At 41.1% G+C, this 288358-nt stretch overlaps 3 protein-coding genes and 3 long non-coding RNA genes across 15 annotated transcripts; 3 read left to right on the top strand and 3 right to left on the bottom strand.

The window, feature by feature from the left end:
• Nucleotides 1-12002: 12002 nt before the first annotated feature.
• Nucleotides 12003-89112, bottom strand: TRANK1 (tetratricopeptide repeat and ankyrin repeat containing 1). Of its 7 annotated transcripts, none has more exons than XM_077811071.1 (25): nt 88882-89112; nt 85137-85257; nt 75856-75990; nt 74022-74148; nt 72647-72797; nt 69704-69822; nt 68321-68404; nt 62054-62192; nt 61332-61463; nt 59414-59584; nt 58288-58449; nt 46252-46506; nt 44709-44885; nt 39305-42214; nt 38491-38690; nt 37821-37958; nt 36002-36145; nt 35032-35188; nt 34232-34320; nt 27755-27858; nt 27464-27596; nt 25823-25968; nt 18171-21238; nt 14836-14937; nt 12003-13283 (listed from the first exon to the last, which is right to left on the bottom strand). In XM_077811071.1, exons 3-25 carry the CDS (start codon nt 75987-75989, stop codon nt 13174-13176), a joined length of 8952 nt encoding a protein of 2983 aa, XP_077667197.1. In that variant the 5' UTR covers nt 75990; nt 85137-85257; nt 88882-89112; the 3' UTR covers nt 12003-13173. The 7 variants fall into 7 exon arrangements, with proteins under 7 accessions (XP_077667197.1, XP_077667201.1, XP_077667198.1 ...); XM_077811075.1 differs by having other exon boundaries at nt 39953-42214; nt 88882-89111; XM_077811072.1 differs by lacking the exon at nt 88882-89112 and adding an exon at nt 88718-88859.
• A 14790-nt stretch (nt 89113-103902) lies between these two features.
• On the bottom strand, nt 103903-104804 carry LOC144261470 (uncharacterized). The gene is made up of 2 exons (XR_013345289.1): nt 104675-104804; nt 103903-104013 (listed from the first exon to the last, which is right to left on the bottom strand). It is a non-coding gene; the product is annotated as an uncharacterized LOC144261470 (long non-coding RNA).
• Nucleotides 104805-105052: 248 nt separating this feature from the next.
• MLH1 (mutL homolog 1) lies at nt 105053-138147 on the top strand. Its single transcript, XM_077811067.1, has 19 exons — nt 105053-105319; nt 107240-107330; nt 107478-107576; nt 109623-109696; nt 115005-115077; nt 116592-116683; nt 117456-117498; nt 119797-119885; nt 124292-124404; nt 126140-126233; nt 127463-127616; nt 128923-129284; nt 131249-131397; nt 133574-133682; nt 134748-134811; nt 135382-135546; nt 135769-135861; nt 136523-136636; nt 137298-138147. Exons 1-19 carry the CDS (start codon nt 105204-105206, stop codon nt 137463-137465), a joined length of 2262 nt encoding a protein of 753 aa, XP_077667193.1. The 5' UTR covers nt 105053-105203; the 3' UTR covers nt 137466-138147.
• A 146-nt stretch (nt 138148-138293) lies between these two features.
• On the bottom strand, nt 138294-276154 carry LRRFIP2 (LRR binding FLII interacting protein 2). 3 transcript variants are annotated; one of them, XM_077811068.1, is made up of 27 exons: nt 275742-276154; nt 259407-259560; nt 235121-235207; nt 233314-233364; nt 229347-229400; nt 229207-229251; nt 214446-214508; nt 212651-212725; nt 202387-202434; nt 202254-202298; nt 198442-198489; nt 198297-198350; nt 186242-186310; nt 181811-181924; nt 179316-179360; nt 178359-178472; nt 177780-177851; nt 163971-164141; nt 163280-163372; nt 157708-157800; nt 153374-153475; nt 152932-153064; nt 151291-151340; nt 149552-149672; nt 146451-146530; nt 144251-144355; nt 138294-138953 (listed from the first exon to the last, which is right to left on the bottom strand). In XM_077811068.1, the coding sequence occupies exons 2-27, from the start codon at nt 259494-259496 to the stop codon at nt 138843-138845; spliced, it is 2133 nt and encodes a 710-aa protein (XP_077667194.1). In that variant the 5' UTR covers nt 259497-259560; nt 275742-276154; the 3' UTR covers nt 138294-138842. The 3 variants fall into 3 exon arrangements, with proteins under 3 accessions (XP_077667194.1, XP_077667195.1, XP_077667196.1); XM_077811069.1 differs by lacking the exons at nt 153374-153475; nt 157708-157800; nt 181811-181924; ... (8 more) ...; nt 229347-229400; nt 233314-233364; XM_077811070.1 differs by lacking the exons at nt 153374-153475; nt 157708-157800; nt 177780-177851; ... (9 more) ...; nt 229347-229400; nt 233314-233364.
• Nucleotides 229364-234092, top strand: LOC144261469 (uncharacterized). The gene is made up of 3 exons (XR_013345288.1): nt 229364-229502; nt 232932-233028; nt 233979-234092. It is a non-coding gene; the product is annotated as an uncharacterized LOC144261469 (long non-coding RNA).
• Nucleotides 276155-276498: 344 nt separating the features above from the next.
• LOC144261466 (uncharacterized) lies at nt 276499-287866 on the top strand. 2 transcript variants are annotated; one of them, XR_013345286.1, is made up of 3 exons: nt 276499-276864; nt 279104-286213; nt 287386-287866. It is a non-coding gene; the product is annotated as an uncharacterized LOC144261466 (long non-coding RNA). The 2 variants fall into 2 exon arrangements; XR_013345285.1 differs by lacking the exon at nt 276499-276864 and having other exon boundaries at nt 278484-286213.
• The last annotated feature ends 492 nt before the right edge of the window (nt 287867-288358 follow it).

Genomic DNA, 288358 nt, shown 5'->3' with positions numbered 1-288358 from the left:
GGGGAGGAGGGGCTAAATAGCATGAAATTTATGCCAATAATTTACTTAATGTATTAATCCGCTCCTTCACTCTGGCAGCGAAGCACGTCAGGCTCTGACTAACACTTTTCTACAGCTTGGTTTGATGTAGCAGAGCACGTGTCTTTCCGTCCTTTAAAAAGGGCCCAAAACCTTCTGTCTTTGCTTAGAAAACTATTTTCGCTCAAGGCTCTTCACGTCTTCCTGTCAATCAGTTAAGACTCAAATGTGGGATAGAAAGTAGGTCACAGAGATCCCCAAAGATGAATTAAAAAAAAAAATTACATCGGAAGCCTGAGTATATAGGGGCATCTTCCTTTTAGCATAAATGCTTTTGGCATAAGAACTCTCTTTTATGAGTCAGCATTCAGGACGTAAATAATTTACAACAATAAAAAGTGAGATAAAGCCCAGCACTTTATAGAACATCTTTTAGTTACAGCTACCTCTTTTTACAGTGAAGAGAAATGGGCATAGAGAGGTGAAATGATTTTCCCTTGGTCACAAAACCAATCAATGAACGAACAAGGAATAGAACACACAAGTTTCCTGACTCCCGATCAGAGTCCTAGCCAGTGGATCACACTACCTTTCTGTAGCATCATGTTTGTGTGGTGCAGATATATGTAGGTCCAAACTGAGCAACAAAGAGAGACAGCTAAGAGGTATATAATTCCAGTAACACATACAACTAAGAGAGACCCCCACCACATTCCACCCTTTTCACCTAAAGAAATAAGCACTTCTTAGCATGTCACAAAGGAAGAAACAGGCTCGTTGGCCCAAATTTCTCAACAGCATGGGCATTTTCACTGAAGTCAACAAAGCTGAGGTTTGCAGTATCCAGGGAACCTCTTTCAGATCCCTGACCAAGACTTTGGGACAACCAAAGAAAAGACTGCTTCCAGAAAATCCATCTCATGGTATATACAGCAACCAGTATGTGCTAGGTCAGGACTTAAGATCCAAATTCTGTTCTTGTCTGCCCTGCTTTTATTCTACATAACTCCATTGATTTCAGTGGATTTCCTCTGCTTTTACACTAGCGTGAGCTCAGAACCTAGCCTAGGAAGTTAATAAGGTGTGTGTCTTTGTGTAGCTCATAGCATTTGAGTCTCAGTGTTTTAATTTAAGGATTTCCAAAAGGCCTGGAACATGAACAACTGTGTAATGTCAGTAGGGAAGTTGGCCCCAGGTCTTTAAAATAGTAGCTCTTTGTGAAGGAAGTGTGGAAAATTACTTATCTGCACTGCAATAAATGATCAGAGACATTTTTTCTCCCTGAAGGCAAGTGCTGAGGGGGAGAATCATCATTTTAGACATGCACCCACTCAGTTTCATTTTGGATTGAAAAGTTAAATAGCAGCCTGATCTGAACTGTGCCCTGTGCAGATGTGAATAGTATTTTCCATCGCTCGGTGAATCTCCCACTGAAAACTAAGCCCCAGTCTTCCCCTATCCCGACGCAGGAATTTCTATAGTTTCATTTTCAGGATTACTTTAAAGTAGGGCTGTCAATTAATCACAGTTAACTCACAAAAATTAATCACAATTTTAATCGCACTGTTAAAAAATAAATACCAGTTGAAATTTATTAAATATTTTGGATGTTCTTCTACATTTTCATATATATTGTGTTCTGTGTTGTAACTGAAATCAAAGTGTATATTATTTCTTATTACAAATATTTGCACAGTAAAAATGATAAAAGAAATAGTATTTTTCAATTCACCTCGTACAAGTACTGTAATGCAATCTCTTTGTTGTGAACGTGCAATTTACAAATGTAGATTTTTTTTGTTACATAACTGCACTCAAAAACAAAACAATGTAAAATTTCAGAGCCTACAAGTCCAATCAGTCCTACTTCTTGTTCAGCCAATCACGAAGACAAACAAGTTTGTTTACATTTACAGGAGATAATGCTGCCCTTTTCTTGTTTACAATGTCACCTGAAAATGAGAACAGGCATTTGCATGTCACTTTTGTAGCTGACATTGCAAGGTATTTACGTGCCAGATATGCTAAACATTTGTATGCCCCTTCATGCTTTGGCCACCATTCAAGAGGACATGCTTCCATGCTGATGACGCTCATTAAAAAAACAATATGTCAATTAAATTTGTGACTGAACTCCTTGGGGAAGAATTGTATGTCCCCTGCTCTGTTTCACCCACATTCTGCCATATATTTCATGTTGTAGCAGTCTCGGATGATGACCCAGCACATGTTCATTTTAAGAACACTTTCACTGCAGGGTTGACAAAACACAAAGAAGGTACCAATGTGAAATATCTAAAGATACCTACAGCACTCAAGCCAAAGTTTAAGAATCTGAAGTGCCTTTCAAAATCTGAGAGGGACAAGGTGTGGAGCATGCTTTCAGAAGTTTTAAAAGAGCAACACTACAGAACCCGAGCCACCAAAACGAAAATGAACCTTCTGCTGGTGACATCTGGAATCAGATGATGAAAATGAACATGTTTCAGTCTGCACTGCTTTGGATCATTATCAAGCAGAGCCCATCATCAGCATGGACGCATGTCCCCAGGAATGGTGGTTGAAGCAGGAAGGGACATATGAATCTTTAGCGCATTTGGCACGTAAATATCTTGCGATGCTGGCTACAATGGTGCCATGCAAATGCCAGTTCTCACTTTCAGGTGACATGGTAAACAAGATGTGGGCAGCATTATCTCCTGCAAAAGTAAACAAACTTGTTTGTCTGAGCAATTGCCTGAACAAGAAATAGGACTGAGTGGACTTGCAGGCTCTAAAATTTTACATTGTTTTATTTTTGAATGCGGGTTTTTTTTACATAATTCTACATTTGTAAGTTCAACTTTCACGATAAAGAGATTGCACTACAGTACTTGTATTAGGCGAATTGAAAAATACTATTTCTTTTATTTTTTTACAGTGCAAATACTTGTAATCAGAAGTAAATATAAAGTGAGCACTGTATACTTTGTATTCTGTGCTGTAATTGAAATCAATATTTGAAAATGTAGAAAACATCCAAAAATATTTATATAAATGGTATTCTAACAGCATGATTAATCGTGCGATTAATTTTTTTTTTAATTGCACGACTAATTGCAATTTTTTTTAACTATTTGACAATCCTACTTTAAAGCCTTCATTTGTAATAAAAGGGCCAAGTGATCTGCTCACAAACTGGAAATTTTAGAGACTGCTCCTGCCAGAGAAGTCTAACTAAGGAGCATAAAGATTAATTGATGTTAAGAATAGGGAGCCAATTTGAGTGTGAGCAATCACACAGGTGGAGTGTGGTCCAGTAGTTAGAGAACTTACAATAGGGCCTTGGGCTCTATTCCTTGGTTTGTCATTGAATAGCCCTGTGTGATCCTAAAGCATATCGCAGTCTTTCTGTTCCTGAGTTTCTCCATCTGTAAATTGGGGATAATCAACACCTTCCCACTTTTAGTTGACTACTGTTTGCAGAGCACTTTGAGATCCATGGAGGAAAGCCTCTATGTAAGTATGGAGTGTTACATTTCCGTTCTTGACCTGGTTGGACTGAAACTCACTTTTATTGACGATATCATAAACCCTCTCTTGCAGCAGAAGGCATGAACAAAGAGAAGTTATGAGCTATACATTCCAACTCATCCACCCACCCACCCCCACCTCTCCTCCATCTGTTGAAGACAGAGGTTGTATTTCCTGCAAAAATGTTGTCTGGCTAAAAATGAGAGTGCTCTTTATGGGAGGATCCTACTCCCTCCTCCAAGCACACCCACTTTCCAAGTGCCTAATTTAAAATCATAAAATGCGACATCACATTTGCTTCTTGGTTAATACGCATGTAAGACAAAGGGGCCTACCATAGATTCTATTAGATGATGAGTAAGGTCTGCTGGAAAATCCAGATGGCATTCATTACCAGTCACCCTCCTTCCTTAGAGAGATGGAGGAGAGCAGGGGACAGCCCATAGCTCAGAATTTTTTTTCTCCCCTTTTCCTCACCTCTTACAAGTAGTCCAGAATAGACAGGCTCAATGTTGCCAAATTTCGAGGTTTAATCACAAGTCTTGCAATACCTGGTGGGTGTTTTTCTTTTTAAGTAAAACTGAAATTCTCAAGCAATTGCATGTCTTCAGGAGCTGAGCCTAAAAAAAAAAAAGTTTCATTCCAACCCTAATGGCTATGCAGAAAAGTTTAGAAAAATGTGACCAAAGTGTATCCCTAAAAACTCAAACAAGAAGGAAAATAAAAAGACCTAACACTTCTTTTTTTTAAACTCATGATTTTTAATCCAAGGTTATGATTTTGGGGACCCTCACTCAGCTCATGGTTTTTGAACCCTTAGGTTGACATTACTAGGCCCAGGGAAACTTGCAGCCAGAAATGACTAAAACAGAACCACAAGAGTCTGACTCCAACCACCGTTCAGATCCACATCTGAAGGTTGTGTTTCAGAATCATCTTTAAAGGGAAAGAGAAGGCACAAAGCTAGTCAGAATAAAAGGAGAGAAGATGAAGGAGTTCTACTGCTGAAAAAAACTTCTAACTTCTCCCTCCCCTCTGAATATTGAGTGGAGAGATCTTCCAAAACACTGGAAGTTTTGTAAAATTTGGAGTTGTATCAATTTGACTAGTCCCTCATCTACTAGTCCCTCTTATCTCCCATTGTGGCTGTATTTATAATGCAGCAAAGACTCATGTTAGAAGAAACATTAATTAATAACAGATCTTTACCTAGAGAATTGCATTTTATTGGTCTGTGTAGGAAGAAAAAAGTGGGAAACAAAACTCTAGCTCTGATTAATGGACAAGGGAAGTGGTGTTTTTCCCCCAGGAAAACCGTTGTGTGTTATTGTTAACTTGTATTTAATTCAAAGTCTTGACAAACAGCTGGGAGAATGTACTCCCCTGACTGATCTCTCTTCAACCTAGATTAAATGGGCTCTGCTTGTCTCTCTGCTGTTGTGCCAGGACTGTGGGGATTGGCATTCCTTTTCCTCCACCAGTCAGACGGTACATCTTATGTTATATACCAAAGCTTACTACTACTAGGAATTCAGTATGTTCTACAGCTTTGGAAGTGTTTTCTGATGGGCAAGTGGAAGGCCAACTCTGGAGCTAGGGTCAAGTCTGAGCTGGCTCTGATATTTGTACAGAGAGGCACAATCCAACTAGTCTGTATGGTGAGCAAATGTCAGGATGCAGAAAAGCCCTTTTCGTTAAAGAATAAACTCCCACCCTTTCAGGCTGAGGGCTAAGAGTTCCCAACCCATGTCTCTGGGTTCTCCAAGGGGGCTCCCCTGCAAAACAGGAAAGAGTTAATATTTCTAAGCTAACACACACACACACACGCAACACCTCTCTCCACCCCCAAAAAAGAACTTACAAAAAATAAAAAGCAACTTTTGACAAAAGCAGCAAAAGGGGGGTGGGCACAAAAAAAATATTTTTTTACCCTCTTCGTATCACCTTCAAGAACATGTAACTGTTTTTAGTTCCCAAAGCTAAGATTATTTCACATAAAGAACATACAATATCTTCTTCCCCATTACAGCAAGACTCCTACAGAACACAATTTATGAATTGCTGTTACAGCTTCCCTGCGTTTGTGGGGATGATGCCCGTTATGTAATCTTGTCATCACACCACACTTTTATTCTGGTTTTTAAATGTAAAACACTTCCTGTACGCAAGCTAGCAACAAGGCGCTAGCAATCTGGGGACCCAGCATACTGGGAAATTCCTTCCTATTGTCCTGTATTTAATCTTGTGGCTATCATCTTGAACAGCAGACACAGATCCAGAGTGACAGGGTCAAAATAAACTAATAAGATTTGCCAAGGGAAGTTATTTACAGAAACAGGCTGAATGGATGAAAGGCTAAGTCTTTTTTTTCCACTTATGAATTCACTTCTGCTTTGTTCCCTCAGTTCCTTATGCAGGCTTCCAGCCAAGGGATTCTGGTAATTACTCAGAGTGGATCTTTCTGAAATGTCACTATGTTTAATCCTGGAACCATGGAAGACAGATTCCATTCTGAATGAATCACTAATACAAGCAGTTAAATGTTTTGTCTTTGCATGGTAAACACAATACAAGTCAATACAACCTTGCAGCTAACATATTATATTGATTTATACACAAATGCTTTAGTTTTTACTTGCATGGCACCAATCATCCTGGAATTTCAACATCTTCGAAAAAATTGAGTTGCACCCTCTCCTCTGAAGTCAGTATTTATATCTTCCTTTTATGGAAAGGAAAAGTAAGCTACAGGCAGGCATGGTAGTAAGATCTAGTAGCTAGAGCACTGGACTGGGAGTTAGTAGAGCTGGGTTCTATTCCTGGCTCTGCGAGTAACTTGTGGGCAAGTAGCTTCACCCCTCCCTGTCTCATGCACTGGCTTTCTTGTCTGTTTAGATTCTAAACTCTTTGGGACAATGTGTGTTTGGACGGGACCTGACATTGGCTGGGCCTTCTAGGCACTGTTGTTAATATGTTAAACAATTACCTAAACTGACAAAGTGAATCAGGAACAAAACTCCCCCTCTTCCTCTGAAGTCCTCCTGCCTAGACCGCAGCTCTAACCACATGACCACAATCCCACCCACATAAAAGTATAGAGATGTGTTATAGTCTAACAACATTTAGAACAACGTTTCTCAAATGTGGCCATCAGAGGCTTTTCGTGCAGCCACAGCAGTCTCCTAGGCGGTGATAAGGGAAAAAGCATCGGCCCCTCCTAGTCCCTCCTTGTTGCTCTTAGATGCACCGCCCTGCACTGCTTCTGGAGAGAGGTGGGGCACAGTGCTGCAGGAGCAAGGGGAGTTCTTGACCCACCTTAGGGGGAGGGGTTTGGGCAGCAGGCTCCAGAGACGGGACTTCAGGAGACCGGTCATGTGCCAAAGAATAACCAAATTAAGCTAAACCAATTAAATCATTGCTACTTTGTGGACATGCTTTAACTAAATCATTTTAACCTTTAGTTAAACCAGTGCAACTGTGTGTGTAGACCAAGTTTAAGACTGTTAGTAGTGTGGCTTGGAGCTAGTCACTTTTGCTTTTAGATTCTCCCCCCAACTTAGTCTGTTACTGTTTCAGAGATAAAGAAATCACAAGATATAGATATACAGATATTTAAGTCCCATCATTTCAAACACGCGTGCCTAAAGTCAGGCACCCAAGTTAATGGCATGACTATTAAAGGGGCTGAGCATTTCTTTGTAATCAGAGATGCAGGTGCTCAGCCTGTCTGAAAAATCAGGCCAGTTGTATTGTGCCATGCCTTACTTTAGACACCCACTTTTGACAATGTTGGCCTGAGTATAGTTACAGAGTAAAAGCAAACCAGACTTTCAGAAGTAAATAGAATAGCATATCGAAGAAACAGTCCTTGGAAATAAATACAGGGAAGGCTTTAAATGAAGTGTAGAAAAGGCAGAACAATTTAATTTCTAGCAAGTTAATGCTTACTTCCCTAACTAGTGTCCTAATTTAAGTGTCTTTAAGGTCTTATATTCAACTATTCTTGCAGTCTGCAACAGGACAGACATGGATCCTTTGTGTCTTACCCTCAGAGTTAAGATAAACAGATCTACTATCCTTACATCCAGCTAATCAACCCTGAGATCTAGGAGCAGGACATTTCCTTTCAAGTGTTGCCGAATTTGAGACTCGTTAAACCTGAGCAAACCACCTCTCTGCTGCTGATCCAAGCCACCCATGCTCACCTCACCAAAGAGTGCATTCTGTATCTGCCATCCTTATTTATGTGAAGCCAGCCAAATATTCAGTGCTACTTGCTGGAGTTAACCTCAAAAGCTAGCACTTCTGGAAGATCTTTCAGCCACTCATATTGTCCCTTAGCTGGCATGTGGAAGATGCTTAAACTGTATTTCTCAAGCCCATAAGAAAAATAGATTCACTTGTGGGGGGGGGGTGGGGTGTAAGATGTAACTCCCATTTTTTTATTTGCAAATCCATGTTGATCACAGGGGTACTATTTGTCCAGCCTCAAATGCAGTATCCACGAGGATCCATGGTACCAAAAACAATCAACCAAGTAGAGACGTGTAGGTGCTGTGCAACATTGTATTAAGGGATTTTCCAAAAATTTTATAAATGAAATTAAAGCCTGAACATATGAGATGCTATAGATCCATTACAGTGCCAGACAGTGATGTATTTTGTGAAGTCCAACTGCAGATGTGTAGGTACTAACGGAAAAGGTAAGGTGTCAGATTATACCTCAGGCTCCACGTACACAGAGAGTGTCTTTGCAGGAGAGCTTTGTAGTGCTCTTCCTTAATAAAAATGCGCTTCAAAATGCTTTTGAATAAGTAACATCAAAGATTTACTAGTAGGGGGGAGTCTTTTATGATATATGGAAATAAAATCTGTTTTATTGCCATTTCCGCCCACTGACATTTTCAGTGAGAAGTAAAAAAACCCCTTCTTTTCACCTTGATAATGATGCAGTCAGATATTACGACATAGGCTTCTGTTGGATACAGTCTGTTTTTCTGAGTGTAGCTAAAGCATTCATCTCTTAGATGGAGAATTAGATCTTTGAAAAAGCATGAACTTGAGAGATCCATTAGTAGCTCTCCCACAGAATCACTGTGACCTTGGGCAAGCCACTTAACTTCTTGTGGCCTCAGTTCTTCATAATATGGAGATAATATTTGATGAAAATGAAAAGCACTGAATAAGACAACTCAAATGCTTAAAATTAAGTACATGCTGAAACTTTATGCTAGTTTAGGGCCTATAAAAGCAAATTAGTAGTAGTAATATAGTTTTGAACAGAACCCGAGGGCTTGTCCACATGGAGACTTTGTGTGCGGCAAGCCAAGGTATTAATGTAGCCTGCTGCGTGCATCCTGCTACCATGCACTGAAAGTTTCACAGTGCGCTTCGAAGCACTGCTTTTTGAAACTGCAGTAGCAGGGTCCACAAGGCGACTTATTGCGTGGCAGCACTGCAGATTTATACCCCAGCTTGCTGTGCACTAACTAACCCTGTAGACAAGCCCTTACAAAATATTTTAAAAGATATTTTCCAGAGAGGAGGGTAGAAGACCAGAATAAAGTGAAAAAGGATGGGAAGGATGGGCACAACCTGCACCCAGATGTATGGAACTGCTGTAAGAGGATAAGGTTTTCTTCTCTCTTTGGGGAGCTTGAATTTTGGAGAGGCAGTTACTTTACATCTTTCATATAGTTGGACCAGGGATCTTTCTTCCAACAGCAGGAATTGTCTCTTCTTCCTTTACAGTCACATGTAGCTTTATATCACTAAGGAGATGAAGTCAAGTTTGGGGGTTTTGGGAAGTCTTTTAAGGCAGAGGTGAGTGGATCAGTGTGACAGCTTGTATCCAGTATTGAGGCACAATATATATAACTGAAGAGACGGTCTTTGAGACATGTTACTTGTGTATAGCAAAGCCCTCGTTTTACAGTTTACTCATTCCTTTGAGTCAAAGGCATTACTCAACACCATAAGCACTATAGATTTCTAATGTAATGCAGCACAGTGGCCGCATTCCAGCACAGAGCAGGTTAAACTCACCCTGTTGGGCTCAGCTAATCCAACTCCTTCCCCCTGGCAGGAAGGGTGGGGGCAGAGCAGGGCAAGAAGCATAAGCACAGGGCCCCGCAGCTCAGTTGGAGCCAGATCAGGGAAGGAGTTAGTCATCCTTCTTAGGGAGCCAAACTACCAGAAGAGCCCACGAGCAGCTATGGAGGGTGACAACCCCGTTCTCCTGTCAACCTGGTGATAAGATAACCTGTCATTTCTAGGGCCCTGGATTGGGACCCGGTAGAGCAGGACGGACCCAAGTCCCCATACCCGCACTCAGGGCTGGATGAGCGCTAACCCTTAACCCAGAAGGCCTGAACCACTGACTGTTGATTTGCTCAGCCAGGCCTGAGCTACAGATGGTTGATCTGCTCAGTTGTACAGCCTCAAGCCAGAACCTCCGAGAGACTAACCAGCCGTGAGGCTGATTCTCCACTGCCAAAGGGGACGCCCCGGGCCCTGAGATGCAGGAATATTACACTAAATAATCAAATAAACCGAGAGAGATTTGGATGAACTGTAACTTCATTGCATTAATCACACATTAGGATAGGGTTCATGAACAGAGGGTTTTTTTATTCAAAGAGAATGGCGGTGGGAGGGGAAGAATTTATGCACACCAAACATAGGCTCAAGCCAAGCACCGAGATTTGATCTTCGGACCCAGATTTCCTGTCTCTATTTGAGTGGAGCCAAACTCTGGATCCAGACACTCCTGAATTTGTAGGCGGGGTTGTGTGGGAGTGTGAGTGGGGGTTTTGAAATCTGAATGTGTACTTCAGAGACTTTAGGGAGCGGTTTGAATTCAGCTCACTGCGGAGACAGGTTCCATCCAGCAACTCTGACCCAAAACTGGAGTCAGACTTTTTGTGTGGATTCATTTGCATTTACTGGTAATTTCTTTTGCATAGATGGATCTACACAAGGAATCTGAAGTCCCTGCACAAGGGGACTATGGATGAAGTTCTAAATTTGGCTTTGAAGCTTAAGTTTTTGCTTTTGTTATATTTGTGTCAACTTTTTGGTCTCTTACAGTAATTTCACTTGTTTTTCAATGCTTTTTATGGGAAAAAACACCTAAATGAATGACTTTTTCACTAAAGTGAAGGCCACTATATATGTAATAACTTAATATCAATGTGAAGGGCTTTTCAAATATGAAATGTAACTAAAATACAAAAAAACTGTTCACCTAACATTAAAGTCAAGAATTTAAACACTCAAGTCAAGAAATTCAACAGTTAAGGTTCTTGGAGTAATGTTTGCATGACCCTCCTGTATATTTATAGTTTACAATTAACAACAAAAACCAAAATCTTAAAGTACACATTTCAAAAAAATTCACTGACTGAAATTTCAACATGCAGTATGTGCAAAATAGCCAAGAAAGGCTGAGAATTTACTGAGTATTTTACCTTTTTTATTCTTTGACTCAAGAGTATTTAAACACTTGACTTCAATGTTTCAGGAATATAGGCTTTAAAATGTTAATATTCCTGTTTGTTTGGCAGGGATGGGGGAGATAAGAAGAAAACAAAACACCCTTTAAGGTTACTAGCTGTGCACTTGCACTAACCAGATTTACAGCCCTGGAAGCTAAAGAAGGAGCACGCAGGGTATGGGCAATAACAGATTTTCTCCCAAGTCCACCACTACGGCACCTTCACCTGGATGTACCACGCTTAGAACAGAGCGAGTAGATCAGTTTTCATGACCATACCCAAGTTGCCAACTATGATACTGTCTGATGGGATGTGGACACCACCTGGGAAAAATCAAAATGAGACCGATCCACTCATTTAATAGAGCACGTTGAAAACGCCATTGGATAATAATTTTTTCTTCTTGTGATGGATGGGTGGTTGGTACTTGACAGATGGATATTATTGCTGCCCATACTGCACAGGTCCACACTGATGTTTTGCTTTTAGCAATGCAGTGCATCCAATTTCCAAAACAATGGGACCAGGGGCCCAGAGAAAAATGTGTGGGTAGCTACCAGGGTGGGTGATGGGAAAAAACAGTTGTCCCTCTATCAGGGCCCCCAAGGTCAGTGCCCACCCCGCAAAAAACTCTAATATCTCTGTAAACAAAGTGGAATGGGAGAGGGTTCATGAACACTGTGCATCAGGGCCCCAAATTTCTCGACAGGTCTGGTAACGACTAAAACAATTTGATATGTGAAAACAAAATAGCTACCTTTTCAAAACTAAGTATCTCAGCCACATAGTAACACATTCATTAAAAATACAAAAACATCCTAAAAATATATAATGGAGATGTGACCTGCCAGAAACTGCAGTGGTGGTGAGCACCACTACACATTCTGCATGTCCGCCCAAATCCTGCAGCTCTTTTACATGTGAGCAGTCCTATATGGCCCTTGCACAGCAATTTAAAAAAATGAGACATCAGGCTACAACATCAATCTTGTTGGTTTTATAAAATGTACTACATGTAAAGTTTTTTTTTGGCAAGTCAAGCCTATAAAATAAGTAAAATGTATAAACAATCTTTAACTTTAAAGAATCATCATATGTTTTTATATGTACAGAGCACAATCAAACCAAGAACAAATAGAAAAAAGACTTCTTGTCCATATCTAACTAGAGATGTATACAATGGTGACAGAATACACACACACACACAAATGTGTTTAGAACTCTCTGTACTTACCATTCCTGACTCTGGAATTAAGTAGAAGAGATATTGCAAGTTCCCCCAAGAAGATTTAAGTTCCTCCAAACATGGGAGCACTCAGTGGCTGGCTAGTTCACAATGGCTGTTTGAAACCATGTCCTCCAGGGACAAGTGGTCTTTGACAGTCCAAAAAAAGATATTAAAATCCTCCGCGGGGTGGGGGTGGGGGGGCGGGAGAGGACAAAAAAGGAGCTTAGCAGGATGGTAAAGATGCAAATTAAAAGCAGGAAAAGGAATAAGTGGGGAAATACCCCTGCGTAGAGGCAGAAAAGTGCTATTCTTTCCACTGGCTCATTTCTAATTCATAAGGCTATGTCTACACTAGCACTTTTGTCGGTTTAACTTATGTCACTCAGGAATGTAAAAAAACCCATCCCTCTGAGCAACGTAAGTTACACTGACAAACACCGGTAGAGACAGCTGTATGTCGGTGGGAGACACTCTCCCGCCAACATAGCTGCTGCTGATCGGCAGTGGTTCAATTATGCTGACAGGAGAGCTCTCGCACATCGGCATAAAGCAGCCACATGAGCGATTTTACAGCTGCATCGGTGCCACTGTAAGCTTGCTAGTGTAGACATGACCTAAGTTACATGCTGGCGTTTGTCACTTTTGAGTTGCCCATTTGGTTCTGCCTAAAGTTTGTCCTGTCACAGTTTAATTTTTAAAACAGTACATAAATATATAAAATAACTACAAGCAGGTAGGTCACTGTTCCCTCACAAAGGATTAAAAACAATCAGAAGTAAAAATCTTTGCTGGTATTTTTCACATGTTCCCCCTTGCTGTCCCTATCCCGTTATATTTTATCTTTTAAAGCCTTTAACAATTTTATTCCGAAATTACAGTGGTTCAGGGTGGAAAGCCATCTGCATACTTTTAAAATTATTATTTTCTACGTTTTCCCTTTTTTCTTGAAGACTTCTTAGGGAATAGTTCTTCAAAGGCTGCCATTTCATCCTGTCCTTCATTTTCAAAGTCTTTATCATCTGCAAAACCTATTTTAAAAGAAAAAACAATAAATTGTTCAAAAGGATATAAGATTGAAACTTTCTTTTCCTAAAGGCATGACAAAAAAAACACGCTATGGCCATTTCCTATTCAGGCCCCAATTCAACAAAGCACTTAAGCACAAGGTGGTATGGAACTTGTACTTAAGACCAACTGACTTCAATAAGACATAAGCATGTGCTAAAGTGTGTTGCTAAATAAGGATGAACTGGTGAACCAATCTTATGTAATAAAAACATTTACAACCAAATAAATAAAATCAAGTTAATGAAATACCACTATTAAAGCTAAATATGGGGGGAGAGGCAAAGTTTCTCTGAAAACTCTCCTAGCAGCAATAGTTTCTTAGCAGGTTCCTCTTGCATATTTACATTTATGATAGCAAAATTAAGAACAAAAGCATCGTAACCTAAGCGTTAAAATAATCACCTTTCTTGAGTAGACTCATAGCTTCAACCAATGAACCAGTTACAAGTCTTTTTTTTGTATGAACATTACAGTCTCTGTTGCTTTGATATACCTCTTGCACTGAAGACTTAATTTTATTACTGATCATGACTTCTTTTTAATAAAGTATTTTTCCTCTTAAGTTTTTACATGAACACAGGATCATGTCTTAATGGCTAATCTGTGTGTCAGAGTACTTATTTCTCCCTTGGATTCCTCCTGTTAATGGTGGACATTCAGGACCCGATTCTGCTACTCCTGCAGTCAGTAAGCATTTCCCCATTGACTTCAAAAGAGAGCAAGAATAAGGCTTTAATGCTGTTTGTAGAACTAAGAGCTCACTCATACTATGTTTTAATTATCTCTTTCTTTGTATTGTCAGAGGATAATATGATATGCAATTGTGATCAAAATCAATGGTCTAAAACCACAGCTTTAGACTAGAAAAACATGAGATTCAAGAAGCTTTATTACTGGATATTGCCTTCTTTCTCGACATAATTATTATTGCCCTAATCCAACACTTAGGTACATGCTTAATTTTAAGCACCAAAGTACTCCCAAGGAAGTTAGTAGAACTACTTCCATGATTAACATTAAGCTTATGCTTAAGTGTTGTGATGGATTAAGGTACATGTGCAAATCATGATGTCTTATAGAAAGAATATTTTACACGTAGGGATCTTTTTGTTTTCCTTTGACTTGTCTTTCTTCTGTCCTGTACCCAGATGAAAACAGAACATGTTAAAAAAAAATGGTTAATCAGTCCTATTAGAAACCACTGACCTAAGAACTTGGGGTTATACAGATACCAGTCCAAAAAACATACTGATGCTGTAAAGTTCTGAGAAACAAATGTCCTAGTCTTTGGTGAAGAAGGTTCCATTTCCCTTCCCTTTTCCACAGTTATTTGTTATATTCTGAACAGTGCACCTGACCCACCACTACCTGCATACACAGCCTACTCAGTCCTCTTTGGCTATGCAATAATGGTTGTGGCCTTGATAAAACCTAGAAGGTGAGTATCTTCAAATTAAAATATAACCACACATTTTCTGTGGATATGGAGACTTGTATAATTTGATGACATACCTTCCTCCTTTACCATATGTGACTCAGTGTTCTTCAGCCACTTACGAGCATCACCAAGATTAACGGATAAACTGCTGACAGGCTTGGTCATTATTTCTTCAGCTGAAATAGATAAATTGTTAAAAGATCATGCTTATTATCTGAGGGCTGGACAGTGACTTGGAGAGGTGGATAGTGGCTAAAGGAAAGGTGTCATAGGACTACGTTGCACTGAAAACTCTAGGAAGGATTTTGTCTGAATCAACAAGAATTCTTCCTGGGGACTTCCAGAAGTACATGATGTAGGGGAGAGATACCACCATGGAAGAGGATAGAGCATGCACTCCTCTCCCCATCAATCAATTCTGCCAGACAGAGGGGGAGGGTCACAACCACACCCTCTCCCTGTCCCTTTTAGAAAGGCCATGCAGAGCCTGAACTCCCCATCAACATTATGGCTAGCTCTGCGCAGAGGGCAAACGAGAAGATTCCTTGAATACCCTCCTCAATCCCCTAAAACTCTACAGGTTCAGGCACAATACACTACAAATGTATTGTTGCATTTGTTTAATGAACTGTAATATTACAGACTTAACAAGAACACCTTCAAAGAAAAAACAAAACTTCAGACGCAAAATATAAACTTGTTTGTAAAGTTTCCTCCAGGATGGAAAAACAAAGATAACAGGTACCGAGATCTTGCAGCTAAATCTACCATTAACAATTAGGTATGTGAATAATTAGCATAATAATAATAATCAGGATTTTCACTGAACAGAAGTACTCTAGTTGGCAGATGACTTTAGACAAATAATCGATGACAGCTGTTTCTTTAGGAACAGTAGCAAACCTGTGTTGACTTCAGTGGAGCTATGCTTACTTATGCTAGCTGACGATGTGGCCTACTACTTAATTATGTTAAAACAGAAGTCAAAACATGTCAGGGTCCATTAACTAACCAAGACTTGAAATAAAGGACTCCCAAATTAAAGTGAAATCTTCAGCTTTTCTCTGGTTCTGTATGATGCTTTCCCACAGAGGAAAAATGTTGACATTGGTCAGCCAAAATCTGCAGCAATAAGAGATGTTTGTATTTCCAGTGCACATAGCAATACATCTCTCTGCTACTGCGAAGATTGTGTATATTAATTTTATATTTGTTTATTTTATTATCTAGTAAGTGTAAAAAAGCTCAGTGAAATTTGAGTATGGTTTGTTCTAAATAAAAATCAGCAACTTTCTCCAATGTAAGGTGACAGAGAGGCAAGCCCACAGCATGTGTAATAAACTGACTTTATGCACTTTACATCTTTGTATGTGTTGTCGGTAGCTACCAGTGAGGTGCTCTGCTCTGGTTCGACGATGACAACAGTCGGCTGCGTGCATGTTCCCTCTGTGTGCTGCCCCAGTTCTGCGCAGATAGCTGACACAGCAGACCCCAAGAGACCCCCCAAAGACCACAGACTCTAGTAAGGTACGAAGGCACCCAACCAGGTTTATTGTCAAACGAAGCACAGTAATAGTTCCCTATAGACTCTACAGGACATACTACGAATGTGTGCCCCCTGGCAATAGGCTCAGCTCAGTCAGTAGCGGGACACTCCACTGCCTCCTAGGCTGGGCAAAGATATGCGCTCCGGGACCTATTTTTACACAGTTGCAGGACAGATCACTCATCCCTACTGACGTATTGAGGTACAGCCCCTTGACTCATTAGGGTGCTGTCTCCCCCTTTGATCATGTTGGTTCAAACAAACACATCTGTCCATCATGCTGTCCTTTTGACTCTGTCTTTGGGATGCACCTGGCTGTTCCTTGTTATCTTTGTGAAGTGTCCTCATATCGGGATGTCCAGGTGCCATCTTGTCACCCGTTCCTCTTATTACTACTTATATCATTAGCGTGTGCTTTCTAGGAGCCTTTTTCTTGCCAAGTTCTGCAATTAGGGCCTGCCTCTGGCTCATAGCCCAGCTTTGCTTAGCAATGCCTGGAAGTACTTTGGTTCAGGCTTTAGGCCTCAGACCAGGCCTCTGATACAGGGGTTTATGTTTCAGGGCCTCTTACTACAGTCTGTATATAGAAATTTTCCAAACTGTATAACATTCCCATGAGAGGAGTAACATAAGACTTACGTAACACACTGGTGAACACAGGCTTATGACAGCCTTGCAAAATTCTATTCATCACAGCAAGTAGGGTTTTTTTGATGGGTGAGTGAAATATCCTTTGTTTTTTCATTATAAGTCACCTTAGACAAGTGGATGTTATGCCATGGTTGATGAACTGTCATGACACTTTTGAAGGCTGGTCTAGAGTTAATGGCACAGTTTTGGTTTAAGGTGCTAGTTTTTTCCTAGGAGCAATTAGTCCATTCTATTCTGTTCCTAGATCATCCACCCACTCATTACTAATTTTATTTTTCCTTGCCAGAAACAGTGCAAAACATCAAATATATGGTAAACAAATATGAAATAATATTTGTAACATATTTATTTCCTAAGACATAAAACTTAATGCAACTCCTGTTCAGTCACTGTTAGCATTACTTTTTTGCTTTGTTCACACTGAGGATCTTTAGTAATGCTCCCAACATTGGTTTAGCATCAGTGTAGCTAGCACTCTGGGGGTGCAAGTGTAGACTAACTGCAGGTGTTCTTACTCAAAGCACAGTCTAACCTGGACACTACCCTAACACCAGTGCTCCCATCTTGCTAGCACCAGTAGAGCTGCTATACCAAGAGCTGAAGAGTTCCTAAAACTTCTCAGTATAGACATAACCTTAGAGGTGTTTCTAGGAGTACACTTCAGACAAGTTAGAAACTGCCACAGAAGCATGACAGCAGCACCTGATCATGTATCTAAACTATAAAAAAAGACTTTAACAAAGAGCTGAACTTGAGACCCTATTAGACTACTCATTTTATGTGCTGATTGTACTATTTAAATACTCTCTGTTCATTAAATATAAAATTTAAATAAATAAAATATGAATGTCAATAGCATCCTTAATTTTAACTCGCTTTGTTTGGCAAAAACTGAGAGGCACTGTAGATCTTTCTTTACAAGCAGACTAACAATATGGGCCTGATTCTTCATTCACTTGCACTAGAATAAATCAGGAGAACTTCCACTGAAAATCAGAATAAGTAAAAGGAGAAATCAGGGCCTATATTACTGCTGCTGCACAAAAATATGTATAGATACTCGCATACTTAGCTCATATTGTTGAGCAACACATTTTCCTCAGTTATGTGTCACATCATTGAAGTGTTGGAGGAACCTAAAATACAAGACCATTCAAGCTACAAGCAATGATGAGATGGCATCATAGGCAACACAACAAAAAGAAGTCTTACCATCAGCCCAAGCCTTTCTCTTATAGATGTCCTCTACTATATCAGAAATCTTCTTTATGTTCTCTTGAATTTTTCTTTGCACCACATTGGAATGTTCTTTAAATATCAAGTGACTTGTGATCCAGGTATTTTGTTCAATTGTGTCCACTATATCTAACCCTTCACGTAATTTTGGATCCACATTTCTTTTGAAAAATTCAAAATAATTCTGGTAGGCAGTGTATTTATTTCTGTGCTCATCCAGGTGTCTGTGCTTTACATAAGTCTCACTCGCCACAACAGTTTCACTCCTTTCTATGCTCTCCTTTTCTCCTGGATCAGTCTCTGTTGGTGTCACAGCTTCAGAAGTTTCTCTCTCTAAGTCTTCTTTCTGGATAAAGTAGTTTTCAGGACCCTGAATAAATTTGACTCCACAGAGGTCACATTGTGTTCGGTCGATATCTGCTTTTTTAAAGATTCCTGACACCAATTCTTTCTTTTCCATCCCAATGGGATCTGTTTTTGAACACGAGTTCCTCCTCCATTTTATGCAATAATAGGCTAAAAGAAACAAACGCCACAATTTCCGCTTAGCATGAGCTTTCTGCTGTTGTTTCTGCTGCTTTATGGATGCTATGGCTGTTAGGGGATCCTCTCTCTCTTCCACATAGAGATCCCTTTCAAGTTCCGTTTCTGGCTCCTCAAAATATTCCAAAGGATCCAAATGTGATTCAATTCTGTCTAGGTTAACTTGCTCATAAAAGATGCCCCGTATACTTGCTCCTTTGGCATACATAGTGTCCCACTTCCAGTGGCAGTCAGCTAAGTACTCCTCATCTCGTTCGATCAGCAGCTCCTGCAGGCCTTCTGCTATTTTCCTCACATCTACAGCGTCATTCACGCGTTCCACAATCTTAACCAATCTTTCAGGCACTTTGGATGGACAATCTTTTTTCATATTTATTAACTTTGACTTGATTTCAGGAAAGTGTTCATGTAAAAGGGATTTACATCTAGGACTAAGCACTTGATCAGCATTCACTAACATCACTAAGCATAACACCATTGTACGCTCTGCTTCCCCTGACGTAATGCAGTCAGGATCCCTGAAAGCATCAAGAAGAACATTGAAATTACTGTTTTTAGCGCCGCACAAAACTTTTGCAACATAAAGGAGATGAAATTTGAACTCCTTCACAGCCTCATTTGTGTCCTTTGGTTTGTACTCCTGTATAATGGAAAACATGTCTCTAATCTCTTTCTTCTGGTCTTTTTTTCTGAACAAAAACTCCCAGTAATGAAAGAGAGCAATGTAACTTTTCGGAAGACACAGAGTAATGTTCTTGCAGAGGCGCATCAGGACAGCACAACAGAGAATATACTGGAATTCCAGCAACATCACTGTATTTCCTATGCTAGGAATCAGAGGTTCAATGCATTTCTTCACCAGGACATTCATAAAACGGAAAAACATCCATTTACAGTCTTCTGGGTTTCTGTAAACATACAGCTGCTCTAGCGAATTTTCAAGAAGTCGAATGAAACATAAGTGTGTGTTTTCTGCATTTCCAGAATATTTATCAGGTATCAACATGCCATATCTGCCATCTACCCCTTTGGGTCTTCCTCCTCTGCCTCTTTCCTCCTTTTTATATTTTTTAGCTTCTAATAACTTCAGTTCTTTATTATAATCATCTTCCTCCTTAGCAAGGAGCTTCTCAAATTCTTCAGGATAACTGGAAGACAAGATGAAAACTTGCATTGCCCTGAGCCACAAGTCGGTTGATTCTCTTCTGTTTATGGCATTTTCACTTTTAAACTGAAATATGATGTACTCCTTCAACACCATCCTACAGGGTTTAGAAAACTGATGGAGTCCCAAGATATCTTTGCATGCCTTTGGGTTTTCAGACACCACTCTCAGATGGAAATGTTTCGGGAAAACAAAATCTAATAGGGATTTGCATAATATATATTTATCCGCAGTCAAAATTTCATCAATGTCATTAAATTCATGCAACAGCTCTTTTGGGAATACTCTCTTGGCCTGTAACAACAGTCCATTTATTGCTGCCAGATGCATTTTACATTGAAGTATAGACTTTGCCTCATGACGCAACAAAGGTCTATGGAAATCTTTGCAGGTTTTATCCTCACACTTCAAGCCAGCAATGAACTTCATGCAAATATCAGGGTAACTCTGCTCAAGTATACTGCATGCAATTGAACACAGCCTGCTTAAGAAGTGCTTATTCAGTGCAGACTTTACCTCTTCCATGCCTACAATGAAGTGATCTTTAGTTTTCTTCTCTTTCAGAATAGGATTATCTGGCAAGAACTGAAGAATATGTCCAGCTTCATTTTGAGACACCTGGCAAACATTGCCATCTATGGGCAAAATCCCAAAATAATCAAAACATGACTTGACCATTTCTTTCTCAGCATTGGTGGCTGCTTTTTGGAGAGCTCTGAACAGGTTTAGAAGGGCCTCTAAACCACAAGGTGCCAGAAAAAAGATGCCCTGGCTTTTTGGTTCACAGTGGGTTGATTCAAAGAGGGCTTCCACCACACCAGCACAATGATTCAAAGGCAAGAACTTGTAGAAGGCCTCTTCAAGCTTTCTAAAATCTTTCTTTAGAACTCCCTGCAGAAAAGTTGCCTCAGCAATGCTGGATTTTTGATTTGTTTGCTTACAAAGCTCTAAGGCTTCTTCCAGGATGGTGTCTCTGTTCTCCAATTCTGAACAGCCAGTTATGCTGAAACGGACTGCAGCAAGCAGACATGATGCTCGAAATTCCTTTTTGGTAGTGAGCTTGGCTGCTTCCAGCACAAACCCATGCTGTTTCATTAGCATAGCAGCCTCTTCCTGTCGACCCTCCCTCCTCAACAAGTCTGCTGCTTGGGCCAAGCATTTGCGTGATTTCAAGAATACAAGCTGGTCCTCGGTGTCAAGTCTGGAGAGGACTGCCATCATTTCCTTGGTTTTGTTTTCACGCAAGTATTTTGCAGATGCTTCCAAATAAAACTGGTTTGCAGAGTATGAGAGTTTGGAAACTGGTTGTCTTTTCACCCTTAGTATCTCTTCATATCTGGAATAAAGATACATCAATGTCACATTACTACCATATATAAATAAATCAGACAGACACAATCTAGCATTTTTTAAAAAGATCACACAATGTCGAGCAAGGTAATAACTCTGTGCCAGTCAGGTCCTCTCCAGGGGCACTTCAAATATTGTGCATAATGATGAGAGGTCTCAAAGATATGAAAAATTATCACAGTACTTTAAAAAAAAAATCTACAGATCATTTCATTACAATTTAAAGCTGTCTGAATTAAGACCATTAAAATTTCAATCAGGAATCAGATTAGAAGCTCAGAATGTCAGTGGGTCTTGCTACATACTACTTTAAAATGATGATGAAAGTAAGATTAAAGTCATTCAAAACACAGCGGGTATGATCTCCTATTAAGATACATATGATAATTATGAATCTGCTACATGAACAGTCAGAATTTTGAGACTAAGACCCTCACATTATCAAATATTCTTCAGGGGTCAAACTTGGTAAATCCAAACAAAAGCTTACATCAATCACTGATCACTTTATGATTAACAGAATACATGTGCGCCATAGTACGGTACATAAATCTTTCTCCCATTTCTTGCTTCTGAGTGGCAGATCAAGGTACCTTTTTCAAAATTAGTTCTGACATTCAGCTAATGGTCAATTACTGTTATATGATGTCAATAAATTAATAAACTTGTTTCATAGCCAAACTTCAACCTTGCAATAGTCTTTTCAAGCCCACTCACCGAGGACAAAGTAATGTTTTTTGACAGGTGAGTAAGTCATCATTAGTTTCTCATTATCATTTTTTTCATGGTAAGAGTGAAGGAGTAGATTTTGTGCCTGGGATGGTAAATTTGCATAAATGATTTTGCAAGGTTGATTTCAAATAAAGCATTAGATATTAAAAATAATTTTAAGAATTCCAATTTTGAATCAAACTATTTCTATACATTTGGTAAATGCTATTCTTTAAAAAAAAAACAACTTCCCACGTACAGTGGTAATAAGAGTTATTTTCCAAATTACCACATTATATAACATAAGATTTCATGCTGTGTCATACAGAATATGACCATTTACTATGCTGTTTGAGGAACATATATACTTTACTCTGAAGTTTTAAATTGTTGAATTAAACTGTGGAAGCTCCTTCACTGGAGGATTTCAAAAGGAGGCTGGATAGCCATCTTGGATGGTTTAGACAACAAATCCCGCATCTTGGTAGGGGGCTAAATTAGATGACCCTGAGGTCCCTTCTAACCCTATGGTTCTAGGTGGAGCTAGTTCTAGGCAGCACTGCCTATTAAGGTCCATCACTAGCACATTTTAGATGGGATTTTCTTCTAAAAGATATGCTCTAATAACTATTTTGGGGGAGTTCTATGGTCTGTGTTATATAGGAGGTCAGATTAAATAATCTCAATAGTACCTTCTGGCCTTGCTATCTATGTATCCATGAAGGTTGCCCAATACTTCCCATCGTAAGACCCTGTTTTCAGTTGCTCATAATTCTGCCAAACTTTAAGCATTTGGGCTGAAATTTTTCATGCTGGGTATCTGATTCAGGTTGAATTTTATTTGAAAATTTCAGCCAAAAAGGTTCAATCATTTCCAAGAGCAAAGCTGGGGAAAAATATGTTTTGTCCATGCTAAAATATCCCGGAAAACTTTTTATTTTGAAAAGGTCTAGTGTCCCCACCATCAGTGTTCCCTCTAATTTTTTACATCCATATGCGGAATTAATTTTGTTATGTGCACCAATATGGAGATGATGTGTGGTGGGGGTGGGACTGAGGGGTTCAGAGCGTGGGAGGAAGCTCGGGGCTGGGGTGGATGAGGGCTCTGGCTGGAGGTGAAGGCTCTTGGGTAGGGCTGGGGATGAGAGGTTCGGGGTACAGGAAGGGGCTCAAACTGGGGCATAGTTCCGAGAGGACAGTTATAAACCAAGTTATGAAAAATTGCAGTTCAGACATGCATAGAGGATTTCATCAAGTTTAGCTGCTAAATTCCCCAAAGATTCTGTCCACATTGGGCATGCTCCTGCCCAGGGCTGAGCAGGACTTTCCCTGCAATTGCAGTTAGGGGCCTGGGCACCTAAACTGACAGCAGATAACCCATCTTCCCTGAGCTCTCAGTAACTCCTCCTGCTGGGCTCAGACAACATGGAAGAGAAAACTGCCTTACTCAGATGCACCGGAAAGAAGAACTGGACCTGCCGAGGAGTGGGTGGTAGGGACAAGGTCCCTGGTAAAGGGGAGAGACTAGTCTAGAGGTTGGGAGGTGAGGGGAGAGGAATATTGGGACTGGGAGTCCCAATATATGAGGTGGGAGGAGGGGCTGTGACAGGTTGGGCAAAGAGACTGGGACTGGGAGCTGGGAAGAGAAATGGTAAAAAAGGACTCTGAGATAGCAGATGTGTGTGGGGTGGGGGGTGGGGGTGGGAGGAAAGACTGGTCAAATAAGGAGCCCGGGGGAGTGAGGGAGAACACTGGGACTGGCTGAGGAAAGAGACTGGGAATGAGAACCAGTGGGGTGAGGAGAGGTGAAGGGGAGTCATATCTGTTGAGGAGCCAGGGAAAGAGGTGGAATCTGAGATAACAAGGAGACCACGGAGAGAGTTTGGGAGTGGGAGACAGTGGGGATGGGTAAGTAGAGGCCAAGGTGGTGGAGAGAGAGACAGACTGGATGAGGAGCCAAGGGAAGGGGGAACTGGATGGGCAAGGAGACGGGGAGTTGTGGGAAGCTGGGACTGGTAATATGAAGGGGTGAGACTAGAAGTTGCTTGGCAAGGAGGTGGGGACCGGGATGAGAAGCCTGAGTGGCAGTGACTGGGCATGGCTAGATGAGAAAAATGGACTGTGACGAAAGGCACGGTGGGGAAAAGACAGGACTATGACAAGGGCAGGTTAGAGGGATGGGACAGGAAGGTCTGTGCCAAGTAGAGCATACTCCCCTCCAGAGCCTTCATACATCTCACCATTCCTCTGCTATCAGCAAATATCTGTGAAACCCATCAGCAAAGTGCTCCCTTTCTCTCTAGTCTTTATAGAGGATAACAATCTCCTATTGCTATCAGTTACTCTGTTAGCTTAACAGACAGAAGTCTGTGTGGTGGATCTAAAGATTCTATGTGATATCAATATGATGCCACATGATAGAATTTGTTTTTTCGGTTTGCTTTTAAAAAAAAAGCTAGAAATTTTAACATAGGTTTTTGTGTTCAATTTATGTCATCAATGTTGCAAAGTCAATCACTAAAAGTAAGGAAAAGCAAGAATTAAGCTTGCCTGTGCAAGCTTAATTTGGCACTCAATAACATGACTGTATATTGTGTTTTCCACAAGACCCCTATGTCATTCAGTGCACAGTCCTGCTCTGGGAATTAATCAGGGTTGTATAGTGAAGGAGGTTGTTGTCTTTAGGACCCCTGATTCATACCTTGCAAAGCTGGAATGTGTGTAGTGAACGACGCAAGAGATTGCAGGAAGAGAAAGGATGATCCCACAGTTGAATCTACCCTGGAGAATTGGATTTTTTCCCTACCATTTCTACATGATGCTAGCAAGTCACTTAAACCAAACTTCAGAGGTGGTAGCTATGTACTCCTCATTTTCTGGGTGCCTGACTTGAGACCCTGGTGTCTGACTCGCAGAAGTGCTAAGAGAACTCACAGCAGCAACTGAAGTCTTTGGGAGTTGAGCTTTGAACATATGAAGTGCTACAGAATGATAAATACTCTGAAAAATAAAGGTCCAAATCATCTCAGATTCGGAACTCAAAACGAATGGATGCTTTTGACCGTAATCTCCGTGCCTCAGTTTCCCATCTGTAAAAATGGGAAAAATACCACTTCCTGGTCTCACAGGAATGTTGTGACGATAAATTCCCTAATATTTCTGAAGCACTCAGACATTTATAGAGATGAGCAGCATAAAAAAATCCCATGAAGAAATTAATTCTGTCTTCAGAGCAGAGTTTGAATTGTGTGCCGTAAAAAAGGCCTGGACATTGAGGAGAAAACAAAACATTGAATTTTCTCATTAAGGCTATGTCTACACAGGGATAAGAAACCTGCAACTGACCTGGTCAGCTGACTTGGACTCACAGGGCTCGCTCTCTCCGGGGCTGAAAAATTGCTGTGTAGAAATTCAGGCTCAGGCTGCAGCCCAAATTCTGGGACCCTGCAAGAGTGGAGGGTCTTTTATCCCTGTTTAGACATACCCGTTGTGAGCAATCTATCATAATGCATGCTCACAAGGGGACCACATTAAGGTTAATGAATCTGTTGTTTTCTTGAATCTTTGGGATATCGGCCTTAGGGATCTAGTTGAGGAGACCAGTCCAGATGGAGAACTGAAGACTTGACATGGCTGACGTTAAGGGAGTGAACTAAGTCCTGGGAAAAAATCAAGTTCTCTCTCACAGTTCAAGCTGGTGGGAGTTCTCGTAAACCAAATGAATTTAATCTTGATGCAAAAGTAATGTCACCAATTAAAACCCTTGTCAAAATCTGTGGAGAACCTACTTTAATATGCTCAAGCAGCACAAGGAAGAAAGGAGACTTTTTCCTCTGCAGCATCCTCTTTACAAACATACCTTTCCACCAAAATAGCTGCTTCCTCATACAGTTCCTCATGGCAACACATCTTAAGCGCAAGATCAAACTCCTGGATTTGTTCATAACATCTGGATGCATCTCGGTAGCATTGGCTTCTTTTATAGAAATACGCAGCATCTTTTATCTGCACCATAATAACTCTTATTAATATTGCAGTCTAAATATATGAACAATTCCAACAGAAAAAAACATGGTATTTTTATCCATACAAGGGAGAGAGAAATGGATGCAGCCAGTTCCTATGACCTTCTATGAATAACCATTCCCATCCAGATAATAATTGTTAAAGTAGATTTATGTTTGTAAATATAAATGTATTAATTTAAAACCATCATTAGAATGGTGAATTGTTTTAAAAACTCAAAACATTTTAAAGTCAAGAAATTGGAAATTAAGGTAAAAAAATATATACTAGGACTGGATTTTCAAAAGGGCTCTACACTGGCAGAACTTAGTGGTGGGCAACCTGCAGTCCATCAGGGTAATCTGATTGCGGGCTGAGACACATTTTGCTGATGTTGACCGTCCACAGGCACGGCCCCCTGCAGCTCCCAGTGGCTGTGGTTCGCCATTCCCAGCCAACGGGAGCTGCGGGAAGCAGCGGCCAGCGTGTCCCTGAGGCCTAACGCTTCCCGCAGCTCCCACTGGCCGTGAACAGTGAACTGGAGCTACTGGGAGCTGTGGGGAGCCGCGCCTGCGGACGGTCAACATCAGCAAAACATCTCACGGCTCGCAGATTACCCTGATAGGTCAGTGGTGGGCAACCTGCGGCCTAACTGCTCCTACAGAAGTCAATGGGAATTTTATCATTGACTGCAATGAGAGCAAAGTTAGGCTAATGCTAAGTGTGTTTGAAAACTCTTATTTTGAACCACAATATTATTTTTTTTTTAAATTACTGAGATATCGGAGTTGCAATCTGGTTTATATTTGGGGTGCATTACTCCATCACACAATTTGAGTTGTTTCTGCATTTTTTTAGCAAATGGATGATTATAGAGTTCAGAGGCAATGGTTTAAACCGTAAAGTTATAATCATTTGTATAACTCTGCGTTATTAATAGATTGTTATTCATGTTAGACCAGTTCAGGCAGAAATTGTCCACTTGGCACGTACACTGCTGAAGCCAGCATCACCTGAATAGTTATATCGAGTAATAATTTCAGTCTTAGTCAATTATCAAACAAAAATAATTTTTCTTCCTTTCCCCACCCACTTGACTGTATGGAGATAAAGGTTTCCAAGTTAGAAACACCAACAAAGGCAAAGCAAGAATGACTACTGTTTGGCGTTGTGGGGAACGGTAAAGAAACCTAATCTATTAATGCAGAGTCCCTGCTATCGCCTCTTCGCTCTTATTTCTCTTCTGTGATGCATGTTGCTCTTGGACATACAATCCACCTGAAAAACACAGTATTTTACGTATGACTCTACCAGTATGTGGTGGAAGAACATTTATCTAATCTCACCAATACTAAAATGAGGTAAAGAACACAAATTTTAAAGTGTCCTGTCTAGGACCATGATGTTTAAAAATCCCTAAATAGATCTAAAAACCCCATAAGAAGACAGACTCTGTTAAACATTGGGTTGGGGAGCGGGAAGAGGATTTTTGTACCTTGCCTAATTTTTCATATAGTTCTGCACAAAGCTGAAATTCTTTTGCGTAAATCAAACATTTCAGGGATAGTTTTGGCTCTCCACATTCCAAATAGGTCTTAGCCAGGTACATATAGTCCATCTGTTTTTCCCTATTTAAAACAAAAAAGGTCACATATGCACAACCAATTCAATTTTACATTATTTTTCACAATTCTGGTATACCAGCAGTTCCATCAACAAGAACACTTTGTTCCCTATATTTTCCAAGAAACACTACTAATAAATTCAGTTGTATTTCAGCACTTACTTGGGGCTGCTTTTCTTTGACTGCACATTAAGTACAGCATCATGCGCTAAAGCCAGTTTTTCCTTCTCAATTGCTCCTCCTTTTTGGTAACATTTGGCTGCCACCTGAAATTAGATAAATTACATGCACATATATGCATGCATGCATGCATGCATGCGTCCCTTAAAGCTTATCACACATTCATACAATTTTCTTGGTGAAACAACCTATTTCCCTAAAAAAGTGTCACATTTCATTTTACAGTGACATCAAGGGAAACATTAAGAACAGCAAAGCACCTGGAGGAAGGGGAGGGACAGCATTTGAGTACATTTTTAATATAAAGAGAAGCTTCAAAATAAGTTCACGCACAATTTTAACTAGGAATGTTTTTACAATTAACCTAAAAGCAGGGAAAGAAGCATTTCTGGTGGATTAGCAACACAAACAATACATTCCTATTATATCAGACTCTAAAAAGTTAATTGATGTGTCACAGGGAACTAGCCCCATTAGTGGAAGTCAGTAAATCCTTCCTTGCATATTTCCCTGCATCATCATGGGCCCTGGGCTAAACTCAGATGTTCCGTATTCACTACCATATAGTTAAAAAATATTCAACACATGAAGTAATGGATTTTTCAAAACAAACATGGGCAATATGCACTGCCTGAGATTAGAAGCTGATTCTCCAACGTTTAAACTATGCACAAAGCAATTCACACAAAGTTAGGGAGGTATTGCCTAAAAAGCACTTATTCAGTTAGATCACTGTAGGATGAAAAAAGATCTGTTCAACCTAGAGCAAAAATCACAGAACAGGGACTATTTGTTTACATACACTGTTAATATACCAGTACTGTCCTATGACAATAACAGGGGACTTTGAGAGGGAGAGCCCCTGCTGAAGAAGAAGCGAGCACTAATTCTTGGCATGAGTGGGCAAGCTTGTCTGTTTTTTTTTCAGTTTGCTTAAAATTTACAGTGGTGGTCTGTTGGTGACTATCTGTTCGGGATTGTGAGAGAGTGTGGGCCACAGGCCTGCTAGTTGAATGACCACTAGCAAGGCACTAACCTTCTGCCCTTTGAACTTTGATCATCCTTGTGATCACCATTCCAGTTTGTTAACAAGGGGGAAAGGCTGACTTAGGAGAGAAGGGCTTAATTGCCAGATGCTAAGTGACCAAGGGGAGCTAGCCAACAGAAGAGTCTGAGAGGGAGCTTGTAGGAGGGAGAAAAATCAAATCAGCATGTCTTGGAAAAGCTGCATCACCAATACTTCTGGCTCCTCCACCTGCACCTGTGTCCAGACAGAGAACCCAACCATGGATGTCTCTACCCAGGTCTTGGTATGGATTTGCAGAGACTGTGACCTGCATTTCCTCCTCACAGACAGCCAGGCTGGGAAGACCATCCAATGTGAAAAGGTGTCTACTGGCAGAATCTCCCAGGAAGCATATGGGAAAGCCACAGGAGGAGGTGGCTAGGCTGAGGAGCATGTGTGCACAGGAGGAAGAAGACCTCTATGATGAAGGAAGCAACTGGCTGGAGAGGACTGGAGTACTATCACAAGGAAAGGAGGAAATGGCTCCTTCACTGGGAGGAACCTGGCTGCTGGTTACTTCGGCAACAGGCAGTGCTCCAGCCCTGCTCCCAACCTTCTATTCATAGAGATTTAAACAAATGGTATGCTGCCCTGGCAACAAGGGATGAGGAATCTCCCCCAGACCATTGGGGGAGGAGGAGGAGAAGCCATGAATTTCCAAAGCTGGGAGGATCATGGCCACCACTCCTAAGAGGAAACGGAGGGTGATGATGGTTGGTGACTTGCTTCTAAGAAGGATGGAGGCATCAGACTACCTGTACCTGTCAATAATCGGGGGACAGAGTGAGGGCACTAGTTTCAGCAGATGTTACTGAGCATGCTCACTACAAGCCAAGCAGCAACCTGGGGGAGATGTGACCCTGCGTGCCCCTGCATGCATCGCCTCTAGGAGGCATCCACCTGTTGGCCTGACCTGGCATCCTGGGAGGTATCAGAGTGCCTCAGCTGGAGATGCTTGTCAAAAGGGGGAAGAGGATTATAAAAAGTAAAAGATAATCAACCCAAGGCACCCCGCCTCCTCACGCTCTCTGTCCATCAATTCACTGCACCAGAGGGAACAAAGGAAGCAGCCATTCAGTAGAAGAAATTTGGCCAGTAAGACCGCTGAGAGCATATGGTGAGAAAAAACTTACACTACGTTAATATTCAGTGTAAAGTTAAGCATAAGTTCCATTTTATCTTCATTTTTCTTGTAACTATTTCTGACTTTTATGTCTCAATACCTGTATTCACTTAAAATCTCTCCCTTTGTAGTTAATAATCCTGTTTTGTTGTTTTATCTCATTCAGTTTGTTTGAACTGAAGTGTTTGGGAAACTCCATTTGGGATAACAAGGTTTGGTGCATATCATTTCTATTAATGAAATGATGGACTTTATATAAGCTTGTATTGTCCAGGAGAGGGCTGGGCAGTACAGGACACACCTTTCAGGAGGAAAAAAATCTGTGACTGGGACTGTGGTGGGGCTGCTAAGAGCCTAGGTGTGACTGGCAGGCCGCAGGTGCACACAGACATAGCTGGGAGTGACTTGCATGCTAGAGGGTGTTTGTGAGCAGTCCAAACTGGAAGCTACAGCAGCAAAGCAGCGTAAAGAGCACCCGAGATTAAAGGGCAGGCGTGACAGCTACTCACTAGTCTGGACTGTGCCCTGAGTATGTTACAGTGATATAGCTCAACTTTTGTAAGGCTTTTGATACAGTCTCACATGACCTTCTCAAACAACCTGGAAAAATGTGGCCTAGATGAACCTACTAAAAGGTGGGTGCACAACTACATTCTGAGTACACTTTTCCAACCAATTATCAGTGGTTCACAACTGAGTTGGAAAGGTGTATTTAGTGGGGTCCCGCAGGAATCTGTCCCGGGGCCAGTTCTATTCAACATGTTCATAAATGATTTGGAGAACGGCATAGAGAGTTCACTAATAAAGTTTGAGGATGATACCAAGCTAGGAGGGATAGCAAGTGCTTTGGAGGACAAGATCATTTTGAATTTTAATCCTGACAACCTGGAGAAATGGTCTGAAATAAACAGGAGGAAATTCAATAAAGATAAATGCAAAGTATTACACTTCGGAAGGAATAATCAGTCGCACAAATACCAAATGGGAATACTGCAGAACAGGGCCTGGAGGGTTACAGTGGACCACAAACCAAATGAGTCAACAATGTAATACTGATGCGAAAAAGTAAACGTCATTGGGGGATGTATTAGCAGGAGTGTTGTGAGCAAGACAGGAGAAGTAATTCTTCCACTCTACTCAGCACTGATAAGTAAGGCTGTGATTCTCTCATGGGTATTTTTAGTAAAAATCATGGACAGGTCATGGGCAATAAACAAAAATTCATGGAAGCCTGCAACCTGTCCGTGACCTTTACTAAAAATACCCAGGGAGACGGGACACAAAGAGCATTGCCAGGGCTTGCAGCTGCTCCAGCCCTGCTGCTGCTCCTGCAGGGGCTGACTAGTGCTACTCTAGGCCCAGGGGGGCTGACCCAACCCCAGCTGCTGCTCCCGCCCTGGGAATGGCTGACTGGTGGCCCCCCGGGCTGGCTTCCATTCAGCTATTCCGCAGCCCCTGAGCTGGCCGCTGGTCAGCTGTTCTGACAGCCACTGCTTCAGTAGCCCCTGGGCTGAGAGCTGCTCCAGCCCTGCCCCAGAAGTACTCATGGAGGTCCCAGAAAGTCAGGGACTCCGTGACCTCTGTGATAGAATTGTAGCCTTACTGATAAGGCCTCAACTAGAGTTACTGTGTCCAGTTCTGGGCACCACTTCAAGAAGGATATGGAGAAAGTCCAGAGGAGAGCTACAAAAATTATTAAAGGTCTATGACCTATGAAGAAAGACTGAAAAAACCCTGTTTGTTTCATCTGGAGAAAAACTATGGGGGCACATGATAAAAGATTGTCATAAAGAGGAAGGTGATAAATTGTTCTCCTTAACCACTAAGGACAGAACAAGAAGTAATGGACTTAAACTGAAGCAAGAATGATAGGAAGTTTTTCCTAATATCTAACCTAACTGTAAGGGCAGTTGTGCACTAGAACAAATTACCTAGGGAGGCTGTGGAATCTCCGTCATTAAAGGTGTTTAAGAACAGGTTAGACAAACACCTGTCTGGGATGGTCTAGAGATAATACCTAGTCCTGCCTCAGTGCAGGCAACTGAACTAGATGACCTATTGAGTCACTTCCAGGCCTACATTTCTATGATTCTATCATACTCTAGTGTCAGAGCGACAGAGAAAAAACAGGCTTTACCAGGATTTTAGTGAGATTTACTTTATAGTCACTCTGCAATAGTGTGTCTGTCTTATCCCACCAATGCCTTTGTTGTTTGTCATGTTCCATTCTGAGATACAATGTCACTTATAGCACAAAGCAAACCACTCTTGGCATTTGAAAATCCTTTACATGATTTTTTAACAAAGATTAGCAGAGAACAGACTTATAAAGAAAGGAGTATAGCAGCTAAAAACACATGGGTACACATACATGCTTGTAGTGTTTTGTTATAGGTTACAAAACTATATATTACTGATCCAAATACTTCTCAAATATGCACTATACTAAAACATGCATTTTTTTTTGTTTCCAGTAGTTTACTGTAGATTAAAATAATAATTCATTGCCCAAAGATTAGTGAAAGAGACACGTTAAGAGTAGAGCCAAAAATATGAAGGGAGTATGGTGTATTAAAAAACAAAATTTGTTTCATGTTCAAAAATTGAATTTGATTTCTGTTTTTCTTGTGACAGGAAAAGGCAGAGTTGAAGACATTTTCTGTTAGTTAATCCTAGTTACTATTTGGATAAGTCCTACACATGCTTGTGGGAGCTCCAAGGATCTCTGTAACGTGGTTGGCACCCAGGTCTTGCGGGTGCCCCCTTTCTGGTTGGCTGTGAGCCTGCTTTTCTGTTTGTTCTGACAATGGGGTGGCACCCACCTCTTGCAGGCTTCCCTCCCTCCGTCTCGGCCAACGGTTGTTCAGCGGGTCTTCAGTGACTCAGCCCTTTGGCTGAGTCACACACACTGTCCCCCATCCAGGATATAGAGTCTCTAGTTCTTTTTCACGGCCCTGGTATGGAGCCATAGCACCAAGGCTTCCTTCCCGGAGGCACTGTCTTCTTTAACAGTCCAATAGGGGCCCACCTCGGTACCCTCAGTTGGTGTCCTTTTTGGCAGCCCTCCCTGGCCTCTGTCTTCAACCAAACCCACCAGGGCTCATCACGGTACCCTCGCCTGGTCTGGCTAGGCCCTGAGCTCAGTTCTCCCTGCAGTGAGCTGTCCACGGTCCTGCCGCTCTTTCAGCTGGCCAGGCACCCAGTCTTGGGCAGCCTTCCCTGAGCTCAATCCTTCCTGCAGTGAGCTGTCCACGGTCCCGGTGCTCTTCTATACAGCCAGGCACTGGTTCTACCTCTTCAAGCTCCAGACAGCAACTGACTGCTCTGTGTCTGCTGCTTTCTTTTATATGGCTCTTCTGGCCCGATTGGTCACTCCAGCAACTCATCTGATTGGCTGCTCCCCTTCAGCCACTCTAGGCTGCGTAGAGGTCTTATCCTGCTCTTGTCTGGGGCAGGGTGAGGCAGGGCTGTGAGGCCTGCAGCAGGAGACCTCCAGACCTAGTCCACCCTATCACAGTCTCCCACATTTTCCTTTGCTTTAAGTCAATCCCCTTTGTTACAGCCCACCATAGTAGCCAGAGATATGGATGGACCTTCACACTAACGTCCTCACTGGTCTAAGGAATCACTGTTGGATACAGATAATCCCATTTCTTCCAGAACACTCAGTCTATCAGATTAGGAAGCCCTTTTGTTTTGGGCCTGTATGACAGGAGAATTGAACACAGTCTGTGCTTCCATAGAATTTTTTTTACCTGAGAAATAGTCAGAACATTTCCACACTATCAACGGACCAGACAGACACAATTTGGATGATATTAGCTAGTAATCTCGCAAATAATAGACTTTACAAGTCAAGAGTTCTAACAAGCCTCTTTAATAATACTGTGCACACTTTAAAATGATGGTTTCATTTTTTATTACTTAATATTTTATATGGACTTTTGTATTGCAGCAAAATCCTTTGGTTCTCAGATATTACTGCTAGAAAGAGATTAATTAGATATAGACATAAATCACACTGTGACCTTAAAAGGCTCTGGGCTCATCACCCAGATCATTATGCTTCCAAGAAATTGAGTGACTTGCCTAGAAGAATGTTTACTGAAATAGAATTTTAAATGGTTCAAAGTCACAACTTCCAACTGACTCATATTTTTGTTACTGTAAAACAGCCAAACGATTCTAAAGTGACTTTTATAGGTACAACGAAAACAGGGTCTCAGAACTGAGATAACATAACTTATCTCAGACAAACATATGCCTTTACCTTCCAACACTGATGCTTAGCATAGTATTCTCCTTGTGCAATCCATTCTTCTGGGGTTGAAGTTTTAACAAACATACTATCATCAAGATCTGGGTAGTGGAGAAGAGCGAAGACAGTTATTCTATGTTAGTGGTGTGGTATAAGAGAAGACACTTAATATATGTCAAAGCTAAGGATTATCATAATTTTACAGTATTCCAAAATCCCCATGATTTATGCTCAAATAAACTGATCATGCCCAGGGGGTAAAGTAGATTTTTCCTTTTTTTTAAACTTACATTTAAAATGGACAATTCAAGTTTTATTTTAAAAGGCCTCCTCTAAAAATCTTAAATTACTACACAGGCAACGAAGATTAGAATCACCTTATTGTCCCTTAATAATAAATAGGTTCTTTCATTTACTAAGAACAACAAGATTGATTTAACTGAGACAGTTTTTCATAATCAATATTCATAGTGTTTATGGGTTGGTTGCATACCTTCCTCACTTGTACAGGAAAGATGATAACAATGAGATGTCTCACAAACATTGTAGATCTTTTAGAGCTCAGTTAAAGCAAGCAAAACTCTCACTAAAATCAAATGGAATTTGCTTGAGCAAGGACTGAGTAAAAATATAGTATTTTACTCTTCAATGTACAACAGTAGAGGCAAGCAAACACACACTCACACCCCATTCTTCATATTATTTGAATATTATGATAATTCAAAAGCTAGAAATATTTGCTAAAACAACAAACATTTAGTGGATTATCTTGTTTTCAGAGTTTTTATAGGAAGTTTTGATGTAGCTTTTACCTTTGTTTTCATCTATTTTGACAACCTGAACAAATTCCCTTTTGATGAAATATTTAAAAGCCGGGGCCCGCTTGTCACTGTTTTCATCAAAGATCCAAAGATTGACCCTGGCTCTTGTAATGGCAGTATACAGTTGCTTCAGCTCTCCATTGAGCATCTAGGATAGAGTGATTAAAAAGACAAATGACATGATATGTGCAGGAAATTATATGAGTGCATGGTAAAAGGAATGCTATGAGTACATACAGAATTAACTATTTAAAGTAAAGTTCTTAAAATAAGTCACTTTAAATATTAAGGGCCTGATTTTGAAGTATGCCTGCAAAAATGCTTGTGCAATTTTGAATCTAATTTGTGTGCAATTACTTGTATTGCAAATTAGATATTTCCATATATAAAGAGTCAGTTTTATTTCTAAAAAACATTTACAAATGAAGTCATTTATTTTTTGCACACAATTATGACATTTCAAGTACAAACTAAACATGCAATTTCGAAAAATCTGGTATTAAAGAGTCTGGTTCACTACTGCATTCCTCATGTAACTTGTTTGCTTTAATAGTTACAACGGTATAAGACTGGAACAACACAGAGGTCAATTAGTCCCTAATTCTTAATTCATTTTTTAACCATAACTACAACTAAGAGTTAACTATATAAAAAGATCTTTGCTGTCCCACCTGCTATATGTTCAAAAACATACGAACTTCTAAATCATCCCAAGTACAAAGCAAATCAAAATCACGTGTTCAGTAAAAGCCAGAAAAAAGAAAAAATATTGATAGATCAGGGATTAATTAATTACAATATGTAATATTGCTATATTGACTGGAAGAACTGTTATACATGAAAATGCTAAATAAGATTTACTAGGAGTCTTCCTTGAATTTTGAGATTTTTCTTATACAGTTTAATGTGGGCTTGCTGTTTCTAAACAATGTGTTATTAAAAAAACCAGACAGTGTATCACCTTGTACATTTCTGGATTAAGCACAAGAGATCTGCTTTGAGTAGCAATATTTTTCTCTAAAGGTGTTTCAATCACCAGCTTGCTTTCTCCTAGTGAATCAGAGGAAGGGGTAAAAGAAGAAATGATCTTCCACTCTTTGTAAGCCTGTAATTTGAGAAACATACAAAGATTTCAGGTTAGCCGAATCTACTGCATACCAGTGCCTACATATACGTACAGACGTAATATATATTTTAAAAACACATGCACACACACAAGATTTTGCATGCGGCAATCTACCTATATCCTAAAAGTTGTGGATTGGGGCCTTAATTTGTAGAAATACCATACATCATTCTCAATTAAAAGGTTAGATCTTTACTAACTATCTTTTCTGCGGCTTTTAAATTATTGCATCTTTTCTTTATTATTATTGCATCTTTTCTATTTTTCTGCTGCTTTATTAAAAATGAAACACTTCCAATAATGTCAAATTTGTGGCACAAAACTGAAAAAGTCAAGAAAACAAAAGTTAAGACTGGTGTAGTCATGAACTCATGCTTGTTGCAATCAGAACCTTGAGTAATCAAATTAAAAAGTCTTTATGAAAAAAAGATAGGTATTATTGCATCTCTTGCTAATTGTAATTTTTTAAGTCAAAATCATTTTATGGTCTTTGAGTGCAAAAAAAAATGATACAACAATTAACTTTTAAGATTTTTTTTATATTCATACCTCAAAACATGAGGCCTACATGGCAAAGTCAATTAACAAAATAGTTTCTCACTCTGAAGACTTGTATCCAAATTCTGCCTTGTTAAAGAGGACTCATCCTAACTTTTTACCAGACTTCTGTGAACAGTGCAAAACCATCATACAGATGGCTCTCTCTCTAAGAGAAACCAGAGATTTGACTTATGGATGCTAAAGATTCAGGGGCTGATTCTCCTCTCACTTATGCTGTTTTAACTGCTAGTCAATGGCGTTACTCCTGATTCAAAACAGCATAAAAATGACAGGAGGATCACTCTTCAGGAGGGAGGTATATTAGCAGAGCTATGTTAAAAAGCTCAAGAAGTGCAGAGTATACCTAGCACTAGCCCAGTGGTTCGCAACCTTTTCAGACTACTGTATCCCTTTCAGGAGGCTGATTTGTCTTCTGTACCCCAAGTTACATCTCACTTAAAAACTACTTGCTTACAAAATCAAATATAAATACAAATACAATACAAAAATGTCACAGCATACTGTTACTGAAAAATTGTTTATTTTCTCATTTTTAGCATACAATTATGAAATTAATCAATTTTTTACTTGATACAAATATTTTACTTACATTTCAGTGTATAGTCTATAAAGCAGTATAAACAAGGCATTGTATGTATGAAATTTTCATTTGTACTGATCTGGCTAGTGCTTTTTATGTAGCCTATTGTAAAACTAGGCAAATCTTTAGATGAGTTGATGTACCCTCTGGAAGACCTTTTTGTACCCCCTGGGGTATGTGTACTCCTAGTTAAGAACCAGGAGTTCTAGCCTATACTGCTCTGGCCTATACTGCTGGTCCGTCACTTTCCTGAACCCAGCTCATATCACAGAAAACTTTTAAAATTAGAAAAATAAATACCAGAAATAAGCCAGGATAACAGAAGATGCAGCAACCCATGTAGAGATGGGCGAGCAGCAGCTCAATTTGCTTACCAGTGAGCCCTGAGTCCTATTCTGTAGTGGAACTGACTGTCTCTAGAGAGAACTGTATATTTCCTCAGCTAGGACAGTTAGACCAACTTTAGACCAACAGGGAAGAAGAAAAAGTGGAAAATAAAGTGCAATTAAATACCTCAGAATCTGTGAAAAAGTTGTAAAGGAGGACATCATCAAATTCCAAGCCCTTTGCTTCATAAATTGTTAGCACAAGTGCTAAACTAAGTTCCTCGGGAATCTTATCCTTCACCATTTCATTCGCTACTAATATCACCTGCCAAAACATAAATGCATTAGTGACACATGAATCAAAATGACAACATATTTCATTTAGAGGGTGGAGAATGAGCAATTAGTTATTGCAATGCAAAGTTATCTAAGAAGTAGACTACAGTTGGTATCAATGTAGTATTAAAACTGTATTAACTCTGTGGATACTTCAGCACGTTCCAGAAAAGGGGATGCTAAGCTGCTTTCTGGCTGCCAGAACAGTGACACACTACCTATTATTATGAGACAGATGGAGAATTGATGGAAGAGAAAAATCTGAAAAGTGGGGCAGGACTTTGCAGAAATTACAATGAAAGAAAGTCAAATATACTGTTTAAAAAGGTTCTGAAGCAGAAATGAGAAAGGTAAGTCTTGAATTTGTACATTATAATTTATCAGGGAGCAATATGGACACCAAAAGAATGTTGCAAACAGTCAGGGGATTGGTCCTTAAGAAAAAAGTGGATTGTGCCATTACATTTGGCCACAAACCAAAAAACTCTACATAAAACACCATATAAAAAAGTAAAGCAAACCTGATGTGCTCCAAATTCAATTGGCTGTGTTTTTCTTTTGTTGCCTCTCAGTAAAATTGCCAAGTCACTAACACTGCAAGACTCTAAGACAGTAGGTTTAGGTCCATCAAAGAGGCCAGTATCCCTAGGAAGACGATCAAAAGATTCTGGGAAATAGTGCTGAAGTAAATCAACCACCCCCGAGGCCAGATGTAGAATTCCTGTGATGATCAAAAATACATATTACAAACGTAATATATATCTCACACAAACTATAATAAAAATGAGCATTGTTCAGATTGCACAGAATATGGAAAAGCCAGAATTAAGATTGTGATTAGGAGGAGACAGCAGCTGTAGGATACAGTTTGAGCATCTCTGATTTGCAGGGCCACCACAAATCACAACACAGGCTACGAGACTAAGCAAAGACTTATGTAAGAAGCGAAAGTTAGAAATGTGAAAAAAAACGTCAAGAGCAGAAGTAGACCACTTGTCCTCAAAATTGTGAATTTCGGGAGGTGTGGAAACAGCAATTTAAGACAAAAACATTTTTAAAAAATTCATCCTAAATGGGTCATATACGAACAAAACATTCAGGGAGGGAAAGACTTTCAAGAGTGACTGGTGATTTTAGGAGGCTCCATTTTTGGGTGCCCAACTCAGGATACCTTAAAGGGATCTGATTTTCCGAAAGCACTGAGCACCTGCCGTCTGAAAATCAGTTCCCTTTAAAAAGTATCTCATGGTTGAGCATCGAAATATTAAGACATCCACAATCACGACTGCCTTTTGAAGATCTTGTCCCCAAAACATAATATGGTAATTTCTCTACCTGAATGAGATCTGTAGTTCTGATACAGCTGATATATCCTTTTAGGTTTTCTAACAACACATTGCTTCTTGTCAACTGAGTTCTTGCTGGCATAGTGGAACAGTGACCTCAAATCACTAAAACGAAAAGCAACTCCCTTCATTATGCTTTGTGCAGTGTCACCAGTAAGGAACATTGCATTAGGGTCATTGATGCATTTCATTAACAGCGCTAGCTCAGCTTGAGTGAAGTCTTGAATCTCATCACCATAAAGCTCATGGACAGACCATGGTAGATCCTCAAGCTTAGAGAGTCTTTGAGATAAATTGTATAGGACATCTTCTTCATCAAAGTAACCTCTTTGTGACCTTATTTGCTGATAAAGACAAAAGAGACGATAGATTTCACTCCGGTCTTCCTTGAAGTTTGGTGATCTCTTCCGCCCTAGTTTTTTGTACTCTTCTTCTGTAAGTTTACCCTGGGGACAACTTAGCGCTTCAAAAGACCCTTTCAAAAAAGATTTTATTTCTTTCCAAACCAATGCAGGGTTATAGGAGTTTTTGCCTTTCATCATTTTTGGCCACATTTCATTAGCAAACACATCATAAGTCACGAAAACTCGAGGATCATTTTCTCTTGAGTGAGCTTCGGCAGCCTTTTCATCCTCACCATATTCTACTTCAGCGTTACTTTCTTCCTCCTCCTCTTGCCAATTTGGTATGACCAAATCTTCTTGAGTGGACCAACCAACAATGGTTCTTTTAAGACTTCCATCTTCATTCCTAAGAAAAAATGGATCAGGCATGGATGCATCAAGTAAAAGTAACAACTGTTTTGAGGTGACATACAATGGGAAATTTTCATCTTTAACATCTTGTAGCTTGTAAACATTTGACTCAAGTGGCTGGAAATGACTTGTTGACTTAGAAGACTTACTGAGCTCGATAAAATTCCTCTGAACCTCTTGGCACAGAACATGATTTTTAGTAACGAAGATTTGATGCAAGTGTTCCAAGTTGTCCGATTCTTCTGTGCTATGCTCTTCCTCCTCTTCACAGTCACCTAATAAATTCAATTCAGTGTCATCTGCACTTGAATATTGTTCACCTTCATCATCTGGTTCATCATCTATGCTTTCCAACTCAATTGACTCACTGGAGTCATTGTTGCGTTGCTTTTCATTATCTTCTTCCTCCCCTGCACTTTTTTCAGATTCAATTTCAAACTTTCTTCTCTGCCACATTTGTCTAACCAGCAAAGGGGCTCCTGCCAGCTGTGCTTTCTCCCAGTAAGAATGGAATTTCTTCCATAGTCTATATAAGCAACAAGTAGTCTTTCCTGTTCCACTCCGTCCAATTAAGATTATTGGCTCCATGGGTTTGGGACTGAGGTCAATCACTGCATACTCTAACTCACCAACTCTGAAGGGGTATTCAACAGCAGAATTCATATCATTTATGATGTTAAGTGCCATGTTAGTACTGAAGCTGTGAAATTTCATTACATTATATTCCGTTTCCACTGCACTGGCTGGAGGGAAGTATTCAGGTATGATGTGTTCTTTTGTTTTTTCTGCCTCTGTGTCTTCAACATAACAACGAGGAATGCGCTTTTGCGTTTTCAAGTTAGAAGATTGCTTGATTTTACTTATACCCTTGAGTTTTTTCCTCAAGATGCATGACAAGCCACGGTTGTATGCAGTACATATAGTGCTGATAGCACGGTCAAGTTTGCAGTGATCAAGAACAATGTCCCATATTCTAATGATTTCAGTGTAAACTCTCCCAGATTTCTCTAGAGGATGTATAGACTGTTCTGTCTCTATAATCTTTTCTGCAGCCTCACTGCAACGGGGAGAAAAGTCTATTGCAAGCTCCCATAACATCCTTGCTCCTTTGTCCAGCTTAGCTTCATACAGCTGAATATCAGCTTTCAAATGTTTTAGCCGCTTTTGGAGGCCCTGGGTCCATTCTCCATTTCCAAGCTGCTGAATTGCCAGTATAATTTTCTTTTTCATATAATGAGGTACAGCTTTGCTGCCTAGCTTCTTCAGCATTTCAGAAGTGCACTCTATTTCCCATGTCATGTTATCAAAGTCCTGAATATATGCCTCAATGTCCTGAATCTGCCCATTAACTTCCACTGTTTCTTCACCTATGCCATTAGGCATAGGCATGTCAGATTCATCACACTCCTTCTCAGTATCCTCCACTTTCTCAGAGTCAGCACCCTCTCCTTTACTGTGAGCCAAACTCTCATATCCACAGGTTTGCTGGAGCTCGCTCTTTTTACCTTCAACACTGGTTAGTGCTGAAGATGGGTTTGGTACCTGAGAATTATCCTCTATCGGGTTGTCACCCAACTGAAGATGCTGGATTAAATCTGTGATTGCTTTCACTAGGCTTTCCCGCAAAGTTAAGGTCTTATTTACTTCTCCAGTTTCTTGCTTTGTCAACTGAGCATCGTCTGCTTCTTCCCAGGTATCAGGAACTGGATCTGTATTAGCAGGTGCTGAGTTGCCAGGTGATGCTCTCCAGACAGATGCAGATGATGAATGAGCTGTGCTTTTTGGCTGTGATGTGTTACAGACTGGAATGGATTTAGGCAGCTTAACTAGTTGCCCTACTGTATCTTGCCGGTACTTCCTCTTCTCTGACACAGCTGTATTCCAGGTGAGTAGCCGAGGGTCATTTTTTTTTATTCTGTGCCTCACATCTTTTCCTAATTTATTTTTCAAGTTAAAGTTAATGTCAAACTTTGCTAACAAATCCATTATTTTCTTAACCTGCTTTGTCTGTGCTTTCTGAAATATAATATGCATCACTGTATTTCCATTCTTATCTTGGCTGTTTGGATTAAGGTGTGGGAAAACGGATGGGTTTGAACCATAGAGATCCAGTAGATAGTTCAGAAAGCGTAAACCAATGTCATCTGAAAGAAATATAACAACAAATCACGAACTTAAATATACTTTCTCCTGAGAACCAGAAAAATCTATATTACTAATCTCTTTGCTGCTATTAACTGAAAATAAGTGTCCTTTAAAATAATAAAGTGAATTTACTGCTTCTAAAACACCTCGTTTTGATAGAAAACATCAGTTTTTAGGGCTATTTCAGAAAAAGAGACACAACAGCAGCAAAGGCAACAGAAGATTTGCCACATTCCCCCCACCATTGTGCTGAATTTCTCTTTTAACCTTCTCGGGTGAAAGACTTTTTTAGTCTCCATGTCTGCTCAATTAACAGCTTCTCCCCATGCAACTGCCAACAAAAGTGCCAGCTCTTTTGACATTTCTGACGTTGGACATTTGTCAGCTTGGTAAGGAACTATGTTCGTTTCAATAGGTCACCCAACAACATCTGATGCTGGTAGCATTTGGTCACTATAAACCGGGTCCAACTTCAAACCACATTCACAAAGCTGAAGTTTCCTGAGCCATCTATATGCCCTCCAGAAGATTAGAGACATCAGATATTCTACAGCGTTTTTAGTCTTAGTCATGTGGCAATTTGAGTATACATGAAAAAAAAAATTCTACATTGTAAACCCTGGCTATAGCATGACAGCCAAATTATTGATAATTTTCATCTTAAAAAAAATGTACACAATTGTAAGAAAAACTTCAATAAAGACATTGCTTTAATCCTTTGGATTTACAAAACCATTTTTATACAAAACCTGAATTTTGAACCCAACTTGACAGTTTATCTGAACATAAGAAGGGCCATACTGGGTCAGACCAATGGTCCATCTAGCCCAGTATCCTGCCTTCCAACAATGGCCAATGCCAAATGCTTCAGAGGGAATGAACAGAACAGGGCAATTTATTGAGTGGTCGATCCCTGGTCATCCAGTCCCATCTTCTGGCAGTCAAAGATTTAGAGACGCCTAGAGCATGGTGTTGTGTCCCTGAGCATCTAGGCTAATAGCTACTGATAGACTTATCCTCCATGAACTTATCTAGTTCTTTTTTGAACCCTGTTATAGTTTTGGCCTTCACACACACACACACACACACACACACAGTGGAACTTGTTGTCAGGGGATGGTGTGAAGTAATATTTCCTTTTGTTCATTTTAAACCTGCTGCCTATTATTTCAGTGGGTGACCCCTGGTTCTTGCATTATGTGAAGGAGTAAACAACAACACTTCCTTATTCACTTTCTCCACACCAACCAAGATTTTATAGACCTCTATCATATCCCATCGTAGTTGTCTCTTTTCCAAGCTGAAAAGTCCCCGTCTTTTTAATTTCTTCTCATTTGGAAGCTGTTCCATACCCCTAATAATTTTTGTTGCCCTTCTCTGTACCTTTTCCCAATCCTAATATATCTTTATAGAGATGGGGCGACCAGAACCGCATGCAGTATTCAAGGTGTGGGCGCATGGATTTATATAGTGACATTATGATATTTTCTGTTTTATTATCTATCCTTTTCTTAATGATTCCTAACACTCTGCTAGGGTGTCTTTTGTTTTGGGGTTTTTTTTGTTTTGTTTTGGTTTTTTTGGACAGCCGCTACACACTGATCAGATGTTTTCAGAGAACTATTCACAATGACTCCAAGATCTCCTTCTTGAATAGCAGCTAATTTAGACACCATCATTTTGTATGTATAACAGGGATATTTTCTAATGCACGTTACTTTGCATTTTCATCTGCCCTTTTGTTGCCCAATCACCCAGTTTTGTGAGATCTCTGTAACTCTTCACAGTCTGATTTGGACTTAACTATCTTCAGTAACTTTGCATCGTCTGCAAATTTTGCCACCTCACTGTTTACCCCTTTTTCCCCAGATCATTTATGAATATGTTGAACAGCACTGGTCCCAGTACAGATCCTTGGGGAACAGCATTATTTACCTCTCTCCATTTGAGAATGACCAGTTATTCGTACCCTTTGTTTTCTGTCTTTTTACCAGTTACCGATCCACGAGAGGACCTTCCCTCTTATCCACTGACAGTTTACTTTGCTTAAAAGCCTTTGGTGAGGAACCCTGTCAAAGGCTTTATGAAAATCAATATATAAACACAATATAAAATAATATTAAATAATCTGTATTATTTAATTTATACTAGTTTCTTTTGGACCAAGCTCTAATGTGTTTTACTCAGTTTTTATTCTGTCCCTATTCAGGCAAAGCTCCCATTGAAGTCAATGAATGCTTAGCTTGGGTAAGGAGTGAATAAAAATAGAGTAAAGAACTTAAGGAAATTATGGGGCAAATTCTGGAGACTCAACAGTTGTAACTCAGTTTTCAACATTTCTCTTCCTTCTCTGACCCTTCACTTTTTTTGGTTCCTATACAATATTACTCATTATGCAGGTGTAGAAGTAGAAATAATAAAGCTTCCTTCCTAAAAATAAATCAGAATAAAATAAACGTTTAGGTGGACCTGCGCACCAAAAGAAAGACTCACCACTTTTATCTAAGCAGATGGAGACTGCAGCATGCAAAGGAGTATCACCTTCAACAATAGAAACACTCCGAGTATCTGCACCATGGCTCAGCAGCAAATAAGCCAATTCAAAATCATTATTTTTCAAGCATATCTGCAGTGGTTTTTCAGGGATGTCTCCAGTCCCCTCAGGTGAAGCTAGTGAAATAGATTAGAATACTTAAGATTAAATTTGATACACTAGATCTGTAAACTCAAAGAGAGCATCAAATGTAAGACTTCAGTTTCAGTCGTTGAGAAAGTAGATGTTAAAAAAAGAATATATGCATTGTTTAACCAGCTGATCACATTTATACATTTAACAGAATATTAAGGAAATTCAAATATTAAGCCAACCTCATATGAGCGCTCCCAAAACTGAGTCAAGTTAAAAACAATTTTTCTCTTTAAATATGAAGGCCAGGATTTCCCTCAACATACCCGTTTCAATAAATCAGTGTAGAAGTCACATACTAAAAGAAACGAATGTGAGTTCTTCTGGCTTCAGACCTACACAAAGCTATAGTGCTGCTTGTACACATTAGTGGCACACTTTAAGACTACTTCCCCCCACCCCTTTTAAAAATATTAATTTATCCCCATTGCATTGGTCGAGGGGGGAAAAAAACGTGTCAGAGTAGTCCTGATTGCCAGACCTAGCAGGGGCAAAGGACTAAAACAGAACAGACACAGTCACAACTAGTAACTGCTCCTCTTCTCCAAAAGCCGTCATATATGGTGAGCCACAATGGCTATTTCATTTTTTTTCTCTCTCCCTCTCTCTTTTTAAAACTTCAGCTACTTGCACTGAACACCCTTTGGAGGATGGAGCTTGTCTTCATGCTTATTGTAAAGCACCTAGAATACTATATAGAAAGAGGTGTGTGTGTGTGTGTCTGTGTGTGAATACATTTTTGCCATGAAAAACCTTAAGGAAAATAATATGGGGGTCCTAAGTGAGGCTAACAGTGCCTACTTACATTCAGAACAAAGAACACAAGCTCTTTACAGTTCTCCTCACCCAAAATGAGAACCTGTAATTTCCCATTCAGATTTAAAGTGGAAACTTCAAAATGGATAAGCATGGTAGTGTCTTTACGAAGAGTCTCCCAAGAAGCGAATAGCTAAAGCAACTGTGACACACCAAGGCAATGATGTCAATTCTGCTCTTTTAACCAGGAAGAAATTGAGGAAAGGGAATGAGGAAGTAAAATAAACAAAACGAACAAACTAACTACAATTAAAAAAAATCAAGCAAAGCTTAAGGCAAAAATAATGCTTGACCATTTCCTCCCCAAATACAATCCTATATCCATTTCAGATCAGATTCTGCCACACTTACTCAAGCTGAGTAGTAGCTTACTCCACAATCAATATAGGGGACAGAATCAAGCCTTTAATAAAACAGCTATTGCATTTACACTGGGCCAAAAGAGTCAGGTTGTGATATTTCTAAAATAATCTGTTTCAGTCAGCAAACAGAAGTTCAAAATCTTCTAGGACATTTTAATATCTGAGTTTTCACCTCCTCTTTCTAGCAAGCATCTTACGAGATGCACCCGTCGCTTATCCCGTCTGTCAACCTGTTTGATAACACTGCCAATGTTGAGGTCTGAAAGTCTGCAGTTTCTGATGAGTCCACCACATGATGGCATTTCCCCGTTCGCTTTCCGTGTTAGCAATAGCAAAACTTCATGCCACATTTGCTTCTCCAACAAAAGCTTTATGAAGCTGCTAGCACAGGTATCATAAATGTCACAAACCATTTCTTCAGGAATTTCTGCAAGGAAGCAAAGCAAAAGATAATTAAATAGAAGCAGAATAGCAATAAAATAATGACCAATGCAAACTGATTCCAGAATCACTGACTGGAAAAAAAAAATACAAATCCCCATTAAAATATAGTATATGTAATACGTATAAGGTACAATATGTAAAATACAGTATATGTAACTGGCAGTCTTGCATTAGTACTCTATATCCAGCATCATGGGGGGAAAAACAAACAAACAAAATCAATGCTACCTTACGCAAGCAAGAAGGTTCTGTTCTGAGATCTGCTTAGGAGGCTTAGATTCATAGATTTTAAGGCCAGAAGGGACTATTATGAACATCTGGTCTGAGGTCCTGATCACAAAGGCCACCAACTACATAATAAAGCTGCAGTTTGACCATACTTTTTCAAGACAGAAGATTTAGGACTCCATAAAGGACTTCACAAACTAGTGGTAAATGAGTTGCTACTTTAGTACCTCAAGGAAACAAGAAATCACTGGATAACTCAAAAAGTATTCAATCAGACACTTCCCATTCTTGGAAAATGGCAAAGCAATAACTCGGGTTGTTATACCATGAATGGGAGGTGAGTTGTAAACCACAATGACGCTCCAGATACCTCAAACCTTCTCACAAAGAATGAGAGGACTGACTGGATGTGGTACAGACAGAGAAGGCAAAATCAGACAGCACTGCATCTAATTGCCCCAATAGTGCAAGTTCTTAACACCTGAAGAAAAAACCTTCAGTTTCAGAACAACTCCCAGTGTCAGGAAAGGAATCTTTATCAGGCACCAAATATGCAACTGTGGAATCTTGACCGTTAAGTATTAATTAGTTAATGCAGGAGCCTTTGGAGGAGAATCCAAAGGGTTAAGAGTAAAGCACCTTTGCTATTAAAGACAGGTTTCAGAGTAGCAGCCGTGTTAGTCTGTATTCGCAAAAAGAAAAGGAGGACTTGTGGCACCTTAGAGACTAACAAATTTATTTGAGCATAAGCTTTCGTGAAGTGACCTGTAGCTCACAAAAGCTTATGCTCAAATAAATTTGTTAGTCTCTAAAGTGCCACAAGTACTCCTTTTCTTTTCGCTATTAAACTGTCTCAAGCTAAATACAACAGTACTGAATATAGAGGAGGCTTCCTATACGGAGATCAGATAGCAAGTAAAGCCAGATAGAATTGGACAAATTAGACTGGATTTAAATAACCCTCCAAAAAGGGAGGGAGACCTGAACACTGATCAACATAACAATCAAGAAAAACAAAAAACACAAAGAAAAACTGAAAGCAGACACGGACTTTCTGTTTCCAGGTCAGAAGAGCGTTCTAATTATTGCTTTACAGAAAGAATTCTACTTTGCTTAACAACATGTACCACCAGAAGCTGCTTGGTTCCCTATGAGAAGTGAGTTGGCCTCCGTCCACTTCTTAATGGACAGGGGTGTGCACATGACAAAATATATCACCACACTTGTCACTAACTCACAACCAGCAGAGGCCAAGGATTCATAAGGCGCGAAAAGTGAACTACACTTTTAGTCCTAAAGGTGATGGTCTCCTGGAAAGGGCTTAGGCGAGGCTGTACTGAGAAATTTGCAGTGCTGCTGCCTCTGCTGTATCTGTTAAAGGACCTCCACCTCTGGGGCTCTCAGTCTGGCACCTTTATCAAAAGGACTAAATTCATGGGAATAAAAAATTAAAAAAAAAAAAAAAAAAAAAGCTTTATTCCCCTGCTCTTATCCCTCATTTTCTGAAACGAACCTCAACTGCTGCACTCTTCTGGACCCTTTTTATCCCCTCCTGTCCTTAGGGCATCATTTCTCTTCCTGGCTTCTAAGCTTCTCCCAGCAGAAAGTGTGACTATGCTAATGAACTTCAACTTTTCTTAGGCAGGCTCATCACACCTATGGCTAGAGGGACTACCTTTGTCTCTAAAGCCTGGTCTACACTACGGGGTTAGGTCGAATTTAGCCATGTTAGGTCGATTTAAAAATGACTGCGTCCACACAACCAACTCCGTTCCATCGACCCAAAGGGCTCTTAAAATAGACTTCTGTACTCCTCCCCGACGAAGGGAGTAGCGCTAAAATCGACCATGCTGGGTAAAATTTGGGGTAGTGTGGACCAAATCAACGGTATTGGCCTCCAGGAGCTATCCCAGAGTGCTCCATTGTGACCACTCTGGACAGCGCTTTGAACTCCGATGCACTAGCCAGGTACAAAGGAAAAGCCCTGGGAACTTTTGAATTTCATTTTCTGTTTGGTCAGCGTGGCGAGCTCAGCAGCACTCAGCAGCACAGGTGACCAAGCAGTCCTCCCAGAATTGTAGAGCGTAGAATGTTTCTACACTCCCCCTATCATCTCCGTCCCTGAAGTTATTACATATTAGAAGGCGAAAAAAAACGCACTCACGATGACGTTTGCTGAGCTCATGCAGTCCTCCTGCACTGATAGGGCACAGCTTAATGCATGAAGGCATTCAGTGGCAGAGGCCAGGAAAGAATTAAGTGAGCGCAAAGAGCAGAGGCAGGATGCAATGCTAAGGCTAATGGGGAGCAAACAGACTTAATGAAGCGTCTGTTGGAGCTGCAGGAAAGCCAACAAGGGCACAGACTCCCCACTGCATTCACTGTATAATCACATGCCCTCCCTTCCCATGTCCCATAGCCTCCTCACCCAGATGCCCAAGAACGCGGAGGAGGCGGCTCCAGGCACCCAGCCACTCCACTCCAGAGGATGGCCCAAGCAACAGAAGGCAGTTTGATTTTTAGTGTGGCTACAATAAGCAATGTAGCCTTGTCCTTCCCTCCTCTCCCACCCCACCCGGGCTACCTTGTCAGTTATCTCTTTTTTTTTTTAATTAATAAAGAAAGAGTGCATAGTTACAAAACAATAGTTACTTTATTTCGAAGGGGGGAGGGTGGTTGGCTTACAGGGAATTAAAAATCAACAAAAAATGGGGTGGGTTTGCATCAAGGAGAAACACACACAACTGTCACACCGTAGCCTGGCCAGTCATGAAACTGGTTTTCAAAGCCTCTCTGATGCACAGCGCGCCTTGCTGTGCTCTTCTAATCGCCCTGGTGTCTGGCTGCTCAAAATCAGCCGCCAGGCGATTTGCCTCAACCTCCCACCCCGCCATAAACGTCTCCCCCTTACTCTCACAGATATTATGGAGCACACAGCAAGCAGCAATATCAATGGGAATGTTGGTTGCGCTGAGGTCTGACCTAGTCAGCAAACAGTGCTGGCGAGCTTTTAAATGTCCAAAGGCACATTCTACCACCAGCCCTCCGTGGAGAAAGAAGTGGTTTGGGACTATTTAGAAAAGCTGGACGAGCACAAGTCCATGGGGCTGGATGCGCTGCATCCGAGAGTGCTAAAGGAGTTGGCGGATGTGATTGCAGAGCCACTGGCCATTATCTTTGAAAACTCATGGCGATCGGGGAGGCCGGATGACTGGAAAAAGGCTAATGTAGTGCCCATCTTTAGAAAAGGGAAGGATGATCCTGGGAACTACAGGCCAGTCAGCCTCACCTCAGTCCCTGGAAAAATCATGGAGCAGGTCCTCAAGGAATCAATTCTGAAGCACTTAGAGGAGAGGAAAGTGATCAGGAACAGTCAGCATGGATTCACCAAGGGCAAGTCATGCCTGACTAATCTAATTGTCTTCTGTGATGAGATAACTGGCTCTGTGGATGAGGGGAAAGCAGTGGACATGTTGTTCCTTGACTTTAGCAAAGCTTTTGACACTGTTTCCCACAGTATTCTTGCCAGCAAGTTAAAGAAGTATGGGCTGGATGAATGGACTATAAGGTGGATAGAAAGTTGGCTAGATTGTCGGGCTCACGGGTAGTGATCAATGGCTCCATGTCTAGTTGGCAGCTGGTATCAAGTGGAGTGCCCCAAGGGTCGGTGCTCGGGCTGGTTTTGTTCAATATCTTCATTAATGATCTGGAGGATGGTGTGGATTGCACCCTCAGTAAGTTTGCAGATGACATTAAACTGGGAGGAAAGGTAGATAGCTGGAGGGTAGGGATAGGATACAGAGGGCCCTAGACAAATTTGAGGATTGGGCCAAAAGAAATCTGATGAGGTTCAACAAGGACAAGTGCAGAGTCCTGCACTTAAGACGGAAGAATCCCATGCACCGCTACAGACTAGGGACGGACTGGCTAGGCAGCAGTTCTGCAAAAAAGGACCTAGGGGTTACAGTGGACAAGAAGCTGGATATGAGTCAACAGTGTGCCCTTGTTGCCAAGAGGGCCAATGGCATTTTGGGATGTATTAAGTAGAGGCACTGCCAGCAGATCGAGGGACATGATCGTTCCCCTCTATTTGACATTGGTGAGGCCTCCTCTGGAGTACCGTGTCCAGTTTTGGGCCCCACACTACAAGAAGGATGTGGAAAAATTGGAAAACGTCCAGCAGAGAGCAACAAAAATTATTAGGGGACTGGAACACATGACTTATGAGGAGAGGCTGAAGGAACTGGGATTGTTTAGTCTGCGGAAGAGAAGAATGACGGGGGGATCTGATAACTGCTTTCAACTACCTGAAAGGGGGTTCCAAAGAGGATGATCTAGACTGTTCTCAGTGGTAGCAGATGACAGAACGAGGAGTAATGGTCTCAAGTTGCAGTGGGGGAGATTTAGGTTGGATATTAGGAAAAACTTTTTCACTAGGAGGGTGGTGAAACACTGGATTGCGTTACCTTGGGAGGTGATGGAATCTCCTTCCTTAGAAGTTTTTAAGGTCAGGCTTGACAAAGCCCTGGCTGGGATGATTTAGTTGGGGATTGGTCCTGCTTTGAGCAGGGGGTTGGACTAGATGATCTCCTGAGGTCCCTTCCAACCCTGATATTCTATGATTCTGCACTTGCTCAGCCTACAGTTGAACTGCTCCTTACTACTGTCCAGGCTTCATGAGCTGGGTAGGTGCGACCACACGGTGCTGCCAGCTGGGAGAGCAGCCTGAGGCAGAAGCCTCCAACTCGCATGATATTCCAGGCAAGACTGAATCTCCATGAGACGAAACTTAAAGAAGAGAATGACCTGGAGTCTCTGGCTCCCATTCGGTGCTCTAAGAGGAGAATAGCCATGTCTGTTCAGGTACCCCTGATCGACCTCACTGAGGTCTGCCAGGAGCACCCAGGAGACATACGATGGCTATCAGTCCTACTGCACCGTCTGCTGCAAAGGCAAGGAGCTGCTGCTGTGTAGCAATGCAGTACTGCATCTGCCAGCAGCACCCAGGAGCCGTACGGTGATGGTGAGCTGAACGGGCTTCATGCTTGCTGTGCTAAGGCGTCTGCATGGGTAACCCAGGAAAAAAAGGCATGAAACAATTGTCTGCCATTGCTTTCACGGAGGGAGGGAAGGAGTGGGGCCTGAAGACATGTACCCAAAACCACCCGCGACAATGTTTTTGCCCCATCAGGCATTGGGAGCTTAACCCAGAATTCCAATGGGCAGCGGAGACTGCGGGAACCATGGGATAGCCACGGTAGTAAGAACGCGCTCCGCCAACTTAATGCGCTTAGAGTGCACATACCCAATTGACTGTATAAAATCGGTTTCTAAAAATCAACTTCTATAAAATCGACCTAATTTCGTAGTGTAGACATACCCTAACAGAGAGATCAATTTACTAGAGTCCAGACAGACACAGACACTTAGGGCAAAACCCAGTCCCTTAGCAGTGGAACTGGTGTGGTTCTGCTGTACAGAGGATGTGACACACGTGGTATGCACTCCAAAGCAAGACAAAGCCCCAAACCACACAAACTCCCTGTGCAGCAATGAGCAAACAAAGGGCACAGGTGAGTAAGGAAGCAAGGCTGCTGCAGCAAACACGTTCCTGTCCTCTCTATTCCCATGGGGGCCAGGAAGGCTGCTTCATCCCCCTCTTCCATACCTCTGTCAGCCCAGAACCCAGGCTCTGGGTTTGGATCTTAACACAGTTCTATTTGAAGAGTGACTCTAAGCAAAATAGTAACATGGGATTCCGTGTTTGCCATCTACTAATTATTTCCAGATCAAATTTGCTGAGTTTATACAAGTACATGTATGAGTTTTCTGACTGACAGCTCAGAAAGATCTGAATAAAAGATTCTGCAGACTAAATTCTGCTCTCAGTTTCAACTGTGCAACTCAGTTGTCTTCAAGTTCTTTAACTGAATTGCTCTGGTGTAATGGAGGGCAAAATCTGTCCCTATGCTAGGAACTAATTTAAATAGTTCTGCTGTAAGCCAGAACAAAACATAGTTTCTTTTCGCTCTGTTGGCTTTACAATTCTAACATTTATTTTTGTCACTAAAGGCAGCATACAGAACTCTGACACAGGGTGCAGCTCTGTTGAATAAGAAAATGCCATCATTTTTATGCTCTCTCTTTTCTGAGAAAAATTTCACTTGAACATGTTCACAAATCTTGAAAGCCTTGGACTCTTTGGAATTTAGGAAAAAATGGGGGGGGGGGTTGAGAAAGAACCTACTCAGAAAGAGACTAGGCACAATGGAAAGAATCTATTTAATAGCTATAAAAATGAAAGGGTTAGTATTCTGAAAATCTGGGTGAAGAAGAGTAGAGTAGAGACTCAGTGGCATGGTCATGAGTGAAGCATAAAAGGCTAGAGGGATAGAGTAGACCAGGGATTACTCACCTTTCTCTGATTACAACGGATTACCTTTTTTAAATGCCCATTTAATCACAACTCCTTTACAGGCTTTCATATTTGTAACAGTACATTTCAAAACATGCTGGGGTTACACAGTTAGGGATTAGCAGAGCCTTTGTAGCATTTCCCATCACCAAAATCCCTTTCTGGTCTGACTGACTGCTTGCCAAGCGGTGTTCCCTCTCTCTCACACATCCAGCATGCAACCATAGCATGTGCACAGCTTTCTAAGATCAAGATAGAAAACGGTTTCATCAAATGTTAAGTTTTAGTTTTTGTAAAGATGAAACATTTCCCATTTTTAAATTCCAATATCCTCATGCTGAAAAACTACCATGATCCACCACCTCTCACCCCTATGGTATCCCAGCATACCACCTCCCCGGCCCAGAGTTCCAAAGTTTGGGAAATGCTGCAGAAGGGAAGAAAAATTAAAAATGTTTTTTTTATCTTTTAGAAAGCAGCTGTTAGCCAAGTGTTGAGTTTTTGGGGGACATGTGATAGCCCTTCCAGGAACAACAGATCTGTATTTTGCTTTGCCCCTCAAGGGGCATTCAGAGACAGGTGGCAAGATGCTATTGGCAGCATCAGAAATAAACTTGGTACCTACCATCTTAGAGCTGGGCTAAAAGGCACCTCGAAGCCTGCCATAAAGCTGTTACTTTGGGGACCCGTAAAACAGGGATCTGTCAAGGATGCCTCAGGGAACCTTGAGTGGTTTGTGAACCCAACCTCTGCCAGGATAGACATAGTTGATGCAGAGGCACTGCAGTGAAGACAGCATGCGGAGACTAGCACTTGTTGCAAGCCCAGAACTATGTGGGCTGAGCTACCAGCCGTGGTCAGTCCAACTCTTGAGCCATGCCTCAGGGTTGGTCTGATCTGGTACCATGACCTTGCAGGGGGCTGAGGCCTAGCAGGCTGTGAACTCCCCACATCCAGGGGGTCAGCAGACAACAAGGCCGTGAGAAACTCAAGTTCAACTAGAACATCTGTCTGCCTGTGAGCTGAAGTGCTGGCTCCCCATAGCAGCTGTGGTGGGAGGGGACTGAGGAGAAAAGTCCCTCAGAGCACACACTTCCACTCATCCCTTCTAGACCCAGCATGTGGTTTATAGCAACCTAGGCTGCCTGGAGAGGGCCAACAGGAGCTGCAAGAGCTCAAAGGAAGCACACCACCATTCAGACAACAACACTGTTTGATAAGCAGGTGACACAGCCAACACTCTGTTCTATTCAAAGCAGGAGCCCAGCCAGAACTCTCTAGCCTGAATAATCCAGATTTCTAAAAGCAGAATCCAGGGTATTTCTCTTAAGTGTCACTGGGGAGGAAAGGTGAGGTAGGGCAGCACCTGAGAGCAAGTCAGCAGCTTCTGAGGACAGAGGGTTGTTGGTCCTGAGGAAAGTCCGGTAGTTGCATGTGTGGTGGGGTAGAGCTCATATAACTGGGGCAGATGGAAAAAGGAGACCATACGGAAGGGGTGCCTTGCTGCCCCCCATCCACCACCACATGAAAGACAAGATGGGGGAGGTGCACTGAGCCAGCAGGGGAGAAGAGCAACTCTATGTTCCCTGCCATGAGGATAGTGACAGGTTTTGCTCGCTTTTAGGAGAGCAGCTAACAGTGGAAGCTCCATCTCCTGTCAGCCCTCACCAACTTTTGTGATCCTCCCTGGCATCTTTGGCCCTCTCTGCTATGGCTAAGCAGGTGGAGATGAGCAGAAAGTGGCTTCCTAGCACCATGACACCTTCCCCCCCCTTAAGCCTTCAAACTGCATCCTAGGCTCACTCTCCTCCACAGGTTTCAGAGTAGCAGCAGTGTTAGTCTGTATTCGCAAAAAGAAAAGGAGGACTTGTGGCACCTTAGAGACTAACAAATTTATTTGCGCATAAGCTCTCGTGAGCTACAGCTCACTTCATCGGATGCATTCTGTGGAAAATACAGTGGGGAGATTTATATACATAGAGAACATGAAACAATGGGTGTTCCCATACACACTGTAACGAGAGGGATCACTTAAGGTGAGCTTTTACCAGCAGGAGTGGAAAAAACCTTTTGCCGTGATAATCAAGGTGGACCATTTCCAGCAGTTGACAAGAACATCTGAGGAACAGTGAGGGTTGCGGGGGGGGGGGGGGGGAATAAACAAGGGGAAATTGTTTTACTTCGTGTAATGACCCATTCACTCCCAGTCTCTATTCAAGCCTAAGTTAATTGTATCCAGTTTGCAAATTAATTCCAATTCAGCAGTCTCTCGTTGGAGTCTGTTTTTGAAGTTTTTTTTGTTGAAGAATTGCGACTTTTAGGTTTGTAATCGAATGACCAAAGAGATTGAAGTGTTCTCCAACTGGTTTTTGAATGTTATAATTCTTGACGTCTGATTTGTGTCCATTTATTCTTTTACGTAGAGACTGTCCAGTTTGACCAATGTACATGGTAGAGGGGCATTGCTGGCACATAATGGCATATATCACATTGGTAGATGTGCAGGTGAACGAGCCTCTGATGGTGTGGCTGACGTGATTAGGCCCTACGATGGTGTCCCCTGAATAGATATGTGGACACAGTTGGCAACGGGCTTTGTTGCAAGGATATGTTCCTGGGTTAGTGGTTCTGTTGTGTGGTGTTTGGTTGCTGGTGAGTATTTGCTTCAGGTTGGGGGGCTGTCTGTAAGCAAGGACTGGCCTGTCTCCCAAGATCTGTCCTTGCCCGAAATATGTCTTCTCTATTCCACTGCTTTATTCTCAAGAGTCCCCGCTACCTCCCTTAAATCCTAGTAATTTAGGGCTTGATCCAAAGTCCACTGAAATCAATGGGAGTCTTTCCGTTGACTTCAATGTGCTTTGGGTCAGGTACTTAGAGAAAGGGAGTCAATGCAACTCCCCTTCTGTTCCAGACATAACCAACAAGGCTTGGCCACCGCTCCCATTGCATTGTTTTTTATGTTTCAGTAGGAAAATACTCAAGCTCTAAGTTCGGTCTTCACAGTGGTAATGCTGAAAAGCATGCAAATTTTACCTGTAGATAGGTTTCAATATGTATGCAAAATACTTTGTGGGTAAATGATCTTTGGGTTTACAGCTCAGACTTCATCTGCACGCCAGATAAACAAAAGCAAGTTCATTTAAACCAGACTGATAATATGTACCTCACTCAAACATCCATGGGGAAAGCTTTTACCATTCTTCAGGGGAGGGTGTTAAGACAGGTTTCCCTCCACAAAGAGCTTCTCTTTCTTTACCCTAAACGAAGTTAACAGTTTTCTCAAGCAAGGAAGCACCCTGAAAATATGATAACTTGTATTCAAAATTATGTAGGAATCCTAAGTTTTTTTCAGTTCTTCTCTCTGCTCAAGAAATCCCTTTTACAGCAATGGCTAGCCACGTAAAATGACCGTTGACCTGTATCTCAACTGGTAGAAAAGATTCTGTAATACTATCAAACCAGCTTTCCAGGATCAGGCATTGCAACGGAGTTATTTCTCCTTAGAGGCTGCTACTTCTGACGCTCATATCGACACTCTAAGGGTATACAACTACACTTTGAGCTGGGGGGTGTAAATCCCAGCTCAAGGAGACATACCCATGTCAGCTCCGATCAAGCTGGCGTACCTCAAGTACATATATGCACTAGGCACATACTTGGGCAGCTAGCCCCTCCTGCTGTGGCTACCATACTATTTTTAGTGCACTAGTTCAATCAGAGTAGTGTGGGTATGCCCCCTTGAGCTGGTAATCGCACATCCAGCTCAAAGTGTGGACATTTTCTCAGTGGCACAACAAAATGCCAAAGGGCACACACTTCTTCCTTATTGAGGTTGAGAAATTTATAAATGTTTAAAGAAAAAGGAAAAAAAAAAAAAGATGCGCCTCTTAAACAGGGCTCATACCAGAATGTCGAACATTACGCAAGTTTAGTTAACCACAGAAAATGCTGGAGATGCTACCAACCGTCAGCTAACTTGTCCTATGTAATTTTTTCTTGCCAGAAACTGCCATAAAAAGCAGAATATATGCATAAGTCTTTGTGCAGTTCTGAATACAAAGATCTGCCCCCTCTCCAAACTCGGTATATTGAAATTAGTAGAATAAAATTAAATCTCCCGGCAAACACCATGGAATAGATACTAACAGGTCATTAATAGCACAATGTTTAATCGGCAGAAAATGGAACGCTAACACACCTCTAGTTTATTCAGTAGGATTGAAAAAATTGTTAAATGCAGCTTTGATTAAGGTAATTTACATTGGTGACAAAGTGGTGGAAAATATAGTAATATTCGTTGCACATAGATGCATTAATGCAGTTATGATGTGCCATGGCACAGACATGACAATTATTAAAACACCACCTTTTAGATCAGAGGTTGGTAAACGACGGGCCACATCCGCCCTGCGGGACCGTCCTGGCCAGCCCTTGAGCTCCTGGCCGGGGAGGCTACCCCTGGCCCCTCCCCTCCTGCCTCAGCATGCCGCCAGTGCTCTGCTGCTCCTGCTGGGCAGCGCGGGCGGCAGGGCTGCGAGCTCCTGCTGCTCTGAGCAGCATGGTAAGGGGGCAGGGGGTTGGATAAGGGATGGGGGTCCCGGGTGGCAGTCACGGGACCGGGGGGGCAGGGGACTTGAGGCCAGGCTGTTTGGGGAGGCACAGCCTTCCCTACCAGGCCCTCCATACAGTTTCACAACCCCGATGTGGCCCCCAGGCCAAAAAGTTTGGCCGCCCCTGTTTTAGATTATATTTTAAACTAGTATACACAGGTTCATGCACTGGTCCTTTCCCCATGTCAAAATTAAAAAACAAAACCACCACCAACACAGGAGTTAAAAGCATAAAAGAACAGACTTGGTATGTTTACAGTCTTTTGCTATGGCGTTAATAATTACTGTATAAATTTAAGTATTTTTTCATTGTAGTGACTTTTTTTGTTTCTGTATTCTTCTTCAAAAAGTTTAAATCAAAAAAATGCAAAACCCACCAACAAGAATAGGAAGTAATATTTTTTCTGCAACTATTTCTGTTACAGATACTTGTGGAAAACATGCTACATGTTAACATCAAATCTATTGTACTATTAAGTTTGTGAAGGGGAGAGATGGGAATTCACTTTACCTTTTACTGTAGACAAAAGCTTCAGAAATCTCTGAACCGTCTCGTGCGTCAACAAATTTTTATGCTGTGCTTGGTTTTCAGGACTGCAAAACATCAAGAACTGCTCAAAAGCATCCAGAAAAGAGTTGGTTTCATCAACTGAGGCTTTGCTTTTGCTCTTCCCTGAAAAAAAAAAAAAAAAAAAAAAAAGGGCAGGGTTAAAAATATATTTGTTGGTTAAAAATATAATTATATATACACATTTTATCGGCAGCTTATATGGATAAAGACACATTTTTAAAATAAAAACATAGTAATGTAATATCTCCCAATTTGTCCCATACTCAGGATAATGTACAATGACAGTGTGGTTTACATTAGTTAACAAATGCCCTAAAAACAAGAAGTCCAGCCTCAGCATGAGTTTGCCAGCAGCTTTGCGGAATGTAACTTTATCCAAGTGACAGACCACATAAGAATGACAGCTGGAGACAGCCCGAGTAGTTTTGCAACTATTTATGCACCTGTGTAACTTTAAGCAGATGAGTAGTCTCACTGAAACTTAAAGCTAAGCACATAAGCAAGCGTTTACAGGACTGGGGTCTGTTTCTTGCACAGAAAGCAATGAGAGGGGCTGACTAACGTTAGAGAGGGGAAGGAACGTGAAAGGACAACAATTGCAGCAATAATTCAGTTTGGACGTGAACAACTTGGTGGTAGATTTTTTTTTTTTTAATTAAAAACAATTATGTTAGGATTCATCACAGAAGCAGTAAGACTTCAGGAGGAATCTATACACAGCCAAAGTAGTAATTCAGCAGGTCAAGGCTAAGAGGGCATTCTGTGCATCAAAGGCAGTTTGAAAAAACCAGGAGGTGGCTATGGGAGAAGCAGACAACAGGGCATCGAAAAGGCATCACTGGCAGAGCAGAGAGGCTTCAGGACGGTGCAATACGAAGTTAGAAATGTCAGCGGGGTGTTATGTAGGCCTTTGGAGACAAGGGGAGGTAGGGTGGCAACAATAGCACACTTTGATACACTTCCACTAGAGAAGAACGCTATAAAAACTTACCTACTACAGCCTATGAGAAGTGTAACATTTCTGTACATGAAGAATGTCATTTAAAACAGGAAAAGCAATCAGTACCTGGTGATTCCTTAGAGGAAGGAGCATGTCTTGCTAAGTGATTGTTGATTATATCTACTGCCTTGAAGTTTTTGTTTTTTTTCAAGATATCTGCGGCACACCTTGCTTGTGCGTCTGGAATAGTGGGGTCCACCCCAGTATTTAGGAGCATCTGCACATTTTCTGTCTGACCTGAAACATAAAATAAATACAGTAGAGAGTTAGCACAATCTTGTTGTCCAGAATGAAAGAAAAATCACTGCCATGGTTTCAAATGCTTTTTTAATCAAAAAAAGAAGAGCTCAATTTTATAGACGCTGTTACAGGAAACAAGGCATTTTATCAATTTGTTTTGGACATTTTGTGTGTTGGGAGGGCGGGAAAGGAGAGGTTGATTTTTGTTTTTGTTTTGCTTAGTGGGTTGGTTGGTGAAAGAGGAAAGCACGTTCAAAAGTATCGAAGATTAGCGTGAAACCATAGCTGGTCACTAGGTTTTTTTCATATCAGGACTGGCATAAAAATATGATTACCTAATAAGTCTTGTTGCATATGTTATCTCCATTTTGATAAATGACATTACTACCATTCTCTTCAAAGGAAGCTAGTATCCGAATATAACTGCCTCTAAAACATTGCAGAACAAACACTATAGGCCAAACCCCAAAATATAAATTCTGATTCAAAGCTTGACACAATATCTTTAATATACCACAAGACTCTATACTCCTGTCACACTTTGACACATTCCATCATGATGGACATTGTGTACCCTGAGAGAAGGAGATGTACTCGCTGCCTCAAACGGCTGAACATGTGCTATAAATCACAGCCAAAGCACAGCAAAGAGCAGCATCAGAGAATCAAAGGATCAGCCAGGCAAGTGAAAGGAGCATAAATGATTGCTAGAAAAACTGCATCAGATTATTTCCACTTTCCTCAGACACAACTGCAAGGTTAACAACTTCAATCACTGTATGTGTCCCGCTTACTAGAATACCAGGCAAAACTTGGAGAAGAAAAGATTGGGAAGAAGTGAGACACCTTTGCACAGTAACACAGTTCTCTTGCTTTTGTACATGTATGCCTTGCCATTCATGTTATTTTAACTAAGTTTTGTCAACAAGATGGCTCTGAAATTTCTTCCATTATCTGTTTTGCAGGAACTGTACTCGCTGTGCAATCAATGGGATAGCTGTGAGAGAAGAAATGTGACTCCTCTACAGCAAACTAAATTAAAGAGTATGAATGAGACTCACACAGATGATCAAAGGGAGGCACCAGAATGCCATTGTGTTTAATGAACAAAGAGCCTAGGGTAACTTCAGGACTGATGCTTACTTCCTGTTGCCACCCAGTGGATTTATTAAGAAATGCAAATAAAAAGCAAAATTAGGTTTCTATAGTTATAAGATAAAAGCATCCACAGAGATGGCAGGGCTATTTGATCCCCAAAAGACAGCTAAAGAAAAGCAGCTCTCAAAGTTTACACGTTTAAGCCAAGACACACTGCAACTGACATCAAGAGAAGTTTTTATTTGGTTCTCCCCTACAAGTGGAAAAAAAAAAAAAAAACACAGACTAGTTTGAGGCCTAAATTTTCTTTTAAATTTCTGAGAGCATCAATACAGAAATGGACCAAGAAAGATGTAAATAAATTGCAGCAAGCTGTGGCTAAATCTTAATCAACCAACCAACCAAAATAAAAGACCTTACACAGAATAACTATGCAAAATGACAAAGAAATTGGCCACCAAAGCAGTGCCCTATAATTTTTTAAGTTCTGCTATATTTGCTATAGTTATAAATGTACACTGAGCCTGCAAGCCTTTTGTCATTCTCCTTGGCATGAAATCAAGAATATCAATGTCTGGAGTTTTTTTCTTTTGCCATAACAAACAAAAGCCAGTGCTAATGAAAAAGTCCATTTTTAATTACATACGTTTCATAGGATATCCACTGGAATGAGAGGCCACGACATGCAAGACTGTGCAACCATCTTGGTCTTGCTGGTTGATACTACCCTTCAAGTCTGGTATCTCATCCAGTAGCCATCTGAAAAGATGGTTCCCTTCTGAAATGATTATAAATTAAAACCACATGTTATTAAACAGCATACTTTGTCCTGTTAGGACAGGATATGGGGAAGTATTATTGCTCCCCTCCCCCTGAGGTGGGCAGACAAGCTATCAAAGACTCTCTTTAAAAGGTAAGGGTGACAGAGAGGGAATTATAGTGTAAAATACCAAGCAACAAATGGTGTCAAGTTGCTTTGTTGGAGATAAAAAAAAAACACAATTTTTTCCCTAACATGTGCAACTCTGAATTTGGTCCTGCAAATTTTAAACATGTACCCTGATCCTCAGACAAGTTTTTCAGAGTTAACACATTCAGGGTCTGAGATGGTCACATCAGTTACACTTCAGGTTTGAATCAAAGAAGAGAGGGTCACTATTAGGCTCACAGGACTCCCAGGTACACATGAACTGGACACGTAGTTCAAGTAATTTTTTTTTTTTTAAAAAGTAATGACTAGAGCTATGGAAGATTGAATATTTTGGATTTGAGCTTACTTTAGATTATTAAATATGAACTTTATCTGCAAATTCTCTGTAGGATGACTATGGTTGCTTTTGTTTTATACTGACATGGGATGTCACTCACTTGCTTTGATACAGAGGTTGATGATTGCATGAAGTGGGTATGTTCCAATGCTCCCAACATTTGCTCCAATGGTGATCAGCCATTCCACCAATTCTGGTACCCTTTCCATTCTCTCATAATGGCCAAACAGGACATATTTCTGATAAAGAAATAGGGAGATATATTACAGTTATATTATTTTACATATGTGAAAGAAATCATCTTTTTAGTCCTGTTTCCTTTTCAGCCCAGGCAAAGTTTGACTACTTAGGAATTCAGTGTTACAAAGGCAAAGCAAATGAATAAATATTGGCCACTTGCCTTATCCAATATTAAATTTAATTACATATATGTATTATTTATAATAGCAATTAGAGCCCCAGACCAGGTTCAGGGATCTGTTCTGTTCCATCCCTGCCCCCAAAGAGCTCTCAATCCAAAGGGTTTATTTTATTTTATTTTTATAGATCTCTCTCTCACACACACACACACACACACACACACACACACACACACAGAGTCTCTCTCTGAGAATTCGGATTTGCAAAAGTTACTGTTTGTGCACAATCCAAAGTGAAAATACTATATACACCCACAAAAACAAAAGCAGCACTGAAAACTCCGCAGAAAGGCACTTTTTCTCTTATTTCCTCAAAAGGAGGAACAACATTTGGGAATTTTCCCTCTTGAATTTTTTACACTCTTCCACATATACAAAAATTCCATGGGAAAAATTTCAGGAGCAAAAATTGGTAGTATTAGAGTTAGATTAACCTAAACACTGTGTACTATTCTGTCCTCTGGTGTACGTGCCTTGTCATGGTGGGACAGCTTGTGTGCTCTAACAATCCCCAGAGTCTGTGTTGGCAGGGGATTTTTGTTCCTGGTAGGTTCAGCCATGCTGGATTGGTCTGTGGGGGAGGGACCAGACAAAACAGACACCCTGGTCCTCCTGGTTGAGGATTAGGCACAGGGCTAACAACCCTGTCCCGTAAAAAACAAAATATGTTATGGAAACAGTGACAGAAAAATCGACAATTACTGTGTGAGACGGTCTTCAGGAGTCAATGACCCATATGACTACCAGTGGTGAAAGCTGAAAGAAAGCAACTGGCATGAAGACTGAAGTGCTCAACACCAAGACGAAAATCAGATTTGGTTTTTGGAAGGTACGGACAATGTACGAAGCAGGGAAGCTAGCTCAGGTCACAGCAGAGATTAGACGCTACAGCTTACGCATCCTGGGTGCCAGTAAGAGCAGATGGACGGGATCAGGAAGATTAACAGCAGCCTTGGGAGAAACTTTGCTGTCTTCTACACAGGGTGATGGACAACACCATGAGGGTGTTGCCATCCTTTTGAAGAAGGGGGTAGAGCATTCCCTGCTTGAATGGAAATCCATCAGCAGCAGATTTATGAGAGCCAGACTGAAAGGGAAACATAATAATATCACCCTGATTCAGTGTTATGCTCCAACAAACGACAGTGATGAAGAAGTAAAGGACAAATTCTACCTTGCACTACAGGTGTAGTTAGAGAGAGTACCACATCACGGCCTAACTATCATCATGGGAGACCTGAATGCCAAGGTCGGTAAGGACAACACAAACAACAACAGAGTAATGGGAAGACATGGGCGTGGCACTATGAACGAAAACGGAGAAAGGCTTGTTGATTTCTGTAATATGAATGACCTAGTCATCGGCGTAACCCTATCTGAACATCGTGAAATTCACAAGCTGACATGGTGTTCTCCAAATAGCAGAGATAAGAACCAGACTGATGATATCAGGATCAATGGCAAATGGTGACGCTCACTGACAGATGTGAAAGTGAAAAGGGGTGCAGATGTAGGCAGTGACCACCACCAGGTGACAGCCTCCATCAAGTAAAACTGAGAAGTGTGGGTCCACCAAACGTTATGATAGTGACAAGCTAAAGTCCCTTGAAATACAGAAAGCCTTCATTCTGCAGTTAAATAACAGGTTTCAAGCACTTGCAGACCTTGATGAAGAGGAGAGGAATGCAGATGAGGAGATCAACAAGAAGTGGGACAAAGTAACAGCAATTTATAAACACAGCAGTGAAGCCTGTCTACGCTACAGGCAGAAGAGAAGGAAGGAGTAGATTACACCCAGCACATGGAATGCCATAGAAACAGATGAGCCCTGAAGAAAAAAAGTTTTAGACATTAAATCCCAGAAGCTAAAGGACAAATACCACAAGCAGTATAGCAAGGCACAGCGGGAGGTCAAATGCCTTGTGAGAGCGGACTAACGGCATATTATTGATAATCTGGCAACACAAGCAGAGGATGCAGCTGCTCGTGGTGAACAAGGAACTGTCTACAAAATGACACACCTTATCAGTGGTAAAACAGCAGACACCAACAAATGCTCTAATCAGGAACAAACGAGGATACCTACTAACAGCCGAAACAGAACAAGAAATGCATTAGACAGAGCATTTCAAAGAATTGCTGAGCAGGGAGCCACCTAAAGAGGAAGAAAACATCCAGGAGGCAAAAGAAGATCTTGATATCAACACAGACACCCCAACTAAGGAACAGCTCATTCAAGCCATCAAATCCTTAAAAAATGGGAAAGCTCCTGGAACGGATAATTTGAATGCAGAATTGTCCAAGGTAAATCCTAATTTAGCAGCATCTATCCTGGACCCTCTATTTACATCAGTCTGGGAAAAGGAAAAAGTGCCAGATGAGTGGACCAATGGGGTTATAGTGAAGATACCAAAGAAAGGAATTCTTAGTGATTGTAATAACTGGCGTGGCACCACACTTTCATCTGTGCCAAGCAAGGTACTGTGTAAGATTATGGTCCAGCGTGTATCAGAGGCAGTTGATAGCATTCCCAGAAAAGAGCAAACTGGTTTTCGGAAAGGACGTGGATGCACAGACCAGATAGTCACTCTACGAAACATAACAGAACAGTGCTTAGAATGGCAATGGCAACTCTACATAAATTTCACAGATTTTGAGAAGGCTTTGGATAGCATTCACAGGACCAGCCCTACGGCACACTCTGCGGGCATATGGAATTCCTCTCCATGTAATCAATGTCATCAAAAGCTTCTATTTCAACTTTACATGCAGTGTTAATCACAGTGAACTCAGTTTTGAAGTCAAACCAGGAGTATGTCAGGGGTGTGTCATGTCTGCAATCCTCTTCAACGTTGCCATCGACTAGGTAATGCGGCGTACAATAGAACACATGCCAAGAGGCATTAAATGGACACTCTTCTCATCCCTTGAAGACCTGGACTTCGCAGATGATGTCGCTCTCCTATCACATACCCAACACCATATACCCAAAAAAACAACTTGACTCAACCCATTCAGCCAGCAAATTGGACTGAAAATCAACCGCAATAAGACAGATATCATGATCTTTAATATTGTCTCACCATCATCAGTACAGATAGAGGATTATGTTCTCACCAGTGTGGAAACATTCACATACTTGGGCAGCACCATCAGCCAGGATGGTGGAACAAGCCAGGACATCCGGAACAAAATCAATAAAGCCAAGAACACCTTCAGGAGCTTAAATACAGTCTGGAAATCATCAAAACACAACACCAAAATCAAACGCAAGATTTATCAGAACTGTGTATTTTCAACACTACTTTATAGTGCAGAATGCTGGGGAATGAGAAAGTATGACATGTCCAAACTGTCTTCATTTCATACAACCTGCCTCAGAGAAATCCTCCGTATCTTTTGGCCCACAACAATCTCAAACCAAGATCTATTGACACAATGCAGCCCAGAGTATCTGAGCACCATCATTGCCAAGAGGCGTTGGAGATGGATTTGCCATGTGCTTTGGATGGAAACTGATTCCATCACCAGACTAGCAATAGTAAGATGGACACCTGAAGGCAAGCGAAAACAAGGCTGCCCGAAAACAACATGGTGCAGAGCTGTCGAAGCTGAGCTGAAAAACCTGGGGCACAGCTGGGGAATCATTGAAAGACTTGCCAGAAACAGACAGGAGCGGAGGAGCTTCGTCACTGCCCTAAACGCCAGAGGCTTAATAGGAACGATGATGATGATGTGTACTATTATTGCATAATGGCAATCATGCTAGTAAGGAACACAGTCTTATAAGGTTTACCAGCATCTCTCTCTCTATCTCTAGGCTTCAGTTCGGCCATCTGAGAAGTATGGCTCCGAGATCGTGGGCCTTTTATAAAAGCCCTCTACACCATGCACATTAATTAAATATAGACAAATTTTTCTGTGGCAATTAGAAGCTATGATCAGCTAATGTGGTTAAATGTCTTTACATTTCGTTTTGCCTTCCCTTCCTTCTCAGGGCTTCTCCTCTTCCCTGCACCATCCATGGAACAGTTTTCCACCAATATGAGTAAAAAACAGCCCCAGTTTCAAAGATGTACAGTAAAAATACTAATTGTGCTGTTGAATTACAGGATATGTGGCAACCCACCACATCCCATCATATATGCCCTAGTACAGTGTTAAACTTTTAGCCAGTAAATGTAGCTGTACAGAGCTTACTTTATAGTCCCCTAATTTATATATTTTCTTATACTTTCCAATATCTGATTTCAAACCACTGAAGATGAGGCATTTAACAGCAGTACAAAGAGAACATAAGCTCACTGTAAAGACTCACATCAACAGCAGGTTCAGTACAATTCCACAACAGAAGGTTTTTAATCCTTTCTGTTAACATATTGCACAATTTGCACACAACAGCAATATGAGACATAAAAGTGATCTGATTTAGGTTAAAAAAAAACCCAAACAGAAAGCCTATGGATGGCTAGTTTCATAATTCAAAACAGATTCTGTAGCCCCTGCTTTGACGTTGGAATTGCAACTCATTGATTAGTACCTGTCATATGACAGGGGATGTTAAATTATGCCCTCCTGTGGGAATATTATGGGTTAAATTGTGAGTTAAATTATGCCCTCTTTGAATCTGAGATAACCTATCGACAGGGCTTGATCCTGCACTGATGAAGACCATGGGAAAGTTGTCATTAAAATCAACAAAAGCAGGATCAGGATTGCAGTGTTTATATAGGCAGAAATGCTCCCTGCTGAGATAAAGCTTTGAAAGGCCCCAAATGCAGCAGAAGCTGTGGGATTTCACAAGAAAAGAAAGAGCAAGTCTATGGAGATGTCATATGAGGGTGAAGGCTTCAAACCCACTGACTGGCACAGAGCAGTTATCTCAGATGAAGGGATTAGGGTTCATGGCCAGTGGATCTATAAATATACCGATCCAGCTTGCCAAATCCCCTTCACACAGGGACCAACAGCCATGGCTGCATCTTATTAGCTATAGCAGTTGCTGTGGAATAGCCATGCTGGTGTTCAGCACTCTACCAGTAGATGGGGGAAGAGAAGGGAGTATTCCATCCCCAAATCCTACATATATCCCTCGAGTAAGGCCCTTTACTTGGCTTTTGTAGAGCGGGCCAGGAATTGCCCACCCACAGTGCATAAAAATGCACTCTGTCTAAGCATGGCAGAATTCGATTTCTATTTGTTTATAACTTTGCCAGATAATATCCATGTTTCTTTTTAGGCATATTTTTCATTTTTATTGATTTAAATTTTCACGGCCCTGGGAAAGGAGGTCAGACAACTATTTAATTAGAGTGGATGTTGCGATTCAAAAAGTTAAAGCTTCAGAACCATTAAAAACACAAATTGTCAACATCACATTTCAAAATATGTAAAGAAAACATCCTTAAATCAAACTCCAATAAGCTCTCAAACAACATTTTTCTTACTTTGCGTATCTGTAAATTTTGATTATCGGCAGAAATATTTTTTCATTCGTTTGTGTGTGTGTGTATAGTGAAATCAGCATTTACCAATAAAAATCTAATCCTTCTAAACCTATGTCCAATGCAGATTATAAGTAACCTCAGGCATGAAATGCTGTCAATTTAACACAGCTGCCACACTCTCACAATTGATTTATCAACTTGATTTTATAGTGCTGGTTACCAAAGCTGACACAAACAAGCTGCCTATTTTTTGTTACAGAATTAGTGTATTATACAGCTCATTGAAAAATTTCTAAAATTTTTGACAAAAAAGGGGACAATTTCAGACAAAATGTTTTGACCAGCACTAATGACATATGTTTTTCAAACTGATGTTTGTTTAATCTGTGCTCACTCTTATTCACAGAATATTAAGTTATTTAGTAAAACAACTGTGGAAAAAAAAGAAAAAAAAGACAGTCAGTCATCTTGTTAAATAAAATACATGCGACAGCACTGTACCTCAAAAAGATCCTTCAGTGATAAATGAGTGACTCTCAGATTTCTCGGCAACGTGTCTCTCTCAGTGGCCACCAACATCAAGGACTAGGAAAAACAAATATTTATGAGCCTACAAGCATTCAGAAATTAATTTTAAAGTTTGTTTAAATGCATCAACAAATGTTAAAGGGAAAAATCTGACCAGTCCTCTCTGCAGATATAAATGTTTATTACTCCCTATCGTTTGTAATAACCTATCAGATTCTCAAAACACTAAAGCTTCCTTTTCCTTCTAACTCATTAAATCCTTTAATTTGGCAAACACATTTTCCCCACCTGAGCTTCTCATCAGGCATAAGTCACTACAGCGCTGCAGCATTTGCCATCGTGTTTATGCTTCAGCATCATCAGTGACAAAAGCATCTCTCTGGCAACATGTGTTTGCTTAAGATTCAACTGGTGCTCTGAAGCAGGAAACACTATAGACCAGTGCTACAGATCTCAGTGGTTCAGAAGCCAAATTAGCGATCAACATTACCCAAAAGAGCCACTGTAGTGTGACTTCATTGTTTCATTTACTATAGTGTTATATATTCATATTTAAGCAGTATGACAGGGGAAATATTTAGTTTATATAGATCATTCTCACAGAAAAATGACTGATCAAGTATTACTCTTTTATCAACTACAAATGGTTAGCAACATGGCAAGAGCATCCTGATTGGTTAATAATTAAATCACACAGTGTTTTAATATTATGCTGCCAAGAGCCACAGGACACACATTAAAGAGCCACTTGCAGCTCACGAGCTTCAGTCCAAGTATCACTGCATTACATGATCTGTCTAGATGGTTACTACATCATTCAGAATTTAAAGAAGTACCATCAACTTCAAATCTGGTCTGTAAAAAAAAAAAGTGAGAATTAAATTAAATTGCAGACACTATACCCACTAGTGAGTTTTCTAGCTAGTTTTTGTGGTTTAGCAATCATATATTCCTATTTTTGTTCTCCACTTCTTTGTTGCTGTGTTAAAGACCCATACTAATCAGAAGACTGACTGGTCATACCAAAGAAACAGTAAAACAGACCATAAATGCAAATTAAGACAAATATTTTTTCTCTAATCTCTTTCAGTTACAGTCATTTGAAGTGTCTTGTAACCACAATAAACAAAAAGAAACACAAATAAGTTTTTGAAGTTGACTGTGTCCCTTTAAAAAGGGAAAGAGAATTTTAGAAACCATTTTCTACTCAAACTCTAAAAATCAAGACATTTGCACAGGGGAACAATAATTTTAGATTTAAAAAGCAATTAAAGAAAATTAAAGCTTATTATTGAAAAAAATAAAATAATAAACAAAACAGATTTACTAATATTCCTGGCAAAGAGATAAACTTACCTGCCACATTCCTTTCTTGGCTAGTTTTTCTATTACCACCTGCCAAACTAATGGATCGAATCTTTCATTCAAAATGTTCTTAAAAATGGGAAGAAAATATGGTGCTATATATTTTTCATCTAAGAAAATAAGAAAAGAAGCTTAAGTGTTTAGCATATGCAACTTTTACAAGCTGTGCTCTCCAAGTACATCAATTCATTTCATATCGTCAATTCTTCAGTAGTGATTAACACATTGAAACATTTCAAATTAGAACATACAATTCACATAACTAATACTGGTGAGATGTCTGCTCAATAATTAGTAAGTGTGCATTATTTTCAGAGGCCACAGATTTAATTAACAATGTGAAATTAACCATCTGCTTTTGAAAAATCTCTGAAGCCCATGAAAAATCTAAAACCTTCCACCAGTTTTTCTATTTATTGTGTATGAACAGAGAAGTTGATGTAAGTAACCAACTCATTTAAAACAGGAATGAGAGTGCATGAAGCAAGTGAGAGAGAGGCATTGTCGGAAGCCAGATGGCATGTCCTTGGGCTCTCTCTGGCAAAGCTTGTAAACCAGACCATTGAGCAACAATGGAGGAGGGAACATAGGAGCTTAGGAGAGAAGGGTCTGACTCTGCCACAGAAATAAGTAGTTGGTGGGATGGGAAAAGCCAAGTATCCTTTCGCATGTGTTCTTTTCCCTCTTCCCACTGCTACCATCACAGGCCTTTCTATAATTTGCTCTGGGAGAATATTCCACAACTTAATACATCTCACTGTAAGTTTTTCCTGATGTTAAGCCTAAAATTTTCCTCTTTCTTCATCACTCTTAGCTATTCCCTGATCTGCCTCACTGACAAGGAAAGCTGCGTGGGCTGGAAGAAACCAGTACAGCATTGTGATTCAGCCCGTCCTTAGTTCTAGTCTTGGCTCTTCCCTGACCCTTTGTGGCCTTGGGCAAGTCACTTCACCTTTCTGTCTCACCTTCCCCATCTGTAAAATGCTGGGGGGATAGGGATGTTGTGTAAATTAATCAGTTGATGTATGGTGCTTTGAAAATACCAGAAAAATGCTAAGGATTATTAACTGATTACTCGGCTTCTCTGGTGCTTACATCATTCATATATGTGGAGAACTTATATCCCCACAAGTCTTGCTTGACCAAGATATACATGTTAACTTCTTTTTATTGTTCTGTTATACCTCCATGTCACCTCCGCTTCATAATCATTTGTAATGTTCATTTCTAAATTCTCTTCAGTTTGTCACAATTTGTTTGTGCTTGTCACACCAGTACTGTAGAGGACTATTCTCCGGTTCTGTGGTATGACTTGGAGTATGCAGCCCAAAATGGCACCGGTGCTTTGCTACCACATAACATTGCAAACTCAAGTCTAATTGGCCGCTCACTCCCACTGCAGGTCTCTTTCAGCATTAATGCTTCCCACTGAGTGAGCATTTCTGATTATCTTTCCCTGGACGTGTTGACTTACATGTATTCTAGATTAATCTCATTTTGAGATTTTCTGCTCATATTTCCTTTATTTTCCAGGTCCACTTTCTCTGTCCTAACTGTATTTGCAACTCAGCCCATTTTTGTATCAACTGCACATTTCACTGACTTGCTGTCATTCCTTCCCCCAGACACTAATAGAGATGTTAGCTAAGACTGTACCACACAACAATCCCCATTATAACTGTTGAGCATCCATAACTCCAGCTGATGTCAGTAGCAGCTGTGGGTACTCACAACCTCAGAAAAATTAGGCCCTAAACCTCCAGACTGCACTCAGTTAAATTCATTGCATTATTGTTAAGCCCTAAGGTCTGTTAAATTAATGGAAAGATTCCCTTTCAATGGGCTTTGGATCTAGGTCTTTTGGTCAGTTTTTAATACACACGGCAGTATTTCTTTCCAAGTCATTCTGAATTAAACTTACTGCATTCTTTACATCCACCAATTTTGTCCAAAAGAGCAAGCAAGTTTGCCTGGGAAGATTCATACTGCTCTTGGTTTGGTTTCCTTTTTAAAAATGTTGTGATTGTTCATCTTGATATCTGTTCTATTGTTTTACTAGGGATGGTAGTTAAAGTTAAAAAGTGGCAATTGCCAAGATCATTCTTCTTTCTTTTATTGCAAAATCAGTACATTTGCTTTTTCTCCAGCCTTGTGCTGTCTCCCAGGTTATCCACGTTTTCTGAGGCCCAGCCAAACCATATTATAATTAGCGCTAACAAACTCACTACTGCTTCTCCTCCTTTACCCTCCCACTAATATAATGGGAATTTCAAACCATTTGTAAACATTTTCCTTCCAATAGTGTTCTAAATGGACTGATTTAAAAAAAAAAATCTGCAGAATTATTTTCAGCAAATGATTTTTCCATTTTTTTAATCTAACTTGTTTTAAAAGGAAGATTTTATATTTTGAATCAATCCCTCAACGTGGCTAAGGTGACCAATCAAAATCCGCAACAAACTAAAAAAAAACAAAAAACAAACAATTGACTAAACCTGGCAAAGGAACAAATTGAACTGTTTTTGTATACATTTTCAGTCAAAATTTTTCAATTAGCAGGAATTTTTAAAAAAATGTAAAATGGTTTCATGAAATTTTTTCTCTTCCACACAACTTTATTTTTTAATGAAAAATTTCAACCAGTTCTAACTGTAACACAACTGGAGCACTTGTGTGTGACAACTTATTCATCTACGTGGCAGTGGTGGTGTTTTGGGAATGTGGCTATTCCTCATCTATAAACAGAATTACGACAATCCACCCCATTTACAGTGGTCACTGTACAGCTATCAGATGTTAATAATCTTCAAATCTGATCCTAGTCAGGAGTGAGCAAATTAACTATTCCAGGAAGAATGGCTCCAAATCCCATACACAAGCCCCTCAGCAGTCTGGTCCCTACTAAATAAAATACAAGCCTCCATTCCAATTTACCGTTAACACTTGTGAAGATTCCAACTATAAAATCAGCAATTTGAGATTGATCCACAGAACCACACAGAAGAGTCAAACCACGAGAAAACATAATAACTGCATCATGAGTTCTCGACAACCGCAGCAGCGAGTAGCCAGATCTATAGTAGCCCTAGTGGGGGGGGGAAAAAAAAAACAAAAACTAACAACAAAGATTGTCGTCAAATCTTGTTATTTCTAATTTTGGGCAATTAGGAGCCCATTTCTGAAAGCCTACAGAAAACTATTAGTAACTTTACAATGGGTAAAGGCCATTTTTCCTGAACAAAACGTACAGGATGTCTAACTACATACAAAGTTATCAACATTTTAAATAGTTGAGAGAATTACTCATATATCAACAGAACAAAGCTGTGAAATATTGTGGGCATCTGAATACGACAATGTATTGCGTCTTCAGGAGACAAACCTTTGGGAAATTAATTTAAATATTTTTGTAAACAAAAATATTCAGAGATCCTCGTTATTAAGCTAAACATCATTTTCTAGTCCCAAATTACTAATCACGCCCCAAAATGTACCTCACGTGTGGTTTGTAATACTACTCTCTGTTTGTTAAACTCAAACTCAAAGAATTCTGTAAGAATAAATATGGATGTTGGCACTCACTGGTAGGGCCCTGAGAAAAATCACAGATTTTTTTTTTTTTTAAATAAAATTCACAGCAGCGTCATAGGCAAAGTAGTTGAATTTCACAAAATATGCATGGGATGCAGTCAGCGAAAGATCACTGTTGCATTCCTTCGCATAAAAATCGGCTGCCAAGTTCACATATTATCGATGTCATTAAAGTGTCTAGAAAGAAAGCAGAGAACCCTCAAATCAAAACTTTGAAAAATAACCAAAGAACAAACTATTAAATATATTTTAACTCTCATAGTGCAGAAAAACACTTGAACACATGTTATGTCAAAAATCTAGTACCACTTTTCAGTATCTGTTGCAGTATTTATATGGCTTAGAGAATAGGGCTTTAAGCATAAATTTAACTGCTTCACTGAATCGGGGTCATAGTGAAACCACTTTTCACCAGACAGCTTGCATAGTGCAATGAAACAACACGGGAATTTCATTCTACAACACTTAATTATGGTTTCATTATACCTGGATTCACGGTAAGCTAGTTCCGTGTCATTCAAAATACAATTGCAATTGTAATTTTTTTATGTCAAAACATATATTTAGCTCTGATTAGGGACCCTGAAGTTACTATTCTCTTATTCTTCTTATAAGGTGTTGTATTTGTGTACAAATCTTTTTAAAACTAATTTTGAATCTTGTTTAGAATAATAAAGCTGGCAAGCATTGCTGATCTGTTGGATTAAATGTGCAGTACCTTAACATACGACAAATCCCACTGGAGGCTCTCCTTGGCACAGTGATATGCTTCTTCCCACTTACCAAGGCTGTAAAAGGCATTTGATTTGTTGCACAATAACACAGCCACGTCCCTATGAGAAACCCTATGACATTAACAATATTAATGTTTAATCAGTTTTAAAAAGATAAATGGGACTTTATAGTGAACAAAAATTTGACAAAACTCAATTTATTCCACCAAACAGAATTATGGTACAAAAAGATATCCTCTAGAAAGAAAATAAAGATCCTGCAAATTCAGTTAACATAATTCCAATCACTTATAGCAATATTACATAGGAAAAAACCCTACTTTAATACAACATTCATGTTACAAGGTGAAGTCAAGAAATACAGTTATGATCATGCATGCCACCTAAATTCTACCCCACCCTTTTCCGGATATGCGTTAAATACAGTCTATTTTATGACTGCAAACTATTTCTTTCATTTCATCTCTGAAGGAAAATATTAAAAGTACAATGGTTCAATTAAACAATTTGGATGGGTTCATGATCAGGTCCAAGGCCTGCGTGAAACACTGGGGGTGTGACCTGCAGGTGGTAAGGAGGAAGTGTGCTTCAGCAACCAAGAAACACTAACTAAAAATACATGGTTAAATCTTTGGCTGATGTGAGCTAGCATAACACCAGGGAAGCCAAATTTATACCAGTGAGGATCTGGAAGAACATTAATCTAATTCTTACTTGGTTATTGAATATTGATCATTTGAATGCTGGGGATCTGTCGCAACCTCCCAAACCAGTGGATCCAAGCAGTGTCTTGAAAAATTTATACTAAAGATCCTGAACCTAGACACCAAGGCATTGGACTGGGACTGAGGAGGAGCCCATTGGACTGAGATACAATCCTGGCTTTGTCACAAAATCTCCATGCCTCCATTCTTTACCTCAGAGTGATAGTGTGATGATAAATTCATTAGTTTGTGTGAAGGGCTGAGATACAACAGCATTTGGGGGCTGAGATGAGCATAAGTACATCAGATAGACTCATAGATTTTAAGAAAGAAGGGACCATCACGATCATCTAGTCTGACCTCCTGCACATGGCAAGCCACAGAACCTCCTCCACCCACTCCTATAGTAACTTCTGCTTTAAATCAAGATTTAAGGATTTTAGTAACTCAGCCAGGAGTTCCCAAAGTGGGTCACGACACCATTGTAACACCAGGATGGGTGTTGACTTGCTGAGGCACGGGGCTGAAGCTGAAGCCCAAGCCCAACTGCCTGGGGCTGAAGTCGAAACCCGAAGGCTTCAGCTCTAGGTGATGGGGCTCAAGTTACAGGCCCCTACCGGGAGGGGTAAAGCCCATGGGCTTTGGCCATCCTGCCCAGAACAGCGGGGCTCGGGCGGGCTCAGGCTTCAGTTCCCCCTCCTAGAGTAGTGTAGTCATTCTTATCAAAAGGGGGTCACAGTGTGATGAAGTTCGAGAACCGCTGGTCTAGCCTAAAGCCAGCAGAAAGAGTCAGAGTGAAAGAAAAAAAGAAAAACAAGTAAGTCACAGTAAATAGTTTAATTCAAGCTTGAATTAAGCTTATTTTAATTTATAATCATTCTCACTTATTTTGGGCTGTTCAAGTAATTTGATTAGTATCATGCCCATTTTACAGATGGGGAAAACAATGAATCAGGGATGTTAAGTGGCTTCCCACAAAACAAAGTCAAGTCAGTATCAGGGCTTGAAAATAGAACTCAAGGGTTCCTGATTCCTGCTATCCACAGATAGCTGGACCACTTATCTTTAAAATTCTCTTATCATTTACTCTGTCATACATTAGATGAATACTTACATCCCCCACTGGAATAACTGAAAGAGCACACGTATGGCTTCATCGTAGTTTCTGATGGCCATGAAATAATTTCCATTTTTAAAATTCTCATTTCCAGCTTTTTTCATAAACTCTGCATAATTCATGAGATCCATGCTAGTTGAGAGGGAAAAAAACAAACAAACAAATGAAAATGCTATGCAATGGTGCTCCTCCTTCCCCAAAATCACAAGGTGCCACAAGTACTCCTTTTCTTTTTAAGAATAAACCTGTTTCCTTCATAAAGGACCTAATCCTGAGACGTGATAACCAGCTTGTAAGGACTTCAGTGAAAATTATGGATGTTCTTTGGATCAGACTCAAATTCTCTTTTGCGACAATAATTCACTTTGGTTCTGAAGCCAATTCAAACTTCAGCTCAAATTTGAAGTGGCAACTTCTCCTTCCACCAGATATTAGGAGCAGGACAGTAAAAACCATCTTTCCTATTCCAGCAGCTGAAGATGGTGAGCTGAACTTGGACCACAGCACTGACCTGAAATTTACCCTCTCATATTTTTTCGTCTCAACCTTTGGCTGGTAGGTGCTTAGTACATTTCTCAAATCTTGTTGGAATCTTATTTTTAAAAATGGCATTTAATCTAATTATTTAAATGGACACACATCTATATACACTGGAAAAAAACAGAATTGGTTAAAAAAATTAAAATTAAAATTTTAATTTTAGTTGGTTGAAAAAACAGGAAACATTGGAGGGGGACACAGGACTTTTAGTTCTCCTGGGGTTTGACCAGCTTTTCTGGTTATACAGTTAGACAGACAATTACAAAGCAAAACTGCATTATGGTTGGATTACAGCCTGAATCATACAACGTTGTCATCCAAACACAAGAGATATGCCCAGCCCAGAAGAGCTCAAAATCTAATTTAAGACAAGATACAAGAAAAGGGTGTAACAAACACTCTAAGGGAACATAAAGGGGACAATGACAGGAACCAGAATCATTTTTGCAATTTAAATAGCAAAACAAAAATTACTGACACAAAGAAATGAAAGTAGTCACAACATCCAACATGTTTGGGGAGAAGGGATTCAAATACATTAAAACCAAAAACATTTACTTAGAGAAATGTTACTTCAACAAAACAAAAAAATCTCAAAAGCAAGTTTTGAAGCTTCAAGTAAAATACTCTTCAAGAATGAACTACCAATAAACAAAAGTGTTGCTAAACATTCCCATCAATTTGGAAATCTTGCATCAGACTCAAAAATTTGAGTACTGACAGAACAAGACTTAGACCTGGTCTACACAGGAGTTAGGCTGACGTAGCTATGATGCTCAGGAGTGTGAAAAATCTACACCCCTTTGTGCTGTAGCTATGTCAACCTAGCCCCCAGCATAGACACAGCTAGGTTTACAGAAGAATGCTTCTGTTGATCTAGCTACCATCACTCAAGGAGGTGGTGTTCCTACCACAATGGAAAAACCTCTTCCATTGGTGTAGATTGTCTATACGAAGGGGTTATGCTCAGTACTTGTCTTTACCATGGATGCTACAGCGGCACAGCTACGCAGCTGTAGCTCCTCTGCACAGGTGCTTCCTACGGTGATGGAAGGCATTTTGCTATCATTGTAGGTAATCCACCTCCCTGAGCAGCAATAGCAACAGAAGCTTTCTTCCATCAGCCTAGCCACATCTACACTGGGCATTAGGTTGGCACAGCTACAGCGTGCAGGGATGTTAATTGTAAGGCCTGGTCGACACTTAAAACTTAGGTTGACCTAGCTACATCTCTCAGGGCTGTCACCCTAGCTACCACCTGTCAGAGAAATGGATTTACTGTAGGTCTTGTAGTATAGATCAGGCCTCGGACTGGGTAGCACCTTGCTACAGGAGAAATCCCACAGGTTTAAATAGGAGTACTTGAGAAGCATGCTACTGCTCAGCCTGAGTAAAGATATTAACAAGTGTTTAAGTCTAGGTTGCTCCATACTGTCTGTGTACAGAGAAGCAATGATGCAGGACAATCCCACATTGGAAGGAGCTCATAGGAACAGTTATGTTTTATTCGTTTAAATAAACATTCTCCGATGCTGTTTACAACCTAAACTTTACATCATCCTGCTAGTGCCAGAGGACAATAGAGGAGAATTGATCAGAAATTGGCTATAATGAAAAACTAGCTAATATTATGTTCTAGCTACACTAGAAAGCTTTAGGAGATGCAGTAAATAACTTACAACACGGTCACCCCAAAACAGTTAAAGCATAATTTTATTTTTCAGTCTGGATAGGACCTAACCAAGTTTTTAGAATTATGCTAAAGCCTTAGACACAAATCAGAGAGAAAGCTACATTCATAGTGAAGATGGAACCTTCATTTCATTCCCCAAACTGAAAGGGGGTGGGGGGAGGAGCAAACTGTATAAATAATAAAAATTAGTAATATTTTAAAAAACAAATTCTTACCTACGTTACAAAAAAGAAACCATAGATTTTTTCAATTCTTTCTGTTTTAATCTATGATTTTTAATCCACATGTGTCCCTTTAACGTCAGGAGCAAGTAAAAAATGATTACAGGAAGAAAAAAAAATATCCTGAAACAGGTTCATCTAGCGAGATGTTTTCTTAATATGCATTGTGCATGTGTGTTTGATTCTGTGTAGATCAGAGTACATATAATCCTTGATATAACTCATCTTATCAAGGGTGAACTTTGACTGTTTTTTCAAAAATTAAGGTGGAGAATGTAGTGAGGGTGGGGTCTCTGGCTTTTGCCCAGAATTACATTTGTTTATTGTAATATTAAGCATTAATTTTTGGTCCATTTAAAATAAAAATCAACACTACAAAGATATTTGACAGACATGTTATAGAACAATATAGTGAGAGAGCTTTGGTTACAACATTTGTTTGCTTTTTGTTACTGATTTTCTAATAAAATACAAATAGAAAGAAGGGGGGGGGGGAGAGAGGGGCGGAGGGGGAGGGAGAAAAACAAAAAACAACCAAACATGAGTATAATGGTTACAGCAGTTATCACAAGATCAAATTTAGAGACCTCCAGAAATTTTAATCTCTTCTCACAAGACAAGAAAATGAAAGAAGAAGTACGCTGGTCCATAGGACCCAATTCTGATCTCACTTGCACCATTTTACACTGGTGTAAATTACTCCTAACTGACCCCAGCGTAAGCAAAATAAGATAAATTCATGTCTTCCCCCAGAAAGAAAAACAATAAATGTAAGGAATGGGAGACTGACCAGTTAAAGTCAAGAGACTGAGAGGAACACAACTATCCTTCCTGTGCAAAAAGCAAAGCGAGACTTCTCCTGCTGGACTGGTGAGAGTGATCAAAGCTCGGCCTCTGGTTTCAATCTACTCGGTAGAGCTGACCCAAAACGTATTCCCCAACATTAACCAAACCTTGTTTAGCATTTGCAAAAATTTGACCAACTTCTTCTGGCCAGTTTTTAATTTTTGTCATCATCTTCATTTCTTGATTCTGTCCAGAAGCAGTAGTGAGGAAATACAGCGAAAGAGTCTCTTTATGCAGTACTCTAGCACAACCAGAAGCAGAACTAAAAATCTTGTGGTAAAGCCTATTCTTTTGAGCTTGCCAGCCAAGGGCCTAGAACAGACACTAATGAAGTCCATGGGATGATTGCTGTTGACTTCATTGGGAGCAAGGCTGGGCACAAGAGCTTCAAATAACTTCCTCCAAAATCCAGGCAGCCAGGCTACAAGTTGTTGGGTTTTTTTTGTTTTTGTTTTTTTTAAATGAAAGATGGGGTGGGGGGAGGAGGAGTTGCGTTATTAACATCTGGATGGTAATGTTATCAGCAATGGTGTGAAATGAGAAGCCTCTCTCCCGGCCTGAGGAAATTCATCCTCTGGAAGTTTTTGTGGTCACCCTTCCTGTCATGCAAAAAGAATGCAACTTCTTACCCCGTCCTCAAAGACGGACATTGCCAAGTCAGCAGAAAACACAATCAACCAAGCTGTAGAAGAGTGACTGCCAAACACCCCCCAGTAGCATTCAGAGAGAAAGCAAACAAACACATTCCAACAGGCAACAAGAACATTTGCCAAAGAAGCAGCCTCTCTTACTTCCTTCTGAAAGCAAACACCGCAGCTGTCAAGCAGAAAGATGGAGTCCTCTCCCAGCCTCTAACCACCACAGACAGATGGAATGCACTCACGAGGCCCACTGAATGTTATTGTTGCACCGAAAGGTCCCAAAAGCCACACAAAGGAGGCTGCAACACTTTACACTTTGTTCCCTTGATGCTGCACAAAAGTTTTCAGCCTGCATTGAAATAGTTGTTGTGTGCAAAGAGTAGGGAAACAAAATAGAATTTTTTAAAAAATGTGATTTGGCTCTCCATCAAATGGTAAAGATGGCACAAATCTTAAAATTGCAGAATATGCTGTTAGTTTTGCACCTGTGATGTTCCAACATTTTGGCTCATAATGCTGGCACTTAGGCCTGGTCTACACTTAAAAATTAAGCCGCCCTACCTATGTCGCTCAGGGTTGTGGAAAGTTCCATACCCTGAGTGCCATGGTTAGGTCGCCCTTACCCCAAGGGTAGGCACAGCAAGATCAACAGAAGAATTCTTCGGTTGACCCAGCTACTGTCCCTCACAGAGATGCATTAACTACATCAATATAGGAAGCGTCTGCACTGCAGTGGCGTAGCTGCAATGCTGTAGCTATGCTATTGTGGTGCCTGTAACGTTTAATGTAGACATAGTCTAAGTGTGACTATCTAGTTGTGGCTCAAACAAATGAAAATTTCAGGCACAGGAAAAATAGACTTGTCAAGTTTGGACAGGGCCTTCTAGCCTGTTTAGGCTAGGAAAAAATTTTAGGGAGCACATTTTAATTGCTATTTAAAGTTGTGTTAGCACCTAGCTTAGACACGTTTTAATACCTTTAAAAACGTGTTAGCTGGTGTTTATCATCCCAAAACTCACCCATAATCGAGACAAGGTCTAAATTTTGCCAGATTCTGTGCAAAGTAACATGCAGGGCTCCTGGGTGGCTTCTGGAAGTCCTTGACTATTCTTTGACTGGCTTTGCCTGCTCAGCCTCCCACTTCCACATCACACAATACAGTAGAACCTCAAAGTTATAAACACCAGAGGTCAACCACACACCTCATTTGGAACCAGAAGTATGCAATCAGGCAAAGCAGAGACATACATACATACATAAATAAATAAATAAAGCAAATACAAGACAGTGCTGTGTCAAATGTAAACTACTTAAAAAAGGGGAAGTTTTAATAAAAAGATTTGACAAGGTAAGGAAACTTTCTGTGCTTGTTTCATTTAAATTTAAGATAATTAAAAGCAGCATTTTCTTCTGCATAGTAAAGTTTCAAGGCTGTATTAAGTCAATGTTCAGTTGTAAACTTTTGACAGAACCATAATATTTTGTTCAGAGTTACAAACAACCTCCATTCCCCTGAGGCGATACGGTAATTCAAAAATCAACCCAGACATCGAAGCTAAAAAGTAAAAGAATATCAAGACCTGGGGGTAGGAGGAAAGCATGTGCCTGCAGGGAAACTGTGTTATCCCATGTGTGTTGACAGAGCTATCCAACTGAAAAAAGCGTTAGGCCACGGGCAGCCCAATCCCAAATACATAGTCCCTGATCCTGTGCATGACAGCGAGTGGGGCTTTGCCCATGCACAACAGTCCACGCTCACACTATTAACTGCAGTATCAGACAATACGTTAGTGTTCATTTTCAAGTGGATGTACAGACACTGCAACTTAAGTGCCAAGTATTATTTTTCCTCTGTCTAGGGATGACCGTGACTTTAGGATCCTACAACAATAACGAAGCTAACTTTTTTTGCCCTGAAAAGGAAGCAACAATTCTAGTCCTTTCACAGCTAAATTAACTATCTACATCCAGTTCAGCATCGTGTTGCATTCTTTAAGGTGACTTGCAAAGATTCTATTAAAAATTAGGCTTGTGCTCTTTTGTTTTATCGTGTATGAAAGTGCATGACCCAAAAGACTCTGGTCTCTCCAACTCTAGACATACCTCTTCTCCCAGCCAAAATAATAATAATCAAGTTAATTTCTTCTTGTTTATTATCTTAGAAATATCAAGATTATCCAGTCTGATCTTCCCCAGTATTGTGGGAAGAACTGCTGTATGTCTCAAAGCATGCATCTCACTAGTTCATATTTTAATCGAAAGAATAAGGGTACTGAATCTTTATTAAAGGCATACTCTATCCAAAGTCTTAGTCATTTACTAAGTTATTTAATTTGTTAAATAAGTGGGCTTTTTCAATAAGTGGTTGAGATTTTTTTAAATAAAAATAAAAACTAAAAATTAAGGCTGTCAATTAATCGCAGTTAACTCACGCAATTAACTCAAAAAAATTGACTAAAAAAATTAATCGTGATTAATCGCACTGTAAAACCAATTGAAATTTATTAAATATTTTTGGATTTTTTTCTACATTTTCAAATATATGGATTTCTAATGCAACACAGAATACAAAGTGTACAGTGATCGCTTTATATTATTTATTACCAATATTTGCACTGTAAAAATGATAAAAAATAGTATTTTCAATTCACCTCATACAAGTACTGTACTGCAATCTCTTTATCATGAAAGTGAAACCTACAAATGTAGAATTTTTTTTGTTACATAACTGCACCAAAAACAATGTAAAAAACTTTAGAGCCAACAAGTCCACTCAGTGTGCTAAGATACACAGCTAAGTTGCTAAGCACACACCTTCAAGTCCACTCAGTCCTACGTCTTGTGTTTCAAGTGGACTTGAAAGTGAGAACAGGCATTCGGCATGGCACTATTGTAGCCAGCATCACAAGATATTTAAGCGCCAGATGCATTAAAGATTCATATGCCCCTTCATGCTTTGACCACCATTCCAGAGGATATGCTTCCATGCTGATGATGCTTGTTAAAAAAATAATGTGTTAATTAAATTTGTGACTGAACTCCTTGGGGGAGAACTGTATGTCTCCTGTTCGTTTTACCCACATTCTGCCATATATTTCATGTTATAGCAGTCTCGGGTGATCAACCAGCACATTGTTCATTTTAAGAACACTTTCAGAGCAGATTTGACAAAATGCAAAGGTACCAATGTGAGATATCCAAAAATAGCTACAGCACTCAACCCAAGCTTTAAGTATCTGAAGTGTCTTCCAAAATCTGAGAGGGACGATGCGGAGCATGCTTTCAGAAGTCTTAAAAGAGCAACACTACAATGCAGAAACTACAGAACACGAACCACCAAAAAAGAAAATCAACCTTCGGTTGGTGGCATCTGACTCAGATGATGAAAAGGAACATAGTCGGTCTGCTCTGCTTTGGATCGTTATTGAGCAGAACTTATCATCAATATGGACGCATGTCCTCTGGAACGGTGGTTTACAGTGCAATTAATCGCACGATTAATTTTTTTTAATCGCTAGACAGCCCTACTAAAAATCCTTTCCCCGCTCAACTATTCAGCATTTAGACTCCCGCAATATCATTTTACTAGTTCTCCAGTCACCATAGATTCTTCCAGGTCAGACAAAACTTGAATTCCTAATGTAAAAAATAAAATAAAAAAAAAAATCAGAAATTGTTTAAAAAGCACAAAAAAGCGAGCCTTCTTTCTACAACATAGAACAAGAAAAATAGCAGCATAACTATAGGTGCTGGAACTAGGGGTGCTACCGCACCCCCTGGCTCGAAGTGGATTCTAGCATACACAGGGTTTACAGTTTGGTTCAGTGGCTCTCAGCACCCCCACTATACAAATGGTTCCAGTACCCTGAGCATAACCCTACTTTTTGCCTCGCCCATTTTCTTTCCAGATCAATCTTTGTTTAAAGCTGAACTGCAAAGAGATATATCATTTGGACATTTCTCATACCACAATACAACCTATTAGCTGTCCTTACTTAATGACTCTGAACCTGCAATAAACTCTGCATGCAGAGACCTTGGTACCCACATGGAGTCCATTGCAGGATCAGGGCCCAAGTCACTCTCTTTAAAGGTATGAGTACACTGCAGCGGGGAGCATGACTCCCAGATGAGGCAGACAGACTCAGGCTAGCATGCTAAGAATAGCAATGTGGACATTGCAGTATGGACGGCAGCTCAGGCTAGCCACCTAAGAGCAGACCCAAGTGGTCAGGCATGCTTGAACTCTCCCAGCTGCAGTGTAGACATACACTAAGTATTCATAACAGCATCTGGGCCTAAGATACTTTAAGTGTCCTCATATAGGCTAGGTTCTTTTACTCATGTTCTGAAATGCACACAAGGTTATATCCCAACTAAGGCTGCCAATTTTGGTTGGGTGCATTCCTGGAGGTTTCCTCACGACAATCCTAAAGGGTTGGCAACCTTAACTCCAACCCATGATAACCGTAACCCAAAACAAAAAGTTATCAGCAATTTTAAATAACCCTCACAATTATCACCCACTGGCATTTGCAAATATGTGGAAGGATTAAAAAAAAAGTTGCAAGGTTTAATACATTAAGATACATGATAAATGACATTTTAGAGATTGTCTCTTCAGGGCTTGAAGACAGAGAGCAAAGTATGAGGAGGAAGTACAATTGCCTTACATGCACAGCTCCTAAAGGTGGAGCTGAGAAAGGAAGGAGAAAGAAGATTTCTGATAATACCAGCAGTTGATGTTGGAAAATTTTTGCCACTCTCTGGTACAGATAGTAATCCTCGGTCAGTGGTGGGCAACCTGTGGCCCATCAGGGTAATGTGATTGCAGGCCATGAGACATTTTGCTGACATTGACCATCGGCAGGCATGGCCCCCCGCAGCTCCCAGTGGCTGCGGTTCACTGTTCCCGGGCAACGGGGCGGCCCACCGCTTCCTGCCGCTCCCATTGGCCGGGAACAGCGAACCACGGCCACTGGGAGCTGCGGGGGGCTGTGCCTGTGGACTGTCAACGTCAGCAAAATGTCTCCCGGCCCATAATCAGATTATCCTAATGGGCCACATGCGGCCCGCAGGCCTCAGGTTGCCCACCACTGTCCTAGGAGATATCTGGAAAATTAACAATGGGAGGGATAGTTGGGTCACAGAAATCAGAGTGATGGGGGCATTTTGAGATGAAAAACGGCCTGGAGGTTAAGGCACTGGACTGGGACTCAAGAACATCTGGGCTCAATGTCCAGCTTTGACACAGCCATCCTGTGTGACTCTGGGCAAATCACCTAGTCTCTCTTTTCCATTTTTACAACTGGGATAATAATTCTTCCTGTCTCCCACCTTTTATCTGTTGTGTCTGTTTAGATTGCCAGCTCTTCAGTGCAGGTCACGTCTCTTACTCTGTGTATTTACAGTGCTTACTGCAACCGGGCCTCAATCTCTGGCAGGGCTCCAGGCACAACTAAAATGCAAAAAATAAATAAGATAGATATTTAGTTGATTTTCAGGCAGGGAAGCCAATGGGTGAGGGGGAAGCAAAACAATAAGGAAAGATGAAAGCAAAAGTAGTTAGTGGCAGACAGATGCCCTCAGATCCCCTGTTAAACCACAAATCATCTTTGTTACTAGTTCTCAAAGGAAGGGTAGGATGGTTTAGTGATTAGGGCTATAGCATAGAATTTGGGAGACCCAGATTAAATTCCCTGCTTCGCCACTGACTTTCTGTGTGACCTTGGGCAAATCACTTATCTCTGTGTCTTAGGTCCCCATCTGTAATATAGGGATAATAGCACTTCCCAGTCTCACAGGGGTTTTGGGAATTGCTGAGAGATCTACTGATGAAAAACTAGCTTGTGATATCTCTACATATGCTAAATAGCACCTATGACTGATCTGGAGCTGCTCTGCAGTAAATTAGGAATACTGTGTGTTGACCTGCTTATTGGGATGTTTACTGCATAAATACCGGTTTAATTCAATAGGGGTGCTGTAAGGAAAACAAGCAGGAAGGAATCAAAATGGCTGAAGATAAGCCACTTCTCAGCAAACACTTAAGAGCTGTTAAAAGAAGACAATGCCCCAACTATTAATTTTGACAATTCAACCTCCTAACTGCAGCCAATGTACAAAACCGGTTTTATTGAGTAGAGCCAAGGCCTGGAAACCTGAAGATCAAAAAGCACTATAACAGCTGAAAAATGGACTCCCTCGAGAGAGACAGCTATTCAGAGTAACCCTCAGGACCTGCTGGGGCGTCTACTGAAGTTAGGTCTGTAAGATACCATGGGGGGTGGTAAGTCTTTAGGTAAGATAAACATTTATGTAGACTGTTTCAAAATTCTTCTCCTCTAAATGCTTTGTTCCTACTGTTAAACAACAGTTTGGTTTTCAGAGTGCTGTCTGGCGACTATACACACACACACTCCTGAAGGGAAGAACTGCAGGTGCTGGACCTGTCGTACCTGCTGTGTAAGCACAGTCAATACACAGGGTACTGTAGCTCAGAGCCTGGTGCACGAATGGGAGAAATGTGGAATTCCACCCCGTGATAGAGAAGTAAAGGCTTGACGCTTGCGGGGTTGCACTCAGAGAGAGAGCAAAGGAACAGAGGTGCAGGTAACACTGAAACCGTGCCAGGACCTTACACCATGTAAGAACCTGTCAAAAATCACAGATTTATTTTTTAAATTCCAAGGCAGCAGCACAAGTAAAGTATCCATTTTCACAGAATATGCACAGCCACCAAGCCCCTCCTGAACAGCTAAGATTTTTCCTACAGCAGGGAAGTGGAAGCGGGTATCCGTGCACATTGATCTTATGCTGGGTACAGCTTGTAGTGCACAGCAGCGTTAGTTGGAGCAGTAGTTTGGGGCGGGGGAGAGAAGAACTGGGAGCTGGGCACAGTAACCAGTGCCACAGCTGCCGCTTGGAACGCAAGCTACAAGCTGCATGGAGTTTGAGACCAACGAGCACAGATGCCCACTTCCAACTCCCACAATTTTGCCAACAGCACATCTTGGGCTAAGTTCACTATTTCCACACAGTCGTGAAACTGTGATTTTCACAGGGCTCTAACTGTGAAATCAAGGAAACTAGTCACAGAGTAAGATACTACTCAGTATGAGTGAAGGGATCACATCTGTCTCTTTGAGATCAATCACTGGATAAATGTGGCTTTAGATGTGGGAATCCCTGATCCACCACAGATCAGTTATGACTCTATACTCCTACCCTGTCTTTTAATTATTTAAGTTATATTCATCCCATTTAGACTGTAAACTCCACAGGGCAAGTACTTGTCTAACAACTTGTCTTGTGAAGCCCCATTAAAATTTATAGCACTTTACAACTAAAAGATAATACTAGTAAAATGCACAGTATTGCAGCTCCACCACTTAAATACAAGAATTAAATGTGAATCTGATTAATTTAATGGTGTAGTTCTTTGTCACAGAACAAGCCAAGAGCCATTGTGGGTTTATTTAAAAAGATATCTCTATGCTTGACGTTCTTCCTCCTCCCCTTCCGAGCCAAACTTACCACTAGCATGTGTGGCATGGACCTCCCTGAAGTTAATAATTACTCTGTTTACACCTGTGGTGAATTTGGTCCTATTATTCAGAGTCGTGTTATCCTATCATTGTAACAGAATAGGATTTTGTGTTTTAATTTCCAAGTTATTGCCTCTTGCTCCCTGTAAGAAGGGCAATAGCATGTCTTATCTCCAGGAGGATAGCTGTTTACATAAACCAGAGTTACACTCTAATAAGCAATTTTGTATGTATCTAGCATTTCCATTCTCCATTAGGGAAATACAGCAAATTGTTAACTCTGGTTTACATCCAGGAGGGGAGAGGGAAGGGGGACAGCAACTTTGAGAATCCTAGTGTAGATCAGCCACCACTCCCCATCACACTTTAAGCAACACAAGATGTGATCCAGCCCAGAAAAGATCTAGTCAACAGGGTACTTGAAACTCGGGTAGCTGTTTATACAAGGTTTCCCAGTACTGCTGATGGAGATGAACCAGTATAAGCGACAGTGAGAAATCTCTGCAAGATTTCCCTGGTGTAGACAAGACCAGTGAGTCAATATCTGAGCTAGGAATACAACGCTACAAATCCTGGCTCCCTCGCCTATGCTTAGGCTATATTCAGCTCTGAAGAGCCCAATAGATCTATTTTCACAGATGCATGGGAAAACCACTGGACTCCTACTAGCATATTTTCCAGGAGATTTGGAATCTTTTTACCACTAGCAATAAACCTCAATTATCTATTTTTGCAATATTTCAAAACTGCTGGTTTGTTTTGGAACAAACAGCTAAAAAAAGGATTAAAAGAAAAACAAACATTACAAGGATAAGCTATTACCAAAGTGCAGAGACCATTCACCCTGCTTTTTAACCAGAAAACTTTTTTAGTTTGCAGAGAGATCAAAAAGCAGCTTTGTGGTACAACAGTACAAGACTTAATCCCAGTGGGGAAAGGGTCCAACTCCATTAGAAAATGTGCTCATTACCATCTGCACAAAACAAGTCCCCCCACTTTGAAACACAGATCCACACAACCAGTCCCTCTTTTTTTAAGTACGCTGTACCTGAGCGCACCACAAACCACACAGTCCGCCCCGCAGGTGAAAGAGCAAAGATGGCCTCATAATTCACCCACATGCAGGCAAGCCTCTAAAATATTTATGTAGTCGTTATTTTGCACAGGTAGAATATAACACCCTTTCCCTTAAAAGGGATATGGACCCTCTCCTGCATTCCTTGAGCATCCCCACTAGCTTCCTGGGGGTTTTGGGTGCCCAAGGAAGGTGGGATTGGGGGCCCCTAACGAAACACATCCTCCAATGCAACGCAGCCCTGCTGAATGCGGGAGCGGCTATGGGAAGGTGGTCTCTGGGCTCTCGCTCTCTACCTTTTAGTCTTCGGGAATAAGTGGGGGGCGGGAAGGCGGTGGGTTCATGCATTAGTCCTGAGTGCCCCCTGCCTAAAGCAGAGGTGCAGGCTGTTCTCCTCCGTGGGAAGTTCCCCGGCTAGCTGCACTTCCTAAGGATACAATGGCGACACGCTCCCACCTACCGGAATCCTGAAGGGGCGGCAGGACGCCAGCACACAGAGACATTTGCCGCTGCGGCTGCTCTGTGCTCCTCCATCGCGCGCAGCTCTACCCAGCGGCCTGGCGCGGCTCAGCTGCTGGCCGTAGACAAAACCCAGCCTAGCGGGCGCGCTCCGCTCGCGCCGCACCCCAGGCCCGGGCGGGCCACGTTCTAACCCCGCCCTCCCGTCGACGTCATTTCAGGGAAACGGGCGGCTCGCGCCGGGGATGAAACCCTGAGCCGCTGAGGCTTCGAAAATCGAAACCAGCCTGTTCTGAGCCGCCGCCGCCGCCGCCGCCCGGAGCTTAAGGCGGGGCGAGGCGAGGCGAGGCGGGGCGGGGCGGGGGGAGAGCGGGTCTTGTCGCCCACCCGCGCCGCTTGCACGTTGGGAGGCATCCCCTGTACCGCTCACTAGGGATTTCGCCCCCCGTGTTAACCTACCTGTAAGGTGCTCAATGATGTCTTTATTAGGTGCTAGGAAGGGCAACGTGAGGAGTGACAGCCCAAGCCTTGGATGACCAGTCTGAACTTCCCCCCTCAGTTTTGGAATCCAGATCCTAAGGATTGTTTCTGACCATGAAGATGCTTACAGGGCCGCTGCAACGTTTAAAATTGTGATTTCAAACTTCCCCAAACTTTGGGTCCTGTGTTTTAGTCCTCGCTCTGAAAACCTTTGGGTGCAAAAGGGATTTCGCTGTAGGGTTCCCTGGGACATTTACCTTTCATATCATTTTAAAGTGAAAACGAAAAACGAAACACAAAAGCTTATGCCCAAATAAATGTTAGTCTTTAAGGTGCCACCGGACTCCTTGTTTTTGTGGATACAGACTAACACACGGTTACCCCCGCTACTTGATTTTAAAGTGCATGATTCAAAATTATGCTTCTGAACAATACATTATTAGTAGGGCTGTTGATTAATTGCAGTTAACTCATGCAATTAACTCAAAAAAATTGATTGTGATTAATCGCACTGTAAAACAATAGAATGCCAACTGAAATTTATTGAATATTTTGTATGTTTTTCTACATTTTCAAATATATTGATTTCAATTACAACACAGAATACAAAGTGTACAGTGCTCACTTTATATTATTTTTATTACAAATATTTGCACTATAAAAATGATAAAAGAAATAGTATTTTTCAATTCACGTCATACAATCTCTTTATCGTGAAAGTTTGTATTGGAATCTCTATCATGAAAGTTTAACATACAAATGTCGAATTTTTTTTTGTAAATTAACTTTGCACTCGGAAACAAAACAATGTAAAACCTAAAAGTCCACTCAGTCCTACGTCCGTTCAGCCAATTGCTAAGACCAACAAGTTTGTTTTATATTTACAGGAGATACTGCTGACTGCAGCTTATTTACAATGTCACCTGAAAGTAAGAACAGGCGTTCACATGGCCCTTTTGTAACCAGCATTGCAAGGTATTTATGTGCCAGATATGCTAAATGTTCATATGCCCCTTCATGCTTCAGCCACCATTCCAGAGGATATATTTCCATGCTGATGATTCTCATAAAAAAATAATGCATTAATTCAATTTGTGACTGAACTTCTTTGGGAGAATTGTATGTCTCCTGTTCTGTTTTACCTGCATATATTTCATGTTATAGTAGTCTTGGATGATGACCCAGCACATGTTGTTCATGTTAAGAACACTTTCACAGCAGATCTGACAAAATGCAAAGAAGATACCAATGTGAGATTTCTAAGGATAGATACAGCACTCGAGCCAAGGTTTAAGAATCTGAAGTGCCTTCCAAAATCTGAGAGTGATGAGGTGTGGAGAATGCTTTCAGAAGTCTTAAAAGAGCAACACTCAGATACAGAAACTACAGAACCCAAACCACCAAAAAAGAAAATCAATCTTCTGCTGGTGGCATCTGATTCAGATGATGAAAATGAACATGTGTCGGTCGGCTCTGTTCTGGATCCTTATCGAGCAGAACCTGTCATCAGCATGGACACGTGTTCTGGAATGGTGGTTGAAGATGAAGGGCTATATGAATCTTTACCGCATCTGGCATGTAAATATCTTGCGATGCCAGCTACAACAGTGCCATGCAAAAAACTCCTATTCTGACTTTCAGGTGACATTGTAAACAAGACGTGGCAGCACTATCTCTTGCAAATTGTAACCAAAGATTTTTGTCTGACTGATTGGCTGAAGTAGGACTGAGTAGACTTGTAGGTTCTAAAGTCTGACATTGTTTTATTTTTGAATGCAGTTATTTTTTGTATATAGTTCTACATTTGTAAGCTAAACTTTCATTATAAAGAGATTGCACTACAGTACTTGTATGAGGCGAATTAGAATATACTATTTTTTTCTCCAGTGCAAATATTTGTAATAAAAACAAATATAAAGTAGCACTGTACACTTTGTATTCTGTGTTGTAATTGAAATCAATATATTTGAAAATGTAGAAAACACCCAAAAATATTTAAATAAATGGTATTCTATTATTGTTTAACAGTTAAACACACGATTAATTGCAATTAATTTTTTAATCACGAGATTAATCGTGATTTTTTTTAATTGCTTGACAGCTCTAATTATTACTAATTATTGGGAGACAGCATGGGGTCAGTGAATAGAGAAAAAGACTGGAACAGCAGAGATTCTGTCTTAGCTTTAAGGACCAAGTTAAGGACCATTAACTTGCTGCGTGACCGGGTGTAAGTCGTTAAGACCTAGTGTTCAGTGGTAGGTGTGAATGGTCAATGTGTATGCAAATCGTGCTTTCTGTTTTCCCATCTATTACGTAGGGATGATACTATGTACCCCATCTTCAGAAAGTACTGTAGGATTCTTGGATAATGTGTTCTAGAAGTATTATTATTAGTACTTCGCAAAGTATTGCTAATTGGAGGATTTTAAAAAAAAAGGTGTAATATTTTCAATGCCTCAGTGACTTACTTAACATATAAGTATGTAGAGTATTCATATATATTACGTTTCAGTAGCATCTTTCATCACAAAACACTTTACAATAATTAATTAACGATGCCTCACAACACCTCAGTGAGGTAGGTAATTATTTCTGAACTCATTTTAGTGTGAGACAACCCTTGTGTATAAGGAAACCTCACATTTTTAAGCAATTTGAAACTTTCACATGCCACTTTCTACCTTTTTTTTAATTAAAGAAAGCAAATTGATAGCCTACAGCAAAGATGAATAACTTGCCAATGTATCTTTCAGTAACTGTTTTTGTTCTAAACAAAACTTTTAAAATGAGGCATTTCAATAGAGTGAAAGCTGTTACAATCAACTGATCTCTTAATATACACAAGGTCTTACAGGCTGACAAGTCTGTCTTCTACACAGAACATTTTCAGAATTTCTACTGCTGTCGCACCACATGTGCGGTACTAGCAACTGTGCTGTCACGAGAGATTTTTACAACCACATCATTTAACTTTGATCAGAGAAAGTCTAGACAACACATTGGCAAAAACACCTTGTGCATGGTCTACTCTAGTGCTCCCGCAGTTGCTAGGATCCGTGCAGCTGTATCAGTGCTAGAACAAGAGGAGAACTTTAGAAACTACTCTGTATAATTTTATTTATATATATTAAGTGAGCTGAAGAAGACAAAGTCCCTGGGTGAGATGCAGCAGTTCTTACTCAAGCAAAACTCACACTAACTGGACAAAACGTATATAAGCCTGTTGCCGGGGCTGAGTAATGGAAGGCTGGCTCATAGAGGTGAAGGCCGGCTCATAGAGGTGAAGGCCAGTTCACCTGAAGTTTGGTGCAAACTTGAAACTAGACATCCATTCTGGGTCATCACACTTAAATGCGGGCACACAGTTTCACTTTACCCGTCCCACATTAATTCTGATAAAACTTCTTGCAAAATTCTGCTACAGAATTCAGCAGGAACTATGACCTGAAACACTCTCAAAGGAAACATGCATTATGGTATCTCCAAGAGAACAGTCATACATTTGAAATGAGTCAAAATATAGCAACTGAAACTTTGTTTGTTTCTTTTTCTTCTGCACCCAGCTTTACAAATGAAACTTGGCAGTAAGCAGAACAATAGCCCATGTGAAGTCTTTCCCTCCCATTGAAAGTGAAAGGAACAATGCCAAATGCTGCAGCCCTACTCCACACAAGTATGCGAGGCTTCTGGGAACTGCTAAGTTTCACCTTTAAAGTTGAGTGTGGAAGAAATAGAAACTGAATGGAGATGGACCCTTTTATGGAGCAGTACTGAGTGTCCAGAGGCACAAGCATGCTTGCTAGCAAGAATGGTGGTAGTAGTGGCAATATTTGCCAATATAGCTTATGCCAGCTTCCCTGAGCAAAATGAACTATACCAGCAAAAGCATAATTTCGCCAATATAACTGTCTGCACTAGGGGTTTTTGCCAGTACAGCTATGTCAGTCACAGATAATACCTCATCACACCCCTAACCAACATAGTTATGTCAGCAAAAATTTGTCATGTAAACCTGGCTACAAGGCGCCTAAATACCCATATAAATGCATCCACAATAGAAGTTATACCAGCATAACTATTTCAATAAAAAAAATCATAACCGCAACTGAAATAGTACAAAAACTATGTGTAAACCAGACCTACGTGCCTTTATAATTTGCACCCTTGCTGAGGAGGGGGCTTTCACTTCTGATGGGGCTTCCCTTAGCTTCCCTAAGACCAGTCACACTTCCCTCCCCAGCAGTGCAGGCAGGTCAGTTTGAGCACCCGGAGCAGCCAGTAGAGACATAAATCACTACCGGGACAGGAGGGCTGGCAGTCATGCGTGTGAGAGAGAGACATTCAGTCCCTCTCGCTCACTATTACGGCATGCTTGGAGAGGCAGGGTTTTTGGGTGTGTCTGAGGAGGTAGGCATGGGGCAGGCTCTGTCCCCTCAGGCAGAACAGAATGTAGCAGCCTCCCTGCTTAGTGAATTGTTCCCATTGTTCTTAGTGAATTCCCCCAGGAGTATAAAACAGGTGTAAACATTTTAAGGCTCCCTTGAATTGCCAGAGTGGTGTAAAAGAGCCTTATTGTAAAGGACAGTGTGCCTTATAAACGCTTACGGTGCCTTTAGTGATTAGAACTGGTCTAAATTTTTAGACTGAAAAACTGAACTCCTGTAAAGAGTTAATAAGTAATCTAGTTAGACATGCGTTAGATTCTGGTTTTGTTTAAACTGCTAATAAAATAAGTTGTGCGAATGGAATGTATATTCCTGTTTTTGTGTCTTTTTGTAACTTAAGGTTTAGCCTAGAGGGATTCTCTATGTTTTGAATCTGACTACCCTGTAAGGTATTTACGATCCTGATTTTACAGAGGTGATTCTTTTACTTTTTCTTTAATTAAAATTCTTCTTTTAAGAACCTGATTGCTTTTTCATTGTTCTTAAAATCCAAGGGTTTGGGTCTGTGTTCACCTACGCAAATTGATGAGGATTTTTATCAAGCCTTTCCCAGGAAAGGGGGTGTAGAGCTTGGAGGGGAAAGACGTTTCCAAGTGGGCTCTTTCCCTGCTATATTTGTTAGATGCTTGGCAGCGGCAGCATCTAGGTCCAGGGTCAAAAGGTAAAATAGTTTGTACCTTGTGGAAGTTTTAACCTAAGCTGGTAAAAATAAGCTTAGGGTTTTTTTCATGCAGGTCCCCACATCTGTACCCTAGAGTTCAGAGTGGGGAAGGAACCTTGACAAGCCCTAAGGATGCATTGTGCACCAGGGCCCAGGGAACCTGACTGTAGGGGCTTCAATCAACCCAGCCAGAGAGGTGGCTCAGCAGGGAAGAGTGACTAGGGGATGAAGCAGCCCTGGGCTCCCTGGGGGTAGGGCACAGGGGTGGGAGGTGAAGAGGGTGCTAAGCACTTGCCCCAGGGGCTGCTGTGGAGCCTGCAGGTTTGGGGCATGAATAGGCTGGAAATCGCTCCCCCCCCCAGTCCCCACTCCAGAGCATAGCTGAGGGGAAGAGAGCCTTCCCCGTGCCAGTGCTGTGTGAGACTTTGGAACATGCAGGGCTCAGCTCCTCCTGGCCAGCATCCCGGGTTGGAGGGTCTTGGGCTTTCCCAGGGCACTAGCCCAGCCAGAGGCAGTGGATGAAGGAAGGAGCCTGCCGGCCAGGCTGCTGGTGAGCTGAGCACTCTGACCAGGGGGGGTTCTCTGCACAGTGCTGGGAACAGGACATGCCCCACCAGTGAGAATATGGAGGAGCAGCAGGGCTAGAGGGGGAGTGAAGAGGCAAAGCAGGGAGAGGACAGCAAGATGGGGAGCACATAAAGGACCAATGGGTGGGCAGCAGAGGCGACACATAACTGGCTGCCACACGGCACCTGCCTGCACTCACCAGCCACCGCAGTTCGCAGCACACAACGAGTGCCAGCCTGAAGCAGGACAGGGTGGGGGTAGGCCGCAGTAGGGACTGTGCTAATGGACCAGCAGGGGGAGCGGCTGGCCCTGCACACTGCATCTTCATCCCACCACAAGCCTTGCACACCCACCCCCATCGTTGGCCACTGGACTCTCCCCGACTCACCGCTGGTGGGACTGTGGCTAGTGAGCAAGTATCTGGCCAGGACTGATGTGAGGGAGACAGAAAATATGGGACAATTTGCCCGCTTTTAAGAAAAAGTCAGGACACCTGCAGGAGGGCTTAAATACAGGACTGTTCTTTAAAAATGGGACAACTGGTCACCCTAATCTGAGGGCTTTTGAGCAAGGAGATGAATTTAAAGTGCACTAGCTACTATGAACCAACTCCCCATATGAACACTTACTGCACACTAATAGTGCCCTCAGGTGGTTTAGCTTAATACAGTTCCAAGGTGAGTGCACAGTAAGAGTGTCCACATGGGCAGTTTGGGTAGAGAACTAGCGCACACCAGCTACTGTGGGCTTCTTCCCCTGCAAAGAAAAGCCCTGAGTTTCTATTTGGATAGAATCCTGTTCAAGATTAATGCAAGGCAGTTTTGGTGTGTGTAGAACTTCATTTTCATGCACTGTCTGGGGAAGTGACTTGAACTGGGCAGAGTTGGTATAAACACGTGGCCTTCTATAACTGGTGTTACTATTTGTAACGTTACACTCCATATGCTTACGATAAACTTTTTGCAAGATGGCTCATGTAAGATATCATTGGAAAGGTTATGATTTATTGAATGTGATTATCCAATTTGTATGCCTGTATCATTTCTGGTTTCAGAGTAGCAGCCATGTTAGTCTGTATCCGCAAAAAGAAAAGGAGTACTTGTAGCACATTAGAGACTAACAAATTTATTTGAGCATAAGCTTTCTGTATCTGAAGTTAGGAATATTAATCATGTATCTGTATTTCAAATGTGCTACTTTGGGTGTCACTTACAACTCATCCTTCAGGTACAACAATGAAAAAGCCAGACAGGGCTGATGGCCCATTAGCAAAGACAATGGACTGTGAAAGAGCTTAGTCTTCCTGTGGATGCCCAAGATAGCCTACGAGTAATGGCTGCTAAAACCCTGCAGAGACATGGGTCTGAGTCACCTGGTTCTGGACCTCCCCCCTGTTGGGATGCCAGTGTTTTTCCACTGGAAGACAAAGGGTTCCCTTCATACACAAAAGCTATATAAGGCAGGGGAGTGATATCATCGTGGTTCTCCTCTGCTTCCCTACCCAAAGAGGCACTGAAAAACACTTTGAAGCAAGAACTGAAGTGAGGGGAGAAGGGTTGAGCCCAGGCTGGAAGGGCATCCAGTCCGAGTGGAAATACCTGAAGTTTCAAGCTGCAGCCCACTGCTGTTGGCTTTCAAGACTCTCTGTAATCTGCCTGTGACAATATTTAGGGGAGAAATTACTATTTGTAGCCAATTTCTTTAGTGAATCAAGCTTAGTTTGCATGTTTTGTTTTATTTGCTTAGTAATCTGCTTTGTTCGGTTTGCTATCCCTTTAACCACTTAAAATCTGCCTTTCATAGTTAATAAAATTTGTTTTGGGTATTATTAAACCCAGCTTATGCAATTTCTAATTGGGGCGGGGCAAGGAGCTGTGCATATCTCTCTTCACACTGAGGAACAGGGCGAATTTTTATGAGCTTGTGTGTGCAGATTTTTCTATACAGTGCAAGACAGTATTATTTTGGGTTTATCTCCCAAAAGGGGCGGGCACATGACTGCTGGGTGAGTCATCTCATACAGAGCTGACTTCAGTCTGTGTCTGCAGCTGGGTGTGGCCCTACCTCTGTGTGTGTGTGCTGCAAGAAGCCAGAGAGCCTAATTCAGCCAAACAGGGAGAGGGAATCCAGGCTGGTGGAGCAGGAGAGGCTCAGTGAAACCCCAGTACATCAGGTGGCATCCTGGACAGGGGGGGGTCCAACCCGTCACACTATGGATATGTAATGGGCTCTGAAGACTAACAAAAAGTTAATGATCCTGCATACCAAGTAAAACTGGAAGTGCTAAAAGCAGATATGCCAAACCCTATACCAAAGTAACTGACTGGAGATGAGTTATTGACAATCCTCAGCAGGCAATAGAAGTGGGGAGCAATAGTAAATGCCCCAAATGGAATGGAAGAAGAAAAACTAAGTGATGTGTAATTCTACAACTTTCAACCCTCTGGAGACTGGCCAAGCTTACCAGAGGGAGAGAACAAAGAAACCTGGTTGCTATAAGAAACACAGTGCATATCTACATAGGGAAATTTACCAGCCTGATTATACAGGTATAATTTTACCACTATAATTATACCGGTATAACTCTTTGTTTGGAAACTCTTATTCCAGAATAAGGAGTCTTTTTCCACTTTAGTTTATACCGTTTTGGTATCTCTCGGCTTTTGTACTCACACACTTCTGTGGGTCCAGGGCATAAGGACCATACGGATGGTCCAGCCATACCATCCCTGGTAATGCCAGTTGCATCACAACCACCACTCATTGTCCTGCTTTGCCAGTACCAATTAGATTTCTTTTGCAAGAGGATCTTTGAGTGTTGGAAGAACTTGAATCCCCTCTACTAAATATCAAGAGGGATCTTCTGCAGATACTGCCATACCTCCCAGGTGCTACTGCACCCACAGGTGAAGGCATGGCAGCCAGTACCAACACAACTTCTGGTACGAACACAGCCACCGGTGCAGACATCTTTAGCCCCCACAACTCCTCCTGCCTCTATAGGAACAGGAGAAGATACCTCCTCAGACTCAGATGTCCATCCAAAATTTCTCTACCTCCCTGCCTGAGATGTCTCCCAAGGAAGAGACTCCATGAACCAGACAATGACCGATTTAACCATCTCTCTGGCAGGAGCACTCTTGGGGTCCCTCCCCCTTCCCTTATGCCTTTCTGGAATCCTTGGATCCTACATGGAGGCCAGTTCTATAGGATACCCTCATGCAAAAGGATCCACCAAGGGGCAACCCCTGGTACCACAGGACTCACTCCCCCCCTCAAGAAGACCCTCTAGAACAGTGGTTCTTAACCTGGGATGCTCACACCCCCTGGGGTGTAAGACGCCCTTTCTGGGGGTGCAAGACATGCCAGATTTTTTTAGAAAGTAAATCATCGAAAACACAAATTAGGCACAGGCACATAAGTACAACTACTTTGTTTCATCAAGCCTATGTATTTATTAACATTATATAGTTAACAATTACTGTAATATACAAACAAAATATATCTAGGTTTAAAGAACTGACCTACTTCAATGATTTTTGATAAGGGGTACGAGAACATATTTTGAGAGTCAAAAGGGGTGCAGGCTGCAGTAAAGGTTAAGAACCACTGCTCTAGAAGAACAAGAGCTGAGAGTTGAGGAAGAAGCAGTGCCATCTAACAAGTTGTCCTCCTCACCAAATGAGGCTGTTATGCCTCTTCTCCCTCCCTACGCGGATAACTTCAAAGTCTTCCAAGAGGATAGCTGAGTCGTTGCAGGTCCCCTTGGAAGAGGTGCAGGAACCACAGCATGCCCTAGTAGATATCCTACATATCTCTCTGCATGGCAAAATAGCCTAACCTAAATATGTCACCAGCTTGAACAGTATGGCAAACACCAGCCACTATCTCATCTATTTGCAAGAGGGTGGACAAAAAAAATACTGCATACCTGCAACAAGCTTGGAATACCTCTTCTCCCAGCCCACCACAAATTCGCTGGGGCTCAATGCCATAAAGGAAAGAAACAGAAAACATCACTCCAGATCTGCTCCTCAAGACAAGGAGCTTAAGCATCTGGTCCTTCTTGGCCACATTACAGTTCAGGATAGTTAACTACCATGGCCAAGTGGCAAAGTATGACTACACAAATTATCTCATTTTATTATGTGCCACAAGACCAGAAGGACCAGTTCTAGGCCTTCATCACTGAAGGTCAGAGGATTTCCAAAGCCTCTTTGCAGGGCTCACTGGATGCAGTGAACACAGCCTTTTGCTCTATGGCAGCTGCCATAATTATGAACCGCACTTCCTGGCTGCAGTTATCTGGACTCCTAAGGGAGATCCAGAATACAATGGAGGATCTTTGAGGGCCCCAAGCTCTTCAGCAGGGCCACAGATGAATTCCTTCACTTATTAAAGGATTCTAGAGAGATTCTCCAATCCCTAGGCATCTACATCTCTGCAACCAAGAGAAAATTCGGACAGTCACAGACAGCACAATGGTGTCATCCTGTCCAGCACCAAACCTTCCAAAGAATCATGCAGGAAGAGGCCCAGATTCCTCAAGAAGGGCCCATCATGCACTGAGACCTCCCAGTCAGCAACTTTTTCTAACCAGCCATTTTGACCCTTCAGTCAAGGGTCATTCCGCAATCTGCCTCTTATGCTCCACCACCCTCTCACCTTCCCCTCCATCAGACAGGGATCATCTTTCTCATTTCAAACCTTCAAGAGTACATCACATCAGACAGCTAGATACTAGAAGTCATTACATCAGGCTATGACATTCACTTCAGCTCCATCCCTTCCACGCCCCCTTCCCCTTTCAGGGGTTCTTCTCATGAGAGTCTCGCAAGGCAGGTCATACAATCCCTCCTGCTCCTGGCGGTGAGTGAACCAGTTCTCCTCTCTTTCATTGGGAAACAGTTCTACTGCAGGTACTTCTCGATACCCAAGACAAAAAGAAGATAGAGACCAATCATGAACCTAAGGAATCAGAACACATTCAGGATGGGAACCTTAGTAGCAATAATATTGTCATTCGATTCAGGTGACTGGTTTGTGGTCCTCAACCTTCAGGATGCATATTCTCATATAGCAATGCATCCAGCTCACAGATGCTTCCTGCAGTTTGTCATTGACAATAGCCATGGTTAGCACTGGGTTCTTCCCTTTTGCCTTTCCATTACAGAGGTCCTCTTTGTTGTTGCGGCCTACCTGTGGCTGTAGGAGAGAGAGAGAGAGAGCCTAGAGCACTGGGCCTGTTGCAAGACTTGAGGTCTGAACCACAGTCAGAAAAGCCAGGCTGTGCTATGAGCCAAAGTCAGGCTCTGTCATAAAGCAGACGCTCGCTTACAAGTTCACTGTCTGGTACATGAACTTGGCAAAGGTACAACAAGCCTTGCTAAAACACAGGCACTCCTAAGTACAGGACATTTATGTAAACACATTCCTGGGAGATGGTACAGGAACACACTGACCCCGAGTAAGAGAAGGATGGGAGGACAGAATAATGAATGAATAATGAATGTTTTGTTCAAACCAGGAGGTACAAGGTGTAGAGTTGGTAACTAACCATATCAGGAGTGTAATACGTATCTTGTTCATATCCATGTATCAAAGAGAAATAATGAGAGGGGTACCTTTGTCCAGCCTAGAGGGCAGCATATACTCCTGCTGTTGACTCAGCTCGTCCATTGTCGTGAGCATACATGTGTTAGTGTACTTTTAACCATGGAGCCAGGGCACTAGGATCGTGCTTCATCAATAATAAACCTGGCCAAGTGCCTTCACCACCGAACCAAGTCTGTGGTCTTTCTGAGTAGTGCTATCAAGGTCTGCTGAACCAGTTATCTGTGCAGGGCTGGGACTGTATACCGAGAGAACACACACACACACCCACCCAACAGACAACACTGGTGACCCCAACTGTTGATTTGGTAAGTGGCGAGCTGTCTGCTGTAGGGGTTACAACCTAACATGACAGAAAACTCCGAGCTAGGGAACCACCTACTTCCCTCCCTAGATATCTTCACAGAGTTTAATAAGGTTTGGACACACTGGGTAACAAAAAAAAAAAAAAAAAAAAAAGCAGTCCATATGAGTTTAAAAAACAAAGTGGGGAAGAAACATGGAATAGAATCTGTAAGGCTAGGGCAGAGACTGTAGCCCTGAAAAATAATAATAAGGGTAAGAAATGTGTAATATTGCAAACTATGAACAGGACTGTTAAATGGTTAAGACAACACACCACAAAATTGATGGGGCAAGTAACAGAAACAAAGAAAAAGTGAGAAGAAACAACAGAAGCAAAAAAACACTGGAAAGCACAGGAACAGAATAGAAAATTAGAAACAGCTGTAGAGAATCTGCAAAGAAGAGAAGTGCCGTCCCCCATTATAAATCTTGTTGGGCAACAACAGACTTTGGGTACTTATATAGTGCCTGAAGAATAGGGACAGAAATGGAAAAAGATGGCCCTAGCAAAATTAAAAGATGGAACATGGGATGATTGGAATGGGTGTTGCAATGGGGACATGTGGAATGACCTAAACCAGCCACCTAACAACCCATTGGCAGGGACCACCACACTGCAACCACCACTGTAAGATAAGAGCCAGGTTCCGGTAAATCCTAAACTGAGATCTAGACTGGGTCCTGTTAGAACAGGAGAAATAAGTGCACAGGAGCGAGAAGAAGCAAACAATACTGTCACTGGATTGGTAAATCATATGAAGGACAAAACGGAACAGTTCACAGAGCACATTAGGAGACAGGAGGTGCAACATGATTGCCGGGGAGTGGATAAAAAAGAATTTCAAAGTGAAAAATCAAGAGAGTGAGCAGTTTAACACCTAGAATTGATGCAGTATCACACAGAGTTACCCAGAAACAGTTAACTGCAGCAGGCAAGGACACTCCTGCAATCCATTTGGCATACAGACAAAAACAATAGACACAAGGGGAACAAATTCAGGTTTTGGAAGAGCTGATAATCACCCCCCACTCTCCTCTCAGAGCCAGGATTAAAACCAGGGGTTATGGATTCCCAACTGCTTTAGCCCATGGAGCCCCACTCCTCCCGCAGAGCTAATAATATAACCTTCTTACTCAAATATTTATACATACCAGTTAAGTTTTCCTTTATATCTTCTCTCAGCTTGCTAAACTTGCTGCTGCTGCCTGTCCTTTAAGATAACTTGATAAAGGTAAAAACAATCTCTCTTGGCTGAGGTCTCCCTCCCCATCCTAGATTGCTCTTCCTTCCCCTCCCCCCCGCCCCACTTCTGCCCTCTCTTTGTTTTAAAAAATAAATGTAAAATTGTTACAGTTATTACAGAAATCTCCACTGCTAAAAAAAGTGAAGCAACTGAAGACAAAGCAACACAACAAACAGAGAAAACAAGGTAAAAACTTCACTTTAATTAAGTCAGGCAAATTAATTATTTTAAGCCTTCAGGAATGCAACAGCTGAAAATACTCCTAACTTTCTTGAAGATATGGTTGCCAAGCAACAGAAATTCAGGTTTCTAATCCTAACCACTGACTAATATTTGAAACATGAGTTTTCCTTGTTTCCATATAGCAGTTTTTAAAATAAAGTAATGGAAAATTCCTTCAGTTACTAAATTAATATAGCAAAGTGGGCACTTAATTTTTATTAATTCTTATTAAAAAGAATTAAATGAAAAGGTAAATACTTGCTTATTTACATGTTTAACTTTGTTTACCTGTCTGTTTTCTAAATAATAATAATTTTGAGCTCTTAATGCCTTATCTTGTATAGTTATGAATACAATTCTGACACCATTCATCTTTAATTGTAAGTTGTCACGTATGTTGTCCTGTGTCCTTGTATTGTGTGTGTGTCACAAGTTGTTTGTTTGTTTTAATTCTGTTGCAACAAAAATCTATTTTATACTTTTTTTTAAATGTAAGTGGTACCACATTATTTTAATATTACAGTTGGGGTATAACCATCATAATATTATTATTAACCAACTAATTTTTGCAAACCTCAAAAAGGCCTCATTTATAAATACATACGAATACATATATTTTTGCCTCAGCAAATAATGCAACTGCAAACAAAAACAATTTCCCTTTTATTAATCATGGCTTTTTATTCAAAGAGAAAATTGTAAGGGGAAACTTCAACATTAATGCAAAGGTAACATTAACAAAATGTCAATTTCTTGTTTGGGTTCTTATAAAAGTTGTTTATGCATTAAACAATAAGATATAGTTATTAGAATGTTATAACAAAAATGGTTTAAAATATATTACAATATATACTATGTCTGGTTATGTTGCAAAATGTTAAAGCTAACCAAACAATTTCAACAGGTTTCCAGCTTTGCCTCCCAAATACAACCAAGCGTCATAAAAGTTTAATACTCTCAATGTGTTTATATAGACCTGCATTTAAAATTAAGTTTGGTTTACTTTTTATACTCTTTTCTTTTATGTTATGTTAAAAGGACGTACTGGTTGTTAAAGTTTGTGCTTCTAAACAGTTAAAAGTGGAATTGGTATCACAAGCAAATTAACTCTGAAAAACTTGGATAAAAATTCTGTTACTAACTCTTTTGCTAAAACAGAGTGCTCAGCAGGAGAGAGCAGTACACTTCTCAGAAGATTGTGAGCACCTATTTTAGCAGTCAAGAAGTATATTTGTTATGAAAAATTAGTAATGCACATGTTAAGTGAAAAGGAACATCTATGCAACAACTGCAAAAGTATCTAAAACAGATTTATTTGTGCTAAAGAATTGGGAAAATCAGAACAAAAGTATAGCTTGTGTTATAAAAGACTTGGTCCCTATTACACTGTAAACAAACTAAATTAAATTAATCTGTATATTAAATTTGTGTTACCAGAGAAATGTAAAACAAACAAGCAAAAATCTTTATTATGTGAACCAAGATAAGTTGTTTAAGGATGCATCCCACAGACCGAAGACAGCAGAAGTTATCAGTGTACAGTGAAGAAACGCCTGGGCATCGAGAAAAGAAAAATGAAGTTCTTTATAACTAACAGACTGGTCAACTACACCTCAGTCTACCATATATGGACAATTAAATAGGCAATCAGCTAGAAACCACTGGACCAGGCCTAACTGTCATTTAAACTGTATATTATTGAGCAAGTGAATTCAAGTGCCTGTGGTTTTAAATCCTTATCACTGAAGTATGGATGAATTTGGCTACTATGTAAAAAGCAACTGTATTATTGCTGTATACTTCTTTGTTAATTAATATACTAGCATCTTATCAGGAATGTGCACAAGACTCGAGGGCTGGGCAAAAGACTATTTGCAGTTTGGTATTTCTCAAAATAGGAGACTCCAAAATCTAAGCAGAATTATGGGTTACATTTCAAGATTATCTGAATCTGGAATATCCATTTGGAATGAGGGTAATATGAAATATATATATATAACTATTTCGACCACCAGGCAACGGAACTGTCTCTGAACCTGTACTTCATGGTATGAAGAGCCTGGCTACCGAAGAAACAGTATCTCACTGATAATGTGCATGACATTGCTGAACTGTTTATCCCAATACAAGTACAATATCAAGAAACTAATTGCAGCAAACAATATGAAGGCAAGGAAAAAACAAATTGGTCAAGAAATTATTTGTAATGCTTACGCATAAGCCTCTACACAGGGACCCCCCTGGCCTGCAGCGTCAGATGGAACAACCCAGGCCCCCCCCCGTGCAGTTGTTCGGGGCCCCCGGCAGCTCCCACAACTCTATGCGCCACGCAGAACCACTTGCAGACCGGCCTGCCAGCCCCCTAAATGTCAAGTCATGACACGGGGATCAGCCAATAGGAACGAGCGCGTTCGCGAACACGAGTAACCACCTCCCTACCCCCCCCATCATTCCCCGCCCCCAGGGTGCGGGCAGGGAACGATGGGAGTTGTAGTTCTGCGCCACACAGCTGCTGGACAAGCCCCGCCGATTGACACCCGCGCCTTCCAATCGGCAGCTGCCAAGGCTCTCGCCGCAACGGTTTGGCGCGAGTCTGCTGGGTTCGCGACCCTACTTTGCCGCGCGCCCGCAGGATCCCCGCCCTTCCCCTCCTCGCTGCTCCCACTTGGGTCTGGTGGTCTCCCTTTCCCCGCTCGGAGATCCCGGCCCCTCAGCATCTCCCCCCCGGGCCCGGGTGCGCCTCATGGCGCTGATGGCTGGCGTGATCCGGCGGCTGGACGAGGTCGTGGTGAACCGCATCGCGGCCGGCGAGGTCATCCAGAGGCCGGCCAACGCCATCAAGGAGATGCTGGAGAACTGGTAACGCGGCCGGGGGGGAGGGCACCTGCCCGATACACCCCCGGGCCGCGCACGCGGGCAGGGGGCTGGGCGGTTGGTGCGCGTGCCGGGGGCAGGCGGCAGTTACGCTCAACGCAGCCCGACCGGCTTCGGTCCTGGCGCCCGCCGGCGGCGCTCCGGTGCCCCCATCGCGCCACGGAAGCTGGGGGTGGATGGAAGTGGCCGCGAACGTGCCCTGCGGCTGCCCTGAGGGCGAAGGGCAAAGGCCGCTCCTGGGGGCGGGAAACGCCACCCTTGGGGTTCTCCTTCGCGGGCGCTGCCCTTTAGTTAGGCGAGGGTTGCCAACCTCCTACTCACACAAACCCCAGCACCGAGGCCCCGCCCCTTCCCCGAGGCCCCGCCTCTTGCTCACTCCATCCCCCTCCCCCCCATCTGCCTACCCTCACTCACTCATTTTCACCTGCCTGGGCGCGGGGTTGGGGTGCAGGAGGGGGCTCTGGGATGGGGGGGGGGGCTGAGGGATTCGGAGTGGGCTGCGGGTTGGGATATGGGCTCTGGGCTGGAGGTGTGGGCTCTGGGTGGGGCTGGGGAGGAGAGGTTCAGGATCCCCTGGTGGGGATACAGGCTGGGGAAGGGGATTGGGCTGGGGGGGGGTTGCAGGCTCCGGGCTGCGGGGGTGGAGCTGAGGGGTTTGGAGTGTGGGAGGGGATATGGGCTCTGGGCTCCGGGTGTGAGGTTTCAGGTGTGAAGCCAGAAATGAGGGGTTCATGGTGTGGGAGGAGGCTCTGGGCTGGGGTAGGGAATGGGGGGGAGCTATGAGGGCTCCAGCTGGGGGGTGTAGGGTCTGGTGGCGGTCTGGGGATCAGGGATTTGGGGTGCACAAGGGTGCTCCAGGCTGGAACTGAGGGGTTTGGAGGGTGGGAGGGGGATCAGCGCTGGGGTAGGAGATGGGGGTGTGGGGTGGATGAGGGCTCTGGCTGGGGGTGCAAGCTCTGGAGTGGGGCTGGGGATGAGGGGTTCAGGGTGGGGGAGGGTGCTCTGGGCTCTTTTGTAGGGCAGGGGGTTGGGGCATGGGAGGGGGTTGGGTGCAGGCTCTGGGCAGAGCTTACCTCAAACAGCTCCCAGAAGCAGCAGCATATTCCCCCTCTGGCTCCTACACAATGGCACGGCCAGGCAGCTCTGTGCACTGCCCCTTCTGCTGGTGCTGCCCCTGCAGCTCCAATTGGCTGAGGTTCCCGGCCAGTGGGAGCTGCAGAGCCAGTGCTTGGGGTGGGGGCAATGTGCAGAGGCCCCTGGCTGCCCCTGTGTGTAGGAGCCAGAGGGAGGACATGCTGCTGCTTCTGGGATCTGTGTGGAGCCAGGGTAGGCAGGGAGCCTACCTTAACCCCGCTGTGCCGCCAACCAGACTCTTAACGGCTTGGTCAGTGGTGCTGACCGGAGCTGCCAGGGTCCCTTTTCGACGGGGCAAACTGGACCCCTGGCAACCCTAATTTAACTCCTTGGTGCCTGTAGGCATCACACCCCCAGTGTGCTGCTGGGATTGGAGAAAATGGACTAAAAATCCTTGACAGCATTAAACTGCATAACTCTTCCCCCCCCCTCGTCCCCCCCTTACTGGCAGCTTTGGGCTACAAGGTTTATTGCATGGTATTATCAGTCAGAAAAGAAGGGACTGGCTCCTGGTGTCTTTGCCTTTTGGTGGCCTGGCTCCAGAATGGGGGGGGGGAAAGAGAAAAATAAGGGAGACTGATGCCATGACCCCAAAAACCGTCACAGCAGCCATGCTGAAAAGTTAGACTCATTGCTGTTAGCTGTTTAGTAATTGTTATGAGAAGAGGGAGGGAGGGGGCATAATATAAATTGCAGTATAATTGCAGACTAGATTTCTTTGAAAGAAAATGTCACTTAACTGGACACTGAGAGATGCTTTGCTTTTTGCAGTTTGGATGCCAAATCTACCAGCATCCAGGTGATCGTTAAGGAAGGAGGTCTGAAACTCATTCAGATCCAAGATAATGGGTGTGGAATCAGGGTAGGTAAACCTACTGGACAGGTACAGGTTGGTGTAGTGCTTACTTGTGGACTTTGTTTTCAGACATTCATCATAAATTTTTCCCTGCCTTAAGAAATTGTGGAAATAGAAATGAAATGTTAATGCGTGTCTGTCTGTCTTATATAGAAAGAAGATTTGAATATTGTGTGTGAGAGATTCACTACAAGCAAATTGCAAAAATTTGAAGATCTGGCTAGTATTTCTACATATGGGTTTAGGGGAGAGGTAAGTTTATGATTAACAGCTTTTTCATTTTGACAGGTTTCAGAGTGACAGCCGTGTTAGTCTGTATTCGCAAAAAGAAAAGGAGTACTTGTGGCACCTTAGAGACTAACCAATTTTTCATTGCTACTATGTGTTGTAAAGGGGTGTAGTTAGTTTCTGATTCCTGAAGTCATTTTTAAAAGATCAAGTTTCTTATGAGACTCCATCTTGGCGCTGAGTATGGTTGGTGTGCATGTGGGGGAGTGTTTAGGGTGAAGGTAGAGTGCAAGGAAAAGATGAGTGATGTGGAAGCCAGGAAGTGTGTGTTAACTGCGGGGGATGGGTAGACAAATCTATTTAAGTGATCTGGCGAAGATTAGTTTTTGGGGTCACTTTGATCCTCTTCCCCCATTGATATTTGAGCACTAGGGAGCATGTTGGTTCTCCCCCAGAAGAGATGGAGCAGTTTGGGTTGGGGAGAGTAAAGAGGAGGAGATTGTTGGAATAAGACCCAAGCTGTGGAGCCTCTAGAACTGCTGACTGAGATCCCAGGGTTGGCGGTAGTGAAGCTGACTGGTTTGCAGAGGTGTTTGGCCTCCTGGCAGAAGATTACAGTGCCACCAGCAGGATAATTGTGTCTGGGGTGGAAGAATTTTACATGTGGATCTGTAGGGGGACCAAGTTGGAGATAGAAGGATTAAGTACTGTCAACTCAGAATCACCTCCCCTCCCCTTTTGTGCCTATGAACCTGGTAAGTTCCCCTGCCACTTTTGTGAAGGATGTGCTGTGGCAATGTGCCTTTAGAAAGAACAAGAAGTAGTTACACCCTTAAAAATTGCCATCATAGGATCTGTAGTGTGTATTTTATACTCAGTATAAGACTAAAACAAAACTGAGGAAATATGCAAAATAAAAGCAGGTTATACAGAAAATGCATTAATAAAAAGAGGTACTATGGTTTTGTTAATGCAGCTAAAAGCTTCTAGGCAAAGGAAGGAATAATAATTACAGTTTATACCCTGTTATGTCTGAGATCTTAGAGCTCTGATTGCTGTGCAAACTGGGAGGGAGGGAGACAGCCACATGCCCTGCTTTTTCTATCCATTGACCCACACTGTGAAGTTGCAAGCAAGTTAGGCTTCTCCTGTTGGCTTAATTTAAAATTGGCTCCCTTTGAGATCCACTCCCCTGAGCAGTGTGTGTTTAAATGGATTCACAGGGAGTTCTTCCCCTTTGACGACTGGCTGCAAAACTTAATAGTTATCTCTTTAACAAAAGTGATAACCCTTCTTATCACCACTTAATTTTAATTAACTCTTCCTAGTTCCTTGATCATCCCAGTTCTTTGGAAGATCTAGGGTTTAGCCTTGTCTTTCAATCTCACACAAAATAATAAAATAAAATTAGAAGTTTTGAAAGCAATAAAAGAAAAAGCAAATATATGTCGTAATGCAAATATATAAATATGTTGTAAATATATTTGTTTCAAAACACATTCCTTGGTAGTTTTCAACCTGAAAAGGGAGAGGGATGGGAATGAATTTATGCCCTTTTTGCTTTATGATGTATTGAGAAGACTAGAAATAACTTTTAAAATTTTAAATAATGTGAATTTTTAGGCCTGTCTTTTCTTCTTGGGTGGAGATCTCCTGTCAAGAACCCAGAGATGTAGGCTGGGAGCTCTTCAGCCCTTAATTTTTGGGTTTTTTTGGTTCTTTTTTTAAAATATTTCAGTTTCTATTTAAAAAGGAAATCAAGAAGGTAAAAAACTACTTCTGAGTAGAATCCTTTAAAGGAAAATAGTGCATTGATTAAGAACTGTCAAGCCTTTAATTATACCAGTGTCACTGGTTCTGTGTTAATACTTAGTCTATCCTATGTTTGCTATTAAAATGTTGACATATACCACTTACAAGTAATTAACAAATAGGGAATATCGCAGTAACATGAATTACTTGCAAATGGTAAATGTCTACATTTTAATCGCTACCACTGTAGAAGTATTAATTCCAAAATTAATATTTTCTTGAGTGAGGTTTGTAAAAGTTCATTTTTTCCCCCTATAGGCATTGGCTAGCATAAGTCATGTTGCCCATGTTACTGTCACAACTAAAACTGCTGATGCAAAGTGTGCATACAGGTATGCTGTGTATTCACTCTCTTAAAAAGTTTGTGTTGTGTGTAATAAACTTTTATTCTCTTTTCAAAGTTGTTAATAATATGGATGGTATCTTGGATACAAATAAAGCCATGGAAGGGATGATTTTAAGAGGAGGGCATGGTCATTAAGGACAGAGGAAAAGGGGAGTTTCAGGCATATGGGTGGCTACAAAAATAATGCAAATATCAAATGGAAGAAGAATAAAATGAAGCATTGTGGAGGAAGCTTGTAATAGGACTAGAGATGACAAGCACGGGGGTGGTAGAAGGAAGTGAGAGCAAAGATATAGGCAGAAGCACAGTTGCGGATTGAGTGCTCTTTATTCAGACCAGAGGCTCTCAAACTGGGAGGCGAGAGAAGTTCTAGAGGGGCGGGGGGGAAATATACTGCGCACATTTTACCCACAGCAATGAATAACTAGCAAAGCTGATTCTTCCAGACATATCAGGTCCTCAGATGGCGCTGTGCATTTGTCTCTAGATGGCGCTATGTATTTTTACAGATTTCTGTTAAGCTTGCATCGCATTACACAAAGTCATTGCCATCCATACGTTAATCCGTTTGCTATGATGCAGTGTGCACATTTAATGATAAGCATTGATCACAGTTTTGCTTTTGCTCTTATTGCAATGGATTGTTGGTTCTGTTTGTATCATTACTGTTTCTAATATTTAGTGAGTTGCGTGTCGATTTTTTTTTTTTAATCGGTAAAAAATTGTGTGGTGAGGCAGGGGCGTAACCTACTACAGACAACAGAGGGTTGCAGTCAAATAAATTTGAGAACCACTGGTTCAAACTATAGAGGTAGGTAACGTTGCTGGGTTTATCTAATTTAACGTAATTTTAAACCTTCATATAAGATTAACAATTCCTTTAAAGTAGGGCTGTGAAGCGATTAAAAAAATTAATCGCGCAATTGATCGCGCTGTTAAACAACAATAGAATACCATTTATTTTAAATATTTTTATATGTTTTCTACATTTTTAAATATATTAATTTCAATTACAACACAGACTACAAAGTGTACAGTGCTCATTTTATATTTATTTTTGATGACAAATATATGCTCTGTAAAAACCAAAAAAATTGTATTTTTCAATTCACCTCATACAAGTACGTTAGTGCAATCTCTTTATCATAAAAGTTGAACTTACAAATGTAGAATTATGTACAAAAAAACCTGCATTCAAAAATAAAACAATGTACACCTTCAGAGCCTACAAGTCCACTCAGTCCTCCTCCTTGGTCAGTCAATCACTCAGACAAACAAGGTTGATCACAATTTGCAGGAGATACTGTTCCCTGCTTCTTGTTTACAATGTCACCTGAAAGTGAGAACAGGTGTTCGCATGGCACTGTTGTAACTGGCATTGCAAAATATTTACGTGCCAGATGCGCCAAACATTCATATGTCCCTTCGTGCTTTAACCACCATTCCAGAGGACATGTGTCCATGCTGATGATGGGTTCTACCTGATAACGATCCAAAGCGATGAGGACTGCTGCATGTTCATTTTCATCACCTGAGTCAGATGCCACCAGCAGACGGTTGATTTTCTTTTTTGGTGGTTTGGGTTCTATAGTTTCTGCATCAGAGTATTGCTCTTTTAAGACTTCTGAAAGCATGTGCCACACCTCGTCCATGTCAGGTTTTGGACGGCACTTCAGATTCTTAAACCTTGGGTCAAGTGCTATATTTTTACAAATCTCACATCGGTACCTTCATTGCGTTTTGGCAAATCTGCAGTGAAAATGTTTTTAAAACGAACACGTGCTGGGTCATCATCAAAGACTGCTATGAAATATATGCAGTATGCAGGTAAAACAGAGCAGGAGACATACAATTGTCCCTCCACGGAGTTCAGTCACAAATTTAATTGAAGCATTATTTTTTTAATGAGCATCATCAGCATGGAAGCATGTCCTTTGGAATGGTGTCCAAAGCATGAAGGGGCATACGAATGTTTAGCATATCTGGCACGTAAATACTTTGCAGCGCCGGCTACAACAGTGCCATGTGGACACCTGTTCTCAATTTCAGGTGACATTGTAAGTAAGAAGCAGGCAGCAGTATCTCCCGTCAATGTAAACAAACTTATATGTTTTAGCGATTGGCAGAATAAGAAGTAGGACTGTGTGAACTTGTAGGCTCTAAAGTTTTACACTGTTTTGTTTTTGAGTGCAGTTATGTAACAAAAAAAAAAATCTACATTTGTAAGTTACACTTTCATGATAGAGATTGCACTTCAGTACTTTTATGAGATAAACTGAAAAATACTATTTCTTTTGTTTATCATTTTTACAATACATATATTTGTAATCAAAAATAATAATATAAAGTGAGCACTGTGCACTTTGTATTTTAAGTCAATATTGAAAATGTAGAAAAACATCCAAAATATTTAATTGTCAATGGGTATTCTGTTATAAGTGCGATTAATCGCGATTAATTTTTTTGAGTTAATCCATGTGAGTTAACTGTGATTAATTGATAGCCCTACTTTAAAGGAATTCTATTTTAGAGACCAATCTAGTGCAAACTTTCTTGTCCATTTTTCACTTTCAGATAAAATTATATAGGTAGAACTGGTTACTTGATATTTCCCATTATAAGACCGTGTTTTCAGTTGCTTATGATTTTGCCAAACTCTTAACCACTTGGGCTGAAATTTTCTTTGCTGGGTATATACCTCAGACTAAATTACTTGGGGAAATTTTACCCAAATTGGTTCAGCTGTTCTGAGAATGAGGCTAGGAAAAAATACATTGTTTTGTCCATGTTAAAAAAAATTCTGGCAACCTTTTCTTTGATGAGCTTTAGTGATCCCATGCTTTGGAGCAGGGAGTTAAAATTTGGCAAGGAAGTGGCCTTTGTGATGAGCCTTTTGCCATTCTGATGAAAACCTACCCAAATTTGGCCAAGTTATAAGCTTTTGAAAATTTACAGTTTGCATATGCTCACTAGAGAGTTGTTAGATTTTTGTCAGGTACATTTCCTGAAGATTCTGTCCACATTGGGCATGTTCCCCTTGGGCATATCAGTTATGATGCAATCTCTAATTACAACATTATATTTGAGGATACTCAGAGAACCTCATGGCTTAAGACACTCCAGATACGGGTGGTTTTTTGTTCAGATTTGGTTTTTTTCCCCTTTCTAGGTTATGTCTTGCTTTATCTTATACAAACTGACTTACCTTGTCTCTCTAAGAAAAGGGTAGGTGAGATAATATCTTTTATTGGGCCAACTTCTGTTGTTGGTGAGAGACAAGCTTTCCAGTTTACACAAAGCTCTTCAAGTTTGGAAAACTAGAAGACCTGAAGAAAAGCTCTATGTAAGATCGAAAGCTAGTCTCTCACCAACAACAGAAGCTGGTCCAATAAAATATATTACATCATCCGCCTTGTCTCTCTAATATCATGGGATAAACATGGTTATAACATTGCAGCATTAAACCCTTTTGTTAACATATTTGTTTTTAATGATTATGACATCTTCAAATAGCTAACTGTTCTCTTTCTAATTTATTTTGTCTTCAACTAAAAAAAAAAAGTCCTATAGGTATCCATCCGGTACTTTGACCCACTGCCCCATAAATTAAAAACCAAAGGACTGTCCATAAATATGTACACCTTAGCCCCCACCATCCTCAGCAACCTTAATCAAGAGGGGAAAAAGATGGGCTTTGCAACACATTTGGGAGGTTCATAAATCTGGTCTCTGGCAAACCAAAAGGGAGCAGACTCTACAACTGAGGACTCCTTACAGAGAATGCCCTGCCACCAGTCCCCTTTTGTTTATGTTGAAAGAGCTTCTGCTCAAATCCCTTACCTGGTCTTAACTGTGGGGCTGAGGATGCGGGAAGAGGTGAATTCTCAGGTAACCTGGTCCCAAGCCATTTCGGATACCTTGAATTCCACCCTGAAGCTTATTGGAAGCCAGTGTATGTCACAGAGCACTGGTCTGATGTTGTACCCAAGTTGAATGCCATTTAATAAGAATGCTGCAATATTTTGCATTGGGCTGAGCCTCCAAGGTGTAGATTACAGTAATGTAATCTCAAGTTAACAAAGGCATTTTTACATGCAAAATGTTTAGAATTAGGTAGTTTTTAAATAAAGTGATAATAGTTATCTAAATTCTGTACCTGGAAAGAGATGTATATTGGCTGTCCCCGGTATCTTAAAATTTGTTAAAATTTATGTGAATTTTGAAGAAAAATATTTGGCCACTAGAGGGCAGTCATGGTTTTTTAAAAAATGTTTTGTTTTACAGTAAAATGTAGCAGTTTTTCATCTTTTTTGTTTTTGCAAACAGTGTTGTGAATATTGTTCCAGGAATACAAAAATGGGACAGTTAAGGAAAACCTGTACCAGTTAGCTTAAGTCAGAATCTCTCCTTCCATTAGAGATAAAGTTTTTGTTATAACTTAGAACTACTGTTTTTCCTCTTAACAGGAAATAACTTTGTCTTATACTAACTATACAATACATAGGTAGGGACTAGAAACATGTACTACATAAACTGATTAACCTGTATAACTCACTAAAGCAATTACATCCTTCAAAGATCCTAACTATAATACTCCAATAGTGAAAATAATAAAGTGCACGTGTAGATTTGTAAGATACTATATTTACAAGGCAGGTCTGCTAATCTAACTCGTCCCTTGCTGAAGCACTGTCCTATGGTCCTTAACAAGGAAATAGCTGAACCTCAAACAAAAAAGAAAGAGTTATAACCCATCCTACAGCAGAGGATATTGTAAGATTCTGTTTTATTACCTGAGCAGGTGAGAGTGATTGCAAATAGATAAGAGAATAGAATACAATTGTGGCTCTTACTTGTCCACAAGACAAGGGAAAAAAAATTGCAACCAGTAAAAATAAAAATAAATTAAACCACATATAAGCTTGATTAATCATGCAGATTAGTAATTCCTTTCACATTGTCCATTTTATTTCCTCTTCAAGCTTTAAGAATACTTAAAGTTCTCACTCAAAGACTGATATTAGAGCCCAATGTTTCTTGTATCAAAAAAATCTCAAATATTTGTTTTATATTCCTGTAAATATGTTAGTGACATAGAAGTTCAAAAAATGAAAAGTAAAACTTGGATAAACCTGGGAAAAAAACAAAAAACAAAAACCCCAACACTGACTGGAATGGCTTATTTCCTGAAACCCCCTCGCCCCTACCTGATTTTTCACAATATTCATGTCTGATCCCCCCTCCCCCACAGCTACTTCAGTGTCTGACAACTATTTTTTTTTTTTTCTGATTAGAGCTAGCTATTGTGATGGAAAACTGAAAGCGCCTCCCAAACCTTGTGCTGGAAACCAGGGGACTCAGATCACGGTAGGTGGTGGTGGTGATTTGTTTCTTGTATTACCATAGTCCTAGCCCAGTTCATGGACCAGTACCTACTGTGCTAGGTAAACACAGAACAAGATGATGATCCATGCCCCCAAAGGATTTAGGTTATTGTCTGTCTTTCTGGCCTGCACATCTACAGCCTCATCAACTAAAAACGTATTTTATAATTGCCATGTAGTTTTTGTGACCTTGTAGAGTATTTTACAGATTTTACAACAACATAAGTGCTTTGTGAAATCTGTCCAAAGACTGTAGGGCAAATTGCACAGGCTTCTCTTCCTCTCTAGATGGTGGCAGTGTATAGTGACATGGGAGAAATATTTAATTTTGTTATGTTTGGACTTGACATGTTAGCATTGGGAGAGTTAGGTGTACATCATATTTAAAACCATGCAATATTGAATTTCATCATAAACTTAATGGGACACTGGCTTCCAAATCCAGTGTTAGGTCTAGTGTGTTAGTTGACCTAGTCACCTAAATAAAGAATCGGTACATAAAACACAGATTAATATTGTGCAGTAGATATAGCAGTATGGGAAGAGAAGAGTTAGTGTTTTTTCCCATGCTGCTCACACTTGGGAGGAGCTCTCCATGAACATATGTAAAGCTACCTCATTATCTTCCTCCAAAACCCACTTCAGAGCTCTTTTTCTGTTTCCTACAAAATACTTTACAACAATTAAAGTGCTGGTGTGCTGAGACCACTGCCTATCATGCTGTCTAATAATGTCTCATTTTTAACTTGTACTCCGCCAACTGTCTATCCATCTTTTGTCTCTTGTTTTACACGTAGATTTTAAATTCTTTGAGGCAGGGAGTATGTTCTGTGTTTGTAAAGTGCCTTGTGCAAAGGTGTCTGGTCCATGACGAATAATTAAGGTGTCTGGTCCATGACAAATAATTAATAACAATAATAGTGGTAGCAACTCTTATAACAAAAACAGGAAACTGAACTTCCCCTAATATTTATGCCTCTAGGAGTCCAACAATGTGTTTAATGTTAATTTGCTAATTTCATTATTTCAGTTGGTCCTAAATTCACAGAAGGGACTGTAGCGATGGATCTTGTTACTTAATTTGTATTGCACTAAAATACACTGAGGGGGAGTACTGTGTCTATAATTGTCAACTGCAATGTACTGCAATGTAGGGATTTTTACCTCAGAACTCTTCTTTGAGTGTTGTTTGATCTGAGGACCAAACACTGGTGAAATTTGTGCCTTCTTGTGAAACATACAGTTATCAAAAATTTTGTGATACTTCACTATCTTTCTCTAGAATGGCATTTTGTTAGGTGAAACTAAGCAGCTAGAGTACAGCTAGAACATAGAATTTGAGTGTTGTTCATAAATTAAAAGATGCCCAGACCATTTAGGTGATTTTATATCAAGAAGATTGGTTCATATCAAATACGTTTTTTAAGTCTTGTTTCAATATGTGAATTTTTTTTTTATTTTTTTTTTTTTAAATAGTGACACTTTTTTTTAATGCAGGTTGAGGATCTTTTTTACAATGTAACTACAAGGAGGAAAGCCTTAAAAAATCCAAGTGAAGAGTATGCAAAAATATTAGAAGTCGTTGGCAGGTAAAGTACTGAAATAATAGCTCCAACTTATTTTATCTGTTGGGTTGCCTTCTTGTGTTGGTTAATGTAAGACAATCCCAGTTTGTATCCAAATATCTGTTTGATAAATTAGAAACCCAAAATAACAATAGAAACCGTGGACATTACTTCCATGGTGGTGTCAGGCTGTCATTATATTGACAAAAATGCCACTGGATCAAATTGTGAGATCCTTACAAGAGTAAACTCCCATTAAAGCCAGATCAGAGTGAAAACTAAGCAAGGACCTTATGATTTGGCCAATTTTGAATGAATGCTTTGGGATTCTCACCTTCCCAGGGATAACTGAACAAGTCGGCCAATTTCCTTCTTCCTTTCCCAGAAACTGAGAGTTTATTCCATTTTACTGAAAAAATCACTAAGGGTGAGATGGAAATTTTGCTGTTCCTCGTAATGCTGGTCTGTCTGACATTGGAATGCTTTAGCTTTTGTCTAGAAGTGGTAAACTGATAGGTTCTTTTTAGAAATTATCATAATTTCCTATACTTGGAGTAAACTAGGTTGATCTTTAAATTTCATGTGGTTTGAGTGGGTCAGCAAACTGTTATACTCTCATGTGGCAGCTCGTTTGAACTGAATTTCTTTTAAACTAAAGAAACTGTTGCTGTATCACAAGAAATGTAGTTATTTGTTCACATGGACTTGCTTGTTAACTACTTTAGTAGAGTATGGAGGGACAGCTTGTCATTTATTCTTTCATGTACTGCAGTTTTGTTTTGTACTTGTTTTTCAGGTATGCCATCCACAACTCAGGTATCAGTTTTTCAGTTAAAAAGGTATGTAGAACCTTTGTAACTTCACATACTTACATCAATTAAATAAAGGGCCTGGTCTTTTGCCATGGATTTTGTAATGGGAATAGTCTGTGAGGTCGTTTTCTTTGCATGTAAAATAATTTGTTTTTCTGTAATCTGGATAAACTAAACATCAGTTTAAAATAATAAATCCAAATAAAAACTGAGCATCAACAGTTCAGATTTTTCCTTGAGCTCACAAAGCTAACACTTATCCGTTTTGTTTTCTGAGGTGCTTCAGGGTGTAAACCAATCTCTAAGGAGTTAGGATGAAACATGGGATGGGAATAGGTTGTCCCACATCTGCCTACTATGGGGTCTCTTGAATCTCCCTGTGAAATGGTGTTGGCCTCTTTAGGAGACAGGATACTGGACTAAGTGGACTGTGGGTCTGATCCAGTCTTGCAGTTCTATGTCACCCCCTTGTTTGACTGCTTTCCCTATTCCTGGGATTTGCATCGTTTTTTTGCAGTTATTTCTTTAGGAATTTTCATATGTTGTTACAAATCCCTAAAACAAGAAGTCTTAAATCTTACTGCTTCTGAAATTTAAAATAAGAGAGTATCATATAACTGCTAGAAACTAGGTGTCTTTTTATCCAAATTGGAGTCAGGTTTGGTAGTGAACTTTTCCCAAACAAGCATTGTTTATACTATGAAACTTACTTTTTGCTGAAAGTTATCAGTAACTGGTAGGGCTGAACTGATGCTGACTGTGGTTTAGCTAGAAGTGTAGTCAAAGACAAACCATGTTGATATGACGGTGAAAGTAGCTGCCATTTATAGTAGAGCTTCCAACATTGCTACCACTGGTGGTGGTGTAAATTTTTTGTTTAAAAAATCTCTACTGTAGATAAGAATCCTTTTCTTTCAAATAGTGATGCAAAGGAGAAAGGCAGCCTGTTATGTGACTTGGAAAATCAGTCTATAATGAACACTAACAGAAACTTTATAACATTGAGGTCCTGCCCAATACTTCTTTATTAACAAATTCTTAATTTTCAATTGACAAACACTTATTGGCTGCTTCTAAAATATCTTTGTTCTTGCATGATTTTTAATGATCAGCCAGCAGATTTCTCAGGATTTACTTACAAATATAGCTTTCCTTTGGCTTATTTTTATTTCATTATATTTAAATAATGAAAAAGACCCTTGAATAAAGACTGTAGTTACCCTGACCATTAATGTTACAACATATCATCAACAGTGTTTAAAAAGCAAACATTCGGATAAGAGCAAAACTCATTTTGGTTAGCCTAACTTAGTTAGTTAGCCAGCCAATGACAAAAAAGCTCCTTTCTAGATCTGCGTTGTTTTGGAAACTTGTTCTCGCTTTTCTCTAAAAATCCTGTCAGATAGATGACTTTTATAGCATGCTCAGAGGGTCATCGAATTCAGGCTATTTTGGACCAAGAACTTATGCTTCTCTCTCTATCATTTTAAAACAAAATAAAAGGTAACCAAAAGCACCTAAGTGACTTAAGAGCCCCAAACCCTTTTTTAAAAAGTCACATAGGCACTTAGGAGCCTAACTCCCATCACTTTCAATAAGGCTTGACTTTTGGTGGAATTTAAGCAAGTACCTAGGTCACTTTTCAAAGTAGAACTTTGGTTCTTAAGTCACTTAGGTGCTTTTGAAAATGTTCCCTATTTGAAAATGTTACCTAAAGACTTTAATGCTATTAAAATATTGTTTATTTGGCAAATGAATAAACCACATTTCTTGCATTCAATAGAAGTTTTCTCATGAATAGACCACTCATGTCACTCTTCAAACTTGCACCTGGAGCAGTTGCCCACTGTCCCCATATCTTGCCACAACGCATTCAAGCACTTAAATGTTGCTGTTACAGCTATACCTGCAATACTCTCCTAGTATAGATGCAGTTTATACTGACAAAGTGCTTTTGTACTGGTTAGGCAAGTGAAATAAGCTATGCTCACAAAGCACTTTCTTGCTGGTATATCTGTGTATACCCTAAGGGTTTTCCCAGCATATCCCTATCCAGTAGTGCTAAGCCAGCAAAAGTTTCTACTGTACACCTGACTTAATCTCCTCTTTGCATAAATATCTACAGACTTTTAAAAAAAGCAAAAAATCACACACACACACACACACACACACACACAACCTTCAGGCAAAACAAAAATTGAGTTTGTGTCCCATATGTTTTTGCAAACTCAGTAGAAAATGTCTTGCAGTTATTGAATAGATTTCTAAAACTTCAATAATAATTGTATTTGTAAACATAGTAACACTAATTTCTTTTCTCTTTAGCAAGGTGATACGGTGGCAGATGTTAGAACCCTATCAAATGCCACAACAGTAGACAATATTAGGTCCATTTTTGGAAATGCTGTTAGCCGGTATGTTGAGCATAAAGTTGTTTTTAAATGAAATCTTATTTTTTAGCTCTGCTTAAAATAAATAATTAAAAAGACCCAAAATCTCTGTGATGATCAGAGTATTTCATAGTAGTATGGTGCAAATGAATGTAGCTATTGAGTTAGAATACTACACTATTTAAGTTAAGATAAAATAACATAGGGTATTACTACCCAGCAGAGGAAAAAGCTGCAGTTGGCCTGTGACAGCTGACTCGGGTTCACGGGGCTCTGGCTGTGGGGCTGTTTCATTGCTGTGTAGGCCACTGGCCTCGGGCTCGGGCCTGGGCTCTGGGACCCTGAAAGGTGGGAGGATCCTAGAGTCCAGACTCCAGCCTGAGCCCGGAAATCTACACAGCAATGAAGCAGCCCTGCAGCCCAAGATCCGCTAGCCTTAGTTGCCTGCAGGGCCAGCTCCAGGCACCAGCTTTCCAAGCAGGTGCTTGGAGCGGCACTGAGAATGGAGTGGCAGTCCGTGTCCCGCAGCTGCAATTCGGCGGCAGCTCTGCTGCTCTTCCTGCCATGGCGGTTTTTGGGAGGCAGTTCCGCCGCTCTTCCGAACATGGCGGCAATTCGGTGGCGACTGCTTGGGGTGGCAAAATTGGTAGAGCCGCCCCTGGTTGCCTGGTATGGGCCAGCCATGGCTGTTTAATTGCTGTGTAGACATATCCTTAGTAGCCACTGAGCTGTCCAGGAAGAGTTCCATGGTGAAGAGGCCTTAGATCATAGGTTGGCAAACTTTTTGGCCCGAAGGCCACATCTGGGTGGGGAAATTGCATGCAGGGCCATGAATGTAGGGCTGGGGCAGGGAGGGAGTGTAGGGTGTGGGAGGGGATGTGCTGTGCAGGAAGGGGCTCAGGGCAAGGGTTGGGACGGAGGAGGGGTGCAGGGTGTACAAGGGGGCTCAGGACAGGGGGTTGGGGTACAGGAGGGGTGCTGTTGGGGGCTCAGGGCAGGGAATTGGGGTGCAGGAGGGTGCGGGGTGTTGTAGGGGGCTCAGGGCAGGGAACTGGGGTGCAGGAGGCTGCGGGGTGCTGTAGGGGGCTCAGGGCAGGGAATTGGGGTGCGGCAGGGGGTTGGGGTACAGGAGGGGTTTGGGGTGTGGGCTCCGGCCCGGCGCCACTTACCTTGAGTGGCTCCGGGGTGTCAGTGGCATGTAGCTGGGCTAAGGAGGGCTCCCTGTCTGCCCTGGCCCTGTGCTGCTCCTGGAAGCAGCCGGCACCACGTCCCTGTGGCCCCTAGAGGACTCGGGGCGGGGGGGAGGGCAGAGGGCTCTGTGCGCTGTCCTTGCCTGTGGGTACTTCCCCCAAAGCTCCCATTGGCCACAGTTTCCTGTTCCTGGCCCCCATGGGAGCTGGTGGGGCGGTGCCTGCAGTGGGGGCCGTGGGGACGTGGTGCCGACCGCTTCCGAGAGTGGCGCGGTATACCACGGGGGTGGCAATCCCATGGGCTGGATCCAAAGCCCTGATGGGCCAAATGCGACCTGCGGGCCATAGTTTGCCCACCCCTGCCTTAGACTGTATTAACTTTTCAGCAAATTCCCTTCAGGTTTAATGAAGATGGGGAAAGAATGATGCACATTGTACAGCTCTCTCTAACCTCACAGAAGGGTCTTTCATATATCCAAGAACAGGGTCAGGGGGAACTAGGAATATTTCCACATAAGTGTCTGATCTTCCCTGCAATGTGCAGAAAGGGAACTGTCTGTACCTGGAGAGAATCTTCTAAACGCTGATCTTAGAGGATAGTTTGGCCCAATATCTTCTAGAAGTGCCTACATCTCCTTTATTGAAAAGCTCCTCTCAGTATTTCCTCCTATTACACCTTACTCGTTAGAACTAGTAATTCCTTCAAATGTGCTTTTCTGAAATCTTAAATCTGTATTTGTACATTGACTATAAATTCGAATTAGAGGTCTCATTGAAGAAATCATAAGAAAGGGGTTATAAAAATATCCCCTACGCCAGAAAGTCTCCGCAGTAGTTGCAGGAAGAATCCCCTTCCATAAAATGCTTATCTGCATACATTTCATAGAACAGTTTTGCAGAATGCTTTGCTGCCAACTCTGTTGGACTCCTGCCAACACTGATAGAAGGGTCAGTTTGATTCTGTTACTAACATTAGAAGGAATGGAAGGAAGTTGAGGAATGGAACTGACTGTGTGACTTTAAAAATCACGTTAACTCCTTTCTAGGGAGCTATAATGATAAATTACCTAGGTTTGATAAGATTTCCTTGGCCAGTGTAAATAGGATCTAACGTGCTATAAGAGTTTTACAAACTGCGATGGAGACTAATATAGTTAAGACCTGTCAGTACTAACCAGGGGAAATGTTTAAGCACTCTCTACCAACATCCCACCCCTTAATGCAGATCAGATAAAAGTGGAGACTGAAAAGGTATGTAGATCATAGTTTCAGGAAAAGTAATAATATTCAGTTATGGACCCAGTGACAATTTAAAACTCTCTCTTGGTCTCTCAATGCTAGTAACATGTGCCTTAAACCTTGCAAGTACTAAAATTCATGCTTGCCAGTGATAATGTAACAGTCATTCCTGTTCCTAGGTAGCCACAGGATATTGGACAATGTGGCATGTTAATTTATTGAAAAGCTATGAAAATCTAGATAATTTATAGAGGCTTTTGAAATTTTTCTTTCTAATTTTACTATCAATTTGAGGGTACATGGTAAATAAGACTACTTGGCTTCATTATTTGTGTGAGTAACAATTTTATGTACCAACAAAGAATGTTAAGACTCCCTAAAAGGATTCTGATATTGGGTAACTATCACATAAACAAAACATCTGCACTGTTGTCATAGCAGTGTTGTTGTAGCCATGTTGGTCCTAGGATATTAGACAAGGTGAGTGAGGTAACATCTGTTATTGGACCAACTTCTGTTGGTGTGAGACAAGCTTTTGAGCTTACACATAGCTCTTCTTCAGGCCTTTGAAAGGCACTCAGAGGGTCACAGCTAAATACAAGTTGGAACAGATTGATTAGTTTAAGGAGTTAACACGTATTTCAAAGGACCATTCAAGGTCAGGGCACTGGCTCCTGGGAGCTCTGCTTTCGCCACTGCGGTTCCTGGTAGAGCTCTGCAGATACTGATTTATATCCACATGGATGTAAATTTTGTATCCGCGAGGGGCTCTAGCTATCGGGGCATTTAGTGCATTGGATGAGATACCACATGTTGCGATAGGAATGTGCAGGACCCATGGATCTTGAAAGGTATATCGTGGAAGGTGTTGATCATTACAGCATTGGATATATGTCTACAGGTTTTGCATCTATTGTTCTGGCAGGATCTGGTGCTGCTTTGAGTTTGTGTGTCATGGTCTGTGTGGAACTTGCCTCTGATGATGAGGTTGAGGAGTTGTTCGAAGGCCAGAAGAGGGATTTCAGGAAAGATTTACGTGGTTCCCATAGAATATGGGTTGTGATTGTTTGATACCCTGTATGGGTTCCAGAGTGAGGTGACAACTAGGGATGTGCAGTCAGAGTGGGGTTTATTTCTGTAATGAAGCAGGTTCTCTTGGGCTATTTGGCCCATTCCGTGATGCAATTTATTTCTCTGTTGGAGTGTCCTTGTTTGGTGAAGGCGGTTTTAAGTGTGTCAAGGTGTATATTTTGTGGTATCTGAGTGCCTGGCTGCAGATAACAGATTTTTGGTGTGTTTGGAGTGCTTACTGGATCTGTGAAGGTGGGTGTGGTGATCTGTGTGTTTCTTCTAGATATTTTTCTGTAGTGTTCCATTGTTGAAGTGGATCATGGTTTCCACGAAATTGATGCCAGTGTGAGAGTTTAATGGATGGGTAGTAGTTGTGGTGGAAATCTATGAGGGAGTTTAGGTTATCTGTCCAGATGATGAAAATATCATCAGTGTATCTCAGATGTATCATTGGATTCATGGTGCATTTGTCCAGAAATTTTTCTCAAGGTGGTCCATGAAGAGGTTAGCATATTAGGTAGACATCCTAGTACCTGTGGCTGTTCCTATGGTTTGGACAAAGTGTGTGGTGTTGAATGTAATATTGTTATGGGTGGGGATAAAATGGAGCAAGAGTTTGGTGGTGTGTTGGGGTGGCTATCTGACTACATTTCCTAAACAATCTGCACCGCCTTATACTTAGCTTTGACACTCAGAGTACACTTCCCGGCCTTGAAGTGCTCTGTGTAAGCTCAAAAGGTCTCTCTCACCAAGAGAAGTTGATCCAATAAAAGATCTTACCTCACCACCTTGTTTCTCTGTATAACCAAATTCATAATGGTGTATTTCTACTTGCTAGTAATGTAACTATCTTAAACTCATGTCAATAAAACCTTTGCACAGCACCGCATATTTTCATGTATTCTTTTTCAAAATAAAAACTGTCTACAGAGAACTGATAGAAGTGGGCTGTGAAGATGGAAAGCTGGCCTTTAAAATGAAAGGCTACATAACAAATGCAAATTATTCAGTGAAGAAATGCATGTTTTTACTCTTCATAAATCGTAAGTGTAAAGAAATTTGTACAGTTTGTAAATACTTTGTTTCTTTTTGCATAATTTTGAGCAGAGTGTACATCCATTTCTTTCTAAAGAACAGCAGCATCAAGGCTTTGAACGTGCACCTTTTTGAAAATCACATTAAGGGCTAAATTCTGCCATTGGTGAGATCTTGTAGTAAGCAGGGAAGTCGAAAGTCAAACCAAATGTTTACCTGTCTGCAGTGTTTTGTGGTCTGGAGAGTTAGAGTGGCTGGAGCCAGGTCCAGCCTACAGCAATCCATGCGTACCATGACACAGAGTTCTCTGTGGCTCTCCCTACCCCCACTTGCCATAGCCTTCTCCACCCAAACAGGTAGAGGCATGGGGCCACCTCCTTATCCCAGGAGTGGGAGCAGGGGCCTTCCTTCCTTAGGGGTCTCTTCTGCCCCCCATCCCCTCGCCCCCCACAGCAGCAGGGAGGTTTCCCCAAATACTTACTCCTGAACTGGAGTTTATCCGCTGGAGTGGGCGGGCAGATTGGGTCTGCTGCACTTTTTTCCTCCTGTCATACATAGAATCCTCTTCTGGGATAATGTTGGCAGGGCCACCTAGGGTAATGGGATTGTGGAGTTAACACTGCATTAAGATGCATGGGGCAGTTCTGAGTTATTGTTTCTATCATTGCGTCAGTTGCTCAAATCATGTTTTCAGGCTTTACTTCTAGCCATAAATTTACTTAAAAAAAAAAAAAAAAAAGAGAGAGAGAGATTCTGACATAATCGTGTGACTCTAGGAACAGGTGCCTTAAACACAGACCTTCAGTGCCTATATCATAATCCAGCCCTTGCCAGAGCAGGGGGATAGGTTTTATTCCTGTCTCACACAAGGATTTAAACTGTTCCCTGTTCTGGTCACTAAGGGAAGACAGCTTTCTTATCTCCTTCCACCTGAATATGCACAGAATGTCATCCAGGCTAAGTGACAACTGCTTTATCTGAGTACCCTCGTTTGTGCTGCAGGCTAGAGACACAGCTTAAAAGATAGTTGCACAAAAGATTAGCTCTGGCAGTGTTCTCCAAAAACATCACATTGCAAAAAGGTCAGAACACTTGTAACTCTTGTGTTGATCCTCTCATAAAGTCATGTGTATGGTCACCAAGAAAATTGCTTTCCGAAGAAAGCTTTAGGGACCTCGTAGCATTCGATGGCCTGCTGCATGAAGGTCACTGAAGTGAAAATCATGTCATGTGTTTGCCTTTAACTTGTGGGATCCCATTTAGGCTCTCCCAGCACACAGTTGAATATGCTACTGCATGAGAATTGGAAAGTGAAACTTAAACCCTGACTACATTGAATGACAAAAAAGAAGTCTGATTATTAAAACTGAAATAATTTTGAAAATTTTACTGTTGTTTGTAACGCAAGTTAAAAAAAATTATATGAAGGGGGGAAAAAAAAAAGAAAAGAAAGGGAAACTGACCATATCCTAAGAGGACTAGGGAAGAGCAAGGATGGAATAGTAAATGGAAAGTGAGCAAAATACCTTATGGAGCAATTTTTAACTACCATAGATTTATATCAGTGCTTAGACACTATGGAATAGATGCTACTGGAAAAAAAAACTTCAGACTCTTGTACAGCATAAAGTTTTGGGTATAAGGGGGTACTTACGCACTATGTAGTGTGTTTAAATGTGCTGTTTGGACAAGGTGTCACAGAATGCTTTCCCATGATTTTCCCCCTTTTATTATTCATTCCAGATCGACTGGTGGAGTCAACTGCTTTGCGGAAAGCCATAGAAACTGTATATGCTGCTTATTTGCCGAAAAGTACACATCCATTCCTGTACTTAAGGTAAAGTAATAAAAAGTCTTAGGGCTTGTCTTTATTCTCCTGCTACACTGGCAATGCGGGACGTCTAATGTAGCATGTCTGGTGAAGATGTGCTATGTCGACAGGACAGCGTCTCCCGCTGACAAAGCACAATATAGACAGTGCTTTAAGTCTGTTTAACTTACATCACTCGGGGATGTGTGTTTTTCACACTCCTGAGCGACGTAAGTTACATTGACTTAAGCAGTAGTGTAGACAAGCTCTTAACCTCTAATGCCTGTCTTTGTAGAGCTAGCCAGAGTCCGTCATCAATAGCTAGATAAAGGTAAGGTGGGCTTCAAGCTACAGCATGGGGCAGTTTATTCCCAAGCACGTGGTAACTGAAAGTGTTTCTTTCATCTTTTATAGACTAGCAAGTCCAAAACACTAAAGAAAAGGCTTGATTTTCCAGAAGTGTTGAGCACACACAACTCCAGCTGCAGTCTGTTGGATTTGTGGGTTTTCAGCACTAAAAATCAGGCTCCCTGATCTTTTTCACAGCAAGAGCAAAACTCCATCTGTCTGCCTCTCTTCTTGCTAAGAGATAGCAGGGAGCAAGAAGGCTCTTGCAGGGCTTTTAGTAAGCAGTGAGGAAAGCTCTCCAAGAAGGCAGGCCTGGGAGAGACTTTGGAGAACCAAAGACTGATTGAATAGTTGCAGAGAGGGTGGAAATTTTTTGTTGTTGTTGAAAGATAGTTTTGAACTTTAGTTGGGACAAGTGTGACCCTGGAAGGGATGGACTAAGGACTGTGATCTGGGTAGCTGAGTTACCCGACAGAGAAACCACCAAAGTGCTGGAATGACCTTCAGCAACGGCGCTAGCCCAGTGCGGGGCTTCTATATACTATGCCTTGTGACAAAGGGGTGGCTAGTGGTGAGTAGACTGTGTTACATGTGTTCACTGAAAAAGTGACAGTTAGCTTCAAAACAGATTTTAGAAATATCATATAACAAAATTAGTTCATTAATGGGCTGATCCAAAGTAAATGGAAAGAAACGGGTTTTGAATCAAGCCTCTTAGTATTTAGTAGATATCTAAGTATCAAAACAAGTAAGACTCCACTGCAATATCATTAGTTTTGCAGGCCCATTTTAGCTGCCTGTGGTAGGCTTATAGCCTCAATTGACATATCTTGTGCTGAGCATATTCACACACACTCCTCCATCAGTGGGATATTTTTCGGTTAGTTTTCCTTTAAAATGTTTTGCAGCCTGGAAATAGCCCCTCAGAATGTAGATGTGAATGTGCATCCTACAAAGCACGAAGTCCATTTTCTTCATGAAGACAGTATCCTAGAGTGTGTGCAGCAACATATAGAGAGCAAATTACTGGGCTCTAACTCTTCAAGGATGTACTTCACCCAGGTGAGAATATAACTATTAAGAGATGACACGTCTTCACTGTGTTAATAGCCTGTAGTAGCTAGTATTCTAAATTCAAGATTAGAATCTAGTCTGGGCCAGATACTCCTGTTGTACTGTGGATAGTCTCCTGAGAGCTGTGCTGTCCATTTATGAAGTGTGTTTGCTAACATTTATATTTTAAAGTGACACTGTCAACTTCAAATCTACAGAAATAAGACAGAAAAAAAAACAGTGGCAAGGAGACTTAAAGTCAGCGTACCTGAAATTACTTTTAACTTCCTCCCCCCAAACTGATTAGATTTGAAGTTGACAGTGTCACTTTAAATATAAATGTTCTTATTTATATAGGACTTTAAGTCTCCTTGCCATTGTTTTTTTCTCTGTCTTGTTTCTGCGTGAAAGACCTATATAAACAATGGAAATGATTATACACAAAGTGCTGTCAAATGCACAATGAAAACAGACTGAAAAAAATATAAGGAAAAACATTTTTCTTTATCTTTCAGTCAGTCATCTTGGGTTTTCAAATAACGAGAAGATATTTTCAGACAGAAGGGTGAATTTTAAATGGACTCTTATTAATGTTTAATCTTTTACAGTGTATTAAATTAATTGATTTACTGTTATACATTTATTCAATTTAATATTTAGGTTTATACTTAAATACTAACTTACTTACTTAAGTAGAATCATGTATTTATTTAACACTACCAATTTTTGTTTTTGCATAATTTTGTTAATTTCAAAATATTGTATTTTACATACATACAAAGTAGCTATCTAACCTAATAAACACACACATATAGGTTAGGTTTTTTTACACTTCTAACACCAGGCAGGATGAATACCAAATATAGTATAGCATTGCTAGGGATAAAACTCTTGTTTATTATAATAAACAAGCACATAAAAACGTGTTTAAAAAGTGATTGGATTATATTTCTAAGATTATAATTCTTTTGTAAGTAGACTATTGTAAAATAGTATCTAAAGAATAATAATTTTAATTAAATCTCTTTTAAAACAATTTTTAATGTGCTTATTTGTTATAATACACACAGGGGATTGCATCTTCAGAACATTTAAAGATTAACAATTTCTTAACAATAAAGATGATTTCATTCGGGTGAAATTCACCCTGGGCAGAGGGCCCGCAAGCACTTAAATTGGTCTTAAATGAGATTTAAGGGGCCAATCATACAAGGGTAAATGTCACCTTTAGAGAGATACATAGGCATGTACAGTCAACTGATGACGCTGAATTTCTCCTCTCCTCTCCCCTCCCTCCCCCATTTTTGCAATGAAGACTTTGATCCCAGGAGCTGAATGCTCTTCCACTGAGGTTGTTAAATCAGTAGCAAGCTCCTCTTTCACAGCTAAAGGAACAGGTGATAAAGTCTATGCCCACCAGATGGTCCGCACCGATTCCCGAGACCAGAAGCTGGATGCTTTCCTTCAGCCTACAAACAAACCCTTGAGTACAGGGCATACAGCGGTGACCCTAGATGATGGTATAGGACTTTCTGATGGCAGATCCAGACAGCGGGATACGGAAATGGAAGATCTCAATGACTTTGATACAATAGTTGCTGCACAGGGGGATTCAGTGATGGCACCAGAGGGGCAGAAGGAAAGTGGAAGGCTGACTCCTGAAACAGTCCCTACTAGGTAAAAATCTATGCTGGATAGTTGTATTGTTGTCTTTATATCAGAGTGGATAAAAATTGATGTTTTTAAATTTAAAAAAATATTTTTAATTTAAATCAGATATTTTAAATTTATATTAAATATGTTTTAATTTTAAGAAGTAAACCCATTGAAAATTAAATTTTAAATTGACAATGTATGTTAAGGCCTAAAATTATAATGTTTAAATTTTTAAATAAAAAAAATATTTAGCAGTACCTACTTGCTGCCAAGTTTTTAAAGAAAGTCAGACCACTTAACTGGTGGTAGTCACTTGCTAAGCACCTGTAATCAGAGTTGTTGAAGTGCTAAACCAGCTTTTGACAACAGTAAACTTTTCTGCAGGTGTAAACAATATTTTCTCAATCTTGGTTTATTCAACTAGTAGAGTTCAATGAGTAGTTCATTCAAAGCTAAGAAACTATTTGCATTTGAAAAATCAGGAAAGCTCTTTTCCCCCTTCCAATCTATGAATAAAAACTAGATGTGAGAGGATGAGATCTGCTAGTTCTAAAATCTTGATGGATATGGTGATGAGAAGCAGTCGGTTCAGTTCACTGGCTATAGTTGATACTACTTTTGTTTAGTAAATCTATTAATTTTAAATGCAAAATATGTTTTTATAAGAAACAAACTTTTTTATCCAGAATATTTAAGAAAAATTAAATGCTGTTTTTGTGCATTTTATAATTGAATTTCCATCCAAATAGAGTTTGATACAAATGGCAAGTAAAGCAAATTAATATCTAGTAAATAAGAGTAGTATCACTCATTATAAAAAATAATAAAATTTAGAATCTGAATAAATGTAAGTTAAGTTTTATAGTTGCTTAAATAAATGTAATAGGTATAGTGCATCCTTCTGGTTAGCAAAAAGAAGCACCAAATTTAGTGTAATTAGTTGCATATCAATATGTTTTAATAGTTACCAACCAATGAGAATCAGCTTTTCTTTGTGAAAATAACTAAAATGTACAAATACAAAACAATTAATATTGATTATTCAAATCAAGGTTTTCTGGTTGTTGATTTGAATCATGGTTAAAATAGGTAATTTAAATCAGTTCACCCTACTGTTTATGCAGGTGTGCAGTCAAGTTTGAGTGCCTTTTTAAGAAAAAGGGATCAGGAAAGCTATAAAACAAAATATGAACAAATATTGTCTTGAACTTTCATGAGGAATTAAACTCTTTTTTAAACCATAACACACAAGCCTTGAGCTGCTGCTGGAGAATCAGAAAGTGAAAATGACCATTTTCCAAGGTGAGAGATGAATATAAAAGAAACAAACAGCATAAATGGTGAAAAGTAAATAGGGTATGTTTTATTTAAGGCGATCATGTATGAATCACAATCCCTTATATTCATGTAGGGAGGATTAAGTACAGGAGGAAACTCAATGTGCAGGGAGGTTACACAGTGTTCCTTCTCCAGTCTTGCAGATAGTCTCTATAAAAGATAATCTGACCTGGGGCTATTTAACTATATGCAAAACTCTTAAAAGAGGATTCCCAGAGCAGCCAGTCAGGGGAGGCCCTGGTAATAGGCCTTGTCCACTAGAGCTGCTCTGACAGTTTGTCTAGAGCTATCAGGGAGAGAGCTTATTTTTCATTACACTGAAGAAAATCAAATGTAGTTAAGGAACACACAGGAGCTTTTGTGGTATCTTCTTTAGGGATTGGTCTAACTCCTGTTGAATTTGATGCGTGTTGAGTTGGGCCTTTAAACGGTTAATTTGTCCAATGTGATTAGTAAGATGGATCCCTAAATAGCCTTGACAGTTGCCCTGTTTTGTCAAATAGTGCCTTGGAAATTAACCAAAACAGTCTTTCTTTCTTTGAAAGCTAGATGGGTTTCCTGATTGCGGTTTAATGTAGGGTTACCACACTTCACTGCTGCGTATATACTTGTATATCATCCTAATGAGCTTTGTCTCTGTATTGCAGAAAGAGACAGTGGACAGGCTCGGATGTGGAAATGGAGGAAGATGATACCAGAAAGGGAATGACTGCTGCCTGCACCCCTAAGAGAAGGATTATTAACCTAACCAGTGTGTTGACTCTGCAAGAGGAAATTAGTAGCCAAGCACATGCAAGTATGCAAGTCAATTGTTCCTCAAGATGGTTATTTTTCTGACAGTTAAACACATGATTGCTTGGACTACTTAAGATAATTCTATAGAAGTGGTACAAGAAGTCTGTTTGTTACAAAAGAAAGCTTGCTGGGGCTTTTGTACATGTTTCTTTAGCTTGCAGATTGACCTGCTAAACCGGAACCGTATTCAATTAATCCAACTGTCAGAGCAAAATTTGTATTAAGTTTTTTAAACCATGATGATCTGCTTCTGCACAGACATTTTCCACGTAGAAAGGGAGAGGTGCACACTTTATGTCTAAGGGCTGGTTTACCCTTTAGTGAGCCTGCATATTAAACCACATTACTAAACAAAATGCGCTAATTTAATGTAAGGCTTTTTTCCATTCCAGATACAGGTATTAACTCACCCCATAGATGAACAGCCTGCAAAATTGCAGCCTAAATGGCAAGGTTCTGTGTTTATTTGCTCTGGATACAGGGACAAAGTGAGATTTCTTAAACAATGGAACTTTTGTAAAACAAAAAGATACATTTTTTTTTTCTTTTTTGCTCTCTAATTTGCATGCAGAGATGTTCAAGGGTAAGCCATGTTCACAGGAATTTTTTATTGCCTAGTTGCAAGTCTCTGAAAATAAATTTATAGTGGAAACAATGATGGGACAGATTAATTAAACTGCTGTAGTTTGTGCATGCCATTTTTACTTGAATGAGGAAAAGGGAACCACTTTCATTGTGACAGGTAAAATACTATTCCCATCTTGCAGATGCTTAGGGCAGTTTCCTCTCAGGTGGTGTTTCACTTTGCATCTGCTGCACAGCACAATCCTTGTTTGTTAGTGAGATTTAAATGCAATAGGAGTGGCATCCATTCAAACATTCCAGCCCTATTAAGCTGGTCTAGGTATTGGAAATCATATGGCATGACAGTTTTTGTCTAGTTAATTTTAATTGGTTGGTAACAAGGTTCAGGGAAATTCCACAGCTAAGAAGGCCAGCATCTGTAGATAACTGCGTTAGCTGCTAAGGCTAAGAAATCTTGACTCCTAGCAATCAAAGGGTTTAATAATGATCTCCTGAAACTCCTCAATGCTGGCTGCTAGTACTGAGTGCAAAATGTCATATCCTGGTGTATCTAGTTCACCCATTCAGTGCTTAAATATTAAGGCATTGTAGTTGCAGCTATTTTGTAGCCACCAAAAAACTTCCCAGAATGATAGCAGTCAGAATTTGAGTAACTGTTCCATTTTGTGTTACCTCCATTATGTCTCTGAAATACATACCGGAAAGGCTTGTAAAAGTGAAATACATCGGCATTACTTTCACCCATGATGAGTTATAAAAGTGTCAGAAGACTTACCGGTACGGGGGCTGGCTCCAGCCCCTGAAGCGACAGGGCTGGGAGCGGGGGTCAGCGTCTCCCCAGCCAGCCCCTCTACACTGCCTGGCCTGTGCTGCCCAGGGCTCCAGTGGCGATTTAAAGGGCCCGGGGCTCCGGTAGCGGCCCTTTTAAATCCCCGGACTTGGGGCAGCTACTCCTTTTGCGGCCCCCCCCTCGCCCCCCGTTGGCCAGGGGTGGGGCAAAAGAGGCAGTGGCGTTAAAGTGGAACAGAGCTTCATTTGAAGAGTCTCACTTTTTATTGTAAGCTCACTTTTTCTAAACAATGAGGACAGAAATTTCTTCTGGGAAAGCAAATAAAAAGCTAAGAACCCTGATCTGCGTATATACTTGGTATCAGTGGTGAGTATAGCCCGAGTAGGAACAACAGCAGGGTCAATTTTTAAATTGGATTTTATTGTGGAGGGGTTTTTTGCATTACCAGCTTTCTTTTAGGCATGTTTGGTATTTATTATTCTTTTCCAACCAGGAACTTCTCCAGTAAAATGTGATAAAATTCAAGTAAAATATTCAAGATTTTAATTTAATTTCGAATTTAATAGAACCTTTCTCATTCATACATTGTGTTTATCTATTTTAGGATTAAACTATTGGAGTGTTTAGAATTTCCTTGGTAGTTTTTAGTTTATTATTTATTTTGGACTGAAGTGTATAGTAGTGATTCAAGTAGTAGTTTGAGATTTTCACAACTTGAATAATCAAGATACTTTGCAGACTATAGCAGATCTGGGCTGGGGGGAATTTATACGACCTCATGTTGTTAGATGTATTATTCCAGGTCTTCAGGAGATGCTACGTGATCACTCGTTTGTTGGTTGTGTTAGCCCACAGTGGGCACTGGCACAATACCAGACAAAGCTGTATCTTCTCAATACCACCCAACTCAGGTAAACATACTGATTCATGCTGTTAGATGTGTTAACAACTGAAATAACTGGTGAACACAACTGAGTAGTTAAAATAAGAAAGAGGTACAAAGGTACTGTGAATGCTGCCTTTGAAATCTAGCCAAATTGTGATTTGATGAACACTCAAGTGTGAAAGACCTCAAATTTTTAATCATCTTATTTTTTTGTATTGATCCTGCAAAATGTATGGGCTACTGCTACATCATTAAAATGCACTTTACTGTGTTGTGTCCCACTGACTAAAAACCCAGAGGATGAAAGGAATTTGATTGTACATCACACTTACCGATACCGTTCATTTGAATAGCTATGTTATTGAAACATCAAGGAACCTAATTCTTTTAAAATCAGTTCTGTGCCTGATTACAGAGCCTGCAGAATATAAGGACAATGCAAATTGTATGTGTAAACCTACAAAAAAAAAACCTGCCAAACCTAGGCCCTGCTGCCTTGAGGTATCAAGTTATGTACTGTCTTTTATCAGCACAGAATCGGAGTCCTTTTCTCCCAGGCTAACACCACACAGTTCGGAGATTAAGGGTTTGTCTCCACAAACATTTAGTTCTCGGCAAGATAGGCTGTGAATCTACCCTGCAGTATGCAGATCTGATGATATGTGTTGGTTGTTACAGTGCTTTGGTCTACCCCTCTTTGAAATGGGATTAATCAGAGTGCATTAATGAACTGTTAACCTGCACCAGCAAGATCCACACAGGTAGTTAGAGCACCACAGGCTTGAACTAAATGTTTTTATAGACAGGCCATGAGATCCTAACACATCAGTATATAGAGCTCTAACAGGCTGTAATAAGGTTCATTCTGTAGCTAAGGCCTTGTCTACACTGGCAAGTTTCTGCACAGTAAAGCAGCTTTCTGCGGTTTAACTCCCAAGGTGCACACACTGCCAGGCCATTTAGTGGTTTGCTAGGTGTACTGCTTTTTTTCTACAATTCTGCCATTGCAAAGGAGAGAATATGCATATGACAAAAAATTAGACAGAAATGGTCGTTTCAATAACAAATTAACTCTTTTCCTCCAATTCAGCCAAGAACTCTTCTACCAGATTCTTCTTTATGACTTTGCAAACTTTGGAGTTCTGAGGTTGTCAGTAAGTGTAACTTCCCTTCAAATCTTATATGCAGGTTTTGGAGAGAATGATCTGATACAAAAGTTTTAACCTCCCATATATGGGTCTGGTAGCTCACATAATTAATGACCACCTGTAAAAAAACTGGTCTAAGTGAATTGTCTAGCATCACATAAGAACTCTTGGGCAGAGACAGAGCTGGAATTCTCTTGGTCAGGATTCAGCTACCTTAATCATCCTTTCTCTTCCTGCAACCCTCTGCCTTATTCTGGTAGTGGTTGCTTTATTATTAGTGTCAGATTCTGTTCCTTAAACAGCGTCAGTGTTTGTTAATGTACTAGATTGTGTAAAAACATTCCTTCTGTTTTGCTCTAGCTTCATCAGAAATGTATTAGGAAGTGTTAACATTTGGCGTTTAATATGCCACTATATTTTGCAGTGGTCTTTAGAGAAGGGAGTGTTTGTAAAGATACTTCTGTATTCTCAGGGGGAAAAAATAATTGACTGCTTCATGAGGAACATCTGGATTTTGAAGGGGTGAAGTGTATGGGTGGTAGTGATGATTGTATCGTACCTCATGGTCACTTACAGGAGCCAGCTCCGCTGTATGATCTAGCTATGCTAGCCTTGGAGAACACTGAAAGTGGCTGGACAGAAGAAGATGGCCCAAAGGAAGGACTTGCTGAATACATTGTCGAGTTTCTAAAAAAGAAGACTGAAATGCTGAAAGACTATTTCTCTTTTGAAATTGATGAGGTGACTACTGCTGTTGCTTTTATGTCATAAGGTTATTTGTCTAACTCTTAGGTGTTGGTAATGCACAATAGGAAACTATATTTACTATTTTTGATTTGCTTTAAGGCTAGTACCCACCTGATAAATACAATCACTTACTGTCCAGCAAACAGCAGTGTGTTGATATGGCTAGCAGGTAAATCATAGATATTTCAACATATAAAGAAAATGTTATGCTTACAGGATGGAAACCTTACTGGATTACCCCTCCTGATAGACAACTATGTTCCACCATTGGAGGGACTACCTATGTTTATCCTTCGCTTAGCCACAGAGGTATGGTGCTGTTCAGCAGTTAGTTAATGGGGAAGCTAACGAGTCTGCAAATGTTACCTTTTTTCTTCGTCGTTTTTAGATGTTCTCTAAAATGAAATTACTAATAGGCAGGCATGCAATAATTCAACCACTAAGAAATTCACCAGAAATTGATGTGGGGAGAAGAGTTCATACAGAATGGCATAGGCCCAGTTCTGACAGAAGCAGTTGGTGCAAAAGTACAACTGCCAACATTCCTGCCTCAAATGACCATACACAGCATTTTTAAATATCTGCCAACGTCATAATTATCACATTATAATGGTAATACAGATGCTGACATAGGGGCTATGCTCTAAACTTTCTCTTCTAAAAGGAAAACTGCACTGATTGCTTAAGTCCATTCATTGTTAAATACTCACTATATAAGAATACATTAAAATGAATGTTCAGAAACTTTAAAAAAGATTTTACTTTCAAAGATAGGCAGACTTTTAGGCTATGCTTTGCTTTCTCTGTATCCTAACCTTACACCACCAAATGGCCAAGACAGTAGCCTATTTTGACTTTTAATTAACCAGGCATTAAGTTGACTGACTAGTAATTAGCAGTAATGTTCCTTCAAAATTATTTCAGATTCTGAAACAAAATGTCTGCTCTTATCAAATTTCTGCTTTGACAGGTAAACTGGGATGAAGAAAAAGAATGTTTTGAAAGCCTCAGTAAAGAATGTGCCATGTTTTACTCCATTAGAAAGCAGTATATAGTGGAGGAATCTGACTTGACTAACCAGCAGGTACAGTAACTGCATATGCTGCTGCAGTCACCTGGGTAAATCATTTGTGTTGAATTGTAAAAAGAGCTTTCATGACTAGTCTCCCACTCTATGGAATCGGGTGAACTGAATAACAGTGCAACAGGGTTCTGAAAGGCTTATCCTTTGGAGAAGGCTGCTTTTACAGGGCAAAAAGAACGTGTATTTAGAAAAGTAATTAAATAAGGAATTCCCATGTGCTTAGAAAGAAAACACTGAGAATAAGCTCTAAAAACATTGCCCCACAGCTTCCATACAGAATAACTTCTCCCAAAGACTAACTGGTTCATGTACCTCCAAAAAGTGTATGTTTGGGCTGAATCTCTTAAATGCCTAATTACTCTTTCAGGGTGCCCAAATCAGTATCAACTAAGCACTTTCCAAAAATTGATTAGTCATGTTGTGTGGAATTTGAGTTTCCTCTGAATAATGCAAAAGCAATAATAACACTACCTGTAATTTCACAGTTTCTCAAACCAGAAAACTAAAGCATCTCCTGCTGTTAGGACATTGAGCTGAGCTACAAGAGATCCTAATCCAATTTGAGCCAAGAATTTGTGGAAAAACTGGTGCATATTCTTAAAAGAGCTACATTTCTATAAAACTAGAGTAGTTGTGTTTTAAAACCAAACTTTTCTTTCAGAGTGAAGAGCTTGGATCTGGTTCAACATCTTGGAAATGGACTGTGGAACATGTTATTTACAAAGCTTTTAGGACCCACCTTTTGCCTCCTAAACACTTCACAGAAGATGGCAACATTTTGCAGCTTGCTAATCTGCCAGACCTGTATAAAGTTTTTGAGAGGTGTTGAATACTTCAGTTGGATGGACTCACTGGTGTATCCCATTGTTTCATACAAGGGGGATAAAACTGGATGACTAATGGAAGAAAGGAGTTTGTCATACTGCCTTTCAGGAAAGAGTATTTCAGAAGTAAAACTGTCTATATTCAACTACTGTAACTTATAGTGAAATACAGCAGCAAAGAGCTACATTAGAGACTGATATACTGAAATGTTCCAGCCATGTTAAAAGCATCCCTCTCGCAGGATGCAGCTGATTTCCTGATAGAGAGCTGTGAAGATCTGTAGGCAAGACTTTACTTCAGAAATTTTTTTTGATAAACATCCACTTTAGCTCTGAGCTCTAAAAGTTAAACCCACCTTTTATCTGTACTTATAACTCAAAGTTTTGAAATAGCAAATGTAAGAACATTTAATGCCCTCCTAAATGTTTACTAGAGCACCTTACAGAATGTCACAGGTAAAGTGAGCAGTTTGGTTTAAATGTCTATATAGATTATAGCTCTGTAAGATTGTATATAAAAAAGCCACTCATTTCTAGCCAGTACAGTGTCCATTTAATGAACTCCTCAGACATTTCCTCACCTCTCCTTCCACCCTAAAGTTTCATTCCACACTTAAGCAGCAGTTGCTATACAAGTTTACAAAGTACAATAAAACATCTTCTGTGATTAAAGTCCCTGTTTTTATATTAAGAGTAGCTGAGCTAGTACTTCCTTGGCAAAATAAGCTAGAACTCAGATGTGCTATCACCCATGCAAAAAAGCAAGTTTTATAATAGTCCCTATTTTTTATTTTTATATAAATTTAAATATTACAAAAATGCACCTTTCCATCAAAATTTATAAACTTTAATGAACATAGACCCCGAAACTGTATCTTAAAATAAATGTTATCTGCTTTCAAAGGTTAGTTCTAACATATTTGAAGTCTAAATTGCACCATATAGAAGGCACTTGTGCTGTGTGATGTCTTGAGCAAGTACATTTGTTATTTTTTAAAAGACTGTGTCCTCTTGAACTCATGCAGTTGTCTTCAAGCACCAAGCATCATTAAAGCAGCTGAAAAAAAGTTTAAGTAAACCTGATTCCACAGTTGTGAAAACAAATGTTTTCTAGTAATAAGTCAATCATACAGCATTGTGCTTCAGCTCTGACTCTACAATTAAACTGCTAAATAAAAATCACCATCATTCACGTAGGAATTCAAATTTTTCATTCTCTCATAAGTTACAAAAGGTATGCCATTTAATTCTGCAACTAAAATATTACTGAACAGCTCAGTGTTCAAATAGTTTGTGCCAATTAAAGTCTGTATTAAAACAAGCTAAGGGCTAGTTATTTCAAGGAGCAGTGCACAACTTGTTCCATTTTCTAATACTTTCTTCTATTGTTGAGCTAGAAGCGCAGTCCTGTTTGCCTTCATCTTCTCCAGCCTTTTCATCAAGTGGCTGTTGGTCATCTCCATCTCTTCTATCCTGTCCAATGCTGTTCTTAACTAAAATGAAAACAAAAAGTTATTCAATTTCAGAATAATTGCAGCTGGGTTTCTGTTTTTATTAATGTCCTGGTGTGAGTAGCACAAATTAAAACTCTACAATGAGCTTTATGGTTAGGATCACAACCCAATTTTCTCTGTGGAAAGTCTTGATTATGTTCTTTATAAGACTGTCAGGTCAAGAAAAATGGAACTTGACTGACTGCTACTCATGCAGTTATTATATGGTATCCAAAGGAAGCAGAACTCACTCAATTGCTGACATTAGCATAATCTAGAAACAATTTAAAAATAAAGGCTTATACTCATTTCTGAGTAGTTGGGTACCCAGAGCTTCATATTACAATTACTCCCTTGGGGCAAAGTCTTCGGTCATCCTCTATAACTGAGCCAGCTGACAGGCAGCTGTCTGAGATGGCAGAGGTAGGAATCCTCATGCCTTGTACAGCAGCTCCCATTCCAGCCCATTGGCTAGCATGGTTTAAAGCAATCCCTTATTTGGCTCCCAAGGCAGTAGGCATTGGAGATTTGCATAGTGGTACATCTCCACACTCTGTACTGGCATGTAGGAGCCCCCACACCCTTGAACACTACACAGTGAGAGTTTGCTCCCCTGAAATTTTGACAGAACGATCAGCTCAGTACGGTAGAACTCTGTACTCCCTCCTGACAAAGAAAGCTTTGCACTGAGTAGTAATTAGCAGGACTCCCACTGCCTACAGTCGTCTGTTTGGGAGGAGATTGGACTTAGGGTAGTTTATCTTGAACACTAAAGGTTCTACCATACCCATGTTGGCACAGACTGATTCTTTGATTCCTGGCAGAGCATAGTTCTTGATCACCCAACTGGTCCAAGTTAAGTGAACACTTTCACTTTATGTAAAGGTGAGGTTACTTCTAAAAATTTCTGGAATATATGCAGTGCAGACATCAGAATAAAAGCAATACCCAAAATTTGTCTTTGTCATCTTCCTCTTAAAACTCAGATAAAGCACAGGATAGTTCTCAGTCTCCCCATGGGTACACAGTAGGTAATTGTCAGGTCAGAGCATGTAGCCAGACACTTTGAAAGAGGCATGATTCCTAGAGACACCGTTCCTAACTCTGAAAACACACATTGAGAAATTTGACATCTAACAGGAGGGCTCAAACCCATGCATTTTAAACATAATGAAATACCTGAATACAGTCCTCCTATCACTTTTCTTTTGTAGCTGGGAGGGGGGTTTGGATTTCCTGTAACATTTCTTTCTGGTGGTATTAGATTCATTGTGATAGAATGTTAGATGGGGTGGGATCTGAGTTACTACAGAGAATTCTTTCCTAGGTATCTGGCTGGTGAATCTTGCCCACATGCTCAGGGTTCAGCTGATCGCCATATTTGGGGTTGGGAAAGAATTTTCCTCCAGGGCAGATTGGAAGAGGCCCTAGGGGGTTTTCGCCTTCCCCTGCAGCATGGGGCATGGGTCACTTGCTGGAGGATTCTCTGCACCTTGAAGTCTTTAAACCATGATTTGAGGACTTCAATAGCTCAGACATAGGTGAGAGGTTTATTGCAGGAGTGGGTGGTTGAGATTCAGTGGCCTGCATTGTGCAGGAGGTCAGACTAGATGATCATAATGGTCCCTTCTGACTTTAATATCTATGAGTCTATGATGGTGCTTAGGACCCAGCTGTTGGTGGGGATCGAGCCCCAAGCATTGTGAAAGCAAATGGAGGAGAAGAAAATGACAACTGGAACATTGCCTTGGAGGAAGAAGTCAAAATGGGTGCTTTGGAGAAGAACATGTGGACTGTCTGAACCCCAAACATGACTGCTTCTTTCTGAGGGATCTATGCCCTTTCTGGGGTAGTCCCGCTGTCTTGGGAGAGGGAAAGGCTGGTCTGCAAATTTGGACATAGCCCTCCAGTTGACAAATTTGTACTTGGACAGCAATGCTTGCTGATTAGCAATTTGCATCTGCAAGAAAGAGGAGCAGCAAATCTTCCTGCCCATCAGATTCATGCTCTTAGAGTCCTTCTCCTTGCGAGTTGACTTAAACCTGCCCTGTTGGGCTCTGTCGTTCACAACTGTTACCACTAAGGAGCTTGGGCTATAAAAACCTGCAAATCCCTGCACAGGAACAAAGCAGCACTTTTCCATGTGCTTACCTAGAGGTGGTACTAAAGCCAGTGTGCTCCAGAGGACCTAAGTAGGCTCATAGAGCTCAATGTTAATAGGGAGAAATGACTCTCCCAGGGGCAGACAGCTGCAGGATATCCACTAACTTGTGGGTGTTCACCTACGGGAATTCTGCCTGAATACCCAGGGAGGCAGCCACCACAACAGGTCCCAATATGCGTTAAAATTCTCCAATACTGAAGGGAAGGAAAAGCATGGCACCACAGAATCGTCCAAGGATGAGGATAAAGCAGTTAAGTGTGCCCAAGACGGATCCTGCACCAGGACTGACGGCCTGGGTGAAACAATTTGGGAGGCTCTGAGGGAAAGCCTCACCAGTGCCTGGATCTGTGGCGGATTGATGGTCACCACCACAGACTTGGCTGGTGATCTCAGCCTCAGGAAGGCTGAGAAGCAGGACTTCCGTGACTGAGGAGAGTCCCATGGATTCCATGGAGGCCACTGGTATAAATAGGGCATTGGTGGTCAGTAGGCGCTAGGCCAGGGGCCTCCATCCTGACCACGAGATGAATGCTAGTCCTGGTACCAACAGCGCTCCATGAAGGGCCCCCATCCAGGGAACTGGAAGAGAAAGATCTCAACTTGGACACCAAGGGATCCCGGGCTTCGGGGGATAGCTGTGAGGCCAGTCCTGAGGGTGCAAGCGGCTGGACTGACTCGTCCGTAGCCCAGAATGACAAGAGGGCTGGTGCTAATAGTGGAAATGGAACTTCCAGCAAAGTGTACATCTCTGTCACTTCCAGTGCTTGGAGTAGTGTACACCACTGGTGTACACCCTACAGCCCATTAGGGTAATTTGATTGCGGGCCATGAGACATTTTGCTGACGTTGACCATCCGCAGCCATGGCCCCCCACAGCTCCCAGTGGCCTTTTCCACAGCACTCTCAACAGGGAACGACTCCTCCGTTTCTTTGGAGAGGCACCAGCTCCAGGACACAAAGCAGTAGCACTTCCCACACCTGAGGGCGATCTCCAATCTGAGGAGGGCCTTGGTGCCAAAGTAGGCCACATGACGTGTTCGAGCAGGTGCTGCTTCAGATGAAGATCTCTTGCCACTTGAGTCTGTTTCATGAGTAATCTGCAAAACGAACACTGCTCCTTGACGTGGGCTTTGCCTAGACACAGCAAGCACTGTGTGGGGATCGCTCCCATACACGATGGACAAAGTTTAAATACTGGTGAGGACATCACCAGGGAAAACTTAAATAACTAACTAACGATCAGTACTAATTAATGATATACAATCAGAGAACAGTCACTAAATAGAAGAATGTGAAATAAAAACCACACAGAGCTCTAACTCCAGCCACAGGTGCTAAGAAGGAACTGGGGGAGGTTGGGGTGGTGCCACCTCATATAGCCAAAGGAGGGACGACAGCCACGACCATCGCCCCTCTACAGGTACGGCTAAGCAAAATTCTCTGGTGCCGGTGCACTGGGCACCCACACATCTGAATGGAATATATGGCTTTATCTACTCAAAGAACAACTTCATGTTAAGAGGTAAATAGGTCACATCTACAAATAGATGGACTCTCTCCTATCTAAGCACTATACAAACACTAATGGATTTACTCTCACAATTATCTCCAATTTACAGATACGGAACAAATGCACTGAGTGTTTAAATGACTTTCAAGTTACATAGGAAGTTTGAGACAGAGCTGGAAATAGTTGAGACTCTGGAGGAGTCTAAGTGCCTTAAAGTAAACTGAAGAGTATCCTCCTCTCCTGCTGCTACATCTTAGAATCTATTGGCTCAGTTACCCACACAGACAACTCCAAGGTAAACTGAACTGGTTGATTTCTACTGGGTGCTTTGCAGGACATAATCCTCCCACAAGGAGGAGCTGTGGCAGAGCACATAAAGGCGTGAAGCAGTCAGGCAAAGGTTGAAGTTTAGCTTAGAGAGACACTCTGGTCTTTGCTCTGAAATCAAGCCTTTAACACTTCAATCAGATCTCCCAGGAACAGGCTGATGTTCCAGAGAAACTTCCTGAAAGTCCTCTGATCACTAGATCCCAAAAAGTATGTCTACACTGTAGCTAGGAGCAAGACTCCCAGCGCAGGTAGACAGACTCTTGCTAGCTTCACATAAGAGTAGCGTGCTAAAAAGAGTAGTGTGGATGTGGCAGGGGTGGCAGCTTCGGCTAGCCATCCGGGTCCAAGCTTGGGTGACATGAGGCACGTTCCCAGGTAGATATACTCTGAGACATCTCTCACCCTGGTTATTGCCAGACAATGCAGTAATAGTGCCTGCTGCTGAGTAACAGGGCTCAATTACAGTCCAGAAGCTTTTTGAAGTTATTAGGAGGCCTTCTTTCTAAGATACCTTAAAAAGTAGTAACAAAAGAACAAAAAATTACTTTGGTAATTTTAGTTTGGAACTGTATCTCAAAAAGTCAAGGTCTGGAACTGGAAGAAGATAGTACTTAGTGAGTCAGAGAGAGCGCAATGATGTTCACAATGTAACATGCTCCAGACTGGGAACAAAGTGCAAACAAAGGTGGAGTAAGTCAAGGCCTCAATGAAGACAAGGACTTCAGAAGCTCAGGAGGTCAAATATCTTGTTGCTTCAACTGCAGGGAAAAAACAATAAAAAAACAAGCTGTCAATGCATGGATAAGAAATAATTTACCAATGCTCTCAGGTTGGCTCCAATTTGACAGCAAAGATAAAAAGGTGGCAACAATGGAAGTCATTCAAGGAACCAATGCAATGAGGATGATAAAAAAAAAGTATAAGAAACATGTCCAAGAACTTAGAGACAAGGGTTCCGAGGAGAGGCTGCTGCAGAACAGGAGAAAGTTGCTGTAAGCCAAGACAATTGCCAATGAAATGCTTGCAGATCCTGCAGAACTCCTCTGCCAGCTACAGTCAGAAAATAAATGATTTTGAAATACATTGGGCCAGCCTCAGGTGCATGAGACATCATACTGAAGAAAAAGACCTCTACATATGACCATTTGTAGTTCTTACCCCCTTGTTGGAAGCCAACAGACTGCTCACAGAATTACTCCTGTAACAGCTACAAAGATTAAATGTTCATAGGCATTTGGTTTTATTAATGAAACTCCATCATGTTTACTCTGAAAGGAAAATGGAGTTGATTACCTCTCGCTGAAGTTTCCTCTTCTCTGCTTTGAGTTCGTCTTCCACTTTTTCTGCATTCTCTGCTGCAGATTTATATCTTATCACCTGTCCTTCAAGTCTTCCAATCTGCAAACAAAGTAAACCACCAAAAAAAATGACTGATGACTGCTTTATAATGGGATGGGCTACCCACCTGTCTGTCCTTCTCCCCTCTCCTATGTGGCACTCCACAGCACTGTTCCCTGCATTATCTGTGGCACCCTCAACAGGAGAGAAGGTGGTGAGTGTCAATGTGCAGAAGCAGCTGAGATTGCAGAGAAAGAGAAACATCAGGGTTTAAAGAACAGGGAAACTGCAAGAAGGGAGAAAAAAGAAAAGGAGTACTTGTGGCACCTTAGAGACTAACCAATTTATTTGAGCATGAGCTTTCGTGAGCTACAGCTCACTTCATCAGATACATACCGTGGAAACTGCAGCAGACTTTATATATACACAGAGAATATGAAACAATACCTCCTCCCACCCCACTGTCCTGCTGGTAATAGCTTATCTAAAGTAATCGTCAGGTTAGGCCATTTCCAGCACAAATCCAGGTTTTCTCACCCTCCACCCCCCCACACAAATTCACTCTCCTGCTGGTGATAGCCCATCCAAAGTGACAACTCTTTACACAATGTGCATGATAATGAAGTTAGGCCATTTCCTGCACAAATCCAGGTTCTCTCACTCCCTCACCCCCCTCCAAAAACCCACCCCCATACACACACAGACTCACTCTCCTGCTGGTAATAGTGAGTCTGTGTGTGTATGGGGGTGGGTTTTTGGAGGGGGGTGAGGGAGTGAGAGAACCTGGATTTGTGCAGGAAATGGCCTAACTTCATTATCATGCACATTGTGTAAAGAGTTGTCACTTTGGATGGGCTATCACCAGCAGGAGAGTGAATTTGTGTGGGGGGGTGGAGGGTGAGAAAACCTGGATTTGTGCTGGAAATGGCCTAACCTGACGATTACTTTAGATAAGCTATTACCAGCAGGACAGTGGGGTGGGAGGAGGTATTGTTTCATATTCTCTGTGTATATATAAAGTCTGCTGCAGTTTCCACGGTATGTATCTGATGAAGTGAGCTGTAGCTCACGAAAGCTCATGCTCAAATAAATTGGTTAGTCTCTAAGGTGCCACAAGTACTCCTTTTCTTTTTGCGAATACAGACTAACACAGCTGTTACTCTGAAACCTGCAAGAAGGGAGACTCATGGAGAGTAGAAACACCAGAGAAGAACCCACTGTCGGTCACTCTTCATGGTGAGACAGCAGGGAGTGGATCGAGGGGAATGGAAGAGCACTGGAGGCAGGGAGAGTGGGAAAACTGGGAGGGGAAAGTGAGAACCAAGGGAAAGTGAACTGGGAAACAGAGGCAGTGGAAACAAGAAAGGTGAGACATGGCAATGGGTCAGAGTATGATGTGAGAGGTCATGAGTCGAAGCCCAGCTCTGTAACAAGGGGATGGAGCGCCAAGCAAAAAATGAATAGGAACCACTAGCTTTAAAGCTCACTCACCACTCTCTAGTTAGAATGCAAGAGTTATGACCTGTTACTGTTCTACTACAGTTCACAGAGTAATGAAATCAAATATGTGGCATAGTGATAAAAAGCACTGTGTAACTCTGATTTGCCAAGTGCTAAAGTAATCCTCATTTATTGAAACATACTCTAATTCGCTCTCAGAGTATTCTATTATTTTGCTATTTATAAACTATGGAAACCCAGAAGAGTTTCTCAAATACATTACTGTCTTGTTTACAGAAAATTAGATAATCTTATGTAGTATCTCCCTAAGTCAAGGGTACCTTTTTCACAGATAGTAATTTAAGAAAGCAATCCAGTTTACACAGTAAAAAAAAACTTACTTCCATTCCTTTTTATTTTGTACAGTATGATGGAGGTCTTGGTCAATTAACCCCAGAATATGAATCTCTACATTTTCTTTTTATGGTAAGGTTATGAAAAAGTATTGATTTGTAAGAAAATGGTAACACAAGTATGAATTTAGTGCTGCTGGTAAAGCCATTATGGTGAATCACAGAACAGATAAGAATCAATTTTGGAATCTACATCTAAGAAAAATGATCTTATAACTCGAGTATACTATGCATAAAAATCTCTGTGACTTACTTAAATTTACTAAAAATTTACTAAAAAAATTCTAAAGAAAGATACTTACATTTTGTTCCATGGTAGTTATATCTTGTTCAGCTTTTGAAAGCTTAAATTTGTATTCACTTATTTGTCTGTTGGCATCTCCTAAATAAAATCAGACATTAATGGATTTCTTAAAGTGTCACTAATAAGCAATTCCTATTTTAATTCAAATGAATTTTAAATATGACTCCATTGAGAAATAGAGGTTATTTACCTGTAACTGGAGGTTCTTTGAGATGTGTGGTCCCATATTCCACATGTGGGTACATATATGCACACCATGCACCTGAGTCTGGAATTTTTTTTAGTAAGCAGTGCCCCACTGGCCCACACATGCTGTAGCTCTCCTCGTGCTCCAAATCCAGATAATCCATGACAGAGGACAGATAATGGAAAACAGATAGGGATCACACAACTCAAAGACCCTCCAGTTACAGGTAAGTAACCTCTGTTTCTTCTTCGAGTGATGGTCCCTACCTATATTCCACATGTGGGAGATTAACAAGCAGTGTTCAAACAAGAAATGGTTACAAGGACGCAGATGTGATAGCTAATACTGCTGTCCCCATAGCTGTAACGTTTTGTGAAGGAGTACAAGGAGCTCCAGGTAGCTGCCCTACGTTCTTTACCCATCGCATAGGGTACCACCTGTCCCTTGGCAAATCATGCCTGGCCAGAAGATGTAACCCTGATGTTCTAGGGCTTCTGTGCAGGGCCATCTTTGCTTGGTACCACAGAGACTCCTGAGGAGTTTCCAAATCATTGTAAGAAAACACCAGATCACCAGCAGTACATACAGTACCAATGATTTTGTACACAGACTTGCAGGTGGGAGAGAAGGAATAACCTCCTCTTCTGAAGTAATGTCTCTGAATAGAGATGGTGCATGAGTGAGAGAGAGAGAGAGAATGAGTGAATATGAGGATAGGGAGACATAGGTCTCAGACCACCTGGGGGTGGATGGTGAGTACATTGGTGGTGCCATCGGATCTGGAGCTTCCCTGGTCACAGAAGAAGTCAGATCCTTCTGGGGCTGCGTCAGTATAGGCACTGCATCGGCTCTGGAGAATGTCTGTCCTGTGCTTTGGACACCGGAATCAGTACCTGAACAGGCGGATCCATACCCTTATGTGCCACTTTCTCTTGCCAAGAAGATTTACTCAGGCCTAAGTCTTTAGCGTCTGTGCGCACAGGCTCTCCTGACTTTGGTGGGGTCGGGGAGTGATGCTCTCTCTTCGGAGCAGTTTTGGATGAAGACAATTTATCCCTGTACTTATGACCGTGCATCTTACTCTCATCGGAAGCCTTCTCTTCAGGCTTAGAATTCTTAGCTTCAACTCCCAACCTTGTGCTCAGAGGGATGCTTCCTGTCTGATGAGGCTGCTGTACAGGATCTGATTGGGGTCTCATCACCTTCTCTTTTCCTTACCCTCATGAGTTCTGGGGGGAAGGAGCAGCAACTACTGTACGTGGCTGAGATATGATACTCGCCCAGACAGGAGAGGCAACACTGATGTTGACTGGTCACAGAAAAAGAGCAAGGGCAGGAAACACAAGTTTTGAACCCTGGGACTCGGGACAATCTCAGCCTTCCTGGGCAGAGCAGAGGGGAAAATTCTGCAGAATGGGTAAAAGGGGAACAACTATCTAACTCTATTATACTGGAGTCTAAAAAGGAGAAGAATACTAAAAACAAACTAATTACAGTATATTTACAGAAATGACATAGTAGCAGAAGGAGCTGAGAGGACAGAAGACTCCCTCAGACTTCATGGCAACAAGAAGGAATGGGAGGTGTGTCTGTCTGCACCGTTCCTTATACTTTTGGTTCAGAGCACAACAAACGCTATGGATGGACACTGCTTACTAAAAAATTCCAGACTCAGGCACATAGTGCACATGCATAGCCCAGGTGTGAAACACACAGAGGGACCACTGCTCAAAGAAGACTACTATATTCAGGACTCTTGTGGTATAAATATTCTTTATTGATTCTCTTCTCTTGGAGACTAAAGAAGCTAGAATAATGATCCTATCTTTTACATGTGACACCTAACAGACCCATTATAAGAGACTGAAGACACCAAGCCTGCATTAATCACTTGGTAACCCCAAGATATAGACACTTTAAAATGTGCACTTCAGACAGACCATGGACAACCAAAATAAATGGTAACATCAACAAACCATCTCATCACCAACAGATTATCTCCTTGAAAAGCAGGATCACTATATTAAGACTGGTTTGAGGACAAGAATCCCAACATAAATATAAATTCTGGAGGTTGAGCAGAGATCTGAAAAAGCATTTGACCAAAAAGCAGAATAAAGCTTGACAATACAAATCTAAGAAAAAAGAAAAGAAAAGAATTTCTTGCAGGTTTGCAAATCATTTTTGGTGGTACTGCTCAGAAAATTACCAATTGGCACAGCCACAGCTCTGCTTGAGATAGCTTTGGCACATCTCTCAAATGACTGTCCTGTCAGTGACTTGCAGCTCCATATGGGTGCTGACAGCTAGGGAGTTCGCTTGCTCAGACTCAAGCTAGCCTGGTCAGTTTGTATGAAATGAAACTGAACGTTGGGCAGGAGATTAATACGTTTTGTTTGCTCCAGATAGTGACAGGGAGTCTTTCAGACTGCGTTAGTGGATCAAGCTTCAACATGATAGGAAACCAGGGGAAAATACTAGCAAAATAATTCAGGTGAAATTCTATCATCTAATAATGAAATCTGGCAAATATTTATATCAAAGTGAGGCAACGTTGTCAACTAAGAAAAATTAACTTGCCAGAAATTTTATTAAGCTCCAAAAGCAAACAGAGACCTTTTATTAACTATTGTATACTGAGGAATGCACTGAGAGGAAGTTTGCCAACAAAAAATAATTTTAAAATCCTGTACTCTGTTGATACTACTACAACTGATAATAATTAAACCTACACAAGAAAGAAAATAGCTATGAGGAAAGCCCCTATGAAAACCACAGATAAAGTTTTCAACAAGATTAGATAAGTAGGTCTCACAACCAAAGAAGGGCACTCATCCTTCATACATCGGGGGAAGAGGAGAACTAGGTTTCTTTTCACTATGAATATCTATATATATTTAAGGTATGCTTACTCTGCATTTCAATTAACTGCAAATCAGAACCATTCTCTAATCCTGTTATATCTGGATTTGTGCCATCATTTTTAGAGTATTTCTGTCGTTCCTCTTCCAGTTGCAGCTTCAGTTTCCTAATCTGAAATTAAAATGTCATATTGTGAAGAGTAATCTACTAGAAGTTATACTGTGACCACAAAACATTTTTCCCTTCATCGTGATTCTCAGCATGAGGTGCCAATTGAGCTCTGTCTATGGAATTTTTCATGTATATTTTACATTTTTAAAGTTTACAAAATCTATGGCTCAGATCCCAGGATGTGCAAAGGCATACCAGGGCAAATCCAGCATTATGATGTACCTCTTTCCCTCATTCCCAGAAGTGATGGCTGCCAAGCTGGTCACCTGTGCAGAGTTAGAGTAGTCTCAAAAGTAGCTTAACTTTGTGTTACATGTCAGCAGTTCCTACAGGTTTTTCCGGCAGTCAGGGCTCATCAGTATGTAAGAAATCCCCAGCCATGACCCCTGATGGAGGTCTGATGAAGAAGGTAGGAGCTCTTATCTTTGCTCTATACTATTGGAAAATTCCTCCCACAGTTGAGTGGAATGGTGTAGGGAGTTTGAATCTCACAAACAGGAGTTTACATAAGCCACCTCAAAATAGAATGATTTTTACAACTACCATGCTCTAATAAGTGATTGTATTTTTATGGTCTAGCCAGTATTTGGCTTCTATTTTGGCTTGAACCCAAAACACCTAGTTATTTGACATTCATCTGAATATTAAAAATAAGGTATCTGGTACACTCTCAATGAAAACAAAGGCTGATAAGAATGGCTAGATCTGTGTCCTGTGCAGCTATACTCCATGCCTTCCCCTAGACCACAAGTTCACAAATTGTGGTCTGTAGATTAGTAGTCTGTGGAACACCTGCTGGTGGTCCACTGGTCACTTGCAGGTCACCAACCACCTCCTCTTTTCTAGTTGCTAAACTGCATTAAAAGTTAATATTCATAATATTTTTCCTTTTAACTAATTGTAGTTATCACAAGAATATTGTGATGATGAATTGGAAGAATCACAACATGGGAGGACAGATTATCCATGAGACACTCTATAGTATGGAAAAGTTTGAGTACTCTTGTCCTGGACAGATCTCTCAGAACACATAACGACCCTGGCTTCTGCTTTCTCTTGAGTCAGCCATACTGGTATTGTTCAAAAATGACTCCCAAACCTTGTTAGATTTTAGTAACTTCCGACTTCTTGTTTTTATAAAAAGAAATAAGAGAAAGAATGAATAAATAGCTACTTCATTTCATATAACCATCACTGATCAATGATGATCTGTAACTGTAAGATGCAAATGAGTCAATCATACAGCACAATGTTAGTATAAAAACGGAGAGGCAGGACGCACCCTCACAAAGATCCATATATACTTCCAATTAGGACCACTCAGAACAACCATAAGGGAAACAGCTTGAAGACCAATTTAGCTATTGCGTAAGACCAAGTTCATGCTGTTCAGGGCACCACAGAGAGGAGTTTAGTAGTTTTTGGCTGACCAAAGTTGGAAGTTTCATTAAAGCTAATATTTTCGTTTAGTTTGTTTTACCTACAGGTTTAGTAGCTTTTTATATTTTATTAATGTACTAACTTTTTTTTTTTTGGGGGGGGGGGGAGACACACTTTTTTAAATCTAACTTATCTATCCCTTTACACAATATTTATGGGAAAAAAAACACTTCTCTACCTGTGACAATAATTCCTCTTTCTCCCCAGCCAGTTTTCGTAGCCGAACATCTAAAAGAACCAAAGAAGATGATCTCAAAATCCAGACGGATTTAAAACCAAAAATTTAATGTTTTATTTTCATTAAGCTTAAAAATAAAAATATTTTTCAAATTTAGCAAAAGTTGTGAATTTAATGATGTGCTGAAAATGACCATTTGAGTTCCTATGGTTTATTGTACTTGCCTAAATGGTTGCAAACATCAATACTTCAAACACATCACTATATTCACAGCAACATGCAGTTCAAATATATCTTTGTAACATATAAAAAGCTAAGTATTTTCTTTACTTTTTAATATATAAAAAGTTTAGCAGCAATAAAGACATCTGAGTAAGGCAATTCCTAGTAGTTAATGAATGGTTGAGGGACTACTGGGGATAATTTATACATTTAACAAAACCAAACCATCTCCCACTTCCTAAAAATACTCACTTTAGTAAAAATACTCAAGACATGGCCAGTTACTGCTATAACCATTTTACCTGTATGTAAACATCCTTTTCCCAACCCTTTATTTCTGTCTTATCTTTCAGATTGCAAGCTCTTCAGGGAAGGGACTGTGCCTCCCTATGTTGTAGAGTACCTATCATGTTGTGTTACTAGAATACAAACAGTAGCTGGGCTAATAGCCTAAACTGCAGCTAAAATAAATTAACTCATCCAGAAAAGATCATTAACCCCTTGAACATACCCTCCCACTCAGTCAGTAGTAAAATCAGAATAGGTCTGACAAGTTCTCAGTTTCTTAGAGAATTATTTTTAAAAATAATGTAAACAAAGCAATAGTGCATCAGAACCACCAAATATGAGTATTAACAATTCTTTCTGTCCATTTCAACATGACTGGGCAATATCAGGACTATTTATTAAATAAATGGTTTAAAACAAAAAACATGCAGTCTTCCATTTAAATTCGTATACTATGTGTACCAACATACAAGGATGTTTCCTTGTGTACTAAGTAATGAAAAAACAAAACAAAAAACAATAATTTGTGCAGTTTAGCTAGGAAAACAAAATTAACTAGGAGCCTGGGAACAGAACCCTAATTTTGTCCACATAGTAGTTTGACTGTGCTAACTGGAACTAGAGCAAACCTTTCTATTCTAAGCAATTAAGAGATACCATCAATTTGCATGAATACAAAAAGTATTTCAAAGGAAATGAGAAGACACAATATACACTCCTATTTCTTGTATACAGGACTTTTCACAAATGGGCTCTTTAAATAGTTCATGTTTTTAAAGAAACATTTATTTCTTAACAAAGAAAATAAGTGTTAATCAAAACACTTTACTAATTCTGCATTTTTATCCAACTATTTCCTAGTTTTCTTAGCTCACTCTAAAGTTACCTCAAAAACAATAAAATGGAGACTGGACCATGAGAATTAACCAACTGCAGATGCCCTCATCGCACCAACAAACAAATATGCTGTTAGGTTAGACACAGGCATTCAGCTTGGCAATGGCACATTTCATAAGTAACGGAAATATCTTTGTGTAGCTCTAAAGTCACAATTTTGGATGTGAACACTGGGGGAAAACAAAAAATCCAGTAAAATCTTTGAAAGACAACATGTATTTAGTATATTTTTACCTAGTGGTCCTTCTCCTGCAGATTCCAAGACTTGAGCAGCTTCCTGCGATACAACTGCTATTGTACCAACCACTGGTTCATGGTTTACATCACCATTTGGAGTACCATCTGGGATTATAACTAACCCGTGTTTCTGAAAAAATAAAAGGAATTTCACTCATACAAAAGAAACCTTTTCTATCCAATTACATTTTACATTTTCAGAAGGTTTTCAACTTGACTGAAACAGTTAAACCAAATGGAAATGTTCCATTTAACTTATGTGAGGATTGGGGGTTTTGGTCCATATTTGGACCAAGCAGCATTACTTATATCATTACCAGAATCAAACCTTTCTTGGGATGTACTGGAGTAGTAACATACTGCTTTCTGTTTTGTGTTGACTATGGTTGATCCCCCATTTCTGTATTTGTATTACTGTATACTACTGCTACTGACATACCTGTCCTGTCTTCATTGCTTCCTTCAGGTCAGCCAACTCATCTCTGAGCTCATCTCGCTCATGCTTAATGGAGTCAAAGTACTCTTTCTGTCTTTCTAGAGCCTGGGTACAGGCAGATAGCAAGAAAAAGAATGGCACAGAGAGAGAGCAATATGATAGGCAGCAGAGAGATTTTATACAATAAGGCAAGCAGCTGAATAAAAGTAAAGAAAGGAGAAGGGGAATATAAAATATTATGTGCAACTTCAATAGCTAACTTTTGCAGTCATATGTTTGCCTCAGTGCCGCATGCTGGTCTTGAAACAATCTTTACCTACAGTAGGCTTGGCAGACTCTATACAATCCAACCATTTGATTCATTACATTGTTTACCAAAATTAATACAGTCCTTCCAAATGTGTCCATTTTAAGGCAATCTCTGCACGGACTTTTCTGCATAGTATTTGTGTCTAGCTGAACTATCCTAGAAAACCCTCATAGTGGGAACAGCTTTGTGATGAGGTATTTTGACAAACGCTTTGGTTAAGTTTAATAAATACCTGCCTCTGGCTTTAAGAGAAACATCTATTTCAGTCCAAATATATATTTACTAACAATTGCATCCAGCCACTCAACAAGCCACCGCACTACTACTGAACAGTCAAGACTCCACATCCTTCTCACAGGCCAAAATACTCGGGGATTTAATTAGTAGAGACTGTAGAATACCACATCCATTACACTAACTACTCTGACTTCTACAGGAGCACAGAGTAGAAATCTTACAATCAAAGTCTGTATATGTTAGTTCCTTTTATTCATTTCTTCTTATCTGCTTCTCTGTTACTTGCATAAATATTTTAGCCATTTGGTTACCAACAAACGTTTTTAGAAACACAAAACTAAGAAAAACTGGCACTAACGACACTACATTAACACAAAAGGGGTCACAACAATCTCATACAGCTATGTGGCAACTATGTTACCCAGAGTTAACACAGACATTTTAGGCCAATTAGGCAGCACTCCAATATTCCATTTAAATTAATTACTACATGCACTATGAATAATCTTGACTATGCGACAACTGCATTATAAATAATCCCAAATAAGAGAGAACTGCACAAATGTAAACACACATTTGCCAAGAAAACTCATCTAACAAATGTTATGTCATGCATGAATCTTTAGGAATAGACTGATATAAAGGAAGAAATGAAGGTAAATAGCTTCACATTGTATTTTCTTCACTTCTCAAATTTACTACAATAGAACCTCAAAGTTACAAGCACCTCAGGAATGGAGGTTGTTCACAACTCTGAAATGTTCATAACTCTGACGAAAACATTACGGTGGTTCTTTCAAAAGTTTACAACTCAACATTGACTTAATACAGCTTTGAAACTTTACTATCTAGAAGAAAAATGCTGCCTTCCCTTTATTTTTTTAGTAGTTTACGTTTAACACAGTACTGTATTACTGTAGGAGATCTTCGCTGCTGCCTGATCTGTGTACTTCCAGTTCCAAATGAGGTGTGGTTGACTGGTCAGTTTAACTCTGGTGTTCGTAACTCTGATGTTCTATTGGATGTTTTACTTTAAATTATTATTGATAGTTTCTAGGGAAAGCAATATTTTTCAATGCACTATGCTGTTCATTTATTTATTTCAACAGGAATAAATGAAACATGCAGCTGAACTGGATTTCATAGATGGAAAAATTAATTTTAAGCACTGCATACTAAAAATATAGGAGTAGTCTAGCAGCTACCCTCTGATGGATATAGAATATTTTAAGAAAAATCATTTTATTACTTATCTACTGTTTCCTCAGACACACTAGATTTCTACAACTAAAATTATAAACTTAAAGTCAAGCCCCTTATTTTTTAAACTCCATAAATGCTTTAATTAGGGCTTGAAAAGTTGACCTGATGCCTACTAGCTAGAGTGCCAAGTGCCACTGCATGCACTCAAAGCTACAATCCTTGCATTTTAAAGGAATAAACAACGTTTATTGTGTATGCTACTAAACTGTAAAATTATCAAATTGCTATTTAATATATATTTTTAAACATACCTTGTTACATATCTCAATTTAGTTATTCACATGTAAAAGAGTCCCTCAACATGGAGTTAGGGTTGTAGGCACTCTGCACTTTCCAGGACTCCTTGTAGCTTACAGAACATGAGAGTTTAATTCCCAAAACCCAAATAACTGACAAAAACAGGAAATGCAGAGTTAAGGTTTCCTTGCACACATGGTATAAGGAGGTTATCATTGCAAGGAAAAAAAAGCCAAAAACACAAATGTTGAAAGAGAGTTCTGTTACACTGCTCACACAACACAGGCACACAACCATAACTCTGCTTCCCTGCTACCCCGTGGGGTTGGCAATAAAAACTGGGAATATTCACTACCAAAACCTTTAGTAACAGAGGTAGGGTTGGTTGTATTTCACCTCACCCCCTGACCATATAACACCAAATTTGCAAAACTACTATTTCCAGTCCCTCTTACTGTCAAAATGTTTTTCAGGACAACTGAGCTCTGCAAGTGCATTGTAGAGCAATTTATTAAGTAAAAGTAGGTCACTTGGGAGGAGGAAACTTTGACTCAGAATTCCTTTGACCAAATATCCCAAAATTTGCCCCACAAAGTCTATCCCAGACCCTGATTTGGCATAGCTATTTTCAAGGCAGTCTGTCTATGCAGGTACACTTTGAAGCGCTCTGAAAAGTAAAAGCAATTTATTGGGGGGAGCAGGGAGGGCAGGGAGGAGACTTATCTCAGGAGACCCTGAATAAATGACTAGATAAATAGTACCTCAGCCGTCAAACTGACATATTGAGTTTCAATCCTATCTGAATGTGTCTGAGAATTTGAGAGAACTTTGAAAAATAGACTTGAAACTGACATGCTGTTTCTATCCTGCTTGTGAACCAGATTTCTGGTTTGCATCATCTTTGCAAACAACTTCTTAGAACCAGAATAAAATTCTAACAACTTACAAAATATAGTGTATTGTACAGCTGCTCAAAGGAGTCCTTAAGATGGGATACAGTGAAAATTGACCAGTCTTGACAAATCCACTGGAGCTTATCATCAGGGAAGATGACAAAAAATAAAAGCTGAGACAAAGATGAAGTCATGGAAAATAAAGGGCTATAGGATCATAGGGGAGGCAAACAGAGAGGAAGAATGTTCGTTCTCCTTTACAAGTGGTAGGGTGGGGTTGGACTTCAATTTTATGAGACACAAAGGCTAAAAACTCTGTTTTTAAAAAAGTTACGGTTTAGATTCTGTAGAAGTTGATGTCACTGGTCTCTACCTCCATGTAGGCAAGTTTAATATTTGCCATGAAATGGTAGCTTTTTCAAGCCCTGGCTACAGGTAAAAAAAATATTCTTAAAAGTTAAGGGACTGTATGCATGACAAACTGAAGTCTTCTATTTAATAAGTTTAATTAAAACAGTTCTATTTTATATAATACCAATCACCATATTATTTAGGCCCTTCAAGCTACTCAGTCTTCTTTCCTCTTTTGTTTGTAATAAGCTTTACAGCATTTAAGCTATAGTATATTTTGTTTAATCTTTTATTCTTCACAGTGCTTTCAAAGTGAAAACCCTGGACTGCTTAAGTGAATGACAGACACATGGTATGTAATCACATTAAACACCTGCATGCTTCTGATGTATTGTGAGGCACATGGCCACAAAACCAATCCTGAGATGTGGGTATGACATATAGCTAGACTTCTTGAAAAAAATATGATTTTATAAGAGTCATTTTATTTAAAAATCAAATAAAACACTACTTTTTGGAATAGATGGCTAACACGTATAGAAGTATTATGAGCGCTTAGATTTCTCCTTGCTTAATATAAAATGTGTAACAAGTTGCTTAATGCATATATAATGCAGTAAATTCAGCATCCAAAATGAGTGTAGTAAGCCATATTTTCAGAACTGAATAGGTGGTTATATATTTTTCATTTTCTGCTTGAAGTATTAGGCACTGGCTCCTGCTAGATGTATGACAACTGACTAGATGGATCCTACGTTTTTATCTTAGTATGGCCAAGCCTACGCTCTTAACCAATTTCTTGGAAGGATAAAATTGTAATTTATCCCTTTCACCCACTGTATATGTAAGTGAAATTCAGTAATATGAAGTGAAGCTCATTTCTTTGTTCCAGTGGGGAAGCCTATGTTACAAATATCAGATTGCAACTGTGTTTAAATGGCTAAAATGTACATGGCCTTCATTTCTTTGGACTGTCCAGAATCCTCTAACAATACCAGTCTATTTCTAAATCAATGATCCCTTTTCCCCCCATATTAGTTTCATACCCCAATTTTTTTATCTTTCCAATTAATTGTCTCCTGGAGGTCAAACACCTCTCTGGTTATGGAGTCTATTTTCTGCTGCATGCGTTGATTCTCCTGCAGTAAATGGGAGGAGGGAAAGAATAAAAGAGGAAAAAGACAGACTAGTAAAGGAAACAAACAGATAAAGGAAACTAAATAGTATAAAATCAATCAAAGAGTCTGTAAGGATGAGAGTTTAAAAACATAGATGGCATCTTAGGTTAATATGACACCTTCCTTTTTCAATCACACAAGGATATTGTAATGTAACTAACTTTTTTTATACACTAATGTTATATGGAGTAGGCACTATATAAAAACTTTTTGATAACGTTATCAGCTGTATCTGTGCATTTCCATGATAGTTTCCACATAATTTGGAAGTAATATCCTTTCTAGAGAAAAAAATACCTTCATGATAGCTCTTCAGCAGAGTGTGTCAAGTATCACATGGACGTGACCTTTTTTAAAAGTTCCTTTCACTATGGACTGAAAAGTTATTCAGCTATTAAAGACGAGACTGGAACCACAGGCCTAGGCATAAATTAATGTAACCCCTTTTTATGTTAATTCTTATAAATTATGACAAATGCAATACGCTAAAGTTCAATGCCACAAAATTAAATTTAATTAAAATATAGCATTGATGCAAGATATTAGAAAAAAGTTAAAACACTGACTTTTACATTTCCTAGCCACTGACTTACCCTTGCAACCTCATTTACTGTAACAGAAAAAGGTATAAACATTACAATTGTCCGATATCAAAATGTTTGCAATGTATTGGATGCTAGCTATAGAAAGTTGAGAACAACATCTGTACCAGTGCAAAACAAGTGTATTTTGGTTGTAATATATTTGGGAAAATGTAATTCATCCCAAGTCGGTGGTCGGGTATGCAGCAAACAGAATACAAACAGGATGATCAGGAAGAAAGAGCACGTTCCTTTGAAAAGGTGCATTATTTATGTATTCTGCTTTCAAAACATGGAAACTCTAGGACATAGTATCTCAGACTATGGATAAGTGTACTGAATCTTTTTTAGCACAGTCACACTGCAATATTTAGGGGTTATTTTTGGCCCAGTAAACTTAGAAAGTTAACCAAAACGCTGAAGTGTTGAAGGCAATACATGAACTAGTGTAAACATTTCAATTTCAGCTCGAGGTATTTGTATTACAACAGTGGTTTTCAACCTTTTTTCATTTGTGGACCCCTAAAATATTTCAAATGGAGATGTGGACCACTTTGGAAATCTTAGACAGTCTGCAGACCCCCAGGGTTCTGTGGACCACAGGTTGAAAACCATTATATTACAAAATATGTAGTAACACAGTAAACATATTAGACATTAATGCCCAAGAAAACAAAACCACAATTTCTAAAGTGATCTGTAAGAAATGTTGCAAAAAGTACTTCTGTAACTCAAAGAACCTTTTCTAACTTTTACACTTGTGTGTGTTGACAGAATATTAGGTTTATCACCTCCTGTTATAAAATGGAAAACAAATAGAAAGAAGGAAAGGAAGAAAGAAAGAAGGAATTGTGTATTTAGACAAAATAAAGCATCCAGCAATGAAATGCTTGTCAACTAATTCTAAGTAATGCACTACTGTGGTCAGAGGTGGCCTTAGCATTTTTGGTGGGTCTACTAAAATTTTTCTTAGGCCCTCAAAATATAACTGATCCCAATCTGTTATAATCATGCCCCTCTATATGGGGCTAGCCTGAGGATTTTGGGGATGATTAGAGAGAATTCTTTGGTATCCCAACAAATCAACTCATTTTGCATCTGTGAATGGAGGAGGTGTCTGTGCCAAAACCAACTTCCTTCTGATCAAGAGAACCCCACTGGTGGTGTTGGGTTATGTGCATAATGCCAACATTTAGAAAAGTATTGCAATGAATAACTGTCTAAATAAGCTGCAAGTGCGGGTGCCCTTTGGCCCCCATTTTGTGAAGTGTCCATGTGGATCTGATGAATATAAGCATTTATATGCTCTTGCACTTTACAAAAGTAATAATCCATACCCTGTGAGGCAGTTAAGTATTCCAGATAAAAAAGCTCTACCAGAAAGGTTCAGTGACCCAGCTAAGGCCACAGAGGGAGTAAGTGTCAGAATCAGGATTAGAATATGCAGGAGATCCTTGCTCTCGGTGCTTAGTCTACTACATGTTGAGAAAAAGACAGTTACAGTGTTCTTCGAGAGGTGTTGCTCATGTCCATTCCATTGTAGGTGTGTGTGCTCGCCACATGCACCGGTGACAGAAGTTTTTCCCTCAGTGGTATGCATAGGGGACCGGCTTTGGTGCCCTTTGGAGTGGCGCACATATGCTGTCGTATAAGGGGCACTGCCAGCAGAGTAGGTCTTTGGGGTGGGTGACCAGGGTGGCTGCCGTGGAATATTGATATGTGAAAGTAGGCGTCCTTCAAATCGAGGACGACATACCAATCTCCTGGATCCAGAGAAGGAATGATGGAGGCCTGGGAGACCATGCGAAACTTCAACTTCTTAAGATACTTGTTGAGGCCTTGCAGGTCCAAAAGAGGGCAGAGACCACCCTGGGCCTTTGGAATGAGAAAATACCAGGAATAAAACGCTTTCCCTTTCTGAAGTGTGGGGACTTCCTCTATGGTCCCGACTTGCAGGAGAGCTTGTACCTCTTGGGCAAGAAGTCACTCCTGAGAAGGGTCCATGAAGAGGGATGGGGAAGAGGGGGTGGGAGGGAGGGATTTTCAATAAACTGTAGGATGTACCCCACTGCCACAGTCCTGAGGACCCAGCGGTCCATTGTTATTGCAGCTCAAGCGGGGAGGGAGGGAGGAAGGAAGGTGGTTGAAAAACAAAAGGAGGTTAGGATCTGTCTGTAGACTGGGATATCATCCTTGAGCGCACCCTCAAAACACCCGATTGTTACCCTAGGGGTAGCGGGAAGAGCCCAACTGGGAGGTAGAGCTGAATTGTTGGCCTTGCCCTTCTTGTGATAGGGCTCTGGTCTGGCTTGACTGCTTGGTCTATGATGTTGTTGAGGTTTGAACCTCTTTCTAGCGGGGGCCGGTGTGTAGAGGCCTAGGAAGTATAGGGTAGCCCTAGAGTCCTTAAGCCCATGTAATTTTGTGTCTGTCTGTTCCACGAATAGAGCCAGGCTGCCAAAAGGGAGGTCTTGGAGCGAAAGCTGGGCCTCTGTCACCAACCCAGAGGACATCAGTCACGATGCCCACCTCATTGCTGCGGCCGAATCCGCCACATCAGAGGCAGCCTGGAGGGAAGCCCTTGCCACCATTTTCCCCTCACCAAGGATGGCAAGGGGCTCTAGTTTGGACTCCTCAGGCAATGAGTCTGCAAATTTGAAGATTGACTGCCAAACATTAAAATCATACCTCCTGAGTAGAGCCTGATGGTTTGCCATTCAGAGTTGGAGGCTGGCAGACAAGTAAACCTTTCTCCCAAATAGCTAAAGCCTCTTGCTGTCCTTATTTTTGGGAGCTGGGCCTGGTTGCCCTTATCAATCTTTTTCATTGGCCGCCAAGACCACTAGGGAGTTCGGGGCTGGGTTGGAGTACAATATTTGAACCGCTTCCTGGGGACATATTACTTCCTGTCCACCCGCTTGGAGATGGCTGGGAGGGAAGATAGGATTTGCCACCAAGCTTTTACAAGCTTTACCACTCCATCATACAAAGGGAGTGCCACTCTGGACAGGGCCACCACAGTCAAGATATCAAACAGGCCATCAGTGGGTTCTGCCAACTCCTCTGCCTCTAACCCCAGGCTCGCTGCCACCTTCTTTAGCAGCTCCTGGTGTGCCCTGGCATTGTCCTGTGGCACTATCTGTGATAGTCCCACCACTGCCTCATCTGGCGAGGGTGGGAGGAGAGGTGACCTCCACTGTGGCTGTCGGAGGCCCGGGGGCACCTTGCTCAGACCCTGCGTCCAAATCCAGGAGCAGGCAGGAAACAGTAGCTGACCTTCTCTCTGACACCCCTGATAGAGAGCGTTGCATGAGGGTCCCTGGGAAAACCCCATGGATTCCAGAATTGCCATGGGGTGGGGCACATTGGCCCTGGGCCATGCATCAGCTGGCGGCCCTGGGGGAACCTCCCCAGGCTTGGCTGAGGATATCCGGCCCGAGGGACCCAGTACCTCCAAAGAGGAGGAGAAGAAACAGTCTTGTCTCGGGGACCACCGCAGTGCCGACGTGGCCTCAAAGTCCTCTTCCTGCCTACTTCCGTGATGCTTGTGGCAGGGGGATTGGTACTGAAGCTCTGGGTCCGAGCTGGTGGCGGAGCTCAGTGGATCGGCAACAGGCATCCAGCAATTGACACCTAGAGATCTGTGTCAGTACTGAGTCAGATGATCAAGAGCAGGATGATGAGGAGTGCTGAGTCGACCCAGGTGATGGGTGCCGCGTGGTTTGGTGATCTATGCCTCAGCACCAGGAATCGGCCACACCGTAACTCCAGTGGGGTCCTTTGCCCCAGGGAGTGATATTTCCTGTCCAGAGACCAGTGTCATTCTGAGAACCAGTGGTGCATTGTGGCCCTGTATCTGCCATTGGTGCCATCCCATGGGGAACTGTTGCTTAGAGTCCCGCGAATAGGGCCAGGAACTTCAGTTGGTCTGGGCAGGTCAGAAGCGCCTCGCTGGGAATTGTCGCTTTGACGTCGACCGTCGCGGTTCTAGGGACCAATGCCGCACCGACAGGAACTGTGGTTCAGGACCTAGTGCTGGCTTCCCCCTGGAGATGGCCACGTCTTGGCAAGGCATCAGGGACACCAGTAAAGACAAATGTCTTTTGCAGCCTGGAAGGCCTCCAGTGTGGACAGGACTTCCAGGTGCAGGGGATCTCTGCCATTACCTGGGGTGGGCAGTTGGTCCCTAGGAGGGCTCGTTGGTCTAGCTGGCAATGTCAGTGCCTGGCTGGGCTCTAGAGACTTACTGCCTCGCAAGGGCCTATCCTCTCCAGACTTTCCCTTTGCCATACAGAAGGTCAGGGAACGCCTCTCCCCAGGTGCTTCTTTTGCTTCGAAGCTGGTACAGGGGACTGGGACCGGCACCAGGAGGCCGGTGCACTATGCACCAATGCTGCCGTACTTGGTGCAGAGTCTGAGTTTGGCAGCTCAACTAGCCCAGTATCCCATCTTCCAGGTGCCCCAGAGGGAATGGACGGAATAGGTAATCATCAAGTGATCCACTCTCTGTCACCCATTCCCAGTTTCTGGCAAACAGAGGCTCAGGACACCATCCCTGCCCATCCTGGCTAATAGCCATTGATGGACCTAGCCTCCATGAATTTTTCTAGTTCTTTTTTGAACCCTGTTATAGTCTTGGCCTTCAGAGCATCCTCTGGCAAAGAGTTCCACAGGTTGACCGTGCGTGGTGTGAAGAAATACTTCCTTTTGTTTGTTTTAAATATGCTACCTATTAATTTCATTTGGTGACCCCTAGTTCTTGTGTTATGAGAAGGCGTAAACACCACTTCCTTATTTACTTTCTCCCTCACATATTTCCGTTAGTACAGCCATATGACTGACACTGAATGTGTACAAACCTCTATTAGTTCATCTCTCTGACGAAGGCCCTCTTTAAGTTCATCCATCTTATGCTGTAGAATACTGCACGTGTGTTTCTGCCTTTCCAATTCCTATATTAAACAAATATCAGTTAAGCAGCACATGCTTTGTTGAGGGTTGGACACATACATTTTCAATATAAATTAAAATAAACATGAACATCAGTAAATAATAGTCTTAGCAATGATTTCCTGCCGCAGTTCAGACTCCTTAACAGTTAGAATATACAGGTTCAGGGTTTGAATAGTTTTCCAGACACTAAGTATCTAAACCACTAAACCTACTAGCTGGGAATGTGGGCAACCCACCAACAAGGTGTAAGTGCAATGAGCTGGTGAGAAGCTCACCAGATTATTGAATCTGCACAATGCTCTTTTTGTATTATATTTTCTAGCTGGTGTTGAAAAATTTGGGGCCTGGACCTTTGTGAAAAGGAGAAATCTAAGTGACTGACAAAATCATGATTCCCTCCCAACACACACACACACTCTTACACTTACTTCAACAGAACATTCCGGGTCTTAATAATTTTCAATCATGATATGGCTTCTCTGTCATATCTGATTAAAATATAACCTCGCTATTCAAGGTAGCTACTGACCATAAGGCTCTATTTTCATTAAAAATTCAGTCTTGTATAATACAGTTTAATACACAAAATATCAGTACCTTTGACTTCTCTTCATTTTCCCTATAGAACTCTGCCATCTGCTCTTCCCTCTCCTCAATGACATCCTTTAGCGTATCCACTTGATAAATCAAATTGTTTTTCTCATTATCTAGCTGAGCATTGGAAACCATAGCTTTCTTATATTTCTCTTCAACTTCAGATAGAGAATCCTGCACAGATGTTAGAAACGTTAGCATTACTTTAACTGTTTGATGCTTCAGAATAAATGCTACATGTGAACATAATACTCAAGAGCTTACATTTGTTTTGAACTAAAATCATACCAACATTTTAATTTACTAAGTACTGTTTGAGGTCTTTCTTTAGAAATATAAATTAAATTACAGTAAGTTTCTATTATTTAGTTTATAGTGTTAATTGCACTGCAAAATCGTTGCAAATGTATGCAACAAATTACAGAATAACTGTTCACCTGCATTTTTTCCTGCACCACCCCTGGAACTTAGAATCTTACTATTATGTCTAACTTTGGAAGATGTAGGAGCTATTTCCCCCTTAACTATACATTTTCTTTTTTCTGTCAGTTTGTGTCACAGCCACAACATTTGTTCAGTGTTTGCATGTGTAAATGTTTTTAGGAATTCAGTAAAATTACAAAGATAAGAGCTAAAATGATTAACCAAATAAATCACCTAAAAGTATGAAAGAAAATCTCCCAATGATTAAGAGTGATTTTAACTAATAAGTTTATTTTGGCAGGTTAAAAAACCAGATACTTTAACACATCAACACCACCACAATCACTAAAATGTGCTTAGTGTTTTATAGCTCAGAACTTAAGTTTTAATATGGCCACAGACATTTTAGTAATCATTCCATGTGGTTTTGGAGAAATCAGTGTTTAAAGAGAAGCTTTTGTGCCTCTAGCTGCTTAGCTCTTTTACCAGTTGTGGCATATGCATCTCATTTACTTTTTGGAGAACTCCACAGTTTTGATTCACATACTTGGTACTAATCTGTCTAAATAAGGTCTTTGGTTGAAGAGAAGGTGCATGTGCACAGTCTGCTATATACCTAGTCAACCACTCTTACCCAATTCTTCTCTGTCCTGAGGGTCAAATCGATCATGTAAACTCAATTTTCAAGCACAGTAGCAAAATGTCAACTATTCACATAATAGAGAAACTATTAGCCTACTTGTATCCTTGAAATATGCAGTGATCTTAATACAAGATAATTTTAAAGTGCAAAATCTCCGTATCATAGAATCATATACATTAGAGGTGGAAAAGACCTGTTAGATCATCAAATCCATCTTCTTGCCAGTGTAGGACTGTTCCCGTACTATACATTCTCTAGCGTTCTGTTGTCTATTTTTCAAAGTCGGAACTGATGGCATTTCCACCAATTCCACTTTCTGAAGGAGACTATTCCATAATCTAACACATTTTAATTATTGGGAAGCTGTTCCTTCTAGCCCAAATCTTCCTTTTCACAATTTCATCTAATTATGTCTACTCATACCTCCTCTTCCAACTTCCAGGATCCAGAAGCCCAGTGCTGGAGATACACCATATCTCAAGCACCCTTCTCAGAACAAAAACTTCCAAATGCCATTCTGAATTAGAATGACAGTATTCGGAAGAAATTGGTATCTAGGGTCCCAGAATAATCGTGCATGGATAAATTCATAGATTAAATTTGCAGAACATGATGGTTTATGAGTATGATGAAAAAGCATTCATTTGTTCTATGTTTCACCAGAAAATAAAGGATATCTTCAAAGTGGATATCTTCATATCAGAAAATGGAAAACCATAACAAATAAAAATTACAGGTAAGGAAATGTTTCATGCGTCTCCATACTCTGGAAAGTAGCAAACAGTAACCAGAGATTAAAGTCAGGGTGGGACAAAGAAAAACCAATTAAAATATAGATAAAAGCTTTATACAACTATATACAAAGGAATTTCTAATTTTAGATTAAGAGTAGCATAAACACAACTTCTGTTGAGGTCACTATGACAATTCTGCAATGAATGGTGAAAGCATTAATTGTTGAAAACTAAGTGTCTGCCTTGCAGATCTCATCAACAGTAGCTCTTATTTCTTCTGCTTATGAAGTGGTTGTTTTTCTAGTTGAGCATGCATTGAGTCCCTGACAGATACATTTATCAGCCTTAAAGTGTTTTTGTGCCCATGAAAAGAACATTAGTTTTATGTCATTCCTTAGTAAGATCAAATAAAGTTTTATGGCCCTTAGTATTTCCAAAGGATATATAGATGGGGGGTGGGGAGGAGGAAGAGAAGCTTAAATGGAAGTTAAAAGGAACAGACAAGAGTGACATACCTGCAAGCTGCAAGGAAACTTCTGAAAAACACAATAATAGAGGCTCACACAATATGTTTGCCCACCCCCCCACGGCAAAAGAAAAACACAGAAAGACGACCAACAACAAAAAAAAAAGTACAAGAGGTGGCTAGAGATAAAGACATTTTAAAAAACTGAAAGTCAAATCCTACTGAGGAAAATACAAAGGATCGAACTCTGGCAAGTCAAGTGTAAAAATATAATTAGGCAGGTAAGAGTATGAAGACCAACTAGCAAAAGACAAAAACTAAGAGCAAAAGTGGTTAAGTGCATCAGAAGCAAGAAGCCCACCAAACTACCGGTGGAATCACAGGATAATTGAGATGCTAAAGGAGCACTCAAGGAAAACAGGCTGAGGAGAAGCAAAATGATTTCTTTGCATCAGTCTTCACTGCAGAGGATGTGAGGAAGGTTCCCACACCTGAGACCTTTTTTTAGGTGACAAATCTGAGGAACTGTCCAAGATTGAGGTATCAATAAAGATGATTTTGGAATAAACTGATAAATTAAACAGTAATAAGTCACCAGGACCAGACGTTATTTACAAAAGAGTTCTGAGTAACTCAAATATGAAATCACAGAACTATTAACTGTGGTATGTTACTTATTGCTTAAATCAGATGACTGATGATTAGTCAACATAATGCCGATTTTTAACAAAGGCTTCGAAGGTGATCCTGGCAACTACAGGCCAGGAAGCCTAAACTTCAGTACCCAGGCAAATTGTTTGAAATTATAGTAAAGAATGATCAGAAACAGATTAACACAGTATACTGGGGAAGAGTCAACACGTAAAGGGAAATCATGCCTTGCCAAATCTATTAGAATTCTCTGAGGGTGTCAAATGTGGGGACCAGGGTGATATAATAAATACAGTATACTTGGTCTTTCAGAAAGCCTTTGACAAGGTCCCTCACCAAAGGCTCTTAGCAAAGTAGGCAGTCATGGGTAAGAGGGAAGGCCCTCTAATGGATCAACAACAGGTTAAAAGATAGGAAACAAAGGGTAGGAACAAATGGTCAGTTTTCACCGTGGAGAGAACTAAATAGCAGGGTCCCCAAAGGATTCGTACTGGGACAAGTGCTGTTCAACATTCATAAATCACCTGGAAAAAGGGGTAAACAGTGAGGTAGCAACATTTGCAGATGACACTAAATTACTCAAGGTAGTTAAAATCGAAATCTGATTACAAAGAGTTACAAAGCGATCTCACAAAATTGGGTGACGGGGCAACAAAATGGCAGATGAAGTTAATTGGTGATAAATGCAAAAGTAATGCACATTGGAAAACATAATCCCAACTATAAATACAAAATGAAGGGATCTAAATTAGCTGTTACCACTCAAGATAGATAAGAGTGATTGCCAACAGTTCTCTGAAAACATCTGCTCAGTGTGCAGCAGCAGTCAAAAAAAGTAACAGAATATGAAGAATAAGAAAGAAAAATATCAAGGTCACTAATTAAATAAATGCTACGCCCATACCTTGAATAATGCATGCTCTTTGGTCACTCCATCTCAAAAGATGGACATTAAAATTGGAAAATAGTACTGAGAAGGGCAACAAAAATGATTAGGGGTACGGAACAGCTTCCATATGAGAAAAGATTCAAAAGACTGGGACTGTTCAGTTTTGAAAAGAAATGCCTAAGAGGGGATATCATAGAGGTCTATAAAATCATGAATGGTGTGGAGAAAGTGAATAGGGAAGCAGAATTTAACCCTTCACATAATACAAGAACCGGGAGTCACACCCATAGAAATTAACAGGCATAAAAGAAACATAAGTACTTCTCCACAAAACATAAAGCCAATCTGTGGAACTCGCAATGAGGGGACGTTGCAAAGGCCAAAAGTATAACTGGCTTCAAAAAAGAATTGGATAAATTCATGGAGGAAAGGTCTATCAGTGGCTATTAGCCAAGATGATTAGGGACGCAATCCCATGCTTTGGGTGTCCCTAAACGTCTGACTGCCAGAAGATGGGACTGGATGACCAGGGATGGATCACCTGATAATTGCTCTGTTCTGTTCATTCCCTCTGAACATCTTGCAGGACCACTGTCAGAAAACAGGATACCAGACTAGCTGGACCACTGGTCTGAACCAGTATGTTCTCATGTTAAAGTAGAAAGATATTCTATTGGGGACAAAAAACCACAAATATCTCTGGCAAAACCTGCAAGTACAGGTCTTTAATAAAAGGGGTCCCTTTGTTCACGTATTTTTCTAGTTGAAGTGACTGCTGAAAAAAAGGGAAATTTTCTCATCATGAGGAAAAGGCAGGTGTCCCACAGAAAAAGACTTGGTGAGAGCTTGGAGGACAAAATTCAAATTCCATTGCGCAACAGGTTGATTTTTAGTTTCTGATGCCTTAGCCCTGGTCTACAGTAGGAGCTGAGGTCGAATTTAGCAGCGTTAAATCAATTTAACCCTGCGCCCGTCCACACGACAAAGCCCTTTTTTCGACTTAAAGGGCTCTTAAAATCGATTTCCTTACTTCACCCCTGACAAGGGGATTAGCGCTGAAATCGGCCTTGCGGGGTCGAATTTGGGGTACTGTGGACACAATTAGATGGTATTGGCCTCCGGAAGCTATCCCAGAGTGCTCCATTGTGACCGCTCTGGACAGCACTCTCAACTCAGATGCACTGGCCAGGTAGACAGGAAAAGGTCTGCGAACTTTTGAATTTCCATTTCCTCTTTTGCCAGCATGGGAAGCTGCAGGTGAGTGAAGAGCTCATCAGCAGAGGTGACCATGGAGTCCCAGAATTGCAAAAGAGCTCCAGCATGGACTGAACGGGAGGTATGGGATCTGATCACTGTATGGGGAGAGGAATCCGTCCGATCAGAACTCCGTTCCAGTTTTCGAAATGCCAAAACATTCCTCAAAATCTCCCAGGACATGAAGGACAGAGGCCATAACAGGGACCCGAAGCAGTGCCGTGTGGAGCTGAGGCAAGCCTACCAGAAAACCAGAGAGGCGAACGGCCGCTCTGGGTCAGAGCCCCAAACATGCCGCTTCTATGATGAGCTGCAAGCCATTTTAGGGGGTTCAGCCACCACTACCCTAGTTGTGTTGTTTGACTCCTTCAATGGAGATGGAGGCAATGCAGAACCAGATTTTGGGGACGAGGAAGATGATGAGGAGGAGGTTGTAGATAGCTCACAGCAAGCAAGCGGAGAAACCGATTTTCCCGACAGCCAGGAACTGTTTCTCACCCTGGACCTGGAGCCAGTACCCCCCGAACCCACCCAAGGCTGCCTCCCAGACCCGCCAGGTGGAGAAGGGACCTCTGGTGAGTGTAACTTTTAAAATACTATACATGGTTTAAAAGCAAGCATGTTTAATAATTAATTTGCCCTGGCATTTGCGCCTCTCCTGGATGTGCTCCCAAAGCCTTTGCAAAAGGTTTCTGGGGAGGGCAGCCTTATTCCATCCACCATGGTAAGACACTTTACCACTCCAGGCCAGTAGCACGTACTCGGGAATCATTGTAGAACAAAGCATTGCAGTGTATGTTTGCTGGCGTTCAAACATCCATTCTTTATCTCTCTGTGTCATCCTCAGGAGAGTGATATCATTCATGGTCACCTGGTTGAAACAGGGTGCTTTTCTTAAGGGGACATTCAGAGGTGCCCGTTCCTGCTGGGCTGTTTGCCTGTGGCTGAACAGAAATGTTCCTCGCTGTTAACCATGGGGATGGGGGGAGGCAAAATGCGACCTTGGTACGAAAGCACATGTACTGTGTGTAATGTTAACACCACAGTTTACCGTGAAAGAATGTACCCATTGTTCTATAAAATGTGTATTTTTAAATACCACTGTCCCTTTTGTTTTCTCTACCATCTGCATGTGTTTCAAGGATCACAGGATCTTCTCCTTCCCAGAGGCTAGTGAAGATTAGAAGGCGAAAAAAACGCACTCGCGATGAAATGTTCTCTGAGCTCATGCTGTCCTCCCACACTGACAGAGCACAGACAAATGCATGGAGGCAGACAACGTCAGAGTGCAGGAAAGCACAAAATGACCGGGAGGAGAGTAAGTGGCGGGCTGAGGAGAGGGCTGAAGCTGAAAGGTGGCGGCAGCGTGATGAGAGGAGGCAGGATTCAATGCTGAGGCTGCTGGAGGATCAAACTGATGTGCTCCAGCATATGGTTGAGCTGCAGGAAAGGCAGCTAGACCGCAGACCACTGCTACAGCCCCTGTGTAACCAACCGCCCTCCTCCCCAAGTTCCATGGCCTCCTCACCCAGATGCCCAAGAACACGGGGGGGAGGGGGGGGCGCAGGGGGGCCCTCCGGCCACCCAGCCACTCCACCCCAGAGGATTGCTCAAGCAACAGAAGGCTGGCATTCAATAAGTTTTAAACTTTTAAAGTGCTGTGTGGCCTTGTCCTTCTCTCCTCCACCACCCCTCCTGGTGCTTCTCTCCTCCACCACCCCTCCTGGTGCTTCTCTCCTCCACCACCCCTCCTGGGCTACGTTGGTAGTTATCCCCTATTTGTGTGATGAATTAATAAAGAATGCATGAATGTGAAGCAACAATGACTTTATTGCCTCTGCAAGCGGTGATCAAAGGGAGGAGAGGAGGGTGGTTAGCTTACAGGGAAGTAGAGTGAACAAAGGTGTGGGGGGTTTCATCAAGTAGAAACAAAAACTTCCACACCGTAGCCTGGCCAATCATGAAATTGGTTTTCAAAGCTTCTCTGATGCGCACCGCGCTCTTCTGTGCTCTTCTAACCGCCTTCTAATTTGCCTCAACTGCCCACCCCACCATAAACGTCTCCCCCTTACTCTCACAGATATTGTGGAGCGCACAACAAACCGTAATAACAGTGGGAATATCGCTGAGGTCTAACCGAGTCAGTAAACTGCGCCAGCATGCTTTTAAACGTCCAAATGCACATTTTACCACCATTCTGCACTTGCTCAGCCTGTAGTTGAACAGCTCCTGACTACTGTCCAAGCTGCCTGTGTACATCTTCATGAGACACGGCATTAAGGGGTAGGCTGGGTCCCCAAGGATAACTATAGGCATTTCAACATCCCCAACAGTTATTTTCTGTTCTGGGAATAAAGTCCCTTCCTGCAGCTTTTGAAACAGACCAGAGTTCCTGAAGATGTGAGCGTCATGTTCCTTTCCCGGCCATCCCATGTTGATGTTGGTGAAATATCCCTTGTGATCCACCAGTGCTTGCAGCACCATTGAAAAGTACCCCTTGCGGTTTATTTACTCGCCGGCTTGGTGCTCCGGTGCCAAGATAGGGATATGGATTCCGTCTGTGGCCCCACCACAGTTAGGAAATCTCACTGCAGCAAAGCCATCCACTATGACCTGCACATTTCCCAGGGTCACTACTCTTGATATCAGCAGATCTTTGATTGCGTTGGCTACTTGCATCACAGCAGCCCCCACAGTAGATTTGCCCACTCCAAATTGATTCCCGACTGACCGGTAGATGTCTGGCATTGCAAGCTTCCATAGGGCTATTGCCACTCGCTTCACAACTGTGAGGGCTGCTCTCATCTTGGTATTCTTGTGCCTCAGGGTAGGGGAAAGCAAGTCACAAAGTTCCATGAAAGTGCCCTTATGCATGCAAAAGTTTCGCAGCCACTGGGAATCGTCCCAGACCTGGAACACTATGCGTCCCACCAGTCTGTGCTTGTTTCCCGGGCCCAGAATCAGTATTCCATGGCATGAACCTGCCCCATTAGCACCATGATGCACACACTGCCAGGGTCCGTGCTTTGAGAGAAGTCTGTGTCCATGTCCTCATCACTCTTGTCACCGCGCTGATGTCGCCTACTCGCCCGGTTTTGCTTTGCCAGGTTCTTGTGCTGCATATACTGCTGGATAATATGCGTGGTGTTTAATGTGCTCCTAATTGCCAAAGTGATCTGAGCGGGCTCCATGCTTGCTGTGGTATGGCGTCTGCACAGAAAAAAGGCGCGGAACGATTGTCTGCCGTTGCCCTGACGGAGGGAGGGGTGACTGACGACATGGCTTACAGGGTTGGCTTACAGGGAATTAAAATCAACGAAGGGGGTGGCTTTACATCAAGGAGAAACAAAAACAACTGTCACACAGAATGGCCCCCTCAAGGATTGAACTCAAAACCCTGGGTTTAGCAGGCCAATGGTCAACCCACTAAGCTATCCCTCCCTCTGGTATTTCAGGCAGGACTGAATCTCCATTAAAGTTTTCAAGGTGCCCTTGACAGACCTCACCAAAACGATTGTCGGCTGTTGATTTCACGGAGGGAGCGAGGGAGCAAGGGAGCAAATGAATACAAAGCACATTTTGTCTATTTCTTGTTTTGATCCACTCAATCTATCTTTTACATCTTTGGCTGGCAGCAGATGGTGCAGTAGGACTGCAAGCCATCCACATCTCCTGGCTGCCCCGCAGAAGATGGTGCAATACGACTGCTAGCCATCCTCATCTCCTGCCTGTTCACCATAAGATGGTTCAATAGGACTGCCTGCAGGATTAAAGAGAATGACCTGGTCGAGTCACTCCTAATTTAGTCCCTGCGCCCATATCTGCCCTGGCGCTCCTGACCGACCTTACAGAGGCAGCGAGGAGCACCTCGGACACGATGAGGATGGTTTTCAGGCCTATTGCACCGTCTGCTGCCACAGGGCAATGGGTTGCTGCTGCTGTGTAGCAATGCAGTACCGCGTCTGCCAGCACCCAGGAGACATACGGTGACAGTGAGCTGAGCGGGCTCCATGCTTGCCATGGTATGGCATCTGCACAGGTAACTCAGGAAAAAAGGCGCGAAACAATTGTCTGCTGTTGCTTTCACAGAGGGAGGGAGGGCCTGATGACGTGTACCCAGAACCACCCGCAACAATGTTTTTTGCCCCATCAGGCATTGGGATCTCAACCCAGAATTCCAATGGGCAGCGGACACTGCGGGAACTGTGGGATAGCTAGCCACAGTGCAACACTCCGGAAGTCGACGCTAGCCTCGGTACTGTGGAAGCACTCTGCCGAGTTAATGCATTTAATGCACTTAGAGCATTTTGTGTGAGGGGACACACAATCGGCTACATAAAAACGATTTCTAAAAAACCGACTTCTATAAATTTGACCTAATTTCGTAGTGTAGACATACCCTTACAGACTGAGAAAATCTGCAGATAAGAGCTTGAAGAAGTGACTTTTCAGACGAGAGAAAATGGATTGTTTTTGAACAGACACCTGGCTTAAAATAACTGAGGCACGGGCCACTCTGAAAACTGGACAACTGAGAATTAGTATTCCTTCCCTAGTGGCCTAAAAGGCATTTATTGTCCTTTGATCATACCAGGAAAACCATATATTTCACATTCTTTTATATATTCTGAATATGCATAGCTTTCTTGATATAATGAGGAAATCTACCAGTTCTCTGGAGTAATCAGGTGAGACAAGGCTTTAGTTTTGAGGTTCCAACTAGCAAGAGCAGTCTCCATGAGGACTTTGATGAATTAAGTCCTTCGTAAGTGGCAGCTCCCAATGGTCTGATTTCAAGACTTACTAAGGCACAGTCCTCCCAAATATTTTAAATTGTACTTTCTCTGTTGGCAACGGTAAAGTTGAAGACACATCCAATGGAAAGAAAAAAAATACACCCATCTTTGAAGGTGGTTGATGCCAATGTCTGGAGTAAGATAAAAGGACCTGTTTGTTGAGTTGATTTGAAAACAATCAAAAAAAGTGTCTGTTTAATTAACCATTTCTGGATGAGAAGCTGAAAAAATGTTAATTCAGTTTCTATTCTCACGGGAACTGAAGGACTTCTTAAGGCTTATTATTATATATATTTTTTGCAAGTAGTGCCTCCCTGCCTGCTGCAATAAGTGAGGGTGGAACCATTGTTTTTTCTATATGTAGAGATATTTTGGAGATGGCACCATTTTTGGAAGGAGACATTACAATATCCCTCTGCACTCTCAGTTTCAAAAGGTGAAATTGAATGAGTTTATATTCGAGATCACGGGACTAAGTGATTTCCCATCTCAGCACAGTAGCCAGCTTGCCTATACCGTTATGCACAAGGAAGGAAACTTGCCACTTGAGTGAGCTATGAAAAGGATAGGATAGCCCAAACAACTTGTTCATACTCTTGTATCGCTAGTTTCATTTGCCAGGAGGAAGTGCAAAAGAACTCAACGTTATATTATGGCTCAATGGACTATGTCTGCACAGAAGATCATCAGAAGTTGCAGGAACTAGAGCGCTGATACTGAATGGGCTTGGAACACTGGAAAAATCAGACTTGATCTTCTGAAATAGATTCTGGGGTGGCAAGACCTCTATATCAAGTTGATCACAGACTCATGTTGTTGAGTTCGTCTGGTGGTCTGAAGAGAGTCCCAGGCTATTTCCCTTGTTGGGGAAATATATCAGTACATCATCCAAATTATATGAGATCTGAAATACTTTGGGAGCTGATGATAATCTGAAAGACATGACTACAAATGGGAAGCAGACCTTGAGATTAACTAAAAACACACAGCCCCCTCCCGAGTCAGTGCTATGGGTTCCATCCAGAAGTTCACCTTCAAGTCCTTGACTGGACAAAACCCACCCTCTTTGGAGGCCACAAAACATCTTAAGAAGAAACTGTTCCCCTTTCTCCAGAGAAGAAACACAGATGATGGCTTCTACAGGCAGCAGGTTCTGTAGAGATATCAGTATCATAGATCTGTTGGTCAGGTTCAGAGATAATACCGACTTGGAAGACTTTTGGAAGGAGACATTGAGAAGTCTAGGGGGAAATGGGCTGGAAAATGGAAATAAAAATCTACAGGCAACTCAAAAGAGCTACTGGGGAATAAAGTCACCTCACATTTTAGCTGGGAATCTAAAGTGAAGAAGCTATGTAAATTAGTCAGGCTGACCTGAGGAGGTCGATGGAGGCAGACTGCACACTTGTAGAGCTAAGTCCAAGAATCAGAAAGCCTGAAAAAGATGGAAGGATTCCTTCAGACTGAGTTGAGGGCAGATGCCACTGGTGGCAGAAGACACACACAACTGAGTTAGACTGGGTGGAACCACAATCTGGACATTTTCTATCCCTTGCACAATTTTTAAAATCTGTGTATTTCTCAGCTATCCTAGAAATCTTGAACGATGACCACCACCAGCCTTAGGAACAGGAAAGTGGTGGGCTGGCAGATCATTGCTTCTCCACTACTGGAAAAGCACTTGTGGGAATTGCAAAGCTGGTATGGTCCCCAGGCAGCCCTGAAAGGTGCCCAACAGAAAACTGCTAGGCAGAGATCAAGAAGAAGAAGAAAAAAGATATTTTCCCTGTTAGGAGGAGGAAGACAGCTACAGAGAACTATTACCTTACAACTGGAGGCAGAGTAAACAGAGAATATGGTGCAGTAGAGAACTTCTCAAGACATTTCCTGAGTCTTGAAAGGGGAAAAAAATATAGTGCCACTGAGCCAATGCTAGAAGAAGGGCCAAGTAGTAATAGCATATGTCAGGGGATGGGCATTCATAAGAAATAGGCTCAAACTTAAAAAGTTCTTGACTATAGACGCAAAAAATTCCAAATACTTATGAAAATATACTGACTTCATGTTTTGGTTTTCTGAAACTCAGGTCAGCTCTGAGTATGATCATGTCACTGAAAAAAATCCATTATAAAACTATAATCTTGGACTGGTGCTTAACTATCTTAAAATTAGATTCCTTCAGGATTCTTTTAAAATTACAATAGTAATAACAGCAATCCACTTTTTAAATCTAATGTCAGCCAAGCAAAGCATCTAGAAGGTTAATTTCTACTGATAGCTTCTGCTTTATGGTAACTGAAAAGCAATCATCATATTATGTGCAAATAAAACATTCCTAATAATCCATATCACCACTTATGAGATGGGCACAAGCATGCACAAAGAACTGTATGTTTATTCGCATTAAACCCATTTTGAAAATATTCTTTTGGGTGTAATGCACAGTTAACAAAAAAGGTATCCTTTTCAAATTGTTAAATGATTAAGGCCTGTGGATGCAAAGTATTTTGCCAAGATCAAGAAAAATAGGGGACTTGTAAAATAATAGATATTTTGACAATTAAATAAGAACTCCATATTTATATTTGAACCTGTAGTTATACAGTCATTACAGAATTTTTGACATCTACATCTACAGGAACACAAGTTCTTAAAGACACATATCCTCCAGCTCTGCCACCATTAAGGAACTTCATAAGACTGCATCAAGGATTCAATAGGCTACAGGGGAAAAAAAAAAAAAAAAAAAAAAAAGTATTTTGACCATTTTACTATGAGGCCCATTAATACACTAACATCAAGGAGATACAAATTATGTACTTCATAACCTCAAACCAGCTGTTCTGATCGCTTATGCACTCATTCTCTGAAAGGGAGATGAGCTAGTGTAGAATAATGAAATGCTGACTTTAAGATGTGTGACTTCCCTTTTATCAGAATATATTACATATTCTCTTTAAATCTCTCCTCAAGAAGGCTACTAAACAAAACAAAAATCTCTGTAAAATGCGATTTAGGTAAGGTTAGAATTCCACTTGATCATTAATGAATCAAGATGAAGAGCATCTTCAATGGGTGTACGTGTGTGTGTACAACAGAAATCATTACATTTAAGAGCTCTTCATATTTCAATATTACTAGTCACAAGAAATTTGAATACAGGCATCTGGATAAGAATATGCTGAAAAAGACTATCAAATTCTCCTCTGCATCCAGTTTCTTCTGGGCACAGTAAATGGGAAAGTAATTGTACTTTAAATATTAAGCAACATATTGGTAACTATGACAACGGACTATGACAATGAGAACCTTGTGTATATGAAAGAAAAAGATAGCCAGAGTGCAAACAATGTATACTAAAAAAAATCCACCTCTCTCACTTGATGCTAGTCTATCAATGGGCCATAAAAGCCTCATCTACTCCTGAATCCAATACACACAACAGTGTATTTTTTAAAAATAGTTTTGGATTTTTAACTAACATTAACTAACATTTTCTGAAATTTATAAGTTTAATGCTTCACAATTTTCTTGGTTAAATTCTTTTGTTTGTCAGAACTACTACCCGTTTCTGTCTTTTTTCACACACTGTATGAATTTTTAATGTGTATTTATTTTCTATTAAAATATTAAACCATATATAAGGCTTCAATTAGTTTTCATCTTAGCAATTGGCATCTTAGCATTGGCAATTGATATGAAAACTGTAAACGTTTAATGCTATTTTAATTGAGTAATAAATAACTTTGAATCTACAGGGAAATAGTATATTGTAGTAATTTACACATACAAAAAACTGATCCATCCTATGCATTGCAGGTTAAGCACATGCTTCAGAGAAATATTTTTTAAAAATCTAGTTAGTAAAGCTATGTGCAGTTAGTGGAACTGATAAAATCTCCATTATCAACATATGTCCACACAGAATGCATGCTTTGGATGGTGAGCCCTTATACCTTTAGTTCTTTAAGTCCCTGTATGTATCTCCCCTCTACATCTTGTATCTGGTCCTTAAGATCATAGATATCCTGCAGGACATAGGAATGAACCATTGCATAAAAGAGGGAAAATAGTTTACAGTTGAAAATTTTGTGAAGAAAACAGCACTTTATCTTTGCATATTTTTCAATCAAATGCCAAAGAGTGCAAAATAAAGTATACAAAACATATTAAACACACAGAAATTGAAAACAACCCTCAAATCAGTGAAAAATTCTGACTATTTTGTTATGCAACCATTGTTTGAAAACTACTAGTATTAAAAATTACTCAGTCCCATTTCTTAAATCTATCTAATGATTTCTAATATTTTTAAAATAAAATTTGTTTCAGTACTCAGCTTTCAGTGCCACAAACATTTACATATGTAAGTAGTAACATTGCTATAACATGCACCTATTTTCCCTCACCATCATTAAAATACGTCACATTTTATTTTTCTATGTCAAATAAGCAGAAATCCCATCTCCCTCTCTACCGCCCCATCATATTAAATATAAATCCTCCTGCTTTTTCAAATCAGTAACAGAGTTTACCCGTAATTCACTTAATGAAACATCAGGATCCACCCAACTGCTTGTATCCCCACTTCCTCTTCTGGATGAATTCCCACTCAGAGGAGTTGTACTTGCTGAATTGCGAGATGCCGGCTTAAAAAAAAAGAATAAACTGTATCAGGATTCATACTGTGATATCTTCTGAGGTGATATATCCACTTTGTCCACAAAAGCCTCCAACTCTGTGATATATCTCACATTTCTCATAATAAATTACCTGACAATTAAAACAACACTGAAAACATACGTTTTAAAAATCCTGTTTTATACCTGACTTAAAATTCGGGTTCTATAATATCATACTTTTGACAAAGGTTAATTTCCAGAATCTAGTTTATATCTTGGTCTGCTGGCTCCATATGCTTGCTATGATATACGATCTGTCTTGTTGATGAGATGTTTACAAAACACTTCGGTTGAGGTGATGTGACAGTGAAGAAAAAAACTAGAATAAGTAGCTTATCAATCATCATATTTTTACTTATATCCTACAGAAATTTGAAGTTCTATACTTAAGTACATCTGGAACCATCTCAAAGTTTCCACACTTTTGTAGTCATTTTAATTCCTCTCACACAAGGACTTGGAGCAATGTCTGCAACAGCAGTTAAAAAAATCTGAGTTTTTCCAGTCCTGTCCTCTTCAAATTCAATCTCTCTGCTCAACATTTCCTGACATGTGGGGGTGAACTGTATAAAAAAAAATACCTCCTTTAGGAAACATTCCCTTCCCATAGGAAATAAAGGGACAGGAACAGGAATGTTATCTAGGCTTTACACAGAGCCTTACAAGTGTCATTTTGCAATTAACACTGTCAAAGTATTAGGATACAAACACTACTAAAACATATGGCATATACACTTTGGAGATATTTCAAAAATTGACTATAATTAAAGCAAGAAAATTGACTTTCAATCTTTTAATAAACAAACATACCCTTGTGTAAATTTCAGGATACGGTTTGTCACACTTCTCTTCCAGCTGGAGAGAGAAAAAAGTGATTATAATTATTCATTTTGTGACTGAACAGCTGTAACACCTTTGTGTTCACCAAGTATAATGAGATGTATGTAATCCACAGGATTACAAAGAATGGTTAACAACCCTCCAAAATTTAAGTGTTTGGCCTAAAATAAAAGTTATTTTAACGGTAGCACTTACAAATAAATTCATGCTTATAATTAAAAATAAAACTTCAGACATTTTAGATAACCTTTCAGGTAAAAGCCTTTGTTAATATTAGAGAACTGAGAACAGAAATTATTTTCAGTATTATAAATCTCAGCACAGCAGTGACTGCTGCGATGCTAAGCAGAATAGCACACACTAACCTTTTTGGAAATCTGGTTTAGATCACAAGTGAAATCAGTTTGCGTGTCTTAATCTAGTCACTAGAAAACACATGTTCATGTCACAATACACCTCACTATTTGGTAGAACTGGCAGTCACATCAAGACAAAATAACTTAGGTTGAAGAAGGCATGATTGAAGAGGGATAACTATTTCCAATAGCTTAGTATTTATTTCAGACAATATTTTAATTAATCGAGCTTGACCAGAAACACACACATCTGCTATAGAAAGTCTAGATGTACTAAACTTGTGTGTGAACCTGTTAATTTTATTACTCAGAGACTTATTTCAACATTTTCTTCAGTCAAAAATCCAAATGAAATGTAAGCCTAAAACATTACAAATCCATACATTTTTAATAAGTATAAGTAGCTTCTCCAGAGTAACTTATCCAATAATGGTCTTCAACACAAATATGTAATTCTTTTTGCCCTAAACTAATGGAGAAGCAGTTAAGAGGATTTGGCATCACCTCACACGCAAAGTTCATACAATTTTGAAGACATCAGTTCTCAATGTCTCACGTTCTTTCCTGGTTTCATCTTTAGAGCTGCCACTGCAGCATATGTTACTACCTGAAGCAGATAGCTATGATTAAGACAGTCTACTTATCAATTATCTGACAAGGACTGTCTCAAAGAGTTGTAACTTACAACTTCCTTTTACCAAGATCAACTGTGGACCTGCATTTTTTGAACCCAATCTTCCCTACAGAGTATCAATTAGAAAATTTTAATTGTGTAATTTTTATTGCTACCATAAAAACAAGAATTAAGAATCCATTCACACAACAGCAATTCTAGAAAACGAAAAAATAATGCTATTAACCACTCTCAACACACTGTCACGTCCTTGTACCAGAGAATGCTAGTATCAGTAAAAGTAACTTTATTAGAAAAATTACTAGCTTAAATTTTAATTTGAAACAGAACGCACACTGCAACTGACATCTATCCATGCTCTGAACATACAGCTGCATACAGTGATGGTGAATAACATACGTGGTGGTGACCATAGTAATACTGCACTACTGTTTTTCATCTGAACAGAAAAAAATATTTTGCTAGCTTGAAGTGTGGTTTTACTCTTACAAGTTATTGTAAAATTAGTATTGGGGGGACTAGATGTTTATTGTGTCTGAGTGATTGGGCAGTCTACTAGAAAAAGGAGGAATTTTTGGAACCAAATTCTTCACTCAGTTAAATAGGAGTAACTGATGGTAGAATGTGGCCCTGCAACTGGAATTAAGATAATACTGTCAATACATGAAAAGGAATAGATTCCAGTTTACACTCCCATAACTGTGTGTCCATGGGATGGCTACCAGCACCTCAAACTTTTTTGTTTCTTTTTTGGGGTCACTAAAGCAAGCAGATACTCTTTGAAAAACTCAGCAAATAAGATCTGTGGAACAAGAGGGTGCCAGTTTTGCATAGTAACCTGTTATTTCAGACTAAAACCACAGCTTGCTCTCAAAGGTGTTTAGGCTTATTATATAAAGGACACTCAGACATTGTACATTCCTTACGTATTTTATTGCATGCAGTGTTGCTGTAGCCATGTTGGTCCCAGGATATTAGTGACACAAGATGGATGAGATTTCTTTTACTGGACCAACTTCTATTGGTGAGAGAGGAGTTTTCAAGCTTACACAAAGCTCTTTTTCATGTATGCAATGCACTCATACAAATGGATGCATAAAGTGGTAATGATTCCAGTACATGATTATACATTATACACAATACAATTAGATTGTTATAAATTCACGTATATCTCAGGCAAAGGGCAAAATAATTCTCTGAACCGTGTTAAAAAAAATAGCATTCCAAGACATAAAAGATTTGGTTTTTATTCAGTGCGCATTCTGTTATTTTCTAATAAGAAAACTGGCAGTTAGTTTAAAAAACAAGTATAAAACTCATTCACTACTGAGTAAATTCTACTGTTCTGAGGGTTTTTTTTGTTTTTTTTGTTTTTACTTTTTCAGGCAGTTATTCTTTTTTTCAGTAAAGAAAGAAAACTCATAATTAGTAGCCCGTTGTATTCATTACAATATCATAATATGCATTACACTCACACTATTTAAATCTGGGATACTGACATCGTCCACATCAGAAACAATGCTCCCCCTGCGATTGGAACGACTAAAATAATCAGCTGCAGTTTCACTTTGATCAGAAAAATCAGTTGACTTCAAAGCCAAATTAGAAAAGAAAAAGAAAACGAAAAAAAGATGAATAAAGGGTAGAATGGAAGACATTTTCACTGAATGAAGATAACAAAAGTCCTTTCCACTATAAGGCACAATTATATTTCAATATAAATCAAATTAAAAATATCAACTACTGCAATTTGCTCTTAGCCTTTCTAAAGTTTAATAATGATACAACAATGACTGAATTCCTCTTCTTACTGTTTTTGGTAATTTAAATGTTCCTATTTAAAGATCTACACATGTATATTAGTTTTAAGTGCACAATACCAATATATTTGTTTTTGCCAAGAAAGAATGAGTCTCATATCTACTACTTGTTTCCCTGCGACTATTCAACAGTTTGATTGTATTCTTAAATTATGATTTACAGCATTTCTAAGGCTACTGATGACTTCCACTGAAACAATTAACGTTTATTAATTTTACCTTCCCGTTCCAATTAATTTAAAATGGGTTTTGGCACCAACAGTGTGCAGATACAATGGATAAAGAATGACAATTGCAGTTTAACACTATTTGAGATCCTTTTCCCAATCACAATAAAAAAAGAGCTTTATAACAGTAAAAAGTATGCTCTCTCATCACAAGAACAGCTCAGAAAACTGATCATTAAGTACAAAATTCACACCAAAGTATCTGCAAAAATAACACAAACAGAGCCTGGTAACAGAACAATCTGTGTATTAGAACAAGTTATAATTATCCACATAATCTGGTGGACAGAGCCCTGCACGGATACAAAATCTATATCCGCAGATGAAGATATCTGTGGATATAAATCCGTATCTGCAAAGCTGCAGGGCTCTACCAGGAACTGCAGTGGAAAAAGCAGCAGCATGTTGGGCCACCACACCCAAAAGCCAGCGCCTTGTGCCAGTAGCTGCTTCAGCATGGCTATACCACCCCCAGCCCCACCCACTGGTGGGCACCAGGCTCACCAGCAGCTGTCCCTGGCAGTACAGCCATGCAGGAGTGCTACCGGAACGGGGCGCTGGCTCCAGGTAGTGGCGGCCCAACGTGCTGCTGCTTTTGCTGCTGTGGTTCCCGGTAGAGCCCTGCAGCTCCACAGATACCGATTTATATCTGCTCAGGGCTCTACTGGTGGATACTGTCCTAACCCAAGTGAAATATTCCTTTAAACTGATAGTATTCATATTAAATGTAGTATGTTCAATGGAAAGTATCCCTTTATTAGGGTGACTAGATAGCAAGTATGAAAAATCGTGACAGTCTGGGGGGTAAATAGGCACCTATATAAGATCCCCAAATATCAGGACTGTCCCTATAAAATCGGGACATCTGGCCACCGGACCCTTTATCAAGCGTTCTCTGATGTTTCATCTCAGAGCTGCAGATGTGATTAGAGCTATGAATGTTACATGTGTATAAAAAGTGCTGATATGACCGAAGGTATCTAAATTAAAAAAGAGGTATAAAATACTATTTGATCCAACACGCTTGTTCTCTCTTGGTTTGTCTTCATCCCATTTTCACAATTTTTAAAAATAACCCTTAATAAACAAGTGACCGATATAATCTGACTTCCTTTGTAGTCTGTCTCATTTGCTTTTCTCATTTTATGTTTATGGCCCTTCACATAAAATATTTCTGTCTGAACCTCTATGTAGTCAGTTATTTGTGCTTTGGATATCAGAAGCTGCATTTTAGTCATTGCTACATGGAGGCCTTGATTTTCATGGATTTTAAAAATCCATGTTACTTTTAAAGTTACTTTTAGAATCCATGGCTTCATATCCATGACTTAAACTGTTGGAATTCAATTTGTGAGTAAGTGGGTAGATGATATAACAGTGAACTAATTTCACTGAAATCTGTAAAGTTGAAATCTGGACTGTACAAGAGCTTGAGAAAATAGGAGCTCAGCATTAATATGATCAGAAGGACCAGATAAGTTAACTTTCTGTGAAAAATTTAATGATGATTAAATGTGGTGCTAATTGATGGTCCAAATCAGTGCCTGACTGCACACACACAGTGGAAGACCATGCACTGGCTCCAAAAAGTTAGCAATCTAAATATCACAAGAATAGACAAATGGCATGTAATTTCCTAGGTTTTTAAAAAAGCAAACCTTGAAAAAACAAACTATGACATCATACTGACACCCACATTGGTCATCAGCAGGGTTGGAATATTTAGATAAACCGCACAGACCTCTGATAATTCAACTAACAGAGTAAGTGATAGTACTAATAAGTTGTTATCCTCTAGGTGGACCAGCACTAGAGGGGGATGAAGAACACACTTTACCAGTGAGTTTCAAAGACCATCCAATACCTTCACCCATCGAGTCCCAGTCTCTAAACCTTGGGCTCCTTATCCAATCTCAGTCTCACCCTCAGATTCCCAATCTCCTTGTCCAGCCAGTCCCAGTCTCCCCATTGGGGCTCATCCAAAAGTCCCAGTCTTCCCCATATCTCAGCTCCTTGCCCAATCTGTCTCCACAGCACCCAGCTCTGTCTTGTCCCACTCTGAGGCTCGTTACCACAATCTACTTTATCTCCTCTGGTGTGGCTCTCATTCATGTCCCTTCGCCATATTCAAGTTGGCTCACTTCTTCCTTCATGCTGCCCGGGTTTAGCAGCATGAGCATTGAGAGTACAGGAGAGACAGTCTCCCTGCTTTCTCTTCCTGTGTCCAGCATCACACCAAAACAGCGAGAGCAACAGTGGCACTGAAAGTCCTGCTCATTCCCTGCAGCCCTGTGCTGTAGCATGCTCAGTACAGATGGACTCTCCTGAGAATTTAGCTGCCTCATTGTAACAAGTCTCTACTGAGCACGTGTGAACTGAGATTTTTTCCAAAGGATTATGACTTGGCCAAATTTTGGTGGCTATTCATAGGAACAGAAAGACACTTTTCTGTTACAAAAGCTATCCCCTGCCAAATTTCAAATCCCTACTCCAAACCATGGAGGTTCTAGAGCAGGGGTGGGCAATAATTTTTGCAGGGGGGCCACTCCACGAATTTTGGTAAGTCGTCACAAGCCGCATATTTCTACTATATTAATGGAGGGGGTGTGGGCTCTGGGCAGGAGTTTGGTGCAGGAGGGGGCTCTGGGCTGGTGCAGTGTTAGGGTGCAGAAGAGGGTGCGGGGTCTGGGAGGAAGTCTGGGTGCAGCAGGAGGTTCTAACCTGGGGCAGGGGATTGGGGTGTGGGAGGAGGTGCGAGATGTAGGCTCTGGCAGGGAGGCGCTTACCACAGGCGGCTCCTGTCTGGTTGCGCAGCAGGGTTCAGGCAAGCTGCTTGCATGCTGTGGCCCGACGCCACTCCCGGAAGTGGCTGCTGTTGGCACGTCTCTGCATGCCCCTTGAGGGGAGGGGAGCAGCGGGTCTCTGTGTGCTGCCTGTGCCCACAAGCACCACTACCGTAGCTCCCATTGGTCAGTTTCCTGCCTATGAGGAGGAAATGCTAGGGGGTGGGGGCAGCACGCAGAGGTGTGCCAGCAACAACCAGTCGCCTCCAGGAGCAGTGTGGGGTCAACAACAGGCAGGCAGCCTTCCTGAGTGCCCTGCTGCGCTGCAGGACTTTTAGTGGCCCGGACTCAGAGCTTGTGAGACAGCAGAGGAGACCAGACAGAAATGTTAGTTATGGTGGGCCGGACAGAAATGTTAGACGGGCCGGATCCGGCCCACAGACCATATTTTGCCAGCCCCTGTTCTAGAGCTTCTCAAGAAAATGTTTTTTGTTTTTTTTTTAAATCTGGTAAAACCATGTGTTTTTCCTTAATCATTCTCTGAAACAACTGAGCCAGTTTTGCTGAAATTTTCAAAAAAATATTCAGCCAGATGCAGATATCTGGCATGGAAAATTTCAGCCAGAAAAGTTAAAATTTGGCAAAGTTATAAGCAACTGAAAACAGGGTCTTATAATGGGAAGTAATGTTTGGCAACCTCAAGTATAAGTGGCTCTACCAGTTCTGCCTATAACTGTATTTCCTTAAAAATTGAATTAGCTCAAAAAGTAATTCAAAAAAACATTCACCCAGTACAAATAAGGTCAACTGTCTCATTTGAGCTGCATTATAAGACATATATAGAGATATCATACAACTCTGCCTAAGTAATATAATGGATTTCAAGAAAACGCAACTCAGGCCAATGGGTGCACACAAGTTGTAAGTGAATAGGGGTGTCTACTTTCCCTCTCTCAGAAGCAGCCCTTCATATCTGTGGAACAGTATGTGCTAATAGTAAATAAAGCAATTAGGGATCTTAAAAAAAGTTAAGATACCACCAATAGCATCAGACAATTGCATGCAACCCGGCTCACCATGCTATCACTCCGCCCTCGGATGGCACGATTAGAGGATGTGGTACTCCCTGTTTCATTGTCTGTAAACTACAAAGATTAAAATGCATGTATTTACAGCTGATTGACTGCAGTCCAAACAATTTCCATCTTGAAATAAGTAATTCATAGAATGTTAGTGAATGAGGCACACTCTACATAAAAACACACATTTAAAGAAAAAACAGTTACTCGCATTCTCGTAACTGTTGTTCTTCAAGATGTGTTGTTCATGTCCATTCTAATCAGGTGTGTGCGTGTGCAAAGCAGCCGAAAGATTTTTTTCCCCTAGCAGTATCCGTTGGGTTGGTCCAGGCGCCCCCTGGAGTGGTGCCATCATGGCACTCAACATAGGACCCTACTGACATGCCACCCCTCAGTTCCTTCTTGCTGGGTATGTCGACAGAGAGGTAGGAGGGAGGGTATGGGAATGGACATGAACAACACATCTCGAAGAACAGTTATGAGAAGGTGAGTAACCGTTTTTTCTTCTTCAAGCACTTGTTCATGACAATTCCAATCAGGTGACTCCCAAGGCTAAGTTCAGGAGGCGGGGTCAGAGTTGTCCGCTGACTGGAGCACAACTCTAGCAAAGGCCGCATCATCTCTGGCCAGTTGGGTAAATTGCATAATGCGCAGTGAAATATGTATGGAGGACTATGTCATCACACTGCATATTCCGTGAGTCGGAACTTGCGCCAGGAACACTGCTGAAGAAGCCTACACCTTAGTGGAGTGCACTGTGAGCAGAGGGGCAGGCACCTCTGCCAGCTTATACCATTCACGGATGTAGGACATGATCCACAAGGAAGCTCGTTGGGAGGAGACTGGAAGACCCTTCGTCCTGTCTGCCACGGCCACAAACAGTTGAACGGACTTCCTAAACGGCTTCTTTCTTTCACTGTAAAAGGCTAGTGCTCTGTGGACATTCAATGAGCGAAGCCTCTGCTCCCTGCTGCTCAAGTGCAGCTGAGGATAGTGTCATAACCTCAGGGGTTCCCCTGGGGAAGGCAGATCAGCACTGCAGGTTGCTAATGCTGTTGCAAGCATCGCAAGGCATTTTGGGGAGGGTCAAAGGCATGAGTGGAGTGTGGGAGATTCTTTTGCAGGCTGCAAGAGGCCAAAGGGGGAAGGAGAAAGAGCTGAGAAAGGATTAACTCAACAATGCAGCTAGCAAGCTCCGTCTGACAATAAGACACTGGCTCCAGTCCAAGGTCATGGACTGGAAGTTTGACATAGACGAGAAGTTTGTCTCTCACCCAGCCACAGCCAGCCATGAGAAAACCAGGACTGCAGAGATGGAAAACACAGACGAGATGACGACGGGGGGGGGGGGGGGGGGGGGAGGGGGGCAGAGCTTCATGTCCCTGGAGCCGCTGTGTTTTGGGAAAGCAAAGATGACCACAGAAAGCTGGTTTGGACTGGCACAAAGAGCACCAGGAACAGAGGTCACGGAATGGAACACTCCCAAAAGGAACCCAGGGCTTAAAACCCTCCTGAGAGCTGGAGTAATTCAGAGATCACAGCGGACCCTGACAACCCGTGCATGGGACAAGAACTCCCATCCACCCCACACCCCCTCTTCTTCTTACGTTACACCCAGGCTTGGCCAGCCTCAGGTAGTGCAGATGTGAATATGAAAGTGGGTTAGGGCTTGGGACACTAACGCTTTCTTCCTTCCTCTGAGTGACGTGGGGAACCCCTCCCACCCCAGCACTCTCTGCTGTTATTTCATTATTTTATCAATAAAGCTTTAAAACTTAGATACTTGGTGTGTTTCGTCATCTCCCGCCCAAATGATCCTGTGGCCTCAGCCTGATCACCTGACGCCTCAGGCAGATTGGTAACAGAAATCTGTCACAATAGAACACTGGGAGAAAGATGTCCTGGATGATATGAAATTGGGAGACAACCTTCAGGAGGAAAGCTGAATGTGGCCTGAGCTTGTCCTTATAGAACTCGGTGTAAGGGGGCTCTGATATTAGGGCGTTGAGCTCAGACACCCTCCTGGCTGAGGTTATCACTACCAGAAACACTACCGTGTATGACAGATAGAGCAGAGAACAAGTTGCCAGTCCAAATTGATGGGTCTGTCCTTCGAACCAAAGGACTAGAGTGAGGTCTCAGGTTGGGGCCGGATATATCGAACATGTGGATATAACCTGCTGAGACCTTTCAGAAAATGGCTGACCATAGGGCTGGCAAAGACTGACCGGCCCTCTGCGCCTAGATGGAAGGCAGAGATGGCCGCCAAGTGAACCCTTATTGATGACATGGACAGTTCCTGCTGCTTGAGATGGAGAAGGTAGTCCAGTATGAGTGATATAAAGGTGAGCGTCGGGGATAAATGATGCTGTGCCGACCAGATTGAGAATCTCTTCCACTTGGCAAAGTAGGTAGCCCTGATGGAGGGTTTCCTACTGCCATGGAGGACTTGTCTAACGAGGTCCAAACAGAAGAGCTCCAGGGGGTTCAGCCATGGAGCTTCCATGCCATGAGGTGTAACGACTCGAGGTTCGGGTGCTGGAGACAGCAGTGATCCCGAGATATTAAGTCTGGGAGGAGTGGCAAGGTGACTGGGGCTTCCACAGACATTTCCACAAGAGATGTGTACCATTGTTGGTGGGGCCAGGCTGGTGCTGTCAATATACTGAAGCCTCTTCCCTTCGTATCTTGAGAAGCACCTTGTGAATGAGACGAATGGGTGAGAACGCGTAGAGGAGATGGCCTCTCCATAGGAGGATGAACGCATCAACGATGGAGGCTGGGCTGTGATTCAAGAAGGAGCAACTGTTGGAACTTCCTGTTGCATCGCGTGGCAAACATATACATCTAGGGAAAACCCCACCGTTGAAAGATGGAGTTGGCGACATCCAGGCATAGGGACCACTTGTGGCCATGAAATAACCTGCTGAGACCGTCTGCCAACTTGTTCTGTACTCTCAGGAGGTATGATGCTTTCAGGTGTATCAAATGAGCTACACAGAAGTCCCACAGCATGAGGGCTTCCTGGCACAGTGGAGAAGAGTATACACCCTCCTGTTTGTTGACATAGAACATCGCCGTGGTGTTGTCTGGCATAACTGATACACATCTCCCTGTCACGTGGTCTCGGAAAGTCTGGCATGCCAGGCGCACCGCTCTCAGCTCTCTGACATTGATGTGGAGAGCGAGTTCCACCTAAAACCAGAGGCCTTGTGTCCTGAGGTCTCCTAGATGTACTCCCCAGCCCAAGGCTGATGCGTCCATCACTAGCAAGTGGGATGTCTGAGGACCGGTGAAGGGGACCCCTGTACACACTACCTGCTGGTCCAGCTACCACTGGAGGGAGTCGAGGACTGGGTGAGGCAGAGTCACGACCCTGTCCAAACTGTCCCGAGTCGGCAAATAAACTGAGGCTCGCCATGATTGGAGAGGACGGAGTCTGAGCGTGGTGTGCTGCACCACATAAGTACAAGAGGCCATCCTGTCCTAGAAGTTTCAGGCAATTCCTTGCTGTGATGGTAAGAAACTGCCTGAGACTTTGAATGATGTCACCCAGGGCCAGAAACCTCGCTTCTGGGAGGTGTGCCCTGGCCTGTGCAGAGTCTAGTACCTCCCCTATGAACTCTATCCGCTATACAGGAGACAGAGTCGATTTCCCCATGTTCAGGAGAAGGCCCAGTTAGTTGAACGTCGTTCTTATGAAGTTGACTTGTGCCTCTACTTGAGCCCTGGACCAGCCCTTGATCAGCCAGTTGTCAAGGTAAGGAAACACTTGTACCTGGCGCCTACATAGGAATGCAGCCACGACTGCCATACACTTGGTAAACACATGAGGCACTGCTGATAGGCCAAACGGGAGGACTGAACCGGTAGTGTTTGTTGCTCACCTTCTGGACCTCGTATGGCAGACCTGAGACCTGGAGACAGGAGCCCCTTCTCATGGCAACCCTGGTAGCCATCACCCGAGTGACTGCATCAGCCCCATACAGAGTGGCCTAGAGTGAAACTCGAGAAATGAGCTTGTCCTCCTCAACCAGGGCCAAGAATTCGGCATGGGAGTCCTGCGGCAGCAGCTCTACGAACTTTGCCATTGCCCCGCATGTATTGTAGCAGTAGCTACTGACAATGGCCTGCTGATTAGAAATGCGGAGCTGCAAGCCACCAGTGGAGTAGACTTTTTTCCCAAAACGGCTGAGTCGTTTCACCTCCCAATTCTTTGGGGAGGGAACTTGGTAGCCCTGGCATTCACATTGGTTAGCAGCGTCCATGACCAGGCAATCTGGTGAAGGATGGGTATACAAGTGCTCGTAGCCCCTGGATGGCACAAAATAGCGTCTTTCATTGCGCTTAGCCATAGGGGGCAATGAAGCTGGGGTCTGCCACAAGGTTTTTATGGTGTCAGCAATTGTCTTTATGAAGGATAGGGCAATACGTGTCGGTCTGGAGGAGATGAGGATATCCACCATTGGATCTGCGTCCTTCACTACCTCCTCTGCCTGAATGCCCAGGCTCAGGGTATCCCTCTTCAGCAATTGCTGTAGGACCCTGTTGTCCTGCAGGGCTGGGGCTCCCGAAGTGCCTGCCAGCGCTTCATCTGAAGAGGGAAAGGAAGAGACCCCCACAAGGAGTGGCTGCTCTCTTCCCTCCACGCCCAAGGGGTCCCATGGCACTTGGGGATCCTGGACTGGAGCAAAAACAAACTGTACAGAGCCCCTCAGTGCTGGAGCTGTATACGTCAGTGCTGAGGCTGTCGGTGCCGAAGTTGTCAAAGCCAGAACCGATGGTGTCGGGGCTGTCGGTGCCGAGGTCGTCAGCGCTGATACCAGTGGGGCTGCTGAAGAGGTTGGGATGGTGGCATCAAGGAGTGATGGAACTACCCCCGACCCTATCGATGCTGACTGTGCCGGAGGGAGTACGAAAGTGGCCGAGGCACTACCATACCTTTGGCTTTGGTGAAAGGCACAGGGACGCCGAAAGGGCCACTGTGCCAAGGGCTGCCACTGCACGGGCCATGATGCTGGCTAAGGGTGCCGGTCTCGTGATGACCTGGACCATCTACTTCTGCTCCTGTGAGATCGATAGGAGTCCAACTCTGACTCCGAGGTCTCTGAAAAGGAGGACCATGGAAGAGTGGTATTTTAAGGCACAGAGGGTCCACACCAAGGGCTCGGGACCAACAAGGCTGCTGACCCTGTTCTGGCGCCGGGGAGCGGTGCACCAGAACTGGAGACCACTGGGACATCATTGCAGGTTTTCCCCTTGGCAGTGCCAGGGGAGCAACCGGTGCTGGTGACCTATCTCGTCTCGGCGGGAAGAATGGTGCCATGAGCTGGAGCAGGTCCCAAGCTGCCTCAAACACCTCCGGGGTCAACGGGAGATGTCATTGTCAGCTCAGCCTTGGCAAGCAAGAAGGGCTCCACCTAATGAAGAGAGGGAAGAGCATCCTCACAAGCAGGCTGGCTAACCTAGTGAGGAGGGCTTTAAACTAGGTTCACCGGGGGAAGGAGACCAAAGCCCTGAGGTAAGCAGGTAAGTGGGATACTGGGAGGAAGCACGAGCAGGAGAGCGCGAGAGGGGAGGGCTCCTGCCTCATACATAGAAAGAGGGACGATCAGCGAGTTATCTCAAGTGCCTATACACAAGTGCAAAAAGCCTGGGAAACAAGCAGGGAGAACTGGAAGTCCTGGCACAGTCAAGGATTATGATGTGATTGGAATAACAGAGACTTGGTGGGATAAGTCACATGACTGGAGTACTGTCATGGATGGATATAAACTGTTCAGGAAGGACAGGCAGGACAGAAAAGGTTGGGGAGTTGCATTGTATGTTAGACAGCAGTATGACTGCTCAGAGCTCCAATATGAAACTGTAGAAAAACCAGAGAGTCTCTAGATTAAGTTTAGAAGTTTGAGCAACAAGGGTGATCTCATGGTGGGAGTCTGCTATAGACCACCGAACCAGGGGGATGAGGTGGACGAGGCTTTCTTCCGGCAACTAACCGAAGTTACAAGATTGCAGGCCCTGGTTCTCATGGGAGACTTCAATCACCCTGATATCTGCTGGGAGAGCAATACAGCGGTGCACAGACAATCCAGGAAGTTTTTGGAAACTGTAGGGGAAAATTTCCTGGTGCAAATGCTGGAGGAACCAACTAGGGACAGAGCTCTTCTTGATCTGCTGATCACAAACTGGGAAGAATTAGTAGGGGAAGCAAAAGTGGATGGGAACCCGGGAGGCAGTGACCATGAAATGGTCACATTCAAGAACCTGACAAAAGGAAGAAAGGAGAGCAGCAGAATACGGACCCTGGACTTCAGAAAAACAGACTTTGACTCCCTCAGGGAACTGATGGGCAGGATCCCCTGGGAGAATAACATGAGGAGGAAAGGAGTCCAGGAGAGCTGGCTGTATTTTAAAGAATCCTTATTGAGGTTACAGAGACAAACCATCCCGATGTGTAGAAAGAATAGTAAATATGGCAGGCGAAATCCTTAACAGTGAAATCCTTGCTGATTTTAAACACAAAAAAGAAGCTTACAAGTGGAAGATTGGATAAGTGACCAGGGATGAGTATAAAAATATTGCTCAGGCATGCAGGAGTGAAATCAGGAAGGCCAAATCACACCTGGAGTTGCAGCTACCAAGAGATGTTAAGAGCAACAAGAAGAAAGGCAAGGAAAGTGTGGGCCCCTTACTAAATGAGGGAAGCAACCTAGTGACAGAGGATGTGGAAAAAGCTAATGTACTCAATGCTTTTTTTGCCTCTGTCTTCACGAACAAGGTCAGCTCCCAGACTACTGCACTAGGCAACACAGCATGGGGAGGAGGTGACCAGCCCTCTGTGGAGAAAGAAGTGGTTTGAGACTATTTAGAAAAGCTGGACGAGCACAAGTCCATGGGGCCGGATGCGCTGCATCCAAGAGTGCTAAAGAAGTTGGCGGACGCGATTGCAGAGCCATTGGCCATTATCTTTGAAAACTCATGGTGATCGGGGGAGGTCCCAAATGACTGGAAAAAGGCTAATTTAGTGCCCATCTTTAAAAAAGGGGATTTTTTTTAAAAAGGAGAAGGAAGATTTGGGGAACTACAGGCCAGTCAGCCTCACCTCAGTCCCTGGAAAAATCATGGAGCAGGTCCTCAAAGAATCAATTCTGAAGCACTTAGAGGAAAATGATCAGGAACAGTCAGCATGGATTCACCAAGGGCAAGTCATGCCTGACTAATCTAATTGCCTTCTATGACGAGATAACTGGTTCTGTGGATGACGGGGAAAAGCAGTGGACGTGTTATTCCTTGACTTTAGCAAAGCTTTTGACAGTCTCCCACAATATTCTTGCAAGCAAGTTAAAGTAGTATGGGCTGGATGAATGGACTATAAGGTGGACAGAAAGCTGGCTAGATTGTCGGGCTCAAGGGGTAGTGATCAATGGCTCCATATCTAGTTGGCAGCCGGTATCAAGTGCAGCGCCCTAAGGATCGGTCCTCAGGCCGGTTTTGTTCAATATCTTCATTAATGATCTGGAGGATGGTGTGGATTGCACCCTCAGCAAGTTTGCAGATGACATTGAACTGGGAGGAGAGGTAGATACGCTGGAGGGTAGGGATAGGATACAGAGGGACCTAGACAAATTGGAGGATTGGGCCAAAAGAAATCCTATGAGGTTCAACAAAGACAAGTGCAGAGTCCTGCACTTAGGACGGAAGAATCCCATGCACCGCTACAGACTAGGGACCGAATGGCTATGTAGCAGTTCTGCAGAAAAGGACCGAGGGGTTACGGTGGACGAGAAGCTGGATATGAGTCAACAGTGTGCCCTTGTTGCCAAGAGGGCCAATGGTATTTTGGGATGTATTAAGTAGGGGCATTGCCAGCAGATCGAGGGACATGATCATTCCCCTCTATTCGACATTGGTGAGGCCTCCTCTGGAGTACTGTGTCCAGTTTTGGGCCCCACACTACAAGAAGGATGTGGAAAAATTGGAATGAGTCCAGCAGAGGGCAACAAAAATGATTAGGGGACTGGAACACATGACTTATGAGGAGAGGCTGAGGGAACTGGGATTGTTAAGTCTGTGGAAGAGAAGAATGAGGTGGGATTTGATAGGTGCTTTCAACTACCTGAAAGGGGGTTCCAAAGAGGATGGATCTCGACTGTTCTCAGTGGTAGCAGATGACAGAACGAGGAGTATTGGTCTCAAGTTGTAGTGGGGGAGGTTTAGGTTGGATATTAGGAAAAGCTTTTTCACTAGGAGGGTGGTGAAACACTGGAATGCATTCCCTAGGAAGGTGGTGGAATCTCCTTCCTTTGAGGTTTTTAAGGTCAGGCTTGACAAAGCCCTGGCTGGGATGATTTAGTTGGGGATTGGTCCTGCTTTGAGCAGGGGGTTGGATTAGATGACCTCCTGAGGTCCCTTCCAACCCTGATATTCTATGATTCTATGGTCCGGACTTGCCCGCCCCTCCACGGGGGCAGGAGTTGACGTGACCATCTCTGGCAGTGGGGCCGAAGTAGTGTGACCTGACTTGAGTCTCACAATGGCCGGCACCTTGGGTCTAGTTGTGGGGAAGGGGAAAAACAACCCCTCTCTGGCCTCCTCTTCTTCTGCGGCATCGGCAATTGAGACCTGTGCCTGTCTGTGGTATGTGAGCCACAAGTGGAGCCATGACGGTGCCAAGACTCCTTGTCTTTACTTGGCACCGATCTCTGTACTGATACAGTGCGGCGGCACTGCGTATTGAGGAGAAGGTACTCGGTACCAGGTCGGTTGGACTGGGGCTGGAGTGCCGCTTCCATTAGTATGATCTTCAGGCGCTGATCTCTGTCTTTCAGTGTCCTGGGGAGAACCCCCCCGTGCAGATCCTACAGCTATCCTTCTGATGGCTCTCCCATAGACACTTCAAACATGAAGTGTGAGGATCGTTGCTGGGCATACACTTGCTGCAGACTTCACAGGCTTTGAAGCCAGGAGACCACAGCATGCCCTAGTGCCGGGACAGCGCTGGAGGGGAAACCCCTCCAAAGAAAACTTAAGAGCTAAGTAAAGTACCTACTAACTACTTAAACACTAATTACAAAAACTAATGAATAACTATATACAGACTGGCACCTTAGAGAATTGGTTAGTCTCTAAGGTGCCACAAGTACTCCTTTTCTTTTTGCGAATACAGATTAACACGGCTGTTACTCTGAAACCTATATACAGATTGCCAAATGCGCTTGTCATGACAAGAGCAAGGGGAAGTTCCAGCTAACTGTCACTGGCGGTAAGAAGGAACTGAGGAGGTGGTGTGTGGGCAGGGCGCTATATTTAGCACCTTGATGGTGCCACTCCAGGGGGCGCTGGGACCGACCCGATGGATACTGTTAGGGGAAAAATCTTCTGGCTGCTGGGCAGGCATGCACATGTGCACACACCTGACTGCAACTGACATGAACAAGCCTTCGAAGAGGAAATTAGATTTGTAACCATTAAATTCTAAAGGACAGCAAAATCTGAAAATAAGAAAATGGAAGTTTCATACTGGCTTGAAAAGTGAAAGACTTGTAGGTAGGCAAATAAAACTGCAAAACATAAAACTGGTTTTTGAAAAGGAGTACAATTAAGTCAAAAGGCTGGACTATTAGATATGTACTCTACATTCACCTACCAGATAATTCTCAAAAAGAACAAAATCAATGGATGCAAAAAAATCACTTTTATGGATTTAATAAACACATTATTCTCCCAACAACCTCAAACAAAATGGGTACAGTACATGAAGCGGACAATGAAAGCTAAAGTCTAATCCAATCTTTATGGTGACCTGCAAGAAAAAAAAAATTCAGCTTACTGCCTTTTTTTTGCTTCTCTGTGATGTATAAACAGGGTCCAAATTTTTTCTGTTTTCCTTATTTTAAAATTAGAAATGTAGGTGTTGTCTACCCTGGAAGTGCCAATGATGACTGGTAAGAGCATCACACAAACATGCTGAAAACAGCAGCAGGTCCTCCAACAAAATCAGAGAAGATGTCAGACTTGAAATTAAATATTTCTAACTTTAAAAGTAATCAGAAAAAACACTTTTTAAAAAGCCAAAACAAACCTACTCGACTTTTGGCTTTATATATTGTAGAACAACACAAGGATATAAATCCTTTTCTGTCTCCCAAATCCTTTGCATGTCACTTTTGACTTTCACCATGAGAGTTGTTTTGCCAGGAATTGGAAGTCTTGCTAGCCAGAGACATACTTGTGGGGTTTTTTGGTTGTTGCGGTTGTTGTAAGTGGACAATTTTGGGGGGTGCATGGGCAAATAAAATAGAACAGACTAACACTTAGAAAAACTCTCCAAGAAAATCAAATTGATAGGCACCCAGTCTGTATGCCATAAACATTAACCAAATTCTGCTTTTGGTTTTGCTCTTGAAAGTCCACTGAGCAGAATTTTGCACAATTGTTCTAAGAATTCAACATGCCTTAGGTAACTTATTTTTATAAAAGTTTATCACAACGTAAAAAGAAAAGGAGTACTTGTGGCACCTTAGAGACTAACCAATTTATTTGAGCATAAGCTTTCGTGAGCTACAGCTCACTTCATCGGAGCTTATGGTCAAATAAATTGGTTAGTCTCTAAGGTGCCACAAGTACTCCTTTTCTTTTTGCAAATACAGACTAACACGGCTGTTACTCTGAAACCTATCACAATGTAGTAAACTTGAAATTAAAATATAGATTTACTTGATCTATATTTTCCAGCCTTCTAGACACTATTGAAGATGGTTTTTATTTCAAACAAATTCTGTCTCCTCCTAATCCCATCTTTTCTCTAGCTAGAAACTACAGTGAAACTTCAATCCTCCATAGAGAAGGCTGACACTAAAACAAGTGTCATGTCATCAGTTTCAGAACTACATCTTCACTGCTGGACCAAAAAGATACATAATACAAAGCTGCAAAGTCTCACTTAATGATAAAAAGGCAACAATATTTCTTACATATTTTAATCCAACAACCATTTGTCTGGTTATTTATATGGCCCTCACCCCCCACAATATCTGAGTACCTACCAAAGAAACAAAGAACACGATTCTCTCCACCCTTCCCCTTGGTTCTACTTCCTTTAGTAGTACTTTTTCCAGTGGCTCTGTTTTAAACCTGATTTAATCTGAAGCTCTTCTCCAACCCCCAATTATGGAAGAAATCCTTAGTGTTAAATATTAGATGTAATTTTTGTAAAGGCCAAGGGATTTGTTTATATTAACAACTGTGATCTACAAAAGGCAACAGATAATACACACTGTACCTTCCTGCACCAAGCCCAATCTCATTCCAATCTGTACTAAATTATGTCAGATTATGTTCTGGCACATCAAGCTGTAACATATCAAATACACCACTGAAAGTCGTAATGGTTCATAGAGAAATATTTATGTTCTCACTGGAAATAAACTCTTCCATTTTTCCTCTGAGAAGACAGCTACCAGTTTACCTGCAACTGTCAGGTGTCACCAGCCTATTTCCTTTCTGATGCATAGGAACTCTCTCTCAATCTCTAATATGGGTAAACCGGAGAATTGAGATACTTACTTCATACAATATGCAGGCACCAAGCCACGCCACACTTCTCTTCCTTATGAAACGTCCCTTTCAATACAAATGGTAATGACGCCGTCACTGCCCTGCTCCAGCTAGTATACTAATGTTTATATTTGGCAACACTGTCTTCATGCTTCTAGCTGAACTTTTTGAAGTAACACCTGGTAACAGTGACGGAGTTCTCTATATGTACTCTTTTTCAAGATTTAAAAAAAAAAAAAAGTGTCATCCATTTTCAACTTTAAACCTTTTTTTAAAAAGGAAAACCTTGTACAGCAACTTCTACAGTTGAACTGTTTGATAAAATGTTCTCGTTTTTGTTAATTTTCTTACAGCTGATTTAATTTTTCTGAAGCAGAACAAAAATCTATAGTTCATGTATTTATCACTAGAGTGACTTACAGTGCAAATGCTCACGATGATTATTGTGAATTAGTCAAGAAAAAAATACCACAAAATCATGCAAAGGGCTCACCACAGGACTACTTCGAGCTGAACTTGCTCTCGAAGAATAACTGTATTCAGATGGCTATAGACAAAAGTTATGAGGAAGAAAGATTTTATAATTTTTAATCTTTACATTAGTAAACGTTTTCAGAAAATAAGCTAATTAGACTTACAGTGTGAGAGTTATAGGAGCTATATAATCCATTACCACACAATGATGCCTGGGAAACAAAGGGAATGGATCATTGTTTATAACTAGTGTCAAAATAATTAAAATGTGACAACTTCAAGTCATGCAAGATAATAATTCTACTACTGTGCAATCAAACTTCACCCTTATGATATTCAGTTTCCATGCATTTTCCACCAAAGGCTGTACTTTTTGAAAGGGGGTAGGGCCAAACTTATATTTCCTTTTTGTCACCACTTCCTCCCGTCATACAGGGAATTCTCTAAGAGGAAATCAGACTATTCTGTTAAAAGGGTCAGATTTTTTAAAAAAAAACAAAACTATTTTTAAATAGTATTTTAAACCTTAACTATGTTTAACCAAAAGATTAACATTTAAATTACACTTTACATTTTCAGTTTTATTTATGCTGTTTATCTTTTTGAATTTCACTCAGCTTGAACAAAAACTAGATGAGCGTTTCAGTGAAGATGCTACCTATGCCTACAAGAAGGCTTTTCCCATTGGCGTAGATAATCCACCTCCACAAGAAGCGGCAGCTATGTTGACAAAAGAAGCCCTCCCGCAGTAATGACAACTTCAAGAGATCAAAAATCATGAGCCAGACGCCCAAAAATCACGAGATTTTTAAAGATGATTACATCGTGTTTCTTAGGTCAGTCTCTTGATTTTTGAACTCCTCCTGCCCATCCCCAGAGTGTGTGCATGTTACAATTAGTATTGCTCACTACATATACTAGAGAAGCTGATTTTGGCCCTTGCTGCAGGGGCTCTCACCCCCACATCTGCCCATCTCCTGCCCAGCAATTAATCCTGTCCTCTAGTCACTCATCAGTTCTGTCTCCCCTCAACCTCCCCTCAATTCAGCTCCCCATCAGTTCAGTTCCCTCACCCCCAGCACCACCATCCCATCAGTTCAGGCACTGACCCCATCAATCCCCACTGCCATCAGTTCAGCACTCACCCCATCTGCTCAGAACCCACAATCAATAAAAAAAACCCCGCCTTTTCCCCCCCCCACAATGTCAGCATGCAGGCCATAGCTCCAGCCACTACAGCGATTTCTAACTAAAAGTAATCCTGACTCATGATCTGTGGATAGAATTCGCAAATGTCAGGATTTTTTTTTCTTAGAAATCATGACTCTCATGATTAATTCACGAGAATTTTGTGTCTGCTCCCGTAAAGAGCGCTGTCTGGATGGGGGGTTAGGTCGATATAACTATGTTGTTCAGGGTACTACATCACTCAGATGTAGTTATATTGACCTGTCCCCCTGTGCAGACCATGCTACGTCAATGGGAGGGCTTCTCCTGTCAACATAGCCACCACTCATGGAGGTGAAATACCTGAGGATTTTTCACACCCTTGAACGGTGTAGTTATATTGATGTAAATTTATAGGGTAGACCCAGCCTAAGTGCCCATGTAGGCAGAACTAGGCCTGATGAAAGAATTCTTCCATTGATTTAGCTACTGCCTCTCAGGGAGGTGGTTTATCTACAGTGCCAGGAGAACCCCTCCTCTCGCTGCAGTGAATGTCTACACTGAAGCACTGCTGCAGCAATTTAAGTACAGACAAAGCTGGGGTGGGAGGGGGGGCTCAGTATGTCGTCAACCAATTAATAATAATGCAGAGCTAAGATTCTTTAATATCATATTGATATTCAGGGTTTAATACTTACCCCTAAAAGAACTCAGCATGTGAGTTATTACCAAAATATAGAAAATTATTTAAAGGGAAACTATCAAAGTTGAGAGTCTTCAAATATTAATTGAATCCACCCAAAAATGTGTCAGGCTTACCTTACAAAAAAAAGCAAATAAAACTTAACATAAATCAATACATACACACATACCACCTAACCAAACATGCCAAACCCATGCAGGGGAGGAGGGAGAAAGAAATTGGGCTTGTTTTTGGCTTAATTGGCTTGTGAGAGTTGCTTGTTGGCTAGTTTTTGGCTTGTAGCTTGCTGCTTGTTTGGCTTACAGCTTGTTGTAACTTGTTGCTTCTTTTTTTTGATCGGCTCCCAGCAAGCAGGGGCAAGGAGGGCAGAGAGTGAGGGGTGCACAGTGGGCCCACCACACTCCCAGACTGCATGCACAGTGGGCCCACCACACTCCCAGACTGCACGCTAGTCAGTCACACAGAGTGTTGGGGTTCTTAGGGATTGGCTTGTTTTAGCCTTGTTTTGAAATGGGATTAGCTTGATTTTTGGCTTATTGTGAAAGTTGGCATGCTTATTTACCACATGAAAGTTGGCAACCGTGCGCCTAACTCTCTAAACAACTTTTACAGGATTCTGATCCTCAGATGATCTGCGAGGTTGTATCACAAAAGGAAAATTTCAGAGTTCTGGTCATATACTGCTTACATTGTGCTGAAGAGGAGCTTTTCTCTTAAGATGTGTGCTGACATTTAAAAGAGCTTGATAGTACAGGAGACAAAGTTTTAAAGCAAACTAATTTTTAGGTTGTGTGGTAGTAACAAGGGAAACAGTGAAGGAAGAGTGACTTTCATATTTGGGACTTGTCATCTTTTATTGTGTGCCATTAAGTCATTAAAATGACTGAAGAAAAAATAATTTGATGCACAGCAATTTTGTTTTCCTTTATCTTAAAATTATGTCTTTGGAATTTCATAGTGTTTTGCAAGCTAATAATTAGTCTATATTATCAATTATTAATATTTTGGCCAGAGGAGGAATGGGGAGAAAGATTAAGGTGACGTTTAAAAGTGACTCATTTTGTTCTGAACTCAATGGTATAATAATCTGATTAAATGTACACCAGCTGCATTAACACACAGTCAAATCATCATGTTAGTATTTTTTGCAAGGTGATGGCTGGAAGAGGTAAATGTGCATCCAAAATCAGGACAAGATCTCATGTATCATAAGCAGAGCAAGTGGCTTAGGGAACAAATTAAAGACTTTTAGTTATTCTTTTTATTGTCCCAAATTCTCAAAGAAGCTTATGGCCCGCTTGTCCTAGGTGTTGTATAAATAATTGAAAAGCCAAATAAAAAAGTTACCACAAGGTAGAGCAGTTTCAAGTTGTCTCACCAATGTAACATTACTTAGACACTTTTTTGGTGTGTGTTATTTAAAGGTGGCCAGCAAAGGAAACAAAATTAGAGGCCTGAGGGGGTTTTCTTAAAGTAAAAAAAAAGAAAAAAACAAACAAAAAAACAAACAAAAAACCCCACAGGGGTTGTGTGTCACTTTTAAAACTGGAATTTCATTCTTTGTATAGGCAAGAAGATGAAAAAAAATCACTAGAGAACTAAGGAAATGTGATATCAAAAGAGCAAAAACAAAGTTAACCTACTGGAAAAAAAAAGATCATCAGGGTTTAAATTTTCTTTTTTTACCAATATCTTAACTGCAATAACTAATTAACATTTTGGATAAAGAAAGCTTTTGTTAAAAAAGCAACAGCATTGCTCCTTAAATTAAGAGGGTAGAGTTGGCAATTAACATCCCTAACACTCCCTAACAAAACCAGAACAGATGACATTTGATATCCCTGATATTTCTAAAGTAAAAAACAAGTAGAAAAAAGCATCCTGCATTCTACCCTCTCTTTATAAAGAACTGAGCCACAATTTTAAAAAATCCTGTGGAAGTCACCTTTCAGAACATCTTCTATATTCCTGTACATTTCACATTATCTGAGTCATGCAAGCTTTAGCTTTATTTTAAAATGCAGCAGGAATGCATATGCAGTACTCTCAAACCACAGACATTTGAATGCAGGTTTAGGGCAACCATGCAAATGGACTCATACGAACCAAACTAGCACTTCTTATCAAACCCGTGTTTACGCTAGGAGACACCTATAAAGAAAAGAGTAATTATTTAAAGAAACAAAAAACTATTAAGATATCAAAAGTTAGCCAAAAAGCTTTTTCACACCGTACTAACCCTATAGGTCTTAGTAGTTGCTGAAGGATCACTGTAGAGAGAAGAGGACTGTGAGGGGGGAAAAAAAAAATTTTTGGCTGCAGTACAAAGGAAGGTTTAAATCCATTGTTTTATATTTGCAATGAAGCTCTCGGAATTTAATGAAACACATAAAACTTAGATCTAGTATGATAACATACTTTAAAGGAACCATACATCTTGAAGAACAGAAGTCTATAATATGCTAATTAAAAAGAGTTAGTATTTTTATGGTAAAAACGTGGCATGAAAAAAGCATGAAACATAGGACTCGATGGCTCGGTCATGCAATTTCTCTCCTTGGTTACAAATATAAATCTAACCAAAGTCTACAATAGACAGAAATTGTTACCCTCTGATGACGAGAAGTTTATTATTTGCACTATGATAGCACTTACAGTCCCCCATCGTTGACCTGGGCCCTAACATACTATGCTCTGTACAGTGCATAAAAGTTAAAGTGTCAAAAGTTTCTGGTTTCAGAGTTCTGCTACTAAAGAAAAGACAGCTACCGTATAGTAGCTGTTTGAGATGTGGGTGCAGACACTTATTCCACTCAGGTGTGTGCACACCCAGTGCACAAAAGCTAAAGAACTCATCCTAGCAGTACCCGTAGGGATGGTACTCATGGTCTCTGGTCCCTAAACCCCTCTCCTGGTTATTTAAAGGGCAGTGTCACCCCAATCCCACTCAGTTCCTTCGCATCAAACATCAAGAGATGAGACTCTTATGCAGAAGGCACCATGGGTGAGTCGTGGAATACACATCTGTACCCATCTCTCAAACAGTTATCGTCCAGGTAGGTAACCATTTTTTCATCGTTGATTGGTTCAGTCGTGTATTCCACTCAGGTGATTCACAAGCTGTATCAGTGGGAAGTAGGCTCAAAATCTACTTAAAGAACAACTGCAGAACTGCCTTCCCAAAGTTTGCATCTGATGTAGATGCAACCATAATAGCATAGCATTTGGTAAAATTATATACACAGGAGACTAGGTGCAAATGTCCAATATCAAAACATCATTGATAAATGCGATTGATGTCACTTGAGCTCTCGTTGAATGAGCTCATAGTCTTTGTGAAGGTGTTGCCTGAACTACTCATTATGCTGTCATAATACAGGAAGTTATCTGGAAATAGTCTGTGTGGTGACCACGTGATCCTTCATCCTGTCTGCATAGGAAACAGAAAGAAGTTGAACTACTAAATGGTTTAGTCCTCGCCAAATAAAAAGACACACATCATTTCACATCCAACAAATGAAGGTGCTGCTCTTCTGTGCTTGAATGTGGCTTAGGAAAGAATACAGTAAGCATATTATTTGGTTAATGTGAAACCACTTTATACAAAATTTTAGAATGCAGCCCTCGAGCTAGTCTTTGAAAAACTGAGTAAATGGTGGGTCTGCCATTAAAGCCTGCAGCTCACTTACTCTTCCTGCAGATGTGAAAACATGACAGGTGCAGGAGAGAGGGAGAACAAGTTGCCAGGGACTCAAACGGAGAATCCACGAGGGCAGCCAGCACAATATTAAGGTCCCACAAAGGAACTGCTTCTTTCACCGGTGGGGAAAAACACAAATGATTCCTTAGATACCTTACTACCGTGGGGTATGAGAAAATTGACTTCCTTTGGATCATAATATGGAACGTCGAGATCACTGCTAAGTAGATCCTCAATGAGCTGAGAGACAGACCGGAAGACTGAAGGTGTAACAGATATTCTGAAATGCCCTGAACGTGGGCTAGCATCAGTTGATTCCCCTAGGCCAATGACCAATCCAAAAACCGTTTCCACTTGGCCAAATAGGTAGCGCTAAAGGAGGGACTTCTACAATTGAGTAGCACTTGTTTAACAGCTTCCAAACAGCATTGTTCCTCTTCATCTAACCATGCCACGAGCTGCAGATTACTTAATGTTGGAAATCAAACTTGACCCTGGTGCAGAGTTAGTAGGTTGGGATAAAGAGGAAGAGATATGGGATGTCAAACAGGTAGACTGAGGCGGCTGGATAAACAATTTTGTCTTGGCCAACTTCAGGCAGCTTCAGTTTGAGAATAAGCCGAGATCGGGAGAAAGGAATACATCAGTGCCAATCCCCAATTCAGGTGGCAGGCACCAGTTAAGGAACCTGGACTGAGATGCACTTGAAAGAAAAACTGATAGCACTTGTTATCTCATTACAAACAGGTCAATAGCCAAGGTACCCTATTCTGCGAAGATGGTCCTCAGTGAACTGATCTTCAGAGACTAGTCACGATTCTTGGAGAAATTCCTGTTGACGTGATCGGCCAAATGATTCTGGACCCTTGGTAAAGGAGATTCCGTGTCTTCGCCTCCATATTTAAGCATCTCAGGATGAATGCCGTCCAAATAAGGTGCCTTGTTGTTTTGCCATCTTCTGCAATGCTTTTTTTACTCCTTCGATTTTTACCTCAGATAGATCTATATCTAGGACTAATGGTTTATCATGGTTAAATTCCAGTCTTGTAATTGGTTCTGGTTGGTTTAGCACTTCTCTGAAGTGTTCCACCCATCTAATTTCTTGTTCCTCCTGTGTTTTCAAAATTTCTCCTTCTTTCTCTTTCAGTGGGACACTTCTGAATTTTGATCTATATCCTGTTAACTGTTTCAGCATCATGTAGACTGTTCTTGTACTGTTTCTTTACCCTGATCCTTCAGCTTCACTAGCCTTACTTTCTACCAAATTCGCTTATCTTTTTTGCACTGCTTCTTTACTGCTTTGTCAAGGTTCCTGTAGGTTTGTTTTGTTTCGTCAGTTGCATGTTTTAGTACTAGAGCCTTTAGTTTTATTTATAATTTTTCATGCTTCTTCTGAGATCCACTGTTCTTTATTGCTTCCTCTCTTTCTACCAATTATCTCTCCAGCTGCTTCTAGCATAGCTGTTTTGAAAAGATCCCACTATATTTCCACTTTGTTTTCTTCAAGATCGTTAAGGGCCTCAAACCTATTCTTGACCTCTATGTGGTACACTTTTTGGATCCTGAAATCTTGTTTCTGTGTATTGAATAATCTGAGTCTGTTCTCTCTTTTTAAGTGTTTTAAACTTCAATTTGATGTTTGCTTTCAGCAAATAGTGATTGCTCCCTATATCTGCTCCTCTGAATACTTGTGTCTAATGATGTTTTCTACCTCTGACTAACACAGATATAGTCAATCTCATTTTGTGTACTGCCATCTGATGAAATCAGTGTCTTTTTGTGCATGTTTTATGTTGGAAGAAAGAACTGCAGATGCTAAGATTGTTTTCAGCACAAAATTCAAGAAGTTTTATGCCATTGTCTGATGTTGTTCCAGTTATATGTGGGCTGATGACTGTTTCCCAACCTCCTCTTTTGTTTCTGATCTGGGCATTAAGTAAAAAAAGAACTGCAGAAGCTGAAAAACAACAAGGCACCTGGTTTGGATGGCATTCACCCTGAGATGCTTAAATATGGAGATGAAGACGTGGAATCAGTCATCTGTTCGCTGTGCAACAAAATATGGATGGAGGCGAAAGTGCCGGAAGAATGAATCCTTAGTATCATAAGCAAGTTACCAACGAAAGGTGATCTAAAGTTACAATTGTTCAAATTGGAGGGGAGTAACACTTCTATCTGTCACAGGAAAAGTATTAGCAGCAGTCTTCTTGAACAGAATGAAAGGAAAGATGGATACCATCCTACGCAAAAAACAAACTGGATTTAGACAAGGGAAATCGTGCACAGACATCATTTTCACCCTAAGACAGTTTATTGAGAACACAATTGAATTCCAAGGCAGTCTTGCCATCAATTTTGTGGATTTTCAAAAGGCATTCAATAGTGTAAACAGAGAAACAATGTGGGAAATTGTGGAACAATATGGAATTCCAACACAATTAATTATTATGAAGGTATTCTACGCCAACTCAAAATGCTACATTAAAATGGAAAGTGGATTGAGTAAGCCATTCAACATCAAGACAGGTGTAAGGCAGGGGTGCGTCCTGTCTCCTTACTGCCTTAGTCCATCCCATGCTTTGCTGCACATTGGGCTACCCACATTTGCCATCTTTGCCTGTCAACTGCCCTTCCCTCCAAATCTTCCCATTTCATGTTGAGGTGCTTGATGTCGTTCAGAACTGTTTCTATGTTATTCGTGGTCTTCCTCTCTTTCTTCTTGAATTTTCTGGCTTCCATTCAAGGGCAGTATTTGGTGAGCGTTCTTTTTCCATTCTCAGTACATGTCCCAGCCGCTGATGTCTTCTTTTGTAGATTATTTGAGAGAGGGTGTCAGTAATTTTTGACTTCTTCCTTTGTCTTCCTATCTCTAGATGTTATTCCCAATATTCTTCTCAGACATTTGTGATGAAATGCATCCAGCTTTCGCTTATCTTTCTTGGTAAATTGCCATGTCTCACTGTTATATGTTGTGATGGCGATAACAATTGTTTTGTACGTGTTCAGTTTTGTCTTAAGGGAGATGTTTTTGAGTTGCTAGATGTTTCTGAGTCTTCCAAATGCAGCATTTGCCTTCCCGATTCTTTTTCTTATTTCCTCTAAACTAGTACCATCTTGGCTGATGGTACTTCCAAGATATGTGAAATTGTCCACCTTCTCCAGTTTCTCGTCTTCGATTTTGATTTCTGTCCCTATCATCCCCATTAACATGACTTTACATTTCTTTGCATTGTATCTCAAACTTATCTTTTCCATTACTTCTTTTACTTGTTTTGTCCATTTTTGTAATCTATTGGCATCTTCACCGATAAGAGCGATGTCGTCAGCAAAGTCTAGATCAAATAGCCCTGAATTCTTCCATTTTAGGCCATATATATCACTGTTGCATTTTTTTAATCCATAGTCTATGACTAGCATAAACAAAAAAGGAGACAGGATGCACCCCTGCCTTACACCTGTCAAGTTTGCGCCTTTGACCTCAAAAGGTCATCTTGTCCAGTCCCCTGCACTCATGGAAGTGCTGCATGAAGGAGAGCAACATTCCCACAGACACTCATTTACTGCCAAAATGTTATTGCTTCCTAACAAAGCTGGTTGGACCGTGCTTCTCCCTGCTTGTCCACATAATACACCGTGGCGTTATTGGTAACTATATGAAACAGTGTCCTTGATCTGTGACCAAAAAGTTCTGCATGCATTGTAAATGGCTCAAAACTCCAGGACGTTAATACAAAGGGAAGCTTCCTGTTCTGTGGACACTGAAGATTCAAGGTTTGTGGATAGGTGCACTCCCCTACCTAGCATGGAGGCATCAATAACTATGGTCCTGACCAGAGGAGGATGGGCAAAGGAATCACCCTCACCCATACTGATCTGATCTGTCCACCACTGTAGCAACTTGAGGATGGCAGTGGCACCTGCAGTAGGCCATCTAGATAATACTTAGTCCTACCATGAGTGCAGGGGAGTGGACAAGATGACCTCTCGAGGTCAAAGGCGCAATCTTGCGAGCTGGACCACATAAGTTCATGCCATGTTATAGCCTAGCAATCTCAGATGTACATGTATCATAGTTGAAAGATGAGAGCAGAGACACATGCATAAGTGACAAACTTCTTAAAATTGTTCATTAGGCAGAAACGCCCTCAGAGTCTAGTAGGGCCCAATTAATTTGATTTTTTGCGTTGGTATTAACGTTGACGTCTCTTTGCTCAAAATCAGATCCAGATTATCAAAGAGATGCAACGTGAACTGGACATGACAGAGGACTTGATCTCTGGACTTGCCCCCCACTAAACAATCATCCAGGTATAGAAAAACATGAATTCCTCTTTTGCTGAGATATACTGCTACAACAGTCACACATTTGGTAAATCCTCGTGGAGCCAAGGAAAAAGGGAAACAGTGTACTAATAATGCAGACTGGTTACTACAAATCTGAGAAACCTCCTGTGGCTTGGGAAAATAGCCACATGGAAGTAAGCATCCTGAAGATCAAGGGTGGCAAAACAGTTATTGTGATTCAAAGCAGGAGGAGTAGTAGCTACGATAACCATGAAAAGCTTATGCTCCAATACGTCTGTTGGTCTATAAAGTGCCACAGGACTCTTTGCTGCTTTTACAGATCCAGACTAACACAGCTACCCCTCTGATACTTGTTAACCATGAAGTATCTCATGTAGTTGATGTACTTGTTGAGATCAAGGATAGGTTGCACCCTTACCTTGGACTTGGATCAGGAAGGATCATGAATAAAATCCCTTTCCCCGATTCTGAAGGGGAACCTCCTCTTTAACCCCTGAAGCCTGGAGAGTCTGCACCTGCTGAAGGAGCAGAGACTCATGAGGGGGTCCCCAAAAGGGACAAGGTAGGAGCATGGGAAGAAGGAATGGACAGGAATTGAATGGCATAACCCAGTCCCAGAGTGCCTAAGACTCACTTGTCCACAGTTATTGACTCACAAGCCCTGTAGACATGTGATAGCCTGCCTCAAGATGGTAAAGAAGCTTGGTAACTGGATTGTAAACCTTGAAGAGTCAAATTGACGGTTTTCCTGAAACTGATTAAAGACAGGCTGAATGGTTGAAATTGAGGCAATAAGACCTTCACCTTTCTGTATAGTGGGGATAATTCAACCTAAAGAACCACTGAGGTCAATATTGCTGCTGTTGCCCTGGGAAGCAAAACCTCTTTATTGACAGAATAAAAATCCCCAAAGAATGCAATGCATCTCAAAAGTACTCAATCATCTATTGAACCTCAGAAGCTATACCAGAGTTCTGCAATCATGATGCCTTTCTCATTGTTACAGCAGAGGCCGTAACTCTAGAGGAAGCATCTGTCATGTCCAAAGCTGACTGTAGTGATGTTTTCGCCAGTAGATGGCCTTCCACCATGAAAACCTTAAAACTCCTTTCTGGAGGAGTCTGGCAACTTATCTGTACATTTTGCTATCACTTCCCAATTATAAAGTCACACTTCAATAAAAGTGCTTGCTGATTGGCAACACACATTTCTAAGGATGCAGTAGAATAAATTTTCCTCCCTAAATAGCCCAGTCTTTTACAGCCCTTGTCCTTTGGTGTTGACTTGCATCTCTCCATCTTAACCTCTCATTAGCAGCCCTTACCACAAGAAAGTTAAGTGCTGGATTCGAACAGAAACAATCATTCACAGGCATTCAGTACATTTTGCTGTGGGTGGCAACATCACTGGGGTGTTCCATAGAGTCTTGGCAGGTTCCAGGATCAGTTCATTTATTGGGAGAGCATGCATCCGATGAAGTGAGCTGTAGCTCACGAAAGCTTATGCTCAAATAAATTTGTTAGTCTTTAAGGTGCCACAAGTACTCCTTTTCTTTTTGCGGATACAGACTAACACGGCTACTACTCTGAAACAGTGACAATCTCAGTACTGATAGTGATGCTCAGTGACCATCAAGAGCAATATCAAGAAGGTGAGGGCGAGGAGGAAGAGGTCTCTGAGCCCAACCCTGAATAACTTTCTAAGTAGTCCACAGGTATTGGAGAAGCCACTCCCAGAGGGGCCTGTAAACGTCCAGACTCATCCACAGTTTGGAATGTAGGATGCATCATTACCAACAAGGATAAAGCTTTAAGGAATTATGGGGCCTCGCACTCACACTTGGTACAGGAGCAGACGTCAGTACTGAAGTTCAAGCTAACACCAGTCCCACTGGTGCAGTGTGTGCTGGAGTAGTCATTGGCACCAAAGACAGTACCCTGTGCTGACAAGCCCCTGGGTACCAAAAAGGCGGGCAACCTCAACTCTACACCCTGAATTGGAGGAGGCACAGAAGACAGTGCCGACAATAATGACAAGTCTGCGACCACCAATCCAGATGGGGCCAACAACACCAAAGGAGCCATCACAGCTGAACATTCCTGAATTAGTGGAGAGTCAGGAACAGACAGGCTAATCAAGTCCAGTGCTGCCAGATACACCACAGGAGTTGAAAGACTCAGTGCAGATACTGACCCCATCCGTACCAGACTCAATGGATGCCCCACGGATGATATCAGAGTCAATGGTATGGAGTCCACTTGCTTTTGTCTCAGTATCTGTGAGCAGCCCTGCTCTCTCACATACTGGATAAATCATGGTGCCAGTCTGCAATCCTCTTAGAAGGGGAGGAACCTCTCCTAGCTCTGGAACAGCCCCGGTCTGTTTTATGAGACTGTTCTTTAGAAATACCAGAGGGAGAACAACAGTCTCTCTTCCTCCTGGGGGAGGAATCCAAATGTGGCCAAAAACCCATGTCAGTTCAGATGCCCTTGGGCGTGGGAGCCGACATTGTGGAGGTCCCCAATGCTGAAAGCCTCAGGGCCTGCTCCAGGAGGTACTACTTCAAGCAAAAGTCTCTGGCCACATGCTTTCTCTCGAACTAACAGATGGAACAACTTTCTTTAACGTGCCCTTCCTCAAGGCACAAATGATAGAGTATGGGGGTTGCTACTGGGGACAGTTACCCCACATTACAGGGCAGTGGTTAAGCCCTGGAGAGGGCATCACAATGGGCAAAATCCTATTTATTAATAAACTAAACCTAAGGGTACTACTAAACCAAATACAAGTAATAACTACATATGGGGGGGGGGGAGGAAATCACATACAGCACTGTGAAACAAAGCGTGAGGTAAAAACCGCATTGAGCACTCTGATTCAAGCCGGAAGCAGGGCCAGATTAACTCTCCTTTGGGCACGGGGCTGTTAGATTTTGTGGGGCCACTGTATACAAGTCTTTTTCCTAATTTAAAACAAAATCACCACAATTACGGCATCGAGGCTATTAACACTATATTAAACTTGCCTTTTAATTAACATAAGGCCATTCTATGGTTATATTTCAGTCTTAAAACATGTACAATATAGCTAGGTTAATTCAAAATAGCCTACTTCTTACCTTAGAACAGCTGTTATATTAGTTTCTTTCTAGGAGGGAGTTTGCGTGCAGGAGAGGGCTCCAGCCTGGGGCAGAGTGTTTGGGTACAGGAGGGGGTGCAAGGTGCAGGCTCCATCCGTGAGGCGCTTACCACAGGCGGCTCCCAGGGGGCAGCGCAGCAGCCCCACACTGCTCCTGGAAGCAGCTGGCTGCTGGCATGTCTCTGTGCGCACCTGGGGGACGGGAGACAGCGTGTCTCCGTACACTACCCATACCCACAAGTGCCACCTCTGCAGCTCCCATTGGCTGAGCTGGACGGACGGTGCTGGCAGCAGGGGCAGTGCAAGGAGCTGCCTCCCCCAAACAAGGGGCCGCAGAGACGTACCAGCAGCCAGCTGCTTCCAGGAGTGGCATGGGGCCACAGCATACATGGCGCCTGCCTGACCCCTGCTGCGCCGCTGGCCTTTTAGCAGCCAGGAGATCGCGATCGACTGGCAGAGGCACCACAATCGATGGGTTGGTGACCACTGAATTGTATATAACTATGGATCTATTTTTGTGGGACCTCGCTTAGCCAGAGGTCCTGGGCTGCAGCCCCTAAAGCTTCTGCATTAATCTGGCCCTGGCCGGAAGCAGTAAGAAAGAACTGAGAGGGGTCAGTGTGGTGCTGCCCTCAAATAGCTAAGGGGCCAGAGGGCAAAAGTTCCACCCCTACGGGTATTGCTAAGCAAAGTTCTCTGGCTTTGGTGAGTACATACTTGAGTGGAATTCACGTCTGCAACCACTCAAAGCAGCATAAGAAATGTCACATCTTGGGAAAGTCTGTTGAGCTAGTTACGAACTTGAGGACTAATGATTTTCCAAGATAAGGAAAGATGAGCAGAAAAGTTTTATTTTTAGTACCAATTTATATTTATAAAGCTGTAAAGAAGTTGGATCAAGTAAAATAGACTAATCATAATGGCTTAAGATAATAGAAAAGTTATTTAATTTAGGCACATTTCACAAATCAAAATAAATAATTATTTTACAGAAAACTGTAAAAATTGAACTTTTGGCCTTGCTTATTATTCTGAATGATTTCCCTAGTTTGCCTGGCCTAGTTAAAGATGGCCTTGAAAAGCATATAAGTAAACTTAAAACTCAATTTAAAATCAAACATATAGTAATAATTCATAACCTAAACCACTTAAAATGTATCTCAAAACATGCAGGAAACAAAACTGCTTCTATGTTATTTATCAACAGTGACAGAGAACAGTCTCTCAAATTCATCTGAGCAGCAATGTTAAAAATTAAGCAAGCATTTGGAGTCATGCTTATATTAGTTTTAATACTCCAGAATCTTAAGAGGAAAAAACCGTGCATAATAATTAAGCAGAAACCAAAGTACAGACAGACCCGAGTATGGTAGGTAGAGATTGGTTTGCTATGTCTAAGGCTGCTATAATTTCTTTGGTCATGGTAAAATCCACTCTGTAAAAAACAAAAAATTGTTCATAAAGTTATTGTGAACAAGAATTAAACCACAATAATGCCCAGACATTCCCAAACTTGTAAACAGACATTAAAAGTTATCCCTCATTTTTTTAGGCCAGGGCTCAAAATTGGTGCAATCTTCTGAAGGAAAAATGGCAGTTTCTTTAAAAAAAAAAAAAAGTACTCTTTAAAAAAATACGGAAAATGCTGACATTTTAAAAAACGCCTCATCCAGCCAAGAGAAGAAAATATGGGTTTGTTTTTTGCTCCATGCAAAACTAAGGAATGTCCCTGAAAAACCTGACAAGTAAATAATTATTACTTCAAAAACTTGACAACATCAAATAATAATAAATCAGAACACACTTATCCTTATTTGTTTAATCTGTTTCCATTAGATAATTTGTTGAATCAGAATTTGAAAGTAGAGAGAATTCGTAAGTATGTAACAGTCTGTATCTTCACTACATCTTCAAAACACCAGTGAAAATATTTAATAAACCAGGCACCAACCCGGCAAACACATAAGCATATGCTTAGCTTTACATATGCTTAACTTTACAACTGTGAATAGTCCCACCGATGCTCACTAGTGGAGTTAAACATGTGCTAAGTGTGTGCAGGATCGGGGCCTGACTATCTTTCTTATACCACTGTTCTCAGAGAAAAACACATTCAAAGCTTATTGACTACATTTCTGATCATCTACATTGTGGAATTTAGACCCCTACTTTCTTAACTATAAAAGTGTGTTTAAAGGGATCAAAAAGCACTGATCCATATTTCCATTGGAATCAGTGCAACTCAATGGGGAGTAAAGAACAATATATGCACATCCATTTTCCAGATTGGCTATATTTGTGTTCATGCACGCACAAAAGAGACAGCATGCAAGAACAAGTGTATTGGGATGTAGCAAATTGTGGTTCTTTGGCAAGAGTGGCATTTTTAAAAATGTGGCAAACTATACAGTGCTATGAAAATAAGAAAGTATTTCAGTAGTGAGAGAAAAGTATAGATTCAAGGTGGGATTTTTCCAAAGGTGGCCTAACTCTGTGCCCATTTAATCAATGACTCATTTATCAGGGCTGCGACCTTTTGAAAATACCATCCTAAATATATGTATTTTTTTAATTAAAGATTTCCTGTCAATATCTTATTTGTTTAAATTGAATAGTTGGACATTCTACAACCACTTTCTGGAGATCACGATAATCCGAACATCTTTTTCAACAAATTCACTGAAATGGTGTCAAATGTTTTTGGCAAACCTAACCTGCACAGCAGAATTTAAGATACTCATAACTGATAGAGTCAGGGGGGTAGATATGAAGTAAGTTTCTCTGTCCCCACAGAGCAAATTAAATGAAATCAAATGAAAAAGCTGAAAATAAATTTTCATCCACAGAAGTATTACTATTGCAAATATTTCCAAAAGCTTAGCAAAGACCTCTTTGTATAGGATTTAAATTCTGCTCCGAGTAGTACACACATAATTCTGCTGATACAATTGGAGTTGCAATTAATTCAGATTTGGTAAGGGCCAAATTCAAAGCAGAATTTGGCTCATACCATCACATAGGTCCCCTAGATTTCTTTTACTATAAACCAAGACATGAATAGCTCCAGTATAGTAAACATATATAGAATTTACTTGTAAAGAACCCTCTGTACTTATTTGGTATATTCATAACAAATATTGCATAAGAACACTAACCAACAGATCTTTATGGGAACTAGAAGACTTCTTTATACTGTGAGAGTCACTGTAAGCATGATTCTAGAAATAAAAATTTAGAAAGTCAACACTAATCAATAACAGCATCAACATCAGAGCATAATAAAAGAAGCAACATGCAATTCTTAACAAAACGCTTACCATTCTAGATGAGCACGGCCATAGAAAACACAGACCTACCTCGTAAGAGGAATGGGGATTGTGCCAAAATACCAGATGCAGGTTGCTCATATCACTAAACCCAAAAGAAGGGTCAGATGAGTGGGACTGCAACTTTACCTGTCTTGAGTTATCCAGTAAAGACAACCAGCGTTCAATATTCGCAGTAGTTCTCAAAAAAGTAAAATGTGCAAAATTGAAAAAATAAGCTTAAAAGATAAAAGTTTATGAAGTTTTTATTCCTTTCACCTACTTAATCTATTTCATGGTTTATTCAAAAAGTTTATGGGTGTTAATCATCACTGTTTAAGAAAATTTAGTTTCTGGTTTGTTTACAGGTTCATGTTAGTAACAAAAATGTTTGATTCCTGTCTCTGCTTAAAGGGATCTGCACAAACCCAGCTTAACTTACTTCCAAGCAGGAATGGTAAATGGGAATAATTTTTTAAATTTAGGGATCAGATACCCTGATCCCTGTGTTTGAGAATTTAAGCTTTTTTGCGGTTGTTGTATCTAGCCCTTATGATTTTGTGACCCAATGTAACAGGCACAAGCTTTTCTTTCTGCACTTACAGAGTCTGAACCAAGAGGCGTAAATTACTTACAGACCAAGTCTCAGACACAGTGCAAAATCTCAGCAGGCTCTGCAATGAGAAGCAGAAGAAATTCTTCCTGGACAGGTCTCTGAACTGGCTCCAGCCTAAAAGCTGATGTGGCCTCTGTAATGCTTGTGCTAAATGTGGCTGCGGGGTAGGTGGTGAGCCATTTAGATTGCATGTAGCAGATCAACTAGTCTCGGCCACAAATCCTTGCTGCACAATGGCAACCCCTGACAGGCAGGGCTCTGTCGTGTGTGAACCTCCTCTGTATTATCTGCCTCAGTAGTATTTGCCCCAACTGATATTGGAAGTGCCTTCCAGTCATCAGAACACCTCTCCTTCTGTGTACATTCTATGTATTTTTAAAGAAAAAAAAAAAAAAAAATTTCCCACCATTCCAAATACTACTTCTGTCTCACAGATATAAGCAACTTTGCGAGTCCTAGTGTAGATGAGCTGGCAGCTCACCCCACTATTTTAGGACCATGGCAGCAGCCAGTACGGGCGCAGGGTTGTGCCTAGGTAGAACAAGTTGCAAGATCAGGGCATTAGCAGTTATCATAAATTAGTATATTTTGATGCACAATAATAATATATTAGTTTTTGAAAATGTATGTTTCCTCAGTCTAATCTGTATGCCAAGTTAAATGTAGGTAATATTTTTAAATGGCAGAGATAAGTAGAAAAGACTTTAAAGGAACCCCATGCCAGTACCATGCTCTTCAGAACAGTAATTATAATGCTACTATAATATTACCTTAAAATAGAAATTTAACAATGAGTGACACATACAGATGGCTATTTAGATGTAAAATTCTATATTCTAAACACTTTATTTTTTGTCAGAAAAGTAGTTATATATGCACCCTTCCAAAATAGTTACATTTGTAATCATTTCCTAACTAAGAACACAGTAGGTAAGGTGTGAATTTAGTGATAATTTTTAAGAGCTCAATCATTCAAAATTAATGTGATCAGGTCTTTTGAAAGTAGCCATTATTCATATAAAGACATGCAAATTATCCACATACTGAGAGAGAATGTCTTGTAGATCTATCCTTCCCACCATCACGCTAAAGGTATGGTAAACCAACGGAGAAGAAAGAAGAATTTCAGAATGCCAAGACAACAGGAAATCAGGATAGAAAAAATAAAAATTTAAAAATGTTAATATCAATAAAGTAGTAGTCAAAAATTAAGAGGATTAAAAGAATCCCAGATTTACTGAGTACAAGTCAAAATTCACACTATGGAATATTATGCATCACAAACTGGCATTTTTGAGGGAAAATAGATTTTTTAAAATTAGAATGCCTATTTCATAGCACACTGCTAAAATTGTGCAAATTTCTGAAAAGCAGGGCTGTCGATTAATCGAAGTTAACTCGCGATTAACTCAAAAAAATTAATTGCAATTAAAAAAATAATCGATTAATTGCACTGTTAAACAATAGAATATCAATTGCAATTTATTAAATATTTTAGGATTTTTTCTACATTTTCAAATATATTTCTATTACAACACAGAATACAAAGTGTACAGTGCTCACTTTATATTATTACAAATATTTGCCCTGTAAAAACGATAAACAAAATAAATAGGATTTTTCAATTCACGTCATACAAGTACTGTAATGAAATCTCTTTATCGTGAAAGTGCAACTTACAAATGTAGATTTTTTTGTGTGTTACATAACTGCACTCAAAAAGAAAACAATACAAAAAACTTTAGCGCCTACAAGTCTACTCAGTCCTACTTCTTGTTCAGCCAATTGGTAAGACAAACAAGTTTGTTTACATTAATGGAAGATACTGCTGACCGCTTCTTATTTACATGGTCATCTACAAGTGAGAACAGGCATTCGCATGGCCCTTTTGTAGTCAGCATTGCAAGGTATTTATATGCCAATATGCTAAAGATTCATATGCCCCTTCATGCTTCAGCCACCATTCCAGAGGACATGCTTCTATGCTGATGATGCTCGTTAAAAAAAGTATGCATTAATTAAATTTGTTACTGAACTCCTTGGGGGAGAATTGTATGTTTCCTGTTCTGTTTCACACACATTCTGCTGTATATTTCATATTATAGCAGTCTCAGATGATGACCCAGCACACGTTCATTTTAAGAACACTTTCACTGCAGATTTGACAAAATGCAAAGACGGTACAATGTGAGATTTCTAAAGACAGATACAGCACTCGACCCAAGAATTAAGAATTTGAAGTGCCTTCCAAAATCTGAGAGGGACGAGGTGTGGAGCATGCTTTAAGAAGTCTTAGAAGAGCAACATCTGATGCAGAAACTACAGAACCCGAACCACCAAAAAGGAAAAGTAACCTTCTGCTGGTGGTATCTGACTCAGATGATGAAAACGAACATGTGTCAGTCCCCTTTGCTTTGGATCATTATCAAGCACAACCCGTTATAGGCATGGACGCATGTCTTCTGGAATGGTGGTTGAAGCATGAAGGGACATAGGAATCTTTAGTGCATCTGGCACATAAGTGTCTTGTGATGTTGGCTACAACAGTGCCATGCAAACGCCTGTTCCCACTTTCAGGTGACATTGTAAACAAGATGTGGGCAGCATTATCTACTGCAAATTGTAACCAAACTTCTTTATCTGAGCGATTGGCTGAGGTAGGACTGAGTGGACTTGTAGATTCTAAAGTTTTACATTGTTTTATTTTTGAATGCAGTTATTTTTTGTACATAACTCTACATTTGTAAGTTCAACTTTCATTATAAAAAGAGATTGCACTACAGTACTTGTATTAGGTGAATTGAAATATACTATTTCTTTTATTACCTATTAGCTATTACCAGCAGGAGAGTGAGTTTGTGTGTGTGGTTTTTGGAGGGGGGTGGGGGGGTGAGAAAACCTGGATTTGTGCTGGAAATGGCCCACCTTGATTATCATACACATTTTAAAGGGAGTGGTCACTTTGGATGGGCTATTACCAGCAGGAGAGTGAGTTTGTGTGTGGGGGGGGCGGAGGGTGAGAAAACCTGGATTTGTGCTGGAAATGGCCCAAATTGATGATCACTTTAGATAAGCTATTACCAGCAGGACAGTGGGGTGGGAAGAGGTATTGTTTCATGGTCTCTGTGTATATAATGTCTTCTGCAGTTTCCACAGTATGCATCCGATGAAGTGAGCTGTAGCTCACGAAAGCTCATGCTCAAATAAATTGGTTAGTCTCTAAGGTGCCACAAGTACTCCTTTTCTTTTTGTGAATACAGACTAACACGGCTGTTACTCTGAAACCTGTCACTATTTCTTTTGTTTTTTACAGTGAAAATATTGGTAATAAAAAACAAAGTGAGCACTGTACACTTTGTATTCTGTGTTGTAATTGAAATCAATATATTTGAAAATGTAGAAAACATCCAAAAATATTACATGGTGTTCTATTATTTAACAGTGCAATTATCACTTGACAGCCCTACTGAAAAGTGAGATGATTTGTGACAACAGTAAGCTAGCCCTACATGACCAGTTTTCATACTGCTTGAATATCAGAACTTTAAATATTTACACAAATTCTGTTACAATAGCTGTATGAGAATGCGGAAAAACTCTGGAAAATGACTCCATAAAAATAGTATTGTAGTTGTAGGGTTCCGTGCTTACTGTCTCGCAATACCAGACATCAGATTTGCTCAATTTACAGATACGATGATATTTTTTTTAAGTGTTAGTCCAGGGATGTGAAAGTAAATCTGTTCTTTCTGGGTTATACATTTTTCAAGATTCCGTAACTGTAACTTAGACTTGGTCTACACTATGAGTTTGTCGGATTTAGCAGCGTTAAATCTGAATTAACCCTGCACCCGTCCACGCAATGAAGCCATTTTTTCGACATAAAGGGCTCTTAAAACCAATTTCTGTACTCCTCCCCAACAAGGGGATTAGCGCTGAAATCAACATCGCCGTTTCGAATTAGGGTTAGTGTGGACACAATTTGAAGGTTTGGCCTCCGGGAGCTATCCCACAGTGCACCTTTGTGACCACTCTGGACAGCACTCTGAACTCGGATGCACTGGCCACGTGTACAGGAAAAGCCCTGGGAACTTTTGAATCTCATTTCCTGTTTGGCTAGGCGAGCTCAGCAGCACAGGTGACCATGCAGTCCCAGAATCGAAAAAGAGCTCCAGCATGGACCGAACGGGAGGTGCTGGATCTGATCGCTGTATGGGGAGAGGAATCCGTGCTATCAGAACTGCGTTCCAAAAGACGAAATGCCAAAACATTTCAAAAAAATCTCCGAGGTCATGAGGGACAGAGGCTACATCAGGGACACAACACAGTGCCGCGTAAAACTTAAGGAGCTCAGACAAGCGTACCAGAAAACCAAAGAATCAAACGGACGCTCTGGGACAGAGCCCCAGACATGCCGCTTCTATGCTGAGCTGCATGCAATTTTAGGGGGGGCCGCCACCACTACCCCACCGCTGTCCTTGGACTCCGAGGATGGGATACTCTCCGCCATGGCTGAGGATTTTGCAGATGGGGAAGATGAGGAGGACGACAAGGAGCTTGGGGAGAGCACACAGCACACCGTTCTCCCCAACAACCAGGATCTTTTTATCACCCTGACTGAAATACCCTCCCAAACCAATGATGCCAGAGAAGGGACCTCTTGTGAGTGTACCTTTTTTAGGTATAATACATGTTACAAAGCAAGCGTTTAATGATTAAGTAGCCCTCAGGACTTGGGATGCATTCATGGCCAGTACTGCTACTGGAAAAGTCTATTAACGCGTCTGGGGATGGAGCAGAAATCCTCCAAGGACATCTCCATGAAGCTCTCCTGGAGGTACTCTAAAAGCCTTTGCAGAAGGTTCCTGGGGAGAGCAGCCTTATTCTGTCCTCCATAGTAGGACACTTTATCACGCCATGCTAATAGCAAGTAATCTGGAATCATTGAATGACAAAGCCTGACAGCGTATGGTCCTGGTGCTTGCTGGCATTCAAGCAACATCCGTTCTTTATCTCTGTGTTATCCTCAGGAAAGTGATATCGTTCGTGGTAATCTGGTTGAAATAGGTGAATTTAATTAAGGGGACATTCAGAGGTGCCCGTTCCTACTGGGCTGTTTGCCTGTGGCTGAAAAGAAATCCTCCCTGCAGTTAGACACACGGTGGGAGGGGAGGCCTCTGGCGTGGAGCTGTTCACGTTTGGCTAGCAGGGATCTTCCCTGATACCAGCCAGGGGGGAGGGGAAAAGCGATCATCCCAGATAATTGGATGCGGGGAGGGGGTTAGTTTGTTTTCTGCTGCTGCACGTTAACAGGAAAACTGCAGCAGTAAATGGCCAACTCAACGGGCTTTACTTGGTATGGGAAAGGAGGGGACTGCTGTTATGAAGGCTGCAGAAGCCAAAAGACCTTACTTACAAAAGGCTTACCATGGCCGCCTGTGAGCTGAATTCTGTTGCCTGGGCCTGTGTGTGTGCTCTCTAACACCAAAGCCGCAGGCACTCAATACAAGATGCAAAATGCAACCTTGTACCAAAATCACATATGCTATGTAACGTGAATAATGGTGTTCACCGTGAAAGAGTATAGCCATTGTTCTGTAAAATGTATCTTTTTAAATACTTCACTCCCTTTTTTCTTCCAGCAGCTGCAAATGTTTCAAGCCTCCCTCCTCCGTCCCAGAGGCTCTCTCAGATAAGGCGGTGAAAAAAACACATGCGCGATGAAATGATCTCTGAGCTCATGCAGTTGTCCAGCACTGACAGAGCTGTGTGGAGGGACACAACAGCAGAGTACCGGACGGTGGCTGATGAACGCGAAGAGAGGTGGCGGCAGGAAGGTCAGAGGAGGCATGAGGAAACGCTGGGAATACTGCGGGATCAAACGGACATGCTCTGATGTCTGGTGGAGGTTCATGAACAGCAGCAGGATCACAGACTGCTGCTGCAGTCCCTGCTTAACCGCCCTCCCTCCTCACCCAGACGCCCAAGAACGCAGGGTGGGAGGCTCCGGGCACCCAACCACTCCACTCTAGTGGACAGCCCAAGCAACAGAAGGCTGGCATTCAACAAGTTTTAAAGTGGCCTTTTCCTTCCCCCCATCCTCCTCCCACACCCCAGCCGGGCTAACTTGTGAGTTATGTCCCTATTTTTATGATCAATTTATAAAGAATACATGTTTTTTAAATGATAGTGACTTTATTTCCTTTGCAAGCAAGCTGTGATCGAAGGCGGGAGGGCGGGTGGCTTACAGGGAATTAGAGTCAACCAAGCGGGAGGGTTTTCATCAAGGAGAAACAAACAGAAGTGTCACACAGTACCCTGGCCAGTCATGAAACTGGTTTTCAAAGCTTCTCTGATGCGTACCGCGCCCTCCTGTGCTCTTCTAACTGCCCTGGTGTCTGGCTACGCATATTCAGCGACCAGGCGATTTACATCAACCTCCCAACCCCGCCATAAACGTCTCCCCCTTACTCTCACAGAGATTGTGGAGCACACAACAAGCAGCAATAACAATGGGAATATTGGTTTCGTGAGGTCTGAGCGAGTTAGTAAACTGCGCCAGCGACCCTTTAAACATCCAAATGCACACACTACCACCATTCTGCACTTGTTCAGCTTATAGTTGAACAGCTCCTGACTACTGTCCAGGCTGCCTGTGTACAGCTTCATGAGCCAGGGCATTAAGGAGTAGGCTGGGTCCCCAAGGATAACTATAGGCATTTCAACATCCCCAACGGTTATTTTAGGGTCTGGGAAGTAAATCCCTTCCTGCAGCCGTTTAAACAGACCAGAGTTCCTGAAGACGCGAGCGTCATGAATCTGTCCCGGCCATCCCACGTTGATGTTGGTGAAACGTCCCTTGTGATCCACCTGTGCTTGCAGCACCATTGAAAAGTACCCCTTGCGGTTTATGTACTGGCTGCCCTGGTGGTCCGGTCTCAAGATAGGGATATGCGTTCCGTCTATAGCCCCACCACAGTTAGGGAATCCCATTGCAGCAAAGCCATCCACTATGACCTGCACATTTCCCAGAGTCACTACCTTTGATAGCAGCAGCTGAGTGATTGTGCTGGCTACTTGCATCACAGCAACCCTCACAGGAGATTTGCCCACTCCAAATTGATTCCCAACTGGCCGATAGCTGTCTGGCGTTGCAAGCTTCCACAGGGCTATTGCCACTCGCTTGTGAACTGTGAGGGCTGCTCTCATCTTGGTATTCTTGCACTTCAGGGCAGGGAAAGCAAGTCACAAAGTTCCATGAAAGTGCCCTTACGCATGCGAAAGTTTCGCAGCCACTGGGAATCGTCCAAGACCTGCAACACTATGCGGTCCCACCACTCTGTGCCTGTTTCCCGGGCCCAGAATTGGTGTTCCATGGCATGAGCCTGCCCCATTAACAACATGTTCTCCAAATTACAGGGGAACGCGGTTTTAGAGAAAAGTGTGTTCATGCCCTCATCACCGCGCTGCCGTCGCCTCCTTGCCTGGTTTTTCAGGTGCTGGTTCTGCATACACTGCATGATAATGCGTGAGGTGTTTACAATCGTCATAACTGCTATGGTGAGCTGAACGGGCTCCATGCTTGCTGTGCTATGGCATCTGCTCCTGCTCGGGAAATCCAGTGAAAAGGGTGCGAAATGATTGTTTGCCGTTGCTCTGGCAGAGGGAGGGGCGACTGCCAACATGGCTTACAGGGTTGGCTTGCAGGGAATTAAAATCAACAAAGGGGGTGGCTTTGCGAGAAACAGAATGGCTCCCTCAAGGATAGAACTCAAAACCTCAAGGATAGAACTCAAAACTGGGTTTAGCAGGCTGTTAATTTCACAGAGGGAGGGAGGAGAAAATGAATACAAAACAAATCTGGTCTATTTTTGTTTTGATCCATTTCATCTATCTTTATACATCTTGCTGGCAGCAGACTGTGCAGTACGACCGCTAGCCATCGTCATCTCCTGGGTGCTCGGCAGAAGATGGTGCAGTATGACTGCTGACCATCGTCTTCTGCTGGCTGCAGATTAAAAGACAGTACACTGCCGGTAGGACTGAACCGCCATGAGACAAAATTTAAAAGGAAAATGACCTGGCTGAGTCACTCCCATGTTTGCCCAGGCGCCCCGACCTCATCAAGGTCGGTTAAAAGAGCACCCTGGACTACGTCGACGATGGCTACCAGTCATACTGCACTGTCTGCTGCCAAAAGGCAATAAACTGTTGCTGTGTAGCAATGCAGTACTGCATCTGCCAACACGCAGGAGACATACGGTGACGGTTAGCTGAGCGGGCTCCATGCTTGCCATGGTATGGCGTCTGCACAGGTAACTCAAGAAAAAAGGCGGAAAACGATTGTCTGCTCTTGCTTTCATGGAGGGGGGGATGGAAGGAGGGCCTGACGATATGTACCCAGAGCCACCAGCGACAATGTTTTAGCTCCATTAGGCACCGGGATTTCTACCCAGAATTCAAATGGGCGGCGGAGACTGCAGGAACTGTGGGATAGCTACCCACAGTGCAATGCTCCGGAAGTCGACGGTTGCCTCGGTACTGTGGACACACTCCGGCGACTACATTCACTTAGAGCATCTGTGTGGGGGGGGACACAATCGACTGTATAAAAACGCTTTCTACAAAGCCGACTTCTATAAATTCGACCTAATTTCATAGTGTAGACAAGGCCTTAGTTAACCAATCTGTTGGTGATGCATAAGCCACAAAAGCATCCAGGTCCCCTCTTCTATTGATATTGGCTTTGCAATGCTGTCAGAATAAAATTTTATTCTTGCTAGTGAAGCAAGCAGATACAGATTTTTAGTACTCATAGGAAGCAGATCTGTTGAGAATGCTGGTGTTATTTCAGTGTCACTTTTCTGACTGTAACAGGAAAGAAAAGAAAATGGAAACTGGTTTCAGAATCTTTCTATACCCTATTAATGCTACAACTGAAGCCAAAACTGGTAGGTTTTTTTTTTTATTAAGACATTTATGCTGTTAAAAGGAGACTTATAAGGATAACCTCTTTGTTGTTAATTTGATTCTCTGAATATTTGTTTTCCCACTCAGATCTGGTTTACTTTTTAACCTGCACCATTTTAACTAAAAAAGGGTTATTTTAAATGCAACACATGGAGATAGGTCAGACTGAAGAGTGCTGTTGCCATCAAAACCCCATATATAGGATCATAATTAAGGCTAGGATTTAATCACGGGTATTTTTAGTAAAAGTCATGGACAGGTCGGGGCAAGAAACAAACAAAAAAAATCACTGCCGGTGACCGTTTTTATGGGGACAGTCCCATTTTTTGGGACTTTATCTTATATAGGCGCCTATTACCCTCCACCCCTGTCCCGTTTTTTCACAATTGCTATCTGGTCAACCTACTGTGACCTGTCCATGACTTATATCATAAATATCCATGATTGAATGTTGGAATGGGTGCAGGCAGAGGAGGTGGGGGGCATGTGGCACCAGCCGCTTGGAAGGGTAGAGTCCCAGGGGCTTGCTGCTGCTCCAGCTGCCATCATGGGGGAAGCCCCAGGGGGCAAGCCGCTGCTCCAGCCGCCCCAGGACCACTGCTGGGAGCTGCCTAGCTGCATCGGGTCCCATCGGCCCCAGGACTGCTGTGCAGGCAGTCCCGGGGCCAGCCGCATCAGCCCTTGCTTGGGCAGTCCTCGGAGCCAGCTACCCGGGGCTGCCAGAGCAGCGGCCCATGCAGCTGGCCCCAAGGCCAATGCCACTCCAGCAGCGGCTGGTGTGGCTGGCTGCGGGGCCGCCCGAGCGGCTGACTGCAAAGCCACTGCAGCAGCAGCCGGTGTGGCTGTCCCCAGGGCTGCCTGAGCAGCTGTCCTCGGGGCTAGCTGCTTGGACGGACCAGGGCTCAGCCACACTAGCTGCTGCAGAAGTCACAGAAAGTCACGGAATCCATCACTACCGCGATCTCTGACGCACACAGAACCCTAATAATAATTCATTAACAATTCAACAACTTCAGAAAACATTAAAATCTGCATATAAATAATACAGATCAAATTGTCTAAGCTAGAATAATAGTTATCCTTTATTTTCTTATTTCAGTCCAGATCATGGGACTAAAAGTACAGTATCTACCCCAAAAAAAGATATGGCTGGAGCAATCTACAAATTGAAGCTTGAAGCTGTCTCCTGCCAAAAGCTGAGCAGAGAATCTACATTTAATTTAACGCAGAGGTTTTCAAGATTTCTCATCTCAACACATTTCTCTTATTTGAGGAACTGGAAGACTACCTCTTCCCACAACACTGTTCCCACCTTGGTTTGCTCAGCCAAAACAAAATTTTAGCCACAGATTTCTTAGAGCCTTCAAATACATTTTTGCTGGAAGAAAGCTGTATTATACAAGTAATAACATACTTCAGTATGCATCCGATGAAGTGAGCTGTAGCTCACGAAAGCTCATGTTCAAATAAACTGGTTAGTCTCTAAGGTGCCACAAGTACTCCTTTTCTTTATACTTCAGTAACTTTGTTTTCTATTAAAATAATGTGTGCAGTATTTTATTACTATTTCTGATCAGTAGGCAAACAAAATGTTATATTACATGAACACAGCCAAATATGCTCATTTCCAGGTTACACACCACAAGATCTCTCCTTCTGGAGGTGCTTGTTCTGCTGCTATGAGACCCACTGACATCCAAAGATGAACTCGTAGGAATGAAATTGTAGAAGATTATGAATTTCAAATATATAAACAGTAAACAAATTCAAAATAAAAAACTGCTTTCAGCATAGAGATATATATAAATCTGTACTCAATGCATGGCAAGCAGTGTAATAAAGCTAATTTTATGCACTAGGAATGACAGTATAACTTAAGAGCGAGTTGTGTGGTCACCACTGACAAGTACTATGGATGACCATCTCATGTGCTATTTCTAACGATGCTAGTTTGTGCTTTCTTTAATTGAGTTTTATTTCTTAAAGAATGAGAAACAACATGTCTGCTTTCAGCAAATTGTTTTCTCTTTGGAAAAGATGAAGAAAGGCTAATGTTTATCTACCAAATTAGTTTCTCTAGTTTCTGGTGTGGGTAGGCGCATTTATTAATGCTTTTTACCATGGAATACATTCCTATACACTTTTCAAAAAAAGTAATAATAAGACCTGCATACATATTATACGTGCACGTTTTATCTTTTATATTAATTTAAGATCTAGCACTTCTGTTTTCTCATTAAGTACCTCAATTTCTTTGCTTCACTTATAATCTATAAATTCAGTTTTACGGCAATTTCATTCAAAAAAGTCCGTGACATTTTATACCATAAGGTAAGTTATTCCACACCAGATATTAACTTTAAAACATGATCAGACATTTAAAGGTAACTAACATTCTCTATGGTTTTGAATGTACAATATGCCATTATTCATCTAATTTAGGGCACAATTTAGCAAAGCACTTAAATAGCATGGTAGCCCTAGACCCATGAGCCCAAGTATGTAGAGCCAGGCTCTGAGACTCGCTGCCATTGGCTGTGTAGACTACATGGGCACTATCATAATATAAATAATAAATGCAACTAAGACTTGTTCTTATTTTCTGACTTTTGGTAGCTAGTCATCTTCTAGCTTTTAATGACCACAACAAGATTTAAGTTTGTATTCCAAAAAGAAGGGTCAGAGATGGTCTGCTTTAGAGAAAAGCATATTGAATATTAACCTCAAAACTGAAGTGTTGTTTCCATTAACTGAGGAATGAAGCTTGACTATTCTTAAGCCTGGAAGGGATTAGATTTTTATCGGTACATGTCACTAAACACTTATTTCAATGCATATACACAAATAGACAAAAATATTTCCATCAATATTAATAAAAATTTAATGATAGGCAAAGTAAGAAAAATGCTGCTTGGGAACTTATTAGATTTTGATTTAGGGATATTTATTTTGTATATTTTGACACGTGATATTGGGTATTTGAGTTTTAATAGTTAGAAACCTTTAGTTTTTAAGTCTCAACATCTACTGTCGTTAAATAATTATTGTCTGACCTCCCCCAATACTCTGACCCACTCCCATAATTTCCTGCAACTGTGAAAATTAAAATAAAATACAAAATATGGTTAAAACGCATAAGTATGCAAGTGTGAACACTGAAATGGATAAAACTAGAAAAACAGTTTTAAAATAGTTATCTATTGAAATTATGAAAAGTAAAAATCAAATTCTGCCAAGCATCTTTTGTACAGAATTTCTGTAATTACATTTACACACACACACACACGTAGAGATAGATAGATAGATGGAAAACAGGCGTATCAAAGTATATTGCAGCAATACTTTATCAAATGTTTGACTAAAATCCATTTACCACAGAGCACACAGTTATCACTTTCTCATTAGTAAACTTTTAGTCATTTTTGAAAAACGTCAACTTTCTTGGACAAGATCTGTTCTTTGTAAACTCACATTGACAATTTCTTATGTTCCAGTTCTGTCCACACAGTAAGTTGCTTTAAAAAAAAAGTTTCCTGAGATTGAAGTTAACCATTAGTCTGTAATTAGCCATTTCACTCCCTTAATATTGACATTACAATGTTCCTCTTTCAGTTTTCTAGAACTCTTCTCTCTTATGGAGTGATGGAAACAGAAAAGCAAATAAATAAATTATTTAATGTTACTACTGAGGTGAATCATACTTAAGGATCTTCACAGTATTACTAGAAATAAGAAAAGCTCAACATTTATTTACTTTAAGATACAAAATGCTCTGGTGGAGAACTGATTTTCAGCTCTAAACATTGCCCCTGTCCTGCTTTTGTCTGAGCTTGGGAGGGGGGAAGTCTATCATAAGACTGGGAGGGTGCAGGGGGAGGATGGTCAAGGAAAGGGAAACAGATTGAAGGAAAGGAGCTGTAGATGTTGGTGAACTGCCACACTCACACCATCATTACAAAATTGTACTCTATGGGGATGAAGCCAGTGAACAGAGAGCTTGCAAGTCTCTTTGGGTGGGCTGCTGCTAAAACGGAATAATGAAGTAACTTAAGAATGCATATTCTCAACTTCTGCAAGAGTGGAAAAAACAGAACATAGGAATCACACAGATCTCTCTCTTAAGTATGAAAGAAAAGCCACCATAGGAAAGGAGGAGAGAGAAATGCAAGAGTAAAGAAGTAGATTTGAACGGTAAGAAGTGAGTAGAGATAGAAGAGAGGGAAGCAACTCTTAGGGTAGAGGAAGAGAAGGTGAGAGGGAAGTGGAAGGGAAATGAAAGGGAAACAATGAACAAGAAAGGAAGAGGGGGGGAACTGGGAGAAAAAGAAGGTAGAAAAACAGCAAAGAGAAGAGAAAATTTGGGAAGGAAGAGGCGAGGGAACAAGGAGAAACATTTTTAGATCCACTTTTCTTTCAAGAGCACTACCAAACTAAACAAAGCATTCTAAGCAATTATCAAGAGCCAGCTTCCAATCTGACCTCAGTGCACAGGTGATGAGTCCTAGCAGCTACAGACAGCTTGAAATATCTTAATGTGCAGGTAACATGCATGTACATGACTATGCAATCTTATCATTCTCAGCACTTGTTTGGTAGAAGAACAAGTGACGCAAGTACAATGACTTGACCTAAGTTTTAAATACAGTCTATTTAAAGTTGTACTGTACATGTACTAACACTATGTGATTTTTTTTTTTTTTTTAAGTTTGCTTCCAATGGAAGTAAAATTATTCCATGTAATCAAAATCTGAACTGCTTATGTTTTAGGGCTTATTTCCAAACTCACATAAAGTTAATTATTTTAAGCAACTAAATTATAGTACAAACAAATAAGAGTTTAGGGGGAAAAAAATCAAGGTATCTCATAGTACAAACACCATGAGATTTTAAAGATTTATTAAGAGATTCAGATAAACTGATATAAAATACAATTAAAATGTTGACGTGAACACACTGCCCCATTTATATTGATTAAAACAGATAAGTTGCATGTAGTATCAAAGTTCACACAAACTATGTACTAACCCTATGACTGCCAATATTTCGAGCACACACCAAGTCATCCGCTCCCTGATAACAAAAATGAAAGCAAAATGAAGTTAAATGTTTGTTTGTTAAAGTAAGGCCTAGCAGGGAGAAGGGAGAGTTTATAGATTAGCACAAACCAGATAGGAACGATGACTAGAACGGAGAGAATACCTGGCCCTCTCTGAATCTTCCTGAGAAAGAAGAAATGTAGAAAGTTATTTAATGAAAAAAAAAAGATGAACAAAATAAAAGTAAGCAAACAGAAGAGCATGCAGTACTTATTTTGCACACAGGTAAGTGTTTGGGAAATCAACTGAAGCAAGTGAATGCATTCACATCAGATGAACATTGCTTTCATTTCATTTTGACTCGAAGGCAGGTGTCTACCACACTATGTTGTTAAGAAAATGCAGCTGAGGTGACGTATTATTTAATTAAAAGTAAAAAATGGACAATCTTTTGCTGGTTGGGCAGAAAAAAAATGATATATCTAGAACAAATGTAGAAGAATCTCATTAAAGACTAAAAACGAAAGAAACCCAAGAATTATACTCCAGAGAAGTTTGTCAAAACAAGAATCTGAAAGTTGATTCCAAAGTTACTTTAGCCCAGATAAAGATACCTCTGTCCCACTGTCACCAAGATTAACTTTGTGCTAGGGGTAGCAACCAAAATTAAAGTGTGATTATACCCTGTAAGCTATACATTTTTCATTTGGGAGCTCCTGATCCTTTAATTCCCCTGGCCTTGCCTGACTTTTGGAGAAGTCTGCAGCTGAGATACCCCAAGATACTTTCTTCAATTGAAGGATTGGGGAGGGTTTACTATAACCTAGAAATAAGGGAAGCTTTGTGGGAAAACTGGGAACAAAAATAGAGGGGAAAAAACTATTGTTTTAATTGCCAGAAGCATCTTAAACATAAAAAATATTTAGTTACAGGGAATAAATACACTACGAAATTCTGTCTCAATTTAAACCATTCAATATAAACTTCACATTCGAACTGGACCCACTTGTAAAAAATAGAAGTTCTTCCAAAAAAAATTGTTGTCCTCCCCAGTCTTCCACCTCTCAAAAGGTCACAAAGTGCTAGCAGTCAGACCTCACCTATCAACAGGGTAAAGAAAGGGTCCACTGCAGCAACACCTTTTAGACTGTACATAGAGGTGATATTAGTTTGGGACTTAGGGTCCCTCAGTCATACTACACTTTTAGCCAAGTTTTCAACCACTTTCAACCACGTGGTTGACTCCAAAAATGATCTGTGCCCACATTCAAAATGGATAATACATAATAAGTAACCTTTGTGGCTAAAAGTGGCCTGCCCTTGGAAGCAGCCAAGATTGGCAAATGGTTGCATTCCTTAAGGATTCACAACACTTATTGTGGTGTATACAGAAAACTCCCCCAACTATGCCTGTGCAACTGTTGACTAACATTCCTTTTCCTGGAGCACTGCAGTAATATATTCCAGAGTGCATTAACCCACATGTTCTTGGGCATTGTGTGGCAATTTTTACCTCTATATAACCCATCACAAAAGGCTATCCTGCCTACATAACCAAGAAATGTCAAGCAACTGTAAAGCAGTCAGCACTCTCAATCACAGGACTTAGTGAACACTGCAGTGTCTACTGCAGGCAGATTGTTGAAGCTGGTGATCATTTCTGCTAGTTACCATAAATGATTATCCATTTTTAAAGGGTAGGTGTTTAGGATGTATGCTTCGTCTAACAGCCTGGCTTATGATCGAAAGCAAGGAAGGCATTTAGGCAGATCTGAATTCTACTTAAAGGCAACAGAAAGTTAAGCAGATGGCTAAGAATTGAAGGGAGAATGAAATCCACGCAAACGCCTGTCAATGCAGAGACCAAAAAAAAAAAAAAAAAAATCAAGACACTGAAGGTCCTGTATCACTGGGCAAGAGACACCAACCAGGTGTCCAGCAACCAACTAACAACCTGATCCTCCTTTGAGGGACTAGACTAGGGGTTCTCAAACTGGGGGTACCGACCCCCAGTTTGTCGCAAGTTTATTACATGGGGGGGTCATGAGCTGTCAGCCTCCACCCCAGACCCAGCTTTGCCTCCAGCATTTATAACGGTGTTAAATATATTTAAAAGTGTTTTTAATTTATAGGGGGTGGGGGGGTCGCACTCAGAGGCTTGCTATGTGAAAGGGGTGACCAGTACAAAAGCTTGAGAACCACTGGACTAGACCAAATTCTCAGGATAAGGCAGGCCATCACACAGTGGAACAAAAATGGAAATCTACACACTCACCCTAGCGTGAGACCGGAGATGACAAAGAGTTGGTATGGCATCACAAGTACACTGTTGGTGTTTAAGGCTATGTCATCACTGCAGTTAACTTTGATTATCCACACTTGAGCTAGGTTAACTAGAGAGGCATTAACTCAAGTGAGAGGCCACACTGCAAAACAACACTTGAGCTGCACAGAGTGATTGTATGAGCAGTTGGTGAGGTGTGCTAACTCTAAATGAAGTCTTATACCCCTGGATAGGCTAGGCAACTCTCATTAACAGCAGCACCACACTCAATTTAAGGATTTGTGTGTGTAGAGATGGGGTTGCACTGGAGTTATACCTCAAGTTAACTCTCCAGTGAAGTCAAACCCTAACAAATAAATTGAACAATAATGAATAATAAGCACTTGGACCCTGAGATAACTGCTTTTTAAATAAACAGTTTGTGGAGGAATTGACAAGATAAAAGTAAAAGTAAAATTAAGTAGGCTGATTCAGTTGCAATTTCAGCAGGCTATGAAGTCAGTGTGATGTTTAGTTTGTAAATCAACTTTGGAATTACAATGCATAGAAGCCAAATGATATGGTTACAATATGCCAACAATCAAATAGAGCAAATCCCTAGCTACAAAATTGTTTGACCTTTGGAAGCTAATCAAAGTTTTAAAAAAATATTTCTTCTGACTTGATAAAGGTAACTTCCTTTTCCTCCCCAAAACCCATCCCATGCATTATTTCAGTATTAAGCATGTAACAAACTGGGGGGGGGGGGGAGGAATCAACATGGCATTTGGAGAAGTATGTTTTGAACATTAATAGGATAGCAATTTTTATTAATAGGTTACAATCAATCCAAAAATAAAAAACAATGTTCATGCTCTTAGACCTTTACGTTCCGCAGGGTTTTTTTTTTTTCTTATTCTAGAGAAATATATTAAAAAGTTAAACGCCTGAACACGTTTCAGTTTTCCTTGTTAAATGGATTAAATGCAATTTGGAGTGTTTAAAAAAAATTCATTCCTTCTAACTATAGGCTCAATTTGTAAGGGTTAGCATAAAAATGTGAAGATTTAATCCTCTGAAAACTAGAAGACATTTCTATAGAATTGACTTCTCTATAGAATCATATCTGAATTTTGCTTTTAGAAAAGCAAAGATAGGCCTACAAATTTGTGAAAACAGCTCTCTAATTATACAGCTGAATAAACGTAAACAGACTGAGGGGCACTGTGCTCTAATTTCAACTCTGTTATCTCCATGCCATCCCATGTAGAGGAACCAATCTTGCATTTGTTTTCACCCCAAAGTTCCGCTGGAATCAACTGGAAGTTTGGAATCCAGAATGCAAGAGTAAGCTGCCACTGCCTGCCCCCGCCTCATATTTTTAAAGACGAAAAGAAAAGTTGGAGGTTATAGTATATCAATTTTAAACTGACTTTTTGTTTTGTTTAAAGAAAGTATTAGCCACTGAAAGATAGCCTGGATCATCTGTGGAAGACAACACCTGCCAGTCTAATCAAAGAAGAATATAGAATAAGGCAGGCTGTGGAAGTAAGTTAACATAGAAACATTTACAATTTTAAAAATAAGCCTTTGCCAACATTAAGCTACTTTAATTCCATTCTGAATGCAAACTCACTGTGAAAGAGAAAATGGCACACTTCCAATGTTTTTTGCCTCTGTACCATGTCCTATATGTGACCTTATGTAATGATTTTTTCCCCCCCATCAGTCATAAAATGTGTTCACACTTTGCAAACCATTAGTAATTTATTCCCTCCAAGTCTATGTTAATTCTGCAAGCGTAAACATGCACAACAGGCAGTCCTGGCCTACCATCCACTTTTGGATACGTCCCCATTTTCTATCATATGAGCGATGAGAAAGCTACAAAATGTTTAAAAAAAATTAATACAGAACAGGCATCATAGAGATTACATCATCTTGTACAATTTACAATTCACAGTCGCATGTAATTGTCCACAGAATATCAGATCTGTAAATTTATTTTAGGTAACACAATTAGAATAATTAAAGCCAAATATTAAAAAAGTTCATTAAGACATTCTGCCTTGATTTCTAATTCACTCCATACCATCACACCAAATTGTCAAATTCTCACAACACTATGGAAGAATTTAAGAGAGACTGCCATTTTTTAATTCATATTTCAAGTGAATGTCATTTTTATTATTATAAATGCAAGAATATCAGAATAGTCTACAGAACTGGCTCGTGTGTTTATTGTTTAACAGAGAGGGAGGGATGAAATCCTGGTTTCGTGCAGTCAAAGGGAAAACTCCAATTCACTTCACTAGGGCCAAGAGGCATACTATCCCACAAGTATGCTAAGTGAAAAGACTATTTCACCACAGTCTATGTATCAGTTTTAATTAATGTTCCCATGATACCCATTAAGGTTTTTCATCCTAAACATGGAGTCCTGTTAAAAAAAACTTTTCAATTAACTGTTTATCTTATGTCCAAATGCTCTTGTACAGATTACTCAGACGAGTACCATGGTTGCAGATTTGTTCTTTTCATGTTTAACAGAACACCGTCAACTTGGAAAAAAATTCAGACAGAAGTGTGACTTATTTTTACAGGTAACCACCAGGATTATTATAAATAAGATTAGAGAAAAAAATATTTTCTCTGCTATTTCAGTTTGTTTACTTTGAGCAATTGACAGCATTTTCGGTACAATCTCTCAGATACCCCTGCTTACCTAGTGGGTTTTCCACAGCAACAGTAGAGACAGAAAACATCTTAAAAACGTAAAACAACATGAACTGTCAGCTGACACAGGGGTAGGTTTGGTATTTTAAATTATTTTTAATTCATTTTATAAAACTGTCTGGATTTCAAATTAAAGATGTTCCTTTAATTAAAGCATTAAAATAGCCTTCTTGTCTACTCAAAATTAGTTATATGGGCACTGGCTTTTGCGCTATGTACTGTTTACTGAAAATAAATTATAAAGTTAAAAGGACAACAGTCCATTTTCAAATCAAAACATTTAGGTGAGTCTACGTCTTTGAGCAGTTTTGATTTTAAGCAATTAATTTATTGCATTTGTTAAAGTTATATTATATAAAACTGCTGTTTATTACAAAAACATTCCAACGACTGGAGTCCCAGGCCAAATTAGAAAAGACATAAGCTGTAGCTCACGAAAGCTCATGCTCAAATAAATTGGTTAGTCTCTAAGGTGCCACAAGTACTCCTTTTCTTTTTGCGAATACAGACTAACACGGCTGTTACTCTGAAACCTGTCAATAAGTTTCAAAAGGTATTTTTGTAGTCGTATGGTAAGCAGAAGTGTTACAGTCATATTTAAATAGCTGATGCCCTTTTTGATTTAGTGTCCTTTGTTATTAATGAAGTTTAAAATTAACATTTTAATATGACTATGTACATGCAGTGCACGCATGTGCAGAGATAGGAATGGAGCAAATTACTCATTTGAATTCCAACACTATACTGGAAAAAGCTATAGTAATGGCTACCCTATGCAGGAAATGCTGATATATGGCTGTACTATACTGAGAAATATAAATAACTTTTCTTAAGAAACATAATACAAAGCTGTTCATTAAGAAGTTTAGTACCAAATAATAAACCATAGCAAAATCAACATTACCTCTTTCTGTTGTCGTTCCAGTTCTCTCATACGTATATCTCTTGCTTCTGCTCGAGCAGCCCGTTTGGCTGCAAGCCTTGCTTCTGCCTATAAATTAATTGAAAGTAATAAAAGTCAGGCAGCTTTTTAACCACTTAGCTTTGTAAAATGTATCTGAATACCTGATTCAATACTTTCTCCACAAAAACAGATCCTGATTCTAATGAACAGCTTGTACATATTTAAAAAAAAAATCAATTTGACAGCAAGCAGCAGTTGTAAGGGCAAGAACAAAGCCACAAAAATGAGTACATATTGGAATTTTTAAAGATGCCATTACCAGGCAAAAGAGTTACAACTGAAAGCAAGTGTTGATAAAGGCCTAAGCCTACAAACACTAACAGATTTTAGTTTTATACACATGAATAGTTCTATTGCCTTCAATAAGACTTTTCACATGCATAGCATTAAGCACAAATGTGTTTGCCAAACCAAAGGCCCAAGTTAGCAATGTTTTGAGTTAAAACATAAGCAGTAACAAACACAATTTAAAGACCTTACAACAGATGCATACCATAGGCCAAAGCCCAAATCTCATTTGGAAGGATTTATAAAAACAAAGCTTAATATTTAGGGGGAAATTACCAAAGTCAACTATTATTGAAAAATGCAGAATTCTTGGACGAAAAGGCACAAGATGAGTGTCCCTGCTGGAGCCCTAAATTAAATCCTCATTTTTCTCTATTTTATTCCTTACCCTTATGGACAATACACTGTAGCATGATTCCAGAGGAGGAATGGGGTCTTTTTCAGACACTTAATGCCACTTCTGATTTAGCCAGAAGGGTCAATGAATGAAGTATTGATCTTCAGGAAGCTAGAGGCTTAGGAGCAGAAATCAAAGTTCAAATTTCTCATATTGTTGGACAGTAACATGAAAAAAATTATTCTTAATTTTTTAAATAATTAAGCCACTTATTGTATGCCAGGTTTATCACCACTAGAAATCCCAGCCATATCATTAATTGTTTAATGTACAGTTAATTACTTATTAGGAAATGAAAATAGGTAATTAATTGTATCAGACAACTAATGATATGGCTGGGATTTCTAGTAATAAAAATTAAGTTCCTTCATATATCAAAATGTAGCATTTAAGAAATAACTAACAATTTAAAGCTGAATAATAAAAGCTATCATTCATTCCATGAAGGGAATGAGGTAAATATGAAATGCCTCAAACCAAATTAATCTGTGGTTAACATTTTATTCCCACTCTAACTTTACTGTCTCTCCAGCCCCCCACCTCTTCCACACCACTTAACATTAAACTTGCTCTTTAAAATTAAAAAAAACTCCGAAGTTTCCAAGGGATTTTATAGAAAAACAGTTAGCTCTTTCCCCTGTAAATGGCATAAAAATACCAGTAGTTACCATGCAGTAGTCACTATTTTGCTTACAAGACACCCTATTTGTAACATCAATCAGATGCAGGACAATCTCATTTCACACTAATATGTGTGGTTTTAACATTAATATAAATTAATATGAGTTTTGGGTTCATTAAAAATTTTGTCTTAAATGTCAGATCTTCAAGTTCTTCTAAATGTAGGCAAGTGTAAAAACAAGATGTAAATTATTATTGGATAAACCTTTACAGAGTCACAGCAAGCTGGAAAATTATATATACTTGTAAATAAAGAGGTGACTTGTACACATTTTAATAAAGATTAAAGACAATGTATGCAAGTTAAGGGCTCAAAATGTAACTTTTCAGAATGCTGAAGGGGAAAAAAAATGGTGCACCTCTCTTTTTGGGTGGGTTATGAACACCAGAAAAGTGATTTATAAAGGAAACACCAATAGAGAATGTTGCTGAGTGCAGCTATATGATCTGAGCAGGACAGGGTTATTTTTGGGAAATGGCGTTTAGGTGACCTTTACTCCATATGGGTTCAGCTGTGCAAAGTTATTTGTTCACAGGGGTATACATGAAAGTATCCATCAAATTTCCCCTTGCCCTCAACTCCAAGCTTCCTTCTACATCTGAAGCTGACATCTTCCAGAAATCAAGTGACAGCACTACCACCCAACACATCTCAAATCTTATGGACTATTATTGAATCAACTAGTCTGAAAGTTGTAGACACCAGATATTTTATGTTCATGCAACTTATTCTCAGAGCCTCTTAATGCTGTAAATCCATTTGGCAAATTCAGAAGATGGATTCTCCAAGACACAGATCTCTCTGGGTGAAGTTGGTAACTGGTTCTTCAAGACGACTGCCTATATGGAAACCCATTTTTAGAAGACATAGTTCCCTAGAGCACTAATTTATAAATTTTAGCTGAGAAAGTCACATGCGCAAACATCCTCATGTGACTTGCCAAAATCTGAAGACTGAAAAAGGGGCAAGGCCACAAACATCACTGAGTTCCTTCCACTAATTCAAGAATCAATATCAAGATTCTGAAGAAATTGAGAAGGTGGGTGAGGAGTATGAACTATAATCTGAAGAATTACAATTGCCTGAAGAATAATGCTGTATCAGATTGTGTATAGGTAAATCCTGAAGTAACAGACTACAAAATGACAGTGATGGAAACATTACTAAGGCATGCAATCAATCAACTTAGTTTTCCAACTAAGGCATGCAACCAAGGCACCTCTGGACTTGGTGGCGTGTGTTCTGATATTTTCAGATGGCTGAACACCCACCAAGGCATAACAAATTAGTATGTTTACTTAAATCCATTCAGACAAACTTCTGAAGGACAGACTAACCCCTGGATTTACCCCACATGCCAGAAATTCTTAAGGAGACTTACTAATTGATAATATTTAAATAATTAAAGGGCCTTTTCTTCAATTCTAGAGCGCGTCACCTGACATCTTCAGGATGTGAATGAGGTCAGAGAAAAATACAAATTTATAGCCTGAGATGGAAGTTAGATCACTCTAATAAGGAGTTTAGGATGGGGACATAGGACTACTTTATCCTTATGAAACTGTGAAAGGGAACACTGTGGTGAGGGTAAGGGTCAGCCATCAAGGCTTGGACTTCACTAACCCTCCATGCAGATGTTACAGTTGGGAAGAACACCATTTTCACAAAGTGACAGTTCAAAGAAAAGTCAGACAGGAGTTCAGATGAAGGCTTCATAAGCTTCATTAGTGGAAGATCAAATCCCATGACAGAAGTGGATGTGGCTCATGTGTCAGAGGAACTATATGGACAATGCCTTTCAGAAACCCGATGACTCTAGGATCAACAAAGATAAGTCCTATACTGGAGAAAGAAATACCAAGATGGCAGCCGGATGGAATGAGACAGCTCAATGAAAGTTCAAACTGTTTAAGGGACAGTAAAGAGACCAAAACTGAACAGATGGAAGACTTTTCATGGTTCCTTTTCAGGAAGGTCAAATAGAGAATCTCTTCCATTTCATCATGCAGATTTTCCTGGTGATATTTCCTGCATCTAAGAGGGTTTTTAGACATAAATGCTCCATTTGTTAAACATTCACGGCCACTTTTGTTGAGTGGGTAAGAGCCCGTTAGTACTAAACCCCCAAACCAGGATTAGTGAAATGGGTATTAAGAACCAACTCAATCATAAAAGAGTTTAAAGCTGACCTCCCAATCCTTTCAGGTTTTAGCAGTTAAGGCAAACATTTGTCAGAATTATTATTTTAATTCAATCACTGACATCACTGAATATTGTCAGTGATCAACATGGTGATATTGCAAGGAAATCAAGTTTAAAAGCCTATACTCTCAAAGGTCTTGATCATGTCTCTACAAGAATCCACAAACTCAAAAGCCATTGTGAAAAAGAAAGCATGGAACAGTCTAATGGGGCTGACAGCAAGTGAACTGATAAACACAACAGAGCTATGTTCACAATGGTTCAGGCAATGAACAAACAAGTTTTTTTTGTTTTGCAAACTATTTATTACAAAATTACTGAACACTAAAGCTGAGTGTATGCTCAATGAGCTTTTACTTTAGTCTACTGGCTGCACCTTGTGATCCAAAATCTTAGGATTTATCCACATGAACATTTAGTTTACGGCAAGCCAGGATGTGAATCTACGCTGCACTAGACGGCTGCAGACTAACTGTCCCTGTGGACCCTGCTGATGTGCATTAACAGTTTTAACAAACTGTTAATGCACGCCAGCAGGGTTCACACGGTCAGTCCACAGCAGGCTACATTCACACCTCAGCTTACCACAAACTCAAGATTTCATGTAGACAAGGCGTAAGCTTTTTTATAAAAAAAAGAAGTCTCTAGCCCTTATGGTTATAAAATTGAAGTCTGCCTTGGTCTGCTAGCAGCCTCAAAACAACAGCTCTAACTTAAGTATGAACTACCCCTATGCTAAGGGTGTGACCATTCTGAAGCCAAATTTTAATGCCAACACTGTTAACTATTTAAATTGCTGATAAAAGCCTGCAAGAAAGGACTGGAGCAATCCTATTATTAAGATCAGAACAATCTAATGTCTCATCTTATTTTGTCAGAATGAAAAACACAGTTTGAAAGAATACCATCAATCTCATCACTGTTTGTAGATGACTTTTACCAGGTGGTAAATAAACTGAGATTAAAACCAACGAAGACACAGTGGAGTCTTGTTTTAGTATAATATACATACACACAAAAAAACAAAAGCCAAGATGTTACGCAACACAGAAACAGAGAGTCTACTGTATAGAATGGTTTCCCAAATAAAACCAATGAAAGATTACTCTATGGCAACTTCTTTTCAATGTCTAATTCCTCTGTACCAATTTTCTAAAAGTTGAAAACAACATGTTTACTTTTGGTATTCCAGTCAAGCTATCTGCAGCCACTTCAACAATTTTCTTAACATAAGGATTATTTTGTTCTGCATTTTCATTATTTGTTCCTTTAATTCATCAGTAAGGTAAAGATTTTGTCACCGTTATTTTTAGAAACGGACAGGTTGCGGGCAACAGACAAAAATTCATGGATGCCCATGACCTGGGTTTTTACTAAAAATAAATGGGGGGGCCTAACACCCAGGGGAGGAACTAAACAGCTTAGGGGTCCCTGACAGCTTCAGCCTGGCCACCCCAAGGCTGAAGCAGAAAATGTTACGGAGGGTCTCTGAAAGTCACGGAATCTGTGACTTCCGTGACAAAATCTTATCCTTACTTATCAGCATCAGGAATCCATTGAGGAAACTGGATGAATCACAAATCATACAAATAATTAGATTAATTAAGAAATTCTTATTCTTGCCTTAAAATGTGATCCACAAACATGCTTTAATACCCTATAACCACATAGGCCCAAACAAGATTATGGTAATCCAGAAACATTATTAAGACAGACAGTTAAAGGATTAATGTTCTACCAAAGTGAGTCTGTGGTGCAGAAGGGTAAGCAAATGTGTAAGGCTTTCTTTTTAACATCTGAAAGCTAATATAAGAAATCATCTGCAAAGGAAAATGGGTATATGTCCTTTTTTAAAAAGTATTTTTCATATCTTGTATTTGGCTCTGTGACTGATGTTCTTTCTAAGAATACACATTCATCTGCATGGATCTAAGCAGAAAGGATTGGAATATCACATGAACTTGAAATGCTCTGATTTTTCTAGTGTAATTTGAAATCAAAAAAGGGACATTGCCTACTGTAAATCACATCATCTTAAAAAAGTGTTAAAAGTAGTTCCAGGTATTTCGCTTGCCTTTGAATCCGCCTGCCAATTTTGTGTTTTTACATGCAACCATTTCCCATCTTCCTTTTTAAAGGCTCCTATTACTGTGTGGAAAAAATAATACAAACAAGAGAAACTGACTATACACCGTGTGCTATCAAATGCATAAAGTAAAAAATGGAGAAAAACAGGGAATACAATTTTGTCTATTCAATTATAAAAGTCACTGTTACAGGTATCAGTAAATAAAAAAAAATTAGGTTGAAGTCTGATTTTTAAATTGACCTTTAAATGTCCCTTTTAAGTACAAGTAACCCTTTGGTCCTTTGCATTTTTGCACATTTTAATGGTCCACAAGAGTTAACACCTAATCTAAGTTTTGCTCAAATAAATGTTGTAGTTTAATTTCCAAAACTTGTTCTAAAATTTATGAGACTCTGTTCGAATTTTCTAATACACACCGTGCTTTGGAAGAGGCTTATCGGTAACAGAACATAAGAGAAACTGCAGCTATGCCAGGCAGCTGCTGGTGACAAACTCCCAGCTTGGTGTAGTAAAGAGAATCCACCCTCTCCCCTCCTTCAGGAGCTTCAAGTGCCTCCACCCCTTTCTCCATCAGAGTCCCAGCAGTTAAAGAGCCAATCATAACTAGTCTCAGCAGGAGTGGACAGGAAACAGCAGCAGATGCCAACAAGCTGCTAGCTCCTATGATGGAAGCTTGACAGAGTAAAGAAAAACCCTCTAGTCTACTCCAATAAATCAGCTAGCTGATACTAAACTGGATCTCATCCAGTCTGAGTAAACCACACTAGGGACCCTTCAATCTACCAAAAGCACAGCTCTTTTGCACCTGCTGAGCCAATAGTTGTATCTTTCTTTGCTACTATCAAGGTGGCCAATGTATGGTTTCATGAGCCAGGGGAGCAAGGAGTAGGCTGGGTCCCCAGAGCCACTACTGGCATTTCAACATTGCTAAAGGTAATGCACCAGGTGAGGAAGAATATTCCTGCATGCAGCTCTTTGAAAAGCCGTGTGTTCTTAAAAAGGCAAGCATCACGCCCCTTCCCTAACTAGCCCACATTAATATCAGTGAAGCATCCTTAGTGAACTACTATTGCTTGCATAACTATGCAAAAAAAATCCCTTGATGTATTGAATAGCAAGGTGGGCTGGTGCCAGAATAGGGATGTGCGCGCCATCTATTGCTCCATCATGGTTTGGGAACCTCAATGCTGCAGATCTATCCACTATTCTCTGTACATTACCAAGAGTCATAGCCCTGTGTAGCAGGAGACACTTAATGGCCCTACACGCTTGGATGACACTGGCCCCGACTGTGGATCTACCAGCTCCAAACTGATTCCCCCACTGACCGATAGCAATTTGGTATTACAAACTTCCAGAGCGTGATTGCCACTCATTTCTCCAATATCAGTGCAGCTCAGTTTGGTGTGCCTGAGCTTAAGGTCGGAGATAAGCTTGGTGCACAGATCCAGAAAATGGGCTTTTGCATCTGAAAGTTTTGCAGCTGTATTCTCAAATATGCATTATGATGCAATCCCACCAATCAGTGCTCATTTCTCGGGCCCAGAAGCAGCAATCCACCAATTGGAACTGCTCCATGAATGCCCAAAGGAACTGCATCTTCCTCATCACACTCCCTGTTGTAGTAGTACTCCTTCAAGTTCTTCAAACACAGAAGCGGCGTATGTCCTGTATTAGGAATGCTCATGATAATTGCACTGAGCTCTACTGGGCCCATGTTTCTGCCAAAGAAACAGAGACCGAAAAAAGGTGCATGGGACTGTCGGAGTGTTAAAAAAAATGGTGAAAGCATTACATTATGGGATAGAGAAAGTGGTATCATGGGAACTTGATCCCTAGCTTTCAGAAATTCCTGGACAAATAGCTAGAGCCCTGCAAATCCATGGATATCCGCTTTATATCCACGGATGCAGTTGTATTGTTCACCTTGTTTGCAGATCGTGGATTGGATGCGAATATAATGAAATTCCTGCGTGTACTTTCAAGAGACACAAAATCCGCCTCCCCCAAAAAGAGAGAAGTGTGATATAGACCAAAACACACAGCCAAGTCTGCCTCCTTATAGAGACTAAATATTTGCTCTGACCCCACCCCCATATACAGAGAAAGGGGAGGTGATAGATCAAGACAACCTGCAAAAATCCCCATGCTCCTATCGCTGTAGTTTAAGCAGCCAAGCAGTTTAGGAAACTTCACCTGACTTCAGTATTGCCATATCAGGTCAGTTGGAAAGGGAAGCAGCTGCTTCTGCAAAGTAAGTCAGTATGGCTTTCTCAATCAGCACACATTATAATACCATATTGAGCACATTACCAAACCGGGAAACCAGAAAGAGGAAGCAGTAAAGCAACTGATACACACAAGCCAAAACCTCATTACTTACTTCAGGAGATCTGGACTTCAAAGCAGACTACAAAAGTCTCTGAAAGGAGATGTAGAGACATGATGGAACAGCAAGCTACTCATACTTAAGACAATCGAGGAGCAGTGGGACAGAATATAGGGCGTTTTTACAGAAAAGTGGAATACTAAGCTCATTGATAGCATTGACCACAAGACTTTGAACATCTTAATAGAGTTCCTGCAGAATCATCAGCTATAGTTACCTCTTTATCAGCAACTCACACTGGATGACGTATAGAATACCCTAGTCTAGAGGGCTCTCTGATCAATTAAAAAACCCAAGTAGCTCACTAGTACTCATGGCATTTTTTTCCCCTCAACATCACTGGTAACATATTGCACCACATGCAGCAAACAGCTTTACTGATTGAGACCTCAGTGAGGCATCAATGGAATATTGCAGACCACAGCAAGAAGTGTTGAGCAGGAAGCCTGGAGACTGACAGTTACATGACAAGGAGGCTAAGACTCTCTTCTCAGCCCCTGACATCCCTGCTGTTGGGAAAATTCTGCTAACCCTAAGTGATAAGGCCAGGAATCTGGATAGAAATCTGATTTCCTCAACACATGAAATGCTACAGGAGGAAAACCACCCTAAGCTAAAGAGCTGGTGGCTGGTGCAAGGAAACTGCTGAGCTCTTAAGTGGGATGACTTTATAACTCACAAGCTAAATAGGCAGATACCCTTGGTTGAAGAGTTCAAATATGTATGGGTCTTGTTCATGAGTGATGGCAAGAGAGAGCGAGATCAACCGGCGGATTGGTGCAGTGGCGGCAGTGATGTGGGCGCTTACCAATCCGTGCTGGTGAAGCAGGAGCTGAGTTCTCTGATGAAGATCTCCGTTTACAAGTTGCTCTGTGTCCCCATCCTCACCTATGTTCATGAACTTGGGTAATGACCGAAAGGACGAGATCGTGGATACAAAAGGCAGAAATGAAGTTTCTCTGCAGGGTGGTTGAGACCAGGTGAAGAGCTCGGCTATTTGGGTGGGCCTTGAAGTAGAGCCGCTACCCCTCTGGATCGAGAGGAGCCAGTTGCGGTGGTTTGGGCACCTGATAAGGATGCCCCCGGGGAGGCTTCTGTTGGCACTCTACTGGGCACATCCGACTGGGTGGAGGCCCCAAAGCCAACCCAGGACATGCTGGAGGGATTGTATCTCCCAGCTGGCCTGGGAAAACTGGTGAATCCCTCAGGGGGAGCTGGAACACGCTGTAGAGAAAAAGGATGTCTGGTCCTCCCTACTTTCCATATTGCCGCCACAACCCTCACCAGGAAAAGCAGCATAAAGGAAAAAGAAGAAGAAGAAAAAAAAAAAACTATTTTATAGTTCAGTTTGTGATTGAGTATTACTGACTTGAAACATTTATTACATTATTTTTAATATAAAAGGCTATTTGTTCTGATGTCTGTTGAGTAATAACATAGATGTTTATGTAACAATAGCGTACACATTTACTAAGCCATGTAGCTTTCTTACACAGTATATACGCATGCACACAGATGCTTGTCCTGAAAGGCACTGTGAGATAGCATGCTGCTGTGGGAGCGGTGTGTAGACTGGATGCAGATCCAAATTTTTGCATTCGCGCATGGCTCTATGAACATCGTTCCCGACCAATGGGAGCTGCAGGAAGAAGCAGCGGCCAGCATGTCCCTGCGGCCCATGCCACTTCCCGTACCTCCTATTGGCCGGGAACAGTGAAACGCAGCCACTGGGAGCTGCAGGCAACCGTGCCTGTAGACGGTCAATGTAAACACTGTCTTGCGACGCACCAGCGGATTACCCTGATGGGCTGCATGAGGCCCATGGGCTGCAGGTTGCCCACCACTGTTTTAGATCATCTTGTGCCTTTGCAGACTAGATTAAAAGTGCCCTAAAATCAGATATCTTGTCCCTGTAGGTACTTCTAGACTGTGATCAAATCACCTCTTTAATAAGCTAAATAGACTGAGCTCCCTAAGTTTCTATATGACGCTATAGGTCATAACTATATGACACTTTTTCCAGCCCTCAAATCATTCTTGTGATTCTTCTCTTTAGAGATGGTTATGAACAAGAGACTACATGTGCAGTCACTCAACAATGCACTGTGATTTCCAAGCCGTCCTAATTTGGTCAAAATTAAATTACAACCAATTTTTAATGGGGCACATCAAAATCTGCCCTGCCTAAGGATTATCTTTTTGACAAGTTTCACTGCAAGATATGGAGACACAAAAATCACCTGTCTATGCTAGCACCTCCATGGTTGCTACCACTGAAAGACTACAGCAGTGGTAGTGTAACAGTGGCGATTTCCCTCCCGAAAAAGGCTAAAGTAACAACACCCCTGGAGGGCCGTATTCAGGAAAGCCATATGTCCATATGAACCATATGTCCTTTCATAATAGTATATCAGAGGAAGGATGATCCTTAAGGCTAAAGCAATGCAGTTTGGAAATCTAGATTTAATTCCCACCAACTTTCTGTGAGACTTTGTGGCTCTGTGTCCTGGATATAGGTGTAGAAAGCATAATGATCAAGTTTACAGGTGACACAAATCTGGGGGGTAGGAGGGACAACAATACTTTGAAGGATAGAGCTAAAATTCAGAGGGATCCTGATAAATTGGAGAACTGGCCTATAGATAACAAAATGAAATTCAACAAAGGCAAATGTAAGGTTCTATACTTAGGGAAGAAAAACTAAATGCCCAAACACAGAATGGGGAAAACTGGCTTGGCAGCATAACTGCTGAGAAGGATCTTGGAGTTGTGGTGGATCACAACCACAACATGAGTCAGCAATGCGACACTGCTTCAAAAAAAAAAAAAGTAAATGCAATTTTAGGTTGTATTAACAAATGCATAGCATGCAAGTCATAGGAGGTGATAGTACTGCTCTATTTGGTGCTGCTTAGGCCTCAGCTGGAATACTGTGTCCAATTTTGGTCACCAATGCATAGGAAGGATGTAGAGAAGCTGAAAAGGATCCAGAGGCGAGTGATAAAGATAATCAAAGGGATGGAATGCAAACCAAGCAGCTCCCAGTGGCCGCAGTTCGCCATTCTCGGCCAATGGGAGCTGCGGGAAGCGGCAGGTGAACCGCGGCCACTGGAGGCTGCAGGGGGCCATGTCCCAGCAAAATTTCTCATGGCCCACAATTAGATTACACTGATGGGCAGCATGTGGCCCACTGGCCGCAGGTTGCCCACCACCGGTTTAGACACAACAAATCCTGCATCTTGGCAGGGGGTTAAACTACATGACCTCTGTGGTCCCTTCTAACCCTATGGTTCTATGATATTAGCTAGAGTGAATTTGCAGTAAATTTTCACCATATATAAAAAGGTTGTATGTCCCATTATTTCACATATGACCACGGCAATCTGTTTTTATTAATCATGTTTATTATGGCTGTCCATAAATATTGCTTATCCACCATTTTCTTTTTGCATTTTTCTATTGTTTTCTTATAAAAAAATCCAAAAGAGATGTAGCACAGGTTGTGGCGCACTAATATGGTACATTTAGCTAAGGAGATAGGCAGCTGTGTTGTGCATTAGTTGCAGCTTCTTTAAGTTTCTTATCTAGACCAAAGGAGAAAAAGTTGCAATAGTCCAGCCAACAGGGAATGAATTCTAACTACTATGGCTGTTTTTATTTTGTCTCACAGGCATGTACTGAGCCTTCTTGTTTGCTGGAGGTAAAGAGAGGTACTTCCAGCGATGGCTGCTTTCTCTGTAGTCCTTAACAAGTCCAGCATAACTCCCAACAGACATTTGTTCTTGACTGAGGAGAGTGGTAGCATTTTCCATCTCGCTGAGGAATTTGCCTCCTCTTACCTCACTTAGGTCTTTCTGGGTTTCATTTTAAAGCAGCTGCTCTTTATTCAGGGTCCAATCACTGTGTCTTCAATGTATTATTGATAGTACAGCCCATGCCATTATATTATTCCCCTAAGGGTTGGTACATAGATGTTAAAGGATTGAACCCTGGCTGAAAGGCTGTCACAAATTTATTCAGTGTTGTCATGTTGGATGAAAATTTCTCACAACAGGAAGTCACAGGGTTAGAGGTTGAAAGGAGACAAGCTGAGTCCAAAAGCTGAGTACTCGGTCTACTAGCTGAATTTCTTTTCAAAATTCGGTGAGTGCTATAGTTGTAAAAGAATATCTACTGGCTTCGGTCATGACAACACCCTCATTTTATAACAATTCCTTTTGCTGTAATCTGTGAGATTTACATGACAACTGCAGATGATTCACTATTTCCAGATTAGTTTATCAAAATCAAAGAAAAGAATAGGTGCATAATTATGTTTTTAGAGTTTGGTTACACTACATCTAAAGACAAAAAATAGTCATCAAATGGTGAAGGAATAAAGAGGCAAACAAATTATAACTATTTATATTGCCTACCATATAAAAATGCCTGCCCTAATTTAATTAACTCTCACCAAGACTACATTTCACATATTTTACATACTCAGTTGAAATGGTTTCAGATCAGTGCCAGCTCTGCACTAACAAGACACTTTTCAAAGCAGAAAAAAAGGGTACAGGAAATCTTATAATCCAACCAGTTACTTTTTGACTTAAAACCCTGCTGTGTAAATTGTCTGTAAACACAGCATGCAAACACAGACAGACTTGCACAAATTAGAGAAATCAAATGGATTCAAACAATTAATCTATCAATAGATCTTTAAATATGCACAGGCCCCCTTTAGAAGTCTGGCAAGAGACTGTACTATTAAAGATAAAAAAATTAGGAAATTTACTCTCTGATATCCAGAACTCCCAGTTTTCCTTAAAAACAGTCAAAACCTGACCAAAAAGTGATTTTTCCACAAAAATTATATCCAAAATTCAAGAGAAGTAAAAACACAAAGTTCTAATTTTCAGTAAGATTTTAAGCATCCTAAGTAATTTGATACTACCTAGACATTTAATCTGTGCAACTAACCTCCCTTACAAAATTGAAGACCGAGAAGTTGACTACTTGACTCAAACGATCAGCATTGTAGTCTTGGTTCATTGTGTAACCTTGCACGAGTTAATCTTGTTGTACCAGTTTTACCTTCTGCAAAATGAGGATAGCCTTATCCACTTTTGTAAAGAACTTTGACATCACATTAAAGTTCTTATAGTGCCATATACCATGGGAGATATATTTTAATACGTTTCTCACAAAACCTAATAACTTCAGGGAATATTTTAAAAAGTTATTTCAATTAAAACAACTGGCTTGACTGTAAATATTACACTGCATCTGCAGACACTATAGCACTATTCTAACATATGAGAAGCAGAATGTGAAGTTGACTATAAATTAACAAATGAAAGTGACTAGTCTATCTTAATGATCCAAGATTAGCAAGTAACTAACTTTGACCTTTGTGGTACCTATACATCAAGCTTTGTACTCTGTATTTAAGCACTGTGACCTTCATTGCCACCACTGAACTATGCTGGCCATTGCACCAATCAACTTTTAACCCACATATTAGTGAAGCTCTATTTGAGGGTGGGGTTCATCTCTATTCTTAGCAACCTAGAAAGATAGGGAAAAAATGTATGTAGTCCCTCTTATCAGGTAGCGAGAAATAATGAGAAGGGAAGATGTCCTCTAGATAGATAAAAGCTGAACATCACTCTAACAATTTGTAATTTCATCTTCTCATCACCAGATGTCTATTGTTGGTCCTTCTCAGAATGCAAGCTCTTCAGCACAGGGAGCAGGACACCTCCACACCCTATCTGGTGCCAAGCACACTGTAGAATTGTAGATGCACATTGTGGAAACGTCTGTACATCCAAGTTTTTTACTTAACATATGGATTGCACAGAAATTAGTGAAGAGTCATTCTAATAATGTCAACACAAAGTATAGGATAAGATGAGCTAAAAGGAAGATGTACTTTAACTATAAATAGAAAGAAGTCTCACCAGAAACAAATATGTACTTAGACAATTGAGTTACCTTTTGAAAACTGTGGAGTGGGCCCATATCCAACTAGTCCTCTCAAGAGGCTAGACAATGGTGAGGGACAGTATCAAAACTACCATGCTGTGTTTAATGAGACAGACAGTTTGACTCTTAAAGCACCAGGAGAGAACATACAGAGATTCCAGAAATAAGTACATCGTTACTTTTAAAGAAGTTTCAATCCATTTAAATAACCTAATTTTATTGAAGCGGCATTGGTTCCATCTATTATACTGTAGGAAAATACTTTTTTAGCCCTTTCAAAGAGAACATTAGCTCAGTCCTCTTACATTCAATTAAGTTGGCTAACAGATGGACTATGATAGCCTGTATACTGGGCATGAAGATGGCTATGGTATTTTCTCTGAAGCAGTATACAAGAGCCTGATAGTTCTGCATGAACAAAGGGGGCTAAACCACCTGACAGCAGAAGGCACCATCATACAAGGTTTTAATAATACAAACTACTTTTACATCATTTTTAATAAGTTAGTTTCACTGTTCTCTCTGCAGAAGTCAGTTTCCCATATTGGTGCAGATCTTTCATCCAGCAAATAGAACAAAAGAGTTTTTATAGAACAGGAAAAGATGACTGAAAAACCACAATCGTCAGCAAAGCCATTGGCAGCTATAGCTAAAACTACTTTTCTTTTCTTTTTTTTAAGGTTGACTAGGTTTTAAGTTGACAGTCTCTAACTTAATACTGAAATGTGTTCTAAAATTAAGTTTCACCAATTTTGGAAAAAATTCTGAAAATGATAGTTACATATTCATTCTAGTACTTCCTGTTCACATGCACTAATATGATCTAGTTGCATCAAAAGTCATGGTAAGAAAGCATTTAGGTGGCAAAGTCAAGCACTCAAAAGTTAAGATATACCAGAATTTAGGTTGCCCATGCAACCTTAATCCTTCCCCCTTGCGTGTACACAATATGATAGCCTTTAACTGCATCATCATATTTTACTCTTCCCACCAGACCTCTCACCCTTTCAGCACACAGGATAGATGGTGGTTCAGAAAATGAAGCAGCTGCTCAATATTTTTAACCTCACCTTCAGTTGGTATCCTGTCTTATTTACGGCACACTATCCAAAACCTACAGTAAACACAGGATTTTTCATTTCCTCATGTTCTTTTCTACACTCACCACCATAGTATCTGAGCGTCTCACACATGCTTTCCACATCTTTACAGTGATGTAAGAGCATTATTTCCCCCATTTACAGGTGGAGAAAGGACAAGCTTGTCCGAGACCGTACAGTCGACCACTGGCAGAGCCAGGATTAGAATTTCCCCAACCCTGTGATCATTACACTAGATTCTGTTGACTTACTGGTAGAGGTGCTGAGCTTCCAGAATCCCAGACTTCAGCTGCAGTTGAATACCCAGTATTCCTCCATGTTATTCTGCGTTTCAAATTGTATACCCTGGAAATGAGGTACACACAACTAGGGCACCTGTCAACATTTTGGTTAATGTCACTTGCTCAGCCCTTCAGAAAAAGATGGCAGAGATGGGGATAAAAGTGAGTTCTCTATGGCATTCACCTGCACAAGAGCATCATTTCTCTTCCTGCTGTCCTATGCCTTGTTCTCCACACAGCTTCCAAGTTCTAGAACAAATGAGGCAAGGATCCTGCAAATAGCCTCATTCAATACACAACCCTGATTCATTCCCTAAGCATGTCTTATTGGTCATCTAGAAAAAAATAGAATGTGATTATGTAATTAAAAAATATCAAAATTAATGCACACAAGAAGTCAGAATTAAGATACATGGGCAACCTAAAAACCTGACATTTCCTAATTTGAGTGTTTGACTTCGCAAACAGAACAATTTTCTTTATAACTAAATGTTCAACTTAAAGTACATTCTACACAGTATATTTTGTATGTAATTGGCTAATTTTTTTTTTTTAAAGGAACAAGGTAAAAATATATTCCATCATATGCAACTTTAACAACCCTCTCATCATCCATAGTATCTGAACCCTTAACCTTTAGCACTGCAGCACAGCTTGAGCTCCAGGACTAACTACATTAGCTCTTAGCAGAAGACTGTTATATTAAAGAGGTTAGGGAGTGGGCCACTGGACCCATGTGCTGGGTCTGGTGAATTTTTTGGTTCAAACAGAATTTTGCTAAAGGTAGTCACAGAAATTTTGGGTGTGTTTAGAAAGACATCTTGTCTGGACAGAAGACCATGCAAGGAAGGTTGGACATCAATGTTTGGATCTCTCCAACCCTTCTCACTGAGACTTTTGTACAATGGAGTCTCACAAGAAGGGTTCCTGAAAAGGAACAGAGATAGTGGGTTGGGCGTAGGCTCATTGTGAAACAGAATAATATCCTGTTATCTTATCCATTACACATTGGTCCAGCAATTGAGGACCATAAGTGCCTGAAAAGCGTTAGACAGCTCCCAAAAGAAAGGGTTGGCGGCTCTAAATCCATAGAAGTAAATTTGTATCTCCTGACAATTCAAGGAAAATGAAATATTTGCTGACAATACAGGCTGCACAGAGTGACCTGCAAATTTAGTCTCTCTCCTTTTGTGGAAACTTTGATTCTTCTTGAAGACACAGTCATTCTCTGATGAAGACAGGTGAAGGATGTGGCCTTTGTGGGGCACATGACTGCTGACTGATGTGTTTCCTTTTATGGGCTAGTCTGTAGACCCCAGGAGATCTAAGTGTTGCACTCAGATCCTTCAGAGGGTGAAGGGCTCCATCTGTTTTAGAGCCGAGTAACTCCAGTCCTTCAAAAAGGCGTACACTGTAGACTGCACCTCCTGAGAAAAGTCCAATGATCCTTGCAGCCATAAGACCTGTTATATAACTACTGATGTAGTTACTGAATGATATATAGCATCAGTTACTCCAGTGAGGCCAGGAAGCTGGTTTCGGTGACTAGTTAACCCTTGTTATCCAGAGTGGCACATTCCTCCTTTGTATGAGGCAGCTCTTGTTAACAAAGATGTGAACTTTTCATAATTAAGGAAGTCATACCTGGCCATCATGACCTTGTAATTAACACCACATAACTGCAAGCTAGCAGAGGAGTACGACTTACGGTCAATAAATCAAATCTGTTAGGTTCCCTGTGTTTTGGAGTGTTTTTTTCCTGACAACTTTTGATTAGCATCTGCCACTGTTGATGATGATGATAGTGGCTGCATATAAGAGAACTCAGCCCCTGAAGATGGAACTTGATACTTTTCATCCACTTTGCAGGATGTGGGAAGCACTACAGGCAAGATCACTCGTGTAAGGTCCATAATGGCCTTGTTCATGAGAAGGACCATCTTCCCTGAAGAAACAGACTATAAGCTATTGATTAGTTTATGGATAGATTCCTAGACCTCCTCCATTGGGATCTGTAAGGAGTTAGAGACGGTCTTCTGGAGGTCCTGAAATCACCTAAAATTGTTCAAGATGTACTCAGGTGAACCACAGCATCACTAGTGGTTTAGGAAATTATATTGGGCCCAAACAGATTAACCAGAGGAACTGTGACATCACCTAAATGGGAGGACATGCCAGAGAAAGTCTGAGCAGGTAGAGGCTCAGGTGCAACCTGACATCACCATGGGTGTAGAAGGAGAAGCCTTAGAGTAACAAGTCCTGTCTGGGTAGTTCTATTTTCCCTGAGTAGTCCAAGGCACCTCAGTATGGGCATTAAAGGGTCAGAGCCTGGTGGCCATGGTGTCAGGAACCACGGCCCCATGTCCTGTCTAGTGAGCATTCCAGTATCTGTCTTGAGAGAAATTCCTAGATTCTCTAAGCGAGGCTGAGGAAGGTGGAGATGATCTTCTGGGAGAGTACGTATGGGAATGTTCCATTCCCTAGCCATCATGTGAAGCCATCCAAGAGGACAATGAAAAAGGAGCATGCCAACTCCATAGATGGTGCCATACATGTGGGCATTGTTGGTAACACCAAAGCGATACTCTTCACTATAGACAGAGTGTGTCCTGGAGCCACCAGCAATACAGATGTGGACAGCAAGGGAGATTCTGGTTCGTACAGCACTATGAGGACTGTCATTGCTCTATGGCACAAGGGAACAACAACAGAGACTGTGCCATGACATCACGGTGAAGATCTAGAGATTACTACGGCTGTCTGCAGTGTTGGAAAAGCTTTGTTGATGCCAATGTTAAAGAGCTGGAGGTTAACGGAGTTAAGTTGTTCAATTAAAGTTTTCAGCAGTGCCACTTTGGATAACTCATTTGACTGCTATCTCTGAGCTAAAGCCATGGCAGCACAGCAAGATTCAGCTGTGGCAGGAACCACATGGGACCGCAAAGTCTTGAAAGTAGAGCGGTACAGAGAAGAAATTCTTTTTGAGAAGATTTTCAAAAAAAGAGGATCAACCGCTAGACGTCCTCTTGGCCTGTACTTTCTCTGATTATCTTTTATTGTGTTTGGCCACTCTAGAAACCAGAGCTGAAGATAAAGCCCTGTGAGTCCACGAGCTAGCACTCGATCACTTCAGCACTGGGAGGTCATGGACAGTGGTGTCCTGAGATCTAGGCACTGATGCCAGCTTCATGGACTTGCCTGTGAGATATATCTGTAGTTGAGCCTTCGTCTGAGTCCTGCAGATAGAAAATTTTCCAGGATTTACAACTCCCATAAGCAGGGCAGGCATTTAGTTGCCCATCATTTTAATAAAGCATGGCACCCTCAAAAAAGAAACAGTATTTGAATCTGGGGAACCTGGAAGAATTAAGAGGTAGTGAAAGGAACTGAGTGGTGGTTGGTGCGCTTTGCCCTTTTATGCCCTTGACATGAAGCAGGAAGGGCTACATGCATCCTGGAGATGAATTCACAGCTGGTGTGATAGCAGGGTTCTGCTTCCTCAACTAAGGGCTACTGTTCTGGAAAAAAGAGGTTTGCTGGAAACAGATGGGGTCCACCTGACCAAGAAGGGGAAGAGCATCTTCGCACACCAAAGGGGGAAGGTGACAAAAGTCCACAGATAAGCATAAAAAAGTGGTCTTAACAGAGGGATAGATGTTTGGGGTGACATTGAAAATTACAATACAGTCTAAGGAGCAATAAAAAGGAAATCAGTGGGGGAACTACTTAACATCTTAGATGTATATACACAAATGCAAGGAGTATGGGGAACAAACAAGAACTGGAACATTCGTCTGTAAAATAAATCGTAATTTAATTATCACCACAGAGACTTGGTGGGATAAGTTCTATGACTCGAATACTGGCATAGAAGGGTATGGCTTGTTCAGGAAGGACAGGCAGATAAAAAGTGACGTGGTGTTGCATTTTAGATCAAGAATATATACACTTGTTCGGAGGTCCAGAAGGAAGTGAGAGACAGACCAGTTGAAAGTCTCTGGGTAAAAATAAAAGGGGTAAAAATATTATATTATATATATATAAATAATGGCGTGGTTGGGATCTACTCCAGAGCACAGAACAAAGAAGGTGGAGGAGGCGGCAGCATTTCAAAGACAAACAGAAATATTCAAAACACAACACCTGGTAACAACAACAAAACACAAATTTTCCAAAAAGTTCTTGGACTGTATTGGGGACAACTCTTTTGTTTCAGAAAGTGGAGGAAGTAACCAAGGGGACTGCCATTTCAGACTCAATTGTGACCAACAAGGAGGAATTGGTAGCAAATCTGAAGGTAGAAGGCAATTTGCATGAAAGTGACCATGAAATGATAGATGTCCATGATTCTAAGAAAAGGAAGGAGTAAGAGCAGCAGAATGAGGATAATGGACTTCAAACAGGCAGACTGACAGACACAAAGAACTGGTAGATAGGGTCTCATGGAAAGAAAAATCTAAGGAAAAAAGGCGTTCAGGTGAGCTGGCAGTTTCTCATGGCAAGAATATTGAAGACACAACTGCAAACTATTCCGATGCAAAGGAAAGACAGGAAGACTAGGAAGAGGTTAATATGGCTCCAACAGGAGCTCTTAATGACCTGAAAATGAAAAGGAATTCTAAAAATGTATAAACACGAACAAAATGCTAACAAAGAGTATAAAAGAATAGCACAAGAATGTATGGACAAAATCAAAAAGGCTAAGGAACGAAATGTGTTACCCTTAGCAAGAGAAAGAAAAAGCAATAAGAGGAGGTTTTTTAAATACATTAGGAGCAAGAAAAAGACAAAGGAAAGCATAGGCCCTCTACTTAGCAGGGAAAGAGTTAATAATGGGGGCAGTCAAGTGATTAAAAAAAATTAACCCTGATTAAAGTTTTAAATCACAGTGTTAAACAATAATAAAATACCATTTATTTAAATATTTAGGATGTTTTCTATATTTTAAAATATAGGCTGGGGCTTCTCTCCAGCTGAGCTGCTAGCTGGGGCTTCGCGCCTCTTCCCTCTGCTGCCTGCTGGGGCTTCGTGTACCCCCACCCCTTTCAATGGAGCTAGTCTCCCCACCACTGATGCCTCCCTCCCCGCACCCAAACGCTGAGCTCCCCCCAACCCGAAGCCTTCTCCTGCACCCCAAACTCCTCTTCCCTGGCTCCACCCCAGAGCCTGCACCCCCCTTCACCCCAACAGGCATTAACTGTGATTGACAGCCCTACTTATAACAACTGATGACTAAGGCTATGATTTTGTCATGGAGATCACTCAAGTAATGGAATCCACCCGGGGGGGGACCTCCGCCCCCAGATCTCCCAGCTGCTGTGAGCAACGGGAGCCCCTGGAGCTGTGAGCCACAGGGGGACCCCACAGCTCCGAGCTGCTGGTGGCGTGGGACCCTGGAGCTCTGAGCTGGGGCCCCTGCAGCTGCCAGGGCTGTGTGGAGACCCTGAAGCTCCACATTTTGTCATGGATACTTTTAGTAATAGTCAGGGACAGGCATGGGCTTCCGTGAATTTTCTTTATTGCCCATGACCTGTCCGTGACTTTTACTAAAAAAAAAAAAATATCTGTGATAAAATCTTAGCCTTACTGATGACATCAAGAAGGTTGAGGTGTTTAATGCCTATTTTGCTTCAGTTTTCAATTAAAAGCTTAATAGTGACCAGATACTCAATTAATATTAACAAGAGGGAAGGAACACAAGCCAAAAGAGGAAAAATATGTTAAAGAATATTTAGATTATTTGGACATATTCAAGACAACAGGGCTTGATGAAATGCATGCTAGGACACTTAAGGAATTAGCTGAAGCAATCTCAATTGTCAGCAATTATTTTTGAGAAAGCATAGAGGACAGGTGAGGTCACAGAGGACTGGAGAAGGGCAAACATATCTTTAAAAAGAGGAACAAAGAAGGACCCAAGGAATTACAGACCAGTCCACCTAACTTTGATACTTGGAAAGATGTTGGCATAAATTATTAAACATCTTGTAAACAAATACAGAGTTATAGGGAACATTCAGCGTGGATTTGTCAAAAACATATCATGCCAAATTAACCTAATTTCTTTCTTTGACTGTTACTTGCCGAGTGAATAGGGGAAGCAGTCGACTTATCCCTGCAAGCCTAACGTTTTTCAACTGAATTGAAAAGGTGTGCACTTAGTCTTCTTTCTAAATGCCCCTGCTTATAGACACTGATATTGGCAGGTACATGTAAACCATTTTCATGACCACAGACTGTAATGTCACAAAACAGAATGATGTCTTCAGTACAGCATCCACAAGACAAAAATTGGACTGTAAGAGTGGAAGCTCCAGAACAATCCAAATATCTGAATTAATATTCTGTCAAATTCAGGGCCCCATAGAACTTGGCAGTTAATCTGCCATACACCAAGCATGCTCACAACTTCAAGTTGACAGTGGGGAGAGAGGGCAGAACCTCATCTCCAAAACAGAACAGCTTAAGAGAAAGGAAGATCTTCTTTAGTTGTTTCCGAAGCGGGACCAGTTTTTCACATTTGGGGCCAGATCTCTAAAAGAAGTCAGCTCTTATTTAAGCACCTAAAGAAGATTAAGTATATCTTGATTTTAGTGCAGTTCCACATGACATTCTCCTAAGCAAACTAGGGAAATGCAATCTAGATAAAATTCATATGGCGAGTGCTCAGCTGGATGAAAGACCATACTCAAAACAGTAATTATCAATGATATACTGTCAAACTGGGAAGGTGTAAGCAATGGGGTCCCACACGGGTAGTTTTGGGTTTGGTACTAGTCAATATTTTCATAAATGACTTGGACAATGCAGTGGAGTGTGTGCTTGTAATATCTGCAGAGGACACCAAGCTGGGAGGATTTGCAAAAGAACAAAAAACAAAACCTGGACACATTTAGTCTTGAGAAAAGACGACTGAGGGGGGACCTGCCAACAGTCTTTAAACATGTTAAGGGCTGTTATAAAGAGGATGGGAATCCCTTGCTCCTCATATCCACTGAAGGTAGAATAAGAAGTAATGAGCTTAATCTGCAGCATAGGATATTTAGGTTATATATTAGGAAAAACTTCTTAAGGGTAGTTGAGCTCTGGAACAGGCTTCCAAGAGAGTTGGCAGAGTCCACATCGTTGGACGTTTTTAAGAATGGGTTGGACAAACACCTGTCAACCATGGTCTAGGTTTACCTGGTCCTGTTTCAGCAAAGGGAACTGGACATAATCCTTTCAAGTCCTTCATTTCTATGACTCTATGAATCTCAGGTAGCACACGCACCACATGGAAACTGTTGGCCAAAAGACTGCAAACTCAAGCACTTGCGCACCATTAGTGGAATGTTTATATGAACAATCATTCAAAAGAGAAGCCCCTGATCTCAAAGATGTGTTTGGGGGTGCGTGTGTGTGTGGAATCCTTCCCGACATGATGCCCCCACAGAAGGGGTAACGGCTAGCCAGGGCTCTGCACTAGGTCCAAGGAGCCAGCCAGGCTCAGCTTTTTTTACCTCTCCTCCCAGAAAGGTTGCCTTCTCCTGGTATTCCTAGTCAGTTTCTTGCTGCTGCTTTGATGAATGCTCATGTTCAGTTATTTTAACATGATGACAACATTTTGCTGACAACAAGTGACAAAGGGGAAACGGCAATTTTAAAAAGTCTCTCTCAAACCTGAGTGGCATTTCATGAGGCCAAAAAAAGGCATTTTTCTGATTCCAAAGCTTCATCTCTGCCAAATTTCAAAGGCCTGCTGTAAACAATGAAGGCATCAGAACTTTTCTTAACAAGGTCTCCAGAAACTTTTGTAGTGGAAAGTGTTGGAAAACCTAAATATAGGGATCACTGTGAGCTCCCACTATTATGCTCATTCACTACCCTACAAGTCTAGGAGCACTATTTTACTTCAGCTCTTTCATGGCTCAATATTTGATAGTGAGGAACTGCTGCTATATTGCCAAAGATGTGATTATGTAACTATTTTATCTTATGAAATGTGATTAAATATAGATGTTCTCTGTTTACTATGGTTTCACAGTATAAAGATGATCAAATTCTGCCCTCAGATTGCCTCTGCAAACCCACTAAAGTCAACAGGATTGCATGGGTGCAACTAAGTGCAGAACTTGGCTCAATCTTTCTCTATTCCCTTCTGTACTATGGGTCCTTGCCTTCCAGTAAATCCCAGTTCTTTTCATACTAGAACCATTCCCAGTAAGTAAATCCTCATCTCCTGTTTATATATCTCCAATACCTGACGCTTAGTAGGACCAATTTCCTCCCTGCATCAACTTCTTCTTAAGACTCCTACCAACTTCCAGTTGCTCGCCTCTGGCAAATATTCACCTGCCAGTCACCTACAAATTAAGGTGAACTAACAATTGTGCTCCAGAAAATTTTAAACCCAACCTATATTCCTGAATAATTTTTTGAAAATTATGAACTTCCCCTGAAAGTTATAACACAGAATTTCATGTGTAATATCCACTAGAATTCAACATAAACAACCCAAAGCATGGTATAAATCACAGCAGAGATAAATATAGATTTTCAAAAAAAATTTGGACTAAGCCATTTCTTTAGAAAACAAGTAACCAATTACTTTAGAATAAATGAGTAACAGCAACAATACACTTTAAAATGTTACAATAATATATTTTAGCTTAGTTTGATTTAAGCTACTACGTATTTAAATACTTCAATTTTTATAACAACTGTTAAATACGGCAACTAGTTATTGTTGCCACCTTAAGAACTATGCATTAAACAGTTTTAATTTTTATGGCTGCATTCTGGGTTTTTCATTTGTTCTTTATATGTTAGATAATTTAATATTTACAGACCTCTCTTGCAATGTGACTCAAGGCTTCATCTTCTGCAGAGAATCTATCTTTTACTGGAGTTCTTTTCCTCCCCGATCCAGGAGTCCCCATTTTTATTCTCTAGTTTCTGGATTTCTTTTGCAAGAATGAACTGGTCAAAACTCAACTTTCAGATCTGAAATAAAATGCATAAATATAATCAGGTTTTTTTTTCTTTATATGTAACACACTAAGCACTTAAGAAGTCTACTTACATAGTAAGATTTCTCTGGCATTTTTTCTGAGGGAGGAGAGAAACAGGGGAATTTCAGAATCTCAGCTTTCATTTTAGAAAAATGTCTTGCCCTTACGGCCATAGACCAGGGGTAGGCAACCTATAGCACGTGTGCCAAAGGTGGTACGCAAGCTGATTTTCAGTGGCACTCATACTGCCTGGGTCCTGGCCACCGGTCCAGGGGGCTCTGCATTTTAATTTAATTTTAAATGAAGCTTCTTAAACATTTTAGAAACCTTATTTACTTTAATATATAACTAAAGTATTGTTGTATGTAAAGACTTATAGAAAGAGACCTTCTAAAAATGTTAGTGTATTACTGGCACGCGAAACCTTAAATTAGAGTGAATAAATGAAGACTCAGCACACCACTTCTGAAAGGTTGCCGACCCCTGCCATAGACACTACATTCTATTTGCATTCAATAGAATTCTTAAGTCTGCAGGAAGCTCCAATACCTTTGCTGATGCACAGAGTTTTGCCAAGCAGCAACTTGTCATTGTCAGTATCTTGTCACTTTTCACTACTACTATTCAGAACCCCATAGGCAGTATTTAAGCTCTCACAAACATTCATTTCATTCTACTGCTGCTAGTAAGAGTCACAAGCAACAGTAGATCCAAATTCTGAAGCTATTCGCTGAGGTGGGACTCCTCCCAAAATGGAGGTGAAAAAGGGTTAGAGGCTAAAGTAGAAAACACTGCCCCCTTCACAACAGGCTAGAAGTAGGCTAGTAGACATACATATACCCTTGCAGCCAGAAGGCCAGATGAGAAAATACATCATCACAGTAGCCATGATGTCTAGGAGAAAGAGAACACTGCTTTGTTTCAAGCAGCCAGAGGGACGGGGTTGGGGTGGGGGGGGGATTAAAGGGAGGAAAGCTCAGAGACCTACTACTTATGATATACTTAAACTTAAGATTTTTTTGGTCAAAAAGTTTGCTCTGGAGCAGGATAAAATTGTATATGCCAAGTAACGGCTCACAAAATGTTTAACTGTAAGTTCCCTTTAGTAAATGGTTCTTATTGGAACTGCTAAGATGACCTTAAGTTAAATGTTAAAGCTATCATAAAATCATTGTAATAGGGAAACACAACACAACATGAACTTTGTTCAAGAGGGTGGAGCATTACATTTCTTAGCTGCTTTTCTTCTGTGAGTTGCAGGATTAGATAAGGAACTTACTTTTTATTGTATGGTACTGTACACAGCATCAATAGTATCCTATAGTATACACCGGGGTAGGCAACCTACGGCATATGTGCCAAAGGCGGCATGCGAGCTGATTTTCAGTGGCACTCACTGCCCGGGTCCTGGCCACCGGTCAGGGGGCTTTGCATTTTAATTTAATTTTAAATGAAGCTTCTTAAACATCTTAAAAACCTTATTTACTTTACATACAATAGTTTAGTTATATATTAAAGACTTACAGAAAGAGACCTTCTAAAACGATTAAAATGTATTACTGGCATGCAAAAATCTTAAATTAGAGTGAATAAATGAAGACTCGGCACACCACTTCTGAAAGTGACCCACTATAGAACTTGGCACAGAATATTAATCTTGTTTTAAAACAATTCCTGTTATTCAGATTTACTGAAATTATATTAAAGATGTAATGAAGTTTCCCTTTAGCATTTAGAATTCAGAACACCTGAATGTCTATTTTATATATACAGCACTTATTATAAGCATTATTATGCAGACTGGCAAAGCTGCATTCCACCTTCAAACCTCATATATTCAGATTTTAAATAGGGTGACCTGGGTGGGGTCAATCTGTCAAAATAAAGATTGAAAGTGCCAGAAAAGCAAATACAGCAAGCTGCTCCTCTCAACCAACAGAATCCTTATCTGTAATGGCCTAACATGCTTTACTTTTCTGCCTCATTTATTCCGTGCCCTGAAATGCTTCTGCAGTTTTAACAAAAACAGAAAGAAAAATCTCTATCTATTAAATGTTAATACTCTCCCATACAGACATTTTAATTCTGCAATGCTTTCATAAAACCTTGCGGGGCGTAGCACAACAACAGAACTTTTGGTGCTACAATAGCAACATTCACACTCAAGGTTTCTCAAAATAGATACTAGTAGCACAGTGATTATACAGATAGAGGCGGTAGCACCATTCAATAACTAACACACAAAGCCTTTAACATTAGAACATAATTTACTAAGAGAGTTTGCCAAGACACCGTGGCATTTTCCTATTCCAATAACAGAAAGTCTATCATCAAGTGCCCCCTCAAAGATAACTAGCTTGGCATGTAAAAGGAGAACACAAATATCAACTTTGCCCCACAACTAATTCAGGTTATCACTTTGTTCATTTCTTTTTCTATTCCTTTACATTCTCTCCTGATACATCTACATGTATACACAACACCTTTCCCCCCACTTCCCTGGGAAAGAATCTTACTCTCAGTCCCACATACTATGATCTTCAGAGTCAAGACTATACTGCAAAAGTTCTCTTCATAGTGTTCCCTCAGGTTACAAACATTATATTTTAGGCCACACAACCAATCACCTCCCATGGTGCCACCCGTTCTGGTGCCTGGATATATGCCTACAGAGTTGGTACCACATACATGCAAAGCATTTAGACAGTAAGAGCATTCTATAAACAGACAAACCATCACTTGCCTTACCTCTTTTCAAAGATTGTCACGGGGTCTTTAAATGCCATCTGAACAGAGTGATTTTTATTTAATGTCTCATCCAAATGTGAGTGCTAAAAGATCAACAGAAAACCCACTATATAGCACTGGATTGTCAAGATACCATATGACATGAGTGGGCAAACTTTTTGGTCTGAGGGCCACATCTCAGTATGGAGGGCCGGCTGTGGCAGGGGATTGGGGCACACAGAGGGTGGTGGTGGGGATGAGGGCTCCGGCTGGGAGTGCAGACTGTGGGGTGGGGCTGGGACGGAGGAGTTCAGGGTGCAGGAGGGGTCTCCGGCCTGGGACGGAGGATTGGGGCGCACGAGGATGAGGCTCCAGCTGGGGGTGCAGACTCTGTGGTGGGGCTGGGGATGAGGGTTTGCAGTGCAGGAGGGTGCTCCGGGCTAGGATCAAAGGGTTTGGAGGGCGATCAGGGCTGGGGCAGGGGATTAGGATGCAGAGAGGGCTCAGGGGTGCAAGATCCAGGTGGCACTTACCTGAGGTGGCTCCTGGAAACAGTGGCCCATCCCTCCTCCGGCTCCCACATGGAGGTGGGGCCACGCTGCTCTGCACACTGCTCCATCTGTAGGCAGCGCCCCCACAGCTCCCATTGGCCATGGTTCCCAGCCAATGGGAGCTACAGAGCCGATGCCTGGGGTGGGGACAGCATGCAGAGCCCCCGGCTGCACCAGCTTCCGGGAGCCAAGCAGAGCTGCTGCACACATGGAGTGGAGCAAGGCAAGACCCCGCTCCTGCTCCCCAGCTGGAGCTTGAGGGCCAGATTAAAAGATCCAACGGGCCAGATGCAGCCCGCAGGCCGCAGTTTTCCCACCCCTGCCATGGGTACAGCTTTTGCTTTGGGATAATAACAACCACTAATATGGAACTCAAGTCCCAAGCAGCAGATACTAAAAAGTAATTTGTATCTTGAAGTCCATCTATTCATTCTTGGAGAGCAGAGCTGTGCTATGGTACGAGGCTTCCAGCGCACACCTAGCAGTTGAAGTGTTTGAACTGCTAACCTCTCCACACAACAGCAAGCAGAACATTTGAACCACAGGGTGTGCATGATCTGTACAGCCTGCTGATGCTTTCACCTATCTACGTTTGGCTGTGGTATTGATTTTATTTTTTTTTTTTTTTGAGAAAGACTTGTTTATATGTAACCTACATTGACATGTTAGTTTTAAATGTATTGAGAGAGAGTCTGTATAACCAAGCACCTCTGTGGATAAACAAGAAATAAAATTATATACATAGATTCATACATTTTAGGACCAGAGGGAACCACTATGAACATCTCCTTTATAACAGCAATGACAGAATTTCACCAGGTTATTCCTGCTTTAGGCCTATAACTTTTGGCTGCACTAAAGCATGCCTTTTTGACATTCAGTCTTGATTTAAAAACTCCAAAGAGAACCCACCACATCCCTAAGTGGTTTCAATAGTTAATTACCCTCACTATTAGAAATGTAGGCCTTATTCCTCATCTGAATTTATCTAGCTTCATCTTCCTGCCACAGAATCTTGTTATGCCTTTGTCTACTAAACTGAAGAGTCCTCTATCATCAGAAATCTTCCCTCCATGTACTTAGACTATGATCAAGTCCCCTTTCTCTTGGTTCAACTGAACAGACTGACATTCTTTAGTCTATTACTGCAGCACAGGTTTTCCAGAACTTAAATTGTTCTTGTAGGTCTTTTCTGAACTCTTTCCAATTGTCAACATCATTTTTAAAGTGTCAATACCAGAAATGTGCACACTACGGCAGCAGTGGTCTCACCAATGCCATATTTAGTGGTAAGAGCATCTCCCTACTTCTGTGATACTCCCCTCACTTATAAATCCAAGGATCACATTCGCTCTCTTCGCCACCCACCACACAGGGAGCTCATGTTCAGTTGATTATCCACCATGACCCATAAAATTTCTTTCAGAGTCACTACTTTCAAATACATAGTCCCCTGATCCTATAAGTGTGACCTACATTCTTTGCTCCTCTGTGTATGACCTCACCTTTAGCTTCAGGGCGGATAAAAATCAATGATTTAAAAAAAAAATCTGATTTATTTAAGTTGGATTTTTTTGATAAAATTTTTGAGGGAAACACCTATCTAAAGATGATGTTCTTAATTAAAACTATTATAGCTCAAAGATATCATCATGGAATAGGGAGTATAAATTCTAATTCTATAATATAAGACAATATATTCATGTAAAGTTTAAAAAACTTTTCTTAAATGAGTTCCAATAGTTCATGAATTAGGGACCCAATCTTATGGGATTCCAGGGGCTTCTATATAGATTATTTAGGTTAATCTTTCTATCTACCAATGGGACTCTGTGCTCAGTCTAGAAGATACCATCAGAGATACTTAGTTTTGCAGTTCTCAAACTGTGGATTTGTGTCCCCAGAGAGAACATGCTTGTTAACAACAAAAAAAGGTTTTAAAAAATAAATAAATAGAGAGGTGAGAAACAACAGACCTCAACCCGATTGTCCCTCTGCAAATTTGTGTACACAGAGTCAATCCCTTACCTCTCTTAAAAGCGCAAAGTTGCAAAAAGTTCAATGAATAGAAGATTGTTGGGGGTGGAATAGATCTGGACAAGGAGAAGAAGTCTGGAGATAAATGTGAGAAGGCAGTAGAAACAAATTGACATTTTACCACGCCAAGCCAGTAGCAAGTATTCTGGAATCATTACAGCACAAAGCATGGAAGCAAATGGTCCTGAGTTTTGGTCACATTGGAGCAAAATTCGGTCTATATCTTTCTGTGTTAGCCTCAGTATAGTGACATCATTCATCGTCACCTGGTTGAAATAGGAGAATTTTCGTAAGGGAACAGTAAGAGGACCCCGATCATGCTGGGCTGTTAGCACTTGGCTAAACGGGATCATCCCAGAGAATAGCCATGCGGCCGTGGGGAGGGGTGAAGGGATCATCCTGGAGAACAGCCAGGCAGCTGGGGGAGGAGAGAAGGAATCATCCCAGAGAACAGGCATGCAGCAGGGTGGGGGGGGGGGTGGTCTGTGCTGTACATCCACCCGAAAACCACAGCCCCTCCTTTTAAATGTGAAACCCAATCCATTGCTTGCTCTGGGAAAGGAGGGCGCTGCAGTTTGAAAACATTCCCACATGTTATGAAGGCGTAAGAAGCCAACCCCGTGTACCAAAAGGCTTACCATGGCTGCCTGGAAACTAAATTTTGTTGTCCACCCGTGTGTGTGTGTGTGTGATGTGTCACCATACTGGCAGGCGCTCAATATAAAAAGGCAAAATGCGACCTTGTACCTAAAGCACATGTGCTGTCTGCTGTGAATTGCTTGATTCACTGCGAAAAAGTCTCCCTTTTGTTCTCAGAAATGTATCATCTTAAATTTTACTCTCCCTTCTTATCTCCCCCAGGTGTAAATGTTTCTACGCTCCCCCTATCATCTCCGTCCCTGAGGTTATTGCAGATTAGAAAGCGAAAAAAATGCACTCACAATGACTGTTTGCAGAGCTCATGCAGTCGTCCTGCACTGACAGGGCACAGCTTAATGCATGGAGGCATTCAGTGTCAGAGACCAGGAAAGAATTGAGTGAGTGCAAAGAGTGGAGGTAGAACGCAATCCTGAGGCTAATAGGGGAGCAAATGGACATGATGAAGCATCCATTGGGGGAGCAAACATCTGTTGGAACTGCAGGAAAGCCAACAAGAGCACAGTCCCCCGCTGCGTCCACTGTATAACCGCATGCCCTCCTCCCCAAGTTCCATATCTGCCTCACCCAGATGCCCAAGAACGTGGGGGTTGGGGGGGGGGGGGGGAAGGCTCCGGGCACCCAGCCACTCCACTCCAGAGGATGGCCCAAGCAACAGAAGGCTGTCATTCAAAAACAGTTTGATTTTTAGTGTGGCAACAACAAGCAATGTGACCTTGTCCTTCACTCCTCCCCCACCCCACCCGGGCTACCTTGTCCGTTATCTCTCTTTTTTTTTTAAATTAATACAGAAAGAATGCATGGTTTCAAAACAGTAGTTACTTTATTTCGAAGGGGGGGACAGTGGTTGGCTTACAGGGAATTAAAATCAACAAAAGGGGCGGGTTTGCATCAAGGAGACAAACACACATACACCTGTCAGTCTCTAAGGTACCACAAGTACTCCTTTTCTTTTTGCGAATACAGATTAACACGGCTGTTACTCTGAAAACTGTCACACCGTAGCCTGGCCAGTCATGAAACTGGTTTTCAAAGCTTCTCTGATGCGCAGCACGCCTAGCTGTGCTCTTCTAATCGCCCTGGTGTTTGGCTGCTCAAAATCGGATGCCAGGCGATTTGCCTCAACTTCCCACCCCTCCATAAACGTCTCCCCCTTACTCTCAGATATTATAACGCACACAGCAAGCAGCAATAACAATGGGAATGTTGGTTGCGCTGAGGTCTGACCTAGTCAGCAAACAGCGCCAGCGAGCTTTTAAACATCCAAAGGCACATTCTACCACCATTCTGCACTTGCTCAGACTATAGTTGAACTGCTCCTTACTATTGTCCAGGCTGCCTGTGTACGGCTTCATGAGCCATGAGAGCAAGGGGTAGGCTGGGTCCCCAAGGATAACTATTGGCATTTCAACATCCTCAAGGTTAATTTTCTGGTCTGGGAAGTAAGACCCTTCTTGCAGCTGCTTGAACAGTCCGGAGTTCCTAAATATGCGAGCGTCATGCACCTTTCCCAGCCATCCCACGTTGATGTCAGTGAAACGTCCCTTGTGATCCACCAGTGCTTGCAGCATCATTGTGAAGTACCCCTTGCGATTTATGTACTGGTTGGCAAGGTGGTCCAGTGCCAAGATGGGAATATGAGTTCTGTCTATTGCCCCACCACAGTTAGGGAACCCCATTGCAGCAAAGCCATCCAGTATGACCTGCACATTTCCCAGAATCACTACCCTTGATAACAGAACGTCAATGACTACATTGGCTACTTGGATCATAGCAACCCCCACAGTAGACCTGCCCACTCCAAATTGATTCCCGACTGACCGGTATCAGTCAGGCATTGCAAGCTTCCACAGCACTATTGCCACTCGCTTCTCAACTGTCAGGGCTGCTCTCATCTTGGTATTCCTGCATTTCAGCGCGGGGGAAAGCAACTCACAGAGTTCCAGGAAAGTGGCCTTATGCATGCGAAAGTTTTGCAGCCACTGTGAATCAGCCCATACCTGCAACACTATGCAGTCCCACTAGTCTGTGTTTGTTTGCCTGGCCCAGAATCGGCGTTCCACTGTATCAACCAGCCCCACTGCAGCCACGATGTCCCAATTGCCACAGCCTGTGCTTTCAGGAACATCTGTGTCCATGTCCTCATCAAAATCCTCCTCGTGCTAGAGTCTCTTAGCCCGGCTCTGCATATAATCCAGGATAATGAGCGAGGTGTTTATATTGCACACAACAGCAGCGGTGACGGTGAGCTGAGCGGGCTCCATGATTGCCGTGGTATGGCATCTGCATGGGTAATCCAGGAAAAAAGATGCGAAACGATTGTCTGCCATTGCTTTCACGGAGGGAAGGGCGATTGATGACATGTACCTGAAACCACCCACAACAATGTTTTTGCCCCATCAGGCATTGGGCGCTTAACCCAGAATTCCAATGGGCAGCGGAGACTGCGGGAACTGTGGGATAGCTACCCACAGTGCACTGCTCTGTAAGTCGATGCTAGCCATGGTAGTGATGACGCACTCCGCTGACTTAATGTGCTTAGTGGGAACATACGCAATTGACTGTATAAAATCGACTTCTAAAAAGGACTTCTATAAAATCGACCTAATTTTGTAGCGTAGACATACCCAAAGAAATGCAAGGCCTAGTTACCCAAATGAAACAACATCATGAGAAATGTTCTTTCTCAGGAGGAAGTTGTGTTGAAGATGATCTGGTGATGTTCTCCTCCTAATACAGCACGCCAAGAAAATCCTCCAAATATTAATGAATAACCTGTTGAATTGGACTTCATAAATATCTGCTTCAATTATCTTTGGTAAATGAAATAACCAAACAATCATTCATTTTCTGATATAGCTGTAAAACTAATCTGAAAAGTTTTCAAAATAAATCACTTAAAAAATGTATAGTGTGTACCTTCTAAAAAATGAAACCTACATCTATCTCTGAGTTGTGAATTATATGTATTAAGGTTATAACAACCAAAAAGAATGCACTTTTATGTAAAAATCCATGATTAAATTGAGTCTTCCTGACTACTGATTTAAATCAATTTGATTTAAATCAAATCCACCCTGGTTGTATTACACATAAAAGTAAAAGCACATTACCTCATAAGAAGATGCCTATACTATGATGGGAGGAAGGTGAGTAAGACTCCTGTGATATCTTTAAAGAAGCAGAATTACAAGGCAAGCAATTTTTCTCTCTCTACAGATACCATTTGCACCAGCTTTCCACTCTTGCAGAACAACTAGTGTGTGGGATGTTCTAAACTAGTGAGACAACAAACAGAGCAACAAGTAAATTAAGCAAGACAGGGTGGATACATTTAAATCAAGCAAATTAAATCACCAAGTGGAAAGCCTTGATTTAAATCAATTTTTATCAACTTTTCCATTTGTACTTCAGTTATTTTCTAAAGAAAGGTGCATTCTTATTGGTTGATACAATCATTAAAACATGAATAGAGCCTTTACACTGGAGTTGGTAAATCTTTTTGCTACCTAGGAGGGACACTATGATGATATGTTTATTTAAGCAATTGTATAGCTTAATATTTTCAGATTCTTATTAGTTGTACACTTTTAGTATGTTAGAAAATGATGAATGATACATTGTCCCATTACTAGAAAACTGACTTTTTGCTCATTTGTGTCAAGCTGCATTAGGATTTAACTGGAATTAAACAAAATGTTAAATGTTTTGGATACAAATTTCTCTGATCAAAATGTGTTTCCTATTTATAACAATGATACAGTTAACCCATCTGTTTACTAAAAGTGAATTAAACTGATTATTTCAGGTCAGCCTAGGAACATTGTCAAATATGCTTAAGTGAAAGTGACTGGAGCTTAAGTTCCTACTCTTTGAAAATGAGAGCCTCTTAAATTATTTAGACTGACCTATTGTGCCATATTTATAAGGCTTAACCTCAAAAGTTAAAGAAAGAATTGGGGAAAATTTATATAGAAAAGTAACCTTTAACTCAAAGTTTTTGAAAGAGGCTCACGGTTTCAGCATATTTATTTTTATTTAAATGTTTTGAGAGTATAAAAAAGTTTATCTATAACATTTTGTATTAAATTCAGATGTCATTTTAAACAGTTTTTAAAAAGTAAAAATAAGTAAAACAAAACAAAAATGGTTTTTTTTTTGATAAAAGAAAAAAAATTTAAAAAATTTATCAACCCTGTTGAATACAGTTTAAGCACAGTGTGGGAGCCAGGACTGGTGGAGTTCTGTTCCCAACTCTGACACTGACTCTCTGGCCTTATCTACACCATGGAAATCTTGCAAAGATTTCTCACCACTGCTTATACTAATCCAGCTCCACCAGTGACAACAATGTTGGGAAACCTTGTGTAGGCAGCTACCGGCATTTCAAGACTAGATGTTCTCTGGGCTGGGTTAAATCTTTTGGTGCTTAAAATGTGATGTTAATTGGTGGCTGATCTACACTAGGATTCTCAAAGTTGCTACCCCCAGGGGAGGTAACCCAGAGTTAACAATTTGCAGTATTTCCCTAATGGAGATGGGAAATGCTATATAGATACAAAGTTGCTTATTAGAGCGCAACTCTGGTTTATGTACAAAGCCATCCTCCTCGAGATAAGACATGCTATTGCCATTGTTGCAGGGAAAAGGGGATAACTTGGAAATTAAAAGGAAAAATCCTATTCTGTTACTATGACAGGTAATAGGGCCAAATTCACCACTGGTGTAAACTGTGTAATTATTGACTTCAGTTAGGTCCAAGCCACATATGCTAACAGTGAGTTTGGCTTGAGAGGGGGAGGAAGAATGTCAAGCATAGAGAATCTTTTTAAATAAACCAACAGTGGCTCTTGTTCTGTGACAAAGAACTACACCATTAAATTAATCAGATTCACATTTAATTCTTGTATTTAAGTGGTGGAACTTCAATACTGTGCATTTTACTAGTATTATATTTTACTTGTAGAGTGCTATACGTTTTCATGGCGGCCTCTGAAGGCCTGTCAGACAAGTAACTGTTCTGTGGAGTTTACAATCTAAACGGGATTAATACAATTTAAATAATTAAAAGACAGGGTAGGAGCAGAGAGTCATAACTGATCTGTGGTGGACCAGGGTTTCCCATGTCTAAAGTGCCATTCATCCAGCAATCTCAAAAGGAACAGATGTGGTATCTTCACTCAGAGTAGTACCTTACTCTTACTAGTTTGCTTGATTTTAATGGAACATGGTTGGAATTTGGAATTGTGATTTGTCACATGGTTAGAGCCCTAGGGGGAGGGGGAGGGGATCACAATTCCAAATAATACATGGAAATAATGAAAACAGTACAGTATCTGCTGTTAGAGAAATTGTGAGAGGTAGAAGCTGGCGTCCATGCACACTGGTCTTGTGCTCAGTGCTAGCAGTTCATGTTCCAAACGGCAATGGTGGCTACTATGCCTTGCAAAAGACAAAAAGAAGAGATGGATTCAGGCAACTTTAGAATGGGGTACAGAAAGAGGTCCCTGAGGGCTGTTTGCACCACACTGCAACTTTTCCTGCTACTTGAAGCCACATGTCCTTCTGCTAGATAGCTTTCATGCAGCCAGGACTCAAGCCACCTGGATATGCCATACCTAATCATTTCAACCCTGTCAATAATCAAACTGCTACTGAGAGGGCTCCTGCACTGGGATGGAATGAGGTACACTTTGGGGATGATCCAAAGCCAGATTCTCAGCATGATGATATAAGCATGAGTAGCTATAAACACAAAACACACAAAACAGATTTATATTTTTATGGGCCAGCATTGGGCTATGAGGATCATTTGACATGCCTGAGCTTTGCCAGGACTTAGCTACCAGAGGTATCTGTAAAAAGCCCACCGGAGCTTCTTTCCACAAAGGATGAAGACAACAACTCCTGTTAATACTTTCTTTTCTTATTACGAAGTGCGGAAGACCGCTCAGCCTCTTGTTCAAGTCAATGGCTAAGAAATTCACTTTCAATGTGTCCCACTGGAAGAAGTTCTAATACATCACTCCCACTGGTCTTGAGACCACTTGTCCTAAATCATGTTCCCTACCACAAGACTCTGTGCTCAGTTCTATGTACCAGCGCTTTCTTGTGCTATACACGTCTCTGAGAAACAAGGCTGGCCTTTGGACAGATGATCATGAACCCATGGATACTTGGTACGTGCTGGATAACACAATAAATGATAAGATGCAACATGCCCAAGGCGGAAGATTTGTTGCCTTAGTAAAACCTGATGTACACCAATTAAAGCTTGCCCAGTGCCTTGTGTCTAAATAAGGGTATGAGAGTTACAATGCCTTAACACTATTGGTCAGTAGGTGTTGAGACTACAAAGGTGTTTAAGACAGGGAGCTTTTGGCTGAATAAGGTTGAATCTACCATTAAACAAAAACAAACAAAAATCAACCTGGAAAACTGGCTTAAAAATATTCACAGCCCACACATGAAACTCCAGCTCCTATTGGTGCTGTCTGCTGAATTCTAAATTGTAGTTACTGACTAGCTAGTACTCTGACACCCTCAGCTGACAGCACCAACTGCACTAGCAAACCTGATGTGCCAGTTATCTTACAGCTCCACAAGGGAATGAATATGCTGGCATAGCTACAGCAGCAGTGACGTATTCTTGGGCTGAGAGGTGTATGGTAATTGATGTCTTAAAAGTACTGGTACCTGGGCGGCCACTATCATGCCAGGCAAGGTGCAGAGGCTCACTTCACACAGTGGAATCCTTTACAGAAGATGATGTGATTACAAAGCACAAATACTTTGAGAGAGGCTTGCTGAGTTACACTTTATGGGCACTGATACTCTTTAAGGTGCTAACACAGCAGCAGATCAGAGTTTATATTTTACTTCAGGCTCTTAGATTTATTCCTGGAGCTCTTAAACTGTTCGTGCCACTCAAGACAAAACATACCATGGCACTATCTAAGGTATCTGTAGTTTGAGGAAAAAGAAAAGGAGTACTTGTGGCACCTTAGAGACTAACCAATTTATTTGAGCATGAGCTTTCGTGAGCTACAGCTCACTTCATCGGATGCATACTGTGGAAACTGCAGAAGACATTATATACACAGAGACCACGAAACAATACCTCCTCCCACCCCACTCTCCTGCTGGTAATTGCTTATCTAAGTGATCATCAAGTTTGAGGGGAGATGCAGGGGAAGAAAATAGCTAGGCTTTCAAAAATCACTACCCAAAGTAGGTAAACATGCTGGAGATACAGAAGAACAGAATTGCCAAGTCCTAAAAATGCTCTGGAACTCTAAATGAAACTCTAAATGCTAGACTTAGTCCAAGGCAAAAGGTTTCTGTATTAAATTATGGACATGCTCTACAACTTGGGATAGGCACCAGGAAAACTGAAAGAAATGCATAAAACCAAACCAAAAATAAAATTATTCTATAGAATTACATTATTATCGCAAAGTGAGATTTAATATGAGATCAGATTTTTATTTCACAACTAAGTGAACAACATTATAACATCACCACCATCTTTTCAGACCCACATTTTAAAAATAATTATCTTCTCACCAAATTTCATAAGGGACAGATTAATTCACTGAAGATACATATTGCTATTACAGACCAATGTTCTATTTTCTAATTAATTAAAAAAGCAAAAACCAAAACCCCACAAACAAAAACCATGGTAAACAGGTCACATTCTGAAACATAGTATGTACTAGAAACAAACACTAAGAGCCTCAACATTTGGTAACTGAAGTACTTAACAAGCGCATAAAGTAGTTAATGCTGTAAAATGACACTTAAATTAACAAATATTTTTAAAATAGTATAACTTTAATTTGTCAGCATTCTTTTAATACAGAGAACGTTAGATCTTGGGTTTGGCATGTATAGCACACCCTCACACTTCCCTACTATTTCATTAATTATACAATATATGCCTAATACACAAGAGCGAAAACTAAAGTTATTTCAAATATGCCTATCACTCTATTACTTAGGCACCACTACTATGAAATATTTTCATCATATTGAACACATGATTATCTATATTTTTAAAGAACTTATAAAAAGACTAACTATCCATTACATACATTTACACAAATCTGTTATCTAGTTTCAAGAGATTTTCTACATTGCAGTAAATACTGTACAACGGAGGGATGAATTCCTTTCTTTAGGAGTCATTAAATGTAATTTTGTAACCACTAAAAAACAACTCTTCAAATTAATCAACTAGATTACTTCCCCTCAAAATTTCCTGCTCTTGGCAACAGAAACCAGAGCTTGAATTGTGACACACTATTACGAACGCATTGCACCATATCACAAACATTTACTACAAGTATCAACCACTATATCAAACCTCCTTTTTGTTTCTCTCCTCCTCCATAAGCTCTACTTATAATAAATACCTGTTCAGCAATGTGTCCTATCAAATTACAAGTTTCTCAAGAGGCTGTATCTAGTAATGTTCAGACAACAAGTTGTACATTAATTGTGAGTTATGCTTTTGCTGTTTATTTTTAAGACCTTTGTCATACCCAAAACTCAGTGACTTCGCTTCCTATCTGAATCACACTTTCCAAAATTCACGTTAAAACACTATGTCATCTTCTATATATTGGCTAAAGAGAGAATCATGATGAAAATGAATTCTTTCCTTTGAAGCAATTCCACGGATTGCTCTAGAATGGACACCACCACTATTTTGCCTGATGCCCCTTTCACAGAACTTTCCTCAGTCCTCATACTTAACTATTCCCAGATCCAGCTCAAGAACATTGTCAGACCTTGCACTGTCAGTGAGCTTCTCTCAATTCCTGTTAATTCTGCACTCTCTTTCTGAAAGAGAATTATACGATCCCCAAGTGATACCTTGTATTTCTATAGCACCTTAAATCAGTTCTGACATCATGCAACTAGCCAGTGACGCATTAGGGAGACAATACTGTTACCGATGCATCCGATGAAGTGAGCTGTAGCTCACAAAAGGTTACGCTCAAATAAATTTGTTAGTCTCTAAGGTGCCACAAATACTCCTTTTCTTTTTGAGGATACAGACTAACACAGCTGCTACTCTTCAACTGTTAGCTCAAAAGACATTTTAATTTTTTATGTATTTACAGGCACAGTAGACAGTAAAAAATAAAAATAGCAGCTAGGAAGTGATTTAACTTACCTCCTCACAGAAGAGTTAGAGATTTAAGACAGTCTCCCAAAATGCTGGAAACTAAGCCCTGCTCCCTTAGGAAAATGAAGCCAATCATATTCATCTCTTCAACCCAACCATGTGTTGTTAAAGGTGTACCCAAAATAATTGCTCAATCAGATTAGATTGAAGATATCAAAAGATCTATACTTCTCCTCTCAAACTTTGAGAATCAGTGAAATACTGGAAATGTCAACAATGCTAACTACCATCATTTAAATGAATGGGGTACCCATACATCAGACCTTTCATTCCAGGCTCTCTGCAAATACAGGCAGACACTACTGCGTCAATTACACTGTGGTCACATTTTTAAGGTTTTCCATAACAGCTAAACAGCACTCCTTTTCAAATGAAAGCAGAGACCCCAAAGAACAACAGAGAAGCCTGTCTGAACCCCTGCAATAGCCCTTTTTGCCCACCCTGGGGGGGCAAAGTCAGCACTTTGGAAAACCCTGCAGGACGTATTGGTAAAGTGCACTGAAATACTCATCTCAGAGGTGCTGCACAGAAGGATTCCGTACTCAGTTTATTAGAGAAAGAAATAAATTTCAACAGTGGTAGTAATTTAATCCCAGCACGTCAACACTGAGGACAGTATCTCTTGGACAGGGCATTGCCCCCTTCTCACCGCACCTGTGAAACCATCAGTGGGCATGGGGCAACTGAATAGCACGTGGGGAATCCCACACAATAAATATACATGAGATGTATGCAGTATACATACATACCAACACCCCATATATAAATCCACATACCATATACATCTACAATACATAAATATTCAAATTTATTGCAGGCTGCAGTGGGGGGTATTTGAATATTTGCCTTCTTTTTCCTCTCAGGTTTTCAATTACCACCCCGCTTCCGCCGCAGGATCGGGTCCCTCCCAACCCTTCGCCTCCCCCACAGGAGCGGGGTCCCTCTCTTCCCCCCGTCCCCATTTCTCCTCGTGACCTGCAGGGTCACGAGCTGCGAGTCCCTTACCGAGGACAATCCACTGCAGGTCTCCAGCGCCGGGAGACGCCTGACACCCACCCCGTGAGCCGAGCACCTCGCTGGTCCCGGCTCCAGGCTATTGCCCACAGGAGCCCAGGGGAAGCGGGAGGTCCGGAACCCACAGCGAGGAGCCGCCCTGGGTGAGCGCGGTGCTGCCGGGCGGGGCACCCCGGGCCCCTGGCAAGGAGCTGCTCTTTCCGAGCAGGAGACAAGAGAGAGAGCGGCGATGCCCAGGCCCCCGCGCCGGTGGCTACAGCCACATCGCCAGGCCACAAGAACAGCGGTTATTTTCAAATCGGTCTCAGGGTTCCATGGGCGGGGGGAGCGCGCGGTGGCGGCTACGGGGCTGCGCCGGCGGCAAAACAGCAGCGCCGCGGCTGTAGCGGCTGAAGAGGCTCTGTACGTCCCACCGCGCGCGCGCACATGCGCGCCGAGCTCCCCTCACGACTGTCCACAGGGGCGGGGCGGCGCCACCCCCGGCTACAGGGCGCGGACGCATGCGCACAAGCAGCCAGGCGAGGGGCAGGCTTTCATTGGCGGAGCTGCGCCCTAGGCTCGGCTTCTCGGGAGGGAGCCTGGGCCGAGCCTGCTTGCCCCTGCGGAGCAGGGAGCAGCTTCTGACTCGGACTCTGCTCCTGTTGGCTGCTGAATGCACTCGGAGCCGGCTGAGGTGTGATTGCTCAGCCGTGGAGGAGACGATTGGCAGCGTGAATCGCTGTGGCCTCTTTGACAAAAGTCAGTCACTTGTCGTTAAATGCAGTGGTGTGGGGGTAAGGGGTTTGCTCTCCCTTTCCACGTGACCGGCCCGCGCTGGAAGAACTGGGTGCTGGGCGGAGACCGGCGATTTTAGGAGGAGGCACACCCGGCTTGGGGCCACCTTTGTGTGTTTTCCCTCCGCCCCTGTCCCAGGGTACCGAAGGAGAGTGACGCTCTTGGCAGCCGCCTGTCAAAACGTCCTCGTCACCGCCACTCGGCCAGCTGCTCCTTGAAAGGGGCAGCAGGATCCGCCAGCCCGGGAGGGCTCTGTTACACTCCCGCTGACCCGGGAGATGCGGGGACAGGCGGCGCCAGCCCCCCCCCCAATTAGTCATTAGTATCCGCACTCGACGAGGTGAGTCAAAACTGTGGCAGGCAGAGGGAGGTTCGTAAGTTTTTTCTGCCTTGCGAGGTTGAATAAAGTGATCTGGATTGTCATAATCTTTCCCCCAGGGAACCACGTACCCCCAGCCTCAATCAAGGCTTTATCCCCTCACCTCGCCCTGCAAAATTGATTCAGCCTTGGTGTTCTCACTTCCAACTTCCCTTTATTTCACTGCCCAAACCTTGAATTCTTTTTCTTCTAAATAGCACCCCTTCACAAGAGCACTGACAGTTTTGGGGATGTTTGTGACATTTCTTGGGGCACCCAGGGCTGAGAGTCACCTTGTTACTACCTGCCTCCAGCATGAGGGAATCTTGATTGTCTTAGCTGAGTGTTAGCTCCCTACCACAACCAGACTGTCAAGCACTCTCCTATGGACCAGGCCCTCCTATTGCCTTGCGGGTGGACAAAAGGTACACCCCAGCCCTGAGTCCCTTCAACGTAGCTCCCTGTAGTATATAGCTCCTGATCACTTGATACCCACAAAAATCCCAAATCCTCTATTCTCTAAGGAACAGTGTATAACAGTTTACACTCCTGCTCCTGTATTAGGCACAGCACTTGAGTTTAACTATAAAACAAAAATAATTTTTTTTAAAAGCATGAGAGATGGGAACAAATTGTTACATATAAATCATCATCATAACAGGTCTTCTAAAACCTAAGCTTAACTAACAAGTTGTTCTCCTGTTTATAGAAGCTTGTCTCACCCAAAGTTCATGCCAGCATTTTCAGCCAAGCCTGGTTGAGATCCCTTTCTTGTAAAGCAAGCCCACTGTCAGTTTACTTCCTAGGTGAAGGATGCTAGTGCCTCTTTTTGCACCCCCAAATATATCAGAACAGATCTTTGATGTTCACCTCAAGATAGGGTCTCCCTCCCTGCCCCGCCTGCTGTTTATGTCATTCTGTCAGTTTCTTTAGCTCTTCATTAGCATTTGACTTAGCATGCTAATAGCCTCTTGTTGTATGTTATACAGTACATATTGGTCCCCCAGCCTTTATCTGGAGGAGTTTGGCTCAAGCCACTCTACTGTTTTGACCTACACACCTAGAGAACATAATTTGCAGTATATAAACATAAGTCCTCACATGTTCTCCATAATACTTCTCACAATGGTTATGTGACAAAGGCTTGCAGCAGAGACCATACATGACATTATTTTGGTGAACCCAGGGGATTCCTGTACAGTTAGACACCCTCATTGCCCTCTGCCAGTTGGCATTCAGAGGTTCTTGGGTCACAGTGCTGATGTATGGGTAAAGGTCCCTCATTTGTATTTACATCATATAACAGTTTGCAGAGGCCCCAGACAAGAGTGGAGTGGAGCTCCATTGTGCTAGGTACTATACAAACATATATACAAAGATATGTGCCAAAGAGTTTACTTATCTAATATGACATCTAGGTGGTGGGAGGAAAAGGAACAGAATCAAATATATACCATTTTTATATATGCATAGGGCCTGATCCAACACCCATTGAAGTTAATGGGAATCTTTCTGTCCATTTTAATGGGCTTTGGAGGAGGTCCGTACACACTTACAAGCTGTTTTCGTTCCTGTAAATAGGTAAAGTATCTACTGTCCTCATCTGCACTTCAGCTTATCAATAACTGGCCAATTTCTCATAGGCATCAGACAGATATGAGGAGAGATCTGGAGAAAGGATAGTGGAACCTAATGGATCAGTTCAGTGAGGGCATGCCATGTGTAAGGGCCAGCGTGGAAAAAAGGCATGGGTGAAAACGTGAGGAATGAGTAAGTAAATTAAGTGGCCGTCCTAATGATAAGGCCTCAGTTACAAATACCTCCAAAGCCCTCAGTAGAAACATAATTCTGTACCACTGGGGGAAAAAACAAACAAAACCAAGAGTAGAATGAGGAAGGGGACAGAGTGAAAGAACTTTGGCAGTGACAAAGTCAATATTTGCCAACCCTTAAATCTGCCCTCAGCTGTTACGATCCTAATTCAGAAAGTGAGACTTTGTTATAGAGGAGACAACTTTCACACATACTTAAAGAGTAACCTCCTTAGAAGTTTTGCTAGTGTTTCATACTTTTTCTTTGATAATTAAAGATATTCAGGTTTAAGGAAAAAATGGCCTGATCCTGTCCCACCCTCATTCCTCACTTGATCATGTAGTGCAATCATCATGCTTTACTTGTAATATGTTAATTTTTGTGGTAATAGATGGTGATCTCACTGCAGGGTGAAGCAGAAATGTTGATGCACGGTCAAAAAGGCACTCTCAAACACGAAGTAAAAGCAAGAGAGAAAGTGACTGATCTTGCAAATGATAAGTAATCTCTTGTTCAGAGTTGATTCCTATAAAAAAATTCACCTACTGATTTTGTGGAATTTATGATTGTTTAGTGGGAGTCTTCATAAAAAAATATTAGGAGCATTTTGGTTTGGTTTAGCTGGTGACAGCAACCTTCTAACTTCTATAATATCCTTTTTAATACGAGTTCTTCCTAGCTCTGTTTGGGCTGGCTATGTGGAATCTTCTGAAATGTTCTAGCTTTGTGTGGGATGGCTTCTCTGGCGACATACTGCTAGATGTAGGAAAAAAGTTTTCATTTGTGTTTGTACATTTTTTTATGATGAAGTATTGGGATTTGCGTAATGTTGTTCTCTTCATATCATAGGCAGCACATTTTTCTTTAATGATGCAGTCAAGAGACTCCCCACTTGAGAGCAGACATGAATTTTTGTGGTTTAAAAGGGGCATTTGTTTACTTTTCTGAGAAGCAATACACTGTATCGTATGCAAACATTCTGCAGCGGTATGACATGCAACAATACCAATTCATAATACAATCTCACTGATAGGTGGCTCAATAGCCACCTTTCTAACAAACATTTAATTAGAAGCATGCAAATGAAAAGATCATGTTTGACTCTCTGTTTTGAAAGGACTGAAATAACTGTACAGAGAATGGTCAGTCTGTAAAGCCTTTCAAATTGCCACTTAATTAGCTTCCAATATTACTGAATTATCAATTTTTCCCCACTAAAAACTGCTGGATGCTCATGCTTAATTGTATGCGGTGTTTAATGTTGCCTGTCATTCTTGTGGTAATTTGAAAGGTGGCTCTCTAGAGAAATAGGTACAAGAAGCTGTATGACCCCCTGGGAGAAATGGGGTTCAGCAAAATTCTGAACACTTTCTAAAATATGTTGACTTTTTCACAGAAAGAATTCCAGACACTGGAAGGATTTTTTGAGAGAGTGTGTCATATTCTAAGTTTCTTTTGTCATCTCATTTAGTAAAAAACTCAAGACAGACAGACAATAAACTCGCAGGTCAAACAGCATATCAATTTCTCTCTCTCCCCCTCCCCTTTTTTTTTTAATTAGAGATTTTCAAAGTGAACACATGTCCAATTAAGGCCTTGTCTACACTAAACATTTTTTCTTGAAATTTCCTACTGTATATACTATTGTTTCATCTCCACTGGCGAGAATTTGAATGTAGACCAATTGCCAGCCGCTGCTGGTGTTTTGAACTATCACATCATCTAGACCTGTGCTGAACAGCACTAGATAACACAGTGGTGGCTCATCTACACTAGCACTCTCATTTTTGCTACTGCCAGTCGAAACATTTTAAGTTAAAAAAAAAACTAATGTACAAACAGCTAAAAAATACATTTGGAACAAAAACATCCATATGCAATTCTACTACTACATGTATGTGAAGGGCCTAGCTGTGACCCTAAGAACTGCCTGTGGGAGGAAGCTATACTGAACTGCTTTGTTCTGTTTAAGCATTTAAAGGGTGAAATCTGCATTCTGCTTAAACAGAAGATCACACTGGGAAACATATCCTGTAGGAATCTTGTAATTTGATTAGTGGGAACAGTTTCAGTTATGGCTTGGTGTCTGCTTCCTGCAATAAAGTTCTGATCTGATGTATACCATTTTAAAAAAAGACTTTCACAGTGAAGCAATTTTGAATAGAGAGTGCATACAAAGAAATATATTTGCCTGGGGTTTGTTTGCTATTAATCAAAATACTTGATTTTGGATGAGGGTTCTCTGTACCCCTCACTTTGGCAGTTCTCTTCTTGCAGTGACGCTTTAGCTCGGAGTTCTGATGCTATAATTTATTGATGAGAAAGTTATTGTGACATCACACATTCACTATTATTGGCTAAATTCATCCCTCATGTAACTCCATTCCTTTCCCCCTTTTGTGTCCTCCCACTCTTGTCTCTGCCTTCTTCTTCCCCTATGCATGAAACAAACTTACAATCCAGTCTGTCAGGCCTCCTTTTCTCTTCATTTTAACTCTTCTAAACACTTCTTCAGTCAGACCCACCCACAAACAGTAAACCACATCAAATGCCTTCTGAAACAACATTACACGAGTAAAACAAGGGAAGCAGTAAGGAAGGGGGAATAGGAGAATACAGAGATTGCTTTCTCCCCTGGGTCTCCCAGCACATTTTATCTATATCACCTTTTACATTGGAAATTCCTCAGGGCTGAGATTATCTTAATAAAAATATGATCTGGTATAGCATAGCAGTCACACTTACTATCATGGAGGGGTGTGTTGAAAATCTCTTATTATCATAGTGACTAGGAGGCCTAGTTATAGACCAAGACCATATTGTGCTATGTGCTGTACAAACACAGAGAAAAAGACAGTCCTTCCCCCAAAGAGCTTATATCTAAGACAAGAAACAACAGATGGCTGCAGACAGGAGAGTACATTCTTACTGAAGCCTTCTGGATAGATCATTGGTAGGGCCCTACCAAATTCATAGCCAAGAAAAACACATCACGGACTGTGAAATCTGGTCTTTTGTGTACTTTTATCCTATATTAAACAGATTTCACGGGGGAGACCAGCATTTCTCCAGTTGGGGATTCGGACCAAAACGGGAGTTGCAGGGTGGTCGCAAGTTATTTTAGGTGTGTGGGTGGGTCCCAGTATTGCTACCCTTACTTCTGCGGTGCCTTCACAGCTGGGCAGCTGGAGAGTGGTGGCTGCTTACTGAGAGCCCAGCTCTGCAGGCAGCAGCGCAGAAGTAAGGGAGGCAATACCACATCATGCCATCCTTATCTCTGTGCTGCTGCTGGCTGCAGCTCTGACTTCAGAGGTGGGATCCCAGCCAGCAGCTGCCACTCTCCAGCTGCCGAGGTCTGAAGGCAGTGCCAATGCCAGCAGCAGCACAGAAGTAAGGTTAGCAATACCGCAACTCTCCCTACAATAACCTTGCGACCCCCACCACCACTCCTTTTTGAGTCAGGACCCCTACAATTACAACACCGTGACATTTCAGATTTAAATAGCTAAAATCATGAAATTTTCTATTTTTAAAACCCTATGACCATGAAATTGAACAAAATGGACTGTGAATGTGGTAGGGCCCTAATCACTGAAGAGTATGAAGTGACTGTTGGAGGCGATTACACACAAGGTGAAAAGCTGTGATCAAGATATTATAGCTGTAAAATAAAATGATAGACCAAATACTGGAAGAGGCATGCAGCCTGGTATCTGAAAGTCAAAAGCTGTTCTTTCTAGCTTGTCTGTCAACAGCAAGAGATTTTGTAATTGCTACTTAGTTAACAATTTTATTGATGACACATGAGTCAAAATAGAATCCAATTTACTGTTCCATAACAAATCTCTAAGGAATAAGTCTCAAATGAGTCTGCAGGACTAGCAGGAGTGAAAAGCAGTAACAGCTTATTTTTTTCTCAGAATGAAGTAGACTTGTCTAAACACACAGATCTTTTGAGTATGTACATGATTTTTATTTCATACTTACTTTTCAGACCGTAATCACACTTATGTAGGAATTTTATTACAACACAGTTTAACCTGGCTTCTCAGTACAAGTGGGTTTTAGAATTTATTGCAAGTCTAGTGGATCTTGTTATTAGAGATAGTCTAGCCCCATAAATGAATGTAAGCCCAGTGTAATATAATGACTATATTTTAGTCTTATAATATTATATAAGCCCAAATAATATAAATTACTTCCACCCAGTGATGGTGTACCCACAGAGCACTCGTAAGTAAACTAATAATCGGCACACATGTAAGATATAGTTACTGTTTCTTTGAATCCCTCCTTTTTGTATCTTACAAATCGACTACTGCTGTACAATTCTCCTCAAGAAATAAGTCAGAAATGCACACACTGTTTGCTTAACAAAATACTCTCAACCAACTTAATTTACTGCCTTTTGATTTCAGTGGAGCCTCCCTCACATACTCCAGCAGTGAATCTGGTTGTCTCATGTATTTCATTTTATAAACAAAATAAATCAAATAGCTTTTAAAGGTGTAAAATTCACCTTAGACAAGAGGATATGTTGGTTTCCCATTAAATATATTGTCCAGATTACTCAACCTGACTGCTGCATGTTGTTTCTTGCCACTCATCTGTGCTTTGTCTCCTTCTCACATTGCATACATCTGACATTAATTTACAGCAGATTCCCTGGAGGTAAGGTAGATACTTCATTTATACATTTGGTGTTAAATTATAGGAGCAAAGCTACAGTAAACTATTTTAAATTTATCAGGGATTGAAATGCATTTCCCTTGTGAGAAATATTAAACCTGAAAACTCCCAGAGTCCAAATTGGTTGCATCTTCCTAACACGCTTGGCCATTCTTCATGCCATAACCATTAGCACAGGTTTAGATGCTTATGGGACTGATTTTCACGTTATCAGTAAAGCCACTGTGAAAACTCAGCACACCTGAAAAATCAGGTCATTACAATTTAATGCCCCACTCCTACTAAGACGTGTGTAGGAGTTTGAGCATATGAGTAATTCTGTTGATTTCAACTAAACTACGCACATGTTAGAAGTTAAGCATGTGTCAAAGTCCTTGCAGGTCAGGGGCTTTACAAGGTAACATTTACTAATAGGGTACATAGGCCAAGGTCTAAGACAACAGCAGTATTGTCAACCCATTATTTTAATACATGTCTTGCAACATTTGGTATTTTCTGACAGCCCCAGCTGTTGAAATTATGTGAAGATAAGAATTGTAACTTTTTTTTTACTTAGGGTGTTTCTATCCTTCATGCTTTCAGAGAATTGCTGGAAAACATGACCCGAAAGACTGAAACACCAGAAGTCAAATAAAAAGGCCCCAAAATAGTTATAAATAGATCTCACTATTTTTTATCCAGTCTCTTGATTTTGGGAGGCTGAACCATGATTTTTGAATGCTAGGGATTGTCACTATTTTAATAGTAAACAAATGTCAACTTTTAGAGGTCAAGAGGAAAAAAAAGTGATACACATGATTTTTCCTAACACTTTTCCCTGTTCCATTTATATTTAAAGGGACTTTCAACTTAAGATAAATTTCTCTGTAAAATTTTTCCTACTGAAGTTAATATGATATGTTAACCTATAATGGTAAACAAAAAGAAAAAACATTTATTTTTTTCAGTTTGCTTACAGTGTTGTGAAATATGCATAGTCATTTTCACTGTTTATTGAGGGGCTTACCCCAACTACAGGGAAGAGAAGAATTTTTAGAAAACTAGGAAAGTATAAAAATACAAGAATTTTTGGTAGAGGGACTCGAAACCGTGTCTAGTACGTGAAAATACTTTAAGCAATTTTTATTGACTAGCTTTCAAGTTGACAGTTTCCCTTTAACTCAACTGAGTATTGAATTATAGTGCCGCAGTAACAGCTTACTTGGACTTTTGTATCCAGTGAATTTGTGTATATATTTCAAGTTGTATCTGTTTGTGAAATTCTCCACCCCTAAACTGGAAAGTATAAAAAATGTGAGGGCAAGTTTTTACATTCCTCTGCTTAAAGTGTAGCTGTACTCTAAAGAATGACTTATTTAAATTGCATGTGGGGTTGCATATCTATCTTCTCAATTATTCATGTATCAAATGTTTTGTCTTTAAGATGTTTTTTCTACGTGCCAGCCATGTAAACAGAGTCTGGGTTTTGAGCGGTAAAGTGCATTTTTTCTATCTCATGCATCAGCATTAATAAGAGGCCAAATTATGTCCTAAATTACATGCATGCATTACCATTGTTTTAAAATCTATGGTCTCACTGACACCTATGCCATTCCATTGAAGTTGTATATGTGTAACTGGTTGAAACTTTTAGAAAAAAAGTCTGATGGTGCAAGAAAAAGGAGCTTAGGGTTTTTTGTAGTTGTGTGACAATATTTTTGCAGATTTTTATTCTTAAAGCCAACACAAGTCAGCAGATCTGACTCAGCATATACAGTGAGGTTTTACTATGTTTAGTATGATTCTGCTCTGAAAAGTGGCTATGCAAAAATGACACTCTTATTCAAACTTGCTTTCTTTTTCAAAGATCTTCTAACTTTAGTGATACATTTTTAGTGCTTTTTACTCTGGTTAGCACTGCAGAACCAGCACAATTAAGCCTTGGTCTACGCTAGGAGTTGAGGTCAAATTTAGCAGCGTTAAATCGATTTAACCCTGCACCCATCCACAGGACGAAGCCCTTTTTTCCGACTTAAAGGGCTCTTAAAATTGATTTCCTTACTCCACCCCCAACTAAGGGTTAGCGCTGAAATCAGCGTTGCTGGGTCGAATTTGGGGTACTGAGGACACAATTAGACGGTATTGGCCTCCGGAAGCTATCCCAGAGTGCTCCATTGTGACCGCTCTGGACAGCACTCTCAACTCAGATGCACTGGCCAGGTAGACAGGAAAAGGCCCGCGAACTTTTGAATTTCAATTTCCTGTTTGGCCAGCATGGCAAGCTGCAGGTGAGTGCAGAGCTCATCAGCAGAGGTGACCATGATGGAGTCCCGGGATTGCAAAAGAGCTCCAGCATGGACCGAACGGGAGGTACGGGATTTGATCGCTGTATGGGGAGAGGAATCCGTCTGATCAGAACTCCGTTCCAGTTTTCGAAATGCCAAAATATTTCTCAAAATCTCCCAGGGCATGAAGGACAGAGCCCATAACAGGGACCCAAAGCAGTGCCGTGTGAAACTTAAGGAGCTGCGGCAAGCCTACCAGAAAACCAGAGTGGCAAACGGCCGCTCCGGGTCAGAGCCCCAAACATGCCACTTCTATGATGAGCTGCATGCCATTTTAGGGGGTTCAGCCACCACTACCCCAGCCGTGTTGTTTGACTCCTTCAATGGAGATGGAGGCAACATAGAAGCAGGTTTTGAGGACGAGAAAGATAGCTCACAGCACGGAAGCGGAGAAACCAGTTTTCCCAACAGCCAGGAACTGTTTCTCACCCTGGACCTGGAGCCAGTACCCCCCGAACCCACCCAAGGCTGCCTCCCGGACCCGCCAGGCGGAGAAGGGACCTCTGGTGAGTGTACCTTTTAAAATACTATAAATGGTTTAAAAGCAAGCATGTTTAATAATTAATTTGCCCTGGCATTTGCGCCTCTCCTGGATGTGCTCCCAAAGCCTTTGCAAAAGGTTTCTGGGGAGGGCAGCCGTTTCTGTCCACCATGATAGGACACTTTACCACTCCAGGCCAGTAGCACGTACTCGGGAATCATTGTAGAACAAATTCCCCTATTTCCCCTTGTTTTTTTCTACCCCCCCCCCCCCCCCGACGTTCTGGTTAAACTTGGATTTATTCTGGAAATGGCCCACCTTGATTATCATGCACATTGTAAGGAGAGTGGTCAGTTTGGATGAGCTATTGCCAGCAGGAGAGTGAGTTTGTGTGTGTGTGGGGGGGTGAGAAAACCTGGATTTGTGCTGGAAATGGCCCACCTTGATTATCATACACATTTTAAAGAGAGTGGTCACTTTGGATGGGCTATTACCAGCAGGAGAGTGAGTTTGTGGGGGTGGGGGCGGAGGGTGAGAAAACCTGGATTTGTGCTGGAAATGGCCCAACTTGATGATCACTTTAGATAAGCTATTACCAGCAGGAGAGTGGGGTGGGAGGAGGTATTGTTTCATGGTCTCTGTGTATATAATGTCTTCTGCCGTTTCCACAGTATGCATCCGATGAAGTGAGCTGTAGCTCACGAAAGCTCATGCTCAAATAAATTGGTTAGTCTCTAAGGTACCACAAGTACTCCTTTTCTTTTTGCGAATACAGACTAACACGGCTGTTACTCTGAAACCTGTCATTGTAGAACAAAGCATTGCAGTGTATGTTTGCTGGCGTTCAAACAACATCCGTTCTTTATCTCTCTGTGTCATCCTCAGGAGAGTGATATCATTCATGGTTACCTGGTTGAAATAGGGTGCTTTTCTTAAGGGGACATTCAGAGGTGCCCGTTCCTGCTGGGCTGTTTGCCTGTGGCTGAACAGAAATGTTCCCCGCTGTTAGCCCCGGGGAGGGGTGAGGTATGAGGGGCTAGCCACGCAGTGGGGGGGGAGGCAAAATGCAACCTTGGAACGAAAGCACATGTGCTATGTATGTAATGTTAACAGCAAGGTTTACCATGAAAGAGTGTACCCATTGTTTTATAAAATGTGTCTTTTTAAATACCACTGTCCCTTTTTTTCCTCCACCAGGTGCATGTGTTTCAAGGATCACAGGATCTTCTCCTTCCCAGAGGCTAGCGAAGATTAGAAGGCGAAAAAAATGCACCCATGAAGAAATGTTCTCTGAGCTCAAAGGATTCAATGCTGAGGCTGCTGGAGGATCAAACTAATATGCTCCAGCATATGGCTGAGCTGCAGAAAAGGCAGCTAGAGCACAGACCGCCGCTACAACCCCTGTGTAACTAACTGCCCTCTTCTCCAAGTTCCTTAGCCTCCTCACCCAGATGCCCAAGAATGTGGTGTGGGGGCCTCCGGCCACCCAGCTACTCCACCCCAGAGGATTGCCCAAGCAACAGAAGGCTGGCATTCAATAAGTTTTAAAGTTTTAAATTTTTAAAGTGTTGTGTGGCCTTGTCCTTCCCTTCTCCACCTCCCCTCCTGGGCTACATTGGTAGTTATCCCCCTATTTGTGTGATGAATTAATAAAGAATGCATGAATGTGAAGCAACAATGACTTTATTGCCTCTGCAAGCGGTGATCGAAGGGAGGAGGGGAGGGTGGTTAGCTTACAGGGAAGTAGAGTGAACCAAGGGGTGGGCGGTATCATCAAGGAGAAACAAACAGAACTTTCACACCGTAGCCTGGCCAGTCATGAAACTGGTTTTCAAAGCTTCTCTGATGCGCACTGCGCCCTTCTGTGCTCTTCTAACCGCTCTGGTGTCTGGCTGTGCGTAACCAGCTGCCAGGCGATTTGCCTCAACCTCCCACCCTGCCATAAACATCTCCCCCTTACTCTTACAGAGATTGTGGAGCACACAACAAGCAGCAATAACAATGGGAATATTGGTTTTGCTGAGGTCTAACCGAGTCAGTAAACTGCGCCAGCGTGCTTTTAAACGTCCAAATGCACATTCTACCACCATTCTGCACTTGCTCAGCCTGTAGTTGAACAGCTCCTGACTACTGTCCAGGCTGCCTGTGTATGGCTTCATGAGCCATGGCA

This window comes from Eretmochelys imbricata, chromosome 2 (assembly GCF_965152235.1).
Source record: "Eretmochelys imbricata isolate rEreImb1 chromosome 2, rEreImb1.hap1, whole genome shotgun sequence".
In the NCBI taxonomy this organism is placed as follows: Eukaryota; Metazoa; Chordata; order Testudines; family Cheloniidae; genus Eretmochelys; species Eretmochelys imbricata.
This window is presented reverse-complemented; position numbering and strand designations above follow the sequence as displayed.

Coding starts and splice junctions, on each gene's coding strand:
- TRANK1 (XM_077811078.1), bottom strand. CDS start 88,955: ATGGAGGAGCACAGAGCAGCCGCAGCGGCAAATGTCTCTGTGTGCTGG. Junction 37,959..38,490: donor TTGAATTTGGAGCACATCAG/GTTTGCTTTACT, acceptor ATGTTTTGGCAG/GTGATATTAGTAGCGAATGA. Junction 21,239..25,822: donor GCAGCTATTTTGGTGGAAAG/GTATGTTTGTAA, acceptor TCTTTATTCCAG/ATATGAAGAGATACTAAGGG.
- LRRFIP2 (XM_077811068.1), bottom strand. CDS start 259,496: ATGGGGACTCCTGGATCGGGGAGGAAAAGAACTCCAGTAAAAGATAGA. Junction 233,365..235,120: donor TGGAACGACAACAGAAAGAG/GTAATGTTGATT, acceptor AACATTTTGTAG/CTTTCTCATCGCTCATATGA. Junction 163,373..163,970: donor AAAATGAAGAGAAGTCAAAG/GTACTGATATTT, acceptor TGTTTAATATAG/GAATTGGAAAGGCAGAAACA.
- MLH1 (XM_077811067.1), top strand. CDS start 105,204: ATGGCGCTGATGGCTGGCGTGATCCGGCGGCTGGACGAGGTCGTGGTG. Junction 131,398..133,573: donor TAGTAGCCAAGCACATGCAA/GTATGCAAGTCA, acceptor GTATTATTCCAG/GTCTTCAGGAGATGCTACGT. Junction 136,637..137,297: donor CTGACTTGACTAACCAGCAG/GTACAGTAACTG, acceptor CTTTTCTTTCAG/AGTGAAGAGCTTGGATCTGG.